This window comes from Lontra canadensis, unplaced genomic scaffold (genome assembly GCF_010015895.1).
Source record: "Lontra canadensis isolate GAN:19392208 unplaced genomic scaffold, GSC_riverotter_1.0 scaffold2, whole genome shotgun sequence".
NCBI classification, from domain to species: domain Eukaryota; kingdom Metazoa; phylum Chordata; class Mammalia; order Carnivora; family Mustelidae; genus Lontra; species Lontra canadensis.
In genome coordinates this window covers 38116971-38398700 of record NW_022630996.1, presented here as the reverse complement: position 1 = coordinate 38398700, position 281730 = coordinate 38116971, and the positions used below count along the sequence as shown (strand labels likewise).

Below are 281730 nucleotides of genomic sequence, written 5' to 3'. Positions count from 1 at the left end.
ACTTCCCAGGCACATCTGAGGCAATGAAGATGAATGGGCTGCTGCGCTGGCTCCAGGGCTCCTGGAAGAGCTTCATTTATCTTCATTTCAAGCCTTTTGTTGGTGCCAGAGCTGACGCACCCAGTCTTTTCCCAGGACCTGCCTGGACCACCCTAGCCAGGCTCGTGCTGTGGATGGCCACCGTGGGCCTGCCAGTGTCCCATCCATCTGCACCGGCTTGTCTGCGTGACTGTGTGCTGCCCTCCAAACACTTCTGGGGGGCGGGGTCTGTCTCTGTGCTTGTGTGAGTGTGTGCATATGAGAGCCTGCGAACCTGGGGATGTGGGCATGCCAGGGTTTCTCTACACCTATCTCCAAACGTGAGCAGACAGGAAAGAGAGATTCCCTTCCTTGGGAGTCTCTCCCGAGGAAGTGCCCATGGGTCAGAGAGCATCTGCTGGCTCACACGTATGCACCTGTGTGAGTACGTGTGTGTGTGTGTGCATGCACAGACACACACACACACATGTTTCCCGAGGCTCTGTCCCAAGAATCCGTCACTTCTTGAGGCTCCTAAGTTCTGGATCCCAGGCTGAGAATGGGGGGACACCGGGAGACACCCCGGGACAGACAGCCCTGTGGCCTCTGCAGGACCCCTAAGTGGGAGGATGCTCTGGGGGCCTGGAGGGAAAATATATTCTCATTTCTGGCACATTCCCTACATGCAACCATCCATCCTTCCATCCATCCATCCACCTAAACACCTACTCGACAATGCCTTCACCTCCCGGCTGCAGGGTCCCATTCCACGTGCTGAGGCAAGAGCAGGGACAGGGTCTGGTGCGGAGGAGCTGGGACACAAGCCTTATACCCTCCACTCATGTGAGGCTGGCAGTTGGTGATGCTGTCCCTATTCCAGCTCTCCCTGGGCCTGTGAAGCCTGAAAGTCCCTCTTTCTTTGTGAGTGTGGTCCCCAGCCATGCCCTTCACAGGATCCTCTCCACCTCATCCTTCCATGGGCGCCTCCTCCAGGGAGCCTTGGGCCCCCAGCCCACACTGAGCTCTCCACTCTGGGACCTCCCTCTTCTCCCCATCCCAAATCCCAGCTCTTGAGTGAGCACTGGTTATTGTACCCTAGCCTTGTCCAGCCTAGTTTGTTTGCTTCCTTCCTTCCATCCTTCTTTCCTTCCTTCCTTCCTTCCTTCCTTCCTTCCTTCCTTCCTTCCTTCTTTCCTTCCTTCCTTCCTTCCTTCCTTCTTTCCTTGCTTCCTTCTGTGAGCTGACTTGCCATGTCCCTGCTCCTAGAAGTCTTGTGGCCTGGAGGAAGGGGTCAGAAAGGCCTAGAGAAATGGCATTTGAGCTGAGGGCTGATGGACTGTGGGGGATTGGGTTCCAGGCAGAGAAAGGCCAGGAGAGAAAGCCCTGGGATAGGGGAGATATGCCAGCTGGCAGCCACTGTGGCTGAGGTGAGCATTAAAATCTTCCTCCTTCTACAACAGCAGCAGCAGGGCCCTCCCAGCCCAGAATGTTCTTAGGGCAGCCTGCATGTCAGGGGCTCTGGGAATGCCGAGGGGAGAAGGTACTGGGTGAAAGGGTAAGTCAAACCCCCTGGAGAAACTCCCCATGAAGTCTAGCCCTTCTCCCACCCTGTGTTTCCTGGAACTCCAATGCTCACTGGCACATTAATTCCTAATGAGGCTCCGTGGGAGGAGCACCCCAGTCTGGTCAGAGCTCCGGCCTGGGAGGCGGTGGTGCATTGTCAGGCCCAGAATGGAGATCTGGACATTATGGTTGCTGCCAGGACAGACAAGGGAGGCTTACTGCTCCCTAATGTGGCCCAGGACACAGATCATTCTAGGTTTTGTTCCAAGCACTACACAAGCCCAGCCTTATATAATAGATGTGATCATTATAGCCATTTTACAGATGTACAAACTGAGGTTCAGATAGGCTCCATCATTTGCCCGTGCCACAAAGGACACATTGGTGTCAGGATTTGAACCAAGGCAGCCGGCCTCAGCATCCTCCCCCGACCTCTGTGTCGTGTTCCTGCTCCTGCAGGAGTTAATGAACTCTGGGCCAGATGGAAGCAAGCAGAGGTAAGGTACTGGCCACACTGCCAGGGATGGGAGATTGGAGGTCAGGAGAGCACTGCAAGGCCCATCAGCACAGGAGCCAGACCCGAGGCTCCGGGTGTGAGGAGGACCTGCTGGAGGCGGGGCCCAAGGGCTACCATGGGTCCTCCCAGTGACCCCATGAAGCAGGGACTGGCATCATCATGTTAGAGGTGAGAAACTGAGGCTCCAAGCGAGGAGGTCCTTCATGGTCACAAATCCCAGGAGGCCGCGACCAGGACTTGTCCTAGGATACCCCACAGCATAGCGCCTGCCACAAAGGCAGAGAAAGTAAAGAGACCTATAGCTCATCAGTGCAGAGCATCCTGGGATCCCCCCACCCCCACCCCAGCTACTTCTCCAGATGGTAAGGATGCTCATGGGAGACCCTCCTTGAACTTCACTGTCGCTTGTGCACAGGGAGGGAGGCGGAAAGCAGACTGACGTTTCCACCTCCTGGACTTCAGACATGGTTCCCTGCCTCGGAGATATCCCTTGCTCCCTCCAGTTCTGGGTACTGGAGGTTTATTGGGGTGCTCCCAACGCAGCTCAGGACCCTCCTCTCACTGCTCCCCTGCTCTCAGCTTCCGGACTGCCCATTTGCCAGGGCAGTTAAACACGGCCGGCCTGTCTGGGCCACGCGCATCTGTGGAGCCCAGTGACTTCACCAGATGCCTCCAGAAGCCTGGAGACCCGTCTGTTTCCTGGGCCATGGGGGCCTGGTCCTCACTGGGTGCCTCAGCTTTCTCCTCCTGTCGGCGCACTCTAGGCAGGTGTAGCCTCAAAGGCCCACGCCTAGGGTCCTATCGCACAGGGCCCTGGCTGGCCTACAGAGAAAACCCAGACAACGCCCATCAAGTTCTCCATCTTGAGTGTGCACAGCCAAGTCTCCCGGGGCCCTCCGTCTGAATGCAGATCTTGGGCCCACTCCAGACATTCCCAGGGGAAGGCGGGGGACCCTGGAATTTGCATGTGGCACAGGGGCTGCTGGGACATTGCTGGAAGGAGCAGGGAATGAGGAGACTTTACAGACAGACCCAATGCTCCGTGCCCTGGAGGAGCCCAGCCGGGAGTCCCCTGCTGCTGCCGGGGATACTTCTCAGCCTCAGGCTTCCTCTGGTGCCTGGGGAGCTAGCTCAGCCTCACCACAGAAGGACCTGGAAATATGCAGGTTTCATGTCCCCAGAGCCACCTCCATGGACAAGGCAGGAAGTGTGTGAAATAACCCAGCTTCCAAGCCTTCAGTGGGGTATCCTTCTGATGCTCTTCCACATGGTTGTCCCCATGGAAGCTGGCTCATCACCTCACCTAGACTTCCTCCCCACCTTTTCTTCTCCTCCCACCTGTCGCAGTGCTTCCCGGGATCACCTCCTAAATGAATGCCTGGCACCAAGTTCTTGTTACATGGCTCTAATTCTGGCGCCCAAGTGGTCTTGGGCAAGTAAGTGGCTTCATTAAGCTGCCTGAGCTTCTGTGTCCTCACTGGCCCAAAAGGGACACCAGAGAGCCTGTCTTGGAAGGTCAGCATGGGTTAAAATACTCATGGAGAGCCCTGAGCCCCATGCCTGGGTGGAACCCAGCGTCACACACCTTTCTCATGACAACAGCCTCCTGCAAACTGAACCAGCCAGTTCACTTCCCAGAACCCAGAAATAAGCTTGGTCATGTCTTTCAGCAGCAGCAAGGCAGCCATGAACCATCAGGAGAGGGCAGGGCTGGCAAGGTACTGAGCACATACCCAACCCGGAGGACAGGCAGGGGTGAGTGACCAGCCCTTGTGTCTCAGCTCAGCAAGCTATTAGTGGTGACCTTGGGCAGGAGGTTTCATCTCTCTGTTTCTCTAGCTGTAAAATGGGGATCATAATTCCCATTTCCAGCCACGGATGATGCAAGATTTGGAAGTTACGAAGATGAAGCTCCTGGACAGGCTTGGGGGGGAATGGGAAGCTCCGTAAGGGCCCAAAGGGAGATGCAAAGGGCTCTTGGGCCAAGAGGTGGGGGTGGAAGCAGAGAAAGGGTCAGGGAGGAGCAGGCAGGGAGAGGGGGCTAACATGGGGTCCCCCCATCCCCATCTCCCTTTTTCTGTTCATTTTCTCACGCTGCCCAACATCCTTGCAGCCGGGGGGCTCCCTCCCCACTATCACCAAAGCCTGACCCAGGCCAGCCTTCTTGGGGGGAGCCCCAGATTCACGAAAAGCCCTATCCCTCCAGGATGGGCTCTGAGCAGCTGGCTGGGAGGGGATGGGTCTCAAGGGGTTTCCGTTCACACTGAGGGTGGGGACGAGTGACTCACTGCAGCTGGGACTCCAAGGACAATCACCCCCTCCCATCCCCAACCCTTTCCTCGCCAACAAGGACTGGCTTCTGCCTCTGAAATAAGGTGGAATTTCTGATGGTGGAATTTCAGGCAGTGGGTAGAAAACCTCCCTAGTCATCTCCAGGTCATATACAACAAGGGCACTCCAAAGATGGGGGACAAAGGAATCCCTGAAGAAGTCACAAAAAGGAGGAGTTGGGAAATGAAAGAGATAATGGGGACTATCTCCAGGGTAGACCACAGAACCCCCAGTAGGCACCTGCTCTCTCTCTCTCCTCTCTCTCTCTTTCTCTCTCTCCCCTATGTGTTCCACAAGAGGCGGGTGGCCCTTTAAGGAAGCTGGTGCGTACAGGAGCCTGAAATTACCAAGCCTGAAATAAGTCTTACGTAAATGCCAATTTCTTATGGGGCTTTTTTGCATGTCTCTTTTTTAAAATGTATAATATATAATGGGTTCATTTTTGCAGAATACAGCCTCTACTTAAACTCCACCTTAATTAAAGCTCGTTGTGGATTAAAGACGTGGTAGCAATTATACCTTAAATGCGAATACATTTGCCAAAGGGTCGGGAGCTGGACAAGGAACAATTGCTCATTACGTTTCATTCTAGTACCACTGTTCCAGGCTGGGGGCGGTGGGCTGGCCTCCAGAGGGGGCTGCTGGGGGCAGAAGGGGGTAGGTCTGGGCTGAACAGAAGTCCGCACACCCTTCTCTTGCCATTAATAGCTGCCCCCTCGCCTGGCTGTCTCAGTACCTGGCAAGGGGACGTCAGATGTAGAAGGCACTAGAAATCTGCCAGTCAGACCAATCAGATAGTGGGGTGGGGGGAGGTGCGTGCCAGGAAGTAGGGTGGTGTGTACAGTGGGTGTGCAGGACGGCCACTCCAGGCCACATTCTTCCCCAGCATCTCTGCCGGGTGTCCTCTGCTGCCCTCCCAGTGCCCGGCCCCATCCCGGTCCCTACTGAGGACCTACCAGGAGCACAAGGATGATGGGGCCTTGGTAAATATAGTCCACCAGGTCACCGGGCTCCTTGCCAAACCAGCACCTGCAAAGATGGGGAGGCTCTAAGTAACCTGCTCAGTTCCGGTCTGGCCACCATAGAGTTGGGCCCAAGGTTCTCTGGCTTGACCCTTCCTGAGACCCAGTCTCTAGGGCTTTGTCTTCCCCAAATGCCTAGGTGGATGGCCCTGGCCCGTCTGACCATCCCGGCTCACCCGTGGGCTGCCTTTTGCCCTCCATGGAGGGTCTGGTCTCCCCAGCTGGACTGAGGGCAGGCCCTGGGTCTCATCACCCTCCTTCTCACTCCCCTACCCCGTTCCAGACTGTAGATGTGTACCCAGTACTGGGCAGACAGGAGGCTAATGAATGAAAGCAGAGCTGGGCTCCCCCTTGCTGGCCCAGGGCCCAAGCACCCTGTAGCACCTGTTCCTGTATTCCTTGGAACCTGCCGCTCCATGTGCCAGGCACTGAGCCGCACAAAGCAGCAGGTGGAGAGGCGGACGGCTTCTCCAGCCCTGAACCCCGGCCTTTCTCTGAGCTGAGCCTTATTCAACCGGTGAAGGGAGCCTGTCACTAGCAGAGGCTTGGTTAACCCGGTGAAGGGAGCCTGTCGCTAGCAGAGGCTTGGTTATTCTCGGGGGATGCGGGTAGGTGTAGAAGCTAGGAGTCCAGGGGAGCCATGGGGCTGGGATGCAGTCTGGCTCTGTCAGTCACTCCCACTAGACCTCAGGAAGGGCCACATGGACTTCGGGAAATTCTGACTGTGTCCTCCCAAACTTTAGAGGTCATTCAGTGCACCCTGCCTTAGACAGGAAACTCCTTGGCGCCTCCCAGCGCTAGGGTTTTGGTCTTTGCTTTAACACCCCTTTTGACAGGAAGCTCACTACCTTACATGGTGGCCTTCTTATTCTTGGGTAGTTTTAATCATTAGGAACTCTTCCCAAAGCTGAGCTCTTGGAGTCCACTCCGGTTCTGCCCCTGCCCCCCAATCTCCAGCTTCAGAGACCTCTTAGGGATTTGTGTCCAGAGACTGACATTCCCTTGTCCCCTCTTGTTTCAGCTGGTGACATCCAACTTCCCAGCTTCTGCTTGGCTGACCCATGGCCAGAATTGCCATCATCTGGGTGTGGCTTATATACCAACAGCTCCAGAGCAGGGAGGGTCACAGGATGGGACACTGTACTCCAGGCAGGGACAGGGATTCCAGAATAAAACAAGTGCTCCTGCTCTGGCCCAGGGTTCTGTGAAAGGCTCATGGACACCCTTGGATGTGCTCAAGGCTGACGGCCTCTAGCCCGTGGCCTCCTCTGTATTTCCTGGGCCAGACATGCTGCTCTGAGGAGGAAACCTTACTGAAGGCTAAGGGGGTTATGCATTAGGGCATTTGAAAGACTCATGATTCCTAACTCATGACACCCAGTACACCAGTATCTCGGGGTGCCAGGGATATTTTCTCAATATAGGGACAATGGGAAAGTCAATCTGTCCTCGTAGGGCTTCAAATCCTGCCCCATGGCTAGGCTGGAGCCCTGGCTTGACCTTTCCTGACACCCCCTCTGACCCCTGCACTGGCCGGTCCCACTTACTGTTCGTTTTCATAGTAGAGCTTGCCAATGGCCCAGGCAGCAATGATAGGGCAGGGGATACCTGAAAGAAGGACAGACACAGGCTATGGTAGACATTGTAGAGCACAGGGTGAGGGGACCACAGGGGCCTGGGACCAATCACCCAACTGCAGGCCATCCATGGCACCATCCTGACCCCCCTTCTCCTCTCTCAGCAACCCCCTCTAAGTGGGTCAGACAAATGAAGGGATGGCACAGTTTTCTGAGACCATTTGATAGAGAAGTGGAGCTGGTCAGCTTCTTTCTCGAAGCCAGAGACCTAGTCTTTGGCTTCGTCTTCCCAGGCAAAGAGAGGAGGGGTGTTTGTAAAGTGTTCTGTTGGAGCGACTGCTTGCTTCTTCCCCACCAGCAAGGGAAGGGAGTGGCTGCCTCCCTAGACTGTCCTGGGGATGGCGGGCAGGGGTGTGCCCCTGTCCTCAGACCCAAGATGAAAGGAGGTGACCTTGTCAGCACTGCCCCCTCCCCACTAGGCCCCGTGACCCCCAGGGACCCTCACACCATCCGATGAAGAGGAAGAGCCACTTGCGCAGGCGCTCGGTGGAGTAGGTCATGACGATGGCCGTGTGCAGGTAGCAGCCCTCGACGAACATCCAGAAGAAGTTGGTCACCACGAAGTAGTTGAAGACAGTGGTGACGCAGCGGCACCAGACCTGCACGGGGCAGGTGGTGGTCAGGGGCTGCCTAGGGCCAGGGCCCAGTGCACAGTGCAGGCACCGCCCAGAGTTACCTCATGGACATGCATTCTAGACCCTCTAACCTGGCTTTGGGAAGCTTCACGTGCCCCCTAACTCTGTCTCCCTGTTTGGGGTGAAGTTAAGGGGGCAGCTGGCACTGGTCCCTTCTTGGGCTGCTCCCCCCGCACTTTCTGATCTCGTTTTCATAAAGAACGAGGGAGTCTGGCTCTGGGCTTTCTGCAGGCAGAGGCTAGGACTGAACAATACTGCTGTTTCCACGGTCAGTTTTTCAAGAGTCATCTTTGAGCCATAGCAAGGTTTCCATTTAGGGATGAAATAGGAAATCTCACGTAGAAAAAAAGTAGTGAGTCAATTAAAAGAAAGTTGTTGCATAAATAATAGTGCTGGGTTATGAGGAGAGCTGCAGCCATCGAGGTGATTCTCCAAAATCTCCGGATTTGGAAGATTCTGGGCTTAGGATGATCACAGCTGGCTCTAGGTGGAGACTCACCATCTCCAGGGCAGGCTGCCGTGCCCCTCTGAGCCTCCCTGGGACACGGAGAAACTGCTAATGGCACCTAACAGGGCGGGTCAAGGAGATGCAGGCTGGGCACCAAGAAATGAGGGTTGTTGCCATTTGCCTTTGTCCCTGTCCCTTTGAGCAGGGCTACCCACCCTCCCAAGTACCCTGCAGAGGGGAGATAGGGGTGCAGGCAGAGAAAAGCTTGTCCAGGGCCGCAGCCAGCCATGGCCAGCTCCCAGGCCTCCTGACCTAGCCATCTTTCCCTAGGCTTCTTCCCCAGGGCAACCTCAGGCCGAGGTTGAGATCTGGAGAACGGTGGCCAGGAAAGCCCCATGATGGGAGTTCTCTGCCCTGCAGACACCACACGCCTTCTCTGTCCAGCTCTGAGGGCACCAGCGGTCAGCAGTCCTGGGCTGAGCTGTTGTCTGCCTCTGTGTCTTTCCCGCAGGGCCCTAGACCTGATCTCAGGCCCCACATGGTTGTCTGTCTCCTCTTCTCAAAAAGGCCTGCTGAGGTGGGAAGCTAAAGGTCACCTCCTCCCAACCCTGCTTTTTCTCCAAGTCAAGTGACATCTTATCAGTACAAGTTAGTATGTGGCTACAGGGTCCCCCAGATTGGGTTGAACTCAGTGAGTGCCGAGGCAGAGCTTAATGAGGGGCAAGTGAAAGGTCAAACCAGGTGGGGTGCCTGCTCAGGTCCACCGTCCAAAGAAAATGTATCGAGAAGTCTTTAATGGTGTGCCACAGGACTCTGTGCTTGGCCTTGGGTTAGTCTTGGATTTTGCAGTGACTTGGACAGAGCACAGCAGCCATTGGCACAACTCCAGCCTGTGTAGCTAACACATGGGATGCCCTGGTCAAGATCCTGCTGGCATCACAGGGTCATGTAACCTCCCCGAGCCTCACTTTCCATGTCTGTATAATGGGGAAAATAACCCCGACAGGTCTCTCATTGCAATCGAGATAAAGTTCAATGGAGCTTAGTTCTAGCTGCTTCTTCTCTAAGGGGTCTTTGGGAGGTCCTAGATTTAGAAGATGGGGAGCGGAAGAGGCTAACCCAGTCTGGTTTGAGGTTTGCACTGCTCCCAAGACCCCGGCCCAGCAGCACCCCCTGCGCCACCGCTAGCCAGCCCTGACTCTGGCCCCAGCTCAGGAGGGACAATGATCAGGGTAGATGTGAGCTCATGTGCGGGTCTCCACCTGAGGACTGGGTAAGAGAGCCCCCCAGCCCCAAGGGTCAGCCTGGTGACCTCATTGCTCTCATGCACTTCGTGGTCAATGAGCTGCAGCAGGAACCACGTGACGTTGCGCAGGATAAAGGTGGTGATCAAATTCCAATGAATCACATTCCGCAGACAGCGGATGCTCCTGTGGGAGGTAGGGGGTCAGGCAGGATTGGGAGTGAGATGATCAGGGCTCTGCCTGGGGTCATGAAACAACTGGGACTGGCACCCCCCGCTCCCCATCCTCCAGGCCAGGTAAGAGACTCAGCCTCCGATGAAGGCAGGGCTGCCCCAGGAAATACATTCCCCCTGTGGTGGCCGCAGTGGGATCTCTCTGAGCCAGCCCTGGCACCTCCCCCAGACCCCTCTGTCCACTGGGTTCATGGCCCTGCCCCACCCTGCCAAGTGGAGGCGAGACTGTCTGGGAGGGGTGACGGGGGCGCTATGGGGGAAGGGGCAGGGAAAAGCAGCAGGCCATGAGGGGGGTTGGGGAACTCACCGCAGGGCCAGGAAAAGCAGGAAGGCAGCCACAAGGGCGGCCACAGAAACACAGTGACCCAGGTAGTTGACAACGAGGGCGACACGGTAGTGCAGGTCGTACTTCCTCTGCTGGACAGACAGACACACAGGCAGATGGAGGCATGGGGCACACAGAGGCTGGAGCTGGCCACTCCAGCTATGCCCCCACTGTGTGTCCTGAGCTTGGAGGCAGAAATGGCTTCAAGTGTCATCACCACATCTGGCTCCTAGCGCTCACTCCTGTTGGCCGCGGGTGGCTCTTGGTACAGACAGACAAATGGCTGCAGTCAGACCCCCTGATGTTTCCCAGAATATGCCTGACATGATATCTCGGGATTTTATTATCTTTTTAACTCTGGACTGGGAGTTGCCCCAGCTGTGTTTAATCTCAGCTCAGACCCTTGCTGGCTGAGTGACTGAGGGCGAGTGGATTTATATCTCCGGACCTCAGTTTTGACATCTGTATAATGGGGCCATCCTGCCCTCCTGCCTCAGAAGCAGCAGGCTCGGGGAGGTCTGGAGGGTGCCCTGCGATCGGTCTGTCCCTGATGCAGCAACAAGTGGGCGCAATGTCCGTAGAGAACTTAAGAACAATATTAACACCAAATAAAAGCCCGTCTCCTTTTTATGATCACTATGTGCTGGCAATTCTAAAAAGAGGCAGGTAAAATACTCCTTCTTTCCAGGGCAGGCTCCCCTGACCCCACGCCCACCATGGTTTGCCACTGCTCACAGGGGCTGAGAGAGGACAGAGGTCTGGGGGGAGTCTCCTTCTTTATGACCCATCTCACTTGCCTCTCCCATGGCCCCACCACAGACCCCCTTTGGCTCACATTTTGTAGCATCCCTTTCTCAGGGTAGTTCAACCTTTTCCCTCTGAACCTGGACTTCTTGGGGAAAGTTGCAGACTCACTGGGGGCTATAATGGTGAATGTGGAGGGGGGTGGCCATGGGACGTGTCCTTTTGGGTCAGGAGCGAGGTGTAGCTTCAAAGGGGAGGAGGTCGGCACTGCAGCAGCCTGGAGCCCAATTCCAGAGCAAGGGGGCTGCTGAGGTGTGAGCAGGACCCAGATCCCCTTGGGGCCCAGCCTTCCAGAGGCAGTGCTTGTTTCCAGATGGAGCCACAGAATCAGAATGCTAGATGGGGAAACTGAGGCACAGAGGAGGAGGAAGGAAGTCACACAGTCTGTTAGATGTTTGGGACATGGGTCACAATGTCATTCCCTTCTTATGTCACATTCCAGAGATGGTTGTGTCCTCTGCCAGCCAGAGCTCTCCCAAAGGTGGAGGTCTATGTCCCCCTTCTTTCCTGTAGCATCACTAAGCAGGGAACAGGACGTGGAGGCAGGGGGAAGAAGCACAAAAAGGTATGGCTGGGTTGCATAAGGGCTGGTTCTGTCACCCTTTGGATGCTCTGTGGTCAACCTGAGTCCTGATACCTGTAGAGGGATGAGGGGTGTGCAAGGTGGGGGCCACTCACCTTATCATCCAAAATGGGCTCACACTGTGAGTAGTTGATCCGTGAAGCCCACGTCCCATTCTCCAAGCACTCTCGATAGGCATTCCCTACAAAATATGCCAACCACCAAGAGGCAGGTCACTCCTTTCCTCAAGAACACTCCTTGGCTCCCAGGTGCCCATGGGATAAGGTTCATACTTCTCAGCCTCTCTAGGTCAGGAAACACAACACACGTTTAAAAGTTCACAGGAGGGGCGCCTGGGTGGCTCAGTGGGTTAAGCTTCTGCCTTCGGCTTGGGTCATGATCCCAGGCTGTTGGGATCGAGCCCCACATCGGGCTCTCTGCTTGGCGGGGAGCCTGCTTCCCTCCCTCTCTCTGCCTGCCTCTCTGCCTACTTGTGATTTCTGTCTGTCAAATAAATAAAATATTTTTTAAAAAAATAAAAGTTCACAGGAAAGTCATTTAGGTGAAAATTGTGCAAAAGGCTTACCACACATGGTAGCTAAAATGCAGAATAAGATCCATTTTTTATATAATCTTTGATTAGCGTTTTCTATACCTTATTTAATTTTGTTTGGAATGGAACCTGACTCCTCCCCAGTCAGGGAGCCCTGTTGTGCCTGCAGATTTGCTGCTTGCCACACACCAAATTCCCATTATTTTATTTTTTATTTATTTTTATTTATTTATTTATTTATTTACTTATTTATTATTTTATTATTATTATTTTATTTATTTATTATTTATTATTTTATTTATTATTATTTATTATTTATTATTTTTATTTTATTTAACTTTTAAATTTTATTTATTATTTATTTTTTATTTATTATTTTATTTATTATTTTTTATTTTATTTTATTTATTATTATTTTTTATTATTTATTTTATTTTATTTTTTATTTTATTTATTTTACTTATTATTATTTATTTTGTTTATTTATTTTTATTATTTTTAAAATATTTTGTTTATTTTATTTGACAGAGAGTGAGAGAGCACACGAGCAGGAGGAGCAGCAGAGGGAAAGGGAGAAGCAGGCTCACTGCTGAGCAGGAGCCTGATGCAGGACTTGATCGCAGCACCCTGGGATCATGACCTGAGGTGAAGGCAGCTGCCTAACCGACTAAGCCGCCCAGGTGCCTGTTTTCTATCACTTTATACGCAGGCGATCCGTACTAATTCCCAGCAGCAGTTCTGTTTAACACCAGGTACCCTTCACAGAGTGGTCACTCACCAGACCGATCTTGATACACTCATCCCTTCAATCCTCCCAGCAACCCCATGAGTAATGGTAACCCATTTTACAGAAGGGGAAACTAAGGCACAAAAAGATTAACCTACTTGTCAAAAGCTGTAGAAATGAGAAGGGGTAGAGCCAGGATTCAAATCCAGAAGGTCTGGCTTCAGGTTGCACGTTCTAAACCCCTTGCTACCAAGCAGTGGGACACAGGAACGAGGGACACCTGTGTTGCCGACCTTGAGCTGTGGCTGCCTGCGAGAGCACTGTGTGAGATCTCTTGGTGTCTGACAGGAGTCTGCCCAGACTCTTCAGAGCACCAGTGTCTGATGGCCACAAGTGCAGGCTCCATCCTGGGGGAACGCAGGAAGATCAGAGAATGCTCATCTTTCCTGAGCATCTTTCATCTTTCTTGAAAACTGAGCTTGACTGTAAGTCCTAACCCCCAAGCCACCACCTCCAGGTAGCCCACACTCAACCTCCAGCCAGGACGAACCTCCCACCTGAGAACGCCAGAGCCCTTTGCCAGCCTCTGCTTTGCCCCATGAACGTGAAAGTGATCTCCCCTACTTCCTTACAAATTCTGAGTGATCTGTGGTTTGGGGGTGACTTATGCTGGTTTTTTCAGCTCTCTGGCTAATGGGCAGTTATGTGTGGATTTTTCTTTTGGGTTGCTGTCAGATATATACTACAAAGCTAATTAAAATAAGTAGCTCCCAGAGCAGAGAGTCATAGAGCTGGAGGGGGAAACAGATTGCTTCTGGAAACAATGAGTTCTGAAATAATTAAGTTACTTAAAAAAAACCACTTCTGTTGAGCTGATAGTGAGTTCAAAGCAGTGGGGTTCAGGGAGCACTTGTTGAGGAGCAGAAACAATGGGGAGAATCTATTAGCTTAATTGTTTTTTAATTTGGTGCTCTGAGCTCAGAGAGTCTTCAGGCTCAGGGCTGTTACTGGCCTAAGGTTGCCGCCCTGGCCCTGGTTGGAGTCGAGATGATCTTGACCCCAAAGTGAGGACACCAGCCCCTTACCCCTAAATGTGGCACCCACATCCACTCTTGGGTTTTCTCCTTCCTCAGGGCTGTTTTACTACAGAAAGAGAAATTTCTACAGTAAAGAGAACCCAATGCATAGGGTTAGTGATGTTACTGAACTGAAGGTCAGAGTGCGGGGTGAGTCAAATAGACCTATGTAAAGGTATCTGGGGGAGGGCTGGTCCTTTTGTAAAATGAATAATCCTTTACAGATAAGGGTTTGGGGTCTTTCTCAACCAGCTTGTCTGAGGTGAGACAGGTCCTGACCCTCCCTGGCTCTGGTTCAAAGGTCAGAACATTTATCTTCTAAGGATGTGTTCATAGATGTTATCCAGCTTTCCTGGAGTTCAGTGCTAAGCCCTTTCCTCCAGGAAGGCCTCTTTGATTGCTCCCATCTCACAGATTTCTCTCTTCTGAGTCCCCGACTCCACCCCACCCAAGAGTCCCATGAGCCTGAGCCTCATACTTCATCCCTTGCTCATACCCTGGCCTAAGTTGTTTTGGAGTGCGAGTCTGGTCTGCCTGATCGTTGTGGGGCTAACCAAAGACAGGAACTCAGAATACTTTCCTAAGTGTGATATCTCATGATGGTAATAAGCATGGGGGTAGGCCTGAGGAGGGAGGGAGTCATGGTAGAGATGCTGCAAATCTGAGACCTTCCTGGTCCCTTACATCAATGCCTATCAGGGGTGCCAAATTTTATGACTTCTCTATCCTGGCTTTCTTTTCTGGAAGCCACCCCCCTCTGCCACCACTCCACATAGCACTTGGCATTTGCCTTGGTGGGCCTGGCATATAGCTGGCTCTGTGCCGAACCCCCCCACCCTGAAACACCCTCCTCACTCTCACTGACAAACCCCTTCCTATCTTCTAAACCATAGGTCAAGCACCCTCTCCTCCCGCAGGCTTCCCCAGCAGCCCAGGCATTCAAGCCATCTTTTTTTTTCCTCTAAATGCCTCCTCTAGGCCTTGCCATCTCTCAAAACATGGGCCTTCACATTCGACTGTCCTTGAGCCCCACCAACACATCCCTGTGCCGTCACATCCAGCCCATCCACACCCCCACCTCCAGCCCACACATGCCCTACATTAGTGAGGCCAGTTTCACAAAGCAAAATTCATCTTGACCACAGCTATGATATTCTTCCTCCTCTTCTATTCTAATGAATTCTATTTATTTTCTATACAAATGCTGGTCATGACTCTCGAATTTGACTTCACCATCCACTATGGTGCTCTGACCTGTAGTTTGAAAACCAAACATCAAGTTTAGAGCATTTGCCATAATTCACTAAGGGTTTCACCTTTTTGGACCTGATCCTTTTTTTTTTTCTTTGCTTACTGAACTTAAGCTCCCTGGGGACAGACAGGTAGGCAGAGACCATATGGGGGTCCCCGGGTCTCCCGCAGGAATTAGCTATGAAGTACATATTGGATGCAACAAACAAACTCAGATCTGCCAACACCTTGGAAAGCAGGGTCTGAGCTGTGGGATGTGGTGATGGAAGGGGCCTCCCCTCTGGGAACTCAGTCATGCCTGGAGATGAGGTTTTGGCTGCAGACTCCAGGTACCAGAGGCCTGGAAGACAGATGTGCCCAGCTCTTCGGGGGAGCTTGCTAATGAGGACACTGTGCCCTCAAGCACAGCTTTGGACAGGAGAGAGTAAGACAGAGTAAGACAGAAGAGTCCCCCCCCTCCCCAACCTGGAAACCATGGGAGGATGGGCACGCAAAATCTGAGGGCAGGCGGCCGGACCAGAATCTCAGAACTGGATGCAGTGAGGTCCGTGCCTGTTGCCACAGCAACCCAAGTGCCCCTCCCTGCCAAAGATCAATGCCGGTGGTGTGTGGTGTGGCCTGCCAGGGGCATTAGGGTCTGAAGGATGCAAGCAGGGTCCTCTCGTGCAGGGCTCTGTGGCCTGGGAATGCTGCTCCCTATTTCCCACAGTGTGCCAGGCCTCTTCCCCCTAAGTGCCCCTGTCCTGTCAAAAGCCCCAATTACCATGGCCTGTCCCTCTTTCAGATGCCAACCCCTTTCTGATGAGAGCTCCTGGTTCAGGCAGTCATCTAAGCGGTTCGGAAGCCTGGCTGTGAGAAGAGGGGGGTTGCTCTTCTAGCTGTGGTTTTGTCTCTGGCTGGCAGGCTAAGTGACCTTAGCTAAGTCCCTGCCCCCTTGGCCTCAGTTTCTCCTTTCAGTTAAAGTGATGTACATCCGGGCTCCCTGCTCAGTGGGAAGCCTGCTTCTCCCTTTCCCACCCCCCTGCTTGTGTTCCCTCTCTCTCTGTGTCTCTCTCTGTCAAATAAATAAATAAAATCTTAAAAAAAAATAAAGTAATGTACATCATTTCTCAAAGATGTTATTGGCATCTCAGGTAGATCGGTTATCTGTTGTGTAGGACTTTCAACCTGACGAACCCAGTACTACCCTCGAGCTATGTGACAACTCCAACGGTCCCTGTATACTTTCAGGTGCTCCTTACGTGGGCACTTCTATGTCTGACAGTCTAACTGACAAGACATGGGAGACAGAGACCACGAGGGACTGTTTTTGGGTGACGGTTATGGGGTAAAGATTTTAAGGGACAGTTGGGGCACAGGGAGTGAGTGGGACTGGTGGAGGGGGATGGATATCTGGGGAAAACGGACAAGAAGTTAGGTCAAGTAATGTTGGCAGGGAGGTGGAAAGGGCCAGAAGCACTATTCACTGAAGGAATGAGGTCACTGTGCATGACAGGAATTTTCAGCACTCTGGACAGCAGAATGGTACCACTCCCCACCCCCCACTCCCCACCAAAGCATATGGATGGCTTTGGAGAGCTCCTGAAACACAGCCCTCGGGTCTGCATTCATCACACTGATTTGCGAGGCTCTTTAGGCCCAGCTTCAGCCCCAGCTTCTTCACGGCTGTTCCAGCTCCCTGAGGGTTCCACTGTTCCCTGGTGGGCTAGGACTGCTCTTTCCCAGCTAGCTCAGGGGGGTAGGGGTGGGGAAGGCTTAGGCGGCCCTCTCCCCTGGCCCTTCCCTAAGAACTACCCAGACTGAGTACACAGGGGCTCAGGATGGACTGAGGTGGTGCTGTTATCTACGTGACTAACTCTGAATGAGGATGAGAGTCTCAGAGCAGGCCGAGAAGATAGTCTGCCACCTTGGGCGCCCAGGCTCTGTCAAGCTGCACAGCAAATGCCCAACAGTCTTACCTGCAGGAGGCACCTAGGTCTCCCACACAGGCCACAGGGAGGCTGAGCCCTACTGTCAGAGGGGCTGCACCATGAGTACAATCCCACACGGGGTAGGGGCTGTCAGTCCCAAACCACAAAGCTGCAGTTAGACATCCTCACACTGCCAACAAGAAAGCCTCCCCTGGTCCCAGGAAAGCATCCTGGGAACTGAGTCAGCAGGCATCTTCCTGGGAATGTAAGGGGGAGGCAGCTTCTCCCTCATTTGGTCTGGAGGGGCCCAAAGAGGAACAGTGACATGCTGGGGGTCACCGAGCCACCGTGTTCTAGAAGATGCAGCAAACTGTGCCATGCCTGCAGTGTCTTAGCAACTTCATGTCCAGATCCCTGGGGCAGGAAATGCCTGAGGGGCCAGATACCCCACCCTCAAGCCCCCTGACTGACTCTCCCTGGAAGGTGATGGCCATGATCTTCCTGTCCTTCCTTGAGGCCCTGCTGGGGAATCTTTGCCTTTCACCTTGGTCACCTTTCTTAATCTTTTGTAGAAAAAATATCTCTACTGGCTGGGTGAGGCGATGATGCTGTGGGGTATGACAAGTTGCTCTTTGTGTCCAGTTAAGACACCATCTGGGGGAGTGCTGGTCATGGTGCCAACAGCGTAGTTTTCCGAGCTTCCCAAACAAGGCGCTTCTCCCGGAGTCAACACCCCTGCACTGCTTAGACGCTGCGGCAGTGGACCAGAGCTGGCCTGCTCTGGGGCCCAGCTGGGACATTTCCTGTCTGGGTCTGATCACAGCCCACTGGGGGTGGGGGTGGCTGCTGGGGTTGCTCCTCCAAGCTCTGAACCAGCTTGACCCAAAAGGAATGCTGGGTTGAGGGTCTAGAAACCTGCCATCATCAACACAAACCTCCCCAGGGCCAGCTGCTTAGGACATCTGGAGTGAGAGACAGGGAACTTCTAGTCCATTTCTTCAGTATTGTGCGCACACTGCTCTCGGGGCCCCAGCTGTCCATCTGGACCTCCAAAAACCCTCAGCTCCTTATTTCCAAAGGACTTTCCGCTCATGATGCCTTTCCGTCCTTGAGAGGCGTGGTAGAGGGAAATGTCTATACTTACAGCAGACAGTGGGGAAACTGAGTCAGGGAGGCACAGAGCTGCTTCATGCAGCCCACACAGGGCCCATGAAACAGGGAAGAGGTGTGACTGGAATCCAGCTCATTGTGTGAGACCACGGTCCTCCCCAGGGTTGATGCAAGTGGGAAGAGATGCCTACCAGCCAGCTCCAGCCTCTGTGGTGCGGGGCTGCCTCCTGCCAGTCATCCCTAGCAACGCTCAATGGGCTTGTCGCCATGACGCCAGCCTGCGACCCGCACAGGGAAACAGGGAGGAGAAGGCGAACGGGGGACCCCTGAGGCAGAGACTGCCGTGGAGAAGAGGAACATCAATGTTGGGGGACCGTGAGAACTCGCCGAGCTCCCCCCGCCACCTAAGACAGAGATACTGAGACCCAAAGAGGAGAAAGACCTGCCCAAAGGTAAGATAAGCAGTCCGTGGCCTGGCCAGAATTACAACCGGCTTTCGACCATAGTTTCTGTGAAGTAATGTGGGGTGGAGACATCTTCGACGGGAATCCTATGTCCTCTTTTTACCGACAATGGCATTGCTCCAGAGGGCCAAGGATCTGCCTCTCTCTGGAGGCCTCTGGGATCAGACCCTCCCTCCTACTGCTCCCTCCCATGGTGGGGCCACAGACTTTCAGTGGCTCTCAGAGATGACAGGCCACACCACCCAGAACTAGGACAACTATACTTGCTGTGAGCAGGACCCTCGAGGACGTGATGCCGAGAACACAAATTCTCCTTATTCTGGGCCTTATTCTTTACTCACCCTGCTGACAGCACTCCAGCTGTCCACGGAAACCCCAAGCAGCTACGTCTCCTCAGGTGTGACAGGGCCTCGCAAGGACAGCATATTTTCTGTCCCCTCCACTCAGATGAGGACACTGGGACGTGTATGAGGGGGGACCTCCCTGTCCCTTGGTGAATCAGGGCACAGCCAGGACTTCGATCTGCCTTCCTGGATCTGCAATGGGTTCCTCTTGCTCTCCCTGACCCCAACCTCCACAGGTGTAACAGGAGCTCCCCACCAGGCTCTGGAGGACCTGGTTTTGGATGGGTAGACGGCACCTGGGGCCCTTGGGAGTCACTGAGTCCCTGAGAGTCACTGTGGGTGGGGCTTTGCTGTGGGGTTCCAGACTCTGCAGGTGGTTGCTTGGGGTTGGGAGTCAGGCAGGTAAGGGTGCTGCAGTTCTGACTTGACTGAGTAGGAAGGAGGAGAGGGGAAGGGCAAGGTTAAAATTCTCAGGCAGCCTGGATTTAGATCTCAAAGGTACATCCTGAAAATCAAGCAGTGTCCCTCCCAGAATATTCCGTTCCTGCACCGTGGGGCTATGGGTAAGCAGCTGGCAGCACTACCACCAGCAGAACTGAGGCCCATGGCCTGGACTGGTGTTCAAAGCCTCCATGACCCTATTCCCTCTACCACGTCTCCTCTCCATCTGTTTGCACTCTCCCTTCCAGCTGGCACATCTCTGGCCCAATTTTTCAAGACCCTCTCCAACAACATTTCCTCTGTGAAGTCTTCCCAGCTTACCTTCCCCTCCTTTTGGAATCAACCTCCTCCCAAGAGCTCCTACAATCGTGACTGTGCTATTTCACTTAAGAGCCATTATCAGAAAGCTCTTTTCAAGAGTCTCTCTCTCTCAGGATGCCTGGAGAGCTCAGTCGATTAAGCGTCTGACTCTTGATTTCAGCTCAGGTCATGATCTCAGGGTTGTGAGATGGAGCCTGGCGTCAGGCTCCACTCTGGGCATGGAGCCTGTGTGGGATTCTCTCTCTCCCTCTGCCTTCTGTCCACTAGTGCACGCTCTCTCTCTAAACAAAGTCTTTTTTTTTTTTCTTTTTAAAGTCTCTCTCTCTTTCTCTTTCCCTCCAGAATAGGAGCCCCTGGAAAACTCAGGTCTTTCTCGTGTTTGAAGAGCTTGTTTCTAGTAAAGAGGGCAGTACTCTCACGAACCCGGTGAGAGGTGAGATGGGCAGGAAGAGGACATGTGAGAGCTGGAGGATTCCTGGGAAGAGAGGGAGGGAGATCAGGAGTGGTGGCACCCTTGGTCCTCTCTGAGATGAAGGGTCCTCAAGCGGGAGGGCAGCTGAGACATCACTGTCGCACTGCTTGGGTGCCCAGGTCTAGGCATGCAAGGCGGAAAAATGCTAGAGCAAGGGCCAAAAGTTTTCGGAACCAGCACAGGGCATTCGGTGCCCTGGCTCTCTGTGGGATGCTAGGGAAGTGTCTCGTCCTTTCTGGGCTAGTTATTTTCCACCCCTAAGCAACAGGGGAGGTGAGGGCAGCACTCGAACAGGAGGCCTTGCAGCTGGGAAGTTCCAGAATGTCTGGATGGCCAGAGGGGTATCCATTCTGCTCAGTCTCTCTTCCCTCCTCCTCCTTTTTGCCAAACCCTCAGTGATGGCCAGGCATGTCCCACTTTCCCTCTCTCCCAGCACGAAAACCATTCTTAAACAGGGTTAACTTCCTGCCCCTGGGACTCAGGGGTCCAGATGTGAATAGGTCTCACTTGGGGACGGAGAATGTAGACCTGAGTTTTTAGATTCCCAGCTTCTATTTCCTCAGCCTAGAGGGGAGGCTCTATTTGGAACCCTTCCTGAGGCTCATACCCTCATATGACACAAATGTGGAGCCTCCACTGCTCCAAGACCTTCAAGAACCGCTCCCAAGAACCTCCTCCAGGAAGTTTTCCAGGAATGCGCCAGGGCCCACCAAGCCCCTCTTTCCAATCCCTGACTATTGGTTTGTGTGAATCTGGTCTTGAGGCAGCCTGGGATTCTCTGAGGGCAGGGTTCAGCCCTTCTTATCACCATGTCTCCTCAGGGCTGAAGAGGGGATTTCTACAGAAGCAGGCTGACCCAGTGGGAAGATGCCCCTGGCTGGAGACCACACAGTTTATGTGTTTCCAACACAAGCCATGCTTCAGCACATCTCTAGAGTGGGGTTCTGGGAAGTACGGACCCCCAGGCCTCTCTATGGGTTTAAGTCGGGTGGAGTGTCTTTTTTCCCCCTTCTCCTGGCAGATGCCTCTGTACACATGGGCCCTGAAGTTACCAACAGGACATGGTGGGAGCCTGAGAGCAAGAGACTGAAGCTGAGCCTTGCTGGATTTAGCAATTCTGCAGGGGGGACATGGGCCCCATGTGGGAGGGGACAGCCCCCCCCTACCACCACAGCCACGAGGGCCCCAGGAACAGGCAGGAGGAGGTGTTCGAGCAGGGAGAATGAAATGAGGAGGAGGGAGAGAGAGAGGACTGAGGGAGAATGGAGGGGAGAGGGTGGGGAGGGGAAGGGAGAAACGGAGGAAGAGAGCTGGAGAGGGAGGATGGAGGGAGGCAAGGAGAAAGACAGAAAACAGCAGAGATAGAAAACAAGAGAGAAACAGAAAATACATCCAAAGACAAAGCTGGAGCCACACATAGAGAGGAACAGAGACAGAGACAGGGAGACGCACAGACACCCGCACACAGACATGGGCTCAGGATGGTGGGAGGTGGCAGGAAATGGAGTATATTGCCTATTTTGGGCTAGTCCATTTCCTTTCTCCTTGCAGACAGGGAGACTGAGGCCCAGGAAGGGGATCAGACTTGTTCCAGTAGATACTGTGTATAGACATTATGATAGAATTTGAATCTGCATCCCATAGGCCTCCAAGAAACTTGGGGGGAGGCAGAGGCCACCTCCTGCCCCAGAACTGAAATGCCGAGCCCTCACTTTCCAGAGTCAGGGTGTGTGACCTAGAGCCCCCCACGTTCTCCCTCCCCATCAGAGGCACCTGCCCCCAGGGCATTAGTGAGCTGGGGTCCACAAAATGGAGACAGGGAGAAAGGCTCCCAGCGGTCACTGCAGGAAGCTTCCGCATCCTGGGAGGTTGGTGGCAGCCGGACTGTGGCCCAGCTGGTGGCCAGGTCGCACTCAGGGAGAGCAGAGTTCCCTTACTGGGTCAGCTCTGCCCTGAGCTCTTGGCTAGGGGCCCCAAATCTGGTTCTTCAGCCCACTCGGTGATGCCACAAGCTCCTTGATATCTTTTCAACTAATCCGTTCTCTATTTAAGCCAACACAGTTGTTTTCTAAGAGGCAGCAGAGCCGGAGTTGGAATCCTTATGCTGTTACAAGTCGTGTGGCTTTCAGAAAGTCAATTAACTTCTCTGTGCCTCCATTTCCCCGTGTGTCGTATGAGGATAATACTACACCTCCATTAAAGTGTCAGCGTAAAGATTAATGAGTTAACACTGGTCAAATGACGGGCCAAGCCCACGGAACCTGGGCCACAGAAATGTGGGCGGTGGGGAGAACCCTGGAGGGAACTTGGACACACAGACATTTCACTTGCTTCTGCAGGGACTAGCTTGTGTGGCCATGGACAAATCCCATCCTTTCCCTTGGCTGTGCTGCATCTGGACATTGTCTCTGGGTAAAAATTATCAAGACTCTGAATGGTCCTCCCCCACGGGCCACCTGTACCTGTCAGCTAACCTCACCTCCAAGAAGGCCTTGTCTCTAGCAGAAGGCGCTTTCCTGGGCTTTCCCCTTCCAGCAGACTATGTTCTGGATGGACATCTGCACTCAGATGTCCCTTCAGCTCCTTAGGGCCAACATACCTCCACCTAGGCTCAGCATTGTCCTGGTGTCATCCCGACTCCTCCTGAGTCCCCATCTCACCCCAGTCCCGTATATTCCAGGTGCCCACGTCTCCCACTTCCATCCCCTCAGTTGGCTCCTGCAGCCCGCATTAGACTTGGGCTGCTGTAGTAGCCTCCTGATCCCTCCTCTTGTCTCCAGGACCTCTGGGCCCCACAGCAGACCTCCTTTGCCCTAGGTTTTATCCTGTATGGACAGCAAAACCCACTGCACCACCCTGCGTCACCAGACCAATATCCACGCGTCTGCTCTGGTCTGTTTCTTTCTTCTCCTACCTATACTCTGTACAACACTCACCGGTCCCGAGGGACAAAGCATGGTTTCACCTCCTCCTGTGTACCGGTTCCACTTTCACCTGCTAAAATCTGCCCTGTCCCCCTAAGTCCAGCTCTGTGGGCGAAGACCTCCCCAGTCCTCCAGAGTGGAGACATCCTCTGTCCCTCTAAACTCTCCCCAAAAACTATCTCTTTTGGAGGCAACATTGCCCCGTGGTTAAGAGTATGGGCTGTGGATTTCTCTGCCTGCACTGGTGCCTAGGAGTGAACTATAACTTGGGAAGGTCACTTCATGTCTCTGAGCCTCAGTTTTCCTGACTGCAATATGGGCATAAAAGGGTTACATATCTGGGGGGGGGGCAATGAGAAGGTGGAGATGAGTGGGATCACCTGGGCAAAGTTCTCCCCGTGGTAGCTGGCACCTGGAAAATGATCCACACTTGGTAGATTTGTGGCACATTCTCTGTGCTCAGCTGAGTGGAAGAAAGTTCATGGGGACTAATGACTAGCTGCTTTTTTACCCCAGGAATGCCGGCCCTCTGAAGAATGAGGCTTCAGTGGGTAATTGGCTGCAGCCTAGCAAAAGTGGGCAGGAAGAGGAGCCAAACTCTTCTTCCTCTTCCCCAAGGCTTCTCATTGAAGCTGTTTTCCTTCCTGCATCCTTTGTAAAGGAAGGATCCCACTGCAAAGGCAATGGGGCAACAGGAAGCCTCAACCAGGAGGCAGGGCAGGGGAGGAAGCAGTCACCGAATTTCCATTGCCATTAGCTTCTCTGCTCTTCCCACCTCAGCTGGCTGCACTGGCTAATGGCCATGCTCCCAGCGCCCTGTGCTCTAGTTTCCTAGCAGCTACCATGTGGCCAGCACTTTGGTCCTAAATGAAGAAAATTGCTCATTAGATACTGGGAGCTAATTGGCACTCCATTTGCCAACCTCAGGGGCACCCTGAACTTTTCTGAGCCTCTCACTTGATGTGAGGGGAGTGGCCTGGTATGCACTCCAACACCTCCTTCGGGAAGTCTCCTCTGCCTCACCTGTCCCCCTTCCCCCATCCTCCAATCCCCTTGCTCTCCTTCATCAGAGCATTTGTCACTCTGTATTCCCTTTGTCTGTTGCAACTGTAAGGGCCTCAATGACAGTGCAGTGGCCAGCACATAGTAGCTGATCAATAAGCTAATTGAAGAAATACTGTGCTCAGCTCTGAAGAAGAGACTCCTCACTCCAAGAAGAGACGCCCTCCCACTGTTGGGGAGCTCCAGATTGGTAGGGAGTATAGGAGAAGCCCAGGCTGAGGGGGGGAAGCAGAGCAGAGCTCCCTTAGGTCCATGGCTATGGCATTCAGAGGCCTCATCACCTCACTTGGCCCTTTGTCCCCAGGGCCAGTCTGAACTAGAGACCCTAGGATCCTCTGATTCAGCTCATGGGACCCTAAAAGTACAGTTTCAGAATCTCAGGACTGGAAAGGAGAATGAAAGTAACTTCTTCTGCTTCATTTTCACCCAGAGAGGTTTATTTTAATCATGGGCGGGAAGCTTGTTCTCAGATAATGCAGAAACCTTCCTCAGAGGCTCTCCTACCTCTACCACCAGCTTCCAATAGGATCACCTCTGCTGTTGGACTCCTCTGAGCACGGCTCCTCCCTGGGCCCACCAGAGCTCTCCACTGGTGCAGACAAGTGAGTGCTGCTTAGCATTAGATGCGGGCACAGCGGTCTCATTCTCTAACCATCGCTCTCTGAGGAGGCCTCAGCACCTGAGAGTTTGGACAGGTGTGTGTGTGTGTGTGTGTGCACGTGTGTGTGCGTGCATGCACGCATGTGTGTGACTGCGTGTGTGCACCGGTGCCTGTGTGAGGTGATGGGGAGCTGTGCTGCTGTTCAAACACAGATACGCAGAGAGAGCTTGCTATGATGCTTCCAGGATGAGGGGCTTCAGGTAAGGAAGCCCTGGGGGTCTCAGGAGGACCTCCCCCTGCTGGTGGGGTGGGGCTGCTGATGCGAGTGGCTGGTCAAGGTGGGCCAGGGCCCATGGTCTTACAAGACACTCCCACTGGCACGCATCAGACCTCCCGCAGGGCACAGACTCTGCCCCAACCCCACTCCCCACAGCCTGTGCTGAATTACCCCACCAGCAGCTTCTGCTACCGGCTTCCCCAGAGCGTCAAGCCAACCACTGGTTTGCCAGGAGGAAGAAGGACCTGGGCTGTTCTCCCTGGGAAATGTGGGGTGGTCCTGATTCAGACATCACACATCACCTGGGCAGTAGGAGTAACGCTGCCCAGGAGTCCTGACTCACAGCCCAGAGAGCTAGTCTGGAACATCCCGGTAGGGGTGAGGTGCCACCCACACACTCTGCCCCAGAAGCGTCTATTGCCCCCACCCAACACGAGTGCTCACCCCATCTTTCCTGCCTCCTGCTCTCCTTTCTCTCTGATAGGAAGAGTCTGACCACCGCACTCACCCCGGGATTTGGGAACCGAGCATATACGGACCCTCCACCCCCACCCCCCGCCCACCCCGTGCTGGTAGCACTGGCTGAACAAAGGTGAAATTCAGGCAACCAGAGTAAATAACATGTGAGAGAGATTTGCCCTTAAAATCCTCAAAAGGGAGCAAGTATTTCCTTCTTCCCTTTCTGGGCAAATCAGACCTCTTACTGTTCTGAAGCTACAGTAGGGCAGGGGACAGAGGAAGCGCCTCTGGGTTTGTAAGGGGACCTCAACGCCAGCGGTATGACGCCGCCGCGGCCCTCGGCAGGTTTCCGACGCCGGGTCCAGAGCTGTGCCCGCTCCCTAAACCGCTCTTGTCCGGCGTCGGGCGTCGAGTCCGCCGCGGAGAATTGGGGGTTGGGGGGTGGAGGTTGGGGGCTGGGGGGTGGGGAAGGGCACTCACGGGTCGTGTTGTACTTGACGCCGTTGAAGTACTCAGGACACGGCCTCTCCACCAGGGCTCCGGCCGCGCTCCGGGGCCAGCACGTCCCGATCTGGTCCAAGGTCGTGTTGCAGTAGGAGTAGGCACCTGGGAGACGGGAGACAGAGGACAGGGGCTTAGCTGGGGTGCCGGGGGCGCTCCGAGCGCGGGGCCTGGGGCGCACTCAGCACGCCGGGAAGGAGCCCGCGCCGCCCGCTGCGGTCGCCTCCGCCTACCCTCGGGGTCCAGGGGCAGCCCCCAGCCGTCCAAGAGCAGCTCTTCGGCCAGCGCCAGGCTGCAGTTGGCCTCCAACAGGCTGTAGAGCAGCGCCGCGTCCATCGCGCCCGGGAGCCGCGCGCCCAGAGAGGGTGTGAGTGCGCGCCCGGCGTGGCTGCGAGGGACTGGGTGCCAGAGTGAGCCGTCCCGGGAGCGCGGGGGCCCGGCCCCGGCCCGCCCAGCTCCGACCTGCCGGGCAGCCTCGCGGCACCGCGCCCCACCGCCCGGGGCTGTCAAGTCGGGACCCTTGCAGAGAGGAGCTGGGGAGCGCGCGGAGCCGCGGGTCCACCCGCTCGGTCGCGGCCAATAGCGGCGCCAGGGGGCGGGGCCGGGTGGCTCCTGTCGGCCCGGCCCAGCCTCCAGTCCCCCCGGCCTCCGGGTCCCTCGGGCCCCCTCGGTCCCCCGCCCCGCCTGGAGTCCGTCTCCTCAGGCCAGGACAACGTCCGGACGAGGGTGGCGGGGAACGAGGAGATGCGCCTAGGGTGCCGGAAAGCTCCGTCGGAGGATCGCAGGCCCCGGGGCTGAAAGGGGCAGCAAAGCGCGCCCACCCGCGCGCGGTGGGCCTCCGTAACCGAGAGCCACAATTGGGCGGCCTGAGTCTCCTCTCCTTGAGGCGGGACTCTGGAGACGGGAGGCAAGGGAGCGGAGAGGGGAGCGGAGAGCCCACGTGCAGATGTGTGCTCTAGAAAAGCCCATGTGGCCTATGCGAAGGAAATGGATTGGAGGGGCTTTGAGGGCAGCAGGGAGGCCACGGAAAAGTGTAGTGAGATCGAGTGGCCTGAATGGATGAACATTTAGACCAGGCCATGGGGATGGGGTAGAGAGGTATTTCAGAAGACAGCCTGCCCTGGTGAGGAGGGACTGGAGAGAGGAGTGAGAGAGTGAGGAGGTTCCCGCAGGAGCCAAGAGGCGGGGAGAGGACCAAGTCTCTCCTTTGGGTGACTGGGGAGAGGATAGTGTTGTCATTTAATGGAAAGGGGGAAGTCCAGGGGAGAAATCGGCTGAAATTATCTGGGGGATTTTGAATATCCTGGTCTTACTGCCCTGAGCTCCAGAGAGAACAAAGTGAGAAGTAAGAACATGTCTCTGGTCCTCCTAGCTTGGCGGGGGCCAACCAAAGCTAGTTTCCATGCCAGCGTGAGTGTGTGTGTGTGTGTGTGTGTGTGTGTATTTGGGCTCAGGAGACAGGGACTGGGTGTGGTACACCTCAACTCAGGCTGAGTTCTGGTCTTGCCTCTGTGTCTACTCTCCCTGGATGTTACCCCCATTCTTGGGGCTGTTTCTCCAAGAGTTCTTGGAGAACGTTTTCTCCAAATGTTCTCTGAGGCCCCTCCCAGCCCTGAGAGTCTCTGGCTCTGAGTTCTGAGACACAAAGCCTGAGGAAGGTGTACATGTGTGTGTGAGTGTGTGTTGAGTGTTTCTATCTTTAGAGCGCAGGGGGAGCTGGGACCCAGTCCCCACTGGGCTGGAAGTCACAGGGGAACTAGTCTTGTCCTCCCCCATGCTGGCCTCCCCTGGGAAGAAGCCTGCCAGAGAAGGCCAACAGCACCCTGAGCTAACACTGTGTCCTAAGCAGAGAGAGGGGAAGAGGGGGGCTTGCCTGCCTTGGTATGTTTAGTTCCACCACTCTCCATATGAATGCTTTGGTCACTGGGAAGGCAGAGCCCGAGAGCCAGAGGGCACTGAGACCAGAGATGAGCACTGGCATCTCTCCAGGGCTCTCTGGTTGGCAGGTACCAGGGGCAGGTCTGCCAGCCAGGCCGATCTTCTACCTCTTGAATGGACCGTTAGAGCCCTTGGCTTAGCTCTGTGTAGTAGAAGACGCAAAGGTCACTGGGTGTTCATAGTATAGTAGCCTGTGCCAGGAGCAAGGGAAGATAGGTTGAGTCCCAACCCCAGTTTCTGACCCGAGTCCACAACCTAACCCAAGGCCAAGTCCTGTCCCCAGTCCCAGGCTAAGCCCCAGCCCACAGGGTCCCACATAGGCTAGAATGTGGCTGGCAGGGTCAGCCCATGTCTTCACCCGGGAATAGTTGTATTGTGCATAAAGGAGGGTCCTTCACACACTGATCATAGTACAGGGGAAAAGAGTGAAAAATCAAGCTAAGTTATTAGGGTGCTTATCATCAGAGCCACTGTGCTGGTGTGGTGAGTGCCCAGTGACCAGAGGCCAGGGACTTCTTGCCTGCCATACAGGTTTCTGCAGAGTAGGATGGCCTGGGAGACTTGGATGGCTCTTAACTGGGAGACCACACATCCTTAAGATCCCTCTGGGAAGTGACTATCTCAGGGGCAGACCCAAAGCCTGTTTTGCATCTCAACTGGGCAGTCAGGGCCTGTGCACAGACCCACAGACCCAAGGTGCCCTGGTTTCCAGGACACAGGGCCATCTCTTCATGGATCCTATTATTATGAGCGTAATCGTGTGTTATTCTAGATGTGGCAGAGAGGGACCTGAAGGCAGAAGCTTTGGAACAAGTTGATTTTACAGCTCACTTGAGTGTTTGTAAATAGGTAAATGAGGAAGAAACTATAGAGAGCTCAAAATTTTTTCAACTGATTAAATCTAACTACAAATAGACAAACGGTGGGGCCTTTTTGCTAACTAAGGAAGCAGTGGTGGAAGGCAGGCCCCCGGAGATGGAGATCTTCTAGCAGGCCAGGAACTGGGGTTGGGGCCGGGAGGGGAGGTATTGGGATGGTTTAGTGTCCCCCGGGGACTAGGGAGACAGGATGCAAGTAGGTTCATGGAAGTGTGACAGGTGCTGGGATGTGTCAGGAGGAGCATGGGGTGAGGCAGGTGTTCCCAGCCCACCTCTGATGTCAGCTGCTGTGGCAGTGGGCAGGTGTAGGTGAGCTTGGGCACACATACGGTCCTTCAGCGCACAGCAAAATAGGCACGCAGAGCACACTGGAAACACACACAGCGTCTCGCTGTCACGTGTCTTGACAGCATCACACACGTTCTCTCATTCACCCCACCATCCATCAAATGTGAGCTGGAAAATAGGATTTAAGGGGATAGATTTTGTTTCTGCCTCTCCTTGGTTCTGTGCTCAGTCAGAATGAATACACGAAGAGCAGGTAGATTGGGTCAAAGTTATGGGGTTGACTGGGAATCATCAGGGGCTGCTGCGGATGGGGAGTCTTGGCTGAGGCCAGAAGGTGCCCTACTCTTGTCTGGAGGCACTTTTGGGACAGCGCCCCCAGGCCAGACACTCTTCCCCCACACATCCTTGGCACAGGGGATGATGGCCAAGTGGAGATGGTATCTTCAAGTCCAACCATGGGACGGGGTAGGGCCCTCAGCAACCTTCTAATCCCATATTCTCATTGACATATGGACAAAAAGAATTTCCCTCTCCAACCCCTGGGCCATCCTCACCTCAGCAGCATTTGGACAGGCTCCCTGTCTCTTCCACTAGGCAGACGAAGTGATTTTTCTATAATTAAGATTATGGCATTCTTCCTTTAAGAGTGGCTCCCCGTTGCCCTCGGGATGGAGCTCAGCTCTTAAGCACTGCCAAGGATACTCTTCCAGATTGTCTACCCTTCATGCTCTCCCTCCTGTCAAACTTCAGATGCTCTTTGGAACGACTTGTGATTCCCCGGAACCATTCTAGACCTCCCTCTGCAAGGAACGCCCTACCGGTCTACACTCCAGTTAGCCTAGCTGACTCCCACGTGCCCTTCAAACATGCAAACATTGACTTGGCACTCCTTTGTCTTGTCTGGGTTGGGAGGGCCTCCTTGGTGCCTCCATCTCTTAGGGTTGGTCTGTGTCACACCAAGGTTGATTTTTCCACTGTCTCCTCTACCCTGCCCCCCATGGCAGGGCTGGTCTTGTTCACTGACTGATCTCCTGCACCCATCAGAACGCTCCAGATCTTGGCACAACTCTGTCTTCTGGCCAAGGCTCTCTTGGCCAAGGCCATTTGACCAGCCCGGCGGGTTGTGTATGTGTGTGTGTATGTGCATACACATGTTGGATTGGGGAGTTATTTTGTTTTAAGGGATTCCTGAATCCATTTAGACCCTTATATTGCCTATGGACTGAACAAATAACATGGCTTATGATCTATGCCCTATTAGGTGCCTCTCTGACGAACAAAACAGAAATAATCCATTTAAAGCCTGCCTGAAGTCTCTTGTGATTATGTGTGGTTTTTCTTTATTTGGACCTCAGAGGCATACATTTTAACTCGTCACAGCTTTTGACTTATGACCACTTGTCATCATTAGCCCACACATGGCCTAACTTTATTTTATTTTAGTTCTCTTTTACGGAAGTTCAGAGTAGTAGTAAATTTAAGGAATCTAAATCTACCACCGAATCCAAAATGAGATCATTGCCAACCACTTACATATTTATCTAAATACTCCTTCCCCAGAGGAAACATTCTCTCAAATGTTTATCATTCCCTTGCTCTTAGTTTTCCAGTGTTATCATGTGTATGTAGGTCTAAACAATAGATGGTTGGGTTTTGCTTCTTTCTGAACTTACGTCAGTCACCATGCATTTTTCTCAATCCCTGGACACTTAAAATGAGGTCAGTTTCATGTGGGGACCTGAGAAACTATTCGTCAGGCCCAAGGGCATCCTAACCGCCTATGCGTCCCACCTTAAAGGCATGGTGAAGGAAGGAGGATGTGTCCCCACCACCGCTGCTGGGCAGTTTCATCAGAGATATGGAGAATGCTCATTTAATGGCATGGGGAAAAGCTCACACTGAGTTATAAGAGGAGAAAGCAGGCTCCAAAACTGTAGACACAGAATCATCAATGTGTTTTTTAAAAACACAAAAGAAATAACATGAAGCTCGATAGGTCGATAAACTCCTGGGGGATATAAACATTATCAACATTCCCAGGTTGTGGAATAATGAACACTCATTGTCTTCTTTGATTTTTAAAAATATTTTTTCTTCCAAATTATATCCATGTAATGTATCCCGTTTGCAAACAGATGAATGACATTATGAGTTAAGCAGGGGAGGCCTCGTATTTGGTGAGGTTGAGTCCCTCCCCACTAAACTCAGGGGAGAAGGGGTGGGGTACTGTCCACCAGGGGTCATGGGGAAGGCGAGGGTCTGTGCTATGTGCTGGAGGGCAGGGCAGGGAGAATCCTGATAAACCAGTATTTCCTCTCAGAGCAGAGCACTCTGGTGGGGGGAAGGTTGGATCCTCCTGAAATGGGGGGGCTTTCATTTCCTGGCTGATGGGTGCTTGACCTGGCCCATGCTGGGTGTCTCTATGATCTCTCCTTCAAACATCACAGTAAGCCTCTGAGACCAACTCAGACCTGTTTCTGACTGAGGCTTAGGTGGTCTTCTAGGCTGAATTTTGTCCCTCTAAATCCATACGCCCTCATTACCTCAGAATGTGACCTTATTTGGAGATCAATTGGTAATGAAATTAAAATGAGGTTATCAGTGCTGGCCCTCATCCATTGTGACCAGGATCCTTGTGAGAAAGGAGCCTAGGACACAGACGTGCACTGTGGGAAGACCCAGGGCAGAAGGCGGCCATCTCCAAGCCAAGGAGAGAGGCCTCAGAGGAAACCAACTCTGCCAACACCTTGATCTTGTATTCGTAGCCTCCAGGACTGTAAGAAAATATGTTACTGTTGTGTAACAGTGTGTGGTATGTGGTAGTCCATGGCATCCGCCGGTTAGTGAACGCAGAAGGCTTAGGTGACTCATTGGGGCCACAATGCTTCTAAGTGGAGGAGGTAAGATGGAGGCTTGAGTCTGTCTGACCCCTGCACCTGAGCTCCGGACCACTCCACTGTCAGGAAGGCAGGCCACAAGGCTTTCCTCTCAGATACCTGACTGGACCCCACTGCTGGAAGCGCCCTGACCTCCTTGTGGCCTTGGCAGGAGCTCCATGGCCCTGAGCACTCCCCAGCCCTCATCTCTCCCTGCTGCTCCTGTGGGTGCAGACCTGACAATGCCAGAACACTGGGTGGGGCCTGGGGACAGATTTCCAGAGCCTATGAGAGCCCACATCTCTTCTGAGCTCTGCAGGGGCTGACCTGGACTCAGAGTCCACTGCTGGCAGACTCCGAGGGGTCAGAATACAGGGGCCCCGGCTGCTGTGTTACAAGTCCTTACTTGGAGGGGACACCTGTAGTCACGGCAACCGGAAAATGTGGTTTACACCTTCTGCCACTCTTGTTCAAGTTGATAAGCAGAGTGGGGCCCCCTCCTTTGGTTCTAGCATGCCAGCCCAGCCAGCTTCCTTTAGATGCAGGGAGCTGGAAGCTGAGGGCCAAGGCCTTTATCACTGGTGAAGAACCTGAGCCCCAAATAGGGGAGGGGCCGGTCCCAGGACAGAGATGAGAGTCAGGAAGCCAGTCACCATTCACCACCCCACAGAGCTGAGTCTGGTCCAGGAGAGCTGCCTTCTCCCTCCTGGCCCCGACCCACCCCCCAATCTCCCGGGATCCACTCGGGGGCTGACGTGCATACCTGATCTGTTGGCAAGGGTTGTGAGTCCAAGGCAATACTGCTCCAGCAGCGCCCATGGGGGCAGGGCCACGGGCGCCCGGCTCGGCCCGGCAGCCTAGAGGATGGGAGGGACACGGGGCCAAGGTCAGGCCCAGGTTAGCCACTGCCAGCTCCTGCCTGTTCCCCCTACCCTGTTCTATCCCTCAGCCCTCACCTCTCTCACTTCTGCTATATAGAAAGGGAAACTGAGGAGGGAAATGGCTGCCATGCAGCAGGATGGCAACTTGGTCAGGACCGGAACACTGACAAGGCCTTAGAAATGGTCCAGGGCAGCTTGACCTCCAAGGCTGGAATCTGAGCCATCCAGCCCCTGGTCCCCAATGCTCTCCTCCTTAGGATGGGTGGGTGTCTACCAGCTGTTCATTTACCGAACCAGTATCTGTAGAACACCTACTGTGTGTCTGGCCCTGGTTGGGAAACCCACTGGGTGTCCTTGGGACAGTCCCAGGCCAGGTAGAGATCCCCTACACTCAGAAGGTATAGAAAGAAGGGGAGGAGAGCAGACGATGTAACTTTGTTTCCCTGTTACACAGGTAAACAGGCAGTTACAACCAAGGGTGTCTCCTCATAGGGACACCTAACCTGGACTTGGGAGAACAGGGAAGGCTTCCTGGAAGAGGTGGCACTTTGGGGGCAGGCAGAAAAATGAGTAGGGGAAAAGAAAGGGATCACTGTGCCAACATGGATACTCCACCAGGAAACAGACATGCTTGATGCAACCATGGCAATTTCATTTAAAAGATAAAGACTATCAAGGAGTCCATCTTTTGGAAAATACCATGAGAATGGGTGCTGGACATAGAGAAATAAAGCAAATGTGGTTATCCTTGCCCCCGAGGGACCATCTTTTGATGGGAAAGATGGATGGGGGACCAAGTTGTTACAGCCTCTACAATTTGCTGAGGCAGAATGGGGCAGCGTCTTGGAAGAGGTCATGCAGATGTGGGCTTTGAAGATGAAGTAGGAGTTTGCCCAGCTAAAAAGGAGGGTGCCAGGAAGAGAATCCTAGGTAGAGAGCACAGTGTGTGCAAAGGCAGAGAGGCTGGGGAATGCATAGTGTGAGATTTAACAAGAGCTTGGCACTCTAGAATTCTAACTCTCATGTCCTATTCTTCCCAAAGCCACCATTTTTTCCTATGCTGTGGCCAGTATGCGTGTGTGTGAATGCACTTGTGCTCTTGTGTGTGTATGCAAGATGACTTTTGTGCCTCTCCCTACCCTGACATTCCTGATTCTGGGATTCTAGAAGGCACTGCCCACCAGTGGGCAGTCCCTCCCCTTCCCCTTGCCGGTCACATGTTCCCTCGCTGGTAGCTGGGTCAATGTTTGCCCCAGGATGTCTCCTGGGGGCTAGAGCCCCATAGCCCTCAAACATCACATCCCCCCACATCTGGCTCAGTCTGTTTCCTGTGCTGGGACAGGGCCTGCATGTTTCATCTCTGCATGCTGGCCTGGAGCTCCTAATAAATGACCCCTCCTGGCCAGATGGGCGAACATGGCCTGCTGCTCCTCAGAGAGCTTAGGGTGGCAGGGACCCCATTCCTAGGCTGTCACCGCACCTGAGACCAGCCAACTCTCCTCCAGGAGGCTGGGAACGGAAGGAGGTGTGGGGGAGCAGGGGCATGTGTGGTGTGTGTGATCAGTGTGGGTGTATGTGGGGGGTGTATTATGTCTGTGTGGCATGTGTGAGTAGTATAGTTGTAGTGTGTGTGTGTGTGTGTGTGTGTGTGTGTCTGTAAGGGGCTCCCACGAGCCGGGAGCTCTGGCATCTTGGCCTGCAGGACAGAGAGACACTAGGGCTCATGGTCAGCTGTACCCATACCCCAGTGGCTGCTGGGAGCTCCTCAGCATCAGCTTTTGGGCATTGGGAAGGCCTTGCAGGCCCTGTTGACCAGGGAGCCCCTGCCAGGGGTGAGGTGGGCTAGGGAGGGGAGGGAACACTCTCAGTCCCTGGATTTCCAATTCTGAGGTCCCACCCTCGGCTGGCTCTGAGCAGAGTGGGGGTCCCAGGCCTGACCCATCATACGTTTCCCAACCCCCTCCTTGCCCCTTTTTGTTTATGAAGCAGCTAGTAGTGCCCTCCACGGGGGGACAGAATTTCCAGCGAGTCAGCCTCATCTGGAGCTCATGGCAGAGGCAATGCTTGACCCAGAGGCACATGGTGTTGAGGGTGGACCCTCAGGCAGGTCAGACTTTGCGTCTTAAACGAAAGCTCCTTCTCTCAAAGCCGCCAACTGCCTCATCGTGGTCCCATCACTCAGGTGTCTCCTGTCCATCTTTCAGCACACAGTCTGAATGCATGGCGGAGGGGAGGGTCAGGGCCTCCTCCGCCAGGACCCAGGGATTGCTGGGATGCCCCTGCATCTGAAGCTGTGGGCTGAGGCTGGGGCTGAGCCTCCTCGCTGAGCAGAGCACTGGGGCACAGGGTGCTGTGCTCTGTATTGATATGCTGCTCAGACCTGGGCTGCTTGGGTGAGCAGATCAGAGGAGGGTTTGGAATAATTCCCAGATCCAGGCTCGATCTTCTGGTACTTCTCCACCAGTCCAATAACCCAGCAGAGCTAAAGATGTTCTTCTCTTCAAGGGTTTGATGGGGTGGGTTTGACTCAATTTAAATCACGACAGACCCTGGAGGTGCCTATTTTGGGCAGAGCTGTGGCTGCTGGGAGTGCTGAGTGGGCAGGGAGGAAGAAGAAGTTGCTGCTCTCAGTGGGCCAAGGAAAGCAGAGACACGGCCATGAATAGTCCCACCTCAAGGGCTGGGCCACGAGCTCTCAGAGATGGTAGACTCTCATGAGAGTCTACCATGTTCAGGTCTCTGGGCACACTGCTTGTTAGCTCAGTGGCCTTGGCCGAGTGACTTTTTAAGTTCTCTAAGCCTGGTTCCCCTCGTCTTTAAAACGGAGATAATACCAACCCCATAGGGTTTTGGTGTACCTTAAACAAGTGACTGCAGGTCAGGAGCCCAGAACATGTTAAATGGTGGCCCCTGGCAAGGCCTTTAGGAGGGGCCCAATAAGAGAGCTCAGACATAGGGGTGGGGCTTCAAGCCCCATTCTTGGGAGTCCCAAGGCCCAACTCAAATCCTTCTCTTCGAGAAAAGCTTCCTTAAACCCTATGTTCCTTCTTCCCCAGCTCTCTAACAAGCACTGATCCCCCTTAGCCCTCAGCACCCCTCCCAACACTGGGTCCCTGAAGATACAGCTTGAACCCCACCTTGGGCACCCCGTTCAGCAGTGCCCAGCGCATGCTGGGTAAGGAGACTCAGGGTTCCATGGAGGGTTGGGCGCTGGAGCTCAGTCCAAAAGGATAACAGCTGCGTCCAAGTTGGGGGAAGGATAAGAAGAGCAGAAAGTGATCCCTGGGGCAGGAGCTGAGCCAATGAAGGTTCAGAGGCAAGAAAGTGCAGGACCTGGTCAGGAGGCTGCCAGCCTCTGGTCTGAGGATGCCATTAACAGGGTAGAGGGAGATAGGTGGGAAGGAGAGGCTTCGTTAGTGGGAAACCAGCACTTAGGATGGGCTCAACACAGCTCTAAGTGCTTTACCACAGCTCATTCGAGCCCCACAACAGCCTCTGAGGTAGTTGCGAATAATCCCATTTTCTAGAAGAGGCAACTGAGGCCCAGAGAGGCCAAGTCACCTCTCAAGGCTGCACAGCAAGTAAGGGGCTGATGCAAGACCAGACAGATTGTCTGGTAGGTTGTGGCTTGGTCAGATACACAGAAGAGTTGGTCCTGGGTGAGGAAGGGTAGGCTGTGGTCCAGAGATGTGGAGAGTCCTTAATAGTCCCCAAAAGGGTGGCTGTGGGGCTCCAGAGACCACTCAAGAAAGAAGCTATTCTCGCCGTGCAGTGGGGCCCATGGGCAGGGGGTTGGGTCACAGCCGGAGTATGTGCAGACCCAGCCAGCTGGGCTGGGCCTTGCATGTGGAGAAGTTTGGGCTTTATAACTTATTCTGAGCCCCCCTTGGTATCCACCCCCTGGATTATCCTCTCTTCTGCAAGGGACACTCTAGGCTTCTGGACCCAGCTCTTAGGTGTCCTAGGGACAGAGAGCAACCTGCCAGCCCTCACCTCTACCCAGTGAGACTCTAGGCAGTCCACATCTGTCTGGTTCGCATCTATGTCCCCAGTTCCCAGTCCCGAGCCTGGCACATAGCCAGTGCTCAGTAAGTGTTTGTTGGCTGAAAACTGGATGGATGGATGGATGAGACCACGACCCCCTCAGCCAGGTGGAGCTGCACCCCTACCCCCAATTCCGGCAGCTCAGGTTCTGGGCTCTTCCTGCTTGTCAGATTCCTTCTCTCTCCATTTTCACTTTGGAGCCAGCCCAGTTCCTGGTTCCAGCCCCTGTGTGCCTGGAATTGGAAGCCTTCACATTAGAAAGGGTGGGGGAGAGGCCCTGGCAGGAGGAGAAGGTGGCAAGAGGTAAGGGCCAAGATGCCAGCTGCTCATCTACCTTGGGCTCTGTCTGGGCAGAACCTGTGCCCCAGGGACCAGGGAGGCCTCAAAGGTGCTACCTCCTTGGAGCCAGGGTGTCGCCCAGCCTAGTGCTCCCTCCTGGTCTGGCTACAAAGCTGCCTCTAAATTTAGCCCTTGGTCTAAGCCGTGGAGATTTACAGGACCACAGGTCCTGTGGCCAGGCTGCCAGTCACCAGAGGGGAATGGGGTGAGCTCCCTCCTTGTCTCCTCCCTCCCTGCCCAAGGTCAGAGAGGACTCCTCTGGGAGGGGGAGGATTCTTCCCCACTGTTTTCTTTCATTCACTGGTTTCACTGAGCCCAGCTAGGGCTAGAGGAGGAAGAAACTCAGGCCCCTGGGGAGTGGAAGGGTGAAGTGAAGAGGAGGAGAGGGGAAAAGGGGGAGAAAGGGAAAGGGGAGAAGGGAGGGAGGAGGAGCAGAGGGGGAAGAGAGGATGAGAAAGGGAGGAGAAGTGAGGGGTACAGCAGGAGGTAAGGAAGAGGCTGGCTCTGAGCCCTGAGCAGACACACAGGAGGCAGTGCCAGGGGGGGAGACTGACTACCGCAGAGGGTAAGGGGCTGGCGGGCATATGAAGGAAGTAGTATGTGGGCAGGCTTCCTGGAAGGGGCGACTAGATACTCAAGTCTAACTTAACAGGTGCTGGACTTTAAGTGAAGACCCCAAGGGCCCCAGCAGCTTCCTGTGGGCCCTCCCATCCCTGAGGGTTCCAGCAGGTGCCTCTTTCTAAGATGCCCACTCTCCCATCCAGTTCTAACTGCCAACAGTTCACCTGGAGAAACTTCCAGGCCTCTCCTTATCATGTGCTCTTTCTCACCTCTGACAGCCTGGGACTGTCTCTTCTCCACGCCTCTCCCCTTTACCTATCCCAAGCCCTGGGCCCTCACACAGATGTCTGAGGATGGAGGAAACCCTGGTGGTGGTGGGGGAGGGGCATAAAGGGGCAGGTGGCTGCCCAGGAGGATGCCCTAGAATAGATCTCTAGGTTTAAAATTATCCTCTTATCAACTCATCTAATGTCCAGATAACCTGAAATCATTCCATTCTTATTTGTTTGGGATCTGTCTGAGTAGCCTAATTAAATTTTTGTAAAGGGAATAGAATCTGGAGTCAGCCTTCTTGGTTTGAATCCTGACCCTGCCATGACCAGATGACTGACCTTGGGCACATGACCTTGCCTCAGCTTCCTGATCTGTAAAATGGGGGTAATGAAGGTCTTATCCTTTATGGGTATTATGAAGCTTAAAATAGTTAATACATAGCAGTGCTTAGAACAGGGCTGAGCATGTGGTAAGCCCTGTGTAGATGCGAAAGAGAATAAACAAAATATTGAATAATCTATTCTTCCCTCTGGTGGGCTTTAAATGACATCTTAAAAAATAAGAATTTTGAATAAAGGGCCTTTAGACAAACTGGCTGAGGACTCCTAATAATGGCTAAAATCAGATAAAGTAGTAAATGACAGTAGAGAGGGTACAGAATAGTCCTGTAATTCGTAAAGTGGTGCAAATTTAAGACTTGCCAGGAATACAAAATTAAGTAAGCAGTGCTCTCAGACAAACTGGTATTTTTAAAAAGTACATAAACATCATCAAAGCGGCAAAAAAAAAAAAAAACAGAATAAATTGGATGATGGGCTTCGTCAACTACCCAGAAAGTAGCTTAATTTTGGGGAAAAGTTATTAGATGAATTAGCTTCTGGCAATGACCCCAGAACCCCCTGGCTGCACGTTGGGTGTGTGGGGAAGGGGTGCAGGGCCCTGTCCTTGGTCTTGGGGAGGACTGTGCAGCCAGACTTTTGGAGCTTTGGTCTTCTCTCTGGTAGCTGAATCTTCTCGGGATGGATGGCCCCACCAGAAGGCGGGACCTGGAGCAAAAGGCCACAGAAGGGCTGTTCTGAGGCGCTGATGATGGGGGGCAGGGAGGGGCAGCAGTATTTTGCTGCCCAAAGGTCCAAGAGGGGCTGGTAGACTCCTGGGGTCTTCACAGAGGGGAAAGTGAATAGTTCAAAAGGTTAAAATCAAAGAGTTTGGGAATCCAGTGGTCATGTTACTTAGCCTCCCTCCACCTCTTCCTGCCTGCAAAGAACGGTCTCACTTTCTGCCCTCAGCCCAGTGCCTGGTGCATAAGATAGGCTTCATGATTATATGCTGCCTCAAGAAAGCTGCTTCCCAAAGCCCTTGGAGGGAAACCGGGAGCACCAAGGTCAAAACTCGGCTCCTCTGGTTTCCGAGTGCGGGCCCGGTCAGCATGTCCTCCCCATTAAACCACCAGCTGGAATTTCCATAATGGCAGATCAGGGCAGGCCTCTCCCCTACTCAGGAAGCTCCCAGAGCTCCCCGTCCTCTTGGGACAGATGTCTGATCCCACCCACCAGGGCCCACCAGACCCCCAAAGCCTGCACCATCTCTTCTCAAGGTTGGGGCTTGTCTGGGCCTTCCCTCACTCCTGGCTCTCCCCACGGCTCTCCTCTGGGGGTGCCCTGTCCTTACCCAAGCTGTCCTATCCACCTCCCAGCAGACTTTATCATAACCTGCACACAACTTTCTTAGTTCCAAAAACCAGTGTTTGTAAATGCATACTCAATTCTTTACCATTATTTTCTTTCCACCAGTGGCTCCTTCTAGGCCATCAACTCCGTAGGGCAGGAGCTGTGGGCTGGCATTTTCCCCCTCAGGACTCCGCTGTGCCACGTCCTCCTTAAATGCCAGTTCAGTGAATGAGAGGGCTGGAGGCCAGGTCCCTCCTACAGTGCCTTCCCTCCCACCTCTGGCTCTGGGTCCCAGGCCCTCTTATCACAATGAGCAGAAATCTTGGAATAGTTGGACAAGGACCCAGAAATAAATGTCATTACCACAAGGAAGTCTGCGCTTTGGGGCCAAGGAGATCATGATTCAGTTCTTCTCCCGGTGGTGACATGTGACCAATCTTCAGTCTCAGCCTGGGGTCTCCCAAGAAACTAGGGGGAGGTTCTGGTTGATTCTAAGGGGATGCAGACTGTTGCCTCTCAGGTTCCTAGTTTTGACACCCCCAGAACCCAGGGGACCCTGCCACAGATATATATCCCCCCACCCCCGCCACCCTTCAACTGGCCTTGGCTCTGGGCCAGCAGCCAGAAGCCCTCCCCAGCTCACCAGGTTCTGCGGTCAGCATCATGGCTCTTGGAGGGGAGGGTCAAGGGGCAACCCTGGGCTTCACATCTGGCTCCCTTGAAAAGCATGTATCTCAAGAACGACTGGCAGGTGGCAAAAAGAGCTCAAAGCCCAGGGCATCTGGGGTAGGTGTGGGAGGACCCAGGTGGTAGTGAACCCACTCCACAGCCTCTACTCATACCAAGTACAACCTTCAATGTCATTAAAAGGACCTGGCAAGTATGAGGGCTGGCTGCCCATAGGGGGCACAGACTGGCCCCTCTCCTTCTCCTGACCAGACCACTGGGAGGGCAGGGCCCCTGGAGGGGATCGTGCTTTGTCTCTAGTGCCTGGCAGTAAACCATAGCTGGAGTTACTGGGCTTATTCAGTCACGGTGCTGAGGGCTTTACTTAGATTATCTCAACGATTCCTCACGATAACTCTATCTGGTAAGCACTGATACCACCTCCATTTTACCCATGAGGACCCGAGGCTCAGAAGATCTGAGTAACCTGTCCGAGGTCACACGCTAAGTAGCAGAGCAAGGATTTGAATCAGGTGTGTTGGCAAAGCCACTTTGCCACTGGCCGTGGTTGCTCACTGTCTATCTGCTGAAAGACAATTAAACAAATGAGTCTTCTGTGTACATATGAGGACATCGAGGCCCACGACACCAGAGGCTGGTGCGTGGTAGGGTCGGGACAACACTGGGTTCCCTGACTTCTAGCCTGGTTCTTCTCCCCTGAATTGTGTGGCCTCTGGGCCCCTCTTGCCTCTCTGAACCCTTTAAATGTGGCTCTTCATGAGAAGCATGACCTAGAACAGATGTCCTTCCTTCTCTGAGCTTTGGTGTCTCCATCTGTAAAATGGGGAGAGGGTTTGGGGTGGGTTCCTCCTGCATCTGTTTTTGGGAACCATTCCCTCCTAGCCTCACCCCTACCTCGTCAGCTCTTTCTGGATACACCCATCCACCCTCCACCCCAGCACCCACCTGCACACCCTGACTCGGGCCACAGGGTGGGGGTGGCCTTTGCCCACTGTTTTCAGAAACCCTGGGTTAGGCTGATCCTCCCAGTGCCCCCCTCTTCCCATTGTTCAGTTGGAACTGGTGGTTGCCTGCTTTAATGCAGCGAGAGGCAGGTAGGGACAGGGTGTCATGAGACAGAGGGTGCACCTCTGGCCTTCTCTTTCAGGGAAGGGTGTAGGGTGAGGGTGTGGTGGGGAGGTGGAGAGGGACCCACGGGGGAGGGGACAAAATGGCCAGGGGATAGGGAATTTCTGGACCTGAGGAGGGGCATGCCCTAGACACTAGAGATTCACCCACAACACTCTGCTGGACGGTAAAGGGTCTTCATGTCCCATTCTAGCTGACATCTGTTCCCTCTCCCCTCCACCTGCCTCCCTCAACCAGGCAAGAGATACATCCCCATCCTTCCTCCCATACAGGGATCCCAACCTCACCCCTGCCACCAAGTCACCCATCTCCTAACTGGGCTGAGTGAAACCTGGTCCAGTAATCCGGCACTGAGACCCACCTCCCACCGCGGAGTTCCCAGCACCGCCTCGGGCGCCCCCACCCTGATACGGAACCCCACGCCCTGCACTTACTTTAAGCAGCTGCGGGAGGAGGCAGAACAGGCAGAGGAGCCAGTGTGGGGCGTGGAGGAAGAGCGGGGGCCCCACGGGACCCCCCATGCCAGCGGACTATGGGAAAAGGAGCACAGGGCTCCAGCGCAAAGGTCCCGCCCCGTCCGCCCCTCCCCCAGCCGGAGCCCAGTTGGTCCCCTCCCCCCACACGGAGGCACCGAGGCCAAGGTAAGCCTCCAGGCCCAGGGGCCACTCTCCCCTGCGTACCAGGCCAGGGCAGCGTGACACCGCCCGACAGCCCGCCCTCCAGGTTATTTATAGCGGTGCTGGGCAGAGGCTGCTGCCTGGGACGGCCAGCCAGGGGCCAACCTCTGTGTCCAGCCTGCAGATAAAGGGTTAACGCCTTTCATCAGCCCGCCCCTTTTGCCTCCGCAGGAGCTCCCCAACTTGGAGAGAGAGGGATTGAGAAAGGGAGGAGGGCGCCAGGGCTGGGGTTGTGTCCCCAGCACAGAGTGGCTCAGGTGGGTCTCATCTGGGGCCAGAGGGCATCTTCTGATGATCTGGGGAGATTTACCGGGCTCCAGCACCTCTTGGGATCATTGAAATGTGAATGTGGCATCAGGATTAAATAACGGTAATATATCCATGTTCAACTTCCTGATTTTGATAACTACACTGTGGATAAAAGGATATTCTTGCTTTTAGGAAGTACACATTTAGGGATAAAGGGGCACCATGTTTCTAACTCACTTCCAAATAGTTCAGAAATACACACACACAGAACAGTCAAGCAAAATGTAAATTATTGGTAAATGTGGGCAATGGGTCTGTGGTATACTTCTGATCATTCTTCCATCTTGTCTGTAAATGTGAAAATAAATGCTGAATTAAAAAAAACCAAACACCAATGACAGCAAATGCATGGAGCATGGATGCCAGTCCTCCCCCCACCCCACCCATCCCCCAAGGGATTCTGATTATAGGTTGAGTGGTTGGTTGGGGGACACCTCAGGCACTTGTAGGATTCAGTATGTTCCTCGAGGATCCTGATGTCACGCAAGGCTGAGAAGTATTGGCCTGTGGTGGGGATAGGTCCAGCCTGTAGCGGGGTCAGGGCTCAGGAGGTGAAGACTGCTGTCTGGATGGTGCCGAAGCAGCCATTGGAACTTCTAAAGGTAGGCCTGCTGTAGGGAGTTTAAAAGCTTTAAACAGCCATTCCAGAATCTTAGGATGTGAGGGGAAAGCATCTGAGGAATGTGATTAGTGGGGCATTTAGCTTTTCTTGGAGGTTGTAGACTAGGTGGGTTCAGGCCCTGGAGACTTAAGAACCTTAGATACTCTGTGTTGACTCTGGTCTCTCTGCCTGGCACACTTTTCAGGTCAGGTCCTCCTCCCCTCCACCTGCTTCCTCAAGGCAGACTGATCTGACAGTATCAGCCCCAGAGTGTGACCCTCCCCTAAAATCTTACAGGCCAGAGTCAGCCCCAGGCTCTTCCTCAATGGGGACTCTTCTGTAAGTGCCCCTGGGGCAGTTGAGGCTGGCCCCCACCAGCTTGGGGAGGAGAGAGGGATCCCTTCCTGAAGGCAGAGCCCCAGCCTCCCCTCCTCTGTTTATTTCTGCTCCCCCCTTCCCCACGCTGTTGCATAGAGCGGAGTGGTGGGGAGTATTTATGGGAAAAAAATGGGGAGTTGAGCAGATGTCCTCCTTCACTTGAAGGTGACAGGGTGGAAACCCCATTCCAGTCTTGGGCCAGGATATGACTCGGCTGGACCTGGTCAGATGGGCTTGGCCAGAGCGTGCTCCTGGTGGGAGATGATTGGTTGGCAAGACTCAGAAGGGTGGGCAGACTCAGAAGGAGAGCCAATGGATTGGCATGGAGCCCACCAGGGCTCTTCAATACATGTCACTGGGCCTCTCCATGGTCAGCCTCAAAACGGTCCTCTTCAACAGAGAGCAGAGGCTCTGACCTCAAGGCCAAGCTCATGGCCTGGGGACTGTGGGGAGTGTGCCAGCAGAGGGAAGGATATGGAGCCCGTGAGGTCTGGGCAGAAGGAAGCATGATGGGAGCTGAGAGATGGTACCAGGCATTGGGCAGCTCAGGGAATGATGAAGGGGACTTCAGGGGAAGGTGCTGTGGAAGTACCTTGAGTGTTTAAACAGATGGAAAAGGGCAGAACTTTACTCCAGATGCTGGAGTCAGGGTGAACAAAAGCAAGGAGCTGGCCAAGAGCAGGTGGGCTGGGCTGGGGCCTGGTTGGGTGGGCACAGCGTAGAGCTAGGGCATGGGGGAAAGGCTGGAAGGAAGCTAGATCCACTCTGGTTCTAAAAGGGTCTTTAGAGAAGGCACATAGGTGCTCGGCCATATTCTTCCCTGGCAAGGCATTCCTTGTGCTTCCAGACCAATCCCCCTTGGACGTGGAGTGCTCTGGGGAAAACTAGAACCATATTTTGCATGAGGTGGGGATCCCCAGGTGTCCAGGAGTTTGCATCCCCCAACCCTCAAAGGGACGCTTAGCCATTGAGTGGCTGGTGCTCCTTTAGCTGGAAGCAGGTGAACTCTAGATGTAACTAACACTAGGGGCTTCTGTGAGGTCAAGGGAGACTAGGACTTGGCCTGGGATCTCACTGCTGTGGGACTTGCTTGCCGTTTCTCTCCTGCTTTGCCCCTTCTCTTCTGAATCTCTCCTGGGAGTACTTCCCATAAGTACTCCCTGCATCTGAATCCTCATCTCACCCCTGGGGACCTAAGGGAACCTAGAAGGTCATGAAGTCTGAACTTGACCTCTCTAAATGTAATGGGTTAAAAACAAATAACAAGAATAATAAAAAACACACAAAACCCGTGAGCCTCTGTCCTCTGGACAGCCTTTCTTGGCTTTCAGAAGCTGTGCTGGTGGGAGAAAGCCTGTTTGCGACTGTGATCAGGGCAAGCTAATACAAAACTGTTGATTGTGAGCTTTGTATTCCTTGGGGCGGACTCCGGGGTAGAGGAGCCTTTTTACTTCTGATATGCCTTCAAGCCTTTTTTTGATTATGAAAGACAAACTCAGGGTAGTCTGGAAGGAAGGTGGGTGGTTTGCTTGGTAAAGTCAAACAGTGGAAATGCCTAGATTTAGTTTGGCACCCAAGATGGAGAAGGATCTGAGCTAGGGATTCTCCCAGGGACTCGGAGAGAAGAGAAGGGACAAGGACCGTGGAGCCAGCCAAGTCCCAGGGTGATGGGTTGGAGGGAAGGGCTTCCCCCAGGTGTGAATGGCCAGTGATTGGGCTGTTCTCCATCTTCAGAAGAAGGGCACTATACACAACCACGTGTGTTACCGTGTTTGGGAATGAGCAGGGGATGCTGTGCTGTGGGAAGGTACAGGCTTGGAGAGGGGTCAGCGGCTGTGGGAAGTGGAAGGGGGACTGGACATTTATTTGTTTTATCCAGAATGGTCCCATCCTTCTGCTGTGCATCACCCTCTCTCTACTCCAATATTTATTTTTTCATTATCACCACCCTTCATGCCCCAGAAAGGAGCCGTTTTAAACCTCTTCCTTAATTGCCCTCCCCACTATGAACTTTTAATACTATCTGATTATGTACTGAGGTTCTTTGGCGGACCACCAACCATTAGTAATCTCCAAGATTGTTCTGCCCTCCAAGGACTGCTGTTCCCTTCTTGGGGGGCACTGTTGGCCCCCTTGAGAGGACATGTTCGGCTCCGACTGCCTGATCTGATTGGCAGCGGGCTGCTGTGGATTGGCCCTGTGCTGTCGACCAGGCTAGCTAAGTGAGAGGCCTCCCTGCGCTGACCACAGTGGGTTGGCTGAACTGACTCAACCACGGTCCTTCCCCATTTAAAGTCCCGGGACTTTAAAACTTTGCATCACAGGGAGACCGTTCCTCTTGGAAACAGTGAGAGATGCCAAGTGCAGCAGCTATATGGTTGCCGGCTACCATTAGGAGAAGGCCAAGGTGAGAGGACAAGCTTCCACATGCAGGGAGCAGGGAAGAGTGGGAGAGAGGAGGTCCTGGTGGTCTTCCAGGCTCTGGCTCCGCTCCAGCCGGAAGCCTGCTTTGCCGCTGCCCCCAGGAAGGGAACTCTATGACAGTTTTTCCCTGATGCCGAGCTAGCTGGACGGGTCTCCATCACGTTCTGTCCGCGGAATTCTGACCAACACAGAGGCATCAGAAATAGATGGAGTAGAATCCAGAGTGAAAGGTGACCAGGAAAATGTGTGGGAACCATAGCTGTTGAAGGGAGTTCAGACTTTCTGTAAAGCTGACGGACTGGGGGCGGTCGAATCATTTTGTGCGGCTGTGAAAGGAAAGGGTGACTTCGGAGGCCTGGAGTTTTAGAGGGACTTGTGTTGAGCTGGGGAGGGACGGGGTTGCGTCTGAGTTCCAGAAGGCTTGCTTGAGCAGCAAGGCAGTCTGGGGTTGGAGACAGCAAGCCTAGAGCTCAGGAGAGAGCTGAAAAACTGGTACAGCAGGCCATGCAAGAGGTAAGATGGTACCTCAGTCCAGAGTGGGGACTGTGGGGAAGGCAGGGCCCACACCATGGAATGGACATTAGCGGATTCCCTGTCCTACCTGTTGGGGCCCCCACATGGACCCCCTGTCTTGTCTGGGGCTGAGCCTTCTCAGACCAGGCGACAGAGCAGATGAGAGGGTGCTCTCCCCCATCCCCACCTTATGGCCAGATGACATCCTATCCCCCAGGCTCATGATGCTCTTTGTTTCAGCTGTGGTCACACAGATTTAGCTTCAGACCGCAGAGTATGCTTTTGCAGTGCAATTTTAGAATACAATTTTATTCTTTTGGTGAAAGAACAGACATGGCTTTTGCTCATTTTTTAATTCTATTTTTTTTCTATGGGTTCTGTGAGCTGTCACTTTGATATTTCTCTCTCTCTCTCTCTCTCTCTCTCTTTTCCTCCCGAATCCTGCTTCAGGAAGGCCAAGTCCAAGCATGAGTTATGATATCAGCTGTGTTGTCACTCGACTCTACAGAAAAACAAGTCATGGTGTCGATTAGTAGGGATTAAGTCAGTTCTGGCAGACTTTCTACTTGCCCGCGAAGGAGCCTTGAACTTGGCTCCTGGAAAAGAGCTGTGGGGCTAGTATTTTCCGGAATAGTTCAGGTTCCAGTGTCAAGTGGCACCTGGGGCCTGGCTCTTGCTTGTCGTGTCTGTGGTTTCAGAGTCCCCTGGGCAGGCTCCTCCCAGCAGCAGGCACCAGGGGCTGGGCTGGGCAGAGAGCCTTGGAGGTGATCCTGTGGGCAGTGTGGGACAGGCTGCTGCTGTCCCCTGGGATGGTATCCAGTCCCTGGGCCCCATCCCACCTCTCCCCCTGCTCACTGTGATGATCGTCTCTTGCTCCCTTCTCCACTTTCCCTCATTTCCTCCATGACAACATGAAACCATGACATTGGCCACAGAGGGCCATGCTGTTGTGAGGACTGGGTGAGAACAGCCACTCCCTAGAAACGTGAGGAGATAGCATTATTTTCAGTGATTCCTCCAGTTCGAAGTCAGCAGACATTGGGGACCCACTGGGTGTGAGACTCTGTGTGAGGCATTACGACAGGTGCCTGGAATGGAGTAGATTCTGAACAAATGTTTGTCAAGGGAATGCATGAAAGGGGGCGTTCTTGGGGGGTCTCAGGGCAAGAGCCTTGGAGTGTCAGGGACAGAGGGATTTGAGACTTCCTAGGCAACACAGCGCAGTGGACAAGAATGCCAGCAAGGGGGCACATGGGCCAGCTAAGGGAGCTACTGAGGAGTCCATCATGGAAGTGACACGGTCACGTTGGCATTGGAGAAAGAACTGGGTGGAGAATGCCTTGGCTGAGACCGGAGAGAGGCAGGAGAGGCTCTACAGAGGAGACATATTGGCGGCCTCAGTTCTGGTTCTGATTCTGCTCCCCAGAGGACATTGATGCCGGAAGGGACCTTCACAGTCGGTCCCACAGCTCATGTTCCTATTTTACAGACGAGAAACCAAGGCCCAGGGAGGCCCGATGCCTTGGGCTTGCGGAAGCACCACCTCCTGGAAGCCTTCTTCTCAGCCACCATGCTGGCCCATGCCCCTGTCCCTCCCTGTCTGCAGAGTGAGCCAAGACAAAGACACGTGGCCCCTTCTCTTCTTCTGGATCAGGCTGCCTCTGTTTTGTGGGGACTTGTGGGTTTTCCAGAGGGCAGGAGCCCAAGACCTAAGGTGAAAATGGTGAGTGGTCTGTGAGCCTGGCAGGGCCTGGAGTCAGCCTTTTGCTGGTTAAAAGGTGGGCTCAGTGGTTGTGTGGCTCAGGGAGCATCTGACCGATCCTGGGAATATGAGCAAATGTGGGGACAAGGCCAAGGCTGGTGGTGCCAGACTGGCAAGGTGAGGCCTTTGCTAATGGAGTTCCCTGGGGCCCCAGGAGGGCAAAGGAGCAAGCCAGTCAATTCAGACTCTTCTCCTGGTGACCTGCGGGATGGGTCTGGGAGTGTGGTAGCAAGGTGTGGTCTAGAAAACTTGTCCTGTGCCTTGCTCACTTGGCCCCACACCTGGACTGGAAGTGAAGGTTCTGGTTCCACTGCACAGACTTAGCAGCTGTCAGCCCTTGGAAAAAAAGCTTCCCCCTCTGGGCCTCAGGCTTCTCATCGGTCGAGTGGGGATAAGGATCGCCGGTGTGGCTGGGCTCCCTTACATTACCCCCAGGTCGTGGAAGAAGCCAGAGGAGTTCAGATTCCTAGGGGTGTGGGCTCCCTGTTGGGGTCTCTGGTCTCTGCTGGGCCACTGTCCATGGTGGGCTCTCAGGCAGACACTGTGATACCCTGCCCTGCCTCGTTGGGGGCGGAAAGTCTGTTTGGCTCCCTCGGCCCCAGCCAGCCCGTTAGTAATGGATGGAGAATCCACTTCCTTGATCTCTGCTCCATGGTCTTCAGCTGTTTCTGGAACAAGGCAAGGCCGTGACAAGTCCAGATGAAGGGGTTATGACTACCACCTCCTGACTCACTCCCTCCCACCTTCCCAAGACATGCAAAAACTGTCAGCAGCGCTGAAGAGCAGAAATAAGCCAGAAACAAGGAGAAATCTGACTAATCAAAATTCCACGAAAGGCCTGAAGCAGGACATTGGGCCCCCTCTTTGCCCCAGCTTCTGGCCAACAGGCTTTGGCCCATGGAGAGGAGGGAAGCTGTGTCCCAGCTGTGGGAGGGCTGCTTTCTCCTGTGCTGTCCTCACCCATAGCTCTTCCCATGTGATGACAGCTGTCCTTTGGGATTTAACTCAAGTTGCTGGAAGCACGCTAACCTGCATCCCAGGGGAGGTTCTGTGACCTTCCCGGGCGGTCATGTTCTCATGGTCCCTTCTGGTCAGAGTCCCAGTTTTGGCTGGTTTCTTGATCTGGCTCTCTGTCTTCTCTCTGGTTTTCCCAGACTCATGCATGGATTTGCCCTGAGCCCCCGACCACGGAGCGGGGTGTAGCACTCCCATTCCCCAGAAGCACTGCCTGAGACTGTCTTCCACCTCGCTAAGCTGAGCCCCTGCCACGCATGCTGGCTGTGCGGGGATTTCAAGGCCTCAAACTTGACAGCTGCCCTGCCTTGGCCCCATTTGCTCTTGCCTGTGGACAGAGGCTCTTCTGGGGACAGCACATTGCTGACTGTACGGGTCCCTGCGCTATGCTGGTGAGGAGGCAGGGAGAACGGTCTCCTCTCCCTGGTTTCCTCTGTTTGGGGTCCCCCAGCAGGGTGCTGTCAGGACAGCTCCTGTAATGGGTGAATGTGGCCACAGGCCACCAGAGAGGCAGGGTGGAGGTGGTCCAAATGACAGTCACTGGGGCACATAGCCCACTGTTCTCCTCCAGCCTCTGGCCCTGCCGTGACTATCGCTCCAGGGTCTCAGAGCAGCGCTGCCATTTGGCTTTTGCCTGTGTTAGGCAGATTCTCTAGAAGAACAAAATCAGGAGGATGTGGGTACATACCGAGAGATTTATTTTCAGGAATTGGCTAACACAGTTGTGGAGGCTGGCAGGTCTGAAATCCAGAGGTAAGCGGGCAGGTTGGAAATTCTGGTAAGAGTTGATGCGGCAATCTTGAGTCTGAAAGGCAGGCCAGCCAGGTAGCCTGGGAACTCAGGCATGGTTTCCCTGTGGCATTTTTTTTTTTTTTGAAGTCGGCTCCTTGCCCAGGATGGAGCCTAACATGGGGCTTGAACTCTTAACCCTGAGATCAAGACCTGAGCTGAGATCAAGGGACAGATGCTTAATCCACTGAACCCCTCAGATGCCCTGGCAGTTTTTTTTTTTTTTTTAACTGAAGTATGGCTGACCCACGATGTACATTGGTTTGAGGTATGCAATGTGGTGATTTGGTGAGACTAAATGTTACACTATGCTCATCACAAGTGTAGCTCCCATCTGTCACCAGGCAGCACTGTTACCATTGACTGCACCCATGTGGCAGATTTGAGGCTGAATTCCTTCATCTTTGAGAAGACCTTGGTTCTTAAGAACTTCAACTGATTGGACGAGGCCCACCCACATTACAGAAGATAATCTGCTATACTCAAGATCTACTGATTTAAAGCTTAGTCACATCTGAAAAATACCTTCACAGCAACATCTTGACGGGTGTTTGACCAAGCAACTGGGCACCATAGCCTAGCCAGGTTGACACCTAACATTAGCCACGACATATCCCTACACCTGTTTATGTCATAGGCTTGGATGCCTGAATCATGAATGTGTGGGCTCGGCTTTGAGCTTTCCTGGGAGTCCCCTAGATCACCTGTGAATACCAGTGCTAGCAGCTGGGTGTAGAGGCGGGTGCCTGACCCCTTTCCTTGGCTACTACTGAAGCTCATGCATCTAATATGTCTATTTCAAGAGGATAGAACCACGATGTCAGACACAGATAACTCTGGGTTATGGGAATACCAATGATGTCTTACTTTTTTCTTTGTGCTTTTCAGTATTTTGGAAAGGTATCTGTTATTTTGAATAGTAAGAAAAATATTTTAAAATGTAGGAATTGTCCTTTAGCAGGGGGAGATAGGTTATGGTTTGCTTTGAGGGTTGGGAAAGGCTTTCCTTCAGCCCTGGATTTGGGTGGGTTAGTCTGGGAATTTGAGCAATGGTACCATAAGGGAGACCACAGACCTCCTGCCCCCTGGGTCTAAGCTGTCCCTGCCTCACTGCACAGCCTCACAGTCCCCAGTTCCAGTTGGAGACTTGGAGGCTAGAGGCTGCAGAGAGTGAGGCCTCTGGGTTCGTTGAGGGCCTGGAGCCTGGAGACCTGGGGATCCCCCACATCCAAGCCTGCTGGGGGTGGTGGGAGATCTGCTTCTGGGTCAGACTGGGACAAAGCACAGAAATCAAACCCCAGCCAGGCTTTTGCAGAATCCTAGCAGGCATCAGGGAGGAGGTCATCCCTTTTAGGCTGGTAGAGGCCATACTCTGTAGTCAGCTTTGCAGATGAGCTGTGCTGGAGTCACCGAGGATGTTTTCACAGTGACCTTGTCACCTGTGGTCAGCTGGTATGAGTTTAGCCCTTCCCCCAATCCTTTCTGGGGGACCTGGCCCTGTGTCAGTTCTTCTCAGGGAGGATAAGAAGAGGTGACCCAGGCTGATCCAGGAGGATAAGAAGTGGGGGAAGAGAAGCAGAGGGAAAATCTAGGCCCCCTTCTCAGCCTGACTCCCCCACTGGGAGAGAACAGCAAACAAGGAGAGGCAAAATGAACCCATAGATGGGTATAGTTAGATGGTAGAGAGGAAAAGGGGAAAACTGGAGTTCCCATCACTTTGTAGTCAGGGAAGGCCATCACACTGTTCTCAGAAGGAAGCATATTTAATGAGAAAGTGGAATCCCACACTTAACCCCTTGACTTCTGTCTTTCCAAATAGCAGGCTTTGTGACTTACCTGGTTATTGAAATATTGACAGCTGATGGACTTACATATTTCTGGGAATATGTTACTGGGAATAAGGCAACTTACTGTTGCCTCTTCTGGGAATGAGGAAACTGAAGCCCAGAAAGATTAGGTAATGGGCCCAAGGTCACAGATCCAATAAGTGGTGGACCCAGGAGTTGAACCCAGGCAGTTTGGGTTAGGAGGCCCTGCTCTTAATACTGTACTCTCTGTCTGCAGGACCGGCTCCCTAAGGTCTGCATGTCCTTAGAAATAACACTCTTGTTTACAAAGGGTTTGCTATGAAATCTCCCACCCAGTTCTCCTGACAGAGTTCTGAGCCCACCAGGGCAGCAAGCACCTGTCTCTTCTGGCCAGTCTTACCCGGAAGCTGTTCATGAAGGAAGAATTGGAATTTCACTCAAAAGCTTTTTCTTCCCTTAAGAAACATAGTACTCTCGGGGTGCCTCGGTGGCTCAGTGGGTTAAAGCCTCTGCCTTTGGCTCAGGTCATGATCCCAGGGTCCTGGGATGGAGCCCGGCGTCGCGCTCTCTGCGCAGCAGGGAGCCTGCTTCCTCCTCTCTCTCTCTCTCTCTCTGCCTGCCTCTCTGCCTACTTGTGATCTCTGTCTGTCAAATAAATAAATAAAATCTAAAAAAAAAAAAAAAAGAAACATAGTGCTCTCCAGCTTAGTACTGGAGCCATGGATTTGGAGACGATAGGCTATATCTGTATGGAAAACTACATCTCTCCGCATGATCTGCTACTCTTCTCTTTGGCATGTATATAGAATATTGACAGAAGGAATTCACATTGTCCTGCATTTCCCCGGGCTGCTTGGGAAGAAGGAGCAATGGGTTTTTAAACATAGCATAATTACCATCACAGGGGACCCCAAATATGGCTTCTGTGAACAGTGTTGTATCGTATGCATACAGTAGGGGCTCAACAGGAGTTGACGGAGGCCGGACTGCCCGGTTAGAATTGTGTCTGCTGCATTCTAGCTGCATGACCTTGGACGATGACTTCTTTCAGTTCTCTGGGTCACAATTCCCCCATGTAAAGTGTTACAGTCCCTACCTCCTCTGAGGATAACAGGGGTTAAGGACAGTAGTATGGTTAGTTCAGTGATGGGACCATCACACACTCTTAGCCCGTCTAGTTGCCATGGTGACAGGCTTTCTATGGGAAAGTGAGGGGAGAAGGTGGCCAAGATGAAGATCACCCAGCCACCTCTTTCTGATGTTCAAGACTGGAAGTGACATCAATCTTTTACTGATGTTTGTGTTGTGATTAAAGTCTATCAATAACTGGCAAATTAATATAGAACTTTCAAGTGACTTTAGAGAGTGTCTGGTTTAATTCCTCACTTGTAGATGTGGAAATTGAGGCCCAGCGAGGGGAGGTCCCAGAGCCAGGACTTCAATCTCTCAAGATGAGAGGATGTGTTGCTTTCTAGATTTGTTTCTCTGTCCATGACTGTGACCTGATCCTGGCTTTGAATGTCAAAGAATCAACAACTCGCTTTTAGGGAAAGGCAAACACAGCTCAAGTTAGCATGTTTGGCACTGAGGGGCTTCCAGGATTCACCTATCGAGGGACAGTAGCCATCAGTTTAATACTCAGACCTCTCAGCTGTGTGACCACTGAATTGGAGAATTCTTTCTGAGAAGATCTCACCATGATTTCTGTCCCGATGACTGAATCGATGGGGCAATATGCATTTTCCAGGTCATTGGAACCACAGTGATGACATGGCTGGAGATGTCTGCCCAATTCATAGTAAGGAAAAATGACACCCAGGTTGGGGTGCCTGGGTGGCTCAGTAAGTTAAAGCCTCTCTCGGGCTCTCTGCTCGGCGGGGAGCCTGCTTCCTCCTCTCTCTCTCTGCCTGCCTCTCTGCCTACTTGTGGTCTCTGTCTGTCAAATAAATAAATAATAACCTTTTAAAAAAAATGATACCCAGGGAAATATTTGTCCCTTAGCTAGTTAGTGATAGGTTTAAAGCCAGAAAACAGAATTGATGACTTTACAACCTGGAATCTGACTGCAAGAAAATAGTATTTCTCTCCCTTTGCAAGCCTCCTCTTACTGATTTTCCCAGTAGTGATGTTTTTGAGAAGTATTTCAGAAAATCCCCCAACTCTGGCCGGTATTGGCATGGACCCTATGGGTAGGGGAAAGGGGAACTGATGTTCATCCAGATTTGAGAATTGTAGACTTGACTCTCAGGAGCAGGTTAGGCTGTTGGTCATCTCTGTCTGGCTTTGACTGACCCTGAGAGTTAGAGGTCTAGCCTAGGGCTGCTCACATCAGGTGTCCTAAGATGCCTCAGTTTGCAGACTTTTGGCTACCAGTCTGTGACTAGAAAAGAAACTGAGAGGAAGCCTAAGGAAACTTCTATGGCTATTGACAGAGTAGTATTATGCTTGCTAAATCTAATAATTAAAATGTGACTCTATATTTATGTAACTTTATGGCTTATTTCATTTTTTCTAGAACTCTATTTTATGGGTGCATATTTCTCCAAAGTGCTGTTCTACAACTGATTGACAATAATGAAGAAAAAATACCAGTCCACACCTTGGATGAAGTGTGAGGAGCTCTGCTGCCTGCGTTCTCTTCTCCAGAGATTCTGATGTAATTGGTTAAGGAAGCAGGCTGGGCCCTGGGTGGTTTCACAGCCTCCCAGGTGAGTCTGCCTAGCGGCCAGGACTGAGAAGAACTGCTGTTCTAGATCAACAACAGCAACAGGACCTGGGCACCTGTTAGAAATGCAGCCTTTCTGCTCTGCCTCACACCTACTGCACCAGGAAGTCTCCAGATGGGCGCGACAATCCTCAAGGTTATTCTGATGCAGGGCTCAAGTTTAGGAGCTATTGGCCTTGACTGAGTTCCTTAAGGTCAAGGTCTGTTCATCTCCCAGCAGTGCTCAGGGCCAGGCCCAATAGGCACAGATGTACACGTACTGATCTGGTGAGTATCTAATCCTGGAGCCCAGACATACCCCCAAAGGCCTGGAGCCTTTCCCCTCCCCTGCCCTGCTCATGCAGGTGCACCAAGAGGAGGGTGCAAATCTCTTTACAGCTGTGGAGTAGACAGTCTCTTTCAATCTCTCTCTCTCTCTCTCAATCCTTCTTCTTTTTCTCTGATGAGAAATCCAGCATTGCCTATTTTTAGCTTAGTCATCACTCATTTATTCATTTATTCCATCATTTGTTGAGCCAAGTGTTTTGATCTCTCTCTGCACGTAGGTGCAACGTGGGGGCTGGGAGAGTTGCAGGGAAGAGGCAGATGGAGGGGAGGGGTGGGGAGGGGAGGGGGGGTGGGGGGGGTGGGCCAGCACCTTCCTCCTCCTGGTTCTGACCTGCTTTGCTTCTCTGGGCAAGTCACCCTCCTCCTGGTATCTGTATGGGTGAAGTTTGGGCTAGATGAACTCTGAGGGCCATTTCAGCTCTAGTGACTTTGGCCACTAAAGGAGAGCAGGTGGCTGAGACAGAGTGCTGTGCCCATAGGCACATAGGTAGAAAATGGATGTGTGATTTAATAAAGAATATGCAAAATAACATGAACCAACAGGGAGCCATGGGGATGAATGTGAAGTCTTCTTGTGGGACAGGAGAGGCTGTGTGAGTGTGTGTGTGTGTGTGTGTGTGTGGTCCTGGGACTCGAGCAATGGGGACCTGTCAAGCCCCACATCTCTGCTCTCCTGCATCCTAGTCCCCAATATCACAGGCAGAACAACCAGGACTTTTCAGCAGCCAGAGAAATCACAGCACAGGAGAGGCTGGGGGCAGGACTGACTCTCCCAGCTTCCCCAGCCCCATTTCCTATTTGGGCCACAAGTTCCCTGAGCAGCTTCCCAGGGGCTGGGCCCCCAGCTTCTGCTGGGACAGGTCCTCCTCTTAACCCACTCAGGTCTCACCAGCCTTGGAGGGATCCCTCCTCTAGGCTGCCCTCCTTGACCATTCTGATGAAGTTTTAGAATATAAGTGAGGTTCAGGGACGTGGAGTCCAGAGCCGATGACCAAGAAAGAATTCTTGAGACATCTTTGGTGCAAAATGGTGGTTTATTAAAGCACGGGTTCAGGACCCATGGGCAGAAAAGTGCTGCTGCCCTCAGGTTGTGAGGGGTGACAGTTACGTGGGATGGGGTTGGGGGAGGTAAGGACAAAGGAGGTTTCAATAGAACTTTCCTATGCTGAAGAGGACCTACAAAGATACCAGATACCAGAGGGCTTGCCATTGTCAAGGTAGTTTTTCCCTTCTTAGCAAGGAATTAACATTAAGATAGTCGAGATTACTAAAGAATGTCACATATGTCCCACCCAGGAGTGACGGTGGGGGAAGGTTTCAGGGTGTCAGGTTTTTAAATTTTTAAAAAAATACTATTGATTTTTAAATTAACACATAATGTATTATTTGCCCCAGGGGTACAGGTCTGTGAATCGCCAGGTTTACACACTTCACAGCACTCACCATAGCACATACTTTCCCCAATGTCCATAACCCAACCACCCTCTCCGTACCTCCCTCCCCACAGCAACCTTCAGTTTGTTTTGTGAGATTTAGAGTCTCTTATGGTTTGTCTCCCTCCTGATCCCATCTTGTTTCATTTTTTCCCTTCCTACTCCCCAAACCCCCCACTTTGCCTCTCAAATTCCTCATATCAGGGAAATCATATGACAATTGTCTTTCTATGAATGACTTATTTAGCTCACCATAATATCCTCTAGTTCCATCCATGTCATGGCAAATGGCAAGATTTCATTTCTTTCGATGGCTGCATGGTATTCATTGTATATGTACACCATATCTTCTTTATCCATTCATCTGTTGATGGACATCTAGGATCTTTCCATAGTCTGGCTATTGTGGACATTGCTTCTATAAACATTCGGGTGCACATGCCCCTTCAGACCACTACATTTGTATCTTTGGGTAAATACCCAGTAGTGTGATTGCTGGGTTGTAGGGTAGCCTATTTTCAACTTTTTGAGGAACTTCCATGCTGTTTTCCAGAGTGGCTGCACCAGCTTGCATTCCCACCAACAGCATAGGAGGGTTCCCCTTTATCCATATCCTCTCCAACATCTGTCATTTCCTGACTTGTTAATTTTAGCCATTCTACTGGAGCGAGGTGGTATCTCATTGTGGTTTTGATTTGTATTTCCCTGATGCTGAGTGATGTGGAGCACTTTTTCATGTGTCTGTTGGCCATCTGGATGTCTTCTTTGCAGAAATGTCTGTTCATATCCTCTGCCCATTTCTTGATTGGATTATTTGTTCTTTGGGTGTTGAGTTTGATAAGTTCTTTATAGATTTTGGATACTAGCCCTTTATCTGATATGTCATTTGCAAATATCCTCTCCCATTCTGTCGGTTGTCTTTTGGTTTTGTTGACTGTTTCCTTTGCTGTGCAAAAGCTTTCGATCTTGATGAAGTCCCAATAGTTCATTTTTGCCCTTGCTTCCCTTGCCTTTGGTGATGTTTCTAGGAAGAAGTTGCTGCAGCTGAGGTCGAGGACGTTCCTGCCTGTGTTCTCTTCAAGGATTTTGATGGATTCCTGTCTGATATTGGGGTCGTTCATCCATTTGGAGTCTATTTTTGTGTGTGGCGTAAGGAAATGGTCCAGTTTCATTTTTGATGGACAGCATGTGGCTGTCCAATTTTCCCAAAACCGTTTGTTAAAGAGACTGTCTTTTTTCCATTGGACATTCTTTCCTGCTTTGTCAAAGATTAGTTGACCATAGAGTTGAGGGTCTATTTCTGGGCTCTCTATTCCATTCCATTGATCTATGTGTCTCTTTTGTGCCAGTACCATACTGTCTTGATGATGACAGCTTTGTAATAGAGCTTGAAGTCTGGAATTGTGATTCCACCAACTTTAGCTTTCTTTTTCAACATTCTTCAGGCTATTTGAGGTCTTTTTTTTTTTCATATAAATTTTAAGATTATTTGTTCCATTTCTTTGAAAAAATTGATGGTATTTTGATAGGGATTGCATTAAATCCTTTTATTAAATAAAAATTAAAGACTGCTTTAGGTAGCATAGACATTTTCACAGTATTTGTTCTTCCAGTACATGAGCATGGAACATTTTTCTATTTCTTTGTGTCTTCCTCAATTTCTTTCATGAGTACTTTATAGTTTTCTGAGTACAGATTCTTTGCCTCTTTGGTTAGGTTTATTCCTAGGTATCTTATGGTTTTGGGTGCAATTGCAAATGGGATTGACTCCTTAATTTCTCTTTCTTCTGTCTTGCTGTTGGTATATAAAAATGCAACTTATTTTTCTGCATCGATTTTATATCCTGACACTTTACTGAATTCCTGTACAAGTTCTAGCAGATTTGGAGTGGAGTCTTCTGTGTTTTCCACATAAAGTATCATATCATCTGCAAAGAGTGAGAGTTTGACTTCTTCTTTGCTGATTTGAATGCCTTTAATTTCCTTGTGTTGTCTGATGGCTGAGGCTAGGACTTCTAGTACTACACTGAATAGCAGCGGTGATAATGGACATCCCTGCTGTGTTCCTGACCTTAGCAGAAAAGCTCTCAGGTTTTCTCCATCGAGGATGATATTCACTGTGGGTTTTTCATGGATGGCTTTGATGATATTGATGTATGTACCCTCTATCCCTACACTTTGAAGAGTTTTGATCAAGAAAGGATGCTGTACTTTGTCAAATGCTTTTTCAGCATCTATTGAGAGTATCATATAGTTCTTGTTCTTTCTTTTATTAATGTATTGTATCACATTGATTGATTTGTGGATGTTGAACCAACCTTGCAGCCCTGGAATAAATCCCTCTTGGTTGTGGTGAATGATCCTTTTAATGTACTGTTGGGTCCTATTGGCTAGTATTTTGGTGAGAATTTTTGCATCCATGTTCATCAAGGATATTGGTAATTCTCTTTTTTGATGGGGTCTTTGTCTGGTTTTGGGATCAAGGTAATGCTGGCTTCATAAAATGAGTTTCGCAGTTTTCCTTCCATTTCTATTTTTTTAAAGATTTTATTTATTTATTTGACAGACAGAGATCACATGTAGGCAGAGAGGCAGGCATAAAGAAGAGAGAGAGAAGCAGGCTCCCCACTGAGCAGAGAGCCCGACGTGGGGCTCGATCCCAGGACCCTGAGATCATGACCTGAGCCAAAGGCAGAGGCTTAACCCACTGAGCCACGCAGGTACTCCCATTTCTATTTTTTTGAACAGTTTCAGGAGAATAGGTATTAATTCTTCTTTAAATGTTTGGTAGAATTCCTCTGGGAAGCCGTCTGGCCCTGGGCTCTTGTTCTTTTTTTTTTTTTTTTTTGGGGGGGGGGGGGAGGGAGGAGATTTCTGATGACTGCTTCAATCTCCTTACTGGTTATGGGTCTGTTCAGGTTTTCTATTTCTTCCTGGTTCAGTTTTGGTAGTTTATATGTCTCTAGGAATGTATCCATTTCTTCCAGATTGTCAAATTTGCTGACATACAGTTGCTCATAATATGTTCTTATAATTGTTTGTATTTCTTTGGTGTTGGTTATAATCTCTCCTCTTTCATTCATGATTTTATTCATTTGGGTCCTTTATCTTTTCTTTTTGATAAGTCTGGCCTGGGGTTTATCCATCTTATTAATTCTTTCAAAGAACCAGCTCCTAGTTTCATTGATTTTTTCTACTGTTTTTTTTTTTTTGGTTCCTATTTCATTGATTTCTGCTCTGATCTTTATTATTTCTCTCTCCTGCTGGGTTTAGGCTTTCTTTGCTGTTCATTCTCCAGCTCCTTTAGGTGTAGGGTTAGGTTGTGTACTTGAGACATTCTTGTTTCTTGAGAAAGGCTTGTATCGCTATATACTTTCCTCTCAGGACTGTCTTTGCTGTGTCCCACAGACTTTGAACAGTTGTGTTTTCATTATCATTTCTTTCCATGAATTTTTTCAGTTCTTCTTTAATTTCCTGGTTGACCCATTCATTCGTTAGAAGGATGCTCTTTAGCCTCCATGTATTTGGGTTCTTTCCAACTTTCCTCTTGTGATTGAGTTCTAGCTTTAGAGTATTGTGATCTGAAAATATGCAGGGAATGATCCCAGTCTTTTGGTGCTGGTTGATACCTGATTTGTGACCCAGGATGTGATCTATTCTGGAGAATGTGCCATGTGCATTAGAGAAGAATGTATATTCTGTTGCTTTGGGATGGAATGTTCTGAATATATCTGGTCCAGTGTGTCATTTAAGGCCTTTATTTCCTTTTTGATCTTTTGCTTGGATGATCTGTCCATTTCAGTGAGGGGGTGTTAAAGTCCCCTACTATTATTGTATTACTGTCAATGTGTTCCTTTGATTTTGTTGTTAATTGGTTTATATAGTTAGCTGCTCTCATGTTAGGGGCATAGATATTTAAAATTGTTAGATATTCTTGTTGGACAGACCCTTTGAGTATGATATAGTGTCCTTCCTCATCTCTTATTATAGTCTTTGGCTTTAAATCTAATTTATCTGATATAAGAATTGCCATCCCAGCTTTCTTTTGATGTCCATGAGCATGGTAAATTGTTTTCCACCCCCTCACGTTAAATCCGGAGGTGTCTTTGCATCTAAAATGAATTTCTTGTAGATAGCATATTGATGGGTTGTTTTTTTATCCATTATGATGCCCTGTGTTCTTTTGATTGGGGCATTTAGCCCATTCACATTCAGGGTAACTATTGAAAGACATGAATTTAGTGCCATTGTATGGCCTGTACAGTGACTGTTACTGTATATTTCTTTCTGGTCTACTACTTTTAGGCTCTCTCTTTGCTTTTATTTCAATATTTCCTGTAGGGCTGGTTTGGTGTTTACAAATTCTTTTAGTTTTTGTTTGTCCTGGAAGCTTTTTAATCTCTCATTCTATTTTTGATGATAGTCTAGCTGGATATAGTATTCTTGGCTGAATATTTTTCTCATTTAGTGCTATGAATATATCATGCCAGTTCTTTCTGGTCTGCCAGGTCTCTGTGGATAAGTCTGTTGCCAATATAATATTTTTACCATTGTATGTTACAGACTTCTTGTCTGAGCTGCTCTCAGGATTTTCTCTTTGTCACTAAGACTTGTAAGTTTTACTATTTGATGATGGGGTGTGATTTTGAGGGGGGGGGTTCTCTGTGCCTCCTGGATTTTGATACTTGTTCCCTTTGCCATATTAGGGAAATTCTCTACTATAATTCACTCCAATATACCTTCTGCCCCCCATCTTTCTTCTTCTTCTGGAATCCCAATTATTCTAATATTGTTTCATCTTATGGTATCACTTATCTCTCACATTTTGCCCTCATAGTCCAATAGTTGTTTGTCTCTTTTTTGCTCAGCTTCTATATTCTCCATCATTTGGTCTTCTATATCACTAATTCTTTCTTCTGCCTCATTTATCTTAGCAGTTAGAGCCTCTATTTTTTATTGTACCTCACTAATAGCTTTTTTGAGTTCAGCTTGGTTAGATTTTAGTTCTTTTATTTCTCCAGAAAGGGCTTTTATTTCTCCAGACAGGGTTTCTCTAATATCTTCCATGCCTTTTTTGAGCCCAGCTAGCACCTTGAGAATTGTCATTCTGAACTCTAGATCTGACATATTATCAATGTCTGTATTGATTAGGTCTCTAGCCTTTGGTACTGCCTCTTGTTCTTTTTTTTTTTTTTTTTTTTTTGTAGTGAGTTTTTCTGCCTCTTCATTTTATCCAGATAAGAATATATGAACAAGAGAATAAAATACTAAAAGCGTGGCAAAGACCCCAGAAAAATGTATGCTAACCAAATCAGAAGAGACCCCAAATCAGGGGGAGAAAAAAAGGGGGAAAAAGAAATTAAAAAAAATATATATATATCCATATATATCTATATCTGGTGAATAGAACAGAGCCACCCACTTGATTTTGGGAGTATTTTGGTCTCTTAGAAGAAACTACCTCCCAAAATTTTAAAGAAAGAAAAACTTATATATATACCAAAATAAGAGTAAACATAATGAAGGGGTGGAATATGACTGTAAATATGACAATTAAAAAAATCTAAAAAAGGAATTGATAAGATAAGTTGGTTAGAAAAATAAAGTGGAGAGAATTTGTTCAGGCTGGAGACTAGAACAAAGCCCTGTGCTAGATTTAGGGATATTTTGATCTATTGGAAGAAATTGTATCCCAAAATTTTTTATAGGAAAAAACCCTATATGTATACAAAAAATAAAGTTAGATACAATGAAGGATAAAATGTGACTATAATAATGAAGGTTTAAAATATATATATATATATATATATATATATGTGTATATATATATATATATATATATACTTTTTAGGAAGGTATTGTTAAGATAAACTAGTTAAAAAAGTTAAAAGAGGAAAGAGGAAAAGTTAAAAAAATTAGGATAAGAAAAAAATAAAATTAAAAAAAAATAATTAACTTTGCAAGACTAAAGAATCGTGAGGAGAAAGCCATGAATTCCATGCTTTGCTTTCTCCTCCTCTGGAATTCTGCTGTTTTTCTTGATCAGTGAGCTTGGTCTTGGCTGGATGTTATTGCTGACCTTCTGGGGGAGGGGTCTGTTGCAGTGATTCTCAAGTGTCTTTCCCCGAGGTGGAATTGCACTGCCCTTGCCAGGGGCCAGGCTAAGTAATCTGCTCAGGTTCACTCTTGGGAGCTTTTGTTCCCTGAACGCTTTCCATAGAGCTCTGGAGGACGGGAATGAAAATGGTGGCCTCCCAATCTCTGGCCCAGAGGAGCCGAGAGCTTGGGGCCCCCTCCTCAATGCAACCTCAGAGAAAAGCGGTCTATCACTCCAGTCTCCCTGGTCTCTGGCTGTGCTCCCTGCTCCGGCCTCACCGGGCCTGTAATCAAGTGTTTCTTTCTCTGGTGCATGGCACCACCTGGAGTCTCCAAACCCAGCAGATCCCTGGAGCTCTGCTTTTCTGGCGGGTGAAGGTAGGTCTCCCTGGATCTGCCACTTGTGGGGTCCCTGTTCAAAGAGCAGTGGCCCGACTATGCCATGGATCATGGTTTAAGGTAACCCTGAGCCGAGAGCTCACTCCTTGGCTCCATCTCTGTAGTTGGCCTTCCCACTCAGATACCTGAAAGCTCTGCTACACTCAGACACCCCTGATTCCTTCTGTGATTCTGTGGGACCTGAGACCACACTGTCCCCACAAGGGCTCCACTCCCACTTAGCCTCTGGAACAACGTCTATCAGTGGAGCAGACTTCTAAAAGTTGATTTTGTGCTCCATTTCTCCACCACTTGCTGGGAGCCGGCCCCTCCCCACTGCAGTCTATCCTCTCATTGTTTCGGATTCACTTCTCCACATTTCCTACCTTTCCGAAAGTGGTCGATTTTCTGTTTCTAGAATTGCTGATCTTCTTCTCTTCGATTTCCTGTTGGGTTTGTAGGTGTTCAGAATAGTTTGATAACTATCTAGCTGAACTCCTGCGACCTGATGTCATCTCAGTCTGCTACTCCTCCGCCATCTTGACTCCAAAATATAGGGCGTCAGCTTTTGCTTTGTCCTCAGCCAGCCTTCTGTTCCCTCATCAATTCCAGCTCAAAGTGATCTCCCCACTCCTGTGCTCCTCCAGACCCAGATCTGAGCCTCCTATTCCAGGTTTCTCTTCAGCCTGGACCCCAGCAGCTGCTCCCAACAACCTGGAAGCATCCGTGAGTATTCATAAGTGTTTACTTTAAAAATTATATTTAAAAGCATAAGAAATGCAAACACATTATTCAAAAAATAAGACAAACATTCCCAATACTATCCATGTCCCCACAGAATACTTCCTATGTTTCCTGAGTTCCTTTCTATACCATAAATTTTGCCTTTACAGTGAATTTTTCTATTTCATGAGTTGTTTACACAAATAAAATACTGGAAACATGCTCTTTCACTTGACAATACATCTTAGAGATCTTCTAGTGCCAGCACTTTGGTGCTGTGTGTCACTTACATACATTATCTATGTGTATTTCCTATATTATAGTGTGGTTTTGGCATAAAATACCACTTACAGTAATGGCGGCCTGGTGTAGCAGAGCAAGGACACACCACTCTTGCTAATGGGAGTGTGGTTCATTCCACAGTTTCACAGATACTGACAATGTTGCAGAGAACATTTTTGCACATGCTTCCTTCTCTAATGTGTAAATATTTCTCTGAGGTACACTCAGAAGTGGGATTACTAAATTGGAGGACACAGACATTTTGTATTTTTTTTTAAGATTTTACTTATTTATTTGACAGAGAGAGAAAGAAAGAGTGACCACAAACAGAGGGAGCAGCAGCAGGAGAGGGAGAAGCAGGCTTCCCACTGAGCAGGGAGCCCGATGTGGGGCTTGATCCCAGGACCCCAGGATCATGACCTGAGCCAAAGGCAGATGCTTAACCCACGAGCCAACAGGTGCCCCACAGGCATTTTGTATTTTAGTATATGCTCCTAAAATGCCTTGCAGATTGCTTGCTTCCCAGCACCCGAGACCTCTGATATGCCCTACCCCTCTGCGTAGCAGTTATGATCAATCTTCATTTTGCCAACCTTATAAACAGGAAGTTGAATCGCATTCCTGCTTTAATTTGCATTTCCCTGATTACTCATGAGGCTGAGCATATTTTCATACAGTTATTGGCCATTTGTAGAGAAAGTGCTCATTGAACCAATTAGGTGTTTGGTAAAGATCTGCTGGAGGAGGAGGAGAGTAGTGTGTATAGTTCAGGGAAGATTGTTCTGTGAGGTTCCAGATCACTGGGCGGGTCCAGGAGCAATGCTCATGGGACCTGGGTAGGGTGCGGGGTGAGGAAGGCCCTTCAGACACTTAGGACAATAGAGTCACACAGCCAATCAGAGATGAGGCTGAGATGGAAACCTAAGGCCTTCTGAGTGCGTGGGGTCTCACCCTAAATGGATGTCTCTCACTGTCAGAGCTGTTGCTATCAAGAACCCAGTGGATGGGAGTGGTGAGGATTATGGTTTTAGGTTGCAATGTTTCAGTGATTTGTTATTGCATAATAAAATACCCCAAAGTGTAATGGTTAAAACACTCACAGTCATTTGTTTGCTCAGGCTTTATATTTTGGGGAGGGTTCAATGGAGACAGCTCAGTTGTCAATGGTCCACTCCATGAGTTGTCTGCTGGGGCTAGAATATTCAAGAAGGCTTCTTCATTCACATGTCTGGAGACTGGGCTGAGCTGGGCATCTCTCTGGGGCCTCTCCAAGTGGTTTAGATCAGGCTTCTTTGCAGCATGGTGGCCTCTGTATAGTGACAGTTTTTATCTGACAGCTGGCTGCTTCCAGGATGTGAGAGTGGAAAGTTGTTAGGTCTTAATTCTGGTACCTAGAAGCCCCTGAGTTTCATTGATGTCTCATGCTATTGACTAAACCCATCATCCAGTTGACTAAACCATCCAGTTGCAGGGTCTGGAGGGGGAAACAGACATAACCCCTTGGATGGGAGGCAGAGCATGGCCAGGGCCCATTGCCAAAGAGTTTGTGGTCTGGGAGAGATTGTGGTCTCTGGAAACACAGTCTACCAGGAAATTGACATTGTCTCAAATCAGACTGAGGAAAGGAGAATGGATTATAAGGAGAGGTCTTACAGGGGTATCTCAGTGAACCCAGGGTCAGGAAATGCAGCAGAGGGAAGGTCTGGATTGGGGAACCACCCAAAACTTAGGCTGGCTCCCCCTGGCTTTCCTGGGGGGCACCATGGTTTCCCTAGTATGCCTGCTCCTTCTGTTTCTTTTTTTCTGTTCATGGACTCCATGCGGCTGTTCCAGGATGGCACCCTCAGCACCCCAACTTCAACTACCCCCGGTTTTTGTGAGTCCCAGTTGCAAACCCTGGGGTGTCAGTGTGGCCCAGTCTGGGACAGGTTCCCCCCACTCCCGGTGGAAAATGGGACTCAGAGACATTGAAGGTGTTGCCCAGCGCTGGGAAGTGGCAGAGCCAGGTTCTGATCCTGGAACCTCCATCTGACTCCAGAGCTGAAGCTCATTCTGGCTGCCCTTGAGTGCTCACTGCCTCTCCACCACTGGTGGCCATGCAATGTCCCCCCGTCCCATCAGTCCTTGTCAAACTCAGACCTGTGGGAGCCGAGTGGGGCTGGATGCAGCAGTCAAGCCGCCTTCTAATCAGCAGCTTCCTCTGGTTCCTGCTCAAAGGGGGTGGCATCATGCCAGGCAGGGTGGATGGGGGGCCACTTAGAGGTGTAATTCATCTAGAGCGAAGGGCTTCAATCACCCTAGTGGGTTTTTTGCCTTCCCACTCTTGTCCAGCATGGGCCGAGAATGTGTAGTTTCTGCAATGAGGTACAGAAGGGGGCTGGTGGTAATGTTCACTTCTGAGCCTCCTCAGGGAAGGCAGTCCATCCTTCCCGCAGCTCTGATGAGAAAGCTCATTCTGTCTCCCTGGGGTCTGGCTTCTTAGTTGGGATGGGACTCCTCAGGGCTGCCTCTGACCTACACCCTCTCCTACAGTCTGTGCAAAACCTTGGTTTGTGGCCCCACGGCCTACTGCACTTCTTTCCTGGCACTCCTCCAGGTTTGGCCTGGCTTGGGGGATCCCTGTGTTCCAGGCCCCTGAGCTTCTTCCTCTTCTCTGCAAGGCCTTGGTTGATGTCAACCCCAGCTTGGAATGCCCTCCTCCCCATCCTGGACCTAAGCATATCCTCCCCACCCCCCAAGGTATGGGGAAAAGGCCACATCGCCTTCATGATGCCTTCTTTAGGCTCCTGAAAACTGTTTCTCCATCCCTTTGGACATCTGTCTCCTTCCGACTTGGATCACTGGACTTTGGGGGCACAGGTTTTAAGGCTTAGCTCACCCTTGTACCACTTTATTTGTTTATTCAGCTACTGTTTATTGAGTGCCTACTATGTGCGAGGATCCGTTGTAGTTCCGGGGAAGAGAGGAGGTAGACATCACTACCCTCGTGGATTTGAGATTCTGTTGTGAGGGGGAGGGGAAAAACAGGTTGATTAATTCAAGTACACAGTAAGTCACAAGGAGGTAGGTGCTATGGGGTGAAATGGAGGATGGGGGGGGGGGGAGACTGGAAGTGCCCCAGATGGGGCAGGATGGTGCATTTTTCAAAGCAGTGAGGGCAGGTCTCACTGAGAAGGGGACATTGGAGCAGGCTTGAAGGAGGTGAGGGACTGAGCCATGGGCTCTTTTGGGGAAGAGCCTGGCAGATAACTGAGAACAGGAGACAAGGGTCTGGGGAAGGGCACATGTGGCATATCTGAGGCATAAAGGAGTGAGTGCATTTTGATCAAGGGGGAGACAGATGGGACCAGTGAAGATACCAAGTAAGGTCATACGAGGTCCTGTGGGCTACTATAAGGCCATCGGCTTTTACACTGAGAAGGGTTGTCACAGTTATCTTGCTATTACAAATAAAGAAAAGTGCATAAATAACCATGAAATTAATAATATGTAATAACTAGTGATATTGTTTTTTAGTTCTTCCTATATGACAAGCACTGTGCTAAGCATTTTATGCGAATACCCTCATTCAATCCTTGGGGCACCCGTAGGTTGGACTCTTATTATCCCCATTTTACAAATGAGGAAATTGAGACTCGGGAAGGTGTAATAACTTTCCCTACATGATACAGCAAGCAAATCAGAGTGTAGAAGTGTCTGTCCAGGCTGACTCCTGAGGCCATACTTGGGATGACTTCTTACACTGCCTTAAATTAATGAACAGGTATTCATGGACCCCCTCCCAGCTCTCATGCTGTTCTGGTCAATGTCAAGATGAGAGAATGTAGTCATGCACTGATCTTACCCTTTCAGATGAGAGTGCCCAGTCTCCCAACCATCTACCCATCCATCCGTCCACCCGTCCATCCATCCATCTGCCTGTCCGTCCATCCAACCGTCCATCCGTCCGTCCACCCGTCCATCTGTCCATCCATCCATCCGTCATCTGTCCACTCTTCCCTGCTTCCTTTCCTCCTTCCCTCCTGTCTATTGATGCATCCACCCATGCAGACATTCAGCCTCCAATGAGCCTTCCTGGGTGTCCAGGCCATGCTGGACCAGGGGTGCTCAGCTGTATCCTACTGACATTTTCTTACTCAGCAGAGAAAGGCAGTGGGACATCGAGAGGAAGCTCAGATTTCAGCCACCTCTGACCAGCCCCGTGACCTCTCTGGGATGGTTTCTCTGCCTGTTTCCCAAGGGCCTTAGCTGTGTGGCTGCCAGCCCACTCTGTGGCTCCCCGGCTGTTGTCCATGCTCCTTCCTGGCAGGTGAGCTGTCCCAGTGCTATTTTTTGCTGCCTGCAATGGAGGCATAGGGAACACCTGTGCTGTGTGCCTGGGGGCCCAGGTTGGGGCGGCCCTATGTTATGCTCAACAGTTTTTTGTCTTTTTGTTCTGCCTTTTACATGGGGAACCATGAGCCTGTTCCCTGCCACCTTCTCTTTGTGTGAGCCCTGAGTGGGGAGACCTATCCCAGGGACATAGAAACCAGGCCTCTTGCCATCCCCCACCCGGCCCCCATTCCAGTTGCAGGAGGTGGTCCCGTCCACCCAGGCAGAGATGTGCCCTGGGAGCAGTGAGGGGTTTCCTCTAACCTAAGTGGAGGGGTGCGCCCCCTGGGGACAGAATGATGGCTCTGTGGAGAAGGACAAGATACAGCAGGACCTCATTGCCCGTCAAAACTCTACTCACATTTAACTTCTGTGGAAACTCCTGTATGAGAGAGCCAGAGAGTAAGGAAAGATTGTGCACACACTGCTAGCAATGGACTCCTGTGTTTGTGCCCTCACCCACCCCCATTGATGGTATTAGGAGTGGGGCCTTTGGGAGGTGATCACGTTTAGAGGAGGTCACAAGCTTGGGACACACATCGTGGGGTTAGCATCCTGTGATGGCTGAGGGCAATACATTTGGGACTTCTGAGGTTTTCTTGGCTCTACAGAAGCATGGCTCAGCCTGGTGTCTGCTGATATTTTTAGGTTGCATAATGTAATTCTACCTTGAATTTGCATATCCATTTATTTTTCCTTTTTGAAGCCATGTCACATCAACCCCTTCAATGCCAGCATGTCTTCACTCCATGTAGATCAGTCATAGCCTTCTCTGTTCCCCTAAAACAAACTGAGGCTTCCCAAGGCTGCTCAGCCAGTCAGAGGAGCTCGAGAGCCCCTGAGCAGCCAGTGTGGACAATACCCACTCAGATGGAAACATGACTCAGTGATGAACGCGGGCCTCCGGACCCCGGTCCTCAATTGCGTGGAGGTGCCCCGTGCCCCAGCACAGAGCAGACAGAGCCTCTGCCCCCAGAAGAGCAGACACCCCAGCGGGGCTGCACCTGGAGCTGTGAATTCGAATCCCCGCACTCTGGTCCACATGGCATCTTCAAGGGACCTGCTTACTAGCAGCCCCAGAGCTGGAGTCATGCAAATCGCTGGATTTGGCTTTAATTTATTTGCAGATGAATATCCCTCTCCGGAGGCAGGAGGAGGGGGAGCAGACAGTCTCTTTTTAATTATTCGGGGCATTATTTATAAAGCCCTCTGAGCTGAGGCCCTGCCTGAGCGTGATTCTGCTCTCTGGTGAGGGCCTACTCGACCATTCTCCCACAGTAACACACCCAAGAAATGGTCAGAGGGCAGGGGGACCCCAACCGCTTCTTTCTCTGCTGCCACCCTAGCCCCATCTCTTTGCCACCCCACAGTCCTAGGACCTGTTGGGGGTGGTGCTGGGGCTGGAACCAGAGCCCAGAGGCTCCAAGTCCCTGGGGAGCTGCTTTCACTGTCGTCTCCTTGTGTGGGCCTTGAAGGTTACGTCCGATGGTGTTTCTCCCACGCCAAGTGCCTTGAATGACTTCCACCTCCCTCGGAGGAAGAGCCTGAGCCTTACAGTGGCCCACGAGGCTCACCCCACATGCAGGCACTCACTCACACACACCCGCAGTCACACACATACCCTGTGTGTGTGCATGCACACAGATCCTTGCACAAACAACACTCACACACACATGCCAAAGAAAAGCTTACACATCCCGTACGCATATGCACGCACAGATGCTTGCATGAACCACACACATACATACCTGTGCACGTTTACACACGATTCCTGGAATTTGCCAGGCACTCTCCCATCTCATGGTCTTTATGACTGGCTGTTCTCTCTACCTGCAAGGCACTCGTACAGACACCTGCCTGGTGTCTGGTGAGGGGAAATGATTTTATGATCACCTGCATTTTATAGACTCAGAAACCAACAGCTCACTTGCGATGCTTGCACAGCAGGGCTGGGATTCAAACCCGGGTCTGCCTGTCCGTCTGTGGAGCTATGCAGACTCTGGAAGCTGTCTTCCTGGCTGCTCCACCCTGGTGTACGGAACATGCTCAGGGCACCGAGCCCCTGAGTCACCTGCACTTACTGTCACCCTGTCCTGCTTTGAAGGTGTGATGGTGTGGCTGTAGGGTAGAATCCCAGCCTGCCACTTATTTACTGTGTGATCCTAGGAAGCTTCCTTAACTTCTCTGAGCCTCAGCTCTAACATCTGTAAAATGGAGATAGTTTGAATTGCCTGGCAGTTACTTGCCAAACACCTAGCATGTGCCAGGAGCTGGGGATAGACTAAGTCTTGTGGAGCATGTGGTCTAGTGGGAAGGGCTGGTGTGGAGCGGACAGTTCCAGATAGCTAAACGATCGCTGCGGCTTAGTAGAGCTCCCCACACAGCCTTGTTTGTAAATCCCATGGCTCAAAGCTGATGTGAGCCCACCTCTGCATTTGGACCTCCATGGGAATTGGGCACTTTCTCCTTCATAAATCTGCCCTCTTGAAACAGTGGGGATAAGAGGTAAGTGAAAGGAGCAGAGAGCCAGCCGCAGAATGAGGACCCCCAAAAGCAGCAAGTATAAGGGCAGCAAGGATCTTCAAGGGAACGGATGCTCCAGCCCAAGCGGACACTGGACAGGCTGCTTCCAACTCAGCACCCCATTTCTTACCAAATCCAGACTCTTTTGCTTTCCAGCTTCAGGCCTCTCCTTGCTGTTTTTGGGGTGAGTGGGGAAACTGAGGCAAGGAAAGAGCCTGAGACCTAATGAGCACATTGCTGGAGGCCTTTAGGACCTGTTCCTCCTATTCTCCTTTACATGCACCCCCTCTTCCACCCCAAGCCTTGGAAGAGGGTGAAGTCTTCCCCCATGTGGGAGAAGCACTGAGATGGGCTCCTTGCAGGAGAGCTGTGCAACACAGGCCTTATACCACCTGCTGGTCTGGGCAGGCTGACTCCGCCCAAGGCCACCCACTCCTGTGTGGTGCAGCCGGCCACCTCTGGGCTCCTAATCTCTGGCTGACATTACAGCACCCGGGGTTACCACTGAGCTCTGAGCCCTCTCTCGGACCCAGTTTTCCCATCAGTCATTCTGGGCAGGGGTAGACTCCATGGTCTTTAAGAGTCCCTTCTGCTGCTCTGGGGCTCCCTGTTCCTGCCAGCTCTTGGGGAGGGTGGGCACTGCACGGGCTCCATCCCTGATTCCCTTCTCCCAGGGCCTTTGGGATTTCTGGCATGCCCCTGCACCCTCCCCCCACCCCCCGCCAAGGGCCATGCAAGAGTCAGAGGCTTTATTTGGTTGTCTAAAAGCCAGCCGGTGGGCTCTCTTAATGGACTTCCAGACGAGTTCTGCCTTTGCTGCTGCGGTCTATTTCTTTCCTCTGTGGTATTGAAGGAAAAACAAGCAGTTATGCCTTTTGAGGTCTAAAATGGCACCGTCACTCCGTAGGGGTGGGTGGTGGCAGAGTGGCATTTTGCCAGTCAGCAGAAATGACAGCTGACACCTTCCTCAGATCCAAAAGTTATCATTACAAAGCAAACTGCTTTGCTTTCTTTCCAGTGTATCAGTCCTCGGACAATAGTGGGAAATGGCTTTCTCACTTAATTACAGATGTGCCCTCACTCTTCCTGTAGCCATGTGGTTCAGGTGGGGGCTCAGCTGGGCTGGCCTCTCTGGCAGGATCAGCATCTGCAGTTAGTTCCAGGCCCATGTTTCCTCCCGGAACGCCCCCATGTGCCCCTCTTCCTGCTGCACACAAGTCCTGGCCCGGGGCAATTGCTGCCATCTCTGCCAGGAAGTCCTCCATGCTCCCAATAACATGACCCACCCTTCTCCACAGCCACAGAGAAGCGTCTCACCCTCCTTGACTCCTGGTCCTCCCCTTCCCAAGGAAGAAGCATCAAAGGCCTGCAGGACCCCAGGTATTCAGACCCACAGTGCTAATCCAGTTCCCTATCTGCTGAGCCTGTGTGTCTCTGAGGCAGGCACCTCTCACCTCAGCCCACTTCCACCACCTTTGAATACAGCCGTTCCTCTGTGGGCACTAACAGTCCCTCCCTTGGGCCCTGCTCCCTGCCCCCAACCTCTTGCCTGACATCTCTGCCTAGGAAATCCCTCCAGGCCCACACAGCCACTGCAGGTGCCTTCACCGTCTGTCCCAGTGCACCCTGCTCCTTACCCTCTCCTGATTCTTGCCCTTGGCTGTGCCTCCTCCCATACGCCAACAGCCACACTCATGTCACGCCCCCGCCCTCGGTCTGGGACTAAAGGGGAGCCCAGGAGTGACCTCCTCTAGACCAACTTCTCTCTGTGTGTTGGGCTGCGGGAGCCCCTCTCTGCCGTCCTACAGGAGCTCTCAGCTTCTGCTTGCACACCCCACAGTGATGGAGAACTCACTCTTTCCCTTCCACACAGACACACACAATCACCCACCAGTCTCCCCCGTGGATGACTGCCATCCTTCTTGTGTCCTCATCACCCTCCCGCAGGGAAGACTCCTGCCCTCGGAGTCACTCCTGCCCCTGCAGCCATTCCAGCATCTGTGGGAGAGCGAGCTGTGCAGGAGGGCAAGGCCTTCACAGTGGGTTTTCATCAGCATGTCCTTCTCTTGTCCCGCGCTGTCCCTCTGAGGTGGAGCTCAGGGCCCCGCAGCAGAGGAGACCCACTTGGCATGTCTTGAAGAGCCCACCCACCATCATCCAGGTGTGCGGGGCCGGCGGGGCTTCTGAGCCATCCCCACCCAGGTTCTCACTTCCCTCAGAAGAATCTGAAAACCAGACCAGGTTCTTACCACACTGGCCACATCTGGGAAGGACCTGAGCCAGTCTTGAGGACCCGTCTTCTAGAAGTTCCCAGAATCCTCAGCTTCTGTGGATTTGCAAATTGGACTCTAAGGCTCTTGCCGTATTCCACAAGCACATTTGCCAACTCAGTAACTTCCAGAGCCAACACTGTTCTTTGATGTTTGGTGTGTGGGGCGGGAGCAGGACGCTGGGCTCTACCTTCCGAACACCGTGTGTGTCCTGAGAGAGGGTGATGGCCACTGCGGGGCACTCTGTGACCAGCAATGCTGCTGAAGAAGAGCCAGGAGCTGCCGGCATGGTGCTGGCCACTGCAGGGACATCCCCACCCTGCTGGGCCCATCTCGTCGCCTTCATTCCCACTAGGCTTCATCCCCACTCACGCCTCAGCTTTCTCTCTCACTGTCTTGCCAGGACCTCCTTGCCCCACTCCACGGCACTTTCCTCCTCCTTTGGGATTGTGCCATTCTGCAAATCTGACTCTTGCCTTATCTTCCTCTGTCAGGGTCAGGCTCTGTGCTCTCCCCTGGTCTGCAGAGGGGCTCCCCCAGCCCCCACTGACCTCCTCCAGGGCCTCACAGCTCTGAGAGCTGGAACCCGCACTCCAGCCCCACCGCAGAATGAGCCACTGTGTGGTCCCTGGATGCCCAGCGGAGCACCCGTGCACTGAATTAAAGACAAGAGGATCCTAGAAATGGCCAATGCCTTGTGGCACTCGCCTGGGGACAGATGCTGAATACCTAACAGATGTGAACTTCTTTTCTCTCCCTATCATCCTCATTTTATGCATAGGACATCCACTCTCTGCCTCCAGAGCCAGGAGCATGAGGAACAGAGCAGCCCTCAGGCAGCTGAGCATGGTCTGGGAGGCGGGGAGGGCTGTCCTTGAGGTTCTGGGTCCAGCTCAGGGTGAGATTTATCCCTAGATTGGAGGGGAAAGGGCCTGAGGTGGGGAGCAGAGACTGAGGATGGAGGGGGCGAGTCACTGGGTGAGAGAGGGTTTGGGAGAGAGACCTACAGAGACAAAGAGGAAGAGAGCAAGAGGCAGAGGGGAAAGAGTGGCCATGGAGAGATTGAGACAGCCATGGGAGGGAGAGACAGAGACAGAGGCATCGAGGGCAACAGACAGAGACATCAGAGAGACATGCAGCAGCAGAGTGAGGAGAAACCCAACTCCAGCAATCCTAGCTAACAGGTAATGAGCACTCAGCTGTGCTAGGCATTCAGCGATTTACACATGTGAACTCACTAAATAATGTGCGGGAGAAGGGGAGAAGATGAGGCAGGCAGACGGACTTAGAGGAAACTCTGCAAATATGTAAGGACCCGGAGAGACCCTGAGAGGACAGACCAGGGCAGAGACATGTGTGTGTGCACATGTGTGTGTGATGTATGTATTTACATGGAGGCAGGCATAGTATGTGCAGGTGTAGGTGTGTGTATGAGGTACGTGACCATGTTTATGCACATGGATATGTGCCTTCTGTCTCATTTGACACCTCTTCCAGAAGTAGGGGCCCACCACCTCCTGCAGCGCACTTGGCTTGGGTGGGCAGCGGGAAGCCCCTCTCCTCGGATCTCATGGTGTGCCTGGGGCGTGTGCCAGCTCCCTGCCTGCCTTTTCCTCCCTGCACAGGGCCCTGGAGCTGCCGAATCTTCCTCCGAGCCCCTCCATTCTCCAGATTTTGCACCTCCGTACGTTTGCAGTGCTGTTTTCTCCTGGTTCATGCAAAGAGACAGGAGGCTGAGGCGTTTATCCACAGGGTCTCTTCTCTTGTGATCTGAGAATTACCCCGGCGTGTTGATGCCCCCTTCCCTCCCACACTTGGACTGAGCCTGCATGGGACTGGGTTGGAGGAGAAGGCCCTGAGCCAGAAATCTGAGAGGCAGGGGTGGTCTCTGGCTTGAGGTGGGACCCAGTTGGGCTGTCAGTGGGCATGGGACTGCCTCCCCATCCCCCACTCCCCACCACCCCCCTCCCCACTGCAGCCAAGCGCTGTGTGTGCTCTTCTTGTTTTGCACATACAACATCTTCTATCTTTCAGGGGATATTGATGCTTTAAGAAGAATAGGGGATTGTTGCTTTTTTTCCCGTTGTTTTTTTTTTTTTTTTCATTTTCCACCTGTTAGGCTTTCCTCATATATATGCAGTTCTTAGCAGTCTGCTCATGGAGCCCACAAGTCTGTACTTACAGGGGGGCCATGCTAGCTGAACTATTCATTGAGGGGACAGTTGATGTCAATTCTTGGCCTGCCCAGATTGTCCACAGAAAACTCTCCTAGCCTCCTGCCAGAGGACGAAACCCCTAGTAACCGGTATTCTGGGTCTCAGGCCTCACTGGATCAGAATTCATAGTTTAACAAATTCCCAGGGTGACTCACATACAAGTAAGTTAGGAAAGCCCCAGTTTCCTGGGCCCTAGCTAAAATGCAGTGTCTAATACCCAAAAAGAGACAGGGGAGTTCTGGATTCATGGAGGCCCTGCCCATCTGAAGGTTTTCAGGTTACTCCAGGTGCCCTGGCTCATGGCTTCTTTGCTGGATGAGGCCTGGCAGGACACCAGTGGGCCTAAAGGGGGTCTTCTTTACTAAGGTATACTGTGACTTCCTCCCTGCATGTTTGTTGGCAGTTTTCTGCCCTGCAGTGCCCTCTAGTGGCCCTTGGGTGCCATTGCCATTCCACATTGCCTTGTCAGGTTCAGATCTTAACCACTCAGGACCTCGTGTCAGGCAGCACCCCTGAAGGCCTGAGCAGCTGGAAGGGAGTTCTCTGGGGACTTCCGGGCAACCGGGCAATTCCCACGTGCTTCCTGCCCAAATCGATTTCGATTTGGGCGGAAAACTGTTGAGAAGTGGCCGGAATTGTGCAGCAGTTCAGGCCACACTCGCACCCGCTGTTTAGAGTGCTTTCTGGCTAGGTGCAAGTTGCGACCATCAGCGAACTTGGGCCTGGGACATGCGGCTCCCGTGAGGGCCCCAGCTAAGGTGAGCTTTCCGGGGTCAGAGTTGAGGAAGGAGCTCAGGCTGATCAACAGTCTCCCTGTTGGTGGTCTGGTGGGGTGCCGAAGGTGGGGGTGAACTCGGGTGGGGGGGGACATGGAGGTTTCTCCCACACTGAGGGTTTTGTGCAGCTCCACACGGCATGGTTTCCTCCTGGGTGGCAGGCAGAGTCCTGGGGTGTGGCTCAGGGGTCCCCAGTCTGGAGGGCTTGGGAGCTAGGCCTCTTGGGATGGAAGCCTGAAAACCCAACCTGGAGTTAGTGTTAGGGCCTAGGGGCATGGCAGGCCCAATCTGCCGGTGCTAAAGTAGGATCCCTGGGGGTATGAGTTGAGGACAGTGTCTCCCGGTGCATGAGGCTCTGGGTTGGTGGTGAGGGGTGGCTGCCGAATTTGGGGGTGGCCTCAGAATTGGCCGACGTTGGGTGGCCATTCAGACCGCACTGTCCCCCATGGCCTAGAGCGATTTCTCACTCAGGGCATGTTGCTGCCATTCGGAAAACGCACCGAGATGACGCTGCCCACCTGAGGGGCCCAGCGCAGGGGAGCTTTCCCGAAGCAGAGTTGAGGGAGGGGTTGTGGCCGGGCATCCGCCTCTGACTTCTCAGGCCGCTTGGGCGCCAAAGGTTGGGAATGGCCTCAGTGGGGGCATGAAGGTTGCTCTCGCTCTGAGGGTTTCCCACAGCTCCAAAGGGCACCGTTTCCTCCTGGGTGGCAGGTGGACTCATGGAGTGTGACTCAGGGTTCCCCAGTTGGAGGGCTCGAGGGACAGGTCCCTGGGGAAGGAAGACTGAAAAACCAGGCAAAGGTTAGAGCCCGGACCTAGGGGCATAGCACGGCCGAACCGCCAGCACTGGGGTAGTAGCCCTAGAGGGTGAGAACCAAGAGGCCTTGTCCTGGTGCGTGCGTGACTCGTCAAGGGTGTTCTCGAAGGATTCGGGCCGCGAGCACTCGGGTCCCTGGGCCAGGCCCAGGAGAAGGCCCTGCAGACATGTGCCATAGGAAATGAATTCGCCTGGGATTTTCCAGCCAATTCGGAACCCAACGGAAGTTTAGGTACATCGCCTAGGTTCATAGCAGGCCTGATCTGAGGGCGCTGAGGCGGGCTCCCCTCAGGTCTGAGTTGAGGGCATTTGTCCAGCACTGAGACAGAATCCGGTTTTATTACTGGGGGCTGCTGATGGTTGGTGTGGCTATAAGGGGACATCCATGTTTCTCCTGCTCTGAGGGTTTTGCACAGCCCCTATGGGCATGGTTTCCTCCTTGGTGGGAGCCAGAGTCCTGGGGTGTGACTCAGGTGTCCCCAATCTGGAGGACTTGGGGGCCAGTTCTCTGGGGATGGAAACCTGAAAAGCCAATGTAGGGTTAGGGTTAGGGCCTAGGGGCATGGCAGACCCAATCTGCAAGTACCCACTCGAGTTTCCTGATTGGCTGAGTCGAGAATGGGGGTCTAAGCGGCACATCAAGCTCTGGGTTTCATTGTGGTGCAGAGCATCTGCGGTGAGGGTGGCCTCAGGAATGCATGTGGGTCTCTCGAGGTCTGAGGGTTCGGGGCAGCTCCGAAAGGAAGGATTTCCTCCTGGATGGCTGGCAGAGTCCTTAGATGTGGCTCACGGTTTCCCAGGCTGGAGGGGTTTTTGGCCAGGTCTCTGGGCACGGAAACCTGAAAACACAAACTAGGGTTAGGGGTAGGGCCTAGGGGCATTACAGGCCTGATCTGCTGACACTGAGGTGGGCTCCCCTCAGGGTGAATTGGGGGCATTTGTCCAGCACCGCAGCAGAATCTGGCTTTATGGTTGATGGGCCGCTGATGGTTGGGGTGGCTTTATGGGGAAGCAGTTTTCTCCCCATCTGAGGGTTTGGCAGAGCTCCAAACTGCACAGTTTCCTACCGCATGGCTGGTGAAGTCCTGGAGTGTCACTCAGGGGTCCTGTATCCAGGGGCTTGGGAGCCAGGCCCCTCAGAATGGAAGCCTGAAGACCCAAACTAGGGTTAGAGTTAGGGCCTAGGGGCATTACAGGCCTGATCTACCAGCGTTGAGGCGGGCTCCCCTCAGGGCTAAGTGGAGGGCATTTGTCCAGCACTGTGGCAGAATCCGGCTTTATGGCCAGTGGCCTCTGATGTTTGGGGTGGCTTTAGGGGGGCATGCAGCTTTCTCCTGCTCTGAGGGTTTTGCTCAGTTCTGATGGGCATGGTTTCCTCCTGGGTGGCAGCCAAGAGTTCTGGGGCATGGCTCAGGTATCCCCAATCTGGAGGGTTTGGGGGCCAGTTCTCTGGGGACAGAAGCCGGAAAAGCCAACATAGGGTTAGGGTTAGGGCCTAGGGGCATGGCAGACCCAATCTGCCGGTGCTGAGGTGGGTTCTCTGTCGGGCTGAGTAGAGAATGGGGGTCAAGCGGCATGTCAGGCTCTGGGTTTTGTTGTCATGTGGGCCGTCTCTGGTGAGGGTGGCCTCAGGAATGTATGTGGGTATCTCCTGGTCTGAGGGTTCTGGGCAGCTCCAAATGGAATGGTTTCCTCCTGGATGGCAGGTGGAGTCCTTAGGTGTGGCTCAGGGATTCCCAATCTGGAGGGCTTGTTGGCCAGGTCTCTGGGTACGGAAGCCTGAAAACACAAACTAGGGTTTGGGTGAGGGCGTGGGGTATCCAGGCCTGATCTGCCGGCGCTGAGGTGAGAATCCTGGGGGCTGAGTTGAGCACAGGGGTCAGGAAGCACGTCAGACTGTGAGTTTGCGACTGGGTGGAGTGTTGAGATTGGGGGTATCCTCAGGGAGGCATGCACGTTGTTCCATTCCTAGGGTTCTACATAGCTTTGAATGGCACGGTTTCCTCCTCTGGTTCTCCAGGCTCAAGAGTGGTGTTAACAACCGCTGGAGCCAGGCCCCCACTCAGCATTGTGCTCCGTTGCCCCAGGTTTGATGGTAATGTGCTGTCATGATGGTTCAGGAGGATCCTCCTGGTGGGGATCTGGAGCTGGGGGGAACCAAACCTGACACATGGTGACTTTGGAACCGAGGAGTTGTTTGGAAGAGTCTATTTGCTTCTCCAAAAAGGACAAGGGCCTTGACCGGCTTTAGAAGGAAGTTAATGACCACTTAAGAAACAAGCTTGTGTCTCTCCTTCTCCCAGGAATCGGAGCAGGTGTGTAGGCTTTAGGTGGGAGGTGCCTGCTTATCCCCACCTGACAACCCTTCTTCACTCTGGCTCCACGAGACCTGAAGTTTGGAAATCAGTGTCTGTGTCAGTCATGCCGCTTGTCCCAGGACATCAGCATTCAGAGAAAACAGCAGGACCGTGGGGGCACAATGTCACATTCAACGCTAGGGCGGGAGGTAAAACTTATCTTTCACCCTGAACATCCTGGGTTTTCTCTCCAGTGGAGCCAAGAAATCACACTAACGCAGCTGTCAGCAATGCGGAGTGGGTGCTAGAGTTCCTGAGTTTCCCTGCAGGGAGCACCTGGCAGGGATCTCATTTTCTCTGTTTATGTCTGGGTTACAAAGGTATTTGGAAGATCTTTCCTAGGAAACCCTGTGGATTCGAAAAGGAAGATGAGATGGACTCGGTGTGTGTTTGGAACATAGAATGCGTTCCTTCATCTAAGGTGTTTATTCTATTTGTCCTATGCTGTGGTGGAATGGTGGGCTTCTAGAGTGAGGTGGCTGTTTGTGATCTGATAGAGGCTTGGATGATGGCTTCTCCTTTGTCCAAGGTGATATATCCTAATGGATTCATCTTTTCATCCAAAGAGTTCCGATGAGGGCAGAGGGAACATTCAAAAGGATTCCAAGGTGCCTTGGATGAATGAAAAGGGAAGCTTGACTTTCTAGTTTCACTCGGTGGACCATCTAGAGAGTTGGCCATGGCATCCTTTCTCTGCAGCTTCATGGGTGGTGAAGTCAGAAGGAGAATCTTTGGGAATTCCCCTGGATAGAGGCATTCTGATGGCTTCCCAGGGCATGGCATCAGGAACCCTGGGGTGAATTTCTGGGGCTGCTTGCTGGATGCTCTCTGAGTCATGTTATCCCCCAGGTTTTCTGTTTCCTCCTTAGGAAATTGCTGGCAGGGAATGTTCTGCTTCAAGCAGAACCCTCTTGCACTGTCGGTGGGCATGCGGGTTGTTGCAGCCACTCTGGAAAAGAGCATGGTGGTTCCTCCGAAAGCTAAGAACTGAACAACCCTAGGATCCAGCAGTTGCCCTCCTAGGTATTTCCCTAAAGGGCACAAAAATCACATTCAATGGGATACAAGCACTGTGATGTTGACACCAGCATTATCAACCAGAGCAAAAAGATGGAGGGAGTCCCAATGTCCATTCACTGAAGACTGAGATATATATATATATATATCTCCCACATATTCTTAATTGAATAGGAGCCAGGTTCAGACAGAATGAAATCTTACCATTTGCAAGGAGTAGAGTAGATTTAGCTAAGCAATATCAGTAAGAAAAGACCCAATAGCCTATAATTTGACTTCTATGGAATTTCAGAAAGAAAACAGATGAACATAGTGAGGGGAGAAAGATAGGTCAGTGAGGACACGGACTCAGACTTAGAGCACAAACCGAGGGTGGCTACAGAGCAGGGGTACGGAGGGGAAGGGTTCAATGGGTGATGGCTATTAGTGAGGGTACGTGTTGTGATGAGCTCTGGGTGTTCTGTGCAGGCGAGGAATCATGAAATCCTACCCCTGAAGCAAAGGAACGAACACTGCATGGAAACAAATTGGAATTGAAGTCAAGGAAGGAAAGAAGACGACCATGTTCTACTTCATGAAGAGTGAGGTGAAAATGGAGTGATTTTCGCTCTCCTGTTCTGTCGATGATCATTTGCAAACACACTGTGGTAGGATACACTAGTATCTGACTGCATAAGGAGCCCTCAGAAAGCTGCCAGGAAAGATTCAGATCTCAGAGCATGTCCATGTTCCATGGATATGTTCCTCTCAGTTTGCCCAGGTACAAAGGTAAGGGGAGAGAAATAAGGCAGAAGAGGAAAAGGAGGTGTTAAGCATTCAGGAGGTAGCCTTCCCCCTTTCTCATGAAAGCCTTGGGCCAGTGTCAATTGAGAAGAAGGAGAGGGGGTCCCAGAGATTTGCGGCAGGCAGGGGAGTTCCAGGTCTGCCTAGAGCTGACAGGGGTCCCTGAGGAGAGCTGAGCTAGGGGCGTGGCAGGCCCAAACTGCTGGTCTGGAGGTGGGTTCCCCGAGGAGCTGAGTTGAGGATTGGGGTCAGGCGGTGCATCAAGCTCTGACGGGCTGCAGAACTTGGGGGAGTACTCATGGGGACATGCAGGTTTCTCCAGCTCTGAGGGTTCCATGCAGCTCCAAATGGACTGGTTTCCTGCTGGATGGCAGGTGGACTCCTGTGGTGTGACTCCAGGGTTCCCAACACAGAGGGCTTGCGGGACAGGCCCCTGTAAGAAGGAAGCCTGAAAACACAACTTACGGTTAGGGTGTGGCTTTGGGGAATGGCAGCTCCGATCTGCTGGCGCTCATGTGGGCTCCCCTTAGGGTTTAGTTGAGGGAATGTGTCCTGCAGTGTGGTAGAATCAGGGTTTCTGGCCAGGGGGACTGCTGATGGTGGGGGTGGTTTAAAAGGGTGTGCAGGTTTCTTCCTCTCTGAGGGCACTTTGGAGCTCCAAATGGCACGGTTTCCCCCCTGCATGGCAGTCAGATTCTTGGGTTGTCACAGAGGGGTCCTTAATCTGGGGAGTTCGGGGACCAGACCTCTTGGGATGGGAGCCTGAAAACAGAAACTAGAGTTATGGTAAGTGCCTCGGAGCATGGCAGGGTCTATCTGCTGGTGCTGAGGTGGGCTCCCCAGGGGGCTGACATCAGATTGAGTGTCAGGCAGCATGTCAGACTCCAAGTTTGTGTCCAGGGAGGCTACAGAAGCTGGGGGTGTCCTCAGAGTGGCATGCAGGTTTCTCCCAGTCTGTGGGTTCTGCAGAGCTCCAAAGGGCATGGTTTCCTCATGTGTGGGGGGGTACAGTCCTGGGGTGTCACTGAGGTGTCCGTGTCCTTAATCTATGCTGGTGTGAGTCTCAGAGGTGCCCATCAGCAGGCTTGGGGAACAGGCCTCTGGGCATGGAAGCCTGTTTACCCCACCTAGGGTTAGTGTTAGGCCTAAGGGCATGGCAGACCCAAGGTACCAGTGCTAATGCAGGCTCCCCTCAGGGCTGAGTCCAGGCCATGTGTCCGGCGGCACAGCAGAATCTGGTTTTATGGCCATGGGGGCCTCTCATGGTGGGGGTGGCTTTAAGGGAGCTTGCAGGTTTCTCCCCATCTGAGGGTTCGGCGCAGCCCCAAACCACAAGAGATCCTCCCACGTAGTGGGTGGAGTCCTGTGGTGTCGCTCAGTAGTCCTTAATCTGGGGGTTGTGGGGCTGGATCTCTTTGGATGGAAGCCTGAAAACACAAACTAGGGTTATGGTAAGGGCCTAGGGGCATGGCAGGCCTGATCTGCTGGTGGTGAGGGCTCCCTGGTGGGCTGAATTGAGGGCGGATGCCAGGCGGGTGGTCGGATTCCAGGTTTGAGTTTAGGGGGTCAAAGATGCTGGGGTTGGCCTCAGGGGGCATGCAGGTTTCCCCGCTCTGAGGAATCTGTGCAGCTCCCAATGGCACCACTTCACCCTAGGAGGCTGGGGTGTGCCAATGTGAGTATCAAGCATCCCTAATCTGGTGGGTGTGGGGGCCAGACCTCAGGGCATGGAAGCCTGTATACCCCACCTAGGGTTAGGGTTAGGGCCTAGGGACATGGCTGACCTGATTTGACAGCACTGAAGTTGGCTCCCCTCACGGCTGAGTTTAGGACATTTGTCTGGCCACCCTGAAGAATCCAGGTTTGTCCCTGGGGGGCTGCTGATGGTAGGGGTGGCTTTAGAGGGACATGCAGGTTTCTCCCCCTCTGAGGGTTCAGTGCAGCTCCAAATGGCACGGTTTCCATCCATGTGGAGGGCGGATTCCTGGGGTGTCACTCAGGGGTCCTTAATCCGGGGGGCCTGGAGGCCAGGCCCCTCGAAATGGAAGCCTGCAGACCCAAACTATAGTTAGGGTTAGGGCCTTAGGTCATTGCAGGCCATATCTGCCAGATCTGAGGCAGGCTGCCCTCAGGGCTGAATTGGGGGCATACCATCAGCGTCGCAAGTATATGGCTTTATGGCCAAGGGGGCTGCGATGGTCAGGATAGCTTCATGGGTGCATGCAGGTTTCACCCCCTTTGAGGGCTCGACACAGCTCCAATCAGCATGAATTCCTACCACGTGGCATGTGGAGTCATGGAGTATCACTCAGACCTCTTTTTTCCAGGGAGATTTGGGGACAGGAGCCTTGGAATGGAAGCCTGAAAACTGAAACTAGGGATAATTTAGAACCTAGGAGCATGGTAGAGCAGAACTGCTGGGACTGAGGCAGTGACCCAGGGACTCAGTAGCAGCAGGCATTGGACTCACGTCACCTGGCTCGTAGAGGGCTTTCTCCCAGAGTTCCTACCGTAACAACTCGGGACCGGACTCTATATAATGGCAATATCAATGCAGATATGTGCTGCAGGAGGTGAATTTGTCAGGGGATTTCATGAAAATTCTCATGAGCTTTCTGTACAAATCAATATGTTGAGAATTGGCTAGCGTTGGGTGGCGATTCGGACCACACTGTCCCCCGTGGGCTAGAGCAATTTCTTGCTTGGTGCATGTCATGGCCATACAGAAAACAGGACAAGATGACACTGCCCACCCGAGGGCCCCAGTGCAGAGGAGCTTTCCCAGAGCAGAGTTGAAGGAGGGGTTGTGGCTGGGCGTCTGCCTCTGACTTTTCTGCACAGTGTGGTGCTGAATGTTGGGGATGGCCTGATGGGGGCAAGAAGGTTTCTCCTGCTCTGAGAGGCACTGTTTCCTCCTGGGTGGCAGGTGAACTCATGGAGTGTGACTCAGGCTTCCCCAGTTGGAGGGCTGGAGGGACAGGCCCCTGGGGAAGGAACACTGAAAACACAACCAAAGGTTAGGTACAGCGCCTAAGGACATAGCACATCCAAACCACTAGCACTGGGGTGGGAACCCTAGAAGGTGAGAAGCAAGAGCCCTTGTCCAAGCGCGTGCATGACTGGTTGAGGGCGTTCTCGCAGGAAATAGGCCGCGACCACTAGGGTCCCTTGGCAGGCCTTTTGGAGATGCAGAAAAGCCTTAGGATGAAAGAAACGTCCGTGACCCCACTGAGGCTATCCCCAAACTCTGGCGCCACGGCGGGCCAAAAACTCAGAAGCTGACATACAGGAGTGACCCCATCCTCAACTCTGCTCCCAAAAAGCTCCCCTGCGCCAGGGGCCCCCGGGGGGGGGCCGCATCGTCTTGGCGCATTTTCCAGGTGGCCGCAACATGCCCCGATCGAGAAAGGGCCCTTGGCCACAGGGGACAGTGCAGTCTGCAGGGCTGCCCCACGCCGGCCAATTCTCAGGAGCGTTCTGCCCAAATTGATGCTGATTTGGGCAGAACGCTCCTGAGAATTGGCCAAAAATGCCTGGCAAACTTGCTTCGGGTGCCGCACAGCTGCAGGGCCGCCCCCTGGGCCTGGGCCTGGCCTGGGATGCCGAGTGGTCGCATGCGAACCCCGCCAGAAAGCCCGCTGTGAGTCAGGTGCAGGCGGGGCCAAACCCTCCTGCTCCTTGGCCTCCGGGGGTCCCCTCCCTGGTGCTGGCAGATGGGGCCCGGACAGCCCTGAGGCCCAGGCACGAACACTCGCCTGCTTTCTCAGCCTTCTGTTTCTAGGGTCCTGTCCCTCAGGGCTTCCAACTGGGGAACCTGGAGTGCCGCATCACAAGTCCCCCTACCACCCCGGTGTAAACGGTGCCATTTGGAGCTGCGGACAAGCCTCCGAGCGAGAGATACATTCGTGCCCCCATGGAGGCCAGCCCCCTCCTGGGGCGCCCCCGCCGCCCAAAAAGCATGATGCGCCGCCTGACCACCATCCTCAACTCGGCTCCTCGGGGATCCAACCTCCAGAACAGCAGATCGGGCATGCCACACCCCTATCTCAGCTCTCCTCAGGGACCCCTGTCATCTCTAGGCAGACCTGGAACTCCCCTGCCTGCCGAAAAGCTCTGGGATCCCCTCTCCTTCTCGATTGACATTGTCCCAAGGCTTTCTTGACAAAGGGGGAAGGCTACCTCCTGACTGCTTAACACCTCCTTTCCTCTTCTGCCTTATTTCTCTCCACTTACCTTTGTACCTGGGCAAACTGAGAGGAACATATCCATGGAACATGGACATGCTCTGACACCTGAATCTGAATCTTCCTGGCAGCTTTCTGAGGGCTCCTTATGCAAACAGAATCTAGTGTATCGTAACACACTGTGTTTGCAAATGATCATCGACAGAACAGGAGAGTGAAAATCACTCCATTTTTACCTCACTCCTCATGAAGTAGAACATGGTCTTCTTCTTTCCTTCCTTGACTTCAATTCCAATTTGTTTCCATGCAGTGTTCATTCCTTTGCTTCAGGGATAGGATTTCATGATTCCTTGCCTGCACAGAACACCCAGAGCTCATCACAACGAGTGCCCTCCCTAAGAGCCATCACCCATTGAACCCTTCCCCTCCACACCCCTGCTCTCTAGCCGCCCTCTGTTGGTGCTCTATGTTTGAGTCTCTTTCCTCATTGACCTATCTTTCTCCCCTCACTATGTTCATGTTTTCTTTCTGAAATTCCATAGAAGTCAAATTATAGGCTATTGGTCATTTCTTACTGATATTGCTTAGCTAAATCCACTCTAGATCCATCCACTTCCTTGCAAATGGCAAGATTTCATTCTTTCTGTACCTGGCTCCTATTCCATTGAGAATATGTGGGAGATTAGATATCTACATTCATATATATACATGATATATATATATATATATATATATATATATATCTACATTCATATATATATATGTATATATGTATATATCTCGCTCATTAGCAAATGGACATTGGGAGTCCCTCCATCTTTTCGCTCTGGTTGATAATGCTGGTGTCCATATCACAGTGCTTGTACCCTAATGTGAATTTTTGTGCCCTTTAGGGAAATACCTAGGAGGGCAACTGCTGGATCCTAGGGTTGTTCAGTTCTTAGCTTTCGGAGGAACCACCATGCTCTTTTCCAGAGTGGCTGCAACAACCCGCATGCCCACCGACAGTGCAAGAGGGTTCTGCTTGAAGCAGAACATTCCCTGCCAGCAATTTCCTAAGGAGGAAACAGAAAACCTGGGGGATAACATGACTCAGAGAGCATCCAGCAAGCAGCCCCAGAAATTCACCCCAGGGTTCCTGATGCCATGCCCTGGGAAGCCATCAGAATGCCTCTATCCAGGGGAATTCCCAAAGATTCTCCTTCTGACTTCACCACCCATGAAGCTGCAGAGAAAGGATGCCATGGCCAACTCTCTAGATGGTCCACCGAGTGAAACTAGAAAGTCAAGCTTCCCTTTTCATTCATCCAAGGCACCTTGGAATCCTTTTGAATGTTCCCTCTGCCCTCATGGGAACTCTTTGGATGAAAAGATGAATCCATTAGGATATACCACCTTGGACAAAGGAGAAGCCATCCTCCAAGCCTCTCTCTGACCACAAACAGCCACCTCACTCTAGATGCCAGCCATTTCACCACAGCTTAGGACCCATGGAATCAACACTGTTCGATGAAGGAATGCATTCTAGGTCCCAAACACACACTGAGTCCATCTCATCTAGCCTTTTTGAATCCAAGGGATTGCCTAGGAAAGAGATGTTCCAAATACCTCTGTGAGCCAGAAATAGGCAGAGAACATGAGATCCCCTGCCAGGTGCTCCATTCAAGGAAACTCAGGAACCCTAGCATCCACTCTGCATTGCTGACAGCTGCGTTCGTGTGACTTTTTGGCTCCACTGGAGATGAGAGAAAACCCAGGATGTTTGCAGTGAAAGAGAAGCTTTACCTCCCATGCTGGCGTGGATGTGCCACTGTGCCCCACAGGCCTGCTGTTTTCTCTGAATGCCAACGTCCTGGGACAAGCTGCATGATGGATTCAGACGCTGATTTCCAAACTTCAGGTCTTATGGAGCCAGAGCAAAGAAGGGTTGTCAGGTGGGTATATGTAGGCGCCTCCCACCCATAGCCTACACACCTGCTCCGATTCCTGGGCGAAGGAGAGACACACGCTTGTTTCTTAAGTGGTCATTCACTTCCTTCTCAAGCTGGCCAATGCCCTTGTCCTTTTTGGAGAAGCAAATAGACTCTTCCAAACCGACACTCAGCAACTCGGTTCCAAAGGCACCATGGGTTGAATTTGGTTCCATCGGCTCCAGACTCCCACTGGGAGGACCCTCTTGAACCATCCTGACAGCACATTCCCATCCAACCCGGGGCAACGGGGCACAGTGCTGACTGAGTGGGGGCCTGGCTCCAGAAATTCTTACCACCATTCTTAAGCCTGGGGAAACAGAGTCTTCAGCTCAACACTCTGTCCTGGAAAAACAAGCTGCAGTACCTCACGTTTCCGGGTCTCTCACCCAGCACCTCACCACTGCTCTCAGAACCAGCAGGTTGCACAGGCACCTCTTCTGGTGTGTTTCCCACGGCAGCTCGCCGCTGCCCCCAGTGGTGGCAAGCAGCATTGCACCCTACCACACTCTCGGGCACCACAGCTCACGACGCCCACCAGTGGCATGAATCTGCACTGCCGGGCCTTCCACAGACTCCTAATGAGCTCCGGAAACCCTCCACAGGTCTAAAGCCGCGATGACACTGTCCCTCCAGATTGGGACTTCTAGGCCAATGCCACGAGTCCACAGGCCACCCAGCGGAAGCGGTGCCTTTCAGAACTGCGGAAAAGCCTCAGAACAAGAGAAACCTTCATGATCCAACTGAAGCCAGCCCATACTATCGGCGCCCCAGCGGCCCAAAAAGTCGGAGGCGGACTCCCGGCCACGACCCCTCCCTCAACTCTGCTCTGGGAAAGCTCCCCTGCCCTGGGGCCCCGGGGTGGGCCACGTCATCTCGGCGCGTTTTCCAGGTGGCCGAGACATGCCCCGAGCGAGAAAGGGCCCTCAGCCACGGGGGACAGGGCGGTCCTCAGGGCAGCCCAACGCGGGCCAATTCTCACGAGTGTTCTGCCCAAATGGATCCCGGTTTGGGCAGAACGCTCGTGAGAATTGGCCAAAAACGCCTGGCGAACTCGCTTCGGGTGCCGCACGTCTGCAGGGCTGCCCCCTGGGCCTGGCCCGGGATGCCGAGTGGTTTCGTCCGAACCCAGCCAGAAAGCCCTCCGTTAGTCCGGCTCCAGCGAGGCTGAAGCCTCCTGTTCCTCAGCCTCCGGGGGTCCCCTCGCTGGAGCTGGCAGATGGGGCTGGGACAGTCCCGAGGCCCGGGCACGAACCCTCGCCTGCTTTCTCAGCCTTCCGTTTCCAGGGTCCTGTCCCTCGGGGCCTCCAACTGGGGAACCCGGAGTCCCGGGCCACGAGTCCCCCTACCACGCCGGCATAAACGATGCCTTTCGGAGCTGAGCACAAGCCTCCGAGCGAGAGATACATTCGTGCCCCCACGGAGGCCAGCCCCATCCTGGGGCGCCCCCCGCAGCCCGAAAAGTTGGAGGCGGATGCCCATCTACGACCCCTCCCTGAACTCTGCTCCGGGACAGCTCCCCTGCGCCGGGGCCCCCATGTGGACCGCGCCATCTCGGCATGTTTTCCACGTCGCCGCCAGATGCCCCAGCCAGAAACGGCCCTTGGCTGTGGGGGTAGGGTGGTTCAGAGGGCTGCCGAACCCCGACCAATTCCCAGGAGCATTCTGCCCAAATCGATACCGATTTTGGCAGAACCCTCGTGTAATGTGCCGGGAAAACCCCCTGCGAACTCGCTGGGCCCCGCAAATCTGGAGGGCCATCCTCTGGGCCTTGCCCGGGATCCTGAGTGGTCACAGCTTGAACCCCTCCAGAAAGCCCTCCGAGAGTCAGGCGCAGGTGAGGCCGACGCCTCCTGCTCATCAACCTCTAGGGTTGACGCTGGCAGATGGGGCCGGGCCTGCCCCTTGGTGTGGGCCCTAACCTTCTGCTGCTTTTACAGCCTCCTGTTTCCAGGGTCCTTTCCCTCGGGCCCTTCTGTTGGGGAACCCCGAATACCATGCCACGAGTCCACTGGCCACCCAGGCAGATAGGGAGGCTTCTGGAGCTGTGGAAAAGCCTCGGAGCAAGAGAAACCTTCGTGCCCCCACCGAGGCCAGCCTCAACCTTCCGCGTCTGAGACTAGAGGCGGACGCCCGGCCATAACGCCTCCCTCAACTCTGCTCCGGGAAAGTTCCCTTGCGCTGGGTCCCCTGGGTGGGCCACGCCATCTTAGCATGTTTTCTGGTTGGCCGTCCCATGCCCCGAGGGAGAAAGGGCCCTCTTCCACGGGGGACAGGGCATTCAGCAGGTCTGCCCAACGCCGGCCATTTCTAACATGCATTCTGCCCAAATTGGTGCTGATTTGGGCAGAACGCTCGTGAGAATTGGTCAGAATATGCCAGGCGAATTTGCTTTGTAGGCCACATGTCTGCAGGGCCGCCCCCTAGGCCTGGCCCTGGATCCCGAGTGGTTGTGGCTCCATGGCTGCCAGAAAGCCCTCCGTGAGTCAGGTGCAGGCGAGGCTGACGCCTCCCGCTCCTCAGCCTCTGTGGGTCCCTCCTTGGGGCTGGCTGATGGGGTCTGCACTCCCCCAGGCCTGGACCCGATCTCTCTCCTGCTTTCTCAGCCTTCTGTTTTCAGGGTCCTGTCCCTCGGACCCTCCAACTGGAGAACCCCGAGTCCCACGCCACGAGTCCACCTGCCACCCAGGCAGAAACAGTGCCTTTCGAGCTGTGGAAAAGCTCGCAGCAAGAGAAACCTTCCCCCATGGAGGCCATCCCCAACCTTCAGCACCCCAGCAGCCTGATATGTCGGAGGCGGACGCCCGGCCACAACCCCTCCCTCAACTCTGCTCCAGGAAAGCTCCTTTGCGCCGGGGCCCCCGGGTGTGCCGTGTCATCTCCGTGTGTTTTCCAGGTGGCCGCGACATGCCCCGAGCGAGAAAGGGCCCTTGGCCGCAGAGGACATGGTGGTCCACAGAATCGCCCAACGCCGGCTAATTCTCACGAGCATTCTGCCCAAATCAATGCCTATTTGGGCAGAATGCTCGTGAGAATTGGCCGGTAAACACCGGGCAAACTCGATTTGTGTGCTGCACATCTGCAGTGTTGCCCCCTTGGCCTAGCCCAGGATCCAGAGTGATCGCGGCTCGAACGCAGCCAGAAAGCCCTCCATGAGTCAGGCACAGGAGAGGCTTTTGCCTCCTGCTCCTCATCCTCCAGGGGTCCCCTCCCTGGTGCTGGCAGATGAGACCTGCCCTGCCCCTAGACCCGGGCCCTAACCAGGCGACTTTGGCAGCCTTCATTTTCCAGCGTCCTGACCCTCGGACCCTCCAACTGGGGAACCCTGAGTCTCGCACCACCAGTCCACCTGCCACCCAGGCAGATATGGTGACTTTCAGAGCTGCGGAAAAGTCTCGGAGCGAGAGAAACCTTTGTGCCCCCACGGAGGCCATCCCCAACCTCCGGCGCCTCGGCCGGCCAGAAAGTCAGAGGCTGATGCCCAGGTGCCACCCCTCCCTCAACTCTGCTCCTGGAAAGCCCCCCTCGCTGGGGCTCCTGGGTGGGCGGCGTCATCTCGACACAATTTCTGGATGTATGCGACATGCCCTGGGCGAGAAAGCGCTTTAGCTCACGGGGGCAGGGTGGTCCTAAGGATCTCCCACGCCGGCCAATTCTCTTCAGCCTTCTGCCCATATTGATTTCGCCCGATCATTCGTGAGAATTGGTTGGAACATCCCAGTGAATTGACTTCCTGCATCAGATGTCTATAGAGCCTCCATCTGGGCCTTGCCTGTGAACACGATTGGTGGAGGCCCGAATCCTGTGAGAATGCACTCTATGAGTCATGCACGCTCATAGACAAAACCTCTTCCTTCTCACTCTGTAGGGTTCCCACCCCAGTACTGAGGGTTTTTGTCTGCTATGCCCCTCGGTGTTGGACCTATCCTTCATATCTGTTTTCAGCGTTTTTCCCCAGGGGCCTGTCCCTCGAGCCCTCCAATTGAGGAACCCTGAGTCACACCCATGAATCCACCTGCCTCCCAGGAGGAAATACTGCCTTTTGGAGCTGCAGAAAACCCTCAGAAGTAGAGAAACTCTCATACCCCCACGGTGCCCATCCCCAACCTTCGGACCCATAACCTTGCTATAAGTCGGAGGTTTTCACCCAGCCACAACCACTCCCCCAACTCTGCCCCAGGAAAGCTCCCCTGCGCAGAGGCCCTCGGGTGGGCAGTGTTCCATTTTCCGGATGGCTGAGACACTCACCGATCAAGAAAGCCCTCTAGGCCCCAGGTGACAATGAGGTTGGATTTGGCACCCAACGCCAGCCAATTCTGACGATATCGATTTGGGCAGATAGCTCATGAGAATTGCCCAGAAATCCCCCTGCGAACTCGCTTCCTATCCCACATGTCTGCAGTGACACTACTGTAAGGGCCTGGTTGGCCAGAGGGAATCATTTTGTGTTTATGTAGTGAACTTGGATTGACCCTGCCCCTCCCAAAGGAACTTACTTGCAAAGCCTAGATACAAGGGCAGGTCAGGCCAGGTGAAGACATCCAATCAGTGAGGCACGAATATATCTACTAGGGTAAATTGAAATTCAATTGGCCGCCCGTGTGTAACCTAGCAGTTTTTTGTGTGTGTGGCAGACCTAGCATGACTGTGCAGTTTTCTCTGTGTATTGCAATCTCATTGGCTACCTGTGGATAGCCCAGCTAAAGTGCCTCTATAAAAGTACGTCTGTGAGGCTGGGAGGGGTTGCCTCTTTGCAAGAGATGGCCCTGACCGGTCAGTTTGATTCTCGATGCTTGGCGCGAAATTAAGCTTTGCTTGACCTTCGCTTTGTATCAGTCTCGCTCCTTTGATTATGGACCCTAACACTACCTTTTTCTAGAGTTGGGTCCTGAGTGCTCGCAGCTCGAACTCTGTGAGAAAGCCCTCTAGAAGCCAGGTGATGTGAGTCCAACACCTCTGGCTATTGAGCCGCTGGGTGACGGCCTCAGTGCCAGTAGATCTGAATTGTCACACCCCTAGTCTCACAATAAAATCTAGTTTCAGTTTTCAGGCTTCCATTCCAAGGCCCCTTGTCCCAAAGACCCCAGATAAAGGAGGTCTGAGTGACACCCCACCACTCCACATGCCACGTGGCAGGAAATTCGTGCCAATTGGAGCTGTGCCGTGCCCTCACAGTGGGTGAAAGCTGAATGCACCCATAAAGCTATCCTGACCATCTCGGACCCCTGGCCTTAAAGCCATGTACTTGTGAAGCTGGAGGCATGCTCCCAATTCAGCCCTGAGGACAGCCCGTCTCCATTTGGGCAGATAAGGCCAGCAATGGCCCAAGGCCCTAACCCTAACCCTAGTTTAGGTTTTCAGGCTTCCATTCCATGGGGCCTGGCTGCCAAGCCCCCCAGATTAAGGACTCCTGAGTGACACACCAGGAATTTGCCCTCCACACAGATGGAAACCGTGCCATTTGGAGCTGTGCTGAACCCTCAGAGGGGGAGAAACCTGCATGTCCCCCTAAAACCACTCCTATCATCGGTGGACCCCCAGGGACAAACCCTGATTCTTCAGGGTGGCCAGATGAATGTCCTAAACTCAGCCCTGAGGAAAGCCCACCTCAGTGCAGTCAAATCGGGCCTGCCATGTCTCTGGGCCCTAGCCCTAACCCTAGGTGGGGTATACAGCTTCCATTCCCTGAGGCCTGGCCCCCAAACCCACCAGACTGGGGATGCCTGAGACTCACGCCCACACACCCCAGCCTCCTAGGGCTAAGTGGTGCCATTAGGAGCTGCACAGATTCCTCAGAGGGGGGAAACCTGCATTCCACCCAGGGCCATCCCCAGTATCTGTGACCCCTGGACTCAAACCCGGAATCCGACCCCCTGCCTGGCACCCGCCCTCAGCTCAGCCCACCAGGGAGCCCACCTCAGCACTGGCAGATCGGGTCTGCCATGCCCCTAGGCCCTTATCATAACCGTAGTTTGGGTTTTCAGGCTTCCATCCAAAGAGACCTGGGCCCACATCCCCCAGATTAAGGACTACTGAGCGACACCACAGGACTCCACCCACCACGTGGGAGGATCTCTTGTGGTTTGGGGCTGCGCCAAACCCTCAGACGGGGAGAAACCTGCAAGCTCCCTTAAAGCCACCCCCACCATGAGAGGCCCCCATGGCCATAAAACCAGATTCTGCTGTGCCGCTGGACGCATGCCCTGGACTCAGCCCTAAGGGGAGCCCACATCTGCGCCAGCACATTGGGTCTGCCATGCCCTTAGGCCCTAACACTAAACCTAGGTGGGGGTATATAGGCTTCCATGCCCAGAGGCCTGTTCCCCAAGCCTGCTGATGGGCACCTCTGAGACTCACGCCGGCATAGATTAAAGACGCTTCAGTGATGCCCCAGGACTGTGCCCCCCACACATGAGGAAACCGTGCCCTTTGGAGCTCTGCAGAACCCTCAGAGTGGGAGAAACCTGCATGCCACTCTGAGGACACCCCCAGCTTCTGTAGCCTCCCTGGACACAAACTCGGAGTCTGACGTGCTGCCTGACACCCAACCTGACATCAGCCCACTGGGATTTTGCGTCAGTACCAGCAGATAGAGCCTGCCTCTCCCCAAGGCCCTTACCATAACTCTAGTTTCTGTTTTCAGGCTCCCATCCCAAGAGGTCTGGCCCCCACACTCCCCAGATTAAGGACCCCTCTGTGACAACCCAAGAATCCAACTGCCATGCCCGTGGCAAGAGTGGGGGTAGGTGGAATACCATGCCGTTTGGAGCTCCGAAGTGCTCGCAGAGAGGGAGAAACCTGCATGCCCTTCTAAAGCCACCCCCACCATCAGCTGGCCAGAAACCCTGATTCTGCCACACTGCAGGATGCATTCCTCAACTCAACCCTGAGGGGAGCCTGCATCAGTGCTGGCAGATCAGGCCTGCCATCCCCCAATGCCATAACCCTAACCCTAAGTTGCGTTTTCAGCTTCCTTCCAAAGGGGGTCTGTCCCGCAAGCCCTCTGGATTCAGAACCCCGAGTCACACCGTAGGAGTCCGGCTGCCACCCAGCAGGAAACCTGTTCATTTGGAGCTGCACAGAACCCTCAGAGCCAGAGAAACCTGTGTGTCCCCATGAGTACTCCCCCACGTTCTGCAGCCCCCTGGAGCCTGATGCACCGCCTGACCGCCATCTTCAATTCAGCTTTGAGGAACCCACCTCAGGCCCAGCAGTTCAGGCCTACCACACCACCCCTAGCTCAGCTCTCCTCAGGGACCCCTGTCAGCTCTGGGCAGACCTGGAACTCCCCTGCCTGCCGCAAAGCTCTGGGATCCCCTCTCCTTCTTCTCAATTCACACCGGTACAAGGCTTTCATGAGAAAGGGGGAAGGCTACCTCCTCAATGCTTAACACCTTCTTTCCTCTTCTGCCATATTTCTCTCCACTTACCTTTGTACCTGGGCAAACTGGAAGGAACATATCCATGGAACATGGACATGCTCTGACATCTGAATCTTCCTGGCAGCTTTCTGAGGGCTCCTTATGCAATCAGAAACTAGTGTATCCTACCACATTGTGTTTGAAAATGATCGACAGAACAGGAGATCAAAAATCACTCCATTTTTACCTCACTCTTCATGAAGAAGACCGTGGTCTTCTTCATTCCTTACTTGATTTCAATTCCAATTTGTTTCCATGCAGTGTTCATTCCTTTGCTTCAGGGGTAGGATTTTGTGATTCCTTGCCTGCATAGAACACCCAGAGCTCATCACAACGAGTACCATCCTAATAGCCATCACCCATTGAACCCTTCCCTCCACACCCCTGCTCTCTAGCCACTCTCGGTTGGTGCTCTAAGTTTGAGTCTGTTTTCTCATTGACCTATCTTTCTCCCCTCACTATGTTCATCTGTTTTCTTTCTGAAATTCTGTAGAAGTCAAATTAGAGGCTATTGGTCTTTTCTTACTGGTTTTTGCTTAGCTAAATCCACTCTAGATCCATCCACATCCTTGCAAATGGTAAGATTTCATTCTTTCTGAACCTGGTTCCTATTCCATTAAGATGTGGGAGATTATATATCTACGTTCATATATATCTATATCTATATCTATATCTATATCTATATCTATATATCTCACTCATCAGTGAATAGACATTGGGACTCCCTCCATCTTTTCGTTCTGGTTGATAATGCTGGTGTCAATATCACGGTGCTTGTATCCCACTGAATGTGCATTTTTGTGCCCTTTAGGGAAATACCTAGGAGGTATTGCTAGTTCTTAGGGTTGTTCAGTTCTTAGCTTTCGGAGGAACCACCATACTCTTTTCCAGAGTGGCTACAACAACCTGCATGCCCACCGACAGTGCAGGAGGGTTCCGCTGGAAGCAGAACATTCCCTGCCAGCAAGTTCCTAAGGAGGAAACAGAAAACCTGGGGGATAACATGACTCAGAGAGCATCCAGCAAGCAGCCCCAGAAATTCACCCCAGGGTTCCTGATGCCATGCCCTGTGAAGCTGCCAGAATGCCTCTATCCAAGGGAATTCCCAAAGACTCTTCTTCTGACATCATCACCCATGAAACTGCAGAGAAAGATGGCATATCCAACTCTCTAGATGGTCCACTGAGGGAAACTAGAAAGTCAAGCTTCCCTTTTCAATTGTCCAAGGCACCTTGGAATCCTTTTGAATGTTCCCTCTGCCCTCATCAGAACTCTTTAGATAAAAAAGATGAATCCATTAGGATACATCACCTTGGACAAAGGAGAAGCCATCATCCAAGCCTCTATCAGACCACAAACAGCCACCTCACTCTAGATGCCCACCGTTCCACCACAGCCTAGGACAAATGGAATAAACACTGTTAGATGAAGGAACGCATTCTATGTTCCAAACACACACCGAGTCCATCTCATCTTCCCTTTCAAATCCACGGGATTTGCTAGGAAAGAGATCTTCCAAATACCTTTGTAACCCAGACATAAACAGGGAAAATGAAATCCCTGCCAGGTGCTCCCTGCAGGGAAATTCAGGAACTCTAGTACTCACTCCACATTGCTGACAGCTGCATTAGTGTGATTTCTTGGCTCCACTGGAGATGAGAGAAAACCCAGGATGTTTGGGGTGAAACAGAAGTTTTACCTCCTGTCCTGGCATGGATGTGACATTGCCCCACAGTCCTGCTGTTTTCTCTGAAGGCTGATGTCCTAGGACAAGCAGCATGACTGACTCAGACACTGATTTCCAAACTTCAGGTCTCATGGAGCCAGAGTGAAGAAGGGTTGTCAGGTGGGGATAAGCAGGTGCCTCCCACCTAAAGCCTGCACACCTGCTCCGATTCCTGGGAGAAGGAGAGACACAAGCTTTTTTCTTAAGTGGTCATTAACTTCCTTCTAAAGCCGGCCAAGGCTCTTGTCCTTTTTGGAGAAGCAAATATGCTCTTCCAAACAAACACTCAACAACTCAATTCCAAAGGCACCATGTGTTGGGTATGGATTCCCCACAGCTCCAGACCGCCACTGGGAGGACCCTCCTGAATCATCCTGACAGCACATTACCATCAAACCTGTGGCAATGGGGCACAATGCTGAGTGGGGGCCTGGCTCCAGCAGTTGTTACCACCACTCTTGAGCCTGGGGAAACAGAGTCTTCAGCTCATCACTCCATCCTGTAAAACAAGCTGCACTGGCTCAGGTTTCAGGGTCTCTCACCACTGCCCTCAGAACCAGCAGGTTGCACGTACTCCTCTTCTGGTGTGTTTCCCAAGGCAGCTCGCCACTGCCTCCAGTGGTGGCAAGCAGCATTGCCACGCCTACCATGGTCTTTCCCACCACAGCTCACCACTCCCTCAAGTGGCGTGAATCGGCACTGCCGGGCCTTCCACAGACTCTTAATGCGGCTCACAAACCCTCCCAGGTCTAAAGCCACACCGGCACTGTTCCTCTAGATTGGGGACCTCTGGGCTATACCCCACGAGTCTGCCTGCCACCCAGAAGGAAACCATGCCATTCGAAGCTATGCAGAACCCTAGGAATGGAACAACCCGCATGCCTCCCTGAAGATACCCGGAACCTCAACGCCCCCTCCCCAGTCACAAACTCACAGCCTGACGTGCTTCCTGACCCCTGTGCTCAACTCAGCCCCCAAGGTTCTCGCCTCAGCGCTGGCAGATCGGACCTGGATACCCCTAAGCCCTAACCCAAACCCTAGTTTGTGTTTCAGGCTTCCGTGCCCAGAGACCTAGCCAACAAACCCTCCAGATTGGGAACCCCTGAGCCACACCTACGGACTTTGCCTGCCATCCAGGAGGAATCCCTTCCATTTGGAGCTGCCCAGAATCCTCAGACCGCAAGATACCCGCATACATTCCTGAGGCCACCCTCACCACAGACGTCCCACATGACAACAAAACCCAGAGCCTGACATGTCACTTGACCCCCATTCTCTACTCAATCCATCAGGGAACCCACCTCAACACTGGCAGATTGGGTCTGCCATGCCCCTAGGCCCTAACCCTAACCCTACGTTGGCTTTTCCAGCTTCTGTCCCCAGAGAACTGGCCCCCAAACCCTCCAGACTGGGGACACCTGAGCCACACCCCAGGACTCTGGCTGTCACCTGGGAGGGAAGTGTGCCCATCAGAGCTGGGCAAAACCCTCGGAGCAGGAGAAACATGCATGCCCTCCTAAAGCCACTCCAACCATCAGCGGCCCCTGGCCATAAAGCTGGATTCTGCTGCAGTGCTGGGCAGATGCCCTCCACTCAGCCCTGAGGGGACCCCATCTCAGCGCCGGCAGATCAGGCCTGCTATGCCCCTACACACTGGACCTAACCCTTGGTTGTGCTTTCAGTCTTCCTTCCCCAGGGGCCTGTCCCTCAAGCCCTCTAATGGGGGAACCCTGAGTCACACCCCATGAGTCCACCTGCCACCCAGGAGGGAAAGGTGCCTTTCAGAGCTGTGGAAAAGCCTCAGAGAAAGAGAAACCTTCATGCCCCCACTGAGGCCATCCCCAACCTTCAGAGCCACACCAGGCCAAAAAGTTGGAGGCTGATGCCCAGTCACAACCCATTCCTCAACTCTGCCCCGGGAAAGCTCCCCTGTGCAGGGGTCCTTGGGTGGGTAGCATAGTCTCGGCCCGTTTTCCAGATGGCTGTGACATGCACCGATTGAGAAATGGCTCTAGTCCATGGGGGACAGGGCGGTCCTAATCGCCGCCCAATACTGGCCAATTCTCACGAGCTTCCTGCCCAAATCAATAAACGATTTGGGCAGGAAGCTCGTGAAAATTGGCTGGAAAACTGGCAAACTGGCTTGCTGCAGCGGATGTCTGCAGGGTCTCCCCCTGGGCCTGGCCCAGGATCACGAGTTGTCCTAGAAATAGATTTGGGCAGAAAGCTCATGAGAATTGGCCAGCATTGGGCAGTGAATTGGGCCACGCTGGTGCCCGTGGTCTAGAGTGCTTTCTGCTAGGTGTGTGTGTGGCCATCTGGGAACATGGGCCTGGCCCATGCGGCTGCCCAAGGGCCCCTGCCCAGGGGATCTTTCCAGGGCGAATGGAGGGAGGGAGCCCAGCTGAATGTCAGCCTCCGTGTTTGTGGCCCGGTGGGATGCCGAAGGTGGGGGGTGGCCTCAGGGGTGGCATGAAGGTTTCTCCCATTCTGAGGGTTTTGCATAGCTCCAAATGGCACAGTTTCCTCCTGGGTGACAGGTGGAGTTTTGGGGTGTTGCTCAGGTGTCCCCAATATGGAGGGCTTGGGGGCCAGTCTCTGGGGATGGAAGCTTGAAAATCCAACTTAGGGTTTGGGTTAGGACCTACGGGCATGGCAGGCCTGATCTGCCGGAGCTGAGATGGGATGCCCTGGGGGCTGAGTGAAGGAGGGGGTCAGGCGGTGAGTCAGGCTCTGGGTTTTGTGGTGTGTGGTTGGCTGCCAGAGGTGGGTGTGGCCTCAGGGAAGCTTGTGGGTTTCTCCTGGTCTGAGGGTTCTGTGCAGCTCCCAATGGTACTGAAAGCCTGAAAATTCATCCTAGCATTAGGGTTAGGGTTTAGGGGCATTGCAGACTCGATCTGCCAGCGCTGAGGTAGGATCCCCAGAGTACTGAGTCGAGGACGGGAGACAGGCGTCACGTCAGGCTTCGGATTTGTGGCCAGGGGGCCGGCAACCAGAAGGGTGGCCTCAGGGATGCATGCGGGCTTCTCCTGGTTTGAGGTTTCTGCGCAGCTCCGAATGGCATGGTTTCCTCCTGGGTGACAGGCAGGTCCTGGAGTGTGGCTCAGAGGTCCCCAATCTTGAAGGACAGTGCCATGTGGCTTGAGACCTGTGGAAGGTTTGTGAGCTGCATTAGGAGACACTGGATGACCCGGTAGTGCAGGTTCACGCCCCTGGAGGGATGGGTGAGCTGCCCAGCGAGAGTCGCTGGAAGGTGTGGCAATGTTGCTTGCCACCACTCGAGGTAGTGTTGAGCTGCAGTGGAGAAGACGGCCAGAAGAGTAGTCAGCGCAGCCTGTTGGCATTGAGGGCAGTGGCAAGGTGCTGGGTGAGAGACCCTGAAAGATGAGGCACTGCAGCTTGTTTCTACAGGAGGGAGTGGTGAGCTGTATAGTGTCTGTTTCCCCAGGCTCAAGAGTGGTGGAAACAACCCTTGGAACTCGGCCCCCACACAGCATTGTGCCCTGTTGCCCCAGGTTTGGTGGTAATGTGCTCTCAGGATGATGCAGAAGGGTCCTCCTGGGGGCTGTCTGGAGCTGGGGGAAACCAAACCCAACTCATGTTGCATTTGAAGCCGAGAAGTTGAGTGTTTGTTTGGAAGAGTACATTTGCTTCTCCAAAAAGGACAATGGCCTCGTTTGGCTTTAGAAGTGAATGACCACTTAAGAAACAAACACGTGTCTCTCCTTCTCTTAGGAATTGGAGCAGGTGTGCAGGCTTTAGGTGGGAGGCGCCTGCTTATCCCCACCTGTCAACCCTTCTTCACTCTGGCTCCACGAGACCTGAAGTTTGGAAATCAGCATCTGAGTCAGTCATGCAGCTTGTCCCAGGATGTCGGCATTCAGAGAAAAGAGCGGGCCCATTGGGCGCAATGTCACATCCATGCCAGGATGGGAGGAAAAACTTCTCTTTCACCCCAAACCTCCTGGGCTTTTCTCTTGTCTCCAGTGGAGCCACAAAGTCATACTAACGCAGCTGTCAGCAATCCAGAGTGGGTGCCAGAGTTTCCGAGTTTCCCTGCAGGGAGCACCTCGCAGGTGATCCCATTTTCTCTGTTTATTTCTGGCTTACAAAGGTAATTGGAACATCTCTTTCCTAGGCAGTCCCTTGGATTTGAAAGGGAAGATGAGATGGACTTGGTGTGTGTTTGGAACATAGAATGTGTTCCTTCATCTACCAGTGTTGATTCCATGGGTCCTAGCCTGTGGTGGAATGGCCAGCATCTAGAGTTAGGTGGCTCTTTGTGGTCAGATAGAGACTTGAATGATGGCTTCTCCTTTGTCCAAGGGGATGGATCCTAATGGATTCATCTTTTCATCCAAGGAGTTCCAAGGAGGGCAGAGGGAAAATTTAAAATGATTCCAAGGAGCCTTGGATGATTTAAAAGGGAAGCTTGACTTTCTAGTTTCACTCAATGGACCATCTAGATAGTTGGGCATGCCATATCTTCTCTGCACTTTCATGGGTGATGAAGTCAGAAGGAGAGTCTTTGGGAATTTCCCTGGATAGAGGCATTCTGGTGGTTTCAGGGGGCTTGGTGTCAGGAACCCTGGGGCGAATTTCTGTAGCTGCTTGCCTGATGCTGGGTGAGTCAGGTTATCCCACAGGTTTTTTGTTTCCTCCTTAGGAAATTGCTGGCAGGGAATGTTCTGCTTCCAGCGGAACCCTCCTGCACTGTCAGTGGGCATGCAGGCTATTGCAGCCACTCTGGAAAAGAGTATGGTGGTTCCACCAAAAGCTAAAAACTGAACAATCCTAGGATCCAGCAGTTGCCCTCCTAGGTATTTCCCCAAAGGGCACAGAAATACACATTCAGTGGGTTACAAGCACTGTGATATTTACAGCAGCATTATCAGCAATAGCGAAACTATGGAAAGAGTCCCAATGTCCATTCACTGAAGAATGGAGAAAGATGTGGGAGATCTGTATCTATATTTATATCTGTATCTACTCACAATGGAATAGGGCCCAGCTTCAAAAAGAATGAAATCTTACCATCTGCAAGGATGTGGTTGGATATAGAGCAGATTAAGCTCAGCAAAATCAGTAGGATAAGACCAATCCCCTAGGACTTGATGCCTACGGAATTTTCAGAAAGAAAACAGATGAATATAGTGAGGGGATAAAGGCCAATAAGGAAACAGACTCCCCCTTAGAGCACAAACCGAGGGTTGCTAGAGGGCAGGGGTATTGGGGGAAGGGTTCAATGGGTGACAGCTATTAGGGAGGACACTTGTTGTGATGAGCTCTGGGTGTTCTATGCAGGTGAGGAATCATGAAATCCTATCCCCGAAGCAAAGGAATTATCGCTGCATGGAAACAAATTGGAATTGAAGTCAATGAAGAAAAGAAGTAGACCATGTCCTGCTTCGTGAAGAGTGAGGTAAAAAGGGTGTGATTTTCACTCTCCTATTCTGTAGATGATCATTTTCAAACACACTGTGGTAGGACACACTAGTTTCTTATTGCATAAGGAGCCCTCAGAAAACTTCAGTGAAAGATTCAGATCTCAGAGCACGTACATGTTCCGTTCATAGGTTCCTGACAGTTTGCCCAGGTACAAAGGTAAGTAGAGAGAAATAGGACAGAAGAGGAAAGGAGGTGTTAAGCATTGAGTAGGTAGCCTTTTCCCTTTCTCCTGAAAGACTTGGGCCAGAGTAATTTTGGAAGGAGAGGGGATCCCAGAGCTTTGCGGCAGATGGGAGTTCCAGAGACGCCTAGAGCTGACAGAGGTCCCTGAGGTGAGCTGAGCTAAGGGCATGGCAGGCCTGATCTGCCAGGGCTGAGATGAGATGGGGTGGTGGAGGGCTGAGTTGAGGCCCTGGGGGCGTCAGGCAGCGCCTCAGGCTCCAGGTTTTGTGGCAGGAGGTAGACGCGTTGGCTACATTTGCTTTGGGAGGTTGGTCGGTGGAGGCCGGGCTGGGCTGGGACACTTGCAGCTGAAAGCCTGGTGAGGAGCCCATGCTATGGTTCAGAGAATGTTAGGATCTCTACGTGAGCCAGGCTTGGGTGGAGAAGAGTTCCCACCCCTCCTACAACCCAGACAGGACATCAGTCCAAGGTGGGCAGCTCACTGGAATGTGGGCAAAGAGCATCCTGAGAGATGGAGGGCCTTTCCCTAGAAAGGGACACGGCCTTAGGCCTTCCCAAAGGTCTGAGAGGCCCTGTTCTTGGCCTTATAGATGGAGCCTCTTGACTCCCTGGGCCACCTGACCTGGTTCTGCTGACCCCTCACTGAGGCTCTATTGTCATCATGTCCACAGTAACCTGGACTCACAGGTACTCTGGGGGAGCTTAGCAACTTCTGGTTCCCTTCCTAAGCCCAGGGTGGCTGGGCTCTTGGGTGTGCTCAGCAAGGAAGAATAAAGGATATGGAGTCTGTAGGTTGGGTGCAGGCCCCTTTCAGGCCCCACCTTGTACCCTACACTCTGGCAGCTCCGAATCCCTCTGGTCCATCATAACCTGGACCCAGGGTCCAATTCAAGTTTTGCAGCTAACTCACCGAACCACCAGGAACCAGACACCAACCCTTCTAGACTGCAGGTTCCTCACCAGAAGGGGAACAGGAATTTGGCCTAGAAATCATCTCGTTCTTAACAGACGCCTTTGGGCTTTGAGAACCTGTTCCCCTGGCAGAAGAAGCAGGCTGCCCAGAATGGACACACACTCCAGCCAGTGGAGCATTTGTATCTGCTGCTGGTTCTCTTGGAACCTACAGATCCCAATCCCATGGCCTACTGGCCCATCTCCCAGTGGCCAGCACCTGCAAGCCTTTGCCTGGGGTTCTTTCCCCTGCTGTCCACTCACCAGCAGACTGAAGCTGCTGGCCAATGACTGCCCCAGGAGCAGCCCTCAGCCATGACAGTGGTTGCTGGACTAATGCACCAGCATCCTTGGGTGGGGTAACTCTGAGGCCTGTGCTTGTCCCCTGAGGCCCCAGCACCATGCAGAGCTCCAGCTGCCCGCAGGGTAGTGGGCTTGACGACACCCGCCCCCCCTTTAATTGCCTGCCTGCCTCACATTCCTTCCCATGCTCCTATTGGTGTCTCCTGGGATCCCCTCTCAAATAAACTATTTGCTCTCAAATCCTTGTCTTGGAGTCAGCTTCTGGGGGAACCTGAATCAAGACAGTACCCAGCTGAGCTACTTTATTTCCTGATCTTTGATGTAGGACAAGTATGAAAAGGGTGTTGGGGGCAGATCCTTGGGCTGGTGCAGGGCTGAAGGGGGAAAAAAAGAACTGTGCTTTTCACCCCTGACCTTAGGGTGAAGTAATAGGAGTGAAGGGGTCGAGCTCAGGCTCCATCTGTTTAGGGGACTGTAGAGAGAGATCCTAGAAATGCCGGTCCTGGCTTCCCCTCTGGGGCAGGCCCTCTGCCAGGCAGGCCTCCAGCACTGGGGGCGTTGTGGGGGGCCACAAAGCAGACACCCTCAGTGGTGCTGTGGGCCTCTGAGTGGCTGATGGGGCTAGCCCACCACCTTAGCACCTGGTAGTCAGGCTCCTGCCTGGTCTTCTCTACTGTCTCCTTCTCCAGGAACAGCCCAAGGAAGTTCTTGAAGTCCTTCATGTGGTGTAGGTACAGAGAGCCACAGCAGTGACTGGGTGCCTGTCTGGCTTCAGCAGGCTAGCCAGGCCCTGCACAGGCACCTGGAAGGCTTCCATGTCCACATGGCAGGTACCCTCTGGGGCCAGGGGCACCTGGGCTGGCCCCAGGGCTTGGTTACATCACATTTCAGCGACCACATGACTGTCCTTCAGAACCAGATTCCTTCTCCTGTCACCTGCTCCTTTGGGGAGGGATGCAGAGGAACGATGACATTATGACAGCAGTCTCCCCATCCTACCATCGTGGTAGGCTGCTTCTTCCCAGCGAGGCCTGTGCTTTAATCTTTTCAGCAACTCTTTGAGTGAGAGCTCATATCTCCTGTGACACAGATTAAGAAACTGAGGCACAGAGAGCTTGTGTGACCTGCTCCAGGCTACGTGACCATGGATTTGAGGTTTGATTCCTCCTTCCTTCTCTTCTTCCTCCTCCTTTTTCATAATTCAATATAATTCAAATTTTAGTATATTATTAGTTTTTAAGTTGTTAAATATGTAACAATTTGCCATAGAGATCATTTTTAAGTATACAATTCAGTGGCGTTGATTGCCTTCACAGTGTTGTGCAATCATCAGCACTGTCTATCCCCAACATTGTTTATCACTTCGTATAGCAACCTGTACCCATTAAGCAATAACTCCCAATCCCCCACTTCAGCAGCCCTGGCTCTTTAAACATGCAGGTCCTCTCATATCACTTCCTCCTCTGATGGCCATGAGACTAACAACTCAGTCATTAGTGCTCCCCGTGGCCTCCCATGGAGGATGTCTTGGCCACTGTCCCCAACACCACGCTGTCCTGCTCATGCTGCTCCATGCACTTTGACCTTCTTCCTGGTCCTCAGACACCAACCAGCTCATGCCCCTGCTAGGCCTTCATCCTTGCCATCCCCTCTGTCTCACACTCTCCTTCCCTAGATCATCGTGTTGTTTCCCTCTTGCTTCACCCTGGAAGCTGCCCTGTGGGCTCCTCTGTGGAGAGCCCATCTCTTCTTGTCTGCTGTGGATGGAGTATGTTCCCTAGGACTCCCATGGTGGAGCCCTAAGCCCCAGCGTGATGGTATTGGGAGACATGTCACGGGAGGTGATTGGGGTTTGATGAGGTCTCGGGGTTGGGACCCTCTTGATGGGATTTGTGCCTTTTTAAAAGAAGAGACACCGGGGCACCTGGGTGGTGCAGTCGATTAGACAAATGACCCTCAGTTTCCCTTCAGGTCATGATCTCAGGATTGTGGGATTGAGCCCCGAGCCAGGCTGCATGCTCCATGCCGAGTCTGCTTAAGACCCTTTCTCTCTCTCCCTCTGCCCCTCTCCCCACTCTGTCTCTCTCTAAAACAAATAAATAAATTCTTTAAAAAAATAAAAGAAGAGACAACAGAGGGCTCACTCTTTCCTTTTCCTCTACATAGGGACACAGAGAGAAGGTGGCCCTCGGCAGGCCGGGAGGAGGGTCCTCCGCAGCCCCTGACCATGCTGGCACCCTGGTCTCAGACTTCCAGCCTCTAGAATTGTGAGAAGTAAATGTCACTGAAGCTGTGCAGCCGGTGACACTTCGTGATGGCAGCCAAAGCCGACTGAGATGCGGAGGACTTGCATGGTACACCCGTTTCTCTTGAGGCCCCTTCCCAGCTGAAGCTTTTTCTCTGTGCCACTTACTGTCATCTGAATCTCCATCTAGTTTGGTGGTTGGTGTGTTCCCCACTAGAATATGAGCTCCGTGAGGACAAGATTTTCTCTTGTTCCCTGCAAATGCCCCGTACCAAGGAGAGGGCCTGCTCCTCCATCCACACTGCAGGAAGGATGGCAGGAATGAGGGAAGTCAGGCTGGCTTGTTGCTGAGGCCCCTGTGCTCAGAGACCCCACCCGCCTAGCCCTGTCCCATTGCAGGCTGCCCCCACTTATAGCTGGGGCAGGCACTTATGGCCCAATGTCAGAGCAGGGATCTGAAACTCTGGGCCTCAGTTTGCTCAGCTGTAATGCAGACTAGAGTTCTGCCTGTGCCCTAAAGTCTCTGATAGGTGCATTCCCTCTGTGTACTGGGTGAGGAGGGTGCCTGAAGGGGCCCGTGCTTTTGGTTTGGGTGGTGGGACAACAGTGCTGAGTCCCGCCAGCTCTCTGCTTGGCAACCCTTGGGGTAGCAAAGGGGCTCAAAACACCCAAGCTGTGACCCACTCTTCTGTGCCTCAACCCCAGGAGCCCCAGCTGTGTGAGTCTAGTAGTTTCACACAGCCTGGGGCCATCTGAAAGTAGAGTGGAGAGGAGGGACTCACTCAAAGGGAGGAGGATGTGCACACCAAGTGGGTCAGGACAAACGTGCAGGGAGATGGCACACGACACAGGTGGGTAGGCTCACACTCAGAAGGACCCCATCTGAGAAGCATGATGGTCTGTAGGTACCTACCTCACTCCAGCTCACACGTGTACTAGATGACGGGGGACCAGCTCCTTCCTGAGGTTCTGCTCCGCAGAGTCTGTGGTGATGATCTCCTGAAGTCTCTGGGCCCAGAGCAGCTGGTGGATGGTGGGGCCTGTGCGAGGGTTGATTGGGCTGTGGCCTCTCACTCCTCCTGCAGGAGACAGTGTCCGCCAGGTCTGTGATGGGGGGACACCCCAACTCCATGCCCAGCTAAGGGAAGAGAAGAACTGCAGGCTCTGCCCTTCCCTGGGACTTGTCATCTGGGGAAGGTGACACTAGGAGACCTGGCCCTGCCTTTGCATGGTCCCCAGTCTGAGTGGGGATCCCAGACTCACACAGCTGGGACTCAGATCACACCTCCCTGCTGCCCCCAGGATTGCTGCCAGGGGCCAGGTAAGACAAATTCTGTACTTCTGGCGGGTTTCAGAATAGCTTCTCAGTAGGAACGGGTTTATTTCCAACAGGGCCTGACTCTGGATTTAAAATGCTGGGGACAGTGACATACTTCCTTCCTGCAGCAGAGGACTGAGCCTCTGATAAGGGCTGAAATCTGAGCCAGCGGGTTCATATGTGGCTCAGTCTGATCAGGGAAGGCTAGATGATGTGGTGATGAGTTAGTGGGGGAAGGGAACTGCGCCTCAGAGTAAGTTACATGAAGTGCACTGCCTTCTTTTCCCAGCTCTCCCTCTTCCATGCAAACCTACTTGTCCATGTTTCAAGGCCTAGTGCCAGCGTCCTTGCTCTAGGAAGTCTCCTCAGATTTCTCTCTCAGTGTTAAGATTTCTTTCCTCTGTATTCCTGTGATGTTGCCTGATGTACCTTTGTTGGCACTGTTACATAATAGGAAAGTTTTGTTAAGTGACTAAGTATCCCCTAGAGTTGTGCAGTACACTCCCTGTTCAACAGTGAATGGCAGTCCTGAATTAACTGACCTTTAGTCTTACTGTTGCCCCTGACTGCCTGTTTGACCACAGGTGGGCCACCCCTCTCCCTTCTACCTCAGTTTCCCTTCGTGTGCTCTGAGGAACTTGGACGATAATCTCGGCGCATTTACCCAGTTCTGATGGCCCAGAGCTAAGCCTATGGTTTGGCTTTGGATAGCCATGAACTCCCTCAGTTTTGTGTAAAAACTTATGAGTGTGTGTGTATATGTATGTGTGTGCACAAGAGCTCTTGTCAGATTTTCAGGGGGATTTTGGAGCCTAGAGAAGTTCCACAGCCCAACTTTAAGGTCACTGTGGGGGATGTAGGAGGAGATGGTCAGGGATAGGTAGTGTGCTCCTGCGTGTTCTCTCATTTCCTCCTCCAGGGTCAGCCTGTGAGCCACACCTTTGAGAAAACCTTCCCACTTTCCAGGTGAGGAAACTGAGGCTGACTGTCACAGATTCAGAGCCCAGCTCTTCAGCCTCCACAGTCAGGGCTCTGACCCCCACACCCTGCCCCCTTTGCAGAGGTCCTCGTGCATTCACAGGCTGGGTGTCTTTGCAGCCTCCTTGGTGAGCAGCGGCCCAGAGGACCGGTACCCTGGCACCAGCCAGCTGCTCTTTGTCAGGTGCAGCCCTGGATTCCGCCACTCGTGGAGACCCACCACTCCCCCAGAGCGGAGGTCTGGAAGAGGTTTCCACATTACATTTTAGGATGCGTTTTTGGCAAGGGTCCCCAACTCAGAGGCATAGTAGGTCTTTCTAGCCCTGGGGGTTGCCCTCTTTCTCGTAGCCCTCTGCGCCTGCTCACAGCTTGCCCTCCGTTCTGGGGTGGGGGGTACTCCTGCTGTGTCCCCCTGCTCCTGGGGTTCTGTTCCATCTGCCCTTGCTCTCCCAGCCTCTTTCCAGAAGGAGTTTCTGGATCTCAGAACAAGCCCTACCTCTTCAGGAGGAGCAGAGCCCACACGCAGGGACCTGGACCACAGTTAGCTTCTCTGGCTGGAATTTATCTGGCTGGTAAGCATCAAGAGCATGGGAATGTTCCTGAGTGTTCTTGGTTCTTGGTTTCTGAGAGGTGATGTTTTGAGTGTAGGAGCTGCTGTGTAGTAGGGGAGAGGGAGAAGGTCACAGAGGGACAGGGACAGAGAGAATCAGAGACAGGTAGCAAAGGGAGAGAGGAGACAAAGACACAGGGAGACCAGGTGTCTCCAACAGGTCAGGGATGGTTCCTTCTTTGGGTTTGGAGGGAAAATGAGAACCAGAGTGGAAAGACTCCTAAGAGGCTGGGAATAGGAATCAGAGATGGCTAAGGTTTCTCTGGCTGAGGACAGTGAGCTTGCCCTTGGAAACGGTTTGTCCTGGGGGCGCCTGGACAGCTTACTTGGTTAAGCACCAGACTCTCGATTTCAGTCAGGTCATGATCTCAGGGTTGGGAGATGGAGGACTGCCCCTGGTTCCATGCTCTGCATGGAACCTGGTTGAGATTCTCTCTCTTCTTCTCCCTCTGCCCCTCCCCAACCTCTCATTCTGCTAAAAAAGAGAGAGAGAGAGAGAGAGAGAAAAGAGTTCGTCCTGAATGTGGTTACATATTCCTTCCTATCTTCAGTCCTGTTTACTTAACTTGCTTAGTCAATACTTTCTTTTTGCTTAGGGCAGAAGTAAACAGCTGGGGCTTCTGAAAAGCCTGGGAAGCTTATGTTTAGATAAACCATTTAAAAAGTGTGGCCATGTTGGGGCACCTAGGTGGCTCAGTCAGTTAAGTGTTCAACTCTCGATTTCCTCTCAGGGTCATGAGACGGAGCCCCGGGTTGGGCTCGGTGCTCAGCCAGGAGTCAACTTATCCCTCTCCATCTGCTTCTGCCCTCCCTCAAATAAATAAATAAATAGAATCTTTAAAGAAAGTGTTGCCATGTAAAAACAGAACATGTGATAAAATTGCGTAAAATTTAACACACCAGTGAGACTATGGAAATCCGAATGAGATCATTAGATTATATCAATAACAATATCCCATGGATGTTATTGCACTATTGTTTTGAAAGATGTTACTGTTGGGGCAAATTGGATCAAGTGTACCTGGGACCTCTCTGTTTCCTACAATTGCACAGGAATCTAATCTCAAAGCAAAAAGTATTAAGTAAAAAAGAGTGTTGCCAGATCTCTTTCAAACATCCACTGAAGAGCCAAGATTTCAGGTGGTAAAACTTAGCATGTTTTGCAAATGTGCAAGCCTGGGGCCTTGGCGTGTCATGAGCTGCCCCTCCCACGGAAGCTGGAGGAGCAGGACCAAGGAGAATACTTGGTACCTACTATGTGCCAGGCGTCCCCTGGTTTCTGCCATCTTCACAGCAACCTATCAAGTAGATATTGGTACCCCTCTCCTCGCCATTCCACCCCTTCCTTATCTAAAGATTTGAAAGCTGTTCAATTGTGACAGCTTCTGCGACTGATGTTTAAAAAGGAGCTTTAGCCTTTATTTCAGTGTTTGGTGTGAGATGAGGCTCTGTGTGGCTATGTACAGCTCACCAGTGAGAAGTCTGGTTTATACTGGTAAGTTCCTCTCTGCACCTTCTTCCCTCGATGAGGTCAGGTGGCAAGAACAAGAGTGGGGGGTCAGAGAGTGAGGAATGTAGACAGCAGTTTTCCTAATCTTGGGAGTGAGATCACTCCTTTTCTCATCTCATTGACTCTCAAGCAGTTGTATTTTCTTGATGGGCCCCTGGAAATGTGCTCCTTTTCTTGAAAGCAAGGCAGAAGTTCCCTTGAATGGAACTTCTGTGGAGCTATCCAAAAGTCCCGATACAGAAAGATGCTTAAGACAATGCAGACATTCTTAAAAAGAGGGACTGAAATGTCCCTGGTGTGAAGGAAGGGTTTTCAGGTTGATACAAGACAAACCTTAGGACAGTGCTTCTCAACTGGGGGTGATTTTGCCTCCCAAGAGACATCTGGCTGCATCTGGAGACATGGTTGGCCATCACAGACAGGGATGGAGTGCTGCTGGCGTTTCAGGGGCAGAGACCTGGGAAGCTGCTGCATATTCAGCCCCCACTACAGTAGAGAATATTTGGCCTGAAATGTCAATGGTGCTGAAGTTGAAAAAGGCTTCCTTAGAATCTATTCCTAAAAGACTTGACTTCGAGTGGATGACCCTAGTGCTCTGAAGCCTCCTGGCCAGGCCAAAGTCAGGATATGTGCTGGGATGGAGGAGGGTAGAATCTGTGGAGATATTTGAGGCCTGAGGATAGACGTTCTGGAATGCCAGGGGCATTTGGATTCATTTCTCTGGGCAGTGGGAGGCCCTGGAAACCCTGAGATGGGGCAGGCCTCCTCTGTCATCCAACTATAGCATAGTAGATGGTTCTGGGAAGGGTGATCTCCCCCCACCCCCAGATGCCCCCATCCCACTGCAGGGGCTTGGGGTATCCCCTAGGATGTACATAGATATCCATGGTTCAATTCCATAATTGTTAGTGGGATGCCATGTTGGGCATCTCCCATGTATCCCTCAATACCATTCTCCATCCTTCTGCATCACCTTGTGAGCCCCAGGAGGTTTGCCTACATGGACTCTGTTAGCAGCTCCCTTGCCCTCCAGATTTCTGGGGTTGGTAGGATATAGGAGGCAAAGGGGAGACTGAGATCTGGTATCTTTTTCTTTAGCTCCTTTGCTCCTGGCTGCTTCAGGAGGCCTTCTCCTTATGGCTGTCTCAGGTCTAAGACAGATAATGTCTTCAATCTGCTCCTCATCCTGGAGTCCTCTGAGGATGATTCTGTGTGTCAATTAGCTGGGCCCAGATATGTGGTCAGACATTATCCTGAATGTTACTGTGTTTTGGACGACATTAGCATTTAAATTGTTAGACTTTCAGTACACAGACTGCCCTCCATAATGTGGGTGGGCCTCATCCCATCAGTTGAATTTTTTTTTTAAACTGATTTTAAAAAATATTTTATTTATTTGACAGAGAGAGAGAGAGAGAGATCACAAGTAGGCAGAGAGGCAGGCAGAGAGAGAGGGGGAAGCAGGCTCCCCGCCCAGCAGAGAGCCTGACGCGGGGCTCGATCCCAGGACCCGGGGATCATGACCTGAGCTGAAGGCAGAGGCTTAACCCACTGAACCACCCAGGTGCCCCCACCTCAGTTGAACTCTTGAATAAAACAAATGCCCCAAGTAAGACAGAGTTCTGACAGCAGATGATCTTTAGACTTTAATTGGCACTTGAACTGGCTTTTTCTGGTTTTCCAGCCTGATAGCCTTCATATATGAATTGTGGCATCGGGTTCTTCCAGGTCTCCAGCCCACTGGTCTATCCTTCAGACTGTGGGCTTGCTGGCCTCCATAATTGCTTGAACAATTCCTTAAGACAAATCTCTTATATACATATATATGTTAATCATCCTGTTGGTTCTGTTTTTCTGGGAAACACTGATTAATATACCTACCTGTGGCTTCCCTTCACCCTGCCCACACCTTTGCTAATGCCATCCCTTTATTATATGCTCCCAAATTACACAACAGGAGAGCTTCAGCCTCCTGCCTGCTCTGAATACCTTCTGTGGGCTGGCATCATGGTTCCAGGCCTCCCTGGAAACTGCCCAGGTACCCCACCCTTGGGAATCAGGCACTGAATGACTGCTGGGTTTTCTTGCCACTGTGGAGGAAAGAGTCTGTTGGGCCCTATGGGGTTAGAATTGTTGGTTTATTTAAAACCAGAACAAGACATTTGTTTGTTTGGTTGTTTTTTTGAGAGAGACAGAAGGGGGGGCGCAGTGCAGGGAGGAGGGGCAGAAGGAGAGGGAGAGAGAATTTCAATCAATGTGGAGTCCAACGCGAGGCTCGATCTCATGACTCAGATCATGACCTGAGCCAAAATCAAGAGTCGGACACTTAACTGACCAAATCATGCAGGTACCCAGAACAAGCCATTCTTGTCCTTTCAGCTTCCAGAACAGGAGACCTGACCTCCAGTGCAGCAGATTCCTGTCTACCTGGTTTGTGGCCAAGTTAGTCACTCCGTGGTGCCAGAAAAGGGGGCAAGCTTCTCTCTGTCTGTGGGAGGTATCACAACCCATTCCCATCTTGAGGGAGAAGAACACTGAGCCCTGAGCACTGGCTTACCTGTGGTCTCAAGGAAAGTCAGCAGCCAAGAAGCCAAGCCCTCCTCTGACCTTTTCTGCTTTAAGACAGGGCACCCTTGTTGCATTCACAGAAGACCGTGGCTTTTTTCTGATATCAGCGTGGCTTGCACAGTGATGCAGTCCGCCATCTTGTCCTGTACCCCAGGGTCTGAATGATTACCTCCAGATAAGCCGGGTGTGTGGAGCCTGGCCTGCTGCCTAGGGAGAGCCACAGGGCCCCACTAACCATGAGGGGACCAATGGGGACTTCACTGGGCCATCAGGCTCATGCTACCTGTGACCTAGGGGAACAACTTTGGTTCTCACAGCCAGAGAAGTAGGTACACAATTGGGGAAACTGAAGTCTGTTAGCTGTCCTAAGTTGCATGGCAGTCCATGGCTGGCAGATTTGAGAGGAGGCTTGGGACTGGGCACCCCTAGTCACCCCTGATGGACCAGAGTCCATCCCTCGAGGAAGCAGGGCAGGGGAGCGGCAGCCTTGGCTGTCATGGCCCTGGGTTTATATGAGTTTGTGTTAAGGTATGTCAGTGTTCTGGGGTGGGGTGAAGTCCCTAGATCTCCTTCTGCATCTCCCCAGGACAGGCAGACCAAGGAGAGGCATGGGAGGAGCCAGGGGATGGGGACAGAATTCTGAGGGTGGAGTCTGGAGTAACTGGAGTCCTTATAAGACCCAGGCAGGCAGGAGGGGCACCCCTGGAGGAAGAGAGCAGGGGGCACGAGTAACCAGAACCACTTCCTGCTATGGCTTTCACAGCAGCCCAAGCCCTGGCTCTGGGCACCATGTTGGAAGTCATACTTCATTTCAGCCTCCAGGGGACCCTCCACTGACTGCAGGGTCATCTTCCCCAGTCATCTCCTCAGCCCCAGCTTCTTGTTCTTACCCATCCCCTTCCCCAGCCCCAGACAGCCATCCAGGTGGTGCTGACCTGCCAAGGGATGCTCACAGTCAGCCTTGAACCTCAATGACCCTGTCCTTAGAAGGGGTCCTCTGAACACTGTAGCCTAGAATCGGCTCCAGAGCACAGCCTAGTGCTCCTGGAAAGGCAGTGGTTATGCTCTTGGTTGACAGATATCGGGCTCATTGTTTATCCTGGCTTAGACTCAGTTTTCTATTCTTGAGAATGGAATTAGAAGTTGTAGTCACTACACAGTGTAGTCCTGAAGTGTAAATGGGAATTAATACGTACAGAGTATGACGCATGGGGCTTGGATCATGGGAACCATGGTAACAGTCATGGTCGGTGCTGTTACCTCGTGGGTAGGCCCAGGGTGTCTGTCTGTCTCAGGTCTTATTCCTTTCACCTGCCCTTTACCATTCTCAGTCACCTCTCTGGTCCCGCAGGGAACATGCTCATTGACTTCAGTCCCGGCCAGCCATATGAACCACCCGGTGCCTGTGAGTCCTACAGAGATAATCACTCCCTCCTGCTCTACTGCCCAGTGAGATGGGCTTGTGAGCTGGAAGGGAACATGTAGGACACATGGCTAGGGGAGGGGCCTCTTGGGGGGGCTGGGCTTCAAACCCCACTCTCCGAGGCTTCTCTGCCTTCACTGTTGTCTCTGACATTTTCAGGACAGTAGGTCTGTCCAGGACGGGACCAGTCCTTTGGGTGGGATAGTAGATGGGTCCCCAAGTTGCAGAATTATATCCCTTTTGAGGGCACGTTTCTCATCACAGGACTGTACTGAGATGTGATATAGCGAGATATGATCATTGAAGACCAACTGGAAGGATCCTTCCTTCCTTCCCTTCCTTCTTCCCTCCTTCCCTTTCTTCCATCCTCTCTCTGTCATCTTTCCTTTTCCCCTCTATTGTCTTTACCTGTTGTGACGATATTATCTATCTATCCATCCATCCACCTGTCTGTCCATACCTCTCCTTCTTCCCTTCATTGTCTACATTTGTTGTGACTATATTACATGTAGGAGTGTGAACCGCCACCCAAACTGAGTACTCAGATGTGATGCTTAATGGGCTTCCCCCCCACTCCTTGTCCCCTCCGTTCACCACCTGAGATCACTAGTGTGAATTTTATATTTATTATTCTCTTTAAAACTAAATTTTATCACATATTTATGAACATCTAAACTATCAAAGCATGTCCCCAAGTTGCGTGGGACATACTTATTCTAAACAATTATTTACTGCTTATGAAATTTCAAATTTAACTGAACATTCTGTATTTCATGTGGCAGCCCTGATTCAGATCTGGCCCTTCAGCCTAGAGGGAAAGAGCACAGTCTGGGAGTCAGGGCTGTTTGTGTGAATTAGGAAAAGGGGCTCCCTAGGGATGGACAAATTATAAAAAGGGGCCCTCTGGGATGATCAATTGGGGAAATGTATTTCTCTCCCTTTGGAAGGACTCTGAGAACAAGGTGCCCCTTCTGAATGGACCAACTAGAGAATGGTACCCTTTCCTTAAGGCTTACTTGGTCCCTTCCCCCCCTTTCCTCCAAGCATTTTTCAGCTTCCTTTCTCCCACAACCCCTACCTTTGTGTGGGGTGTACTCTGCACAGCTGGACATAACATCCCCTTGTAAGAGTCAAGAAACCTAGATTCTAGGATTCTAGTCTCAGCCCCGCCACTAATTGGCTGGATGACCTTGGGTGAGTCTTTTCCCTTGTTTGGGCCTCCTGTTTCCCTTCTGTGAAGTAGGGGAGATGGAATCCAATCCAATAATCTACAAGAGAATTCTAGGAGCCGGAAACCACTGATGGGAAAGTGCTTTGGCAAGTAAAAGATTTTTGCACAAAAGACCGTTGACATTATTTCCCTGTAGGAGATCTGGAACAGCCCCTTGAAATGATCTAGTCCAATCTCTTTGTTCAATAATTCAGGAAGCTGAGGTCTGGGAGAGGGTGCGTGACTTGTCCAGAGAAAAAGCAAGGTGGTGAGAGATTGGAGTGAAAACGTCAATGTACCCTCTTTTCCACTAGGTGTCTCCACAAGCTTGGAAGTGTGCAGAAGCCCCTCCTCTCCTTGGGACTCTCCCTGCATGGGGCGTAGTCAGCCCTAGTAGCTCCAGCCCTTCCCTCAGTGTGTATCTATTAGAGTGGACCCTTCTCTGGACTGGGCCGGAAAGGCATTGCATTTGGGCAGGTTTTAGAAATGCTTGTGGTGGAAAGATCAACAGGCAGAAGGAAGTGGGGTGCTCCCGGTATGAGACCCTTGGCTTGGAGGCAGTATCCTCAGACACAACATATGCGTGACCAACTGGGTGTGTCCTGGACATGAGAGCGGTCACCCTGCACCCACCCTCATACCTCAGACCCCTTCCACACGTTCCTCTGGGGGACCTGCAGGGGGCTGCGTGACGGCCTGTCCTTAGAGGTCAGCACCTCAACCTCCATTTCCAGTAGGCACTGGCCTCCACGTGACAGCTGCCTCCGACACCCTTGTGGGCAGACTGGGGGACCACATGTCCAGCATGATGGTGGCAGGCACCCTACCCCCACAAGGCCTGAGGAGGAAGAGCTCCCAGCTCTCCTTGGTGGCCCTCCCCAGTGCTGTGAACTCCGTTTCAGGTCGGGCTCTCCAGGTTGTCCTGGGCCAGTTTTCTTCCCTGCTGCCGCTCCTTGGGGACTAGTTTCCATTTGGGATTTTCCTTGCCTTGTCCTGTACCCTTCTCTCTCTGTAACAATTCCATGTCTCCCTGCATGAGTTCTGCAGCTTCAGCCTTCCTCCTGCTGTTTCTGGAGTGTTCCTTATGCCAGTGGCGAACTCCTTCAGTGGCCACCCTGGAGGACAGGGACAGACGACAAACACACAGATCACGTGCTAAATGCGTAGCTGGCACCCTCCTGGCATTTATTACGTGCGAGCCCCTTTAAAAAAATACTTTAACATTGTGGTTAAATACACATAACGTAAAATTTACTGTCTTAACCATTCTAAGTGTGCAGGTCAGTGACATTAAATGTAATCACGTTGTTGTACAAACTGCACCACCATCCATCTCCAGAACACTTGTAACTTCCAAAGCTGTGTCCATTGAAAAACAACTCTGTGTCCACTGAAAAACTACTCCCCATTTCCCTCTCTCCCCAGCCCCTGGCAACCACCATTCTCTTTCCCACCTGTATGAACTTGACTACTCTGAGCACTGGGCACTAGTGGAGTCATGCTGTGTTTGTCTGTCTGTGGCTGGTTTGTTTCACCGAGCATGATGTTTTCAAGGTTCATCCATGCTGTAGCCTATTGCAGAATTTCCTTCCTTTTTAAGCCTGGATAATATTCCATCGTAGAGAATGCCTACCCCACTGTGTTTATGCCTACACCCATCAGTGGGCACTTAGATCATTTCCACCTTTGGCTGTTGTGACTAACATTGCTATGAGGCCAACCACTTTAAAAAGCATGTAAAACTCATTTAATTCTCCCAAAGGCCCCATGTGGAAGGTATTGCTTTTATTCTTCATTTTACAGTTGGGGAAACTGAGGCATAGGTGTTAAAAGTCTTGCTCAAACCACACAGCTACAAAGAAGCTGAGCCAGGCCGTGTAGCTCAAGAGCCTAAGAGCTTCACCTGTTGCCCCCATTGTCATCTCACAGAGTGCCAGGAGAGCGTGGAGCTGGTGCTGGGGAAATTCCAGGAAGGCTTCCTGGAAGTGACCTTTGAGCTGGGTTTTAAGAGTGAGTTGTTCACTAATGTCTAATGGGGAGGAGAAGGGCTAGCCATTTCTGGCAGAGGGAAAACCTTGTGTGATGTGACTAATAATACAGGACCCATGCCTACTTCACTCTGCCTGCAGCGGCACAAATAAGAAAAGAGAAGACACAGGTTGCTGGTTATAGAGTCTCAGGAGATTCCCAACTCCCCACGCTGCCACTCTACCATATTATGGGAATCAGGTTCCGTCCTTGGCTGTGTCAACTTGGGGAAAAGCGTCCACAAAGACTCTGCAGGTTCCAAAAGCATATCAACTTCCCAATCTCCTCCCACCCCAAGACTGTAACACCCCACGTGATTGTGGGGGTGCAGCTGGAGGTGGTGGGTGGAGTTGGGGGCCAGGAAGCAAAGACACAATGATGAGAGATTGGTGGCTGTTGCCATTTTTGCCCTTAAACGCAGACCTTTCTTGCCCTAGTGCATTCTGGGTGAGTGGTGATCCTCAGGCTCCATCAGAAACACTGACCAGTCCTGCCATCTTGCTACTCCATGCAAATTTCAAAAACCCCGAATATCCCTTTTTCCGCCCCCGGCAGAGCTCTGAAAAAGCCCAAGGTCAAGAGAAACAGTTGTTTACCACAGGCATTTTAATTTGCTTATCTAGGAAGGAAGGAACAAAAGTTGGACATTCTGGTTATCTCCGTTTAAATCAGCTTAAATGTTAGCATAGAGGCTATGGGACAGTTCCCGTAGGCTACTGTCTCTCCTAATAGGAAATGGTGTGGAGATTTGAAGTCATGCACAGGCAAGGAAGCGTGACTGGCCCAGGCATGTTTGGGGATCCAGGTCTGCAGGATATGGGGTCTGAGCAACAGGCACATCCAGGCACACGACTGGGTGTGTGTGTTGTGTGTACAGTAAGTATTTGAGGTGGAAAGGGTACCATGATCTGAGATCCAAATAGGAAGGACCAAGTGGGGTGCCTGGGTGGCTCAGTGGGTTAAAGCCTCTGCCTTCGGCTCAGGTCATGATCCCGGGGTCCTGGGATCAAGCCCCTAGTCGGGCTCTCTGCTCAGCGGGGAGTCTGCTTCTCCCTCTCTCTTCCTGCCTCTCTGCCTACTTGTGATCTCTGTCTGTCAAATAAATAAATAAAATCTTAAGAAAAAAAAAAAAAAGGACCAAGGGTGTAGAAATAGGCCATTTTGAAACAAAATGATATCAGTGTGCCAAAGATTGTTAGTTGACCTCCTGTGTCCATTGTACCCATCATTCTTTTCATAGTAATAGAATTTTTTGGCTGGGCACATGGCTGCCAATCAAAGACTACATTTCCCACGCTCCTTTGCAGCTAGGTGTGCCCAAGCAAGTGAGTTCTGACAAAGAGATGTATGCAGAGTATTCTGTGCCAGCTTCTGGAAACCTTTTCTAAAATGGGGTACACACAAACTATTTGCTTTTTATTCTTCATCCTTTACTCCATCCTGCTACCTCGAACATGGATGCTGGCATCTTGGGCTCTAAGGTCAAGGCCACATGTCGGGGAGAAAGAATAGAAAAAGAAACAGAGAACGTGATGTGTAGCTCTGTATAAGCCCTGGACTTCCATGAGAGACAAACAAATTTGATTTTAAGGCATGTTGTTGTTCTTCTTATTGTTATCATTTTGGCAAGCATATCTGTTCTGGGGTAACGTCTCTTTCAGGGCATGAGGAGGGACGTGATGTTAATCTGTCCCATTGCTGATGATGGTGACTCTGACCACTTGGTTGATGTCATGTTGGCCAACTTGTTTACTGGAGAGTGACAGTTTTTCACCTTGTAATTCACAAATATCTCACAGAGAGGTACTTTGAGATTATGTAAATGTCCTGTTCTGCTTTTACCCACTAGTTTTAGCATTCATTGATGATTCTTGTCTGAATGAATTATTATTATGCTGGTTGTCAAATGGTGATTTGCTAATTCCATCATTCTTCATTTACTAGTTGACATTCAAATGTGAGGAGGAACTAAATTCCTTCCTTTCCTCTCTCCCTTCCTTTCCCCCCTCCTTCCTTTCTCCTTCCTTCTTTCTTTCTTTCCTTCCTTCTTTCCTTCCTTCCACCCTCTCTCCGGATGGCCCTCCTGCACAGACCTGCACAGTCAGCAAGACTGATCACCCCTGGCATCCAGGAGGTCTTGTGTGCTTTGGGCAGAGTGGAAGGCCAAATCTCACCAGGACTGCAGCTGTCCCACTTCATGTTGCTAGGGCCTGGCTGAGGCTTGGTCTTGCTTCCATCACCAGTCTCATGTTGGTGGCCATGTAAAGTAGAGATTGGGAGGTGACCAATGAGGTGGGGCTGTGTGGAGAGCATACTCTTTCATGTTGCCAAGAGCAACCTGGAATAGACTCCTTGTCCTGACCTCTGGGAATGGCGGCCAGATGCCTCAGAAGGACTGAGGGTCACATTGTTAGAAGGACTTTCACAGTGTCCTTCCAAAACAGCTGGTCCAGACATGTTGTACCTGGTCAGATCCATGCTCCCACCTCTGTTCTCTGGAGCCCTCTAACCCAGGTAAATGCCCAGTCCTGTCCTGTTCTCAAGGAACTTGAGGTTGGAGGAGGATCCATTCAGTCAGTCTCTATTCTGGAGCATCTTGGAGGAAGCAGCCCATGAACTCAACCCTCACAACACAGGCCTGTTCCAAGCTCCATACTGCGCCTGCTGGACCCTGCTGCCAGAGCCCCACTGGGCACCAGGCAGAAGCCAGGGACCCCATAAACTCTTGTGGTCAGACCCACACAAATTCAAGAGCTCAGAGACTCAGATGCCTAGAACCACTGCTGTATAGTGATGTGTAGAACTTTACCCATGCCCATGTATGTGTGCACACACACATCATGGAACCCTTTCAGTGTTATGAGACAAAGCCATCTAAAGTGTCCCTACATTCCCCTTTCCTCCTTCCCTTCCTCTGGACCTCTGGGGCATAGAATTAATTAATCATCTGCTTTGGTTCATGACATCCTCTCAACATCGGTCCCCACAAGGTCATCTTTTATTAAACTAATGAATTAATAGAAACACTATAACAAATGCTTAAGAAACAAATGCCCTAATGACACCCAGAACGTTGACAATTACTTAAATGTACCCATGTGGTTCTCCCTCACACTGTGCCCCTTCCTCCCCCTCTGGAAGCAACCACTGTTCTGAGTCATGTGGTCTTCATTCCCTTGCTCTTTTTACAAAAGGCTTTACTGAAGCATTATATCCCCACAAATTATGATTTTCTGGTTTAAGTTGTTTCACATTTACACAAAGATATGCTGTATGCAGTCTTTGGGGAGTTAACTTTTCCACTCAATTCCATTGCTAAGCTCTGTAAGTAAGTAGTCTCTTGAATCTCTGAGCAGGTGAAGAAATTACAGCTGATCCCAGTGAGGCCAATGCTCTTCTTGGCTAATGCTGGTTTTACGTTAGTCTGTGGCATGGAGAAATTCCATTTGATGGGGACTGGGGTCATGCTCTGTAACTCTGCTTTGTTTAGCAGCTCCATTTTATGGCCCTCGGAAAGCATATTTTTCTTTGTAAATTGTAGATATAATGATTGGGTCCTTATTTCGATGACACCTGTATAGAATGCTTGGTGCTCAATTACTGGCAGTCTCATTATGGGACAGCAGGCACTAAATGCATGAGAAACTGGTCCTTTTATTTCAGCACCGAGTTCACAGAGTCCTGGGCCTCCTTGCCCCACGCAGTCCAGGCCAGCCAAGGTCCCGAGCCCAGGAGCCAGCTGTGGTGCTGTGGGTGGCCCTCTTTGGGCCACTTCACTGTGCATTTACTTCTCCAGGAACAGGGAGTCAGGCATTCTCCGCATTTCCCATTTTGGGCAATCAGGACTCAGCGTGGAGCAGTGGCTGGTTTTAGGCCACCCAGGGGGCAGGCCAGAGCCATGACAAAGCCAGGACCGAGCTGGGAGCCCACGCCTGGGCCCTGGGAGGCCTTGTGCTCCAAAGCCAGTTTGAAGGACGCTCCTCCCCTTCTCCCCGCCCTCCCAGCCGGCGGGCTGCGAGGAAGGGGAGGAGCTCTCCCGGCTCCGGTGACACCGTCACCAAGGCAACGCGGCCATACTGGCCCCAACGGACCTGGGGCCTGGGCTGCGGCGGCGCGGCCTCGTGGGCAGAGCCGGCGGCATGGACAGCCTCTTCGTGGAGGAGGTGGCAGCCTCCCTGGTCCGGGAGTTCCTCAGCAGAAAGGTAGGTCGCGCCGCCTCCACCGCTCGGGGCCGCTGCCCCAGGGTGAGGGCGCAGTCTAGGGGTACCCCCGCCAGCTCCACGCCTTCGGGGAGGGAGAGTTCCCCCCTGCCGCCCCCTGCCCCGGGGATACCCGACCGGAGCAGCGCCCCTTTCCCGGGCCTGCCGAAACTACATTTCCCAGGAGTCATCGCAGCCCCGCGCAGCGCCCACTGGCCACGCCGGCCCGCGGCCGCAGTCCAGAGCTGGCATCCAGCCCCTCCGGCAGAGGAAGTGGCACGGGGACCCGCACGGGGAACGGCACGGGGTGGGGGCGGCGGCCAGGGGCGGCTTCCTCCCGGCCTCTTAAACCATGGTCGCCTTGTCGCGGCCGGTCGGGAGCGCAGCGCTCAGGCCTGGCAGCCCGGCCCCGTTGCCCGTTCCACCACCTCCACCCTACCGGGAAAGAAGGTTCCCCAGTGGGAACCCAAGGAGCCAAAACACGTTCCCGATAGTTGAACCCTTCAGTCGTGCTCCTCGGCAGTGGGGAGCTTGAGGTTGCAGCCTTGGTTGTTTTAAACTTCCGTTGTGTTGCACCGGGAGAGTTTTCGGAGTGCTCAAAAGTTGGGGAGGTCCTTTGCAAGCCATCTGCAGTGGAGATGGGGACACTGTGGGAAAGAGGTTGGAGGTTACCGCGTAAGCCAGTGTAGGGACAGCAACTATTCCATATTCTAACTCAATCTGTGCAGAGTGACCGAGGGCTTGGCACTCACGGTGTTGGCGTCGTGTTGAGCAGGGGCCATGGGCAGCTGTCTAGGTTAAACATACAAAGAAAATCTTTTTTTTTTTTTTTTTGAAGATTTTATTTATTTATTTGAGACAGAGGTAGTGAGAAAGAGCGTGAGCGAGGAGAAGGTCAGAGGGAGGAGCAGACTCCCCGTGGAGCTGGGAGCCCGATGCCGGACTCGATCCCGGGACTCCGGGATCATGACCTGAGCCGAAGGCAGTCGTCCAACCAACTGAGCCACCCAGGCGTCCCAGAAATCGTTTTTTTTGAAGGGAAAATTGGAAGGGCTTTGGAATCATGTGGGGCAGTTCAAATACCGGCAACTGGTTAGCGGTGAGAGCTTGGATCCGTTACTCACTGTCTCAGTTTCCTTTTCTGTAAAACAGAAAGACCCACTCTTTGCAGATTTATGATGGGGATTAATAAGAATATATGGTCAGTCCCCAAGCATCGTATGCACATAGTAGGTACCTGCATTCAGCGTTGTCTTCACCACCTCCATCTCTCATCTGCATCTGTTTTGAAAGTGTCTTTCTTTGCTTTTTAAAAGCTTTTTTTTTTTTTCCATTTAAAAATGTTTACATGCACTGTGGCTTCATTGTATCTGCTCTGTTTTATGGCTAGTTGACCTTTTGTCACCAAGTCCTGGCTGTACGTTGGATGTCAATGACACATCCTGTGAGGCTGCCCACTATTACCATTTCTTTTCGGTCTGGACCACCAAGCAAAACTCTCAGCTTTCCTCATGTCTTGCCTTCCTTGAGTTCAAAGGAAATCCACAGTCCTTACCTGCTCTCTAAGGCTCCCCCATATCTTGACCCCAGTGTACCACCCCAACATGGGTTCCAGCTTCTCCCACATGCTTTCCCCGGTTCCATCCATGGCCCACCCCAAGTCTGTTTCCTCCAGGTGGTCTTCTTGGATAACTCCAGTTGGAATACCTGACTTACCTCGTCTGTGACTTGCTCTTTGGCACTCACGTTACACTTTATATGTCTGCCTGTCTTGCCCACTAGAACAGTCCACAGAGCTGACACCTGATCCGGGTGGAGTCTTGGCAGTGTGTGGCTCATGGGGCCTCCTCTCCCTCCCATTTTTCATCCAGGCACACTGAAGCTCTGACCTGACAAAGGAGTTGCCCACAGTCACTCAGAAAGTTGTAGAGAGCTGGGACTGCAGTCCAGTTCAGCTGTTGTCCTGGTCACCTTCTGCTCCAGTGCCGAGACCATGTACTCCCTTCAGGGCTTGGCACAAGGCAGGTATAACCTGGAGAGTTCCCATCATGGTGTGAGGTACCTTCTAGTTGCCTGTTTGTTTTCTCAGATCCTCGTAACAGTCCTGAAAGACAGGAATTCTTACTCCCTTTCCTGCAAGATGCCCACGGTGAGCAAGGGAGAGCTTGTCACTCCTCTCCTCAAAACCTTCCATGGGCTTTTTACTACAACCAGAATGAAATCCAAGGGAAGGCTTCACCCAAGCCTCAAGGCACTCTATGACCCTGCTACAGGCTGGGCTTCTGGCCTCACCTTCCCCTACCACGTCCTCTGCCCTCTACCCTACATCACACCCAGCTATGCTGGCCCCCGTCCAAGCATGGTCTGCCCTCAGGGAGAGTCATGCTAAATACCTGCAGTGTCGGGGTCCTCCAAGGTGACTCCTCGTGCCCCAGCCTCCCCTTCCTGCAGCAACTTGACCCCATCCTACCTCTGCCACCCATTCCACGCGGTCATGTCCCAGGCCTATTGCTACCAGCACCGTACCCTTTCTGGAATCTGTGTAATCTGTCATCCTCACTGGCAGCTCACCTCCCTTAGCAGCCCGCCTGTCATAAACTAGTCTTCAGTCTCACTCACATCTGCATTCCACAGTTCCTGCCAATTGCTCCCAGGCCCCTGGCTCTGTTATGATCTCTCCCTACTTCTTACCCACCCATCGTTATAATCACACCCTCAACAACATGCGGTGTCACCTCCCTTGCCCTTCTCTTTTTTCCTCATGCTCCCCCCACCTTGAGTTTTCAAATTCACCTTGCCACCCCTGCCACACTTGCCCTGAAGCCCTGAACGGGGCTGGAGGTAAACACACCACCATGTGGTCAGTCCCCTGAGGCTTATAGCCCTCCAGCCCGCTCCCTCTCCACTCTGTTGGCCGTGTCACACCTCCCCTCACCTCCAACTGCACAGCTCCTTCCCCATTCTCGTTTCACGGTGAAAGCTCCCAACAGGCTGCACCACCACAGTTGTAAACCCTTCTGGGCCCGGACCCTCACTCTGCCTCCCTCCCTGCTCCTGCGAGTGAATTCTCCATACTCCTGGGAAAGCCACCCCCTTCCTGAGTATCTGTCCCCTCTTGCCTGCGTGAGGGCACTGCTGCAGTTCTCTCTCTCTGTTGCACATGCATTTTGTCTTCTCTCCTTTCGCTCCTGCAGAATGCCATCTTGACCCCCAAGTCTCTCCAGCCAATTTTTCTTCTCCCTCTTATAGCCAAATCCCATGAAATAACTGGGTGTGCTCTGACTCTAATCCTTTTTCCTGCTTGCTCAGACCCACTCTAATCCAGCTTCTGTCCCCACTGATCCACGGAACTAACTCTTGTCAAGTGTGTCAATGACCTTTAACTTTCAGTCCTCACACTTCTTGGTCTAACCATGTGTTTGACACAGCCGATTGTGTCCTGCTTCCCGGAAACTCATTCCGCTTGTCTTCTGGAGACCCCTTTCTTCATTGCCTCCTCTAACCTCTCTGGTTCTTTGCTGGTCCCCCTCATTTCCTGGAGCTGTGTGTGTTGGGGGTCTCCAAGACTCAGTCTTCTCTTCTCTTCTTCACTTGCTATTTTGCAGGTGCCTCTGCTAGTCTACTGGATTCCAGGGCCATCAATGTGATGACAGTTCCCAAATGCCTATCTCTGGCCCAGGTTTCTCCCAGAACTCTTACATTCTTTCCAACAGCTGAGTTTACATTTCCTCTTGGGCATCCAATAAATATCTCAACACGTCCAAAATCCAATTCCCAATTCTCTCTATGCCTTGTAAGTTTCCCATTTTGGTAGGCAGTATCACCATCTTTCTAGTTGCTTGGGCCAAAACCTTTGTGATCATTCCTGGCTTTTTTCCTTCGTTTATACCACATCCAGGCCATTGGTACATCTGTTGGCTTTACCAGCAGAGCACACAGAGCATGTAGCCACTTCTTTCTACTTCTGCTGCCACCACTTAATCCAAGCCACTCCATCTCTCATATGAGTTGTTCAATAGCATCTTAACTAGTTTCTGCTTAATCCCTTACCTCCAAAAACCTGTTCCCAGCCTAGCAGCCAGTGATTCTTTACAAACACAAGTCAGTTCATGCTCCTTTTTAAACCCTGCTTCCACCCCACCATTTCACAAAAGCCAACAAGGCCTTTCCTTTCCAGGATCTGGGCAGCCTCTCTGACCTTATTTCCTTCCCCTGGTGATGCAGCTATAGCTGCACTGGCCTCCTGTGACTGCCACATGGCTTTTGCCCTTGCTATTCCTTGTTGAGAATACACTTCTCCCAAGTGTCTTCATGGCTTGCTTTCCTACTGCCTAATGTCACCTAATTGTGAAACCTTTCCTGCTTCCCCTACAGAATGTCAGCTCTGTGAAGGAGTGAGGTGTGTTTTATTCTCTTGGTATCTCTTGCACCAAGAACAGCCCACCATATATATAGTAGGTGCCTAGGAAATGTTTGTTGAATGATGAAGATTAAGTGGACCGGGTGGAACTGAGGACTGGCTGCTTCCTGAGGGCATCCTTGTCCACTACCCCAGTAGTTCTCACATGTCGGTGTACACTGCAGTTCCAGGGAGTTTGTGAAGTGTGCCAAGACTTGCTTGGTAAGATCTGAACTGGTGATAGATGTAAGGGGTTGTCCAGCAGTGAGGGACTCTCATAGTTTCTGCCTCACTCTGATTGGCAGGAATGCCATGGGGAAACCCAGATGAAACAGGGGTGCTTGCTATTATCCCCACTTCCAGTTCATTCTCCCTAGAGCACCCAACCATGCTCCTGCCTTTCCCCCAACATGCACACCCATTTCTTTCTGACCCCCCTCCTCAACACTTCCTTTTTATTCCCTTTGGTTCTGGGTTATGTTCATACCTCTTTCTTCACAAATTCTTCTTCCCTCACTTCATGGCAAGCAGCAGGTTTTGTCCTGTTCTCCCATCAGTGGGAGCCTCTGTGAGATTGTGAACACAAAGCCTGGGGGAGAAGTTAAGGCCTGGCAGCTGTGAGTGTCCTGATCCGTGAAGAGTCAGGGGCTCCCTTAATGGCAGGCTGAGCTGTTTGTGAGCTGTCTCTTCCTTCTCCATGTTCGGTGATCACCCTGGCCCAGCGAGGTGGGCAGGGAGCTGCATCTGTGGTTATTTTTCGAACAAAGAAGCCAGGCTCACAGGGAGAATAGCTCTCACCTTTGCCAGAGTGTGTCTCAGTTGGGCCTTCTGGACGGTCAGGGCTGGATGTTGGCAATGGTCGCCCTGGGAACTCAGCAGACGTTTACCACGTGCTTCCAGTGAGCCTCAGTCCTGGCGTTGCTGACTCACAGGCTGGGATGGTCAGGACCCCCTGCTATGGGCTTCTCTTGTGTTACCCGGGCAGATCAACCCTTGCTCTCACCCGAGAAAAGAAAGGAATCATTATTGGTCTTTTGCTCATTTTTTGCCTTCAGTTTATTTTTAAAGCTTCCTATTCCGTGGCTCCAAATCTCATGTCAAACCCAGGGCTCTGGCCTTGGATGAGTCAGTGACCTGAACCTCACTTTCCTTTTCTGTAAAATGGGTCAGCAACTCCAACCTCAGCTCAGCCCATGCAGTTCTTGTAAGATTCAGAATAATAATTATGAAGATGTCAAGTGTAAAGGTTATATAAAAATAAATTAAGTCAGTTTTTGGTCCTTGCAAGATCCTTGCAAGGAAGGCAGGATAGGCAGAGTAGGAATGATCATAAGGACACCAACAGTCTTTTATTTATAACCCCCATCAGAGACTGGAAGGTTTTGATTTAAAATGAAAATAACGATTCAGGTTTCTTCCCGCAGGGCTTAAAGAAGACATGTGTGACCATGGACCAGGAACGCCCACGCTCTGACCTCAGCATAAACAGCAGAAATGATCTCCGCAAGGTTTTGCATCTTGAATTTCTCTACAAGGAGAACAAGGTACGTGTTTTGAAGGTGTGGTGTAATGTTCTGGAACCGAGCTTGACAATGTCAGAGCCCCTGTGGACCCTGCCAGGCTGTCGGAGATGGGTGGCAGGAGGCTCGCCATGCCTGCGGCCAAGGAGAAACAGGCCCAGCCATGTTCTGACAAATCCCAAGTGCGAGCTAGGTTTCCAGGCTCAGTTGGGCCCCAGCCGCCAGCCCCCCAAGAGCGTTTTTTGCATGTGTGGCTGCGAAGCTCCCTTTGAACCTGGGCCCTTAATGGTTATTCCCTGTGCTCCCTCCTCCCCTAGGAGGCTGTTTTTAGTCAGACTGTACTTAAGAGTATAATATTCGGTTCTACTAAAATTTTCCATTCCCAGCCTGTGTAAGATTTTCCTTCTCCAATTCTGAGTAATAGCTTATTTTTAAGTCTGCTGTGACATTTAATTTAGGTAGAAATGGGGCTTGGGTTCAGTTAAGCCTGGGGCATTGGAGTTGAGATAGCAAACGGTTGGGGGGTGAGGGTGGGGCTTCCCTGATCCCTCCCCCTCATCCACCCTGACCTGCGCTCCCCTCACCCAGTTATAAGCTTCCACGGCATCCTGTGGTTCTCCTCTGTTGTGCTCTCGCACACTTATAATAGAGGATGTGTGTGTGGTTGTTTAATTAGCACCTGCCTCCCCACTCACTACCTTGGATGCAGCAGGAGGCCAGAGATTGGCGTCTCTTGGTTCACTGTTGTATCCTCATACTTCATGTGTTGCCCGAGGACATAGTAAATAATCTCTATGTGTTTGTGGATGATTCGGTTGGCTGCCTGACTGACTGAATGAAGCTTCAATTCTGGCCTCATTGGTTTTTTCTGCTATGAAGACAGAATCTTCTAATTTGATCGAAGAATGGGCTCTCCAGCAGAGGTTGCCTTGTGGTAGGGCATAGCGTCAGGGTTAGAAAGAACCTCATGTTCTTATAGTTCAGCATTTATCATAATTTTTTAAAGAGGCAGTAAGATGATATTTCCTGGAGTCCAAATATGGAAAACAAAGAAGGGGAGCCCCATGGTTGAATTGGGGGTGAAGAAGACTTGCCTTCTTGGCCTTTGGGGCCACCCCTCAGGACTGGTCTAAGCAGCTTTTAAACTACCCATAGAATGGGGGCCCTCACCTGGGGGAGCTGTGAGCCAGAGAAAGGGGGCTTGTCAAGGTCTCACAGTGAATTACAAGGGAGGGGGAAGGCTAGAACCAGAACTTCCGATTCTCAGTCCTACTGTAGTAATGGTGGTCAAACCTCCTGCAATTGTAACGCTTTACTTAATTGAAATCTTAGCAGATTGGGTTGGAATGCGGGGCGGGTGACATCCCACCCTCCCGTGCCCTCCAAGGCTGTTTCTGAGACACCTGGAGGAACCTCAGAAAACCACCCTCATGCATGTCCTAGACCAGGGGGGAGCTCAGGCTGAGTTCCCCTCAATAAAATGAAGGATGCCATCAACCTAGGGGAACATTCAGGTTGCTCGAAGTTCCTCTGCCTGACTTTGATGAGAAAAAGGCAGTGGCAGCCAGGTGCAGTCCTAGCATCAAGTCAGTAAAGACATCAGATCGATGCCTGTCATCCTTGGTCCAGGGGTGGCACCAGGGCCCCTCCGCCTCCTCTAAGTGTCCAGCTGGAGTCCTACAGACCCAGGCAGCAGCCATCCAACCCATCTCCTTTTGCTGCATTGTATGTAAGGCAGGAGTGTGGACTGTACATTTTAGAAAGATTTTTTTTTTTCCATAATAAGTTAGACAGGTAACAAGAAAATCAATTAAGCATGCTGGTACAGTGGGGATTTTCTGTGAATGCAACTTTACCTAATTTCCTGGAATCATCTTTGCCATTCAAGTGACTTTGACTTCTCCACTCTAATATAGTCTCCCTAAGGTAGTAATTATCTGAAGATGCTGAAGGGTTTTTCGTTAAGTCTTGGTAAGTGCCCTGATTATTTGATTTATACAGTAGTTTTTAGTAGTTATTAGATAATGAGTTGACCTTATATATTACAGAAAAATAGATTTATTAATCTACCTATTACATAATGATTTTAACATTCACACAAAGCTAGTCTGATTCTAGGAAATCCCTGTAATTTAATGTTAATTCCAGTAAATTGTTTTTCCCTGTTAAGGATACGATATATAAAAATGCCTGTGTAAAACTGAGGTTTTGAAAAAGGGTGTCCAGATTCATATAAAGGCTGTGACTGTTCTGAGCAGAGTGTTATGAAAAGCCATAAAGTATAATTCAGGTCATCTAGGGCTATAAATCTCTCGTATAGAAAGAAAAAGCAAGAAGGTCGAAATGAATTACATAACATCTCTCCCCTGACTCTTTTCCTCGTGAGTTTCATTTAGACTTAGACAAAATAGGTTTTTTTTGGGTCCCATACTAAAAAAATAAAGCTGTCCCCTGATTTTGACTGCCTGATAAATCTGTTGCTGTTGGTCAGAACCCATCTGGCTGTGGGTGTTGGTGGCTGAGTTCTGCTGCACAGATCGGGGGTAGAAAGGGGAAGGCCTGGATGTGCCTGAGGGTCCTCTCTGCGCCAGGTCCTTTGTTAGGCCTTTTACTGCTCTGACTGAAGACTCACCAAATGCCTCGCATCTGACCACACTTCCCGGCAGCTTGGTGTTCCTGAGCAAGTGGGCTGGGGACTGACACAATTACATGGCCTAAGGCCAGCCTGTGGATTGCTGCTTGGACATCTATGTTTGTCCGAATTACTTAGAGGAATTTTAAGAGAAATCAGGACTCTGATCTTTGCAATTCTGGCTTAATAAGACACAATAGGGCCTGGGAATATATATATTTAAAAACCTCCAAAGGTGATATTTGGCATAGTCAAGGTTGGGAAAACCTGATGTCATTTCTTTCTTTCTTTCTTTTTTTTTTTTTAGAGAGAGAAAGAGTGCATGAGTACAAGTGGAGGGGGCAAGGGGCAGAGGGAGAAGGAGAGAGAGAATCCTAAGCAGGCTTCACACTCAGCATGGAGCCTGACTTGGAGCTCGATCTCATGATCCTAAGATCATGATTTGATCTGAAATCAAGAGTCACGCTTAACTGACTGAGCCCTCCAGGTGCCCCTGATGTCATTTATTTCTAAAACCAACTACTAAAGAGTTTCAGTTTTTTTTTTTGAGATTCGGTGTAGATTGAGTTAGTCCTAATGGCCTCCCTATGTTCTTTGCAATAACCTTCTGCAGCACTGCCCCTGCAGTCCCCAGTGTCCAGTGTTAAATGCAGAGTACACAGCCTAAGAGAATACTCAGGTCCCAGATGTTTATTATCTTGCACAGTTAACAATCCCTAAAGATTTATTTATTTTTTTTTTAATGAACCGATATATATTTTCTAAAGTTATTCCTAGGAGAAAAACCAAGAGGAAATTTGCTTGGTTATTTTCCTATTCATGTCATATTTTGTTACAGTTGTTCATTAAATCTCCTGGCTCATGCATTGGACGTTAGTTCTTTCAGGGTAGAGATTTTTGTCTTCATCTCTGTTGTAACACAGGACAATTGCTGAAAGAATGTACAGATGAATGAGAAGCTGATAAAGTATGTCAAAGAATTGGACTAGCCATCTTTTCCACCCTCCCTGTGAATCTGTACACATGGTTAATGATTTTTGTTTTCTTCCAACAATAGGCCAAGGACAATCCTCTAAAAACAAACCTTGAACTCATTACCAGATACTTTCTGGATCACTTTGGAAATACTACTAACAATTTCACTCCAGAAGCACCAATCCCTGCACTCGCAATTCCAAAGAAAAATAACAGATTATCATCAAGATGCCCAGAGACCACACTGGTCAATATATATGACCTTGCGGATGAAGATGCGACGTGGAGAACGTCACTGTCAGAAACCAGCAAAGCCAGGTAGCTCTTCTTCTGTTTACAGGGTGGATTAGTTTCCTGTTGCTGCTGTGACCAGTGCCTATAAACCGAGTGGCTGGAACTGTCAGGGTTTTCCAGAAAAACAGAACCAATAAGAAGTGTGTATATGTGTGAATATATGTAAATATATATATGCAAGTATTATATGTATTTATACACATATATCTTTTTGGATTTATATTTTCTATATAGAGATTTATTAATTTTTTTTAAACTTTATTTTTTTAAGTCGGCTCTTTGCCCAGTGTGAAGCTCAACACGCGGCTCGATCTCACGACCCTGAGATCAAGACCTGACCTGAAATCAAGAGTCAGATGCTTAACTGACTGAACCACCCAGGCAGGTGCCCCTATAAAGAGATTTATTTTAAGGAATTGGCTCACATGATTGCGGGAGCTGGCAAGTTTCAAATCTGTAGGGCAGACTGGCATGCAGGAAACTCAGGCAGTATTCTGTGTTATAGCTTTTGAAGCCGAGTTCTCTGGAAAACCTCAGTTGTTGCTCTTAAGGCCTTCCACTGATTGGACAAGGCACCCATATTACCTAGGGTAAACTCTTTAGTTGAAGTCAACTGATTGTAGATGTTAATCATATCTAAAGAATACCTTCAGGAAGCATCTCGGCTAGTATTCAACCAAACAACTAGGCAACGTAGTCTAGCAAAGCTGACACATAAAATTTAAGCATCACTGTGTCTTAAAGCAATACGAATTTATTATCTTCCAGTTCCAAGGTCAGAAGTTCAAGATAGGTCCCACTGGGTTGACAGCAAGGTGTCAGTAGGGCTTATTCCTTCTAGAGACTTTTGGGAAAGAATCTGTTTCCTTTCTTTCTTTGGCTTCTCACAGTCACCTACATTCCTTGGCTTGTGGCTGCTTCCTCCATCTTCAGAGCACATCCCTCCAGCCTCTGTTTCCATCCTGGCATCTCCTACTCCTGACTCTGACCTCCTGCCTCTTTGTAACAGGGAGACTTGTGACTCTAATGCCTGCCCCCCAGATGATCGAGGGTCATCTCCCCATCCCAAAACCTTAACACATATGCAAAGTCCCTTTCCACATAAGGGAACATTCCCAGGTCCTGGGATCTGGACGTCTTCAGGGAGTCAGTATTCAGCCCCCACATTGTATGCTTTCAAATTCCCTGTTGAGGAGCACTGTTCCTTTCCTCCAGAGGTCGTGGGAATGGAGGAGGATGCTTATGATTCAAATGTTTAATGTTTGTCAGCATCAGGGACTTGCTTTGTTTGCATTTTCTTAAAAAAACGGGTATGGAATTCTAAAAGCAATGCGATAGACATGGAAACATCTGAAAAATAAGGCCTTTTGAAACTCATAGGAAGAAAATGAACTGCTGTTCTTGACTGAACCTCCATTATTTGGAAAGCAGTTATGTTAATTATGTTAAATTACAACCTTAATGTACCGCCTGCAGTCACTCGGAGTCTGATTCCCTGGGGCTGGTGTCTCCTTCCAGCTCTGTTGAGAAGCCTTTTCTTTCATGGGGGTAGTCAGGGTGTAGGGTCTGGGCTTCCAGCTGCCGAAGGATGAGCACCATTAAAAACATTAACTCAGGGCTTAAGATGTGAAGGTGAATCAGGGTGGTGTGGAAGAAGATGGTTCTTCCTTCAAAGGCACGTAACTGCCTGGTTGGGAAAAATGAATATTTCTGAGGTGATAAAGAACCAGGAGAAGAAGTAGTAGAGGCTCCCGAGTTCCACCCAGTTGCCCAAGCTACAAACTTGGGTGTTATCCTTGACCTCTCCTGCTCTATCATTTTTGCCTCTGTGAGTCCTTAATGACACTAGACCCTTTCCTGCTTTCTCTGCCCTGGGAGCAGTGCCTCAGTTCCATACCCTCCCCTCTTGCCCGGGCTAGCTCCCGTGGGCTCTCCCTTGCTTTCCAGGCCTCTGATCACCTGCTCCAATCCCCCCTCCACCCAAGATAGTGGCTGCTTCCCACAAACAAGTCTGGCTATGCTGCTCCCCTGTGGAAAGGCCTTCAGACCCTTCCTAGGGCTTCCAGGGTAAAATAGAAACTCCTAAGGTTAACCTGCAAAACTCTTTCCTTCATCAGCTGCCTGGCTCACCTGGGCCTAACCTGCTTTTACAGGGCTCTGTGCTAACGCCTGGGGCATTCTGGTTATCTCCTGCCCACTAATTCCTCTCTCTCTTACTCTCTTTCAATGCCAAGCAACCCAAGAAGAGAGGCCATCGGCACGCTCACCTTAACTGAACCTTAACCAAATAGCTGGGAACATCAAGTTTGCCACATGTCTTCATCTACTAATGTCAATGATGTGCAGTAAGGCTTGTCTCCACGTAGCTCAGGACTGTACTGAAAGGCTATGGTTTTCTGTAATCACTTGGGTCTGGGACAAGGATGCTCTTTATATTTGAGGATATTAAATATTTAAGGATATTTGAGGAATGCTATCATGGGTCATCAGTTCTGATTTTGTTTCTTGCTTCCTGGTCTTATTTTATAGGTCAGACTTGCCCTAAAATAAAGTATTTTCTGTTCTTTTTTTAAAAAAAATTTTTTTAAATTTTTTAAAGATTGTATTTATTTATTTGACAAGGACAGTGAGATCACAAGTAGACAAAGAGGCAGGCAGAGAGAGGGGGAGGCAGGCTCCCTGCCCAGCAGAGAGCCCGATGCGGGGCTTGATCCCAGGACCCTGAGATCATGACCTGAGCCGAAGGCAGAGGCTTAACCCACTGAGCCACCCAGGCGCCCCTGTTCTTTATTTTTAATGATAAGGCACTGCCTGGTTAGAATCCTTGCAGATTTATGAATGGGCTTGCTATGAGTGCCTGTTGAATGTGGGATTTATTATCATTGTTAGCTATTGGGGACTCTGTTTTAATGGAAATATCCCTTTTTTGCAGGCACGATAATCTTGATGGGGATTTACTTGGTAATTTTGTATCATCCAAAAGGCCTCCCCACAAAAGTAAGCCCACGCAGGCTATCCCAGGTGAAAGCCCTGCCGTGGCCCCTGCGTGGGAGAGGATGGACAAGCTTCAGTCGTCAGAGCCTTCCTTGGACACGAAGAGGATGGGCGAGAAGATCAGGCCGAAGTCTGGCCTTATCGTCCGAGGCATGATGGCAGGGCCCATCGCCAGTTCCCCGCAGGTAGGTTCCTGCTCTCACTGCTATGGTGAGAGTGGAAAGTGAAAACCCAGCAGGGCTTAAGGGGTTTATCTGAGGGTATCCCACAGACAGTCCAAGAAGGGGTGATCTGTGTGTTAGGATGGGAGGAACTCTGCCTCTGTTTTCTCTGGCTGTACTGTCAGCTCCCTGTGAGAACCTCATCTCCTTCCTGCCCTCAGTTTACCCAGCAGTTCAATGAGGTGGATGCTGTGGTTTTATCTTTCTTTGCTGAGTGAGAACACATCCATTTTTCCCTTTGCCATTCAGGAGTTGGGGCAAGCCATCCAAGTGTAGAGAACATCTTTTAAATTTTTTTTTCATCTTTTTTATTTTTAGTATTTTTAAAAATATTCCTTATTTTTTGGAACATAGTAGTTAAAAGGGAAAAAGAAATCCTGATCTTTATGGTTTCATTTGCTTTGCTTTAAAGAGAAAGTATAATAATGTCCCATCATCGTTTCATACTCTTCCTTAAGGAGGGGTTCCGGGAGGGTTCCATCAGATGGGGAAACTGAACCAAATGAGAGAATGAATGTAAAAGGCATTTGTAAAACCGCAAAGAAACAGAAAAACAGAGGAAATCCAAATTTCAGATTTCAAATTTTTGTGATATTAGTCCAGTAAGAGAGCCTGTGCAAATCCGCATAGGTCATGTGTGTCCTCCTCTCCCACGCTGCATGGCCAGGTGTGGGCCATGACTGGAGGCCAGCACTGCTCTCCCAGCTCACTTGGAGTCAGGACAGAAAGAAGCCAACTGTCTCCTTGCCACTACCTCCATCTTGTGGGGGTGGTTTTTGGTCATTTGGAAACCACTGGTTTACTGAGTTATCTGTGTTACTGACATCTTCTGAATGTTGACCTTTCACTACTAACCAATAAACCCACATCAAAAAAGTCACATTTCTTGACGTTACCATCCACTCATCAGAAAAGTTTTCAGGGGTTGAGAAGCCATCGGCTCCCAGTGGCTGAGGCAAGTCTCCCCAGATTTTAATTTTTAAACCTGACAATTGTATTTTATCACTGACAGTCCATCAGTTGTTTCCCTTGAAGTGACAGGCTCAACTTCTTTTCAGGGAAACGCCTGCGAAATACCCGTGTCTGAATAACTGCAGTTAGTCTGTCAGTTGTTCCGTGGAAAAAACAAGCAAGTTCAATTCCCAACTCCATGGTTGTGCAAGTGCTTTTCCTTGAGACAGCTGTCCTCCTCGGCAATGGGCAGAGTCCTTGCATATGCCTCCCATTTTGCTTCATAGAATATTAAAGAGATGTGTACCATAGGGTTGAGATTGAATATAATTCTTTTTATGCTTCAGCATGGACAGTCTTTTTTTTTTTTTTTTTAAGATTTTATTTATTTATTGGTGGGGAGGGAGAACTTGGAGCGGGGGCGAGGGGCAGAGAGAAGGAGGGCAGCTTGGAACCGACCTCACACCCCTGAGACCAGACCCGAGCTAAAATCAAGAGTCAGGCCCTTAACTGACTGAGCCACCCAGGCAGCCCAGCATGGATATTCTGAGGTGAAATTAGTATTTTACTGATTTTTTTTTTTAATACCTCCAGCACTAATTAGGAAAGTTTGGTCCCACTGTCTTGATCTGTGCTACAGGCCAGCAATTTTTCCCACCAGTTCATTTGCATCATTCCTGTAAATGTCAACACAGTGAAAAAGGCACATCATGTCTTCATTCTTCATATTATGAAGAAAATAGGTTTGAGCTCCCTAAAGGGATCTGCGGACCCTTAAGGCCAATGGACTACACTTTGCGAACTGGTGGACGGGATGAATGCCAGGATCCTGTCCTGTAATGACATCCAGTCAATCACATCTGTGTAGTTGAGACTCCCTTTACAACTGAGGTGTGAGGCAGATGACTTGGAGATTGTCCCAAACTTCTAGAAGGAGGAGTGATTGCCTTGGGAAGTGTGTTTTTCCCCTGGGGTATCCGAATCCTGTGAAGGACATTGAAAGATAGAGTAGATTGTCGTAGAATTTCCCCAGGTTTTCTAGAAAGTGTTTTGTGGGTCTTTGAGTACTTTGGCCATACTTACTTGTTTGCTCAAGAGAAAAAAAAGCAAGCTTTGCTAGGTATTTCATCATTTTTTTTTTCTACTAGATCAGCTCTGCCCTTTTAAAGGATGAGTAAGAGGCTGGGTTCCCTGCATTTGGCCCAGAAGTTTAGGTCTCCTTGGGAATGGTGACTAATATTTTCTTCACTGTGTGGCAGGGGAGGCCCTGGTGGCTTTGGGAGGTTTGTAGTGCCTAGTAATTTCCACTAGGCAAGAATACTACAGAATTAGCTGTTTCTACTCCAGCTTGGGCTTTACCATTTGGTTCAGGATTATTTCTGGAAATGCTGAGAGATCCCAAAGTTTAAACCGAGGAAAAGCTTCACAGGTTTATTTTTGTCCCCTTTACCTCCATCCCCCGACCCTAGGTTGGTAAACAACTTGAGTTCCCATTTTATCAGTTAATCATTGATAGTAAGAGAGGACATTTCAGTTGACTCCTTTGGAATTCCTTCATTTCAAACACCAAGCACAAGCCTTGAGTACTTACTCGGGGTAAGTCACTGAGCTGGATGCTCGGCAGGCACCAGAGATGAATGAAGACTGGCCTCAACCATTCCTGGTCCGTTAGCAGGAGGGGTTAAGGCCCTGTGTGAGCAGGAACTGGGGAGAGGCCGTAGAGTGGTGGCCTATGCATCAGGGTGGTTGACTGCCCTGATGGGCCTGGCTCTGTGCCAGTCCCTTCTACTGGCCTCTCTGTTAATGCCACCATCTTGTGCAAGATAGATGCTACAGGTCCCCAAGCCCTCATCCAACCTTGGGGCCAAATGTGTTTTGGGATTCAGAATTTCTTCATTATCAGAAAAGCAACCCTGTGCACAAGCCACATACCACCTAATGCCTGCGGTCGGGTTTGGGGTAGCACCCTGTAAGCAAAAATGTTATCATTTCTGCAACTTAAGCTATGAATAGCTACACTTAAGAAAGGACTGTGAGCAAACTCATGGCAGTTAAAAAGAAATCAGCACAGGATTCCAAAAGAAACTTGTTTTGGGAGGTTTCAGAAATTACAGATAGTGGATTGTGGGCTGGTTACATTACAGGTGAGGGTAGGGAGGGACAGAGAAGCTAGTAACTTGGCACAGGAGACGTGGCTGTGTGGTGGTGTGGGAATTAGAAGGTAGGCCTGAGCCTGGAGCTACAGCTTCACTGGCGGCTGGGACATGCTCTCTGTAAGGGGTGTGGGAGAAGGGCTGAGCATGCTCCTGGGCTCATGAAGGTGGAGCCCAGAAAGTGTTACAGAGCTGGGAGCCTGTGAGTACCTCCCCAGACCATAGGTAGAATTTTAAGAGGAGCTGGGGATGGATGAGAACTACATCCGGGGGGAGAGACCACCGTAGGCAAATGCTTATAGTGGCTGGAGTATTTCCCCACCTCCCTTGAAGAGGATCCTTACTGCTCTTGTGCTCGCCCCTTTCAGGATGCCCTCCGCAGACGCTCCCTGAGGCGGTCCCCGGCCTTGAGCAGCACGAAGCAGGCCTCCGAGGAAGAGAGCCGGAAAATGCCTGAGCTCTCTGCCCATGCCCCAGCCTGTCCCACGGCTCAGGAGGGCCCGGCTTCCAGCGCTGGCTCCATTTCCAGGAGCCCCCTGGGCCCGCTCAGTGAGCTGACCTCAGAAAAGTGGAGAACCACGCCCAGCAGCCCCCCTCACTTGTCTGGCAAAGGGCTGCTGCGGAGGGGGAGCAGCAGGTGGCGAGATCTCGAGGAGGATAGCCTGGCTGTGGACAGTGGCCCAGAGGCTGACGGGATGCCCTTGAAGTTCTCCTTGCCAGGTGGGAGTGCCAGGCCAACCCAGGAGAGGCTGGAAAGAACATTCACCAGGCAGGGGAGCCAGCCCCTGCCCCTCAGGTGAGCACACTGTGCTGAGGTGATGGCCTTGTCCCTGGTGGCTCCTCAGCCTCTCAGAACAAGCCTGTGAAGTGGAGAAGGTGGGTATAGTCCCTCCACCAGGGAGCCAGTAGCCCAGAGTGCACCCACACAGGAGGCTTCAGGGAAGGTTTCCTAAAGGCAAGAAGGCTTTAGCAGATGGTTCCCAGTCTGGTCTGCAGCAAGGTGGCCAGTCCGGTGTGGTGGGAGAGGAGTATCCTCTGGGGGTTCCCGCCCAAGATGGGATGACGCATCAGGGCACACAAGTCTCTTCCGGGACATTCCCCCTCCCCCATCTTTCTTCTGTGCTTTCACAACAGATCTTGATGATTCCTATATTGATTGATTTTTCAATGGTAAACCAACCTTACATTCCTGGTGTAAATCTTACTTGGGTATGATATATTATCTTTTTATATATTGTTTGATTTTATTTATTCATATTTTTATGTAAGGGTTTGTATGTAAATACAATGGTCTCTAAATTCGTGAAGGAGATTGGCTGGCAAATTTCCTTTCTTGCAACAGTCTTGTGAGATTGTGGTGTCTGGGATATGCTAGCAGGGCCCACCTTTTCTCTATCTCTTAAAGAGTTAGGCACTTGGGCGGTGGTGGTACACCGCAAGTTAAGTAGATAGAGTCCATGAACTCCCTTTGTGATGTTAGGGAGCTGGGCCTACTCTGCGGAATACATCTCATGGCTACGCCATCTGATGCAGAAGTTTTATCTCTTTGGGATGGATAGACTTTTTTATCATTATGCAACCTTTCTTTATCTCTAGTAATGCTTACCGCCTTTGTGTCTATTTAGGTAGAGTGACCGCGGCCTTCCTTTGATTATAGTGTATCTATGGGATGTCTTTTTCCATGATTTTACTTTTAACCATCCTGTAGCCTTTTACTTCGGGGTTCCAACCAAAATCCTGTGGGGTTTGCCAGGATCCTTCCCTCTTTTTAAGAAAATTATAATTTATTCAAACCGAAAACACACACACACACACACATACACACACACACCAGCTCACCCATTTCTCCTGCCCCCACCACTCCCCTCAGTCTTTTTTTGTAATCCCTCTTATGGCCACAGATTTCCTTCTGAGCAATGCTTTGTTTGTATCCCATGCGTTCATATGTCACACATTCATACAATTTAGTTTAAATATTTTCTAAGCCCTGTTGTGATTTCTTCTTTTGGCACGCAAGTTATTTAGACCTGTGTTTTTCTGATTTCTGTTTTGAGTCCTGGCTTGTTTTCCCTTCAGCCATTACACACTGTTTATGATTTCAACCTTTTGATATTTGTTGATATTTCTTTATGGTCCAGTATATGTTTAAAGCTTATCTCTTATAAGCAGCATAAATTTGGAATTTTTAATCCTCTCAGATAATTTTTCTTTTAGTGGGGATAATTTCTACATTTACATTTTCCTTTTGCATTTGTGAGGATGAAAAGATCCGCGTCTGTTTTCGTTCATAGAGTAAGATGGTTTTCCCAGCACTGTCTACAGTCTGTTCTTTACCCCAGTGATTTATGAAGCCTCCTTTATTCTTTCCTAAGTTCCCATTTCACCATGGGTCTGTCTTTGAGCTTTCTGTTGTGTTTATTGTCTTCTGTCCTTTTTTAAAAACTAAAACCACATTACCACAGGTTTTATGACTCTGGCTTTGTACTTGTAGCTTACTATCTTGGTAGGGCCAGCCCCCATTCCTTTCCTTTGTTTTAGCATTGATGTCGCTCCTTATAGATCTTTATTCTTTCTAGAGGCCTTTTTCCCATTCCCCAACACGTGTAACTTATTCCCACAAGAGGGAGACCTGGCTTGTTCCCTTGGCGTAAGGGCCTGGCTTCCACATCATCCCGTGACTGTATTTCTTGTCACTCAGGAGTTCTGGACTCAGAGTGGTTTTCTTTGACCAACTTCCCCTCCAGCCCCACATCTCCAGCCTGTTTGGTTGTCCTCACAGCACCTATCATCACGTGAAATTATTTTGCTTACTTATCCATTATTTGTCTCCCTCACAATAGACAAGAAATTCCCCGAGAGCAGGGACCTTTATATTCCCTGCTCCTAGACTAGTATTTGGTACATAGAGGGCATTCAATGAATATTTGTTTAATACTATTACTCCTACCACCAACAGCATTAACAAGATCAATAAACTTCTGATACTGATCTATTTTGTGCAAGATACTCTTCTAAGTGTTTTAGGTAGATTCACTCATATAGTCGTGTGAGAGATATGCCACTCAAATTCCCATTTTACAGTTGAGGAAACTCAGAGAAGTTGCTCTACTTGTCCACGTATTATTTATACACATAGTAAGAGGCAGAGCAGGGGTTTGAACCTGGGCAGTGAGCTCCAGAGTCTGGTGAATGCATGAATGAATGGTTTCACCTCTGTCCCTGAATAGAAATCCTTTCCACAGTCTTTAGATGGTGACTGGTATCTGCTTGAACACCTCCAGCAATGGGGAACTCCCCACTTCCCACAGCAGTTTTGCATAGTTCTGACTGCTAGAAAATTCTTCCTCACACTGAGTTAAAATCTACTTGCTATTGTTTTGCCCTCCTATGCCAGAACCTGTGTGGGCTGGAGAGGGAATAGTGCCTCAGACATAATGGGTTGGGAGCACTCTCAGGCTGTGGTGATCGAGGGAAGATGGTGGGTTGGGGAGCAAGGGAAGTGGCTGGAATATCAGGAGGCCCGGGTTCTAGTCCTCACTTTGCCCTGGGCTAGTCATTTGTTTTGGGCCCTCATTGTCTCTGACTGTAAAATGTGGACACTGGGTAGTTGATTTCCAGGTTTCCTTCAAGCTTGTGCATTTTGCTGGCCTAGGATTCTCACCTCCAGAGTCATTCTGGGCCCTCTGCTTCAGTTGCCAGCTATTTATTGAGTACCTACTGTTTACAGCCTCTTAGGAGGTATGGAACCTGGGCTCTAGTCTGATGAGCTGGCCTGGCAAACCCATTCTGCCCCTTAGAACCACTGTGGCCTTGGACTAGTTATTAAACCCTTGAAAAATGGTACGAACTTTGTCTTACAGGAAGTAGGTAAAAGTGCATTCATAGCCGCTCCCCCCAGTACCAGGCAAAGTGTAATTAGGGGTGTTTAACACATGTTTAATAGTGTTGACCCTTATCCTGATCACTCAACAAACATTCTGGGGCCTTTGCGGTTGCCCACCACTTACTTTCTATTTGCTGGGCACTATGCTAAGTCCTGGTGTATATTGTCCCGTTGGCTCTTTATAATCTATCAGCGTGAATATTATTGTTGGTTTTCCTTTCCTTTGTGTTCTCACTAAAAAGTATTCTTCTCCTGAATTCTGAACAAGCTGACAAGTAAAACAAAGGGTATGAGTTAGGCTGGAGTAACACACACATCATTTCTGGATCAATAAGGAGAAGAGGGAAGACACAGCAAATCATGATCATGAGGCCCAGTGGGCCCGGAGCACCAGACTTCCTCTCCTCATGTCAGGCCTAGGGCAGATCAGCTCACAAGGCCACATGGTGGGAAGGGCTGTCCCCCTCATCCCCGGCAAAGCAGCTTTCTCTCAAGAATAATAGGGTGCAGCTGAGCTTCATGTCCCCCCTTTCTTTCCCAAATTAACTAGTCAGATGAGTCCCACTTCCTGCCTTTGGGTGCAGCACACAGTGGGGAGGAGAGTCAAGGCCTGCAGGAGGGTGGACTAGCAGAGCTCCCTCCAAGCTCCCAGAAGGCCCTGGGAGTTGAGAATGAGCCTCCTCCCAGCACTTATTATCCCTGTGTTACAGATGAGGAAACTGAGGCCAGAGAGTTTAAGGAAACTGTCAAGGTTCTGGGTGGAAGCAGGTCCCAGGGCTTATAGGTTGGTGGATGGAATATGGGTTGGATTTCCGCTGCCTCTTGTCCCCTCGCCCGGGCATCTTTGTGCTGTGCACGTCCTACATAATTGTAGGACACCTTTGATTTAAAACCAGGCCAGAGTCACCTCCCTGTCCTTCTCAGCCTCCCTCCACCTGCCCACCTGCACCCCCTCCCCATTTATGTCATTCAGTTCAGTAAATGGGGATGTGAGTCCTAGTGTGTATCAGATCCTGGGAGGGTCTGATCTTCAAGGTGAGGGAGACGTGTGCCTATGTTGTCATTTTAAAGCATGGCAAAAGACAGTGAGGTGATAGCTGAGCAGGCTTGTATGTGCAGCGTTGCCCCATCACCCAGGCCTAATGGAGCAGAGGGAAGGTGCCGTGCAGAGCTGTCTCTGGGCCTTGCAACATCAGGCTCAGGGAAGGCCCCGGAAGTCCCAGCTGGGGCCCAGGCAGGGGGAGGAGTGGGCAGCATGTGTCCTAGGTTAGAGGACACAGGCTCGCCATGTGACCTGCTGAGATGTCAGGGGGCGTGAATAGCTGTGCCTCCGGGCTCCATGGGTCTGACTCAGTTGCCCAGGGGACAAGCTCCTGCTTTGATCTTTGTTTCTTTCCTGTGTCCTTTGATCTCAGAAGATCCTTGGGAATCTTGTTGTCTGGGCTCCCCTCTGGGGGGTTGTGGATGTTTGGGTCCATCTGTCATTCATCCCTGGCTCATCAGGGCTGCCCTTGTGGGGTTTCTGTGATGATCAGTTGGAAGTGCTGGGTCTCTGGCTCTGACCTGGGGGGGAACGGCAACCCTTGCCTCGCTCTGCTTCCTGCCTTTGCTGCATTTCACGGGCAGGTCCTTCCTCTGCCCCTTTACAGACCTTTCCATCACCCACATTCTAGATGCCAGAGCAGGCACTCGGGAAACCCTAGGTGTGGGACTAAGGACTGGGAGAGGGGTTCTGTATTTATCAGTACCCAGAGCTAGGCGTCCCAAGTCTGGTGGCTCCCCACGTGGCCCTTTGTGAAACTCAATGGTCTGGTTGGGGATGACTTCACCTGTGGTACTTACAGACGTCTCTGGAGGAATGCTGGCCCGTCATTTCTGTGAGAATCCCTCAGGGACTGCCTTGGTGGTTTTTCTGCAGATTAGCTCAAAACCTGTCCCGCTGGGGATCTTGCCAGAGGAAGTGGCTTCACCTTCCGTGTTCCAGGTGTGTGGGGGCCACACAAGCTCCGGCACTTACTGTTTGCCCAGCCTCCTTTGGAAACACGGTGTGTCATCATGGTCATGAGATTGAGAGGAATTGTTGGCCTCTCTTGAGGATTCAACCCACAGCAGTGGCCGCAGCGGCAGTCTCGAGGGGCCAGAGCCCCTGAGCAAATGTGCGTCTCCTCAGGCAGCTTGAACCATGGGGCCTTGGAACTTTGGGGATGAAGCCTAGCAGTGCTTTTTTTGTTTTGTTTTTTAAGATTGATTTATTTATTTTAGGGGGAGAGAGAGAGAGAATGAGTGAGCACTCAGGGAAGGGGAGAGGGAGAGGGAAAGAGAAACTTCAGCAGACTCCTCGCTGAGTTCAGAGCCCGACACAGGCCTTGATCTCATGACCCTGAGATCACAACCTGAGCTGAAACCAACGGCCAGTTGCATAACTGACTGTGCCACCCAGAGGCCCACAGGAGTGTGTTTCAACAAGTCCGCCAGGTGATGTGCTCCAGGCTGAGGTTGGGGAACCAGTGCCCTAGACGCCAAGCCTGGAGGACGCCTAGACGCCAAGATGGAGGGTTAGTTGCTTGGAATTACTGGGGGTTCTCTTAGGAGAAAGGCAATGGGGGAAGCAGGATAGGGCAGGGGATGGTCTCCACCGGGGTGTGGGGCCTCAGTCAGATCCCACAGGGAGATGAGAGGGTGAAATGACCCAGAGCTGCCCCACCATTAAGCTGGGAAGGAGGGCTTTTTTCTCATGTCAGCCATGGGCCAAGAGCTGCTCATCCTGGGCTGGGGTGGGCAGTGTGCCACCTCCTGGGTGAGTCTGGGGGAGGGTGACTCTGGAGATGGACGCCATCTTGAGCCATTAGTAGCCAACACAGATGGATGGCAGTTGAGGGGGGCACACTGAGGTTAGGGCAGCTGAGGGGGGCCCCAGCGCCCTCTCCATCATTCTCGTGGCTCCTTGTACACTCGCCCAGCCCCTGCTGCTGTGATGGACAAGCCTGTTTGTGGACACCACCTCTGGTGCCTGGGACGCTGTGCTGAGGCAGGCCAGGCAGACAGACCATGAAGGGGAGGCCAGTGCAAGTCCCAATTCAGGCACATCAGCAGCCCTCCCATCCCGACACTGCAGCCTCCGTGGCAGGAGTGCCGGCTGAACGGTCACTGGCTTTGTGGCTCCGTGGCTCCTAATGTCCCATAGTATCAGTCAGACAGGAGGAGCCTCTTGAGCCTTCCTTGGTGTCCAGCTCCCCGCCAGGGATGCAAAAGGGGAGAGGGATCCCTGCCTCCGAAGCCCAGGGCTTGCCGTGAAGCTCTCCACGCTTGGATGCTGGACTGTGGCCCTCTCAGAGGATGGCCGAGCCAAGGATTAGGGAATGCTGTTGACAGGGGAAGGGGGCCTTGGGCTCCCAGAGGCCATGCATCAGGCCAACACTTCATGGTAAGGCAGTAACATTGGGTGAGGAATGCGACTTAGCTGCCTTGTTCTGCGGCATAGACACCACCATGGCCCCAAAGTGTCAGTGACCCTGTCTCTGGGTCCATTCAGGGACTTGGTGACTAACAGGCGGTGAGGCGGTTGGCTGGCAGAGTTTTCAGCATTTGTAGAATGGACAGTAGGTGGCGGCAGATCTTCATGAATCTTCAGGACTCCAGAGACCCTGGCTGGTGACTGCATTCTTCAGGTGCTCACCAGACCCTTCTCAGGGCAGGCAACTCTGAGGAGAGTGCACTGGGTCCCTCCTGGGTCCCCAAGCCCCTCCCAGGCTCCCGATCCTGAGCAGGGGACCGGCAGGCACCCAGATGCCTGGCTGCATCCTGATCGGGAATAAATAATGCCATCTGGGGCTTGGTGGGGGCTCAGCCGAGGATGTGGTATTTGTGGTTTATTGACTATTCCCCATACCCGAGCATCCCGAGTCTGACAACATCTGCACCGCATGGGATGAGTAATAGGTGGAATTTCCATTTTAATTTATCTCTGCATGTTGTTTGGACATGATGTCAGACTATAAAGGTTAGGAATTAGCTGACTCTTAAAACATACACACGACAGAGCGGCTTGCTGTATGCCAGTGGCCCCGTGTGAACAGGTGGCCTGCCCGGGGCTCCCGTGCTGGTCCAGCTTCCCCTTCATAGCTGACTCCTCAGGGACCTCTCTTCTGCAGTGGGTATGGCTGCCCGGTGCTCAGCTGGTTCTTCCCCCATCCGCCCTGAGTGTGTGTCCCCTGTCCATGCTAGAATACCAGTTCTCTCATCTGAATGCGGGCCTCTTCCCAGCATGCGCAGGAGAGTAAACATGAGACACTGCTCCTATGCATGTCACAGGCCCCTTGGAGCCACACGGGATAGGGCTAGATGACCTTACCCTGTGTGGTAACTGGAGCTGCTAGGTACCTTCGGCTCCAGAGCGCCCGGCTCTTCTGTCCGGTGCTTCTCCCGGGGCAGAGGGACTTCTCATGACCCAGATTCCCTTTGAGATCCTCTTAGTGTGGCTAAAGAGGTGAGAGCACGTCCATGCCTCTTCTAGGAAGGGTGAGTGGTCTCATTTTGTCAATCTCTGGACATCAGAGTGACAGAGATCCTCCTCTGATCACATCTGGGCCTTACCAGCTCTTCCCAAGGCACACAGACTGGGAAGCCACTGCTGCTGGACGGAAGGAGGCTGTTAGGGCTCAGGGATAATTTTTGGGAGACGACTGTCAGCAGAGGGGGAAGTATGTGGACGTTGCTTTTTCCTAGGTGCTTTCTTTCCCCCTCACTCTGTTGCTGCTCTGCCAGTGAGCTCACTAGACCCTGACTACCAGAACTGCAGAGAGAGGCCTGTCTAGAGGTCAGCGACAGGGCCATGATGAGAGCAAAGCAAGCGAGTCATTTAGGGTATGGAATTTAAGGAGCATGTGTTTTCAGCTTGGGGGCCCATCTGCAGTGTGGACACCTGCATGAACCTGGGAGTGGGTGCCTTCTTATGTTTTGTACCTCAGGTGCCGTGCCTGGCTCACCCCAATCCTGGCCTCGTCCGCAGAGTCTACATGCTTCTCTTCTGCTCAGTATCATGGATAATCCTCAGTATCGCATAGTGACCTGATAATTCACCTTTACTTCCATGAAGTCCTTGAGGACTGGAGTGGGCTTCCTCCCTCCCTCCCTCCCTTCCTTCCTCCATCTTTCTCTCTGCCGTCTCCTTCCCTCCCCTACTTCCTTCCCTCCCTTCCTCGCTTCTTCCCTTCCTTCTATCCTCCTGTCCTCCCTTCCTCCCTTACTACCTTCCTTCCTTCCTTGTTTTTCCAGCCGTATCCTTGGATCTGGCAATAAACATTGATCCAATGAGAGACTGTACATAGCAAAGACATAGGAAGGGAAAATTATACTGATCTGCTTGGGACAGTGTCATAAAACTTAAACTGATCATTTTAAGCAGAGTTGGAACAATTCAAAAATTTATTCTTATTTGGTATTGTTGGTATTCATTCATTCACTCACTCATTTTTTCATTCATACATTCATTTAACCAACCATCCACCTAACCAATGCACCAACCCACCAACTCCACCCATTACAACTGTGATGTCCTGCATTTAAGTCATTTTGAGTGCTCCCTTCTTTAGGAAGCTTCTTCAGATCTCTTCCCTGTTCCGAACCCTGGACATGGCCCCCTTCTCATACTTCTCACAGTGCCTGCCACATTGCAGAGAGCTGATAGGTCACCTTGTTTCCCCTGCTGGACTGTCAGCTACCTGAGCATGGTGGTGAGTTCTCTGTGGTCTGTCCTCTCTCAACTTTGCTCAGAGTTGTTCCACACTTACTGGATGGAGCTGAATTATTGGCTTTGCCTTGAGGAAGAAGTGAAGTGTGAGGTCTTCCCTTCACTCAAGGAACGTGAGTAAGAGTGGGATGAGTGATCTTGCAGATAGAAAAAGACCTATAAGTACCAGGCAACATCTGTTCCAGGCTGGATGGATGGTGCCCATTCAGATGCAACAGGGTCTTAGAGGAGGGGATGCTCCTGGGCTGGGCCTTGAAGGATGAGTCCATTTGGGGAATAGCCAAGGGCCTCACTTCTGTGCCTAGACATACTCATGGCCCTTCTCTGCTTTCCTCCAAACTTGAGATTTCTTGAGAAATGTCTTGCTGGTGTTCTGGGAAATCTCATTCCTCAGAGCTAAAGCAGCTCTTTTACTTTTCCTCAGCCCTTTGTTTCTGGAGGCTGTCTTGGGTCTTATTGCATTTGCAGCCAGTTTTGGATGATGTGCACATGTGGGGGCTTATGGAGAAAAGAGCCTAAGCTCATAGCTTTCCCTGAAGATTGGGAAGACACTGATTTAGGGAAAAACTGGGCATCCTTCTTAGCACCTTGAGTAGAACTCTGATAGGCTGACTGCCAGGGAGCCGGGGACAGAATGCCTTTCTGTTCTGATGGAGCGGACCTTCCCTCGTGACCCCCCAGCTGGTTTTCCCAAACAGCAGCCATGGGATAGAACCCTGCTGTGACTCACTGGGGCTGGTGCCTCTACTGAAGAAAGATGGTCTTTGATCCTGAGTTCTGTCAGGGGCGTTTTGGTCAGAGGTCTTCAAATCACAAAGATGACCTGCCAGAGCAGTTTCCTGTATAGCTGGATTCCATGTGTGTGCCTCATTCCAGAAAATTCTACTTTGTTTTCTCTGCTCATTCCGCAAGAAGTTACTAAAGCCATAGGATTCCTTCCATTTCCTGTTGAGGCCATTTTTGTAACCTTGGGCCCCTCAGAAGTGGAGCCTTTTCCTAATAGAGTAAACAGTTTTTGATCTCAATCTAAATACGTGTTATTTTAATTTTATTCAACAAAGCATTTACGAAGTGTGCCTTGCTTGCTTGGATAGTGTTGGCGAGAGAGGTGATGGATAGGTTCCTGCCCCACAGAGGCTGAGACATCCATGCAAATGACTCTCCTACAGGAATAAAAAGGCAATAAAAAGGCAAGTGACAAGGGGACAAGGACGGAAAGCTGTGGAGCTAAGGTGTGGATTGTTTCAGGGATAACTAAGCTCTTGATATTTAGTGAGTACTCCTATTTGACAAGCCCTGTGGCAAGAGCCTTAGATGGGTTACCTTATTTAATCCTGACAGCCACACTGGGAGAGTTATTGGCTTCATTTAATAGGTGGGGAACCTGAGGCACAGAGTGACTGACCAGTTTGAGTTCATGCAGACAGTCTGGCTCTAGGAGCCTCACTCCTAACAACTGTCTTTAGGCACCTGTATTGGGAAGAAGCAGTGTTGGGATGCTGACATTGGTGAGGAGTTAGAGAGTGGGTCTGGCAGTTCAGGGAGAAGACCCATCCTAAGCTGAGGGGACAGAGTAAACAAAGGCAAAGAGGTGGATGTGTTGGTGTAGCTAGAACACAGGGCATGTGTGGGGGACCAGGAGAGGAGACTAGAGAACGGGACCGTGCTTTGAGAGCCGGCTCACAGAGCAATAGAGGGATAGAAAAGTGTCTTGAGTTTTCAGTTATGTGGGTGTTGTTTTTTTAAAAATCAGTTAGAGCTATGCTTCAGAAGATCACTCCAGGGGCGCTGCAGGCCTAAGCAGGACCGGTGGCAAGAGCCAGACCTAGAAGGCGGGGTGGGCTCTGAGCTGACCATGCCAGAGGGTCGAAGAGCAGGGCACCTGGGAAGAGAACCCATAGGAGGAGGGCTGGGAGGCTGGGCGTGCAGGGAACAGAGGTGGGGATCCAAAGGGGAGGCACTGGCAGGGTCACGAAGCAATGAGGAGTCGGATCCTGGGCATGTCCTGCTGACCTTTTGTTTCCACAGAGTGGGGCAGAAATGCAGATCCTGGGGAAATGTTGGATGAGAAGTGTCTGGGAGGGACTGGCATGGGACGAAAAGCTGATGTCCTTGGAGGGATGGACACCGCCAAGGGTGCATGATAAAGGCAACTGGGTCCGAATTCTGCAGGGAAGAGCCATGTGTTTGTTGTGATAAGGCAAAGCAGCAATCAGAGCAAGAGGAGGACTAGGGAGGTGAAAGAAGAGAGGGTCAGGAACTTGACAGCTTTAGACCCTTAGGGGAAGTTGGGCAGGTCACCAAGTTGGGTGACAGAAGTAGCTTTGGAGATAGCTCTTTCAGTAGGATACTGGGGGCAGCAGGTAAACTGCAGCAGGGTGAGGAATGGTGTGGGTGAGGTCAGATACAGGGAACACAGAGCTTTGTAAAAGTGTAGAGGGGAAGGGAAGCATAGGGACACGATGGCAGCTCAAGAAGGGGGAGTGTTATAGCCAAACTATGGAAAGAGCCTAGATATCCATCAACAGATGAATGGATAAAGAAGATATGGTATATAAATACAATGGAATACTATGCAGCCATCAAAAGAAATGAAATCTTGCCATTTGCAACGACATGGATGGAACTAGAGGGTATTATGCTGAACTAAATAAGTCAATCAGAGAAAGATAATTATCATGATCTCTCTGATATGAGGAATTTGAGAGGCAGGGCAGGGGGTTTGAGGGGTAGGGAAGGAAAAATGAAACAAGATGGGATTGGGAGGGAAACAAACCATAAGAGACTCTTAATCTCATGAAACAAACTGAGGGTTGTTGGGGGTTGGGGGGCAGGGATAGGGTGGCTGAGTTATGGACGTTGGGAAGGGTATGTGCTATGGTGAGTGCTGTGAAATGTGTAAGCCTGACGATTCATAGACCTGTACCCCTGGGGCAAATAAAACATTATATGTTAATTTTTTAAAAGGCCAGGGTGGGATGGGGGGGCGTTGTTAGGGATCAGGGTCCTTTTTCCAGGACGGAGAGAAGTGAGCATGTTTGTAAGCCCAGGGCTAGGCGCCAACAGCAGAGGAGAAACTGGCCATTCACAGAGACTCTGAGAGGCAGGAAGTGTGTTGCTTGGGTGGGGTCTGGGAAGGGTTGCATGGACAGTATCAAGATTCATTTTCTGCCATGCTCCGTAATGGTAACTGATGTTGTGATGATGGGCCTGGGGCATTGCAAGTTCTCAAAGGAACTTTTCAATCCCGAGTGAAAGAGCTGATTCTGCTCAGGAGAGTTTTGGGGTTATTTGACATTTCTTCCAATTACATATAGCTTTGTTAAGTTATTGAGAACTGCCGTTTGGAATACATGACATTTTACTGACTTTTGAGACCTCGAAACATGGCTCCCCATCTTTAACACATTTAGCGACTCTCAGAAAGAACCTAAGATTTAGAATTGGACAGATTTTTCACTTACTAACAGAGTGACCTTGGGCACAATGTTTTTGTTCATCTCTTTGTTGGCTTAGTTTATTTGTCTAAGAAATGGGATGATACACTTGTCTTTATGGGTTTGTTATGAGGAACAGAAGAAATAATGTATATAAAATATTTAGCCCACAGTAGTTATAAATACTAGCTTTCTTTTCTACTATTTGGTTATCCAAAAACACCCTGTTTCTTAAGGGGATATATGTATATTCCTGAGTAAACGGAGAATTTTGTAAGAAAAGGATGGAAAAGTAAGATTAGAGCTGGATTATGGGGGATTGTGATTGTCAGAGAGAAATGTTTAGATCTGTTTTACGGGCCACAGCCAGAGGCAGTGAAGACAAGAGCATGGCCTAGTTCCTGTGCCTCAGGACCCGTGTCTCTCATGGGGCCAGACACATAGTAGGTCTTCAGGGAGCATTGTGGATTACATTTGCCTTCATTAAGACATTTCTTCTCCTTTGCACTGAAGGCCAAGATGAGGCTGGGCCTTCATTTGAAAGCTCTGAAGGTTGACATAGATGTGCGCTTCTGCCTTTTTCTTTTCTAGAAGTTCTTGCTAGGCCACGTGTGGACAGTGGGGGACATGGTAAGCTGCCTTTGGCTAGGCTCCTGTAGCTGTGGTCCTCCATGTAGAGGCTTCCGTATGGGGCCCCGGGGCTTCATTTGATTCTGAAGGAGGAGGAAAGAGAAATGGGAAGTCCATGAGAGGAGGATGGCATTCCTGTCACTGACAGTGGTGCTTCCTTTGGTCTAGTGTCACTTTGTTCAGCTTTTCTGCCTTCAGATAAAGTTTCCTTTGAATGAGGAGGAAAAAAAAATCAACCAACCAGAAAAGTCTTTGAATGGAAACCATGACCATGTTCTCTGCTATCCTCTGAGACTGGAGGCTCTTTTTCAGGGCTTACAAGCACCTTCATAATTTCATGTTCATCTCCTCATGGAGCAATGGTGTACTGAGCACTCATGTTCCAGAAGCTACTCTATAGAGGGTAGCTGAATTTAGGAGGCCATTTTGACAAGGGGCTAGTAACCAGTGCCCACAGAAGTCAAGGAAATCCATCTGGGTTCTACAACCCAGAGTCTCTCCCACACCCCCGACCCCCTCCCAGCTTCCTGACGAATCCCAGGTGCCTTTCTAGCCTAGATGTGGATGTCCAGGCACCCTTTAAGACCCACTACGCTCCTGGAAGTATTTTAAAAGAAGAAAAAAGAAGTTGAATGTATCCATTTTAGATAAAAAACCAAAAAGAGTGCTGGCCCACTTAATAAAGACATTATGATGGATTTATCCATCTTTTTAAAGAAAATAACTCCAAAAGGTACACTTACCAGATGCTGGGATGTGGGAGAGCCTAAACGAGGATCCTTGTTTGAAAAAGTGTCCTCATGCAAATAAACCCCATGGGTTTTGTAGGAGACTGTCCTTGTTCTTAGGAGATTCAGGCTGGACTCTTTAGGGATGACGTTCTAATATCTTCAACTTATTTTCAGATGGTTCAGCAGAAAAAAAAAATTGTGTGTGTTTCTGTGTGTATGCATGTGTTTAGAGGGAGGAGGAAGGGAGAGAGGGAGGGGGAAAAGCAAATATGGTGAATGTTAATTTGTCTCTATTAAGTGAATGGTCTACTGATGTTCATTGTGCTACTTCAGTTTTCCTGTAGGGTCAATATTTTTCAGAATAAAAATGGAAAATGCACATAGGAAAATTAGGAAAAATGAATAGTCAATAGAATCTGTCATTTGTCTCTCAGTAAAGATCCTAAAGAAGTGTAACCAGGTCATAGTATGTCACTAGGGTTGGCATCTGGGGAAGGTGATGATATAAAACACAAGGCCAGCCCAAGAAGCAGCTAGGGAGCACTCCGGCATGCCTGGTGAGTGGTGTGGTGGCCCTTTCCCTGTCACCTGTGGGCCTCCTCAGGCCCTTTGACTTCCAAGGAACCTCCCAGTGGCTATGACAGAAACAGTAGTTCATGGTTACAGTCCAGATGCCCAGAAGGCAGGCTGTTCCATCGTTGTCCTGGTGGTGATTCCTCCCCTGTCTCCCCAGATCCACCCTCCCCTTCTCATACTACTCGGACAGGAATCCGTACACCCCCAGCCTGGCAGTACAAGCCGGCTGTGTCTTCCCTCTGCCGACCCTCTGGATGTTTTCTTGGAACCTCCAATCCTTTGATTACACCCACATCGTGAGGCTCAACGTGACATTTCCAACAGGAGACTGCCTGACGTGGGTCCAGCCGCTTCACATGGTTTTTATATTTGTTCTGGAAAAAGCTTCAGATACCTTTGGTCAAAGCTCTTCCTGTTGGCTGCGTTGCTGGGGCCATTTCTCGCCCACACAATCCCGAAGGGGCTGCCATCTGTTGGCCCCTGCACACCCACCCCACCAGGGACAGGTGACGGTGGCAGAGGGGTGCAGCCTGGAGCAGCGGGGACTCTGGGGGGTTTCGGAGGGCCTGTGCTTTCGGTCTCATTTTGTGTTATTTGGATTCAGATCCTCAGAAACCAGAGAAGCCAGAGCCTTGCCAAAGGGCTTCATTCCGCTTCTGCAAAAGTTTCTCTATTAAGTAGAAAAGAGAGTGTGCTTACACACTCACATTAATTCGTTACCTCTTAAGGAACTGGGAAGGAATACTTGCCCTGTGCTAAAATTCTAAGTCCCCATTTCCTGACTTCTGTGTGAGGTGGGCCCTGTGCTCCCCTGCTTTAGGACTTGTAGAAAGTTCCTGCGTGGATTCCCTACCTTTGAGCAGCATCCTAGCTCCCCACTAAATACCCCGACCTGCTGGGCTCCCTGCTAAGGAGCCATCTGTGCTGAATAGCTGGGAACTCTCATTAGATGCAGAGGGGGTAACTCCAGGGGGCGCGAACGGAGGGGACCCACACGGGTTGGTACCCAGAGACCCTCACACCTCATTTTAAGTGAAAACGGCTGGCTGCCAGAAGAGGCACAGGGAGGCTGCCTAACTGGCTCAGGGACACATCTAATTTTAGCTCAGGGTGTGCTTGTCCAGAGTTGGGGCTGGCCCACCCATGGAAATTCCTCAGCTCTCTGGTCTTATGTGTGTGAGTGGTGTAATGCTCAAAGTTAGCAACGCTAACTTGGTTTTAAAGCAACAGTTTCTTTCTCTTTTTTTCTAAGAAATTTCCAGACAACGACCTGTTCTCTCTGCTTTGGGAGTAGGTCAAAATTTCCTGAAGATTCCTTTCTCGTAATAGGGCAACATGGGGTGGAAGAAAAAGATGTTGCAAGAACTAGTCTTGGCCCGGCCTCTCTCTGTATCCTCTGGGCAAGACAGTGACAGGGTCTCTGGGCCCAAGGAGACTTTGTGTCAGGCATCTGGCACAGTGGGTTACTGGGAGTTCATAGGTCAGAAAAAAAAAAATCACACAAAAACAAAAAACAAAACTCTGGGGGACCAACTTGGTTCAGTTCCAGAGGGGGAAGGCCTGAAACCTACACAGTTTTAGCGGCCTCTTTAAGACAAAGGATATAAAAGTATCACATTTTTGCAAATTTTACAAAAACAGAAGACCATGCCAACACATTGCTTGGGCCTCTTGGAAGGGGCCTGTCCAAGTGAGGGCCCCTGATGCTTGGGCCCTGTTAACTCCACCGTGAATCCCATGCTGTTCAGCTTGTTGCTGCTGCTGTTGATTTTCTGGCTAAGTAAGAACATTAAGACCCAATTTCATAAAATTTAAATACAGATATAATCTTGAAATAAAATTCCAGTGTTTAAAATGAACACATCAGTCCATGTGAATGATGCACTGTATTTTCCTCACTTCACCATGGGCCTATGTGTTGTGGACTGGTTTGTTTTGGACCATTTCCAAGTTGCTAAGCCTCTCTGTCCACATTTGTAAAAATGCTTGCTTCCCATATAGGCCTTTAGTGAGACTTAAGCTGAGAACGATGGTTTGCAAGTGCTAGGTGAAGTAGAAATAGGTACCCAGATAAATAATTATTACCCTAAGGACAAGACCAGAGAACATTTAGAACCCTTAGAATGTTACAGGAAGGAAAATGGATATTTAGCAGGGAAGGTGACTGTCCAACTAGGACCACTGTGGGGCAAGACATGAGCTACAAAAGTAAGTGTTATTGAAGTATAGACCTTGTCATCTTTTCTAAAAGTAAATGAATCCAAATTTCTCTATTTTAAGATTGATAAGAAGTTAACGCACCCAGACAGTGTTGTCTCAGCCTGATGGCTCATGGTTCTTTTATCACTGCTTATGCAGGGGAGAGTGTTGTGTGTGCAAAATGGACATATTTCATCCGAGAATTTGTTTTAAGCCACATTTTGGTGTATTTAAACAAACAGAACCCAGGTGGATTTCACTGCTTAATGGGACTCCGAGAAAGTTGACCTCTCTCGTTGGGACAGCTCCTTCCCTGGATGTGTTGGCTTTTATTAGGATAGTAACAGAGCAGGATAGTGCCCCAAAGCAGCTTCTCCTAGCAGCTAAGTAAACATCTGCACACAGCTTTCCAGTCCACCGTGGAAACCGGTGGCAACTCTTATGTAATGTCTTTCAGACGGCATGTCAGAACCTTCCCTTTTATAACTCCAAGTGTGACTTTAGCAATCCTTTCCATCCTGGGTTCTCATACCAGCCTCAGGGAGGGCAGGGCCACAGCTACTCTTTGTCTCTGGGAGAGCCATGCTGTTGGGTCCTCACTCCAATGCCAGGAGCCCTAGTGAGAGGCGGGCTTGTGATTCCACTTGCTGGGGGTGTAGCCTGGGGCTCAAACCGGGAGGCCCCCGTGACATGGGCCAGGCATCATGTCTTGTCTCTCGCTCTGGCCCTAGACTTTGGGCTCAGCCAGTGTCTCATGGTGCTTGGGCTCGGCTGAGCTGTGCAGCCACGTGCTGGTGGGCAGAGGGGAGGAGGCAAGGCCAAGGAGATCATGAGCTAGCAACATTCTGCTTGGTGAACTGCAGAGCTCAGGTGAATGAATGGTTCAGTGGATATGGCCACGCTCCCGAGATCTACTCCACGGATGACACTTTCCTTCAAGAGGATGTTTTTCTTTCCCTGCAGAAACATCAGCTCTATGCACCTTTTCCCTGACTGTTGAGCAACACCTCCCTCTCCGCACCAGTCTCCTTGTGGAACAGAGCTCAGCCACACCCGGGGAAGTGGAGTCTGTGGAAAGGGCAGGGAGATAGGAACTGGGAGAGCTGCAGAACCTGTTAGCGGCTTGAAGGAAAGAGCAGCCAACCCGTCCTAATGCTTCGGGTCAGAAGGAAGTGCAATCCGTGCTTCCCACATCCAGTAGATGAAAATGAACGGAGATGAGAGTCTGGAGCCTAACATTCTGTTTCTGGCTTTGCCCATTCCCCGGGGGGCCTTGGCAAAATCTCCACATCCACCCTGCCCTTACCCCCCTGACAGGGCTGTGGGATTATGGTCTAGATGGTCTAGATGGGGCTTTCTAGCCCTTCCAGATGGATGAGCCACATCTAGGTGAACTCAGAACTTCTCAGCTTTCAGAGAGAGCATCCATTAAATACCAGTTGTATGCTAAGACCTTGTGCCAACCAAGAGAAGGGGAGAATAATGCAAGGGAAGGTCACACCTAGTACAGTTTTGTTTTGTGAATTGTGTGCCCTTGAAGGAACCCTCCCAGTCTGATGTCTTGGTAACTGGGTAAATTTCTTCTCTGTTCCTGGAATGTGCCAGAATCCGGCCTGACTCAAGGAAAGAGAAATGTTGGACTTGGTTTCAGATCTTGCTCTGGCTCCACACACTTCTCCTCAAGGGTGCGTGCCAAAGCCTGTGGGGAAGGGCGCATACGGAAAGATAGTTAAGCTGAGAAATCATCAGCCCAAAAGAACAATGGTCCGGGAGGTGGGAGTACGTGTGTTCTCTCCAGCTAGACAGGCTGAGCCGATGACTTTTCCAGGAGGATACAGGGCCATCGGTGCCCCCTCCCCTTCCCCCAAATCTGTCCTCACCGAGCGATCCCTATCTTGGTCCAACCTTCGTCATCATGGACCCGGATGAGAGAGACTTGGGTGTGCAGCCCAGTTCCCAATTAGGTGTTTTCACTGGGTTCAGGAAGATAATTTATTTGGATTGAATTGTTAAGGCAGATTGCTTTCACAGTATTCCAAGCAGAATGCTTTCTCACAGGAAATGTCAGACCAGGCAATTCTAGTCAAGTTTTCCACATCCTTAAGAAAAAAGAAAAGAAAGAGGAAAAAGAAAAAAAAAAAGAAAGGATTGCTATTATATATTGAAGGTCAACCGTTCGAGCACTGGTAGCTGCTGGGTATGAAACTGAGATTTGGTTAAATGTTGTGATAGTGCACGAGATGACTTCCTAACAGCCCGACCTTGAACAAGGCCTTGTGTTCTCTAGGCTTCACTTTAAAAATGCCTGTCGATTGGGCTGCCCAGGGATATAGAGTGCTTCCCTGGGGTTGGGACATGGATCCCACAGGGCCAAGCAGCTGGGAGGTGAGGACACCCAAGGTGCCCCTTCCCCTCTCCAGACTCAGTTTCCTCATCTGTCAAACCGAGGTTATGCCTGATGACTCCCAAGCCTCTTCCCAGCCTAAGTCGCCACAATTCCCTTTCTGTACCTTTATCTGGGGGCGCTTGCTGAGCCACTGTAGGAAGCTGAAGAGAAACAGCAGGAAAGTGAAAAGAATCTTTTCTTCTGTGGAGAGCTAGACTTTTTAGAAAGGTTCTTTTAAAATCAGCTTGCCCTTAGGGATCTGCCTTATCAAGCCTTACTTCTCCCGAAGTTCAGTCCTTAAGGAGAGCCTTTAAGCACGGGGCTATGGGACGTCCCCCTGAGGAAAAGAACGGGACACAGCTGCTCCTGTGAGGGTGCCTCCTAAGGACTCGCTACCCACTCCCCACCCCTGCGTGTCCAGGAAGTACCTGCGGTGCGGGGAAGGGCTGAAGCCTTGAATCACGCCCTGTTCTGACCCTCCTAAGACACTTCTGGTGAAAGAGAAGCTGAGACTCAGGGCCGTTAGAACTCAAAGCAATGCCAGACTAATTCGGCGTGAGCTAGCCCTGTGGCTTGTCTGTCCAGTTCCTCTGTGTCCCCTGACAATGGAGCAACTCTCTGCTTCGTTGCCATCCAGCCCTGTTGTTCATTCCAAAAGGAGGTTCTGTTAGAGGCCAGGAAGTAGCAAGAGTGCAGACCCTGCACTGGGAAACCTGGCCCCCGCTTGTCAGTTTCACCTGTCTTGGAGCATTGCCTCTAGTGTGTTTCCAGAAGAGTCCGAGTCTCGTCGGCTAGGACAGCCTCCTGGGCTCCTGCCTCTGACTGGGAGGCTCCCTTCAGCGCGGGCGTGTTCCGTCGGGTTGAAGTATGTATATATCAAGTAGAGCAAAAACCCTTCTTGTCTCTTGAACTTGCTAAAGTTTTCATTTTTAAAGTGCACCTGAGTATTTTTTATCCAATGTTTTTGCTGTATCTATTGAGATTATCTTCCATTTGTCCCTCTGCTGGTGTGAATTCCATTATCAGAGTCTCTAGTGTTAAACTATTCTTGCACCACTGCTCGGCCATGATTGTCTTCACACTCATGGCCGACGCATTTGTTTGTTATTTTATTTCATATTTTTGGACTTGTATTGATAAGTTCAGCTGTTTGGATCACGGTGCCACTAAGTCTCGTAACCACTGTCATCCTTACATCAGCGAACGCGGAGCAATTCTGTTCGGGCGCCATTCTTAGCACTTGTTGGACTGACCTGTGTAATGCTCACCACAGGCTTTTGAGGTAGGACTGTTAGGAACCCCATTTTACAAAGGTTCGATATGGACAAATTCTCCTTTTGTTGTTCTGTGACAAGTAGGTTTACCACTGATAATGCTTTTTATTCCAAAGTCTATTTTTAATCTGATGATACAATATTAACTACATTGACTTTTAAGTGGTTAGGCCACAAGAGATCTCTTTTCTCCCATGTGGTACAGTTCATCTTTTGTGTCACATGCCTTATGAAACTTCATATTGCGAATTAAGAAAAATCAGTGTGGGTTTCTTGTCTTTTAACTGGCAAGATGAATTTGTTTGCTTTTATTATAATTACTGATGTACTTGAATTCATCTGTATTCTACACTTTTTTTTTTTTTTTTGAGATTTTATTTATTTGATAGAGAGAGACACCATGAGAGAGGGAACACAAGCAGGGGGAGTGGGAGAGGAGAAGCAGGCTTCCCGCTGAGCAGGGAGCCCGACATGGGGCTCCATCCCAGGACCCTGGGATCATGACCTGAGCCGAAGGCAGACGCTTAATGACTAAGCCATCCAGGCGCCCCTGTGTTTGGTACTTTCATTTTGCCATATGCTTTTTCTTTATTTCCTCTCACCTCTTCTTTTCCTTCCTTTTTTTTTTTAATTAACCATTTTCAAGTGAGTGATCCAGTGTCATTTAAGCACATTCACAGGGTTGCATAACCACCACTGTGTACTTCCAAAGCATTTCCTTCTCTTCAGAGTAAAATCTCTTCCTACCAAGCAGTTTCTCCCCATTCCTCCCATCCCCTCATCCCTAGAAACCCACAATCTGTGGTGTTTCACATAAAAGGAATCATACCGTACGTGACCTTTGTCTCTGGCTTCTTTCCCTCCATGTCATGGTTTTGTGGTTCATCACATCGTAGCACATGTCAACACTTCATTCCATTTTATGATGGAATAATATCCCACTGCACGAATATACCGTGTTTTGTGTATCCTCTCATTCGCTGGTGGACACGTGAGTTGTTTTTACCTTTCGTCTCTCAGGAAGAGTGCTGCTATGAACTCGTGTCCCTGTGTTCACTTCTTTGGGGTACATACCCAGGAGTGGAATTGCAGGGTGGTGTGGTGATTCGATAGTCCACGTTTTTGAGGAAGCGCCAAACTGTTTTCCACAGCAGCACTTTCTTGTGAATCGTGTGGGTGTTTATTTTTTCTTCTAGGGCTTTCTGATTTGGACATTATAGTTGATGCTTTGACTATTTTAACAGTTACTCTTAAAATTTTTTTTTTTGATCATAATTGACTTAAAGTTTCAGTTTCATCAGTCTCTCTGCCCCCTCAAAAAATACAAGGATTTTAGAAAGCTTCAGCTGCTCATTTCCCGTTCCCATATTTCCTGTGTATAATCACCATCTAGTATTATCCTTGTGTTTTGAACTACCCCCTAATTAGTTGCTATTGTTATTTTTTCTATCATCAGCTCTCATTTAGGTTTATCTACATGTTTATAGATTTCTTTTCTCGTCATTGCCTCAGTCCTCCTCTTTTCTCCTGGGTTCACTTCTTCTTGCTAAAGTAAGTCCGTGAGTGGTTTCTTCAGTGAAGGTCTGTGATGGTGATCTTTTTCAGTCTTTGTCTAAAAATGTCTTCATTTTGACCTTTACTAGTTTGAATATTAAAGATGTCTTTTGTTAAAGTAATTTTCGTTTATAGATACTCTTCCTTTCTGCTAAGATTTTTCTCCTTGTCATTAATGCTCTCTCATTAATGTGTCATTTCAAGATGACATGTCTAGGTGTGCATTGATTTCCACATGTGCCATTTGAAGCTTCTTAGGTTTCTGTGAGGGTTCATGTCTGCTGAGTTGTTGGCCGTTATCTTTTCTATAATCTCCTTTCTCACACCCTCTTTATTTTTCCTTCTAGAACTTCTTTTCGATAGGCATTGGAATGAAAGATTTCCCCTCCACATCTCTTCTTTGCCCTTTCACGTATTTTCTCACTTGGGGTTGAGTTGCATTCCAGGTCATGTCATCTGATAGCTCCTAGTAATTTATTAGCTCTTCATTGTATCCCATCTCCTGTTAAAGCTTACCCCAAGTCTCCCCCCTCCCCCCACAATGTTAAAGCAGAGGTAACCTATAGAAAAGTTGGAAGAACAGAAAAATGAATGCCCGTGCCATCTTTACGTACGCTCAGCAGTTCTAGGATTTTGTCACACTTTATTTTTTCATTCTTGCTTCTCTTCTCTCCTCCCCACATATAGTATATATATTTGTAACACACACACATTTTTAAAAGATTTTATTTATTTATTTGAGAGAGAGAGAAAGAGATCAAGGGGAGGGGCAGAGGGAGAGGGACAAGCAGATGCCCCACTGAACAGGGAGCCTGAGGCAGGGCTCGATCCTAGGACCCTGGGATCATGACCTGAGCCGAAGGCGGATGCTTGGTCAACCGAGCCACCCAGGCACCCTCTGTCCATTGTTATAAAGGGAACTTCGCCTATTGCCATTAATAAGAAATTGGTAACTTTTAGACTACATGAATATTCTGTTCCTCAAGAATGTTTTAGCCGCTGGTTTTAACATCTATTAATAATCTTTTCCTGTATTAGGAGTTTATAAAATGATGGTTATCTAATTTTTACAATTTTCTCATTCCTTTTACATTTATGATTCAATCGATGGTGTTCTACAGAGAACTTTCCATGACCCATCCCTGTCCACCCCAAACCCCCAGCAGCAGGCTCATGGGGTTTAACATATGTTTCATATGTTAGAATCACCATCCTTCTATGTCCATAAATTTCTATGACTGTATGTACTTTTCAAAACTGCCCATTCTTTTTTTTTATAACATCTGTTTATTTTCTAATGATGTCCATTCCTATTAAAAAAGTTTCCCTACTCTAATTACAGCCTCTCTTAGATTGTTGTTCTATTATCGCAAGTTCCTGGGAGTCCTTTTGGTTGTGTCACCTGGCTTTCACCTGTGGTGCGTGATTTTCTCATATACTTACTAGCTCTTTGTTTTGAGTAGATTTTCAGTGGCACTTCAAAAAATCTCTCTCTCTCTCTCTCTCTCTTTCTCTCTCACTCCTGGGGAATCTTGTGCGACTTGCTTCGTCGAAGTGCCGCTCTGGATAATTTTACATTGCTTTAGTTAGGTATGCTGGGCTCTCCCTGTCTTGGGAAAATTTTGTGTCATAGTCTGGATTCTTGTGCCACATGAGTGGGGTCAGTTTGGACTCCATTCACACTGGGTTCTGAGTTGCCATCAAATAGAATATATAGTAAGTGGTTGATATCTTTATTCCTGTGGGACACCTTTCTTTTATACTCTGCAACTAATTCAGTCAAGTATCTAGTGCCAAACATCGAAGAAGGAGCATCTCCTTGTCTTTTTGTGTTAAGAGCTAGTGAACCATTTGGAGTGTGGGGCTATATAAGCAGGAAAGCGTCTTCAAAACTAGTGTGGCCCAGGCACACAGCGATGAGCGTGCCCAGGCTTACCCCAAGGTACAGATGAGGCACCTGGGGCCCACAAACGGGGGCTGACTTGCCCAAGGGCATGCAGGGGTTGGGAGAAAAGGGACAAGAACTTAGGTCTCTGATTAGCCCTTCCCCCCCACCCCAGCCAAGATTTGGTTATCCGGGATTGAGTCCTGACCCCATGGAGCCCCAGATATCCACAGTGCCCTGGCTCTGGCTTCTCCCTTGAGACCACAAAAGGGAGTATGGGTGGGAACTGGTGACCTCAGACATGGCAGGCAAACTGGGTGTCTACGGCCCAGGTCCCATGGATTTACTGGATGTCCACTATGACACATGTCTCTGCGTTATCTGCACCATCAAAAGTGTTTTGAATCCTTAATTTATCTTGTTGTCATTGTTTTCCATAATAGTTTTCACTCAAAGGCAAGAACATGCTTTTAAACTGACCTTTTAAACTTTGTAATGCTCATGCCACAAAGGGACACATGAAAGGAACAATAAGCACATTCCCTAAGTGTGAGCATAATTGAAGTCTCCTCCAGTGATGAGATCTATGGGAAACCGGCACAAAGCATCTGAGCTGGGCTTCTACAGCTGATGGATGGCGCTCTGGGTGGAAGTCCCATGACCCGGGACAGGCCCTGCTGTACCCTATGAGGCAGGAACATCATCTCCACCCTCTCGCTGTGGCTCTTGGCCACCCACGTGCCCTGAGGCTTTGCTGTCAGGAGCCAAGAGGACCACTGGGAGTTTTGGATTTTGTCCCGTGGGCCACAGGAAGCCATGGAGGGTTCTGGGTAGGGGAAGGAAGCATAAAATAGAAGAAGAAGGAATGTAATAGAGCCATTGGAACCAGCAGCCCAGGTTTGAGTTCTGGCTCGGGCCCTTCTAAGTTATGGGACCTTGCGTGAGTCACCTAGCTTCTATAAGGGTCACTCTGGTACTCAGCATCTGTTTATGGAGCACTGGCCGGGTGCTGGGCACGCAGGGTACAGAGGTGACCAAGAGAATTCTGTGATCCTTCGTCCCTCCTTGTGATTTCTCTCACCGTATGTAGAATCCCACGGCTGATGTCACGAATTCCCACAGACTTAGTGACTCAAAACATCATGAATGTATTCTCTCACTGTTCTGGACGATTGGGGTCTGAAGTCAGTTCCACTGGACTAAAGTCAAGGTGTCAGCAGGGTTCATTCTTTCTGGAGGCCCCAGGGGAGTATCTGAACTTCTCGTGGCCACCCCACTCCTTGACTTGTGGTCCTTCCTCCACCTTCAGAGTGCATCCCTCCAACCTCTACTCCCAGCACCACACACCTCTCCTCTTCTGTGTCTAGTCTCCCTGGGCTTCCCTTCTCAAAAACACTTGCAATTACATTGCTCCCCCTTGGGTAATCCAGGATACCCTCTTTCATCCTAAGATCCTTTCCTTAGTCCCATCTATAGAGTCTTTTCTGCAATATACGGTACCATTCACAGGATACCTTTGGAGGCCATCATTCAGCCAACCGTACCACGTCAAATTACAATTTATGTCTGTTCATTTTGTATGCCTGGGTCTCCCTTGGGCAGGGAGGTGGACCTGCCAGATTATAGCCACATGTTTGCTGGATGAGTGGGGGAGGAAATGAATGAATGCATGTGTGGAGGTAAGATGGAAGTGGCATACCTGTAGAGGATGAGTGTGAGTTTGCTGAAGGACATTCTACCCCAGTTGAAGGACTTAGGAAAAGGTATAGAGGCTGAGGTTGGGGAGCTCAGCATGCAGGGAATGTGCGTGCAGCGTGAGGGTGCAGAGAGAGTGAGGGCTGGGGCAGTAGGTGGCCAGCTCGGGGAAGGACCATAGGGCACCCTAATGGGGCTGGATTTTCTCTTATTTTGCTTATTTATTTTTTATTTTTAAGTAATCTCTATACCCAACATGGGGCTTGAACTCACAACCCTGAGATCAAGAGTTGCATGCCGCACTGACTAAGCCAGCCAGGTGCCCCATCCTGGATTTTAGTTTTCAAGGAAGCCGTATATATGGTGGTTACCACCTTTGTCTCTGGGGTCATTGCCTGGCTTCAGATTCCTGTGCCACCACTCACTTACTATGTCCTGGGAGAAATCCTGGATCTCCATGAGGCTCAGAGTAACAGCTCCTTCCTAAGGCTGCCCCAAGAAGCAGATGGCTTTTGTTGCCTACAAGGCACTCAGCACAGAGCCTGGAGCAGCCAAAGGAGTCAGCGAGTATTTGCTGTTACTACTGCTGTCGTTTTTATAAATATTATTGTTGGGGGTGGTGATGATGGCAAACCCTTGAAGAACTTCAGCCAGGTTGTGGCACAGTCAGTTTTGTTTTTTAGAAAGATGGTTTTGACATCCCTGTGAGGATGTGGGGGGCCGGCATGGGGTGGGTCATCACACTGGGGTCAGGAAACCAGCGAGGAGGCTATTCCAGTGATCTGGGTGAGAGACCAAGAGGCAGAGAGCGGAGACAGTTGCAAGAGAGATGCTCTTTCCTTTGGGATATTCCAGAGATGTCTTTGCTCCTGCTGTTCCCTGCGTGGATGTTTCAAAGCAGATGTTAGAGGCCTTTAGCACCATGCTTCAATACTCACTGTTCAGAAACAGGGAGGCATCTGGCCTTCGTCTCTGGATGGAATAGTGACAGAAGGGACAGATAGAAGTGGGACTCAGGTCCTCAGCCTTTAGAGGCAGAGCCAGTGGTGGTGGGAGGTGTACAGGGACAGAAACTTCTGGTGAAGGTATAGCTTCTCATTGCCTTGTCTGTGACCCAGCATCTGTACTGCCTTCTCCTTCACCTCCTTCTCATGCACCCCCCAGGCCTTAGATCTGCTTTCCAGCTTGTTCTTTTACCAGTCCCCAAGAGAACGCTTGTCTAACCCTGGTAGCATAGAGATGTAGGAATTTTGTGGCTTTGAATTGAAGAACATGGGCTTGAACCCGGTGAGGGGGGGATTAGGCCTGCCTGGGAGGGTAGAGGAAGGCGCTCTGTGTTCCAGCACTCTGGGCCAGAGCAAGAAACTCAGAGTCCGAAGCAGTATGTGTGCCCAGATCTGGTACTGTGCATCCTCCGTGATCCTCCACTCACACCCCTTCATACATCTTTAGGAGGAAGCCAATTCAATAGAAGGTAGCACGGCAAGATTACGATTGTTACTTCAATCATATCTTACCCTGCAATGATGTTGGAGGAAAATATATTTCAATGCCATGTTCAAAAGGGCTGTCATTTTTTAACATAGTAAATGGGTTTTCAGAGAGTGATGTAATATTGTTATTCTTAATACATTCTTTAAAAAAAAAAAGATTTTCCAGATTGATGCATGCTGGAGGGGAAAAAAATATCTAAAGAGAGCTGAAATACAGGTGGGTCGTGTTAGGAAAGCTCCACATGTACATACCTGAACTTACAAATCAGACTCCCAGGACAGGTTTTTGGTACATTTTAGAGGTTTCTTAGACATGGCTGCTGATGGCTTTATAAGAAAGCTGGGAGAAGAGAAACAAATGAAAAAGAAAACAGAGATGTGCTGAAAAAAAAATCTGCATAGTGACGACATACACTTGATTTGCACATGCATGTCCCTGCGTGCGTGCGTGTGTGCGTGTATGTTTTCTAGCTGTATCACAGTGACATCAGCAAGATACACTTGCATTTGGTTCTTGGCAAGCATCAGACCATGGGGTTTATCTACCTGCATTGGCTGGTGTGCATCTCTGTGTATGTCTGTGAGGACACAGAATTGCAAGGTACCTTGCAATTTGGCCATTTGGTTCCATCCGGTGAAGGCACCCATGACGCAGAGAGGGAGAGTGACTGTGTGAGGCAGGCCTGAATGGCAGGGTGGGGCTGGAGAGAACCATCTCCTGAACCCCCATCCAGTGCTCCCCGCATTCTTCTCTGCTGCTTGTATCTCGGCGTCGTTTTCCTCTGGTACATTGACATTTTCTTTTGTTCTAGGAAAAATCAGTTGCCAGCGTCCAACACGGCTGATGGTGAACTGAGTGTCCTCCAACTTGGTAGGTGTCGCCGCTGTCTCTCTGTTCTGCCTGGCAGGGTCCTCAGGGCTCTGTTTGCTCCGTCTGGAAGGTGATGGGGGTCTGGGGGCTCCTTTCCTCCCACCTGACCTTAGGAAGGAGAGACTGGCCCAGGGAGTAGAGAAGGCTTCTCTCTTTGTGGTTGCTCTCTTCTTCTGCCTTGTGTCTTTCTGTCTTTGAGAAATCTTATAAAAAGTCTGGGCATTTCTGGACCCACAGGGCGGGGGTTGGGGGAGTGCAGAGGAGCCTCTGGTGCATTTGGAGACTCTTTTAGGGCTATTCCGAACCTACAAAGGTCTCCAGAAGACAGCTCTGCCTGGGGTAGATCATCCTTTTAAAAAACCCAATCAATGTATTATGGAGGCACAAGATAGCACGAAGTGTGTAAGTGTACACTGTAAGTGCTCAGCTCCATGCAGTTTCACACGCATGTACATCCATGTCACTGCTCTCCCTCATCAAGACAGAGAACATGTCCATCTGGAACTCTTTAGTTTTGGAGCTGTCTTTTGTCTCCCCTTTCTGTGATTCTCTCGGCCCCGAAGACGGCTGTGTTTGCGGGGCTTGGCAAAGTAGTAGTAGAACAGATAACGGTGACCCAGCGCCCAGACTTGAAAGGATGAGGCCTGAGGGCCGTTGACATTTGCTCTTCTTCCGGAAGCCAGCAATCTACCTGCCAGGCTGTTCACACACTTTTCCTCTCCTTTCAAGCACCCCTTTTAAATGGAAGGAAAAAAAGCTACGTGATCTTTAGAAGTTACTCATGTGAGACGTACAGCCCGACGGTTTGCTTTGATGGAGTGGAAAGGCTGGGGCCTCTGTCTGAATGAGGCAGGGGTTGGTTTGTTGTGCTCAGCTCACTTCAGAGGGAACGGTTCCATAGAGCTGGAATGGTGGCCGGTCAGGATGGCCCGGCCAGCACAGGAAGGGACAGTCCCACATACGGCAACACAGAAGTCCAGAGCCAGCACGTACCGGCCTCTGAAACCTTTCTGTAAAGCACTGCACTTCGAGATTTTCCAGTGAGAGCCACTCCTGTCTGGACAGAAAACGAAGCACTTCCTGGCCTTCAGAACCCAGAGGGCTTCTGTTGGAAGGAAGGCTTTTAGCAATTCTCTCAGAACCCAGTTGTTTGAAGTGTGTGTTTTCCAGAGGGAGGCAGCTGCTCTTGGCTAATGACTCAGCTAATCATTTAGAAAAGGGGAAGGAAATAAAAGGTAGAAGATCACAGAAACCAGTCATCAAGAGAAAGGAAGGAGAAGCTTTGGGGTAAGGCAGAGACAGGGAATAAAATTTGGTTAGAGGACCAGCATTTTCTTCCCTACCCCAATTCATTTTCCTTTGGTTCAGCTCAGCAAACTTTCATTAGCAATTACTTTCCAGGGCATAGATGAGGCTGTTGAAAGTATATCAAGGTGAATTAAAAGAGGCCTTGCTTTTTTGAAGGGCTGGGCTGGGTGGGACAGAGGAAGAGAGGTGTCCGCTGATAGAACACATAAATTTAGAGGATGGTTCTCAGTGCATCACTGCTTCAGGAGATGTATAAGCCGAGTTCTATGGTGGGTTCCAGAAGTTTCCATAGTGAGGAGGTATTTAGCCTGGGCTCTGAAGGTTGAGGAGGTCTTGTCGGGTAGAGATGGGCAACAAGCCTTGTGGGGGCAAGGCATAGAGTGTGAGAAAGAGTGATTCGCTTGAGGCGACTAGCCCAGAGGGGAAGGTGTGGGGTTGGGGGAGCCGAGGCTGGGAACGAAGGTGTGGCAGGGCCAGGATGACCTTGAGTGCTGCACTAACGAGCTTGACTGTAAATCATTAGCCAGTAAAGAGCCCTTGAAGATTCTGTGCTGGTGAGTAATATGTGCAGTTCTGTGGGTTTAGGGCTCCCTCTAGGTATGTGTGGAGGATAGATTGTAGAGGTAAGGGCCTGGAAGTTGGAAGACCAGTAAGGGGGCTCTTGGAATAATCTAGGAGAGTGTGATTGGTTCCCTGTTCTGTCTGGCAAAATCCTCTGGGTGTTTTAAGACCCTGCTCCAACAGTTAGCTCTGATGGAAACAGTTAGCTCTGACCCTCTAAGGCAGAACTATTTGCCTCTTCTCCTCTGCTCTTAAAACCCCCACACAATCTCTGTTTTAGTACTCGTGTTATATTCTTTGCTTGGGGCTCTGTGTCTCCCTCTAGGCAGTGAGATCCTTGAAGGCAAGGGTGGTGTTTTACGCATCTTTGGACCTCCACTCTCCCACTGTCCCACACAACCCTGGGCCCATCATGGATGCCCAATGAAGTGCTCAGTGAACAGAAAAAGAATGACATATTCCTGGAATAGTGGTGGGAGTGAGGCTGGGCAAGGTGTAAGACATCCTAGGGGTAGAATGATCTGGAGGCTGGATCCCCGTGGTGTGTGAGACAGGGCAGAGGTCTCAGCCTGGGTCCCTGGAGGAGGGCTGGGGAGATTCTGAGAATACGTTATTGGAACTGAAGACTGGAGGAGTGCTCTGCTGAGATTCCTGAGTCTGGGGTGTTGAGGGCACTTGCGGGGAAGATATCTGCAGTCAGTGGGAAGGACATGTACGGACCTCTATGATGTATTACTGTATGTTTTCCTCCAAAGGGTGAATAAAATGGTATGGGAGACAAACTCCTTTGCTTTTTTTCAACCAGACACTTATACCAGGGCCTTAAAAATAGCATCCTCAAACCACTGGCATTTGCAGATGGTTTTGTCTGCTTGGCCAACATGTCATTCTGGAGTGCTTTGTTTTTCCTTCACATGGCGGTCCCACCACATCTGGGCCCAAGGCCTGCTATGTGGTCCTGAACCAGATCCCTGCGCAGGGGCCAGCTTCCTCCTGGCAGCAGTCAAGGATGGCAGTTTCCTCTTGGGGGGCTCCACCCGGTCTGCTTCCCCGGGGCCCCCAGCTTCCATTCTTAGATTGACTTCATGGAGCCCCGAGCCCAGCACGTTTTGGCCCCGGTTCCCTCCCCGACAAGCTCAGACTAAACAGAAGCCTCCAAATAGGCCTAAATATTGCCCCTTGGGTTCCTCCAGGAAACAGTCTGGACTGGAGCATTGCAGGGAGCCCTCAGGGCCTGGTAGAGTCTCTCAGGTTACTCTTCCCTTCTGTTCTGGGCCTCAGCTGCCCCCGGGGTTGAATTAATCACACATCTCTGTTCCTCTCAGGGAACATTCTCAGTATTGATCTTTGCAAAGCCTGCCCACTGGCCTCCTTCTCTTTACCTCCCTTCTTGCTCCCTTTCCTTCTCCACCTTCCTCCTTCTCTTTCTCCTCCTCCCTCCTCTTGCCTCTCTTTCATTTCCCTTTAGCCCCACCCTCACACACCCAGGACCTTCCTCTCCTCAAGCCACCATTCCTGAGCATTTAGTCCATATGTTTGCTTGTGTGTGTTCTTGCAAAATGTGTCGTGGGTTTTGTGTGTATGTATTTGCCATGGTTGTCGATTGTGTTGCCTTCTGTTACCTCATTTGCATTCTTGCTTTCTCTGCCCAGCACCATGTTTTTAAGACCCATTGCACGTTGCTGAGGGAACTTCTATCAGGTTGTTTCTTCAGGGTACTTTTTTTTATAAGGTCATGGTCACAGGGTGACTTTTTCAGAGGTCCTAACTAAGATTTCTCATTTAAATTCAGATTCTCATTTCAATTCCAGATTTACTTTTAAATTTTGTTCAGCCTAAAGGTGGAATGGTTTTCTTTTCAGTGGACTGGTACTCTGGGAGTTGGCCTCATCCTGTGCCTGGTCTTCCCCCAGGGGAAAAAAGGAGACTATAGAATAGGATATAAGGAATGTGTCCTGGGGGTGTTGGCTTTTGGATAGCATCTCCAGAAGGTGTGGGGCAGGGACAATAACATGTCCCAGATGTACAGAATTATGGGAGGCAATGTTGATTTCTATGCAGTATAGCGTACTTTTTAAATAATTGTTTAATCTTAGGAAAATGAGGAAAAAACAGATTCAACAGGCTCTCCGGAGACTCATCTGCTCAGCTTTGTCAGAGTAATTACCTCGGATTGTTTTCACTTGGGTCCTTCCTGAGTGTTCTGATAAATGCTGTGGCCGTGGGTACAGTGGGGGGAGGGAGGCTCAGCCATTTGGGAAGGCACAGGCTGGGGCTGCCAACACCATGCTGTGACCCTCTCCGGGCCTCCGTTGCTCCAGCTGTAGAAAGACTGTATGTGACATTTGACTCAGTGTCCCTTCTGGCTGGCGGTCCAGGGAGGTCTGGCTGGCAGGATGGCAGAACGATTAGGCGTTGGCCTGGGTTTTGTCCTGTCTCTGCCACTTTTCCGTCTGCGTGATGTCAGGCCGGTCCTTTTACTTCTCTAAGCTCAGTTCTCATCTGTAGATGGGGCTGTTGTGGGACTTAGATGCTAAAACACGAGTGGTTGGTAAGTGAAAGCCACGACAGCGATAATCTGTTACTATTGTTTTATCAGGAATGGTGGCATTTTCTTTCCTAATCCCGCCCTCTTCATGTTTGCCTGGGGTATAGGTTTGTGCGGAATGCCCACGTTTTGTAAGAAAGCTGTCTGACTGAGGCTTTCCTGGGCCTGATTCCATGGCTTCAGCCCTAGGCTCTTGTTTCACTGCATGTCCACAGGCAGAACTTTCTAGTGGACCAGGAGCCAGACCACACCCACCGGAATCCTTGTGCTGTGGACCAGCATCAGGCTGTGACAAGGAGCAAAGGCCCTCACTCTGCCCTTTTTCCCTCTGGTGAAAACCTGGGAGCCCCAAAGGGGACAGGCAGGTGGAAGATAGGGAAGCCCTCCTTTCATTCAAATGCATCCATGTCCTTGGTGTTAAATGATTCTTTTTTTTTTTAATATTTTATTTATTTATTTATTTAGAGAGCTGGGGGAGGCAGAGGGGGAGACAAGCAGACTCCTGCTGAGTGTGGAGCCTGATGTGGGGCTTGAGCCCATGACCTCAAAATCATGACCTGAGCTGAAACCAAGAGTCAGACACTTAGCCGACTGAGCTGCCCAGGCACCCGAAATGATTTCTTATTCTGTTCTCCGTGGGTCATAACAAGGGGCTCACATGCCCTGGTGTTCTTTCAGAGGATGTGGAGGATGAATTGATAAAGGAAGAAGTCATCCTGTCTCCAGTCCCATCGACGCTCAAGCTGCAAATAGTGTCAAAGCCAATCGACCTCTCAGTGGCCAAGGTAGGCGTCCTCTTAAAAGTGTGTACTGATACATCTTGATTTGAATTGGTGTGAATTGGTGCAGTGTGAATTGATGCTCTCTTGGTGTGAATTGGTATGGGTGAGATGGCTTCGATCCCTCTGGCCCCATCCATCTTGCGTCTCAGTCATGGTTAAAGTGGAAATTCGGGTGTGATAGAGAAGAGCCTGAACTGAGAGTCAGGGGCCTCCTGGTCTTCTTCCGGAAGGGGTGAGGGTACAGTCTCCTCCCATTCAGAAATTGCAGGGTCTTGTTCTTCTTTGGGCCCAGAGCTGCTTCCGTACACATGCAACGGGTGCCTCCAGAGCTGCGATGGCAACTGAGAACCGTCCTCATTAGACCCACTCTTTAACACTCATCTCCCAAGCTGGGCTCAGGCCGGACTGCAGTAAGGGAGGACAGGTGGGTGTTAATAATTCCTCAGCACTGTTGGGTTCACACCAGTGGCCTCCTGGAGGGACTTGAGGTCATAGGACTTAGGGAGCAGGTTCCTGGCCTTGTCAACCTCCTCTGCAGGGATGCCCTGGATTCCTTACCATATCAGCTGCCAGATGGCCTCACCCCTCCCCTTGGCCAGCAGTTCCTGATGGAATGCCACTCCCGCTGTCTTCCACTGGCTCTTGAGCCAGGATGCAGGAAGAAAAACTAAAACGCTCAGTGACACTATTGACCCTCTTTTCTTCCCACCTATAAATATTTACTCAGCACACAGATTAAAAAAGTCAGATATTTCTAGAAGTTTTATGCCTTCCCCTTCCTCCCTTCCCATTTTTTCCTTCTTTTCAAACCATGGAGGGTAGGGGGACTGGAGAGGGGTCAGATACTTTTACGTGGCCTCAAGCCTGGGAATAAGTGCTCAGTCTCTCTGTATCCACAGGGCTGTGATTCTTTGCAGTGAACACGCCTGTTTTGGGAAGGGCCCTTTGAGACCCCTAAATTTAGACCACCCAGCAGCAGCAGCATCTCTAAAAGCAGCTGAAAAAATTGAGGCCCATCCAGAGAAATGGAGGGCCCAGGGCACACAGCCTGCACAGCACCCAGGCTTCTAGGCTTGCCACTCTGTGACCTGGTGACCCCACTGTGCCTAGCTGGCAGCTGTTCTATGATTAAGAGAACAGACATGGGCTTTGGCCAGAAAAATCCAGTCCCTATGGTTTCTAGGCTCTTGAAAAACTCAGTTCAAATACATGGATTGTTGTTGATGTAAGAAGGGAAACAAAGCCCTGACAGATGATTTCATCCAGCTTTCTCTCCTGTGTGCCACCAACCCACGTTTGATGACATGTAGACAAATGCGTCTGTCACCAAGACTTTCTTGTACTAAATGAAAAATAAAAAAGAACTGATTCTGAAAGGAAGCAATCTGAATCTGTAGGAAAGATCTGACCTGGAGATGTTGCAACAGAGGCCATGTGTTGGCCTTCTGAGACCTTGGATGTAAAGTTATGGTGGGAGAGAGGAGGTAGTTGGCATAACGAGGGGGCATCCAGGGGGAGGCTCTGCCTTCCCCGGCTGGTCAGGGGGAGTGGTGGGCACTTTCTGGGGCTCTGGAGGGTGGGGCTTGGGCTTATGAGATATGAACAGTGAAATCAGTATCAGCCAGAAGCTTAGAGAAGACAGAGCTGTGAAGAAATGGAGGTGCTGCCTTGATAGGCAGTGGGAACCCCCCCTTCCCTGGGTAGTTGGGGTTCAAGCTGAGTTCATGGGAGACCACTTGTAGGTGATGGCATAGAGGAGATTCTTACATGTAGTAAGGGATGGTACTAGAGCAGGGACTGGCAAACTTTCTATAAAGGGCCACATCGTCTATTTTAGGCTCTCTGTTGCAACCGCTCAGCTCTGCCATTGCAATGTGAAAGCCAACACAGAGAAAATATAAGCCAATAAGTGTTGTTATGTTTCAGTAAAACTTTATTTACAAAACATGTTGGGGGCCAAATTTGGCCGTGGGTTATAGGTTGCTAATCCTGCCTCAAGGCACCAGTTTTCCAATGTAGCTGCACATTGGTATCGCCTGGAGAGCTTTTAAAATTACAGCCCCTGGGGTCTGCGACTGAGAGGTTCTAATCTAGCTGGGCTGGCACGTGGCCTGAACCTCAGGATTGTTACGCCCTTACAGGTGATTGTAGTGCACAGTTGAGGACCTCCAAGGTCCCTTCTGAAACTACAGTTTTAGGTTTCAGGTTTCCTCTAAGGAGCCTGCAAAGCCTTGGGCCTATGGGTCAGCACAGGATGGTTTGGTTTATGGATGTTTCAGAGGTAAGCCCCTCAGGGTCATGTTTTTCTCTTCGCAAATACTAGAAGAATGAGTCTGCAAAATGAAAAGAAAAATCGATGAGCCTGCTGGAAAACGGGCTGCTTAGCTAGAACGCGGGAGAGGCTCCCGAGGGAGTCCGGACACTGGGCGGCGCATTACTGTTTGCCTTTAAGACATCTCATGAGACTCTCTCTTCTTTTGACAGGACATAAAGGCCCTTCTGTTCGGCTCCAGCCTTTGCTGTTTCAACGAGGAATGGAAACTTCAGAGTTTTTCCTTTAGTGACAAAGCCTCCTTAAGATATGGCATCGTGCAGAACAAGGCAGGTCGCTTCTAGGTTCCCCAGGGACATCGCTGCGGGGGGTGGGGGGGGGCCTGCTGCAGGGAGGGCCATGTGTCCTGCAGTTCACTGAGCTAGCCCGTGCTGACCAGCCCCATGTTTGCCACGTGCTCACCCAGGCCTGGAGCTGGCAGGGCAAGAGCTGGGGAATGTGACCTGTCCCCTACCAAGGCTTCTCCTCAGTGTCCAGAATCCTCTCGGAGAGGGGCAGAAGGAGGCTCGGTATTCAGTTGGGGACCTCAGAGGGGGTCCTCAGGCAGAGTCCTGGGAAGTGGTTTTGCAGGTAGGACTGGAGAGAGGCCACTTGAGGCAGGAGGCATCACAAATAAAGGGAAGGCTTTGAGAAGAAGTGAGCAAAGAGGAGGCGTGTTCTAAGACGGGGAAATGTAGGTGCACGAGGGCAGGATTTGGGACGGTGTATGCGCATTTCCTGAGTCATACACTTTAAGGCCCAGAGGATACTCTAAATCCAGCAGTCCAATGAGGTTCCGTTACTCAAGCCCCAGGAGCCTCCCCTTGGCCCTCACTGCCTGAGGGAGAGCCCCAAGACTGTTACGTTAGTCTCTGTCCCTAGTGTGGCCAAGCTCACCACATCTTCCTCCACCCCCAGTTTAAGGGTACCCATGCCTGCTACTCGGATAATCCGAGGTAAGCCCCTCAAGGAGACTTGAGGAGACTTCTTCCTCTAACGTGGGGGGCCGGGGGACAAAGATATACCTAATGGGTGCCTAGGCAGGCCACAGCTGGGCAAAGATTGCTCCCATGAGCAGGAGCTGTTGAAGGGGCTTTTGAGATGTCAGGGAAGGCTTCCTGGTGGAAGAGGCCTTTAGGATGGGTCTTAAGGGCTGAGTAAACCACTGACACCCTCAGCCCGTGGACTTGGAAACATTACCTTGAATGACTGGGGACCTATGGTGATGTACTTGATTTTACAGCCCACTGGTTGTGAAGGCCTGCTTTCCTCCTGTGAGACATGCGGACTTGCTCCTTCCTTCAGTGCTCGGTACCGGGGTCTTTGTTAGCCCTTCTCTGTGAGCAGCCTCAGTGCTCTGTAGAAGGACTCGGCATATCAAAGGCCTGCGTCTGAGAGGCAGTGGCTTGGTGGCCCTGTGTCTTAACCTGTGGCCAGAGGCTGGTTCTGGGGGAACAGACAACTTGGCCTTGGGTCAGTCCTCACTGGCACTAATATGTGTCCTTCTTTGCAGGGGGGTCCCTGCGGTGTTCTGGCAGCTGTCCAGGGCTGTGTCCTACAAAAACTCCTGTTTGAAGGAGATAGTGAAGCTGACTGCGTTCGGTAAGTCAGCGCTCATTCTGGCAATATCTTCCTTTCCCAAGGCTTCTCCTCAGTGTCCAGAAAAAACAAGCGAGGAAGCGTGTGTGTTCCCTGATACTTCCTGTCTTCTGGAAAGGGAAATACGGACTGGCTTACAGGGCCAGCACTGCCCTGTTTAAATGACCTGCGTGCATTTGTCTCTAAGTCCCGTTCCACGTGCCAGTCACCGCGGGAATGGCATCGAAACTAAGGCTGCCCCTTCCTCAGCATTTGAGCGCAGCAGCTGCCCAAGTCCCATCCACACCCACATCAACCCACTGACCCTTCGACTGAGGCCAGGTCTCCCCTCCCTCCCCATGTTACCTCACCTCTGCCAACAGCCACGACCACACATTCCAGCCGGCCCCACAGTGCATTGCTTCCACTCCCTTCAGCCATTTGTTTTCCACCTCACGCATTAAGTAATTGCACATGGGCACCTCCTTCTCCTTCTCACTCACTCCGCAGACTTTTCTGGAACATCTCCATGCAGGCAGAATGCTCTGTGTGGTTGAGGGACTGTGGTTGGGGCTAAGATAGAAGGATTGGCCAGGTGCTGGCCAGGGCGGGGGCTAGATGGCCAATTTGAGGATGGCCTTCTTTCATCTCCCTGTGTGTCCAGTGACTAGCTTGTGCTCACTTACCCCAGAGCTACAGAACTGTCATGTGTTCTTTTCTCTCTTTCTCTTTCTTAGTTGAAAAATAACATGCACACAGAAAAGTACACGTCTCAGAAAAGTACACGACTCCTGTGTGTTCTGCTCAATGAGTTATTATAAAATCCCACACCCCTCAACCTATCGGCCAGATCAAGAAAGAGAAATGTTTCGAGCACCCCAGAAGAGTCCTCCTGCCTAGTAAAGACCTCCATTCTCCTCCCAAAAGTTGTGATTAAACAGATTCTAAAATCACAGCTGAGCTTTGCCAGTTCCTGAATTTTAATGAAAGGGACTTCTTCTTTGGCGTAGGCATTTCAGTGCCAGAAAAAGAAAAAGAAAAAGAAAAAGAAAAAGAAAGCTTAGGTGTTCTAAGGCAACAAGGCCCATTCCCCATTTGTCCATGTTCAGATTCCTAGGAGGGATGCTGAGTACCCAGCTATCCTGCCAAGCTCAGGAAAAATAAAACACCTTTTACCAGCTTAGAGGATTTTGCCTTAGGTAGCTTTTCATGCTTGGCATTTTAGAATTTCTCTAATAATACAACTAATTACAAAGTAATCATCAAGGTGTTTTGTCTCAAGCTCAAAGATGCTAATTACCAGCATAACCCAGCTATAACCAGAGCAGAGTGACCTAACATTTCCACAGCAGGACCTCACCTCATCCTTATTCTCCTCCATACCCGCCCACCCCCTACCAGTCCAAACATAACTGCTCCTGTCCGGGCAGGGCCGCTGAAAGGCCAGCCAGCAAGTGCTGCCCACAGTGTGGGTGGAGACCCCGCTGTCGATTCTCCTGGAGAGGCAGCACAGTGCCTGATGTTCTGGAATGCTCCTAACTGAGTGGAACTTGCTAAATGAGGGACCTCTGTCTGCCCTCAGAGGGTGCAGGGACTGTCCCTGAGTGCATGTGCACCTGCCTGCCCATGTGCCTTCCTTGCACTGGATAGAAGCATGCCGGGAGGGCTTGGCAGGTGCTGGGAGGGAATACAGGGCTCCAGAGGATAGCCATGGCCTTACCTTCATGGCAGCTACAATTGAGCATGGGAGCCAGGCAAATAGGAGTCTCTAGGGGTTGTGCCAGATGCTCAGTGCTCCCCCAGACCTGAAGGCGGAGAGGCAGGCCTATTGGAGGGGTGATATTTGGATTCTGCTGAGGTCTGGAGATCATCAGGGCTCCCAATTGGCTTCACATACATGCTCGTTCCTCCCTCAATTTCCCCCTCCCAGCACACTCCTCAGACTTCTTCCAGGGCTTCTCACCGCACAGAGACCTTAATGTCAGGGAGGCCTTCTCTAGTGGAGACGAACCCCAGGCCTGCTCCCAGGCCTCCCCTTGGTGCCCTTGTTCCCTGATATCGTTACCTGTCCATGGTCACACCCCTACTGCCCCACCTCCTGGGAACACCAGCCCCATGAGAACAGGGGCCTTCCTGGGCCGCCTGGTTCACAGCCTGCCCTGGCATCTAGCCCAGGGCCTAGGCCACAGAAGAGGCCCTCGGAATTTTTGTTGAATGAACGCATACACAAATGCATGAGTTATCCAGACTCACAGGGAGGGGAGGGAATGGTGTTCCAGTAAGGAGAACAGCATGTGCAGAGAGAGGCCCGAGGGCAGTGAGAACAGGGTGGGGAGGGGAGCAGAGAGTTGCCTGGGGTGGCCGGGGCCGGGTTTGCGGGGGAGCAGGATGAGACCTGGGGGTGGCCGATGGGTCAGGGCCCTGCTGCCAGAGGGACCTCGGGGCCTTACCAGATGCTTGGGTCAAGCCTTGGCCTTGGCCCTCGAGGGAGATGTCTCAAAATTCATTTCAGCCCTCTTCTCATTCAGAGCTGCTTTTGAACTTGGTCTTTGTATTTGGGAGGAAGTTGTGGATTGTTTCCCATTGGTTGGGATGGGGTGTTTAAGTTGGTTCCAGGAAGGGCTGTTTCTACCTGGGGCACACATAAGGCAGGCTTGATTCTTGTCACCCACCCTACACATGACTGAGGGGACGTTCCAGCCTCTGGATCCACAGGTACATTCTCCAGGGAGTGCTCTGCTCTCCACACCAGAGAGGGGAGCCAGGGCTTGGATGGCAGAAAGCCATCCTGGTTGGGGGTGCAACTCAGGCTCTGGGTAGAAAGAACACCGGGTCAGCAGTGGGAAGTGAGGTCCTCTCCACCTCCCACCATCTGGGAGCCAACCACTGGCCAAGTGTGGCCTCAGGCCCCAGTTTACACTGACAGATGTCTATTTAAGCACCGACTAGATGAAGAGTTCCATCAGGTCTTTGCTGGGAAGGATGGGGAGGGAATGCAGCCTTGGCTCCCATGGGCTGCCCATCAGCTGGGACTCTGAGAGACAAGTCAGGACCAGCCTAGATCGAAGGCCCTTGGTGGTTGGCTGCTGGGTCTGAGCTGGGTCCTAGGGGCAGTGGTGGGTAGGCAGAGGGAGAAGGGGGAAGAAGGAGCTGCTTGGGGGGGTATATGTAGGGGTGTGCCAGGAGGGAAGGAGCCCAAGTCTGGCTGCCTGGCTCAGCCAGAAGAGGTCCGTGTGGAGTAAACAGGGAACTTGGCCTGCTGGCCAGGACCCACTCCTCCTGGAAGCATGGAAGGACTCCTGCTGCAGAAGAGCTACCTCAGTTTTCTTGGGAGCCCCACAACTATGGGTGTTCCTTGTAAGTCCTGCCCCTCTCTACCAGGGCTCATCTCCACACAGGCTGAGTGGGCAGGCTTTTTGCTTCCATCCACTGGGGCTCTGGCAGGGGCTAGGGAAGAGGTAGCTCAGAGGGGAACAAGCTGGGGGAGGTCTCAGTGGTGATGGGCTACAGGCAACAGGCACCAGATGCCTATACACACACACACACACACACACAGAGAGAGAGAGAGAGAGAGAGAGAGAGAAAGAGAGAGAGTCCTGTGTTTCTTTCTCCCACTTCCCCTGCCATGGGGCTGGGTTTGCTGAGGTTACAGCCTGCCTCAGGGGCTGGAGAACAATTGGGGCTGGGAGGAGAGACTGCTTCTGGCTTCAAGCTAGGACTTGGGTCAAACAAAGCCCAGGGGAGCAAGGGGCTGTTGCCCAGGGCTGACTGCAGAGGAGGGAAGGGAGCGCTGAGTCTGGGTTGCTGCTTTGCTGCTTGGTGGTGGTGAGGCCTTGCAGTTCTGGGTCTAGAGACCCGGGTTGCTGGGCTTCACCTTCTCCACTGGGGAATCTCTGTCTTGCCTAAGTTAGACCCAACAAGGAAATGCAGACACAGTCCTTCATAAGTCATCAAGGGCTCTGCAAGCTGGTGGGACCATGTGGGGAAACCGAGGCTCAGAGAGGCATGGTGCTCACTCAGGGTCACTCCTGGCATCTGCAGTGGAGCTCTGTTTGCCATCCCATTCAGCTGTGCCCCAGAGGAGACTCTGAGCAACAGGAGAGCCAGAGAGGTCAGAAGGGGCTGGGCCCACAAGGCTGCTGGCGTGTGTCTAAAACACTCGAGTGCCGGATCCCCAGACGGACTCTCAGTGACCAAGGTGCGGCTCTGTGTTTTACAGGGGCCTTCCAGGGCACAACCCGCCCCCTTCCCCGCCATCCCCTAATTTGGAAGATCTCCATACAGAAGTACGAAGAGTAATACAGCAAACAGCTCTTGTGAGCAATGGGTGACAGCTCCGTAGGAGCCCCTCTTCGTGCCCATTGATTTGTTCATACGATTTGAATACTGGTGGGCGGGCCGTTGACCTTTCTGCCTGGGCGCTGGGTGCTGAGCTGGGTTCGAGGCTTTAGTACTTCCTTTTGACTCTGAAATTCCAGGATTTCAGAAATGACCCAATTAAAAAAAAAAAAAAAAGTCAGGTAACTCCCCTTTCCTCTTCAGGAACACCATGGTGGCCTGGGCCCCCACACCACGCAGCATGTGCTGCTGCCCAACTCTGGGCCCCACGGGGGCCCCTGAAGGACCTGTGGGCCTTCCCACACTGGGGCTGGCGGTGGGGCCCCTCCTCACGCCTTCTGCCCACCACCGATGGGGAGCGATTCTGTGAAAACAGTGTGGGGGATTGACTGCGCCCTCCAGGGAAGTCATGCCGAAATAAAGGCCTCTTGGCCGGGATGGTGTTTTTTTCTGTGGGCCTGTCTGGCTTCATCAGGACCCACTCCGTCAGGCCAGCAGCTGGCCTCTCCTCCGTCAGGGAGGACAGAGCCAGGCGTCAAGACTCCGTGTTTTTCCCCACGAAGAGGGGTTGTGCTGGTTTGGGAAGGGACAACGAGTCTTACTCCCCTGCAGGCCTAGAAGAGCCATAGACCTCCGATGAAGGCAACACAGGAGCCACCCTTGTCATTGAGGTTCTGTAGGTGAAAGCAGGGAGTTGCTTGGTGAGGCTGGACTCTAGGTGACTCACCCCAGCGCCCCCTTCCTCTCCTCATCTGCAAGGACAGCCCTGTCTACCCTGCGGCCAGTGAAATGGCAGAAAGGACAATGCTGGAATGATGCTTGGGGATACGTGGGCCATTGTCCACATCTGTGTGGGAAGGCGAAGGCCACTGAGGGCAAGGGGCTTCCCCAAGGCCTGGGAGCCAGGAACCAAACGCAGCCCCGACTGCTGCACTTTTCCATTGTGTCTTCCGGAAAGATGACAAACTGGGGCCCAGGGAAGGATGGAGACGCTGGAAGTTTTTCTAAATGGAAGCCAGTGAAAAGAATGAGGACTATGCGTAGAAATGCAGAGGTTCAAAGGGTCTCTAACCAGTCTGTGAGATCAGAAAGACAGGGGCCGGACCTAAGAGCCAGGTCTCTTAATAGTGTTGGACGGCGCCTAAGAGACGGGCTTGAAGACAGAGGGTTGCTGGGTCCTACAGCCAAGAGCGCCAGACAGTTGGTTCCAGTTCCCTAAGTCCTCCTTCCTCCCTCAATGCTGTTTTAATTTTTCTAACTTTACTGTGTGACCTTGGGTGAATCTCTTAGGCTCCGTGCCTCAGTTTCCCCATTTAAAAGCAACAATACTGCCGCCTTTCTAGGGTAGCTTTAATGGCTGATGAAATAATACATGTGAAGTATTTCTAACAGTGCCTGGCCCATGATAGACACTCAGTATATGTCGGCTTTTCAGATCTTATTTGTGGCTCCGTTGGGAAGATTTCAGTAAGGCACATGACTTGCTTAGCGTAGAACACAGTGGCTGTGTGAAGGGTGACCTCTTAGGTCCATGTCTGCAGGTTTCCCAGCACAGATGTTCTAGGCAGAGATTACAGTCCAGACACAAGTTTGCACAACTCCTGGCCACAGCAAGGTTTCTACTCGGGGAGTACCCTGGTCACCCCTGTGTTGTAGGAAGAGCCCACAAGACAGAAAAGAAATGCTGGTCAAGCCCTGGCTGGAACAACTCAGCTGGGGAGCAGGGCACACCGGTCCCGGGCAGGGGGCAGGAAGGGGATGGGCAAGGAGATGTGTTTGACAGGATGTGACGGTCACCTGGGTGGGGGCAGGGCAGGAAACAGGAGCTCTGGGGATGATGAAGTCAACTTTCATAGGTTCTGAATCCAAGGGGATAAATGTCCAATCCTTTCTCCTTTGTGTGACAAGCCCTGCTTTGCAGGCCCCTCTCTGTCCTTGGCATCACTTCTCCGGAAACCCAGCACAACATTTCCTCACCTTTGTTTTCATAGTTGATGGTGACCCTGACCAGTGATCTCCCCACAGCCCAGGCTGCCCAGTTTAGTGATGGTGTGGTAACCATTTCCTCGGGGGGCATGGCGGGCTTCCAGAAGCTGTACAAGTAGCAGGCAGGCTGCCATTTCATTTTTCAAGTGGTTGAGGACTTGCTGTTTGTCTCATTATGTTTGAAGGATGACCTGGTGTCAGGGGCTTGCTGTCACTTTCACACCAGATGGTTGGAGTTCACCTTCCCGTCACCACAGCCAACGTGGGGACGTGATGTTTCCATAAAAACAATAGTGATAGGTATCCATTATTGATCATTCATCCTGTGACCACAGCCCTTACACACATCACCTTGTTTAAAGCTCCCAATGCTATGGGGGAGGTACTAGTGTCGTCTCCAGTTTATGGAAGGGGAAACTGAGGAATGGCTCTGCCATTTGCCTCCCATTTTAAGGGCACTGGTCAGCCTGGATATAGACCACTGGCTGTGTGTCTTAGGCACTGGGGAATGACCTGTGTCCCTGGTCTCCTGGTCCCCATTTCTCCAGTTTTCTTTCTCCCCTGCACAGCTCAGCATGGAACTCAGGTGTTAGTGGGCCACTAAAAACATAAAATCCCCACCCCCACCCCTTGCCGTGTATTCCTTTGAGCCCCAGCAGAGTCTTCCTCATGGCATCATGGCTAGGAAGATTCTAACACTCAGACTGCTTTTGTAAGAGTTTAATTTTCTCAAGAACATAGAACAAATTCAGACTGCAGCGGTGGACAAGAACTACAGCTTTCGGAGCCCCGGAAAGGTGAAACTGAAGGGAGCATCTCTATCAGGCTGTTGCCTGTTCTAGCCTGTTGCTCATTTCATGCACCAGGGCTTCTGTGTTACCATTTTTATCATAACGCATCTCTCTGCTGTTTTTGACATTGCTGACTGCCTGTTTTGCTCAAAGTTCATTTGCTCCTAGGATTATGTAATAGCACCATCTCCCTACTGCCATGCCCCTTCCTGCCTTCCTCTGTGTCCCTGGTATACCAGAGTCCTACGGGGTTTCATCCTTGGCTGCCACCTCTGCCCTTCCTCAAACTCCATTTGGGAAATCTCAACCCCCAAAGGGCCAAGGGCTCCTCACATGCTGGTGAGGCATAACCCTGTCCTCAGCCCCAATGTTCTCCTGGGCTTTCCATGTGTCAGATAGCTTCAGCTAGAGGGTCCCGCCTGTACCTCCAGTTGCTCCCCCAGTCCTCCTCTCTGCTCTGTGTTTCTCATTTCAGTGGGCAGCCCCACTGTGCACCCACTAAAACCCCTAGAGATCACGCTGGATCCTCCCTCTCCCGCATCCCACAACCTATATCTAAGTAACCAGCAAGGCAGGGTGCTTTCCCATCATTTCCTGTGGCTGGTGGGAGTTAAAGGCACCTGCTTGGCCAGCCGCTGTCTCCAGGGGCCTGGTTGCTGGGAGTGGCCAAGGCTGGGTCAGGGCTACCAGACATTTGGCTGGGATGGCTCACTTTCCTTGGGGTGGCAGGAGCTCCCGAGCACATTCAGCATGGCCTCCTGCGCTCTGTTAGCGCTTACGGCCCTGCCAAGCCTCCAGGATTCCCTCTGCTTGCCCGGGGCCAGTTCTTTGACCTGCTTCTCCTCCAGCCCCACCCAGGGCCTGTCCATCAGGGCTCTTCCTTGGCTTTCATCGGAGGAGGCCCTGCTGGATGGAGTCCCTGGGCTGCAGAGCCCTCTCTGCGTGGCAGAGGAAAGAATGGGCCATCTGCTACAGGGCTGCCTCATCCCTTGTGGCTTGTGTCCCCACAGGCATAAACATACTCTCCTTTTCCTCCTCAGGCAGCTGCAGCCTTCCAATGCCCGCAGGAGTCACTGCCTTGCCCTGGCCATCGCGGACATCGTGTGGCGGGCCGGGGGCCGGGAAAGAGCCGTGGTCACACTGTGAGTGCTTCCCAGGGCAGTGTACGGCGCTGCACTCATGCAGTGGCTCAGCTACAGGCAAGCCGGCTGTGTGCTTTCCTGCCCTTGGAATCATCTGCCCACCCAGCTTGTCTGTGTGTCCTCCTGGACGCCAGCCAGCACGAGCCCAGGGAGGCCTCCCCGCACATAGAGAGGCCTGGAGGGGACTCCGTGCAGCTCCAGTTTCCTTTCTACCTGGCGGGGGGGGGGCTTGTCTGCCTGACCTTCTTCCCTGGGGAAACTTGGGAGACACATCCCATCTGAGAAAACCACAGACCTCTCAGGAACCAGTCGCCCTCTGCTTCCTACCTCTCTCTTGGTCTCCAAAGCATGCTCCCTTTCCCTTTGTCGCTTGGAACCCCGTTCCTTGGAGGAAGAGATGTCCCCTGCCACCTCTATGTGACTGCAGGTGGAGGACGCCATCCATGTAATCCATGTGGGTGGTTTGCCAGCTCTTCAGTCCAGCCCTTCCGAGTGGAGGCATCACTTCATCCCAGGCCCGTGGCTAAGCTTTAGTAAAAGGGGTGCCTTTTGGGACCAAAGACTACACTCTGCTGGGGTAGAATGGTCAGTAGAGCATAGTGCTTAAGAGAAGGGGCTCCAGAGGCTATTGTTTATTAGCTGTGTTTATTAGCTGTGTGATCTTGGGCAGTTGACTCAACCTCTCTGTGCTTCATGTTTACTCATCTGGAAAATACCAGATAAGTAAGGATTATCTGGTAGAGTGACTGTGAGAATTAAATGAGTCACTATAAGTAAATGATGTACAATAAATGATGATATTATCTATCCATTTAAATCATTTGTTCATATAAGTAAACCATAAGTAATGATAAACGTGAAGGACTTAGGACTCTGTCGGCACATACTAAAGTGTCGGTGTTGGGTACTATTGTTACTGTTCCCATGGAGTGCTTATCCTCGTTACCTGTGTTCCAGCGAATACGTTACTACGCATTAACCCCGGCCCTTAGGATCCGCATGGCAGCCCTGAAAGCAGATGGAGCAAAAATTCTGTTTCCCTCCGTTTGACAGATAAGCAGACAGAAGGCCCGAGAGAGGCAGCAGCTGGTCCCAGCCTACGCGGCAGGCTGATGGTCCCGCGGGCCCCACACCCAAACCCCGCTTCTCGTGCCTGCCTCACCGGGCATGTATGGTGTAAACAGACGCTGATGGGGTCAGGGTGGGGAGCCTTAGGCTGGAGGCTGGAATTCCTCAGGGCCCTGAAAGCGAAGGGCAAGTCAGCATTCCTCCGTCTGGAAGTCTGTCGGTTGTGGGTGAGAGGCAGGCTCGCTAGTGCCAGGACGTGGGTTTGGTTACCCTGAGCTCTCCTTCTGCCATCTTTTTTCCATTCCTTTTCCCACCCCCACTCGCGGCATCCTCTGGGCCCACCCCCGTGGGTGAATTCTAAGCGGGGGAGAAATGAGAAACCCTTGGTCCTGTTCTTTCCTCTGGATCCCCCTTCTGATTTGTCCTCAGTTAATGGCACATGTGGTTTCCCCCTGGCTCAAGGGCACGTCTTCTTTCCACACAGAGGACTCATGCATCTCCCTTTCCTTTTTAGGGCTTCGGGAACACAGCAGTTCAGTCCAACAGGGAAATACAAAGCAGATGGAGTCTTAGAAACAGTACGGCTTTCTGGAAAATTATCACGCAACCTTTGGCTTTGTTTGGGGACGGTCTCCTTTCATATATAAGTAAATCCTCCCTCAGCTGGGGACGGGCCAGCCCTCCCTGCAGCCCAGACTAGCAGATCCTCCACCTGGGATTGGGGTGGGCGTCGGGCGTTGGGTAGGGGGACGCTCACCAGAACTGCCCTTGGGGAGACTGTACAGAGACGAGTGGGTCATGCCTGATGCCTTCTGGCCAAACCACAGCCGTCTCTGTCCCTCTGTGTCCCCTTGGCACCCTCGCTGGGGTTGTGAGAGGGCGGAGGGTGGCATAGAGTTAGAGAGTGGGGAACAGAGCACCAGCCATGCTACCAGACCTGGTATGACCAAGTAAGGGAAAGAAATAGGAGACATGAGGATACAGACACTGTGGCATTTTCCACAGACGCTCCCCCTCTTCACAGAGGACTTTTGTTGGACCTGGTTTGTTTCCTTTGACCTAAGTTTGGGTACATGTGGCCCTGGGATCCTAAATAGGGGCCTTACCTGCTTGGGTGTTTTGTCTACAAGTGGTTTTTTCCTGAGTTGCCTGAGAAAGCAAAGGAGACTGAGACCCACGGCTTCCCACTGAACTCAGGACACTGCCTGCTGGGCTCAGAGTGGGTCCGGCAGTGGCCAGTCGAATGGGATGCCCGCCCCAAACCCCCTGCACCCCCAGGTGCTTCTCAGATATCTGTGACTGGCCCGCAGGGGTGCAGCCAAGCTTGAGCTCCCCAGTGTCTCCGCTCCTGGGCTCCATAGGCCTGGTGCAGCTGGCAGGGCGGACTTGACCTGGAGACCCCAGCTGGGCCCTGTCCGCCTTTTGAGTCGCATGCAGGCATGGGGACGCCTCCTTGCCCTGATTCTTCAGGACGCCACTGTGACCTCAGGGACATTTCCACTTGGGGTCTTGTAGCTACTGAAGCCAGGGCAGGACCCAGAACTGTCTGTGGGGCTTGGGCAGCTCACGCCATGTGTTTGTGTCTCCTCAGCTCACGCTGCACGGTTTGACCTGCTATGAGGAGTTGGTGACTTTTCTTCAACAAAGCATCCATCAGGTATGGATGATGGTTTATTTGTGGGGGTGGGGCGGGGTGTGTTGTTAAGCCGTCTGCTTTCTTTGATGGGGACCCTGCTGGGTATAGGACCTTGTTTGGTGCTCTGGGTGGCTGACTGGGTCCTCCAGCACCCTGTCTGCTGGAGGGGATCTGTGTCCCCATTGCTTGCTGTGAGATGGGGTGGGATGCGTCCAGGGCCTGAACAGCACAGAGTGCCGTGGGGGTTCAGAGAAGGGCTGTAGCCTGACTGGCTTGTGGAGGAGGGAGTTGAAGTCTCCATGGTAAAGGACATGATCTCTGGAGCCTTCCACCTGGGTTTGAATCTAGGTTTCACCCCTTACATACTAGCTCTGTAACCTGGGGCAACTTCTTTAGCCCCCATGCCTCAGTTTCCTCATCTGTAAAATGGGGCTGATAACAACAGTACTTGGAACTAGTGCACCAGGCTCGATGTTGTCACTGATTTTAGCTTCCGTTGTTGATGTTATGATCACCATTATTATTATTCTAGGCCCCCTTGAGACTGGTTAGCTGTGGACACGTGGAAATGAGGGGGACGCACTGCAGAGGCAGGGTGCTGCCTGAGCCAAGGCCAAGAGATGACCTCTGAGGTCCCCAACCACAGGGTCTCATTTTCTTTTCTTTTCTTTTTTTTTTTTTGAGATTTTATTTATTTGACAGAGAGATATCACAAGTAGGCAGAGAGGCAGGCAGAGAGACAAGAGGAAACAGGCTCCCCGATGAGCACAGAGCCCGATGCGAGGCTCGATCCCAGGATCCTGGGATCATGACCTGAGCTGAAAGCAGAGGCTTAACCCACTGAGCCACCCAGGTGCCCCTAGGGGTCTCATTTTCTGATGTCTGTGTGTCAGGATGGAAGGAAACCAAGCATTGAGCCCTTCTCCAGTGTGCAAGCAAATGCTCCGTGCCTCTTCTCTGCCTTTCCTTCAGCCTCCTGAGCTGTGGGACCAGCTCTTTTAGGCTCCAGAGAAGGCGACGGAGGATTTGCTGGTGAGCCGGGAGGGTGGGAGAACTTGCCAGATAAGGAACCAATCTAGACACTCCTGTCAGAATACTTTCCTCCTGTTCCCCGAAGGCACTGGGGCCTGCTTGGAGACCCCTGGGAGGCAGGGGTGCAGTCACTAAGGCGCTTATGCACCCCTGATTTTCTGCCCCAGAGCTATTGGCTAGGGGTAATTCAGCCCCAAGAGCCAGGCCCATGTCCTCAGCTTAGGACGCTGCCTTTTGGCACAGACTGTTCTGTCTGGACTTTCTGGGAGGTGCGAGGGAGGGGCTCTGACATGGGTGGGGTCCTGGCCTCAGCTGGCTGTCACTTGCTCCATCCCTGGCTCCCTTTGGTTCTTCATGGGCGTAACCCAGTGGGCTCTCTAATGATGCGGCTCATCCGGAGCTGCTGTAGGGGGCCTGGAGCAGGGGCCTGGGAGCTCCTCTGGCTTCTAACTCAGCCCCATGGGGCCTCAGGCACGACACTGGGGCCTCAGTTGCCTCGCCTAGGAAACGGAAGATGGCGCAGTTAGCAGACACTTCCAGCTCTTTATTGTCCAATAGAGGTTTTTGAAGAAGAAACTTAAATGCCCGGAAGAGAATGTCTTCTAAATTAAGCAGCAGGTGGGATCAAAACAAGCAGGAAGGATCCTACTCTTTCCTGCACTCAGAGCATTGTGGAAATGCAGCGATGCGTCTGAGAGCTGAGCAGGGCCTCAGGCCTCGGTGCGTGTGTTTGGACCAGGGGGGCAGGCCCCTGGGTACCTGTGGTCGCACCTGGGAGAGGAAGGCGCCCTGGGAGGCTTCTAGGGGGCAAAGGAGAGCCCTGGGGCAATTGCTCACAGGCTCCAAGGGTCTGTCACCATGCATGGATGGCCCCAGCTAGGGGGATGCCTCTGCACCAAGGCTTTCTACATCCTCATCTCAGAAATGGGGCCTCCCTCCTCCCTTGGTCCATACCCCAGGGTTTCGGTGAAGCCCAAGCAAGACAGCGACTGTGGAAGCAGTTCAGAGAGTGGGGCCGCGGCTGGGAGAGGGGTCGCCCTCTTCCTGTCATTCCTCGGGTCCCAAAGCGGGGAACCATGTGCCTGCGGTCAGTCTTTGGCCCTCCTCCCCCGGAAGGTAGTGTTTTCCCCCAGTGTCTAATTTTGTTTTTGCTGGAAGCCGTTGAGCTGCCTCAGCATTACCCTCACCGAATTCATTTTTCATGGCCTGGGCCTAAGAGGGGCGCCTTGTGCCAGGCCTGGAAGCGGACACTGAACCATCTCTGCCCAAAACAAATCGCGTCCTTGCCGTGTTTTCGTTGCCGTCCGCCCTCTGGCCGGGATGTCTTGCCCCCCGCCCCCCCCCACCGGGAGCTGGTGAGGCCCCCGCCCCTGCCTCCAGCTGAGGTTCCAGGGTAGGCTTTGGTCCCTCCAGGGCCTGAGCCGGGCTAGAGAATGGCTCCTTCTTCCCAGGCCGTACCAGACACTTTCCCCGCCGACCCTCACGGCAGTTTCCAGCCCAACTGCCTGTCTGGGGAGCTCTCCTTCCCGTGCAGGCACCTTGCCCTGCGGCCTCCCATGTCTTGGCAGCTTGAGTTTGATGAGATAATTTTAATAAATTTTTTTTTTTAACAAAATGGAATATTGGTGCCATTCAGTCGTGTTCAGCAGGGGCCAGTAGCCCCAGGCAGCGTCCTTTCTCCCCACACACTCCGTCATCTCACTAACCCGTCTACACGGAGGGGCTCGTGCACGGCTCCTGGGAAGCTGTCCTTGAGGGAGTCCCAAGGGCTGTGGACAGTGCTGGCCTGTGTAGTAGCAGTAGTCCTCCGCGTTTACACAGACGGAGGGCGTGCAGCGGGCTCCTGTGTTCCCTGCTTCATGCCGGTCCTGCAGCAGCACGCGTGGCAGAGGGAACAGACTGAGAAAGCTCTGTGGCTCCCCCAAGACAAAGTGCGAGTCCGTGGCAGCAGTTAGGTGGCGGGGAAATGGAGACCGAGAGCTCTGTCACTCCCCAAGGCAACGTGGAAGTCTGCAGGAGAGGTGCGACAAGAGTTCTGGTCCTCCCAGGCCCATGTTCCCCTGGGCAAGGATATCAGCAGGACTCTTTGCAATGACCAGAACACTTCCACGGACTTGGTCTTATAGAATGTGCACCAGAACCCAAGGGAAAATGCAAGGATGGGATTTGTCATCCTCGTTGTGCAAATGGGGAAACTGAGGGCAACAGAAGCGAAGTGACTGGCCTGAGATCAGAGAATAATGATGAAGTTGATTTAAGATAGTTGTTGATTCATTTATTCCATTTTTAATCCCCCCAAAGATTCTGTTATTGATAAATTTATAAAAATAAGAAGTTAATTCTATAAAAATGATGTCTTCAGGGCTCTTCTGTGGTCCAACCATAGTAAACCTGCCCCCTCTTGCCTCTGGGCCTTTGCACATGCTTTTCATCTTATCTGGAACAGCATTTCCTTCTCTTGTGATTCTTTCTTGTCCTTTGGGTTGAGATATTACTTCCTCCAAAAAGCCTTCCTTTACATTCCTTTCTTCCCTAAACCCTAAGTCTGCTCCCGTGCCCTCTCTGTGTGTTTCCAGAACACCTTGCTTTTCCTGTCAGAGCAGAGCCCCTCCCCCGCTCCTTTGTAGGTGCTTCTTGTTCTTTCTTCCCTGAGTTACTTCCCATGAAGGAGATCCATGTCCACCTTGTTCACAAACATAGCGTCAGAAGGAAGCATCCTCTTGGCATGAAAGTTCACACAGAAATTTTTTTTTGAATGACTAATCAAATTACGGTGTGAAAATAAAGACTATGTTTTGAAGGAAAGAAAAGATAATTTTATTAGAAGCTTGAGTCGAAATAATTACCACAGACGAGGACCATGTCTGGCTTGGAGCTTCCTGGCAACCCAGGCAAAATGGAAATATGATAAATTATATCATTCTTACGGTTTCAGGAAAACAAGCTTCTTTAGGTCTGGTTCCAAGTCCACAAAAAAAAAAAAAACAAACTGACCACACATAAGGAACGCTGACTCTAGTCAGGCAGCGTCTGCCATCACCAGATCATAGATGGGGATAGGGTGGGATGACACTGAATGGCAGCGGGGAGGGCTGACATTTGTCTAGGGAGCCTGAGTGACCTAGCCTGTCCTGGAGGCTGTGGCCTTCTGGGCCCACTGGACAAAGGGCCATGCAGAGCTGGCATTGTACCCATGGCTCCCCTGGGGGTCAGGCCCTGTGCTACATGCGTTACAGGGGTTATCTCACTGACTCTTCACAACAGCCTCATGAAAGTTGGGCCCATTATCATCATCCCCATTTTACAGATGAGAAGACTGGGGCACAGGGAAGTTAGGGAAGGTCTCTGTGCTCACCTAGCTAGGAGTGGCACAACCAGGATTGAAACCCATGCAGACGGGCTCCAGGCTGTGGGCTCTAACCCAGAGTTGGGACTGGGGGGAGATGAATAAGGTGCTCTCCTTGGGTGCAGAATTTAAGGGGGTACCAAAATCCTCAGTAATCAACAAAAATAATATTTTCATAGCAGAATTAATCCAAAAAATCCACAATGAATGAAATACCAAAAATGTTTGGCAGATGGGATCTATCCTTGCACTTGCACGGCTCCCCTCACTCACCCCTCCTGACCCTGACTCTGTCCCCCACCTGCTCTCTGCTGCTCTTAATGCAGTGCATGTGTAAGGGATTTGGAATCCAATGGAGCCTGCTGGCATCCCAGCAGACCACTTACCAGTGGTGTGACCTCAGGCCAGGTGCTCGGTGTCTGAGCCTGTTTCCTTCTGGGGCAGAGGGCAGTGTTAACAGTACTGTCACACCAGCCTGTGACAGTTTTCAGTGTGACGGTGCCCGTAAGTTACCTGCAGGGCAAAGGAGGCTGGCCCGGCTGCTGTATAACAAGGGTCCAGGACTCGGACATTATGGGCGTGCTCCTTGATGGACTGTGTGTCCAGTCCCATTGTCACCTGGGCTGATGTGCTTCCCGTCAGCGAGGGGGCCTGCTGTGGAGCCCCCTGGCAACCTCTGGGACTGGGCTGGCGGCAGCTGGCTCCGGCTCAGGCTGCTCCCTGGATGTGCCTGCCTTCCCCACCGAGGAGGTGAGAGGGAAGAGGGTGCAGCCCCAGTGGGTGCTCACTGCTTTCTCTTCTTCCCAGTTCGAAGTGGGTCCCTATGGATGCATCCTCCTCACGCTGTCTGCCATCCTGTCCAGGTCCACGGAGCTGTGAGTGTCTTCCTCCCTCGATTCCTGGGCTGGGCTTATCTGTCTGGTTCACTGCTGCCCCAGGCAGAGCCCAGGGCCATGCTTGGTGCGCAGTGGGCGTGTAGTGAGTATGGTTGAGAGGGTGAAGGAAGTGGCAGAGTGGGGGAGCGGTGTAGGCCAGGGCAGTTGGAGAGCTGCAACGCTTGTGTCCAGGGCCAGCCCCAAGGACAACAGGTGGGCGGGTGCCCAGGGGCCTTGGAAGCAAGACGACTTCAATGACTTGCATTTTTATCAAAGGCAGCCTCCCAAGCTGCCTGAGAGCTGGACTTTCTCCATCATACTCATCCTCCATGGGCTTTCTAGGCTTCTCCCTTTTTGTCGCCTGGGCATTATGTCACCAGGGAGGGTAGTAGCTTAACAGCTCATTAACGGTTTTATAAAGTACAATTGATTACTCCTTCCCTTTCCAAATAGAGCACAGACTCCAGAGGGCATGGGGGATCTGGGGAATGAATTTTCACTTTGGGGGGGGTGCTTGCTGTGGGGGATGATTTGGGAACAACCCCAAGCAAGTAGGCCCTGAGGAGTGGGGAGTCAGAAGGAATCGCTGTGTGGTGCCCAGGCTGGGGAGGCCCCAGCAGGAGGAGACAATTGCTCCCCATGGCTGGGCCTAGCCAGGGCCTGTCGCATCCCCTGCAGGCTCCGGCTCGGGTGGGAGGAGGACAAGGGGGCTCTGTGGCCTCGTGCCGCCAGCCTGCCTGCTGCTTGCTGCTACTGACCTTATTAAATGCGGTGCATGCACAGATTTTCTAATGGCATTTTTCTTCTAATCCTGCCATAATGATATGATTCATTCCTGGCCCGGGCTCACATGCATGGAGACCGTAAGCCGCACCGCCTTCTCCCCAGGCCTGGGTTTGCTAATCCCTGGCGGCCCAGGTTGGGTGGGGATTTCTGGGTGTGTGGGTGAGACCCCTGAGCTACAGAGAGGAAGCTAGGCTCTCAGAAGGGCCAGGCTTGGTGACATCTGGCTATGTGATCTCCCGGGCCTGTTTCCCCATCTGTACAAGAGGCCCTCTGGCTCTGGGGGTCTAGGACTCTGACCAGAGTGTCTCTATTCTGGCGGTCACCGGGGTAGCTACGGCAGGTCCCACTCACCAGCCCGGGAGCTGTTTACATGTGTGCCCCCATAGGGAGCAGCTCTGGCGGCCCTCTCTATCCACAGGGGCCTTCAGCCCCATATCCAGGCTACTTTCCATGTTGTCCAGAGCTGGAGGACTTGGGCTGCTTCTGTCCCCTCCCTGCCCCATCCAACCAAGACAGGTAAGGGTCATTCCCTGCCCAGGGTGTGGTACCCGTGGGGCATCTATCAGGGGAAGGCTGCCCTACTGGGCCTGCACAGCCTCATGCTAATAGGCCTGAGGTCTTAGCCCTGCCACCGTCCTCCCCTCACTACACACACGCAGAAGTACAGACACACACACACACACACACACACACACACACACACACAGAGATACACACAGACACATACAAACATACAGATACACAGGTACAACATACACAGTTATGCAGATAGATACACAGGCACACACACAGAGACACAAATGTACAGACACAGACATGCAGACACACACATGCACACGGAGGCAGACCTATACATATAAATGCACAGACACACCAAGGTATACATACAGACATACATAGAGAGACACAAGCACACGGACTCACCAAGAGATCTGGCTGGTGTCACCTCATTCCCCTTGTTCTCAGGACAGAGGAGTGAAAGTGCACCAAGATGATCTCCCTCCTGCTCAGGGCTCCTGAGGACCTTCCTGGGTCCTGGAGGCCGATGTGTCGGAGCCCCCAGGGACAGCTTTGGCCAGCCCATCCCCTGCCTTCCAGAAGGACTGACACTGAGCCCTGCTTTAGCACTGGACCCAGCAGGGTACCAGCTGGGCTCATCTTACTCCTAGGCCTCCCCTTGCCTTCTAAGAAAGCAACATAGAGGACACTCTCGTCAGCAGTAGGAACGGGAATAAGCACCATCTGGCAAGCTTCCTTCGAACCCGGTCTGATGCTGCAACTCTTACACCAGAAACTTGCCTTGTCCCCACACAACCCTGTTAGGTGGCACTGGTGATGCCTACCAGCCTCCTGTCTCTCAGATGAAGAAACCAGGCTGGCCCCGGGCTCACACAGCTCAGCCCAGACAGCCAGGCCCCAGACTAGTTTTGCCACTTGGTTTCAGGTCTGAGTTTCTACTCCTTTAAGCCCGAGTTTCTAGCTCTGTGAAAGCGGGATGATAATTCCTGCTTTACAAGAGTGAATGAAGATTTGTAGGTCGAGGGCTTGTCTAGGTTTCCAGTGGGTAACACGTTTTAGGTGATGGCCGCTACTGGTCCGACCCTGTCCCAGCTGTGCTCAGAGGCACCTGGTGTCCCATCCTGTTGTGTCTTGCCCTCATGCTCAGCTTGGTGCCTGGTGGTAGAGACATGGCCACGGCGGTGTCCCACAAGAGGGGATGGGTCCCGTGGTGGCGGTGCTCACCCCAGCAGGCATGTCCTCAGCAGCCCAGGGGTCTCCTAGGGGGCTGTGCACTGTTTCTTGGAGGGCGCAAGAGAGGGGGAGGTGGGAGAACCAGTCCCTGCCCTGGGAAGTGTGCCCCCCAAAGATGGGCTTGAGAAAGACACTCACCCTGTCTTGTTTGTTCAAGTTCAAAACCATTTCTAGACAGACTGAAGGCTTCTGGTGGAGCATGGGGCAGGTTTTGGGCCCAGGGCTGCTGGGGCGACATGGAGTGGAGCCAGTCACTCCTCCCTGTGGTCTGGGGGGACTCCTGAAAGGGGTGGCAGCATGAGGGGAGAGACAGAACCATGTCGAGGAGGAGAATGATCCATTGAAATGGTGCCTGGATGCCGTGAGAGATTCACGCTGACATTATTTACAATAACACATTAGACTTCCTGGCATTTCCAGGGCTCCTCCAAAGGAGCTGTTCTATGGCTTAGAAGGGGAGCCCTTGGAACGGCCTACACCTCCTCTGTGCCCATCGCATACTACAGAGGTGCTTCCCTCCGCTCTCCAGAGCCTCCAGTCTCCCATCTCAGGACGGATGCCAGACCTGGAGGTGGCTTTGCTGCGATTCCCTTGGCAGGGGTAACAGTCCTGGGATGGTGAAAGGCCACTTCCTCCTGGCCTGCCACAGGGGCTGGCAGCTTGCAAAGGGCCCCTGGGGGCAGAGGCCATCCAGCACAGGCTCCATTTGTCAGGCTGAGCTAATAGGCTTGCCCAGGATGGCCCCCGTGGGTGACATGTCACACCAGAACATCCCACTCATTGGCTGGGTTGCGGCTTTCGGATACCTGGGTCCCCATCTCTGCTCTGCCAGCACAGCCTATGCCTTAGGTCCTTTACCTCTAAGAGGAGGGAGGCAAACTTAAACTGCTGCTTAAACCGTGTAGTGAATCTGACTTTTTTTTCTAAATAAACCGTATTCCAAAACTCACTGTAAAAAGCAGATGTGACAGGACTGGTGTGGGGACAGGGGGAGGCAGAGACCCCTGCATGCCCCTCCCCATCTCCCAGCCTGGCCCCAGGAGAACCCTGTTTGGAGAAGGCCCAGCCCTGCATACATAGCTTACCAGCCGTAGGACCGGACGAACCCCGAGGGCCTTCCTGCTCTGGAGTTCAGATTAAGCCTCGCCAAAGCCTTTGTTGCCATTTCAGGGCGATCTGTTACTACTTTGGGCAGTTGAAAACATGTCCTGGTAGCCCAAAGAGAGCAGTTTCTCCAATCATGGGCCATGCAGTGGAGGGCTCGGAATCTACCCCCCCCAACCCAGCTCTTTACAAGTACAGCACGTACGGGTACGCTCGCGGAGGTGTGTGCATGGGTGAGGGATCCGTGACGCTTCAGGACTGTGTGTGAAATGATGTGGCTGTTGGTGGTGACCTTTGAGATTGTGGGAAGGTGACTTGATTGTGTGAGTGTGTATGTGTGTCTGAGGGCATGGCCATCCCTCCCTCTGAGCAAGGGCTCTCAGACTCCTGCCTGAGGCCCAGGGGCAAGCCTTGCACCCAAGTCCATGCCTCCTGTCCGTCGGCTGTTCCCAGCTCTGGGGGGAGCCAGGGTGAGGGTGCCAAGGGAAGATGTGAACATAGCCCAGCCCAGCCTGGCCACTTTGCCCTCAGAGGCCGGAAGAACAGTAGTGAAGCTGGCCTTTGAGTTTTGTTTACCGGGGCTGACTGCAAATCCTCTATTTTTTTCCACTTGATTTCCAGCCATCTATTTTCCTGCCTAAGATCTTGAGTTGCTTACAGTAAATCTCATACAGGCTTTCATGCTTACCTAGCTCCACTGCTTTCCAAACCACACGGCCTAGAACTTTCCCCGGCAGGCTCTCACAAGTCCCAAAGATGTTTGGGGCCCCAGGGTCGGGGGCCAGCTCAGAGCCAGACCTGCACAGTCTCCTGGGAAGCCAGCAGTGATTTGGGGCCTGGCACAAGGAGGTGCTCCGGAGATGCCCACTGAGTGGCTGAGGCCCAGCTGGTGGGGGAACAGCTTGTGAAGAGACCTTTTTCAGGCCTCACACCCATGGCACTCAGGTCAGTGGCATTGTGGGCCATCCAAAAGCAATCTTGAAAGTCCAAAATAGGCAGTAGTTTGTCATCTGCTGAAGTAATTTCTGAAGATCACAAGCTGGGCCCTGAGCATGAGGGGCAGCACCCACACCGGGGTGGCTTTGTGGCTCTCTCGGTAACTTTCTCCAGGAGAGGAAAAATAACAGCACTGTTTAGTTCTTTGTGGAAATAGCCCTGAGAGAAAGCCAACCGTGAGTGTTGGTGATACAGAGGCAAGTGACAGAAACTTGAATCCTAGCCAGTGTAAGCAGAAAACAGCAGTATTAATTGATTCGTATCAAAGCCCAGGGCTTTAGGAGCGGCTGGATCCAGGAACCAGGCAGCGTCTTTGGGACATGGCATCCCTCCTTCTGTCCCGTCATGCTTCTTTCCTCCATCACAGCTGTGTTCTCAGGAGGGCCCTGCTGCATGGAGGGTTTGGTGAGACCTGTGGAGAGGAAGCATGCCTGCTTTTTTTTTTTTTTTTTTTTTTTAAGATTTTATTTATTTCAGAAAGAGAAAGAGGGAGAGGAAGAAGCTGACTCCCCACTGAGCAGGGAGCCCAACATGGGGCTCCATCCCAGGACCCCGGGATCACAACCTGAGCCAGAGCCAGACACTTAACCCACCAAGCCACCAGGTGCCCTAAGGAAGCCCTTTCTCCAGTGCCCCTCAGCCTGCTGGCAGCCGTGACCCCATTTGTGATACCTCATGGTGGCCAGGCTTAGGCTCCCCGCATCATGGGGCATGTGAACACAGAGGGCCCAGAAGGCAGGCAGAACCCACAGAGGCGGGACCACTCTGACTGGGAAAGGAGTGGGCTGTCTAGTCAGGAACTGGGAGCTTGGAATTTATCAAGGAACAAGAGACCAGGTATGAGTTTGGGAGTGGGTCAGATCTGGGCCTTAATTGAGGCCCCCACAGGATTTCCTCAGAAACAAGGGTGGGGTATGCCTGAGGGCAACAGGTCCACCCGGGAACACTGAGTCTCCTGTGGCTGAGGGGGGCAGCTAAGCCCAGGCCACAGTCGGGCAGAGCTAGGAGGGTCTCCTGACTCTTGGTCCCTCTAGCACTTACCACTTACCCAAGGGCTAGACTTCCAGGTTCCTCAAAGGGCTTGGGCGTCCAAAGAAAGAGGATGGGCCTTGGGAGGAGGGAGAGGCAATTAACTTTACAGAAGAATCTTCTGTTCCAGGCCAACCTCAGTCGCTTGGGTGGGAAGCTTCCTTCTGGCTTACTCCACACCCCTCCTGGGATTCAGCTTCTGGAGGCTGTTCCATCTGGGCCTTCCTTGTAGCTTCTTCTGGGGTGGGTGTGGGCCAGGCTTACATAATTTAGGGCCCGTTTGCTGTGCATCTGCAAAATAAGAGCCCAGTTCTGGGGGCTGGGGGCCCAAGGGACACAACATACCCCTGGCCGTCAAAGTCCTTGCTGCCTGGAGGGAGAAGGGTGGCATGGGCGGGAGCTCTGAGGAAGGGGCCGGCTGAGGAGAGATGGGGCACATCTGTCCCGGGGTGAGGGAGGTGTCTTTATAGAAGAGGCAACATTTAGCAGGGCTCTGAGGGGTATGTGGGAAGGGTTGGGAAGGAGTGGGAAGGAAGGTGCCGGCACGTGGGGAGAGGTCTAGCGCGTGGTGAGTTGGAAGGCAGCTTGGGAAGGGCTGGGGCACCTCTCTATACCCTCCCTTCCTCCAGGCTGGCTCCTTTCTCTCCATTCTGCACCTTGCCCTCCCTCCTGGGGTCCCCACCTTGCCCCTTCCTGTCCCGACCCCTGCCTGGAGAGTGGCAGTCACAGCCAGCCCCTCCACAGAGGAGCTCTGTGCTGTTTGTGGGGCCCTCACAGCAATAGCTCTTTGAGGTGCCTGTTGTTATACCCATCAGGAGATGACACCCCGAAGGCTCAGAGATGGAAAGCAATTTGCAGAAGGTCACACAGGGCAGGTGGCAGCAGGGGCCTGCCACACAGGTGTCCTGACCCATCGTCCACTCCCTACAGGCTTTCCTGGGAAAACAGTCCATATCCGCTCTACCCAAGTCCTTTTTAGATATTCATAGTTCCATTTCAGCCACTTGCAGGCCTCCTCCTTATTCTGGGTTCTTGGCTGCGACACGAGCAGTTGAGGTTGCGGGAATTGTGACCTCTTGGTCATTGTGTTTGTAGTTGTTATTATTGTTGTTATCGTAGGAAAAAGGAAGTGACATTTACCAAATGCCAGATGCTTTATATAGTTCACCTTGCTCTTCTAGCAGTCTATAGTAGAGGGAGGCACTGTCCCACCTCCCCACTGCAGGGGGGAGGCAGCCTCAGAGAGGGAGACAGCCAGTAAGTAACAGGAACTGGATTCAAATCCAGGGGCCCCTGCCCAGGAGCCCAGGTCCTCCTTGTTATTCCACCACCACCCTTCTCACTACTGATTGGTCCTCAAAAGTCAGTAGAATTCCCAAGGGAGGGGGCAGCAGGGAGGCCCGGCCAGAGCGGGGTGTGGTGGTGCTCCTGGGGCCTGGGGCCTTGGGGTCAGGTGGAGGGGAGGTGGCTGGCCAGATCCTCCCGGGTTAATTACCACCTATTTTAGGCATGATGTTTTAAACATCAGAGTCACAAACCAGGCACACTTGTTCACATCCCAGAAGGTCCCTGGAGACCCCTGGCTCCTGTCCTCTGGTTTTCTAAATGAAGACATAGGCTGGGAGAGAGAGAGAGGGACTTACCTGAGGTTAACCCAGCCCATCTGAGGCCGAGCTGGCTGCTGACCCCACCTCGTGGACATTGATTTTAGGTGAGTGGCTTTGACGATGGACTGGAACCATGTCTCTAGGCCACTTAGACCAACTTTGTTCTTATTCAGAAACTTCTGTACCAGATGCCCAGATTCACATGTTCAGATGGACGTTGGGGAGGCTTAGGGTAAAGGAACAAGCTGTGCCCCAGCCAGGGAGGTGGGGACCAGGAGTGGAGTTTCAGGGCTCCCTGACCTGCTTGGGGGCTGACCGGCCAGGCTGAACATCCCATGTTTCAGGCCACAGTGGACACTGTGATGTTGGCACTGGGGACGCTGTCCTGGCTGGCCAACTGACTCTATGATCACAGGACCACATGTCTCTTCTCCTTTCTGGGCCTCAGTAGCCCCCTTGGTGAGATGGAGATGGCGGGTCGTGCTCTTCTGGCCTCATGAGGCTTCAGAGAGGACGGTGGATCTGAAAGTGAGCTTCTAGGTTCTGCAGAGTCGAGGCTCAAGCCCTGTACGCTGCTCAGTGGCAGAACGTCTTTCTTGGAGGCGTGTGACAAGGGGTGACTGGAGGGAGCAGCGGCGCTCTAGCCCAGCTTCCCATGCTCAGTCTGGCCTGACACCTGTCCCTTGCCCTGGCCTGCTTGTGTTCATGTGCTAGGCATCTGTTTTCCCTGCTGCAAACAGCTCAGCCCCAAGGTCTCTGCCAAGCCCCCGCATCCTCTTCGTTCCATTTCTTGGTGCGGTGTGGGGTCTCTGGGAACTCTCCATGGGGCCCAGCTGGGAGAAGCAGGCGTTGCTGGCATCCTGGGCAGAGGTCTCTGTTCCTCTAACTCTGGATACTTCTGCAGCAAGCTGTCACTCCGACCATGGTCCACGTTCTGGCCCTTGGTTCCCAGAATGCTGAGGGGGAGGAGTGGTGGCAGGAGGAGTGGTGGCAGGACAGCCAAGGGCCAAGCCACTCCTTGTAAGTTTCCCTTATGGCAAGTCTGCTCAGGCTCCTCCCACCCTGTGTTTGTCAGAATCCAAAATCCAGGCAAAACTCCTGCTCCCTGAAGGGGTCCCCTGTGTGCATAATAGTCTCAGGGCGCAGGCTTCATCAGTCTCAGGCTGCCCCTGGCTCCTGTCACCCAGCCTGGTAGCTGGCCCCAGGCTGTGTGGAAATTTTTTAGGGCCCAGCATTGTCCAGTCCCCAGGTAGCCCAGGGAAGGGACAGCCTGCCCTTTGGACTGAACGACGTCAGTCCCAGGGAAGTCCTCAAAGCTGGTGGCTCAGAAGCCCAGTGAGTATGGGGACCTCAGAGCCCAGGCAACCCTATCTCTGATTCAGCCCCTGCTCCTAGGATGCTGCATGACCTTGGAGACCTGGGGGTTCCCCAGAGGGGCTACAGGAGCTGGAAGAGGGAAAAGGATGGGATGCCTTCAGTCAGAGCAGCTCTGCCTTAATGTCTTATCCATCTGGCTTCTGCCTAGAAGATGACATTTGAAGAAAGAGCTCTGAGTCTAAACAGACGGGGGAGGCTGCCTGGTATGTGTTTGCTAGGGCAGCCGTCACAAGCACCCACAGCCTGAGTCGCTTTAACAGCAGAAACTGCCAGGTCTGGGGGCTGGAAGTCCAAGATCAAGGTGTCGGCAGGGTTGGTTTCCCCTGAGGCCTCTCTCCTGGGCCTGTGGGTGGCTGCCTGCTTCTGTGGCCTCACTTGGTCTTTCCTCTGCCAGCTCTCATCCCTGCCATCCTTTTCCTGCAGGGACCCATTCAGGTTGGATTAGGGCCACCCGAATGGGCTCGGGGAACTTAAATCACTCCTTGAAAGGCCCTCAGAGCAGAGCCACATTCTGAGGTACTGGGGTCAGGGCTTCAGCATACAAATTTGGGGGTGACACAGTTCAGCCCCAAACACCATGCATCTTGTACAAGGCCCTCATGTCACAAAAGGGGAGACTGAGGCCCAGAAAGGAGAGTATGGCTGCCCCAGGGCTGGCTGGGGCTGGAGCTCCAACCTACTTACAGCCCTGCCCTTTGAACTGCCCTCTCTCTGGGCAGGGCAGAGGCCGTTTTTCCTTTGCTCAAGGACTCCTCACACTCCGCTCTCCAGGGAATTCCCCTAAAGGGAGGTCTGGGCATCTAGATTTGCCAAAGTTGTAAATCTCTTAAGCCGTAAGCTGCTCCCTGGCGTCTGGCGAATGCCCTAATATGAAACACAGATGTTCCTCCCTTTCAAGCTCTGTGCTCACTCCTGAACTTCCCATCGTGTTTGCACCTAAGGATGCAATTACCATTTCCTGCCATTGTCCTCTTTGCTTGTCCCTCCGCTCTCGGCTGACGCAGGCTCTCAAACCCGCTGGGTGAGCACGAGGCTGTGAGATTATGGACATCGGACTGCTTCTGAAAGCTTTGGGCTGGCTTGGGACCAGCGATGCTTATCAGTCCACCCAGGACTCCTTTGAGGTTATTTTATTCTCTTCAGAAGATGCCCGTATATGTGGCAGAAAGCGTTTCCATCAATTCTTCTGCCTGAGCTAGCGCCAGTCGAGCGCTGCCTTGGGCCATTTGTCGCCCCAGCCGGCTCCTTCTCAGGCCCGCTGGGCTGTCTCTGGTGGGTGAGCCCCCTAGGCCCTCCCCAGGCCCCCCAGACCCCCGTGCTTCTCCACCAGGTCCCCGCAGTGCCAACGCGGCCCATTTTCCCATGTGGGCCACAGACCGTCCCCATTTGTCCACGGTTACTAAAAACCACAAGAAAGCATTTCTCCAGCAAAGGTCACGGAGCTTGAGTTTCTAAACTTGTTTGGGAAGGATACGGGGACCAGGGTGTTTTAGGTTTGTGGACTTATGGCAGATCTTAGATTTAAAGCATAAAATTGAGACCAGGTTTCTCTTCTCTTCCACTAAAAGGGAAAACAAACATCGTGATTGCTGAGCCCTTTCCTCTGGGTTGTCTGTCTGTGGTCTCTTTGGAGTGGGGCCAGAGGGGGCAGGCCAGGCCGCTGGGCATGAGCTGCAGCCTCCCGTCTCCCCCAGCGATGCCCTTCTGAGTCTTTCCATGTCTATAAAATATAGTAACCCTTATTCTGCCAGGGGTGGGACTGTATTCCATGGATGCCGGCTCCTTTCCTGTTCACTTTGTCCACGGTTCCGTGGCCGACAAGAACACTTGGTCTCCCGAAGGATTTACATGGGGGTAGGGAAAAGGAGTTGTGTCCTGGTGGGGGACTTTCTAGATTGTCAGAGAGTGTTGAGATTCATGGAGGGCTGGGCTTGCCTCCTTTTGCCAGGCTCCCCAACAACAGAGCCACACCGATGTTGACTTCTGGCCCCCAGCTCTGTACAGCCCTAATGAAATCGGCTCCTTCTGGTTTGAGGGATATGTTTTGGCCAAGGAGCTTTTCACCTCATGCCTTCTAGGGGGCTCCCTTCTGAGGGTAGAGCCGTTGTGGTGACCTGGGGTCAGGAGAGCACAGGCCTCCAAGACGGGCCGCGGGGTCCTCCATTGACTCCATAGGCCAAAAGCCCTGTGCCCTGGGCAAGTCAGTGCTGCTCCGAGCCTTGGTTTTCTCTCGATGTCTGGGGAACCGTGTGTGTCCAGGGCCTGGTACACGGTCTGTGCCCAGGTGGCACGGCTATTATTATAGGACTCCCATTGCTCCTATTGAATAGACTTGCAGGCTGAGGCCTAGAGACGGATGGGGATGTCCCAGTGCCCATGCTGGTAAGCAGCAGTTGGGCTGTGAATGCAGGAAGCTGGACTGCAAACGCAGGAGCCTGTCTGCTGTTTCACGTGTCCGTCACCTCCCTGTGTGTTGGTAGTGGCCCCAGGGAGGCCAGAGTGGAGGTCACAGCCCAGAACAGAGTGAGCGTGGGCTAAGGAGCCCTGGGTTGGCCCACATCCAGAATTCCGGGCCTCAGCCTGGACCCCGAGAAGAGCCTCTGGTCACCTAGTGAGGTTTGCCCGGAGGCCTGAGTCAGGCAAAGGTGTGCTGATACAACTTCTCCTCTATCTTCTAGTGTCCGCCAGGACTTTGATGTCCCCACCAGCCACCTGATTGGAGCACATGGATACTGCACCCAGGTCGTGGTTGCCGAGGGTCACCGGGCATTGGGCGCTTCTTTTCCTTCCTCCCCTCTTCTTTCCTTGCCACCCTCCCCCCACCCCAGCCCTCTCCCAGTGGTTTTCATGTGCCAGCCTCCGTCATGGAGACCTAGAAAGGCCACTCAGTTCAGCTTCCGCTCCAGGGGGGCTTGCTGTGCCCGATCTGTGTGCTTGGCACTGCAGGGGAGGGGGGATACCAGGGATAGAGCCAGGCGCCGCACAGCCCAGAGCCCCAGTCTGAGCCCTGGGGCTCTGGGCCAGCTGGGGCCATGAGGGCCGCGAGGGCCATGGCATCCTTTGTATTTGCACAGGGCACCATCTTGGCAATCACCCTCCCTGAGCTGTGTGGATCTTCGTCCCCTCCCCAAGCCTCAGCTCCCTTGTTTCTAGAATGAGGAATTTAGGCTAGACCAATGCTTCTTAAACTTTGATGGGCACATGAACCCCCTGAGAGTCCTGTTGAAAAGCAGGCTCAGATCCAGTGGGTCCGGCCTGGGGCCTGATGTTCTGAATTGCTCACAGGCTTCCCAGAGAAGATGATGCTGCCGGTCCATGGAGCACACTTTGAGTAGCAAGGGGCTGTGTGTTCACTGAGCTTTGCCACTGCGTTGATTTTGAGTCTTGCAGCAGCAACAGCCTATTTCCCCTTTCTCCCCCATTTCAAGAGGGCTTCCTGTGCCAAGGAAGGTTTGAGACAGATGGGGAGCAGGAGCCTTCTCCCCCTTGAAAACCAGATGGGAAAACTTGAACCTATCTGAAAGGGGCCGCGCCTTTCTTAGACGCCACTGCCCCTGAGGTGCAGTATCTCAGAGCAGACATTTCCTCCAAATCCTTTCTCATTTCCTCTGCAAGGACACAATGGGGCCCCTTCGCTATCTCCCTCCAATGGGGTTCCCTCCGTGGCCATCACAGGGGGCCTCTTTTACTGTCACGAGGGCAGGGGTTTTGGTGTTGACGGAGGGCTTTTATAATTCAGGGGGAAACACTTCTGTGAACTCTTCCCTCCAGAGCTGATGTTGGGAAAGGCCTCTCCTGGCCATTCCCACATACTGTGGGGCCGTTGCTGCCTGCTGGCCGGCCACGCACGCTGCCCTATCAGGGTGGGTCCAATGGGGCGTGCTGCCTGCCCAGGTGGGCTCACTTGGTTCCCTCCCCAGTGGCACAGCGGGCACTTAGCGGCCAGCATTCCTCTGGAATCTCTGCGGCCAGGTGGTCCCCTGCGGGTAACAAATGCAGGGAGAGGGAAGGACACCAGGGAGGATGCTGGAAAGTGTGGGTGGAAATCCCCTCCCATCGGGGGGGCCCCGGGGTCCCCATTCCTCACAGGAGGGTGGACCCCTCAATGCCCTGCTGAAGGAAGGGCCCTTCCTGCCATGTTGATGCAGGAGGCGCTGGCTAAAGGAGGCAGCCAGAGGAACAGGACTCCCCATGTCACTGATCTCTGGGTTCTGGAGTCAGCAGGCTTGTCGGCCTGTGGCACAAGTTACAGGGCCCCTAGATACATGACGCCACTTGGCCGACAAGGCGGGGACAGATCTAGAACCCAGCCTGGGGCTTCCTCGCCTCTGCCTGTCTGCCTCTGCAGGCCTCCTCTCTCCCTCCCTGCTCAAAGACCCCACCATTGCCCATGAAATCCAAATAAGCCCTAGAGCTGCCTTCTTGGTGTTCACACCATTGTCTGCTTCCTGGCGTTGATAATGGATGCTGGTTGTGTAAGATGTTATCATTGGGGGAAGCTGGGTGAAGGGTGCACAGGAACTCTCTGTACTATTTTTACAAATTCTTTTGAGTCTATAATTATTTCATAATAAAAAAGTTTATGAAAAAAATGCCATCCTTCAAGACCCACCCCAATGTGGCTTCTCCACAGAGTGGCTCTGACTCAGCCACGGAGTCCCGTGCCTGCCTGGCCCAGAGGGCTCCAAGCTCGTAATTTTGTATTCCCAGTCATATCCTACATTGTGCCTCAGCCGCGCAGGGACGCACCTGATCCCTGCCCTCGGCATGGAGCCCGAGGTCAGGAGCCATTCTTACCCTCCAACAGTCTCCTCCTGCCACCCAGGCTCAGTGAGTGTCTGTGGGATCAAGATCACACTGAGTTCCTAGAGTCGCTCGACTGGGAACCGCTGGCAGCTTTCCCTGATGGCTGTGGGAACTCCAAATCCCAGCCCTCTTGTGATCTGGGGCTCTCTCCCTCCTTGCTTTCCTTCCTTTCCACCCTTTTTTTTTTTTTTTTTTTTTTTGTCCCCAATCTCCCTTGGACAAGCCTTTCCCCTTTCTTTCATCTACAGGAACTCGTCAATCTGCTCCTGACCGGGAAAGCCGTGTCCAATGTTTTCAACGACGTCGTAGAGCTGGATTCTGGGAACGGGAACATCACTCTGCTCAAGGGCATTGGTGCGCGCAGTGACATCGGGTTCTTATCTCTCTTCGAGCACTACAATGTGTGCCAGGTACTGGGGCGCAGGGCTCCGGAGACAGAGGGGCCCGGCTCCCTGGGACTGGAGAGAAGGAGGGAGGGGAAAGGGAAGCTCCACTCCGGTTTCCAGAGCTGGTCAGAATTTGGTCCAGTCTCAATCACGGAGGGTTTAGGAAGAAATAGCACTTGGCTGCCATCGAGTTCTAGCATGAAATTCCCGCCCAAAGCCAGCCGGTGCCATGTTCTGGGAAAGGTTGTTTCAAAGGGACTCCTAGGGATTTATAGGGGAACCGAGGGTCAGAGCAGATGCAGTTGGGGTATGTATGTGTGTGTTGCCCACTCTACTCCACTAATCCCATCTTAACTAGTTATGTCTACAACCACCCAAATTGCAAGTAAGGTCACATTCTAGGGGCTAGGATCTCCACGTATCTTTTTGGAGGGCCAGTTCCACCCTAACAGGCCACTCGATCTGTTTGCTAGTGTACCGCCCCCTCTCCTTCCTCTCTCCCTGCAGCCAGGGTCTTGGGAAGGGCTGGGCCCCTGGCAAAGTCAGGCAGGGTAAGGTGACAGCATGTCTCTGCAGGGCGGGTGGTTGTTCCTGTCTAGCCTGCTGTTAGACCCTCTATGAGCCTCCGTTTTCATGTCTTCAGAGAAGACATTGTTCTCTCCCTAGTTTCATGGTGCCCTTCTGGCACGATCATGAGTTCAGGCTGCTGTTCCGTTGATAATGGGCCATGTGGTGCGGCCTCTGCCCCAGGTCCTGCCCCTGGGGACAGGAAGCCAACTGCTGGGCTCCACAGACTTGGGGAGAACAGAATGGTAGTGGCTCTCTGATTTGCTGATGTCAGAAGGGAGCCCAGGAATGTGGTCACGTGGGCCTGGAGAAGTACCAGGGCCCCTGAGCGCCCGGCCCTAGGTGGTCTCTGGAATCATTTGGCCCGAAATTCCATGGTCTGAGAGAGGTTACCTTGGCCAGGCTCATGGAATCCCTGGGCTTACCGTGAGCCCTGGTTTTACTCTTGTGTTGAGGGTGTGGGTTGAAAAGTAAACTATTTTCCTTTGGTCTGCGGAGGGTAGTTGATGGGAACATCAGTTGGGGGTCATCCTTCCCTTGGAATAAAATGCCGATTGAAGAAATTCAGGCCCTACAATGATCCAAATTCTTGAATCCACACAGGAACCCACCCCCCACCCCCAACACACACACACACCATTATACGGTTGACTGAAGACTGAAGCTTGTATCTTTCTTGCAGCTAGAGGATGTATGCTTCTCTGCTTTGGCGCTGCGGGATCTCTGAGGAAGGACCCTCAGGCCTTCTCTCCTCCCTAGAGCTCACTGAGGACTGGGCCTCTGAAGGAAAAAGCAGAGGTCTGGCAGTAGAGACAAAGCCTGTCCTCCCCCTTACCTCCGCCTTCCATCTCCTCTGTCACTGAACTCCTTTGGGCCTACATGGTTGGCCATGTTGGCTGTGGAGGGAATCCAGGAAGGGTTAGCACCCACACTCAGAGCTGGGCCCCCTCCACTGGGCAACAGCAGTGTGGCCCCGGGGAAGGTCTGGCATTTAGGACAGCTTGTGGCATGGCACCCAAGATGGGACTGTTCCTATAAGGCTTAGGCTTTCTTTCACAGATGGCAGAAGCGGGCCCGCCTGTCATTCACCCTGTCCGGGGCTTCTTACAGCAGCCTCTGGCTGGGAGCCTGGTTCTAGGGCCCTCACTGAGTATGTGGGGGCTGGGGTTGAGGGAGGTCCCATCTGTCAGTGAGCTTATTAGATGATCCACACTCTGGATGTGCCGGCGGGGGAAGAAGAGGAAGCTCTGGGCCAAGAAGTGCATCCTCTACTGAACTAGCCGGCCTCCAGCCCCAGCCTGGCTGTGTGTTCTGGTCCTCCATGGGCTCGCCATGGTCTTGCCCATTAGAACGGCACCTCAATCTCACAACCCCAGAGCTCACTAAGGAGCTTACCACCCCCTTCCAGTCCTTTACTGAAGCCACTCTGACCTCTAACATTAGAGTAGACTGAGTCACATCATTCTTTTGCTTCACACCTGTCAGTGGTTTCCCCATCCTCTAAGGCCATTAGGGGCTGAATTATGTCCCCTCACAGATTCACATGTTGAAGTCCTAATATGCAGTACCTCAGAATGTGGCTGTATTTGGAAACAGGGCCTGTAAGAAGTGATTACGTTAAAATGAGGTCCTTATGTGGCCCTTAATCCAGTTGAGTAGTGTCCTTATGAGAAGGGGGAATTCGGAACCAGACAGGTTCAGACGGAAGACCACATGAAGATACAGGGAGGAGAAGGCTATCGGCAGCCAAGGAGAGAGGCCGCAGGAGAAACCTGCCCACACCTTGATCTTGGACTTCCAGCCTCCAGGCCTGTGAGGAAACAAATTTTTGTTGTTTAAGCCACCTGGTCTGTGGAACTTTGTTCTGCTGGCCTCAGCTAACTAATGCAGGGACTGAGAGCCCAAACTTAGCATAGCCTACGAGGCCCGATGAGACCTGTTCCCTCCCTTCACATTTTGACTTAAATGTCACCTCCTAAGGGAAGCCTCTCCTGACTTCATCAGTCCATCCGAATAGGGACTGCTCTCATGGTCCCCTGCCACCTGGTCCCTCTCCAATACAGAATCTTAATGCTTTCTTTCACAGGCCTCCTCTTGGTTTCAAGTGTCACGGTTTATTGCTTTTGAGATGCAAACTTTGTGTGCGTTTGAACGCCTCTGGGATTTTGAGGCATTCTTGGAATCACTGACGGTGTCAGACTTTAACTGCCAGCTTGCTTTCTTCATGAGAAAAAAAAAAACAATTATTGTGACTCTGATGGCATCTTAGATTCGGGGCAGGGCAGTGCAAATGTGTCTGTATGATTATTTGATTACTATCTGCCTTCCCCATTAATCTAGGGAGCCCCCCCCACCAAGGACAAGACTGGTCCTGTTTCCTTCCTTGCTGTACCCCCATCACTGAGCGTAATGTCCGGGACTGAAACACAAGTCATGTTGAAGGACAGTTACCCTCAGAGATGACAGATGGCAACTCTGCTGGCAATCAAATGTTCATTCTTTTTAAATTAGGGCTTCTAAGCTGGCAGTCCGCAGCGAGGTGTGGGGGCATTCACTGGTCTCACGCCTGCAAAAGATTTAAGAATCCCCCTTTAAAAGTGACTCCTCATGGTGCCCTCTGTTCCCCAGTCAGGAGAAAGCCTCACACTGTCCCGAAGGAAATGTGCCCCCACCCTCCCTCCTCGCCACAGGCCGTTGGTCAGCTACCTCCGAACCCAGAGGAAGTGAATTTCATCTTGAATGTCACCCACTTGGAGGGGGCTCCTGAATGAGAAAACTCATTTATAAAATCTCTGGGCAGCTTTTTTTTTTTTCCCCCATAATCTTTTGACCGTTTAATAAATGGCAGGCTGCCCTTTTGTCCCCTCTCTGGAAAATTCAGGGTGGCTGATTATGCAGACGCCTGCCCTCTGGCAGGTTGCTCGGCTCTTTTTCCTGCAGTGAGTGAGCCCTGGGTCCCCGAGAAGGCTCCCTATTCGAGGTGAGGCCCTCACCAGAAAAGTTTGAGCCCGGAATGGGAGCCAAGTTTGCACTGGGGTTTAGGCACGTCTGGCCACGTCCTCTGAGGTATCTATTTCCCCCACATCCACCAAGGAGAGGGCTCTGGAGTCACGTTTTAATGTCACGAGGGGTTGGGGTGAGGGCCCTACTGGCCAGGTGGGGGCAGGGCGGGGCAGGACGAAAATGGACACCTTGTAAAGATCGCCATCCTACCCCCTGGAGGAGGCCACTGTTTGTGGGCAAGTCTTTCCCTAGGGACCTAAGCACAGATCCCCTGTCTGAGATACCCCAGTCCAGAGTCCGCTCCCAGGAGGGGCTCCGGGGGGCCCCAGGAAGACCGCTCGGCCACTCTCCTGTGACAGGCCGGAGAAAGTATGCCCTTCTCCCCACTGGAAAAATAATTCCCATTCTTTCCTTAATCCGCAGGCTGTGGCTGTAAATACCTGAGCATGCAAACATCTCCCTGGGGCTGGTGGGGATTAGGCCAAAATCAGCCTGGTCCATGGCACGCACGGAGCTGAATAAACCAGGGCCTGGGGTTGGGAGAGGAGCAGCCTCAGGGAGTCACAGGTGATGGGGAGAGATCTCAGAGAGCTTGATGGGCAGAGCCAGCCAGACCTCTGAGCAGGACTTTGCAGAGGGCCCCCACCGCTCCTCTGCCCTAAACACTCCCCTGCCCTAAGCAGCAGCAATGAGGGTCCTGGGGCATGTTCCGTGGCATCTGCCTTCCCTGAACACCCCTCTGCGGGGAGCTTTTCAAGGGAGTCTCTCATCAGAAAGTCCCAGCTCCTCATCCTCCTCTTCCCCCACGCTCTTTCCCGAATGCCCTGCTAGTCCCTGGATGGATGATTCTGGGCATTCCTTCCTGGCACCCCCACAACAGACTGCTCACCCCTCTCCCGTCTCCCTGTGGCTCCAAGCCCACCTATCTTCAAGGTACAGTCCTACCTAGTTCAAGTTCCTCTTCATGCATGAGGACCCTCACTCGTCAAACATTTGCTCATGTTGGCTTCTAACCCCTGCCCTTGGTGCTAAGGGCACAGTCTGGTGCTTGGGAGGCAGGCTGGCACGTCTTGGTGAGGCTGTGATGCGCTGCAGGAGGGCAGGCGGGTACTGGGTACCTAGTACCTGTTACATAGTAGCCCCCGCCCAGGAGCTAGAGGGTGATTCATGCTCCCTGGTTGGCTAATTTGGGTGATGCAGAACCTGGAAGGGGAGGAGAGGTGTCCCCGCACTCTAGATGGGGGACGGGGGTGCCCAGGCACGGGGGCCAGCTGCGCTGGCGTGTTTGAGGACTGGTGAGAGGCTGGTGCGCTGCTGGGTGTGGCTGTGGAAGAACCGGTGGGGAGGTCATCATCTGGGGAGGAGCGGCGGGCTGCAGAAGAGCTTTCCGAGGCAGGCTGGGCAGCCCTGTGAGCCAGTTAAGTATGGGAGAGGAAGCAGTGTGGGCGCCCGGGGTTTCAGGCCGGCATACCTCACAGCGTGACCGTGGGTGAGGGGAAGCCCCAGAGAGTGGCGGGCATGGCTCCAGGGGACGAGCCATGTCTGTGAGCAGCTCAAGGGACTCCCAGTCTGGCTCAGAGGCCGGGATCCCCCTCTGGTCTCTCTGAGGTCAGCCCAACCCGGGTTAGACGGAACATGCTGGGGCCCTTTCTCTGGGGCTAGCACCGGCATCTCTATCTGCCTCCCATCCCTCTTGCAGGTAGGCTGTTTCCTGAAGACGCCGAGGTTCCCCATCTGGGTGGTGTGCAGCGAGAGCCACTTCAGCGTCCTCTTCAGCCTGCAGCCAGAGCTCCTGCGAGACTGGAGGGCCGAGAGGCTCTTCGACCTGTACTATTACGATGGCCTGGCCAACCAGCAGGAGCAGATCCGGCTGACTGTTGGTGCGCCATCCCCACTGGCCCGCATCCTCGGGTCAGGCAGAGAACAACACAGGCCCTCAGACCTGTGTCCACACTGGGGGATCAGAGAGCGTGTGTCCGTGTAACCTCCTACCGGAGGAGCCAGAGCAGGGCCTTGAGAAGCTGGTAGCATTAGAGGTGTACGGTGGAGTTGAGAACTCAGAGTAGGGAGCCCTGAATTCCATGCTGACAAGTTCAGATTTTCTTCTATGGGCAATGAGGAGCCATGGAAGGTTTTGGAGCAGGAGAGTGATGGGATCAGATGAGTTTTAGAAAGAATGATGCTGGTGGCTGATGGGGAGCACGAGGGTGGGCTGGAGACTGGAGGTGGGAGGCGTGAGGAGAGTGCTGTGGTCCAGAGGAGAAGCAGTGGGACAGGAACAAGGGTGGGTCCAGTCAAGATGAGAAGCAGAGCAGGTGCTAGAACAGTCAGGTCCCAGGAGCTGGGTTGTTGGTGCTGACCCACAAGTTCAGACCCCAGGCTAATGAGTGTGTGTGTCTCTCTCTCTCCCGGCCCCCAGACACCACCCAGACCATCCCTGAGGACAGAGACAATGACCTCGTCCCACCCCTCGAGCTCTGCATCAGAACCAGGTGAGTCAGGTCTATCTCTGGCTCTGGAAGCTCACCTGAGTGCCTGCGAGGTATGATGGTTGGCGGTGGTTGTACCCACCGGAAGGAGGATGGGTTTCGGGATTGCCCCAACCAAGAGTCTGTGGTGAGGCAGGCCTTCCACAGAATGGAAAGGCACAGGGCTTGGGGCTTGTTTGTACATAGCCTTTCGTGGTCTCTGTGGCTCAAGTGGAGAAGTGTGTGGTCTGTGAGGTGACTGTGTCTTCAGACAGCTTCTGGGGCTGCCCCTGTGGCAGGGGTGGGGGGACTGAGTAGGTGTTTCTAGAGGTCCATCCTTGCTCATGGTGATCACCGGCACCTGCAGTGAGTGCTGTGAGGTCCGGTCAGGAGGAAGGACAGGTAGGATACAGGTGGGAGAGGGGATGGGAGGAGTTTGAGCAGGATGGGAAGGTGAGAGGGCCTAGCTCCTCTGCGGTCCCCAGGGGGTAGCCCTGAGATGGCTTCCTGTAGCAGCAGCACCCTCTGCATCCAGGAGGAGCAGCCCCACTCGTTCTATTGGTGTGGGTTGGGCCCTCTGAACCCCGAGCAGAGGTGCCCTATAGCCTCAGACACACGGTGGGAGGTCTTTGACATCCCTATTCCAGCTCAAGCTCAGGGTGAGTTGGGGCTCCCTTCACTCAGGATCCCCCCCACCCCCGCACCCCCGCCTCAGGCAGGCCCTTCACAAAGCCTTTGTGGAATGACTTGGAGGCCTCGGATGCAGTGGGAGGAGCAAGTTGGGGAGGAAGGAGGTCTGCATTCCAGTGCCTTCTGGGGAAGTGCTAGAACTTGCACGTGGTCAGTGTGGGTTCTAGAGTTTGAATCCTTTCCGCTCTTCACCCGTGTGTCCCTCACACTGTCAGCTGTAAGACTGGTAAAACGGAGAGCCCAGCGTGGGGCTCTTGTGAGAGCACGTGCTATCCCACCAGGTGCTCTGTAAACAGCTCTCACGGGTAGTGTCTTAGCGGCCCCATGCCGCGGTGTGACCTCAGACGGAACCTCATGTCCCCAACTGTGAAGTGATCGACTTGGGGTGCAGGACATGGATAATACTGGGGCTCCAACCACCTGCAACCCAGGGGTTTCGCTCGCAGCCTTGGGCTGCTGCCCAGCCAAAGGTTCATGAGCCCGTGACCGGAGCCTCGGTCACAGCGGAAACCCCCGGGAGGGAATGTGGGAGACGCTGGGACATCCTCATTAGACCCCATCTATTCGTGCATCTGTTCATCCGTCCTCCTGCCTGCCCACCGAGCCAGGGACAAAGCATTCTTGTGGGGTCATGTGCTGGCTTTTCTTTCGTCGGGCGGATTAAAAGCCCAAGCAGGTCGCTTTCCTTTCATGTACAAAGGGCCACTCATTCCAGGTGATGAGAGAAGGGCAACACTGGAAAGAGGAGGTGACACTGGCCTTGGCACCCTCCTCAGGACGGGGTGAGAGGCCACAGGGCATCCTTCCTGCAGGTGGGCCTCCCAAGCAGGGCTGAGGACCACACCCTGGGCACAGGCTCCGCTCACCTCCCTGACTCCAAAGGCCTTCAACTGTCGCTGTAGGGGATGTGGGGGACCACCACCTGGGACCTCTCCAACAGCCCCATCTGGAATCACTCCTCTTGTCCCAAGAATGGTTCCACTGCAGGACTCACCAGTACCTCCAGCCCAGGGGTTGGACATTCTGGGCTCAGCCCTAACTGTCCAGTGCTTAACAGTGACTTGGGGCTCTGTTTTGTCGGGGAGCTCAGTCCAGGGTCATCTGAGCATGAGCATGGGCTGGGAGCATCTCTTCCTCTTCTGTCAGCTGTCCTCTTCTCCCAGGGCTCCTCCCATCCCAGTTGTCACTGTGTACAGTGAAATGATGGGGGAAAATGGGGTCGCTGCCTATAGCCAGGAGCGATCCCTTGGCCTGGGGCATATGGTCCATAGGCTAAGCGTCTGCCCTGCCCTTTTCTGTCCCTGCTCACTATCAGCATGTGGCTCTAGCCGTGCTTCCTAGTCCTTTGTCACAGATAGAAAATCACATTTGTGCATCACACAGGGTTCGGAACGACTGGCCTGGCGGTTCTGTGGGCCCAGACTCCACCTAGCCCCTGATAGATGTGGGGATCAGTACTCTGATACACTTGTCTCCATCTGTGGTTCAGCCATTGGGAAGAGTGTGATCCTCAGGCTTCAGCAGGCATCCCTGAAGGATATGGTAGAGCACACATCGGGGGGTCCTGCCCCCACGGGTTCTGGTTCAGTAGCTAGGTGGGGCCTGGGAATTGGCATATCTGGGGAGTTCCTGGGAATTGCTGGTGCTGCTGTCCCAGGACCACACTCAGAACTTCTGGTGCCAGGTGAGGGCAGCATCTACCCCTCTGTGGCCCTTTCTGGCTGTCTTGTGAGTTAGATGTCAGGTGAAGTGCTGAGCCTCAAGCATCTGGCCTGTTGTAATACTCCGGGCCAGGGGTCCTGCCTTGCTGGCCCTGGGGGCAGCCCCACCCCATCCCCCACCTTCCCCCAGGTAGGAGTATCCATCCTCTGCCAGGACTTTCCTAAAACCAGCTGTCTGCCTCTCTTATGACCTCTACGACCTGCCCCACCATGGTGGGTCCACCTGGGATGTTAATGCGGTGAGATTTTTCCCAGCATCATTCTCAGAAAAGCTAAGTGGGTGAGTGAATAGTGGGAATGCTGGTCCCCCCCCCCCCGCCGGTACCCATCAGATAACATACCACTGTAATGGGAAACAGCAGGCCCAGCCTCCTGGAATCCTGTTCCAAGGGGTTGGATTACAAAGGCTTTGCGTTTTGTTTTCATCCCAGATTCTCGAACAGCTCAAAGGGAGAAACTTGGGAAAGTGGCCTTCAAGGTCAGTGAAAACCCTGGGGAGAAAGGGCCCTGCCTCTGGGGGGGATGAGCCCTGCTGCCCATAGGAGGTCCGCACCCTGACAGGAAGGGGGTACCTGTGGCGTCATGGCCTGAACTCGGGCCACATCTCAGGTCATTACCGCAAGATGACCAGACCCCTGGGCCCATCACTTCAACCTCATGGAATCCCTGGGCTGGACTCCGTGGAAGAAACGGCCAGATGAGACTCTAGGTTCTTGTTCTGGGAGAGTTCACAATTGAATAGAAGTCAAGTTCATGATCCCCTCTCTCCTAATCCAGGCAGAAATGTGCTGCCTACCCTTAAACCTAGCTCTCTTGCCTGCTAAGGACATCTGATGCTCACCCTGACCCAGCACGGAGCACACCACACCCCTGGCCATCTGGAAGCTTGCTGAGGTCCACAGGAAGGCCCTTAGACGATACCTGAGATGGCCCTTCCTTTCACATGTCAGGGTATGCGAAGCAGAGCTCTGTGCCCCAGGCCATACCTTGAGTCACAAACAGCGCAGGTCCTGAAGCTTAGGGTTGCGCTGTCCCAGCCCAGGGGAAGGTCACTGAGCGGTCAGTATGATTTCCCGCCACCTGGCTTTGTTACCACAGTGACATTACACAAGACCGGACTGTTGGTTTTGCTTCTGGGGAAGAGCACCCTAAGTCGAATGATCCCAGGTCCCATGCCATCTCTGCTCTCAAATGTGACCCGCGTCTGGACCTCAGGGAGTCTCCCATTACCTACCCTCATGTCAGGAATGTGGGGTCTGTCTGCCCCCCCTCCCCGCAATTCCCGCTGCTCTCTGACCATCTCAGCAAAAACAGACTCATTTATGGTCATTTCCAAACAAGACACACACAGTGACCTCTTGAGCTTCCAGCCTAGCCAGAGTGGGAGAGAATGAAACAGTTGTCAGTAGTCCAGAGGAAAGAGGAAAGAACACATAACCAGGGCCTGGGGCTGGGCCACAGATGTTTCTGTTTGGAGGCTCAGACAAGAAATTGAAAATATAATTTCAGCTGGGAACAGTGCCTTCCAGGGGCTGGAGCCGAGTGCCCAGGTCCGTCAGCTGTACCCCCACCCACTAGGGGAGGGGGCTGCTGTGCCAGTCTTCATGCCTCAGCTGACATACTTCTTGCCCGGGTACCCTGTCCACAGTGTCTCTCACCCACCAAAAGAGGGTTTCCTGGGTGCTCCTGTGGCCCCAGCTGATCTCTTCTGATTCCCTGCCCCACAACCTGCACACACACTTGCCCGTTGTGTTCCTTGTCCTGGTTGGGTTCACAGAACACTCAACACCATGATGCAACATCTCACTCCTGGCTCTGCTATTGTCACGTTGTATGACCTCCAGAAGGCTTGGTTCTATTCCACACCTCAGTTTCCTCATCTGTTGATGAGGTAGAAGGATCCCTTCCCCAAGCTGTTGTGAGGTTGAAAAAAGAGAGGCAGAAGCATTCCCTTTCCTTTGGAGACCACGGGGGTGCACGTGCGTGTGTGGGGAGAAGGGATAATCAGGAGGAGGCATAGGGGAAGGGACAAGAGAGGACAAGGGCCATGGGCTGGGCTCTGTGACTGCCTGGGTCAAAGGCAAGAGAGACCGCAGTGTGAATGAAGACGCATCCACACTGGGCCCCTGGGGCCCCAGAAGGAATAGCTGCTGGGGAGGGCTGTGTTCATTTAGTGGCACTTGGCCCTGAGATGTCTTGGAGGGGACAGAGGCCAGTGATACCAGCTCTGTCCTTGAGGGGCTCACAGTCTCATGGGGGAGGGAGACCCCATGACAATATGGTGCTGAGAGAGGACCCCCAGGTTGCTTGGGGGTCAGAACACACTTCTAGAAGGAGGAATCTCGGATCTGATCCTGAAGAATGGTGGGTGGGATGAGGGATGGTTGTTCCGGGTGGAGGGCACAGCACAGGCCAAGGCCCGCAAGGGAGGGATAGCCTATGGAGTTCATTCCAGAATTTTCTGCTTCCTGTGGCTAGAGTACAGGAAGTGGAACTTGCACAACAGGATACTTGCCTGGAAACCCACAGTGAGCAAGAGTTCTGGGGTGTATTTCTACTGGTCAGCTCTGGTGAGACCTTTAAAACCTGGCCTGTGCCCTTCTCTTTGCTGATACCAGTTCTACTAGGCATCTGTCCCCAGGATACACTAGTATCATCAATGCTGAAAGTCTGTGGAGCGGGCAACCCCTGCTCAAGGGTGGTTTATGGCCCTGGGGAGGGAAGGGCCTCATTTGTGGCCCTGAGGTGGGCCCTCTTTGTGATGCTGAGCCTCCCTGAGCTCCAGGGACCACAGCATCTTCTTGGAGCTCGATCCCTAAACCAGTGGTCCTCAGCCACTGGGTTATCTTGTGCCCCAGGGATTATTTGGCAATGTTGGGAGACATCTTTTGGGTATCGCAGCTGGGGGGAGGAGGGTGCTAAAAATCCCACAATGCACAAGACAGCCCCAGAATAAAAATTAGCCCACAATGTCAGTGGTCTCAGGTCAAGAAAGCCTGCTGGGAACTCTTACGCTCAGCCTCCTGAACTAACCCTGGGAGAGTGAGCTTTCATTCTGCCCACTGTGCTGTCTGCAGGTCCGTTTCATCCCTGCCCTCCCTCTGCCTGCCCCTAATTGCATACACAGAGCTCTGTTTACTGTCCTTGTAATTGGCCATGGACTTTCCTACCAGGGAACCATTCATCCTCACACAAGCATAGCCCCCCCTGTGTCTCAGCTCTTGCCATTTTAAAAACATCTCTGCTTTGATTTTCTATCAACTGTAAACTACTTTTCTCTGCTGCTTCTAATACTTTCCCCCTCATTGGTACCTGTTAGCTGGGTGGGTTAGTTACCATGGTAAAAAACCTCGAAACTAAGCATTAACTCCCACCACCTAACTGTAAGATCCAGTGACTGTTGGGATGGCATGGATGTCTCTAGTAGTAGAGAGATGTGACTCACCCCTGCACTGAAGCCAAATCCCATGTTGCCAGGATCTGAGCTGTTTGCAAATGGGGAGCTCATAGAAGGAACTTCTCTCTGCCTGTCAGAGTGCGGAGGGTGAAGGCTGGGAGGGATGGGGAGGGATGAGAGAAGGGTTTGGGGACCAGGTTGAAGTTAGACCTTATGGTAACAAGAAATCTGATGTACTTCTGACTCCCGCCCCACACCCCCACCCCTGCCCATTCTTACCACAACTGGGAGAGGAAACCACTCTGGTCTGGGCAATAGTTTTCCCTTTGCAGTCTGGGACCCTGATGCCTTCCTGGAGCTAGGCAATGGGCAAAATGTCGCTCTCATCCATGTCTCCTTTCTGATGCTTTCCCGGGGGTCTGGATTCAGGATATAGCCCTAGTGTGTAAGACTTTGATAAGAAACTTACAGAGGCTGATACTCACCTATAAATCTTAATAGAACAATAAAAGGTTTTAGTGACATGCTTCAAAACTGCAAAGATGAGGAACAGAGAAATAAAATTGGAAATGTCAAGTTGCATGGTAGAGTTGATGAAGCCCCAGGTCACACAGCTGCGTATTGCTGATGCACTATTGACACACTTGGCACAGTAAGTCTGCCTAGTCCCTGGAAACCCGTGGTCAGCACCATGCCTTCCCAGCAGGCCTTACCCCCCAGATCCTGCTCAGCTGTGTGACTGAGAGCTGCATCTGTCTTCCCTACTGGCTGCACCTGTAGGAGCCACCCTGTGACATCATCAGGCCCCAGCACCAAACAGCACAGGCAGTAGCTGCTTGATGACTGAAGCATGGTCTGACTTCCAGCCACGTTGATGATCTCCAGATACAGTCGCATTGCCTCTTCCTCAAGCAGTGACAGACATTTTGATGCCAGTGGAACCCCTCAAAGTGGCCCAGCCCCAGAGCACCTAATAGATCCCTCTAGATCTGCCCCCAGGGCTGACCTGTAGCAGCTCAGGAAATAGTCGAAAGCATGCGGACACCACAGAATCACTTAAGTCCCCCCCACCCCGCCGGGGGAAAAATGGCGCCGACCATTTCCCGTCACGTGACATGACCGACAGTTAAGAGGAGGCAGGATCAGTGGACGAGCACAAGAGGGCTATGTGTCTCATTACAGGTTATGTTTAGAGTGAGTCTTGCTAAGGTCGGTCTTCCAGCACTTAGTCTGGAGAAAACACCGAGGAATGTGTCCAAAATTTTTTGCATATCCAGACCCGCTTCTGAGCATCTGTGACCAGAAGGCTCTCCTGGGTCTGATGGCTCAGGTGTGAAGGGTATCTCCCAGGCTTTTACATAGGAAGGAAAGGGTTGGCTGTCAAAAAGTCCTACCACCCCATTTGGGTGGGCTCTCTCGGTGTCACAGGGCATCATCCATAACACTGAAGAGCACACAGAGGCAGTTTGGAAGGACTAGTTTCCTAAAACAGTGTTAATGGTCTTGGCTTAGCAGGTTTTCCCCTACCACCTACCCGTTTCAGCCTTTTATGCTGAGGATTTTAACGGAAAGATGCAATTCAGCATTAATATACAGACTGGATAAAAATGTCTCACAACGCAGGGCAGGGCTGCATCTTGTGTCTGGACTGTGACAAACACTAAATTCTCACATTCCTTCTATCCTCACAGTGGGTGGGTGGAGGTCGGAGACGAGCGGGACAGTCATTGTTCCAAAACAGACGATAGGCCAAGTATCTCCCACACCAAACCCTTCCATGGGAGCAAGACACACAGAAATACCACCACGATTTTTTGTCTTCAAATGACGAGAAATCTTTTTGCTCCTTTGAAGAGGAAGGGGCTGGTCAGAGGTGTGCAAAAAATTCAACAGAAGAAAATATAGTCTTTACAGATGCCAGGAAGGTGCCTATAATCAAGAGGAAAGTAATTTGGTAAGAGCAGAGTGAGTACGAGTCCCATTGCCTCTGGAAGGCTGTCCCTCTCCATCAAAAAGCCAGAGACATTGGTGCGGCCACTGAAGCAAGGCATGGTCATGAAGAAAGACAAAGAGCAGAAGCCTGAGGAAGGAAGGAAAAAGAAGTTCAGAGGGAGTCTGCATTCTTCATGAAGGTGGAGAAGGTTGGGTTTACAACCAACCACTGCTGAAATGTCGTGGGACTTCTGAGCTATGGGTCAGGAGGTGCACCAGTCTTCCTCTGGGAGACCCTGTTCACTTGCCTGTTGCGGCTCCCACCTCAGGCAGCTGGGACTCTCCAAAGCAGAAGCACAGTTAAAATGAGGAAAGCTTCCTTCCCCCCACCCCCTTCTGTTGGCCATTGACGTGTTGACTTCTGTCAGAAGAAAAACATCAGGTTTTGAAAAAGTGTGCTCCCTCCGCTAGCCTCAACATTGCGAAAAGCGTTTCAGGAGCCTGGGTTCGAACCCTGCACCCTAGCACTGCTGTTGAGGTAGATGCCACATCTGCTTCCAAAGTTCCTGGATCTCAGGACGGATGTGTATCTCTTAGATACCCAGGATCAGGTCTTGCAGGAACATTCCATCTGCTAGAAATGTGATCATCCTGGGCTGCTTTAGAAAACGAGTGTGCCGTATATTCAAGTCATATGCTGGGGCGTGCCTGGATGGCTCTGTCGGTTAAGCATCTGACTCTTAATTTAGGCTCCAGTCATGATTTCGGGGTCATGAGATTCAGCCCTGTGCTGGGCTCCACACTGGACGTGGAGCCTGCTTAGGATTCTCTCTCTCTGTCTCTGCTTACCCTCCCCCCATGCACTCAAAAATACATTAAGTGAATAAAAATTTTAAAAAAATTAAGTGTTGGGTCATTTTGTGGTATCATTCTCCACTAACTTTTATTTTGGAATTGGACTGGTATTAAAATTGTATCTAGCCCATTAAATGATCCTGCTTCTTAAGACTTCATCAAGTAATTAAAAAAAAATGCAAATCTGTGTTTTACTGAGCTGCTTCCAGCCCTTCTCTGGCTTCTCGTGGCTCTCAGAGCAAAGCCCAGAATCCTTCCGAGGCTCCCAGGTCCTGTGTGGTGCCTCCTTGCCTGCTTCCTGCCGTGGGCCACACCTCTCTCCCGCCTTCTCTAGGCTCCGGCACCTGGAACCCTCCAGGATTCTCCCTATCTGGATCTTCTCATGTGCTGTCAAGTCCACCATGAGGCACCCTGGGAGGTGGCTGTGTCTTCGGGCACGTGGACCACGCCCATCAGCTCAGGGCCCTGCAGTGCTAGGCACACAGCAGGCTCTCGATAAACACTTGTGGCAAGAACGAATGAATGTCCTGCCCCTTCTATCTTCTCCTGGGCTCTCTGGGGTCCTAGGTATGTTTGTGTTTCACGGGGGCCTGGTATATAGGTTTGTGTGTGATGTGGAGAGGCGAGGTAGGGAGGTTAGAACCAGAAATCCTCAAAGCCCTTCAGACAGGACCTTCGGGTAAGTGAGGGCAAGAGATGGTTCCCGTGCAGGCCTGGGCAGCTCTGACTCTTTATCTGCTACTCTGCTTGTAGGTGGAAGGGGGCAGCGGTGAACTGGAACGGCTCAGACCCCATCTTGTGACCCTTCCTGTGGGTAAGCCTACGGCTCCACCACTCATCACTGGGGGTGACACCTGAGCCCCAGGCCTCAGGGACAAGTCTCTCAGAAGAGTGTCACCCCACACTGGGCCAGCAGTGCTGCAGAAGCATCCAGAACCTTCCTGCCCCTTCCATGAAGGGCCCCCAGGACTGTGATGAGGGCCCAGAGTGCTACTTACAGCTCCCTCCCAGCTGAGCCACGACTGCCAAGGATTGGACCGCCTGTGTGCTTTTTGTCTGCATCCCTCCCCTGCTCCCCACTGGGCCACCTGTCCCTTCGTCAAGCCTGTGATACAGTCAGCCCGGGCACCCTGAGCTCGTTATTTCTGGTAGTTGGCGTTCTATAAAGCAGGAGTCAAACCCAAGCTGAGGAGGAAAGACTCGTTTGTTCTGTTGTGGCAAAGGAAGCCTGAGGTTTGCATGGTTCATGGCTGGGGTGGGAACAGGGATGGTCGCCCAGGGCCCTAGAGACCTGTGGGCTAAGAGGTCATCTAATGGGGGTCTCTGCAAACAGGCGATGCCTCTGGTCCAGTAGTGTCCCTGCTGGGGCTTCTGGTCTAGCCTGTCTTCTCTGCGTCAGCCCCAGGTCTAAGGCACTAGGCTTTGTAAGCTGTGCTGCCTAGGGCAACACCGGCCCCCTGGGAACCTGTCTCAGGGCAGACCTGGATCCCTATGAGACCCCAGGAGGATGGTCATGTGGACCTGGCCGGGTGGATATGGGGAAGAACCTTCTAGGCAGGGACCTCTTGCCACAGAGGGCAATAAGATGAGAATGAGCCAAGGGACGAGGTATAGTCCCCTGCGCCCCCCCCGCCCATGTGGGTGGGCAGAGCCTGGGAAGGCCCTCATGTTCCAGAGCAAGAGGGGATAGGTATGACTGGGAAAAACAGTCACTCATAAAGGGAAATTTGCATAGTTGCAGCCTCCCTGATTCCATGGGCTTGCATCCTACTGGTTTTCAAAAGGAATGTGATGTTAAGGACTGCTCTGTAATGGCTCCCAACAGGGGTACTGAGTAAGGGCACCCAGAGGCAGAGCACTAGCCTCCAGGAGCCTCTGTCACCAGCCCAGCCACATGAGGAGCCAGGAGCAGCATGAGACCGAGCGCGCAGGAACGCGGTCCATTGCCGGCCCCTGCTCGGGCCGGGCCGGAACTCTGAGCAGGCCCCGCAGAGGCGGGTGTTTGCACGGAAGGACCGGGGAGTGAGCTCCTCCCGTGTCTGCCCTGGCCCAGGGAGAGGCCAGGGAGAGCCCTAGATGCTGAACGGTGGCTGGTCCCCAGGCTCTGTGTCCCATCCCTCCTGTAACCCCCATCCCCCCACCCATCCCCGTGCTCAGGACCAGAGCAGCTCAGGGACTGTCTTACCTCTGCAGCGCTGGCGAAGAGGAGACCCCTTCTCTTTATGTGCCAGGCATTTGGTGGTGACAACGCGAGGGCCTGTTTTGCACTCTCGTAGGCTGGGCACGAGTCGTGGCCGGATTGTTGTATTATCTTATTGTGGGTCTTTGGGGAGAAGCAGGGAGGAGCCGGGAGGGAAGTGAGAGGGCAGGGCGCGCTTTGTCTAAGCTGTGTGGAGGCCCCGCTGGGGTTTGCTGTGTAAACTCCAGTGGCCATTCACAGCAGGCGTCCCGCAGAAATGCTTCCTATATGTCCCCGAAATGTTTATGCATTTGTTTTCCTTGGCCAGAGACAGGCCGCTCCAGCTGAGCCCTGGTGGAGGAAGTCAATTTCCCTGCAGCAGGCTTGTTTATCAGCCTGGGAAGGAAAAGTGTGTCTTTTCCGTGTAACTCACTTAACCTCCTGACCAGGGTCCTGTTGGCAGGGCTGGAGAAATCAAAATATTCCCAGCGTTGCTCGAAAAACCCAGTTCCAACATATTATAGAAGCTTTTTTTTCTAGAAGCCAAGATGCAGGTACATGCACGGTTTGACACCCCGTGCCTGGGGCTTCCTGGGACGCAAGACGAGCAAAGCCGCAGCACCGCCGTCTCCCAGGTCCGGAAGTGAGAGAAGACCCACAGCACGGCCACCATGTTTGCAAGAATGAACCAGAGGCGAGTACCTCCCTGCAGGTGGCTCTTCTCCAACCAAGGCACAGAGTTTTCTAAAGAGACTGCGGGTAGGTAGCAACAGGTCCCGAGCCTCTCTCCCAAATGATATTAAAATCTTTGTGTTCATGTACGTGTGTGTGATTTTCCAGGGAGAGGGTCTATTTGACTTTGGCTAATACCCTCCTGAATTCCCCAGAAAAAGTTAGAGTCCTAGAGTTGAGCGGCTGCTGCAGGCCAACCTGGGCATGGTCACCACACCAGGGCTCGCATGTGGGCCCTGGGCTGGCACGTGGGCCAGGGACCGGGTTAGTGAGCCAGCAGGTGTCAGTGAGGTGCAAATTCTTAGTCTCTAGAGGCAAGAGCAGGTCGATCCCGCTGCCCTTCCGGCAGTAAGAGAGGTCTCAAGGCCACTCGAGCCGACGCTCTCCCCCATTAGTGCAAACTGCCCCTCCTCCTGTGCAGGCCTCCCGTTACTGGGGACCGCCCCCCCAATCGGATGATTCACGCTCTGGTAGCTGCTTATGGTGGCTCCCGGTACCGGCTTCCACCCAGCTTCTGAGGCAGCCTTCTCCTTCCCCATTGAAGAAGACCCGAGGCTTCCTTCTGGAAGGAAGGATCCACAACTAAACCATGCAAAGGCCCCGCACCTCTTTGCCTTCCCGGTTCTGGAGATCACACCCTCCCCCCTCAGCTTGCCTGTCTGCTCAGACCCTGCTGTCAGGAACAGCAGTGTCTCCTGTCCTCAGGTGGGAGTCAGGGAGTGTCCCACACTGCAGGTGCACTTGGCAAACTTTGAAGCAGCTTTCGGGAAGTCTCCCTCACCTGGCTTTAGGAGAGAAGATACAGACCTCTGGGCCCCATGGCTGTGGGAAGGGACCCGAGGACAAAGAATTCCTCAATAGCCACTGGCCTCTTCCAGAGCCAGCCTCGTGCTTTCTTCACCTTCCTCCACGGCCAGGGCACGTGCTGTGCTAATGGTGGCTGAGCCATTTGTACCCCGTTTCTGTAGGTTCTTTGTGGCAGCGGCACAGGTAAGAAGAGCAGCTTCCAGAAGAACCACAAGGATTCCCTGGGGGTCAGAGCTGGGCCAAGGCTTTGCGGGGGTGAGTGTTGGGGGATATCCTCAGGACCCCAACCCAGTTGGGGGTGGAGGCCCAGCCTCCCGGGAGGGCTGGGGCTGGTAAAGGACCCATCTTCAGCTCCCCCAGGCCGTTGACTCTGCTAAGCCCACAATGGCAAGAGGAGAACTCTTCTGCTAGGCTTTTGGCTCTGTGTGTGGGCCTTAGACCAGCAGCATCAGTAACACTTGAGAACTTTCTAGAAATGCCGAATCTCAGGCTCCAACCCACACCCCTGTCCGCCATTCAGCTGCACTTGAAGAAAACAATCAGGTGAATCAGGTTAAAGTTGGAGACAGTTCTGTTCTAGAGCTTCAGACTTTGTGGGGGTGACAGAGGGAGTCCCCGTGAGGAAGTACTAAATGGCTGGGTGGGAGTAGCAGGACCAGAGGACTGAGTCTAGCCTTGCCTCCACGGCCTCCTGCCTGTGTGACCACCAGCACCTGCCCTGAGCTCTCTGGGCCTCCATTTGCTCCTCTGTGAAATGCCCACCTCAAGGGGCTGTATTGAGGCCTGAGGGAGCCAGTGCACAGTGAGGTGTGGAGAGCAGGGCCTGGCACGTCTCAAGGACTTGCTAAGTGTTTGCTCTTAATGTTTCTGGTGGCGGTGGGGGAGGATCCTTGGCAGTGGTAGCATATTACCTTGGCCTTGATGGATGGGCATAGCTTTGCCAAGTGGAGAACTGGACGGAAGATCATTGCAGGTGACATGGTGAGGTGGTGAGAACTGTGAGACCATGAAAGGCCGTGAGGTCTGTGAGTCCCAGAGGGTTAGGGGAAGAGGCACAGAGAGGGAGAAGGCCTTGGATGGTGGGCTCTGTGCTGGGACGTGTTCCCAGGAGACAAGGTCTGCTCAGGGCTCGACTTCAGATCTTTCCCCCTGGCCAGCAGGTGGGTGTGGAGGCAGAGGCAAGGGGCACATTGAGGGGCTGCTGCTCTGATCCCAGGAGAGGCAGGGGGAGGGGGAGGCCAGGAGATGATGGAGGTGACTGATGCTGATGGCCTTTTTGCCTTCCAAGGCCCCGTGGATGATCCTATCTGGCCACGGAGCCCTTTTGGGAGCCTACCCTTGCAGGAGGCTGTCAAACTGCCAAGCCTATTTGCAGGTACTTCTCTCCACCCGCCAGAGTCCTCCCTACTCCCTAATCATGCCCTAATCCTCCTGGGGCTGTGGGAGCTGTAATTACCAGGCAAAAATGTCAGGCATTTGCGATAATAGAGATTGCTTAATGCAGGCAGAGGGGCAGGCTGACAGGTGGGCAGGGGAGGGGGGCAAGCAAGGCTGCCCGTGGGTCAGGGTGGCCCACTGCCAGTGCCTGCACGGTGCTCAGGGATGTCGCTCCGGCAGACTGGCTCTGCCCAAGAGAGGACGCTTGCCCCACGCTGGTCAGGGGCTCAGTGGTCCCAGCAGCCCACCATTGGCCTTTCCCGCTGTCTTGGGATGGGACCAAAGTGCTTTGTGCAAATGCCCTTTTTGCCTTCCCCGGAGATGCCTATCCTATGTCCTGTTCCCTGGGAAATCACTGAAGGCCTTTGCATTATAGTTGGGGAAACCGAGGCCCAGATAGGAATTCTTAGTTAAGACCCCTGCTGGGACATTTCTCATTCAATGAAGGGTCTCTTGGAGACCAGACCACCAGCTGGCCTTTGGGCTGAAGGGAGTACATCTGATGGGGGATCTAAGGGGGTGACCAACTGCCTGTCATTCTGCCTCCCACGTTGCTTCCTCCTCCTCCAGCTCCATACTTCACCCACCCCCGACCGTAGCAGCTTCCCTGAGAACCCCTGCACTGCCTGTAGCCTTTGCTAGTGCTCTTCGCTGCACCTGGGTCCCTGCCGTCTGGCTGACTGTGACCATCTGCCAAATCCAACCAGACCCTCAAAATCTCCAAGGCCCCTCCTCTAGGAAGCCCTCTGGGATTATCTAGCTGAAAGTGCAGGCCCAGTCCTCTGAATGGCCTCAAGCAGCTCCTCTCTCACGGCCCAGATCCCAATTGGTGGTCTGCACCCAGCTACAGGTTTCGCCCATTCCCCCACATTTGTACATGCATGTGCACCCACATGTGTGTGTGTGTGTGTGTGTGTGTATACACCGCCCCTCCCCACCCCAGCCCACAGCACCCTGTTTCCTTGTCCCTGGGCCTGGGGCCCCTTGTCTTCCCTTCCCTCCTTTCCCTCCTGTATCTGTCCCATCCTGGGGGGATGAAGCCCAAAATTCATTCCCCACCTTTGAAGAACCCCTCCCCACCCTGCCTCCAGGCATAAAGCCCCAGTCACTGGGCGCTGGGATGGGAGGCATTGCCCAAGGTCTCTAAACTGTTGATGCCGGGTGTGGTTTTGCGATTAAACCTGGCGCCTTTCCTGTGGCTCTTGATAAGGGCAATTCTGGGTGCTTATCTGGTGTTTTCTGGTTTAAGGCCCCTGGACATCTGTGAGGTTCAGCAAAGTTCCACCTCCCTGTGGAATGGAGCCCATCTCCTTGACAAGCACCCACATCCTTGTGTCCTGTCTGGGTGTCCACTGCGAGTACTCTCAGAGCACTGGAGACACTGGTTTTTGGCACCATCTCTGGGCCCTGCCTCTCCTCCTCACCCCTCCCTTGCTCCGGCACTGGGGCTGAACCTGAGGGGTACTAATAATAACGACGGCAGGACAATTGTATAAACACACTGTGCTATGCGTGGGAACCTTACTCTAAGGAAGGATTGTTCTGTTACTGATTTCCTGCCTCGATGTTCTCCAAAGTCCTGGGCTGAGATCTTCCTTGGATTTCATTCGGGGCATAGGGCTCAGACGAGGGGTACTTGTATGGGCTGGAGCAGTCAAGGGAGCTTCTTAGATGGGAGAGGATTAAAGCTGAACCTTGAAGGAGTGTAGGGGAGGAGGAGAGGCAGAGGTATCCCAGGCCGATGGGCAGGGGCCTACGTGCCAGGGGAAAGGGGCTGGGGCATCTGTATGGTGGGAAGTCAAGGTATAATCAGAGCCGAAGGGCTTGCATGCCAGGCAGAGAGCTCACGCTGCCTCCTGAGCACTGGGTAGCCATGGGAGGTTTCAGAGCAGGGCAGAGAGGGTCCTATGCTGCTTTAGAAGACTGTGCTGCAACAGGGTATAGGGCGGCCCGAAGGGTGATGCTGACCTCTGAGCTCAGGCCCCAGGGAGAAGCAGCAGTGGGAGATTGCTTGCATTTCAGTGATTCAGCTGAGGGAGCAAGGTGGGGGGCCCGTGGGCTTGGAGTCCAGGGCCCTCTCTCCCCTGCTTCCTGGCAGGCAGACCTTGGCCTTGAGCAGCCGGCCCCTGTGTGTGCTCCCTTGTTGGCACCGGTGGCCACCGCTCTCCTGGGAACAGTCTTTGCAAAATATCCCTACCTCCTGATGAAGGCTTCCTCCATCTCCTGTCTTGGCAAACCATGAAGGAGGGGGCCTCAATGTGAGGAAGTACCCAGGCCTTTGTTCTGGACCCGGCTACGGCTGGACCCACTGCCCATTGTTTTCAAAGCTATTGGTGATCTTGGGCCAGCTGGACGGGACCAGCTGGCTCCCTTGGGCCTGGTCACCTCCGAGAGCACATGGAAGACAGCCAGGCTGGCGGGATAGTACCCAGTCCCTCGCTGGCCGTGAGAAGGTCCCCTTCCCATGGGGTGCCCCATCTGTGCTCTCAGAGCCTGGGACCCCTAGCTTGGCCATTTGGGGGTGCTCGTGGACCTTAGGGAAACTGCTCATCTTCTGGGGACTAGGAGTCTCTCAGGCAGGAAAGCACACAGAGATCTCCAAGCCCTTGCCCCGAGACTCATGCTTCTCCCACGTGCGCTGTTGCTGTGGCCCTGGCTCTCCCGAACCTGTGTGTCAGAAGTCCCAAGCTGTTGCCGGCTGTGCTCTCCCTGGGTTTGGGGGATCCCTGCTGTACCCACCAGGGAGTGTTCACTATAAGACAGGGGACTGTGCAGCCTGCCAGAGTGGTTATGAACTCGGACCTAGACTTTGATGACCCAGGTTTAGATCTTAGCTCCCACGTCTCGGCTGTGTCACCTAAGTTAAGTGACAAAGAGCATAAAAACAAAAAACAAAGAACAAAACCTTTTCCCTCCCTGTAAAATGGGAATAATCATATCCTGTATTTCTTCAGGTTGGCGTGGGGAGTGAGTGCACAGTGCTTGGAACAGGGCTTGGTGACCCAGTCTGTGGGCAGCATACATCGGCTCTTCTACGGGGAGCTGGATGGGAGGGTGCAGGAATCGGGGTGGGTCAAGCTCCTTGAGAGGCAAGAAGCGTGACGGTGTGGAATGCTGTGACACAGGGAGGCCACCTCCACCCTGGAGGTCAGTCCCTCTTCCCTGATGCCGCCCGCCTTAAATGGCAGTCCTTCCTCTCCTTTCCCCAGCTCTCATTGGCCCCATAGCAGCTCCTGGCTTTTCTCTCTGGCTACTCCATATGGCACTCCCTTTCTGCTCTGGGCTTTGGTCCCACTTTTGTAGAATGAGGTAAGCAGAGCAGTGACTGCTCCCGAGATGGAGACGAGGGTGCCAGCGTCAGACACTGTGGGCAGCACCTGCCAGACCTCTCCCTCAAACCTTCCACTTCCAGGTGGGGAAACTGAGGCTCAGAGAGCCAAGGCACTCACCCAGGCCCTCCAGGCTAACAGATGGCAGGTGTCAAGTTCTTACTTCTCCCTTGCATCCTGGGAGGCCCCCACACAGGGCAGAGGAGTGAGAGGCCTGCTGGAACCTCTGGTCCCTGTCTTCCCTGGTTTCATCCCCAGTCACCAGCCCAGGCTTGAGACTTCACAGCCTTTGGAAACACCTGTGAGGGCTCTGGTTTCTATACCTGCAGGCTATTATGGGAGCTTAGTCTTTTCTTCCATCCAGACATCTCCCTGTGAGCAGCCCAGAGAGAAGGCTGGGTCACACCTCCAGTCTGGCCCTGCCCAGAGGAAGGCTGACCAGCCAAGGTAGGAGCAGGTAGCTAGCTTCAATGTCTCCTGCAAACTCCAATTCCTGTCATCCCTCAGCTCCTATAGCTTTGGCAACCACAGAAAATGCCAAGCACTTTTTTCCTTCTTCCCCACTAACACAGACACACCTTGGGTTTATTTGTTTAAAGATTTTCCATTTCCTTTTCTGGAAAGTCATCAGGGTTATGCACGTCTCTTTCATCACAAAGGAGTCTGGGAAAAGAGAGGTGTGTCCTTGGTGACGCTGGGAAGGAGTAAGCAAGGGAAGCCGAGACCTGAGCACCCATATGCGACCCGGCTGTGCTCTCCCTTGATGTCCTCTTATGCTGAGATGACTGTTCAAGTTGGCCTTTCGTAGGAACATACCTGCTTATGAGTGAGGAACCTCTAGCTGGGGCAGTGACTTCCCAAGGCCCTGTGGCACCAGGCTGACCAAGTCTGTCTCTCCTGTGTCCTGTCCATGGCTGTGCCCCGGTCATGTCCAGAGGCCTAATTGTTCAAGCTCCTCACTCGGCCCCAGCTCCCACTCGCACTGCGCTGGGCGAGGAGTTCCCTGAGGGCAGAGACTCTGCGCCCCCAGCCTGGGTGCCCCTGAGGCCAGCAGGGCCCAGGCTGCCTCCTCTGTACTGGTGATTTCAGGCTTTGAGGCACAGACGGCCTCACAAAGTGGAGCATCCCTCTTCCGCCAGCCCCACTCAGAGGGTCTGAGTCAGCCCTGGAGAGAGGGGCAGTCCCTCATTGGGCTGGAAGCCCACCCGTCCATCTCTCCTTCTGCCTGGCCTTTCCTCTTCCCAAACCACCTCCCTTCCTTCACATAAACAAATCTGTCTGCCATGTCCCCTCCTCTAGGAAGCCTTTCCTGATTACTGGAAAGAGGTGGGGTTCTTCCGCTGCCCACAGATCTACCTCACCCCTTCCTGAGGTTCAGGCCTAGGCCTTAGCTGCCCTCCCCTGAACACCCAGGGCTGCCTGGAACCCCCCCCTCTGTTGTTAGGGCCACTCGGGCCAGCTCGGGTCTGAGCCAGCGAGTGGTGGAAGGATGGTCTCCTATGGGCATTGACCACGGTGCTGGCCTCGGCTTGGGCACCAAGGGGCATTGTGTTAGCCACACTGTGACTCTCCATCAGCGATGTACCCCGTTGAGGTGCCCAGGCTCAGACCTTCTCACAGAAAGGCCCAAATGCCCCTAAACCACAGCCACCTGCCTGCCCTTCAGATCTCCTCATAATAAGGTCCACTCAGCTGGTTCCCTGGGCAGCCAGAACTGGGAGAAAGACTTTCTCCTGACCGTAGGCAGCAGCCTCCGTGACCATAGAATAAGCTTTGGTGAGCACGTCTTCCTTTCTTGCCGTGGCTTCCAGAAAGCTCCAATGGAAAGTGAGGCTCCATTGTAATCTCTCTCTGGCCTCATGAGAAGCTTCGTCCCTCTCTGTGTTTTTGCTTTAACTAGACTACGATCAGGAGTTTGTTTCATTTTGTAATTCTGACCCTTGCTGTTCCAAGTCATAAGACCAGGGAACATGGACATCACCTGGGAGCTTGTTAGAAATGCAAAATCCTGGGCCCTACCCAGACCTACTGAGTCAGAAGCTGCATTTTAATAAAACCTCCAGGGGATTCATGTTCACATTCTAGTCTAAGAAGCGCTGATGGAATCCTCAGATGTTTTTAGGACATATATAAAAGCTACATACAAGCTACATACACCACTAAGATTCTTAATGATTCTCCCCTTTCCTACTCTGACTTCTCAACCAAACAAATGGACTTCTGTAGCAGCCCTGCCTAAGGCCTCACCCACTTCCTTCGAACCAGTGCTGGCCCTGATTTTGATCCTCAGTTCTGCTTTCTGGCAGGTTCAGGTAACAGAGGGGTGTGGGATAGGTGCCCCCTTAAGTTGTTGTCTATAGGGATGAGACAGGTGGCGGACAAGTGCCCAAGAGAGGGGACCCTCCATGAGCCAGTTGTCTGTTCCCTTGTAGACCAAGTTTGTCTTCATATGGTTTGGCTCTTGGCCACTCCTGGGGTAATGGGATCATCCTGGTATGACTGTGCCCAGCCCTAACACCCTCCCTCTGCCCCACTACCAGGATGGTGAGGAGCAGAGAGGGCCTGAGAGTCCTGGGATTGGCCCACCTGAGAAGTGGCAGGCCTTAGAAAATAGATCCTTGTGTCTATGCATAAGCAATTCTCTAACCATTTCCATGAACTGTCTCAGTGGGGGAAGTCCTCATGTAGAGGGTCATAGCCCTCTGGAAGGGATAGTATCAAGGAGCACCCTGGGTCTGATGATATGTGATTTTAGGAGGCCTCTGAGATCCCTTCAGATCCTGAAATTCCATGATTCAAAGCCCTGCCTCCTCCAGGAAGGATACCAGGATTTCTCCTACCTTCACTGATCATTCTCCCACACCCAGCTCATAACCTCACCTGGGCTCCTCCTCTGACTGCCTTGTATTTGTGAGTCTTGGCCCCCAACCACTAGGGAACTCATGGCCTGGGTCTCTTCTGTCCACTTACCCTTCAACTGGTGAGGTGGGGATGAGTGGAAGAGGCAGGCAGACAGCTAAACCAGGTTTTTTCTTTTCTGACGTGCTCTAAAAATGGCCACTTCCAAGGGCTTCTGGCTCATGAACACAGAATGCTTGCGGGGAGACCTCTCACCACCCCCTTGGCTACTGCCAACACTGTATATTTATCCCCTTTTGGCCTGGGCCTGGCCTGGGCAGAGGCAGGATCGCCATAAGGGGACCTGGGCTTCCTGAATTCCAGACGCTGTAACTGAAACCCCTCAGGCCCTGGCTTCAACAATGGGGAAGCCATTTCAGCCCACGGCCTCAGTTTACTTTTGTCTTAATGACCTGAAGGCCCTCCTATCCTAATGGTCTAACACCCTGGGTGTTGAGAGGTGCCCAAACCTTGGTGACAGGAGGGCCCCGGAGGGGGTGGCCTGGGGCCCCTGTGAGTTGACCTGTGGAGACACCTGCAGAATGATAGCACAGAGCAGGAGGTGTGTGCATGTTGGGGTGAAGCTGGTGGCCCTGGGGGCTGGGGAGAGCCAGAGCCTGGCTGGGTGCAGGGGCCCAGGGCAGGGGGCCATGTCATCATTTTCTCATTAGGCAAGACAGCGATCTGCCTGTGTGAGATGATCTTGCTGGCCCTGTGGGCTCCAGGAATGTTGGCTTCATATGAATAGAATCCCCAGAGCAGACCACAGGGGGAGGGGTCCCGAGTGGATGGGGACAAGAGCGGGCACCTCCCGCCTTCCTAGACTCACCTCTGCCAGCCCCAGCCCACAGCATCATGACATCCTAGGAAGCCACAGAGTGAGAGGGTGGTCCCAGAGGTGAACCTGCATGTCCCAGCTCCGGGGGGCGGGGGGAACACATTCCTCTTGACACTGGCTGGCTGGCTGGCATATGGCAGGCTCTGTTCACCTCTGAAACTTTCCTGCACTGCTCTGCACACTGGGCTTACTCCCCACCTGGCTGTGAGCAGAGAGATGGGTCAGATCCAGCCGCCGTCCCCACCCAGGGTGAGGGTACTGGGGAAATGAAGAGACGAGGACACACAGAGCGTGTCCCCAAGAGAGGAACCTTGGAACTGTGCAGGGACAGAAATGCTCACCACGGCATTCCTCTTGCCCATGCCTCCTCCTCTTCCCCATTTAAAGTCCGCTCCCTGCTAAGCAGAGGGGATGAGAGAGGCCCCGGACTCCGAGCCACACAGGTGGCCACGGCCGCGAGCAGCTGTGAAAGCTGCCAGAGAGACCATGCGGAGTCCCTGGCTTCAGGGTACAGGCAGCAGAGTCCACGCTATGCACAGTGGAGGGGCGGCAGGGCTTCACGGCCACCGTGTGTGTCTTTCATCTGTGCATTTGCTTGCATGTGTGCATGTGAGGAGATATGTGCACTTGAGCATGTTCGAGTATGCCCATGTGTTTGCGTATGTGTACATACATATGTGAGTGCTATGTGTTGTGCTGTGATGCTGGTGTGTACTGCCCACGTGTGCATACACACGTGTGCAAGCACATGTCATTGTGTGTGTGTATGTGCGTGCACATGAACATGAAAGCTCGTGCCCTGTCGGGGAGGAGGAAGGGACAGCTGAGCCTCTGTGGTGGCACCCTTGCCAGGTGTGGCTTGGCAAGTGTGGGCAAGAGGGATGCAAGGCTCTCCGTGCAGGAGAGGGCTGGGGACACAGCTCAGCCCAGGAATGCGCTGTACTTACTGGAGGGGGCAGGCTGAGCTCAGATGGAGCACACTCCTCTCTGTCCCTGCCCCGTGCGCTGCTGTCTGGCTGTGGTGGTGGTGGTGGTAGTGGTCATGGGTTGCCGGGGGGGCGGGGTCAGACCACATTATGACTTTTGTGGACCCTGGGCTCTTTTGCTTTCATGGGCCTCTTTCTTCCTCCATAAAAGACTTTAAAGCTAAATTTTAGGACTACATTGGTATAAAGATGAACATATTTATCCTGGTGGTGAGCTGTGAGCACAGCCACTAGCACAGAGAAACAATTTTCCTGCAGTTCTGGAACCCACTGGCATCTAAGCAGTCCTGCCATAGGGCCCAGGAAGGAGCATGAGGCCGCATCTGGGCCGGCTCCTGCTCCAACTGCTGGATCCTAGCTGGCCTGTGCTTGCAGGGACAAGCCAAAGAAACCAGGGAGGCTTTGGGCCCAGGAAGCACCCAGCTTGCCACAGAAGTGGGACCCAGAGGAGGCAAGGGCCACCCAGAGTGGGTGATGGGACCAAGGGGGCAGCTGGGGCAGGATCCAGCAACCGTGGAAGTTCTCAGGAGGAGACCCAGCTGAGGCAGACCCAGCAGAGTGGCAGCAGCAGCAGGACCCCCAGGAGGGCAGTGAGGCCAGGAGGCCAGATGGCCTGGGGGCATGCAGGAGAGGGGCTGGAGCAGGAGGAGATGGAATCACACTCCCTGCCTGCAGGACTTGCTGGGGGCACCTGGACACTCTCTGGGGACACTGGCTATCATCGAGGGGTGGGGCAGGGTGGGACAGGGGCAGGATACCATTGGAAATCTCCAAAGTTGAGCAGACCCCAGGGGTGGACACTTTGGGGACAACAGCATTGGTGGGGGGTGGCTAATGTCCCTCTACACTGGCTCAGGGCCTGCTGGGAGACCGAAACCTCAGGTCCTGGGGGTTGGGGGTGGTGGAAGGCCGGTTCCCTTGTGGATACTCTCTGGCTGCCCGGGTCTCTGGCTTTTTGTTCAGGGAAGGCGCTTTTCCGAGTCTTTGCTGGAGTCCAGGGAGAAAGGTGGCATCTCACCAAGCAGAGAAGGGAGGAGGAAGAGGCCGGATATGCCTAGCAGACCAGGCCTAGACAGGAGCTCAGAGACCTGGACTCCAGTCCTTCCTACCCCACCGCCCCACCAGCCCACAAAAGAACCCTGGACCTGCCACCTTGCCTCTCCGAGCCTCAGTTTCCCCACATGTAAAATGAGGCCATTAGATCCAATGCTATTGGAGCCTCTTTTCCCAATCTTGATGCTTTATGATCTAAGAAGGCAGATAGGAGATTTTGGAAGGCCCAGGTCGGGGGCTAGGGCCCTGGAGAGGGAGCAGAAGCTATGGTGGCAGCCAGGCCAGGGGAGGGGGCAAGTGTGTGCCCAGGGCGAGGAATGGCTCTAAAGTCACTTCTACACATGATGAAGACTTCTCTTCCCAGGACCCACACTGCAGAGGCGGGTTCCAGGCAGAGTTCTCTGCCTTGCCTGGCTCCCAAGTGTGGGGCTGGCAACCTGGCAAAAATGTTGCCACCAGCACTTTCTGGAAGCGAGGGATGTCTCCCTCCTGGCCCAGCAGGGCCTCTTTGCTCATAGGGCAGGGCTAGGGAAACCGTGACTTCATTCTCTCTTCTCTCCTCCAGTCCAACAGAGTTGGGGGGTGGGACAGGGGGCAGCCCTGTGTCCTCAAGGCGCCCTCATTCAGGCCTGGGAGCCCAGCCCATTCTCCAATCCCTGCTCCCATCTTTGGATGGGGTATGTCAAATGCTCATCGACCCTAGCAGGGCTGAGGGCAACCGTCCCCATCTTGTCGCTCAGGCCCCTCCCCTACGGCAACGAATGAGGCCATTGCTGGAGAATTGGTAAAACATCAAAATAGAAAATTCCACTTTCCAGAAATAGGCTTGACATTGCCCCCCGGCCCCAACACACACAATGAGCCACACAATACTGCTTGGGGAAGGCAGGGGTAGGGGAAGGCGGCAAGAGGAGAAGTAGCTTAGAAAGTTTCCTGAATTGTTCTGCCTCTGGACAATTACTGGTGGCCCACGAAATCCGGTTTTGAATTCAGGGGGATTGTGTGACGCCTGAATGGCTAGAGGCCAGGAGTCCTCTGTCAGACAGGGACACAGGCTTTGAGAGGTGGGTGCTGTCTTTCAGGGGACTTGGACACCTCCTGGATCGTCTCCCTATCCACCCCCACCCTCATGCTCAGCGCCAAGCTCAGCTCTGCTGGGGGCACAGTGGATGGGGAGGGAGAAGATGCAAGCCCTGTTCTTGAACCCCACTCACCCATACAAGGCCATTAGAGGATGGGTGGGGGTGAGAAACTGGCTCTGGGGGTGAGGGTGCATGGCCTTAACCACCACCGTCACCATGGAGGAGGGGGTCAGGAGAGGTGGTGTGGTGGTGTGGCTGGGAAGGGCAACGAAGGAAGGTGCTTGGCTGGGGAAGAGTGTACATGCAAATATCCGGGAACAGTGAGCCTGGGGGCACAGGAACCAGGGCCCCGGTCTGGAGCTGGGAAGGGATGGTGGTGAGTGGGGTGCCTTGAGGACTGGGCTGAGGAGCATGGGGGACATTCTGTCTGTTTTTTGGTCTCTGTGCTCTGGACCTTGGTCCATTCTCTGTTCCCCCAAGCTTAGGGGTGGGGGGCTGGCTGAGCCTCACAGGCCCATGCCTCCTTGGCCCATGTCTCCCCGGCAGTGGTGGCAGGGTGGGGGGCATGGGGGACAGGCCCCATCTGTGCAGCCAAGAGCCAGGCTGGCAGGTCCTTGATCAAGGTCAGGGGAGGGATGTGCAGAGCACCCTGGAAGAGGGATTCTCTGGGAGAAAGCATTCTGTTATTTTTCACCCCCTCCTTGGGGCCTTGTCCTATCTTCCCAGCCTCCTTTAGTGCTCTGCCTCCCTTCAGGACAGCCTGAGAGATTCTGGAAGATTTGTCCAGCATGCTGGTAAGCTGATGGTGACTGCATGGTCACAGCCCGTCTGCTATCAGAGGTCCCTTCCGCTTCAAACTCCATCTTCCTGGTGGGCCTCCCAGAGGGAGTGAAGTCATTGTTTCCCACAACACAGCCTGTGGGTGGAAATCCCTGCCCTGCCCAGTAGGCAGGGTCCACTCCTCTCAGCCCTTCTGTCCTGTGCTCCAAGAAGCTTTGGGTTAAGAGAGCGCCAGCCTTGGCCACACCCGTGGGCATCTTCTCTCCACACAGCCTGAGGTCCTGAACCTTAACATCTGTCTGAGGATCTGTGCACCCAGCTCTGGACAAAGCCTGAGATTCTCCCACAGCATCGGTGGGGCTAGAGTCCAGATTGTCCTGGGAACAGCCAGCTCTGACTGGAAAGTGGGTCTCACTGGGCATGTCAGGAATAAGGCACATCTGGAAAACCATTTTCTGAGACCATTGCTCTGGGAGGGCCAGACAGTGCCCGGGCCTGAGTGGCTTCAGGCCCCGCCCAGGGCTCAGGAGTTGGGGAGGGAGGGCAGTCCCCCTTATTTAGCCTGGCTCAGGCCTGTGGGATCAGGCCTGGGCCCATGACACTGGCCATGGGAGGGACACATTGCTCACCGAGTCAGGTCACCCTGGAGGAGGAGCTGGTCAGGGGACGGCCCCCTGCTCCAGAGTCCAAGCTCCCAGGGCCGGTGGGACTACACGGGGTGAGGGCGTAGCTCTGGCCTTCCCTGGCTTCCCTGTGTGTCCACTCTCAGCTCAATGCTTCCTTCCCCATCTGCCCCTCACCCCACCCCAATTATGCAGAGAAGTCGGGGATGGTCTTCTCATTACTACCCCCATGTCCCCTACCCGTCCTGGGGCCTGGATCCCTCAGTCCTGTACTTGTAACTGGGCCATCAGAACTCAGGTTTCCATCTGGGAAACCGGACCATCAGGAGCCTTCCTTGACAGGCCGGCCGAGAACCAGACTGGGGTTCTGGGAATTAGGGAGTCCTGAGTTCTAATCCCAGTTCTGCCACCTTTTAGCAAATCACTTACCCTCGGAGCATTCCAGGGTTGTGGTGAAGACAAGCCGTCAGCCAGGGACTGTTTCCTTTCTCCCTCCTTCCCTCCCTCTCTCCTCACGTCCCTTCCTTCCCTGTTTGGCCAGAATTTGTGGCAGACCAGGGAGAAGAAGGTCATGAGGTTCGTGGCCTTCCTGGATCTGGGGCTCCAGTGGCAGTCCTCTTCCTTTCACATTGAAATCGTCAGGCCGGGCTACACAGACCCCTTGGTATTGTGGGAGATGGTGGGTGAGTGAGGTGGGCCTTATTCCAGAGAGGTCTGCCCTTGGATGGTGTCTCCTGGTAATGGCAGAGCCTTTGCCCAAAGGAACAGAACAGAATAGTGGGCAGCATTTAAGAAGCCGTGCTAATATGGGGACGGGGGTTGGAGATAAAGTGGGCGTCCGGGTATTGTCCTGAGGACCCTCACATCATCCTGACATTGGTGGGTAGCGGATTTGCTCTGGCCAAAGTGTTTTGCCTCCTCTGGGTCCCCTGGGTCCAGCCCTGCTCCAGAAGGATGTGGGCCTCTGGCAAGTACGTGCTCACCCCTGTGCCCGTGACAGTCGCAAGCTCCACCAGCCTGGGTGCACACACGGAGCCTGCAGGAGGACAAGCAGCTAGGCTCTCTGGTTTGTGGTTGTCTCCCCAAAGATAAGAACAGGATGGCACATGGCATGCACCAAATAAATATTTGGTGGACAAGTTAGGATGTCCCACGTGACTCGCACCCACATAGCACATTGTGCGTCCTCAGCTACATGGGTCCTGACCTGGCCCGTGGGCCCTGTCACGGGAGGGTCCTTTTTTTCTCTGAGGTGCTGTACCCCTACACTGGCCTGAGCCCAGTGGTCCTTGTGGGCCTGCTGCCATCCCCAGGCCTCCAGGCGGAATCCTTGTACTTGCCAGCATCCCTCGTCCCTGCAGCAGGTGGAAGGCTGGGACAGATGGGGGCCCTGTCGGGTCCAGGAAGCTCAGGGGGCTGGAGGACACTGTGGATGTCCAGGGCCGGGGCGTGAGGAGCTCCCTGGGGCATGGAGAGCCAAATAAGAGTTGCCTTGAGGAAAGGCGTGGCAGGTTCTGGGAAGGGGCCCAGTAGGGCTGGGTCCCTCTCTTGGATGGTTACTGAGGCACAGATGGACTTCCAGCAGCTGGGGCTTTCGGAGCACACAGCACCCACCCACCACTGCGCTGACCCCCAGCCTTGCATCCCCACCCCGTACCTCTGGGCATGCAGGTGGACTTCAGTGACCACAGCCCCCCACCCCTACCCCCAGTGGGCCTCCTGCTCCTAGCAAATCCCAGGCTGCTCCCTGGGCACTTCATCCCTGCTCCAGGGTGGCTGTAATGTGTGCCACAGGTGGGCCAAAGGGCGGCCCATAGGTGCTGGTATCGTCATCCGTGGATGGCCTACACACAGGAGGCGTGAGACCTGCACGCTCATCCTGGCCCTGCCCTTGGCGCATGCAGAATTTAGAGTTGCCCCCCTTGCTGAGCCTCAGTTTGTCTCCTGTAAAATGGGGAGAAGCCAACACTCAACGTGTAGGACTGAGGAGGGGCCTGCAGGAGGTGAAAGGAGAGAACCAGAGAGGGCCCCTCCCTCCCAGGCTTGGCCCTGCCCACCTCCCCAGGGTGCGGCCTGGCTGCTCTTCCCCTCCCCATAGGCGGGGGACCTCCCCAGGCTGGCAGGAGCTCCAGGCTATGGGAGTCCAGTTGCTTGTACAGCTAAATGGCTGCTGTGAGGTCTCTGTTACGGCACAGGCTGGACCATGGGGCTCTGCAGAGTGGCCTCTTCCGCTCCCCTCCCCCCATCTTTCCCCTTTAGCTTCTTGCCTCTGGTTCCAGTCTTATCTCCTCTTTTTCCAGTTTGTCTCCTCACCCTCTGTGCTCCCTGGCTATCTCTCCCTCTCAGCCTGGCCTGAGATCTCTCTTTAACTTCCACTGTTGTGGGCATTCTGCTTCCCTTTTCCTCTTTCATTCTGTCCGTCTGTCTTCTGCTGTCTGTCTGTCTTCTCTCTTCCCTTCTCAGGCTGTGTCTCTGTCTCTCTCTTTCTCTTGGGCCTTCTTTCCTTCTCTCCTCTTGCCCTCCTGTCTCCAGGCTAGCCTGCCATGTCTGTCCTCTCCCCTGTGGTCTGCCAGCATGCAGCTTTGGAGAGAAAAAGCCTAAACTGACCCCACTCTCTCCATCTGCCCTGAAATTAGTTCAAATTGCTCCAGAAGCATGAGGCCTCCCAGAGTGGGTACTTTCCACGTCCTTACCTATCTCAGGCCTGCCCTTGACCACAGAGTACAGGGTGGGCCACAGATGAGCTCTCTGTGCCTCCTGATGTCTGTGTGCCTCCATTAGCTGGGCCTGGCCTGTGGTGCTGGGGCCCTAAAGTGACATCCAGCAGCCAGGCCTGGGCTGGGGTGCAGGAGGCCCAGAATGGCCCTGGGGACCCCTGGGCCCCTGTCTCTAGACTAACCCCACTGTGGGGCGGGATGGGGATGCCAGGCAAGCAGGATTCATGGTGCCCCGCCTCCAGGGAAGGCAATGTCCACCTGCTGAGTCCAGCCCGCCCACCCAACCCGCTCCATCCAGAGCTCCTGGCTCTGCCCATGGGCACCCCCTGAGCTTTGCACGTAGGGCGGGGACACCTGAATTTCTCTGGCCCCCTGAGTGGGGCCAGCTTGGAGGAATTTCCCAAAGCCTATTAGAGCAGTGGCTGCCTCCTGCCTGCCTCCTGGAGCTGGGCAGGGCTGAGGGCGGAGGGAGAGAGGGAGGGAGGGGGGAGAGGAGGGAGGGAAAAAAGTTGGCAGGCCGACAGCAGAGCTGTGTCTGCATCCATCGCTGAGAGGAGGCCCGTGCAGTATGGGGCGGGCCAGGAGCAAAGAGAGGCCTTCCTCCCTTTGTGCTCCCCCCTCCTCTCCTCCCCCCACAACCACTCGGGGCCCTATAAATAGGCCCAGCCCGGGCTGTGGCTCAGCTCTCAGAGGGAGTCGAGCACCAGGCAGCGGTATCCAGCCAAGCCCCCTGCCAGCATGGCCAGCGAGTTCAAGAAGAAGCTCTTCTGGAGGGCAGTGGTGGCCGAGTTCCTGGCCATGACCCTCTTCGTCTTCATTAGCATTGGTTCTGCTCTCGGCTTCAACTACCCGCTGAGGAACAACCAGACAGCAGGTGCGCCCCAGGATAACGTGAAGGTGTCCCTGGCCTTTGGGCTGAGCATCGCCACACTGGCCCAGAGTGTGGGCCACATTAGTGGTGCTCACCTCAACCCGGCTGTCACGCTGGGGCTGCTGCTCAGCTGTCAGATCAGCATCCTCCGGGCCGTCATGTACATTGTCGCCCAGTGCGTGGGTGCCATCGTGGCCACCGCCATCCTCTCGGGCATCACCTCCTCCCTGCCGGACAATTCGCTCGGCCGAAATGAGGTAAGCGGGGTGGCCCCAGGCACTTGGGGCTCTGGCGAGGAGCAGAGATGGTTGGGGTCTCATTTTCCACCCATCGTGCAGATGGGGACACTGAGGAGCAGAGAGGACATTAGGTGTCTGGCGGTCATGTGGACTCGGGGCTGGAGCTCAGCTACATCTGCAGCGTGGCGCCCATTTTCTGCCAGGCACTGTGGGAGGCTGAGACCCAGACAGTAGCCGTCTTGCCAATGTCCCCGGTGGGCCTCTGTTATAGGGACTAAACTCTGAGGTTAGTCCCCCAACTAAGGTTGGGGCCAGCAGTTCCTCACCTCTCAGCTGTAGTTTCTTGACCCCCCTCAGCCTGCCGGGACGGCCACCTCCCTCTTCCTACAGCCTGGACCCTGGGGAGACACTGCCCACTGTCCCCAGCCACCCTGAGCCGGAGTCCCGGCGCACATGCAAGAGTGAGCAGGACCCAGGTGGGAGGCCCCACAGGTCCCCAGCCCACCCCGCATTCACACAGGTGCCCGAACACACCACCTTCAAAGAGAAAGCCCCCCCCCCACACTCCTTGGCCCCCAGGAATTAGACCAAGCTGGGGGTGGAAGGGGAGAGAAAACCTTCTCTGGGCTGTTGGTCGGTGGCTTTCCTGGATTGCAGTGTGGGGTGGCGGCTGGGGTGGGGACCTCTGGCCTCCCGTCCGCACTCTGCCACTGGCCCCGTGAGGTGTGGCACATGTATTTGTGTGTGTGAACGGTGTGTGCACGTGGATGTTGGCATGGGTCTCCGGGCTTGTGTAAGCTGCGTGTTCCCGTGTGTGCCTGCATCTGAAAGCATGTCTGCAAGTGTTCGTGCTGCGCTGTAAGCAGGCGGGGGTGAGCATGTACCTGTGTGTGCCCACTGCTCCTGGCTCTAGTGGGGTCTGGGCAGGGGGCTCTAATGGTGAGCAGATGTTGGTGAGTTGGGGCAGGCTGCTGTAAAGAATTCCTCCCCAGCTGCTTAGCCCTGCTAACTGGCCGTTGACGGCAGTTTCCTGCTGTTGCAGACCAGGGCTTTTCCAACCCCTCGGCCAAGTGCAAACTCAGACAGGCTTGGGCCACAGCAGGGGGAAATTTGGCCGGAGAGAGACAGAGGAAGGCTTGGAGGGTGCCTTCCCAGGGAAGGGGAGAGACGAAGGAGCACAGAGGAGGAATCGGATCTACAGAAAGGAGGCTGGCCAGGGCAGGGCAGGCAGGCGGTTGTAGGGACATCGAGGGAGGTGGCCAAGGGCTCCTCAGAGACGGTGGCAGGCGATGATAGCTATTGTTCCCTTACTTCCCAGCCAAAGTTCAGAGCCTTGCCCTGCGGCTGGGGGGAGGCTTGGTAAGGTCTGGTGCAGAGGGCAGCTGGCACGGCCTTGCCGCGGGGGGATTAGCACTTCTGGTGTCACAGTGACACCCTACCCGGCCCCCTTGCAGAGCCAACTGCTGCTTGGCCCAAGATTGAAGATTAGCCTGCAGGCTGGAGTTTAGACTTTAGTCGGGAAAGATGTGGCTGAGGTGGGTGGAAGGGACCGGAGCTCTGGCAGGCCGCGCTGCTCCAAGCTTTGGTCTCTACAGAAGGGCAGAGCCTGGTGCCCGAGGGGGTGGCCCCTGGGTAGGGTCAGGTTCACAGTGGGGTGTGATGGCGGGAGGTGGGGGGAAGGAGGTCCTCATAAGGGGAAGGGTTGAATCTCTGCAGACCTGCCCCATCTTGACCTACCTTCTCGAGGGACAGGAGGGACAGGCATCTGTTGGCCAACTTTGTGCTCTGATTTGGGCATCTTAGGTAGAGGCAGGGAGGGCAGCCACCTGCTATGGTGTCATGATCTGGCTGCACCCTGCTCCAGTGTCCTTTTCCTTCTCTGGCCTCCATTTTCCAGAGTTACCTGGATGCCTGGGCTGGGCAGGTTGCTGATGGAGGAGAAAAAGGGACTGGCTCAGGCTGGGGTCAAGCCGGGTCTGGGAGGCACGCACACCAGGTTCAAGTCCTGTCTGCAGCTAACTTGTTGAGTTGCCCTAGAGCTGAGGACCCTGAGACTCCAAGAGGAACCTAGGTCTCTAGATATTTCTTGGCCCTGCCTGTACTACCAGAAAGCTTACATTGTGGACTTGAGTTTATTATCACCGTTCCCAGGAGGGTCTGGCTAAGACGAGTCCACGAAGGGGCCACGCTGAACATAGGGATACTGAGTGTGGTGGTGGGATGCAGGAACTGTCCTGGAAGTTCTACACCGTGGAAGTTGGGGGTTCAGAAGTACAAGTGCTGGGCCTAGAAACAAAGCATCTCGCCCAGGGACTCCTGCAGATCCTGAACCTGGGATCTGAAGGGATCTGAAGGCAGCTGGCAGGTGGTCCCAATGCCTCAAGAGGGGCAGAGAGCCATCTATGCAGCGAGTGACACACTCTTTCCTCCAGGCTCTGAGGGAGGCTCCCACAGCCCCTTGGGCCCTGGACCCCACCCTGGCCCAAACCTAGGTGGAGCCCTTTGTTGGCATGGAGATTCCTAAGGAAAATAGGGAAAGAAGCTGCAGGAAGTGGTTGGGGTGAGTCAGGGGGTGTCCCCAGGGGCACAGTGGGGGCAACTTTCTTCTCGCTGAGTCAGGGCTTGGGATATGCCCTGGAGAGACCATGGGCCTCTGTCCCGCCTATAGGATCCTGGCTGGTTCTAAGAGCCAAACCCCAATTTCGGCCCAAAATGAGAGCGTCAGAGTCAGGGGTTGGTGGCCTTATCTGGCCCTGCCCTACCCAGACACTACCATTCTTCATGCCAGCGGTCTCGCCTGTGTGGCCCCGGTTTCCATCTGTGAAATAGAGACACAGGGCGTGTCTGGGCTCTGCGAAATGCAAGATGCTCCCGAACCTTGATGTCTTGACTGTTAGCCGGCTCTTTTGATTCTTTCCCTCTCCAGCTCATTCACACATGCTCCCCGCAAACTGGACTGGGACTGCTGGCAGCCAGCTCCCTACCCTAGGCGACCAAGGCCCCTGGTGGGCAAGATAAGCCCTTCACACAGCACAGCGTCCTGTGATACTGGGCAGGAGGCAGGTGTGATAAGATGTGTCAGGGCGGCAAGGGAATTTCTGCCTCTGAGCCGTGGGGAGGACCAGGAAGGCTTCAAGGAGGAAGTGCCATGGGAGCCTGAATGTGGAGACAGGGAAAGGGCTTCCAGGCAGAGAAAGGGCATGAGCGCAGGCAAGGTGGCAGTGGGAAGTCAGAGCCGGGGAGTTGCAGGGTGGGGTTGGTGGGAGGCTGGGGCTCTGGAGGGTGGACGGTCAGGATTGAGGTTAGTGTCTGCCTGTGTCTGAGAGGGGACTGGAGGCCTGGGATTTTAGCGCCCTGAGGGGCTCAGGCAGGGCAAACCTTTCCTCTTTGTGGTCTTTCTCTCAGCCCTGCTGATTCTGGGCCTGACTGCCGGGAGACTGCCTCTGTCTGCTCCATCCAGGGCCTGATCTCAGCCCTAAACTCTCACCTGGGCTCAGTTTCCCTAAGCACAGAGTGAAAGGGTTGTCCCTTCCCTGTTAGCCGCCCTCGCCCGCACTGGCCACGAGTCCTTCCAGGGTTGAGGGTCCCTCCACCTTCTTCAGAGTTAGGGGTGGCTTGGGGAAAGGGAAGCCAGTTTTCAGATGGACGTGCCCAGAGAGGAGGCTGGGGGCTGGGTGGAGATGCCCTAGCTGGGACCTATAATTACCGGTTCCAGGCGGAACCAGATGAGGGGGAGGGCGAAGAGAGGCGGGAGCTTTGTGGTGACTTCCCTCACCACGGAAAATTCTGAGGCGGTTTTCCCTGTGAAGGGCCTTGGAGCAGCCCTGCCAGGCCCATGCTGCCCACCCCAAAGCCTGGCCTTACCCAGGGCTCACTCTGGCAACTTCTCGTCTGAAAGGGGCGAGGCCGTGAGAGGGGACATAGCCTGCATGAGCAGCCCAGTCTGTGAGGACTCGCCTTCCCTCCTGGCCCCCAGGTCACGGCCTCCTTCCCATGTCTTGAGCCCTTACTTCATTGCAGACCAATTCCATGGAGTGCCCCCCCACCTGGGCTCAGCCCCAGAGTGCTCCCCACTTTCTCTAGGGCCCCACCCAGTGGGGGTTCCTCCAGAACCAGGGCTTTCCCCAGGCTGGACAGACATGTCCCACATCCACCCCGTAGGGACTGGCTCAGGAAGGCTTTCCCTAAGAGCCCCTCGTTCTTGTTGGCAGAGCCTCCCTGGGAGTGGGGAAGTGGGGGGAGTGGGAGGGGCATGGTCCCTGCCCTCTGGAAGCTCCAGTGGGTCTGGGGCCTCCTGAATAGCTGGGGCTGAGTCAACATGCCTGCAGGCGTGGGCAGGAAAATGTCATGGTCAATGTCCCCTCAGTCCGGGCATCTCCCCTGAACTGGGGAGCTCCTAGACACCCCCCATTGGTGGCTTACAGGGCTAAGTGAAGGGCCATTTTCATGTTACCAAGGAGCTGCACTCCAGTGGCGTTAAGAACCCCAACTCAATAGATGGTAGAAAAGACTGGAAAATGCCCTATTTCCAGCAGCAGCTCCTGTCAGTGCCTGAAATCCTACCACGGGGACCATAGAGAGGCAGATACAATTGGGATGGGGCTACCCCTGAGTCCATAAGGCCCCCATAAGACCATAAGGGCTTGTGGGTAGAATCTGCCTGCTTCTGGCTGCTCTGGGAAGGAGATCCTGGAACAGGCTTTGTCCCCATTGAGACCCCAGTCCAGATGGCTCTGTGGGAATCCTGCATCCTGACCAGGAGGGTGACTGCAGGTTCTGGGAGCAGGGGTTCCATGTCAGACCTAAAGGCATCCTGGGGCTAACATCTGGGCCAGTGCCTCCATTTTATTGATCAGGAAACTGAGGCCAAAGAGGCATTGAGATTGTTGGGTTGTGTAGCTGATCAGGGCAGGGGAGGAGCGGGTCGCCAGCTTGCCTCCTGGCCCTTCGTTCTTTCTGCTGCTCTAAAGTGCACATACTCACACTTCACTGACACACACACACACAGACACACTCACACAGAACAGGGGTGGGGAGGCACACACAGGTGGTTGTAGAGCACATTTGCAAGCCTGGGCAGTCCCACTCAGGCCCTGGGATCCCAGGAGGGTGGGATAAGTGCTTCTCAATGAGCCTCTTCCTTTCCCTGGCAGGAGGGTGGGGACTGCCCTGGAGTAAGGAAAAGAAGGAGGGAGGGAAGGAGGAAGCCATTGTTTTGTGTATTGTTTCTTGTCAGGAAGATGAAGTGGCTTCTGGGAGCAAATAATGACCCTCTGAAATCCACTGCTCACTCTGTCCCTCATGGGGGCCTCCTTCCCTTCTCGACCCCTGTCCCTAGCTAGTGGTGGCACTTCTGCTGCCAGGGGACAGGATGGCACACTCAAAAGTTCCACCAGATGCCCAGCATGGTCATGCAGGGCCATGTGCCACAGAGAGACCCCCCCAGACACACAGAGCCCTCCCGTGGCAAGAGATGGCTCGTGTGTGATCGAGATTCTCAGAGACAGCTGGGACACCCGGGCTAACACATGACCAGCTGGTCTGCGTGTCCACATGGGGGCTGAAAGTGAGGGGATATTCTCAAATTTGGGGTGCAGGGCTTTATGCATTTTCCTTAAATCAAGCTTGTTAATTATGAGGCTCAAATCCTTCCCGCTGCTGCTATTTATAGTGTCTGACTGCTTTAGTCTATCCATTTCTGAGAGAGGGCTGGTAAACTCTTCCACTCTGGCAGCTGAGTGACCAAATTCACCTTACAGTTCTGTCAGTTGTCATTTTTTTCTAGGCTATCTTGTTTGGCGCATACAGGTTTCGAATTTATGTAGCTCTTTGATAGACTTGTCATTCAATTATGATGTAATAAGCCTCTTAATATCTAATGAAAGAGAAAAGGAAAGAGTCACACCCGGACCCATACGGTCACCCCTAGATCCTGCAGACACCAGCCTATAAAGATACACAGAGGCACACAAAGCGTTGTTTACCTGGAGGGACATGCACACAGGAATACCCATCAAGGAGTGACACAAGGGACCCACTGAGGTCCCCCTGACTGTGAGTGCTGAGTCCTGGAGGCAGTGGGCAAATAGGGCAGGCCTCGAAGTCTCCCCTCCCCTGTTTTTCAAGACTGGATGCTCAGCCAGACCCATTTAGGAACCTGCTGTTTTCCAAGGATGAGTCACCAGGGCGTCCAGGGTAAGTTGGGGCCCTGGGCCTAGGCAGCGACCTTGATCATTCTGTCCATGGGCAGCAGGGATGGGTTGAGGCCCGCTGTCTAGAGAGCTCAGTCCCATACGCTCTCCTTCTCCCGCCGTCCTGGGGCCTGGGTCACACTGATCGCTGTAGACCCATCTTCCACCCGCTCCTCGGTCCAAGCTGGAAACAGCCAGGTCCCTTGGCTGGACCTGTAGATAGTCAGGATCCTTGGCTGGGATGAGATGGCTTTGCTATCTCCTCCCTGGGTCTCAGCCCCCTCATCCATTACCTCACAGAGGCTTGTGTGGGCCTCCCCTTAAGACCCACGAAAACTAATGACTGGCCTGTGGTGTCCCAGCCAAAAAGCAGGTAAATCGGCCCTAAATCCAGAGAGCTTCCCTGGAGCCAGGCTGCCTCTAGAGAGGGTGGGAGTTCTAGAAAATTAGCATTCTCTGCTGCTTCTTTCACTATACGGCAAGTGTCTCCTCTGAGGTCCAGGCAGTAAGAAGAGAAGGTCTCCCCACTCCATCCTCACCAAGCTCCCAGGCTAGGGGTTTGAGGCACCCACAGAGGAGGCTGGAAGGTTACTTCCCGGCAAGAGTCGCAGGCGGTTCAGTGAGAGCCTGATGGCGCAGCCGCAGAAGGTAATTCCAGCCAGGGTCTATGGGAAACTTCTTGGAGTCTGTAGGGTCTGAACTGGGCCTTGAGGGGACTTACCTGGATTTGATGTGAAAATGAAGAGCTTGCTGCTTTCTGATGCTTCAGATTCAATGAGGGTCTTATTCTGTTGTTCAAACTTATATTCATAAAACTAATGTTTTTTTTGTTGTTGTTGTTGTTGTTGTTGTTGTTTTGAAGGAGACTTAATCAGTGGCATATAAGACTAAGCTGGGCAAAACTCCCTGGAAACGTGCGAACATTTTTTTTTTTTTTCAATACCAAGTGACCACAACTGAGATCAGCCCTATTTAAGCAATTGTTTCTGATTTAATGGGTTGTAAACAATAACATTATTTTGAGTTTTTACCTGCTTTCTTCTGGACATCCACTTTCAGCAGACCTTTAACAATCCCTCCCTTTCAGTACTGAATTATCAAGTTTTGCCCAATGTAAGTCACACAAGTGTGTTGGTGGTCAAAGGAGAAGTGGTCAGCAGACATTGAAGCAATCAGGGGAGGCTTCCTGGTGGTGCTGGTTGTGATGGCTATTGGGAGAAGAAGTTCATCAACCCATGCGGTTTGAGCTAAGGCTCTGGGTGGTCAGGAAAGGGGGTAAAACGCAGAGTTCCCAGGGCAGGTGCCCACCCCCTCCACTTCCTGTAGACTCAGAGAGCTGGGCATGGCCCTGGGCCCCTGGCTCTGCTCATTTTGCATGAGTACCTGTGCCTATGGGCTGAGCAGGTGCTGGGGTACTCAGACCTGGTTGAGAATTGGGGGAGGAGATGAGCTTGCCCCGGCCACGTCTGTGAAGAGGGTGGGGATGGGGGAGGCTAGGAGGCAGGAGCCACTTAGAATGATGGCTCCATTAATCAGAGTGCCAGCCCTGGTTTCCGGACTCCTGCCAGCTAATAATTAGGCTGAGCCTGGAGAGCCAAGGAGAGAGCAGGAAGAGGAGCCTTGGGCTTCCTGAAGACTGTCAGGAGGGCAGTAGCAGGCGTGAGTGGGGATAGGCATTTCTGCAAGTCGGCCTGGTCTCATGGGCCTCACCTCCATGGAGCTCGTTATGGCTCCTGGCAGGCTCACTCTTGTCTCCACAATCCTATGCAGGGCCCTTCCCCTTCCACCTGTCCCTCAGTCCAGCAGATAAGGTGAGAAAGAATAAGAACAAAGCCACAGCTGTCCCGGTCCCTCCTGCCTCTGCAGCCCTTCCCAAATGCCCCGAGACCCTCCCCACCGCATTGCCTTGGAAACTCCAGCCACTCTGGAAAGTGGGCAGGGTAAGCTATTTTACAGATAGGGAAACTGAGGATCAGACTGGAGAAAGGCCATGGCCATGGCACCAGCAAGGGGGAGAGTCAGGACCTGAACACAGGGCTTCTGCCTCTACCACCCAACCTAGAGATGGGAAGAAAACCGGGCATTGCCCAGAGGGCTGGCTGGGCTGAGGGGTCACAGTTCTGGGGTCCGCCAGGAAAAGCCTAGAGCTGGGGCTGCAGCACAGGGGAGGGGATGTGAGTCACTTTCCCTGTGACCCAGGACTGCAGACAAAGGCGGGAAGAGAATTGTTCTTGTAAGATGGCCTCAGGGTGGGGCTGAGAAAACTCGGGGGTTGGGGGGATGGAGGAGAGTCCCCCACCTAGGGTTTTATAAAATGCCCCTTGGCTTTGGAGGACCACCCCCTCTCCCTTCGTCTCCAGGATGAGACTTCAAGTTCAGGCTTATTTGGACACACCAGCTCTACCTGGAGGAAGCAGACTGCATAGCCACATCGGGGTGTCTCTGCCAGTGGGCTTTGTCCATGCAGCTCAGCTCCCCTGTGTGGGTGCACCTGACCCCTGGGACCCCCACAAAGGGGAGGGTGTGGGGGATCCCTGGGGAGGGGTCTTCCTGGTGCAGCTGCAGGGGGAGGGCTCTGATGACCTCATGGCAGCTCCCATTCCCTTCTTTTTCCATGAGTCATGTTTCTAAAAGCAGCCCAAGAGCAAGTGGCAGCCAGACGGTGGTGGCGGGGCCTATGCGGCCAGGGAGATGGGGGGGGGCGCTGGTCCAGGAGGGAGGGGAAAACAGGGAAGGCAGAGAAGAAAAGGGAGAGACAGACAAGGTGGGGTAGGAGACAGAGGGTGGGGCAGCAAGGGAGACAGCCTCAAGGAAAGAAACTAAGGGAGTGGGGCTCGCTAACCAGCGAAGACCCTCCCCAGCTTTGGGAGTTTTAGACGCAGCAGGGAATGGGGTGGAATATTCTGGAATTGTGGGGTGTGAAGCCGTGTGTCCAGGTGGGCCCTCCCACATGTGGGACTTGTCCCTCCCCTCAGGTACTCCGGTACCCCAGGATGCCCTTGCTGGCTGGAGCTGAAGGCAGAGGCCGGGCTCCCTCCCAGGCTTCTCCAGCCTCCAGGCAGAGCACAGAGGGTGGAGGCAGGTACCAGGGGCCGGGCTGGCAACTCCTCAATGCTATGGGAGGAACAAAGCTTGGTGTCCACTACCCATGCTGCGTGCTGGGGTGGGGACTGTCCGCCCCCACACTGGGCCCAGCAGGGGGGCTTGTGATGGGCTCTAAGGACACAGAGGTGCCGGGGGGCCGGGGCTCTAGGACACAGTCCCCACCTTGTCTGCTTAACGAACCTTGCTGTCCCTCTTCCTGACAGCTGGCCCCTGGCGTGAACTCTGGTCAGGGCTTGGGCATCGAGATCATCGGCACCCTGCAGCTCGTGCTGTGCGTGCTCGCCACCACGGATAGGAGGCGCCGGGACCTCGGGGGTTCGGGACCTCTTGCCATCGGCCTCTCCGTGGCCCTGGGACACCTGCTGGCGGTGAGTGTGGGGCCTCCCCAGCTGGGAATGGGGAGAACAGGGCCAGGCAGGGCGGTTAGGGTACCCTGTCATGGGTAGGACACTGGGGCCAGGGTCTTGCTCTGAGAGGGCAGCATGGGGACCTCCTGACCATCTTTCTGGGTCAGCGTGCCCCTGTTTTTCTGGGTCTGATTGTCACCTCCCTGTTCTCTCTCTGTGTGTCACGATGTCTCCTCTCCCTCTGTCTCTACTTCTCTGGATCTCCCCCTTCTGCCTCCTACCCTGCCCCTCTCAGATCGACTACACAGGCTGTGGCATCAACCCCGCCCGGTCCTTTGGCTCCTCTGTGATCACACACAACTTCAAGGACCACTGGGTAAGGGGTCGCAGGGCTATCCCTGGGGGGAGGCGGGAGGTTTTGGTGCTGAGTGATGGTCCCAGCTCCACCCTGTGGCATCCTCTCATCACGGAGGCTCTGGGAGACTGAAAGGGCCGAGGAAATCGGGAAAGCGAGGCCTGACATGGGGGTGGTGGGGTGCAGCGCCCCAGCAGCATGATGAGGAGCCAGACCCAATCATGGCCCTACCCTTTCCCTATTCAGTGCGACACAGGCAAGCTGTCATTCTCTGAGCAGTGAAGTGGGGTGTCGTGAACCCTACTTAACTCCCAGGGTGGCCTCTGGGACCGACGGCCTCACCGCCTGTAGGTTGAGTGTAGCACAGAGTCAGCACTCAGTGGATGGAGCTGTTCCTCCTGTCCATGTGACTGTTTCAGGCCACCGTTTATCAAGCTAGACCTTCCTGGGGCCCTTCTGACACTGGGGAGGGTGGGACAGGGTTGGCCCAGTCACACCAGGCACCCCGAGCTGGGGCACATGGAGGCAAGGAAAGGCCCACTGGCAGCGTCCTGGGATAGTGGATGTCTTGGGCCTGCTCCTCGAGCCCTGGAATCAGGACGTTGGGCTTCGACACTGCCTGCCTCTAAATCCAGGCGCAGATGGGGAGGGAGCCCATGCTGTGGGGTGTTGGTGGGGTGCCTCTCAGGGCAGATGTCCCTGGAGAGGAGGAGCCCAGGGCTTCGGTGGACAGCCCCTGAGCATGTCTGCTCTGTTCCTAGATTTTCTGGGTGGGGCCGTTCATCGGGGGAGCTCTGGCTGTGCTCATCTACGACTTCATCCTGGCCCCGCGCAGCAGCGACCTCACGGACCGCGTGAAGGTTTGGACCAGCGGCCAGGTGGAGGAGTACGACCTGGATGGCGATGACATCAACTCGAGGGTGGAGATGAAGCCCAAATAGAGAAGCCCTGGCCCGGGCACCCATGTGGGGGCGGGGCAGGGGCGGGCGGAGGGCGGGGAGGGGAAAATCCTGTTGCAGACATTCGGACAAGCTGGCCAACGTAGCTTCCCAAAGATCCTCCAGAACTGCGTGGTCAAGCCTGGTTCGGGACTGTTTCTATCACTTTCTTTCTCTTTCTCTGTTTCCTGGCCTCTGGGCTTCCTGGGGACCAAGATTTATCAATCACTCACTCCCTTGAAGTCATGGAGGAGGTGAAAGAGAGGGACCCACCCTGCTAAGCTGTCCCCTTGGAGTGTGATGGAAGGTGTGCCAGGAAGTCCGCCTCATCCCAGAGGTGCTCCACGGCTCGCCTGCTACAGGTCTCTTGGGCACCGCCCTGTTTGCTTTGTGCCTTTGGGCGTGGCCCTCCTTCTAGAACAGTCCCTCTGCCCCCGAGGGTGCTCCAAGGGGAAGAGATCCCAGGAGGTGTATGATAGGGCAAGTGGCAGACTGGCTTCATTCCTGTGGTTTGGCTCGACCTCCAGCCCCCCCCACCCCCGCCCCCGCCGCCCTGGACTTGCTGCATGACCTTGCGATCGTCCGTATCTTAGGGCCCCTGTGACCCCATCTGTAGAGTGGCAGGGACAGGGAGAGCTCTCCGAGCCCGAGGCCTCTCCATTCTGTAAGTGTAGATACTCTGTGGGTTCTAGAAGAGGTAGTATGGACCAGCAGCTTTTCCACTTGCCCTGGTTCTTTCCCAAGGGGAGAGCTATAGTACATACCTGTGTGAACACAAGGACACAAGGACATATGCATACATGGTTCAGAGCAGTAGACCAACAGACAGCCCAGGGCATGAGAAGTCCCTGTCCGCGGGGGAGCAGGGCCGACCCCTATGCAGCGGGGATGGGGTCCGCTGTTGCAGGAAGGTGTCAGATGGAGCGCAAAGGAGCAATACCCATGCTCCTTCATAGGGTTTTAGTCGGCCTTGCCCACCTACTGTTGCATCATCTTAATTGTCCTGCGGTTCTCCGCTTCCTCCTGCCAGCGTAGACACAGGTCACGCTTATGCAGGTGTGTGTTTATTAAAGGGAAGTTGGTTATCTGAAGCCCCAAGCCCGAGGCTAGGGGACCATGATGCGGATCAGCCCATGGAGGCACATGGCCCTTGCTGGACGCTGAGGGCGGCTTCCAAGCTCCTAGCTGATGCTAGGGGAGGGAAGAAGCAGATTCCCCCACATATTGCTGAACTCCTGGTTGGAGGCATTTGGGGCAGCTGGGTGACCTGCGCAGGCTTGCTATGTGACCCCAAGCCACAGGCTTCCCTTCTCATTTACCTGGGGGGATAGTTGTCTTTGGCCTGATGATGTAGCTCCCAACACCACCCCAGGACCGTCTCAGAGGAGAGAGTTTGCTTTGGGAGCAGTTGTCTCCATGGTCTGTCCAATCCCATTGGGGCCAGAGCAGGTCCCCCAGCAAGCCTGTAGCCATGATGGTGACAAAACCCAAGTGACTCCATCTGCCGATTATCTGAAAGCAGCAGGACAACCAGGTAACCCTAACTGGTCACCGATACATCGTAACATCTACACACTCTCTTCTCCATCATTCCCTAGCAGGGACTTCTAGCTCATTTAACAGATAAGGAAACTGAGGTCCAAGGTCCCACAGCTAGATAATGACTTGGCCAGGCCTAGCAACCGAGGCCATGTCTCTGGCTACTCCCTGGACCGGGAGACTGGCCCCTCTTATTCCCAGCTGCTCGGTTTCTGTCTGGGCAGGGGTCAGAAGCCAGGAGGGGCGAGGGGTGTGCTGGAGGGGAGGGGGTCAGGCCCACTTCCTGTCTGGTTCTGATTGCTGCCTGCCAGACCCCGCATCTGTCCACTCTGCCTCTGTGTCTCTTTGGAATCGGAAGTTCATTCTATGTTAAGAAAATAAAGGAAAATGACTTATAAGGTCATCTGAGCTTCCTGTAGTTTTTCTTCTTTGGGTACTGTGTTCCTACGAAGGCTCCCAGGGTCGGAGAGGAGATGGGTGCCCACACTGCGGACCCAGTCTGAGGGGGAGTCGCTGCCTGCCTTCCTGCCCCGAGGGTCCCTGGTCTCAGTGGTTGGACACAGCCTCACCCCAGAGCTCCACCTTTGCAACACAGAGTTCTGTTCCCGGTAGGGGTCATTTTTGGTGACAGAGTATGAAAGACATGGGGGAAAGCAGGATTGAAGTGTGACAGCCCCATTAAGACTTGGCCTTCCTCAGAGGGTGGCCCAGGGAGCACCAGGGGCCACTCCTGTGTCCATACTTCTGTCCCTCCACTCCCATTTCTGACCCCGGCCACAACTGTGTTGGATGGTGGGACCCAAGATTTGGTCAGGAGCTCACGCATCAGTACAGAGTGAATTTGAGCTGAGCACAGGTGATGCTTAGCTGGCTGGGAAGGGTGACCTGTGGTAGCTAAGGGGGAAAGAGCAAGTTAGCACCTTGAGGCCTTGTGGGCCCCCTACCGTCCCAGAAGCAGGTATCACACCTAGTGGGGGTGTGTGTTTTCCTGTGGAGGCATCTGTGGCTTGAGTCAGATACCTGGCATGTCTGCTCAGGCAGAAGAGAAGAGAGGTCAGAGTGGGCTGTCCTCTGCCCTGAAGGTGACAGGGAGCTGGTCTGCACCTGCTTTTCCATTTGTCCCCCTGTAGTCTGGAGGCTGGTGTGGGCCCAGCAGGGCTCTGTTCAGCCTTCTTGAACTCACAAAACCCCTTCCCACTCATGGCCTCTCTCAGAGCTGGGGACACAGAGGTGTGGCTGTCCTTATTTGACAGAAAGGGAGATGGACACCCAAAGACAAGTCTTTGTTGCTGAGAATTGGACACAGGCCCCTGGTACCTGCCTCCCTGCCCACCACACACACACTGAGGGCTGGTTTCTCAAAGTGGAAACAACAATATTAGAAAACTGAAAGATGACTTCCCCCATTTACGGATGACACTGAGGCCCCTGAAGTTGAAATGATTGGCCCAAGGCCACACAACAGGTTGGTGGCAAAATTGGGATTTGAACCTTCTTTGCCTGGCTTCAAAGATTAGGCTCCTCCCACCATGAGGTGCTGGTCTGTTTTGTCAAGAACTCCACGAAGTTTGGTTCTAGGCCAGCCAGCTAGCCTGTCTTCCTCTGCCTGGAGGGTGTTGAGAGACAGAAGCAGGAAGGACAATGGGAGGCTGAAGGAACTCCAGCACTGAGAGGAGTGCAGCTCACTCTGGGGCTACCTAGACTTGGTGTCTGTTTCTGACACTTCATCACCACCAGACCCCTGGCATCTCCCCTGGCATTGACCCCACCCCAGCCTCCCTGGAGCTCTCTAGGCCTGACTGCCCCTTTCTCTGGAGGGAAATGTCTGCTAAACTTGCTTATCCAGAGGTTGCCCCCTCCCACAAGACTATATGGGAAGGGGAAGGGCAATGCTGCACTCTGAGGGAAAATAATGCCCAACGAAGAAGCCTCAGATGTCCTTCCGGGCCTGGGGACAAAGACTTCAGGGTGAGGCTGCCCCAGGTGTCCTCTCATCTTCTGGCCCATGGGTACAGAACTTCAGACACCCCAACTCCCAAAGGTCAGCCCCCCTCTGCTCTGCCTGCATTTTGTCTAGCCCAGCACAGAGAAGAAATTTTGCAGGAAAAACTGGAGCTAGAGCAAGGCTGGGAGAGCAACCAGAGCCCGTGTCTATTTTCTTCATCTAACTTTAACAGAGAGAGTACATTTCCTGGAAGATTCCATGACTCAGACTTTGTCTGCCGGCTGCTGAGCATTCAAGTGAGCACCCACGTGAAGTGCTCTTGTGGGGATCATCTATCACACCCCTTCAGCTGGCTGCCTGCTAGGACTCCCCCGTGGTCTAGCGGAGATTTGCACATGGAGGTGGCTCAGTGAGCCTGGAAGGCTGTGCCGTCTGCACTTGGCCCAGGAGGAAGCAGGATGCAATCTAGCGGCCATTGAATCCTAGAATATCTGTCCCTTCATTAAACTCACAAGAGCAAAACGTTGTGGTTCCACACTCACGCCCCTGGTTCTGAGACCGAGGATCCCTGGCCCAGATTGCAGGATTTTTCCAAAGGCCTTCGGAGGGAACGTCTTCCAGAGGCCTGTGACGAATGCTCAGATCAACCTGAGGTTGCCTTTACGCCACACACACATATATATGACTGGGTCAGTCCGTGCTGGGTTTCCAAATATGCAGGAATCTGGGATCCTTGTAGACCCATTGTTCCATTTTGATAGTTCCCTTTCCCCTCCAGGATCAAAGGGATTCCTCCTCCCAGACCCTGGAGGGGTGCTGAGTCATCCAGGGGAGAAGAATGGATCTCTGAAGCTACCCTGAATTGGGGTCAGGAGCAACTGGTCGGACACACGTGCCGTGAAGCCTCAGTGGGGCTGGTGGCCTATAACTCTGGCTGTGATCCCAATGTCAGTATCCATCTCAAAAACTCACATGGGCTCAAAGAAGGCCCAAATGAAAGGATGTGGCTGTCTCAAGGCAGTCATTTGCCACTTGGCCCCAAGGACCATGGTGCCTTTTGGGAGAACTGATAGACGCAGGGAGGGTTCTTTCTCTTTGGGGGTTCCAAGGCCAGTCCTCAGAATTCCAAGACCCAAAGCCAGGAACTGGTCTGGAAAAGCACTGGAGGAACAGGGGGCCCTGTCCTTGAGGTGGCCCAGCCACGTGCTGACCCATTAGGATTTTTCCATCTCTCCTGGAGGTCACACCTTCACTGGTCAGTAGCCTCTCAAGGAGGGGGAATAGTGATTAATGTTTTATGGACAAGCTGCTGGGCATGATGCCTTGTTTTCTTTAGGTTTAGAATACAATGAAGACGATGAATGGAATTTGCTGTGAGCTGGGGGCCAGGGTGGGGCCATTCTTAGGGGACCCACAGGCGGTGATGTTTACTGTCCTTCCCTCAGTGCTGAAAAGAGGGCAGTTCTGGAAGTAGGAAAGGCTGGAGATGATGCAGGTGAGGCTTTTGCCTACGGCGCCATCATCCCCAGCCCTCAAGCGACAGCTTGCCCCACCAACACCTTGGGTCCCGGTGTGCGGAGAGCTACTGGTGAACTGTCCCCAGAAATGCTAATGAGCTCGTTCTGCTCAGGCAACTCTATTTCAATCCACTAAAATCACACTCTCCGCATATAGGATTCTGCTCATTTTTCCGTTCTCCCCAGTGTGTTGATGGGGAATGAGATGAGGACACAGCTGATCTTCAGCTATAGGGGCAGTAGTGCCTCAGCACTTCTTAAATATGAAAATACTTTCATCTGTTCTGAGTTCCTCAAGAACCCCTCCCCACGGCTGGCTTCCCTGGCTACCCTGGTCCTTCTCTTATCTCTAGTCTCCTGTGGACCCCTTCACTACCCAGCACTTAAAAGGTTAAGCCTGTCATCAACAGGGGGCCTCAAGGGTCCTACTCAGCACCTAGGACCTAGGGGAGTTCTGGTGGATTATAGCACTTTGCTGTAATATACCCTGCATATCACCTCTAGTTGGGAGAGAAAACATGCAATTCATATATATATAGGTCCAAGGTCTAAGTTGGAAAGTTTTATCTGTGTGTGTGTGTGTGTGTGTGAGAGAGAGAGAGAGAGAGAGAGAAACTCAGTCCTTAATACTACAATATTGGGAGTCAACCTCTGATCTACCCCGAGAACCTTCGCAATAATTCTCACTCACGGGAGAGGCATGCCCAGCTTTGTGTAAGGACGCAGCCCTCTCCCAGCGCTTGCAGCCTAGCCCCGATCCATCTCAGCAACACAGTCAAAGGCTGGAGGCATGTCTTCTGCCCACAGTCACATGGCTGCTAAGAGATGTCACCGCCAGCTGCTATCCTTGGTTTGCCTAAAGCCAGCCTGCCCCTGTAGAATATTAGCTCGAAGAGACTGGCCTGGCTTGTGCTCATGAAGGAGGAACCGGCACACATTTTTCTGTAAGTTACTGAGTAAGCAAATAAATCTATAATTTGGAAGGAGAAAAAGATTGTCTTTGGGGAGAAAAATGAAAGGGATGGAGGGAGGAAGGGAGGGGAGAGAGAGAGACTCTCAAAGAATTCAATAAATGAATCCTCCCCCCCACCCAGAAGAAAAAAAGCAAACCCAAAGAATCCATAAAGATGCAAAAGTTCTCAAGGATAGGAGCCCTACCATTCATAGCAATCTTGAACATTCTAAAAGTGGCCAAGGGTCCCTGGTATTTCATTAAACACAAGCTTTGTTTTTAAACTTAGCTTATGTTTTTCATATAATGCAATATAAGTAGATATAAGTAACTTACGTCTTTAAGGAACTCAAACGGAAAACCCCAACACACTAAACCTATAATACCAAGAAACTTAATTTTAATCACCTAAGATTAAAAGTGCTGGCTGAGGAAGATGGCGTCAGGCAAGGTATTAATGTATTTTAAGTATCGCTTGGGTGTGCGTGTCAGGGGAGGATGGTGAGGCAAAGCCCGTAAAGTAGGAATCAGTAGGGTCTGAGCTGCCACAGGGTCTTCTGGATTGTGGAGGTACAAATCACAACTTTTTGTTTCTTGTTTGAACTCCAAGGAAACCTCCCTTAAATTAAAGCTTGAGTGTTTGAACAAGACGAGGGCCTGGGCACCTGCTGGATTCCGGGCATTGGCTTCCAAACGGCCTGCTGGGAAAAGCAAGTTCCTGGGAGACTGGCGGAGGCTGGGCCCCCTTCTTCTCCCTCCCCAGATGAGGTCGGCTTGGTTGCTTGGATAGATGACGCAGGAGGTACTGTGGTGAGGTTTTTTGGTTGTTGGTTTTTTTTTTTTTTTCCCCCAGTGAGAAATGCATAATAAATGAGACATTTGACAACAATGCTTGCCCCCTCTATTTTCACACCTCGTTCTTTCTCAGCCAGCATTCCTGGGGGAGCCAGGCACTGGGAGGGGAGTTCCACGTTGGAGAAGGTGCAGTGAGGGTGGAGCTGGGTTGGTGGCCCACGGGCTCAGGAGTGAGCCTCTCCTCTCGTCACAGGGCGGGGCTTCTTAGTCTCAGCCAGCCACCTTGCATGGGCCAGCTGTCACACAGGCACCTGCCACTCTGGGATAAGCATTTGTGGCTTTCCACTGCTGCTCGCCTTTGGTAGTCCCCTTCATTTGTGGGTCTCAGCAAAGACATGGACACACAGGCATTTCCTGGTGCCCTGGATACTTGGACCTTTTTGCTTCCTGCCTTCCTTCACTCCTCTCTCCTGTTGGCTTCTCTGCAGACCCGAGGAGGTGTCTCCACTCCACAGCCTGAGAGAAGATTCCTGGCTCTAGGGAGAGGATGGCTCTGTTCAATTGTTCGTGAAGTTCCAAGAGCCGCTGGTGCACCTGGATCGTGACGGATGGGCTGCTCGCACCTTCCATCCGAGTCGAACTCCAAGAATTTCCACCGCTGGCCGTGACCTCCCAGGCTGGGAGGGGCAGCTGCATCTGCCTCCAGGAACGCGGGGCCTAGAGACACCAAGCCTCTGAATCCCTCCATGGGGGTCCAGAGCTCTAGTTCTAGAAAATTCCGAGGGCTCCCTGCCCATTTCCCTCCAGCTCCCTAGGTGTGAAATCTCCTCAGGCTGCCCCTGAGATGCTCTGGAAAGGGAAAATAAAAAGATCCCAGAAAGGTAGATTTGAAACAGAATTTAGTGGCCACAGGGATTTCACCAGCTGTGAAAGCCACTCATGTGCCTGCCCAAGGCCTTGGGTGAGTGGCTCGGGTAGATGCCCTGAACTTAGGCCAGTCACCGGCTCCTTATGGTCCTTGCAGAAAACCCCAGCCCTGGAGCTGTTGACTGGTTTTCACGGGTGATGAGGTTGAGTTTGGAAACCGTATCGCCCTCTGGGGAACTCATCAGAGTAATTACAGTAGAGGCACTGACAAGTCTTGCAATTAAAAATTCACTTATCTAAGCCAGTGTTCACCAAACTAATTTGTCCACAGAGCTTTCTTTTGGAAGTAACTGGTATTACTGTTTTGGAGGACTGGTTTTCTACAGAACACATGATAACTGTTAGCCTGGGCATTATTTCTGAGGGCCCTCTGGCTTTCAGCTTCTCCTATTTAAATCTTCAGGCTGGCTTAGTTAGGCCTTAGACCCTCTGAGGGCAGGTATGAGGGACGAAGGAGGAGACAGAAATTCTGAGTTCAAGGCGAGGGCGCTGGGGTGATGGGGAGGAATAAGAAGCAGACAAGTGTGCGCATGCCTATGTACACGAGCGCAAGACAAAGAGAGCGGGAGGAGGTGAGAGAGAGAGAGATAGCCAGTTATCAAGAGAGACAGATCACAAAGGTTGAGAGTCACAAAAAGAGCAAGAGAGGGAGAGAAGTGGGAGCTGGGGGTATGCTGTGTACTGTCTGGGGGATGGCTGGGGAGGACCTTCTTCCCCAGAGTGACTCTTCCTCAGGCCCATCACTGATTAATCCCCGCCTGCCTTGTGGGCAGCTTGTACGAGAGCCAGGGACAGGTGCCTGGGTACAGCCAGAGAAGGCTTCCAGGAAAGGAGCCTCCATAAATCATTGACTGGCCTTCCATTGTGCTGGAACCATCTGGTGCTTGTTGCCAGGCCAAGCTCCTGGAGCTGTGGGCAGAGGTGGCGCGGGCTGGGGGTGAGCTCAGCTGAGCCGGATCTCATCCAAATCCTCCAGAAACAGACCAGTGTAGGGCCATCAGGGTGGGCTGGGCAAACCTGGGGCTGCCTCCCAGCTAGAGCAGGGCAGCAGCACCTCCGATGAGTCTCTTCCCCTCTCTGTGCCTCTGTTTCCCCACCCATACCATAGGGATTGCATTTGAGAGTCCTGAAAAGCCCTCCCAGGTCTAGGATTTTGCTCAAAAGCCTTGAAAGCCTTGTACCTGGAAGCCTCTCCCCACGTGTTGGCGTTGGGGTCTTATTCATACCCCAGCTTGTATCCCTGCAGACTTGCCCTAATGCACCTGGGCTCTGAGCCTGCTTAACTCCATTGGGGGGACATCCCTAGGGACAGAGGCCTTAGGCCTGTCCTCGGAAGCTCCAGGGTGCTTGGGGAGACTCAACAACCCCTGCAGCTGGCCAGGATTGGGTCTGTCTGCCTCTGGAAGGTGCTGACTGTGGGGAACCTCCTGTACCCACTGCCTATTTGCCTGGTACTGTGGGACCCCAGGCTCCCCTCTCCCTATGCATTCCCATAGCACGGCACTGGGAGGAAGGCCCGGGGCGGTGGTGTGGGGGGGTCACTGCAGGAGGTCTCTGAGGCCACCAGTCCCAGTCCTCCATGCCTTGCTTACACTAGCCAGGATGCAGTCCCAGTGCCCTGCCCGGAGAAGGGAGGAGGATTGGGGCAGCTCTCACAGACCTAGCCCTCATTCCACACACCCTGGGACTTATCCTGGTGGAAACACCAGCTGTGATGATGCTAGGAAGCCAGAGAACGGCCAGGGGTGACAGGGAATTGACCCAAACCCCCCATCCCCATTAAAGAGCTGGGAAAACGGAGGCCAGAGAGGAAGCTTCCCTAAGTCCCCTGGGTGCCTTCTTAGCGGGGGCTAGAGCTCTTCCTGCTGTTCCGAGCCCGCTGTCCCCCTCATCTCTTGTTGCCTTTCACTGAGGCCATTTCTTATTTCCGTCTTTCCCTGTCCCTGTGGGGCAGTCCTAAGGGACTCTGCGGAGGCCCCCAGAGTTGTCCTGAGCATAGTACATGCCCAAGGCAGAGCTGCCTGGCTCCCCGCTCAGATCCCAGCCCCCTCAGCTTGCCCACCTGTGTACATCCACTGGGTACAGGAGGGAGGAAAACACTCCCTGAACAAAGGAGAGGAGAGGAATGGGGTATCCAGGGAATGAGGACTTGCAGGCTGGATCTCACGGGGGCAGCCAGAGGCAGTCCTTGCCCCAGGCAGCAAGCAGAGGGACCCCAGGGCGGGCAGAGGATTGGGGAGAAAGGACTGGCGGGGCTGCTGGAGAGGAGGCTGGCCTGGGGTGCTGAGCAGACTCCTCAGGCTGGGGCTCTTGGTGCCTGTGAATTTCAGGGTGGATCTAGGCTTCAGAGATCAGGATCCTGGGCTGGGGTCAGAAGGGAGGCTGGAGACCTCAGAGCAATCAGTAAAGAGGCAAAGGGAAGCCCATTTATAATGTCCTGCCATGTGTTTGGTACTGTATTGTGACTTCATGTACCTTGATTTGCTTGATACTCATCAATGAGCAGAGAGGTATGGAATTGCTTGTTTGTTCCCTTGAGGAATTCTTCCTGAGTTCCTACTAGGTGCAAAGCATTATTCTGGGTACTATTGAACAAAACAGACAACGCTTATATTTTATAGATGAAGAAACTGAATCAGAGAGGTTAGGCAGCCAGTTCAATGTTGCACAGCTAGAAAAGGGCAGAGCCAGGATTCAGAGCCACGCTCCAGGCCCCGTTCTTTCCCTTTCTCTGTACTGTCTGGGTGGCAAGCCAGAGTGGTGAGGTAGAGGGAACATCAAACTGCCTTGCTGTGTGAGTGTGGACAAGTGACCTTCCCATTCTGGGCCCACATTTCCTAAGTTGACATTAAGGGGTTTGGTCAAGCAGTCTGGAATTGTTCTTAGGGGGCCACAATGGAAATTAAATTTTAAAATGGAGACAGCTACCAGTCTTTGAACAAGTTCTAGGCATCAAGCCCTGGAACGTCCATGGGGGCCCCCGAAATTTCCTGAGCAGAGGGAAGGGCCCAGCTGAGCATCCCTGAACTCCTCTTGCCCTGGGCTCCTCCCAGTTCCCCAGGACCTCTGGTCCTCGGGTTATCAGGGGAAGCAGCTGAAGCCTTAGACAAACAGGGGCAGGCAGGGACACAGGGACATATGGTTTATAAATAAGGGGTCTGGGTGGGGCCAAGCTGGTCTGGGTGGGAACGGTGAAGACCAAGTTGCAGAGAGGCCAGAAGAAGGCCTTGGGGGACATCTGGGCCCTCCTTGCCTTCTCCACCCTCTTGCACCGCAAGGGCAGGTGCTGCTCGGATCACGAGAGCATCAGCACCTCCTGTACCAGCCCATGGGTGGCAACTCTGAAGGAGGCCTGAGGAGCCGGGGACCAGAGCTGCTTCCTCCGCATGTCTTCCAGGCATGGCCCTGCTGTGAGCAGGTCACATTCATTGGCACCCCAGGTCACCCAGTTGTGCAGTTGAAAGCCCAGGATCATCAGGACTAGGTGCCCGAGAAGAGGGGGGATGGTTGAATAGGAGGGAGGGAAGAGGGGAGGAGAGAGGTGGGAAGGTGGCAGCGAGGGGAGGGGTTTTAACTGGGGAAGGGGACAGCAGGTGGGGACATCTACCCGGAGCCCAGTAGCAGCCTCCTTTCCTACCTCTCCCAGGACACATTAAACTTTTAATTGCAGAAAAAAAATGACATAGTTACACAATGCATATACCACTTGGTGGAGTGGTTTAGACCATGGGCTTTGAAATCAGATGGTCTGGGTTGGAATCTGGGGTTTCCAAATTGCTGGGGCCTATTTCCTCATCTGTGAAAAGGAGATGCACCCCAAAGAGCTATTGTGAGCTTTAACTGAGCTCACATACGTGAGATGCTGTATTAAAGGATCTGCTCATAGTAAGCTCTAGGGAAATAGTAATTATTATAGAGGTAATTTATAAAGTTTAATAATATAGTAGACACCAACAAGCCTGTCACTAACTCTGGAACTAGAATGGCATATATGACTTTTGCGGGGGGGAGGGGGTCACCTGGGTGGCTCAGTTGTTAAACATCTGCCTTTGGCTCAGGTCATGATCCCAGGGTCCTGGGATGAAGCCCCACATCGGGTTCCCTCCTTGGCGGGAAGCCTGCTTCTTCCTCTCCCACTCCGCCTGCTTCTTCCTCTCCCACTCCCCCTGCTTGTATTCCCTCTCTCTGTGTGTATCTCTCTGTCAATTATAAATTAATAAGTGAATGGAATCTTAAATAAAATAAAGCTTCTCTTTTTGAGCTTTATAACAATGGTAGCACATCGTAGAAAATTTTCTGGGTCGTTCCCTCCATCTTTGCTTCTGAGGCTCATCCCTGCTTTTGCATGTGGCGGGAATTCATTTATTCTGGGGAACTTGCCACTGGCGGTTTCTCCCAGCCACTCTCGCCTCCTCCTGACCCCCTGGCCACAATGCAGCCAAGCGGAACTCTGCGCAGCTCAGATTCCCAAGGGCCAGCCTCTGACCCACAACCTTGCAGCCCTCCCTACTCACCCCTCCTCAGTCCCCAGCTCTGGCATCCCGACTTTTTCTCTGCCACATCCAGAACCACATTTCACAGGCACTGTCCTCTCTCCCGTTGCTCTGGGAGGAGAACGTGGCTGGCCAGGGAGCACCTCAGTTTGCTTCTGACTGGCTGTTTGGCCCTGGGTAGGTCTCCTGCCCTCTTTGGGCCTCAGTGTCCCCGCCTGTGAGGAGGTCCTTCCTCTGCCTGGAGGTGGCGTTTTGCCTTGTCCAGGAAGTCCGGGGAGTGGGTGCGAGGCCGGGTAATGTATGTGTATGTGCGGGGGTGGGAGGCAGTCCAGCTCTGCCCTGTGACTGGGGAGAGCACTGGATGGACACCCTTCTCTAGGATGCTCTCACAGGGATCGGGGGCCTTGCTTCAAACACCTTCATGTGCGTCATGACCTCTTCAACTCCCAAATAAGTCACTGAAAATTTGAATCAGAATCTTATGGTGAGGGGTGCCTGGGTGGCTCAGTGGGTTAAGCCTCTGCCTTCGGCTCAGGTCATGATCTCAGGGTTCTGGGATCGAGCCCCGCATCAGGCTCTCTGCTCGGCGGGGAGCCTGCTTCCCCACCTCCCCCCACCCCCCGCCTGCTACTCTGCCTACTTGTGATCTCTGTCTGTCAAATAAATAAAATCTTAAAAAAAAAGAATCTTATGGTGATGTATAGTACTCAACTTGGGGCGTGGACAGCACCTGGGGCTGGAAACCGGGAGACCTAAATCCCAGTCCCAGCTCAGAGAACATCTTCCCGGGCAACCTCGGGCACCTCAGTTTCCCCTTCTACAAAACAAGGACAATTATCCATGCTGGGTGTGTGCTAAGGACAGGCAACCCCTTTCATCAGGCCTGGCTAGAGAGAGCCTGTCTGAGAGGGCAAAGTCTGTGGTGAAGTTTAAAGTTTACAAAGAAATGAGTTATCCATGCACAAATCAAAGCACCTTCTTTGGTTGGAGGAAAACAAAGTGTCACATTGTTCTCATGTTGTCTGGCTGAAGGCCAGAGCTCCTCCTGCACCCCTGCCGGTCCATACCTCATCCTGCCCCACTCCGCCCTGCCCCCTACTTACTAGGTGCTCCTGCAGGGTCATAATTTCTGTTTGGCAGAAAAATCACTTTGGGATTGTGAGAGTGACCTAAAAGCCCTCTAACAGAAATGGATTTACCATTCAGAGCCCAAAGAACCTAAACATCATTATTAGTGGTCCCCCAAGAATTCTCAGCCCTGGTTTTCTTCCTGACCTGACCAGAGATGGAGACCTGACAAGCCCCCAAACTCAGCTCTGACCTTAACCCCTGATCTGAGCCTTACCCCCGGTCTAACCCAGACTCCAAACAGATCGCAGGCTGAGTCCCGACTCTGACCCCATGCAGAGTTGGGTCATGGCCCTGCGTGAGAGCCACCAACGGCTCCGGGCAGCCAGAGTCCCTGCAGAGCTCCGGTTAGGTGAAGTCCCCTCTCAGAGGGCTGAGGATGCTGTCTATAGGGCTCCATTCTGAGGCTCCAGGACCCCAGCTCCTGTGCACAATTGTTTTGGCCCCTGAGGGAAGGGCAGAGTCAGGGAACAGGGAAAGGGGCTAAAACTCAGGCAGGGAGAGGGCTCTCTCTGGCCTTGCTCTAGTACCCTCTGCCCCTAGCCCACCACAGAAGGGAGATCAGGGTCAGATATCCAAAAATAGCTGGTCCCTGAGACCCATTCACCACTTCCAAGACCCCTGCCTCAGCTACAGGCATGTCTAGACCACTGTGAGATTCCAGGCTGGCCAGCGTTAAAAGAGGCGGTGGTTGCTCAGTATTACCACCAGAGGGCACCAGACGGGAGCGATTGGACTCTGGGCCCTGCGTGATGGTCCAGAGGGGCTCTCACAGAAGACCCCGACCGCCCCTGCCCTCAAGGAGTCCACCTGCTTGTGGGGCAGACAGACCCACTAGGTGACAGAAAAAAGTGAAACACTAGCTACTGTGACTTTTTAAATTTAGTTTTAATTGTATAATTAGTGTCCCCCTCCCCGAGATTCTCGTAAACACTAGGACGTTGGAGTTAATGCAAATAAATGTTCCCTTTGACCTCTCTCCACATTCCATTCCTATGAACCTATGAACATTTGGGTTCAAGTCTTTGTGTGAACATATATTTTTGTTTCTCTTGGATAAATATTTCGAAGTAAGATTATTGGGTCATATAAGTTTGTGTTTAACTTTATATGCAACTGACAAATTCTTTTCTAGAGAGGCTGTACCATTTTGCATTCTTGCCTGTGACGTCTGGGAGCCCCAGGTGCTCCATATCCTTGCCCAAAATCATATTGTCAGTTTCCTTATTGTTATGTTAGTGGGTGTGCAGCGTAGCCCGAAATGAAATGTGTATTTCTACAATGGCTAATGTTCTTGAGCATCTTTAAAGGTGTTTGTGTGTCATTCACGTGACTGTTCAAATCCTAACCGTTCTTTGAAAATCAGATTGTTTTCTACTAAGTGGTGGGAATTCTTTGTACACCCTAGATGCGAGTTCTTTCTAAGATATATCTTTTGGAAATATTTTCTCTCATTTAGTGACTTACCTTTGCATTTGTTTTTAATTTAAGATTTTATTTATTTATTTGAGAGAGTGAGAGAGAGCACAAGCAGGGACAAGGACAAGAAGGGACAGAGGGAGAGGGAGAAGCAGACTCCCCGCCCAACAGAGAGCCCAATGTGGGACTCAATGTCAGGACCCTGGGATCATGATCTGAGCCGCAGGCAGATGCTTAACTGACTGAACCATCCAGGTACCCTCTCTTTGCATTTTCTTAATTTAACTATGTCTCTTTTCAACTTCATATTAAAAAAATAATTTTAGGCATACAGGACAATTGCAAAGGTAGTGCACATAGTTCCTCTAATTTTAATGTGTAACCATGGTGCAATTATTGAAAATAAGAAATTAACATTAATACAATACCATCACTAAACTACAGACTTTATTCAGATTCCACTGATAATCCTTTTTCTGTTCCAGGATCCAATATAGGATGATACTTGACCTCTCATTGGACAGAGCTAGAAAATATATAAATATACACTCATCCATGTGTGTGCATATGTACACGTATGTATGTATCTACCCATCTACATGACTATCTTTGTTCCTAGACCTATGTATCAATCTCTTCAAGGAAAACATGTCTTTATCCTCATATCTGTGACTCCAGGTCTGTGGAGCACTGTGTGTTCATTCTGGCTTTTTTTTCTTTACTTACTTTGTTTAGAAGTTACTTTGTAACTTCTCTGGCTTTCATTAACTACAGTATCTTTATGTAGATTTTATTATCTACAATATAGTTGCTTATTTGTTCCACCCTACTATACATGCAGTGTATTTTCAGGATTGCTAACTCATACCTGGTGAAAAACAGAATTTGTGTACAGTTCTTTTTTCTTTAGCCCCACAGTATCCAGGCAAAACACTTAGGTCAACCTCCCCCTTTTTTTGCCACTCCCTAGAGTGTGATTATGTCATATATTTGTAACACAGTCAGATTCATTTGTCACATTATGGATGACATCTTAAAGACCATCTGATGTTCTACAGTTCCTGGTTGACTTTTTTAAGCAGGCTCCATGCCTACATGGGGTTCGAACTCACAACGCTGAGATCAAGCCTGAGCTGAGACCAAGAGTCAGATGCTTAACTGATTAAACCACCCAGGTGACTCCATCCTGGTTGATTAAAAAAATTTGCATATAGTAAAATTCACCCCTTGAGATGTATAGTTCTATGGGTTCTGACATGCCTGGAATCATGTATCTCACATTATTATGCTGGACCGTTCCTGGATCCCTCCCCGTTCCCTTATTCTGCCCTTCTGTAGTCAGACTCTTCTCTCATCCCCAACCCTTGGGGATTACTAATCTGCTTTCTGGTTCCATAGTTTCTCTCCTTAGTATGTCACGTAAATGGAATAATAGAGTGTGTAGCCTTTTGCATTTGGATTCTTTTATTCACCCATTAAAGTAGATTTAAGATTCATCCATATGGTTGCATGAACAACTAGGCTGTCCCATTTTATTGATGAGTAATGTCCCATTGTGTGAATATACTGTAGTTTGTTTACCAACATCTGTTGAAGGACATCTGGGTCTTTCCCAGTTTTGGGTGATTATGAATAAGGTGCTGTCCACATTTGTGTACAGGGGGACAGAAGTGGTCAATTGACTTGGATAAATACCTAGAGTTGGACCGATTCTAAGTGTATACTGAACTTTCAAAGAAAACTGCTAAGCTGTTTTTCAACGTGGTTATACTATTTTACATCTTCACTGGAAATATGCAAAAGTTCCAGTTGTTCTGTATCTTTGTCTGCACTTAGTTTTGTCAGCTTTTAAATTTTAACCATACTAATACATGTGTAGTTTGTGGCTTCCATTGTTTACCTTTTAACCTATCTGGGCTTTATATTTAAAATGAAATTTTTTAAAATTTTATTTATTTATTTGACAGAAAGAGAGAATGAGCACAAGCAGGGGGAGCAGCAGGCAGAGGGAGAAGCAGGCTTCCTGCTGAGCAAGAAGCCCAATGCGGGACTAGATCTCAGGACGTTAGGATCATGACCTGAGTCGAAGGCAAACACTTAACTCACTGAGCCACCCAGGTGGCTCTAAAATGGGTTTCATGGGGCACCTGGATGGCTCAGCTGGTTGAGCATCCAACTCGATCTCAGGATCTTGAGTTCAGGCCTCACATTGGGTTTCATGTTGGGTGTGGAGCTACTTAAAAATAAAATAAAATAAATGAATTTTTTGTAGGTAGAATGTAGCTGAGTCTTCATTTGTCTTTCAATCTGATGATCTCTTTTATTGGGGTGATCAGTTCCTTTACATTTAATTTATTTATTCACATTGTCGGATTTACTTCTATGGTTCTACTATATTCTCTTTATTTGTCCTATTTGCGCTTTGTTTCATTTTTCTTCCTTTCCTTTTCTTCTTTTCTTTTTTGATTAACCAGTTTTTATATGATCGATTTTGTCTCTGGTATTGGCTGACGAACTGTCTCTTTGTTTTATTGTTTGATGTAGGAGCTCAAGAATTTCCAATGCATATCTTTAACTTACTACAGTTTACCTTCAAACTATATTACACTGTTTCACACAGCATAGAAACTGTATAAACATACACTTTGGTTTTCTTCTATTTTCATTTTCGTTCTTGTTTTCTTACTTTTTACTTCTCTATATGCCACAGATCCCATAATATATTACTATTGATTTTGTTTAATTAATCAATTAATTTTTTCATTTTAAAAATTTTGGTACAATACACACAACGTAAAACTCACCGTTGTAGCCTAAATGGTGTACATTAGAGTGGCTTAAGTCCTGAAGTATTAGCTATTCACAATGTTGTGCAAGCGGCATTCCTATTTATTTCCAGAAATTTTCATCATCCCAAACAGAAACTCTGTGCCCTTTAAGTAACAACTCTCCTTTCCCCCAGATCCGGTAACCTCAATTCTACTTTCTGTGTCTACGCATTTGACTACTCTAGATCTCTCATCCAAGTGGCATTATGCAGTCTTTGTCTTCTTGTGTCTGGCTTCTTTCACTTAGCAGAATATGTTCAAGGATCTTCCATGTTGGAACATAAGTCACAACTTCATTCCTCCATGTGGCTGAGTCATATTCCATTGTAGGTACATGCCTTAACATGTTTATCCATTCATCTGTCGATGGACACTTGGGTTGTTTCCTCTTTTGGCTATGGTGAATAATGCCCCTATGAACCTTGGTCTGTACGTACTGTTGAAGTTCCCGCTTTCAATTCTTCTGTCTATATGCCTAAGAGTAAAATTGTTTACCCATTTTTTTTAAATTGTTTAACCTTTTGATAAACTGCCAAACTGTCTCCCACAGCAGATGGACCATTTAGCATTTCTACCTCAACAATGGGTATTGTTTTCTGTTATTTAAAATAATGGCCATCCTGGTGGGTGTGAAATTATAAGTCACTGTGGTTTTGATTTGTATTTTCCAAATGATTAATGAGGCTGAGCTTCTTTTTATGGGTCTGTCAGCTTCGAAACCTATTAAGTCCCTTGCCCATTTTCGAATTGGGTTGTATATTTTTTTGTTGTTGAGTTGTAAGAGCTTTTCTATTTTTTGAATATTAAGTTTTCATCAGATATATGACTTGGAGATATTTTCTCCTATTCTGGGTTTTTTTTCGTTCTTTTGATGGTGTCCTTTGCTGCACGAAAGTTTATCCTTTTAGTGACATCCAATTTATCTACTTTTCCTCTGTTTCCTGTGTCATTTTAGTGTCATATTTAAGAAATCATTGTGAAATCCAAGGTAATGAAGATTTTCCCTTCTGTCTTCCCCTAAGAGTTTTATACTCTTTGCTTTTGAATTTAGGTCTCTATCTGTTGGAGTTAATTTTTGCATATGGTATGAATAAGGGTCCAACTTCACATTTTGCATGTGGATATCTAGTTTTCTCAGCAGCATTTGTAGAAAAGATTGTCCTTTCCCCATTGAAAGGTCTTGGCAGCATTGCCAAAATCAATAGACCCTACATGGGAGGGGTTATTCCTGGACTCTCTCTTCTATTCCATTGGTTTGCATGTGTATATTTTTGCCAGCACCATATTGTTTTGATTACCATGACTTTGCAGTAAGTTTTGAAATTAGGAAGTGTGAGGTTTCTAATACCCCCCCCAAAATATTGTTTTGACTTTTCAGGGTCCCCTAAAATTCAATATGAATTTTAATGTAGATTTTTCTATTTCTGAAAAAAAAATGCCATTGGGATTTTTATAAGGATTTCATTGAATCTGTGCATTACTTCGGGCAGTATTTTCATCTTAACAAATCAAGTCTTCTACTCCATTAACCGAGACATATTTTCCTTTCTTTAGATCTTTAATCTCTTTCAGTAATGCTTTGTAGTTGGGGGTTTTGTTTTGTGGCTGTTGTGTGTGTTTGTGTGTGTGTGTGTGTGTGTGTGTGTGTGTGTGTGTTTTGTAAAAGTTACCTCCTTGGTTAAATTTATTCCAGAGCATTTCTTTTTGATGCTATTGTAAATGGGCAGAATGTTTTTTTTTAAATTTTCTTTTCAGATTGTTTAATTTTAGTGTAAAAAAAGAACAGCAGATAGATTTTTGCATGCTAATTTTGTATCCTGCAATTTTGTTACATTTGCTTATTAACCTTAATAGTTTGCGTATGTGTGTGTTTATTCTTTAGGGTTTTCTGCCAATAAGATCATCTGTGAACAGATAATTTTATTTTTTCCTTTCCAATGTGGGTGCCTTTTATTTCTTTTCTTGCCTCATTATTCTGGCTAGAACTTCTGGTACTACCTTGAATAGAAATGGTGAAAGCAGACTACTGTCTTGTTCTTCATCTCAGGGGAAAAGCTCTCCATTTTCATCCCTGAGCATGGTGTTCACTGTGGGTTTTCATTAATGGCCCTCATCATGTTCGGGAAACACCCTCTACTCTTACCATGTTGAGAGTTTGTGTCTTGAAAGGGTGTTCACATCTGTCACATGCTTTTTCTGCAACAATTGAGATGCTCATGTGTGCTTTCTTTCTTCACCTATTAAAACCCACAATTTTGTATATATTTTTTGGATTTCCCGTCATTAAGTCAGGAAGAGGGAGCATCAGTCTCTGCTCCTCTGTCTTGGCAGGAAGCAAAGGTTCCATAAATACATTAAAAAAAAAAAATCTCTCCATGTTAACACAAGTAGATTTAGTTCATCCTTTATAATAGTATTTTCATAGTGTTTAATGGTATGCTCTATAGTAGTCCACTGTATGACCATATCACATTTTATTTAGTTATTAAATGATCCTTGGATTTTTGAGTTGTTTTCTGATTTTTACTACATAATACTTTTCTCTGGGACAAATTTTCAGAAAGGGAGCTTCTGACGTTTGTGTGTGTTCATGTATATACATTGAAAAGATCATATCAAATTACTTTTCAAAGTGGGTGTACCAATGTTCACGCCCATCTGCAAAGTAGAAAAGTACCATTTCCCCATATTAGTTTCCAAATGTCATATTTTTAGATATCAGAATTTTGGGCAATGTGATAGTGAAAAGGGTAGCTCATTATTATTTCCATTTTCATTTTCTTGAGTGTTAGTGATATTAAGCACCCCCTCATCTATTTATAGGCCGTACACTTTACTTATTTTCTGACTTATCTGCCTTTTCTTGTATGCTTACCCTGGCAAGTCAAAAAACTGAGGCTCAAAAATTTACCTAACTCCCAAGGTCACACAGCTGGCCAGCGGTGGAGGCAGAATTTGAACTTGAGTAGGTACAGAGGTAGTTGAGAGGGGTGTTCAGGGACCCTGGTCTCTTCGGGAAGACCATGGGCCTGGAGAATCCTTGGAGCAGGGCTTCTCAACCTTAGTTCCACTGACCTTTTAAATCGGATAATTCTTCATATGGTCACGGAGGCTGCTATCCTGCGCACTGTAGGCTGTCCAATAGCTTCTCTGGTTTCAATCCGTTATACCCCCGTAGCAACTTGCCACCGCCCTTGCCACCCTTATCTCTGGCTGGGGTACTGAAAACTGTCTCTAGGCATTGCCAAATAGTCTGTGGGGGATGAAATCGCTCCCTGTGAAAAGCCATTACTTTAGATGATTATTATTAAGTGTCAATATCCATTATTAACCATCATTCATGCTAATGACATTGACACTAATTACCAAGGGGCTAACTGTGATATGTAACCTTGCACTGTGGCTCATTTATAGCTGGGGGATGGAAAGTTCCAGCTTTCCCTTTAAGCCACACCTGCTCAGTGTTCTGCTCTCCCACCTGTGAGTCTTCCCTTTGCCTGCCCCTCCAGGAGCTCTGCTTTACCCTGGAGAGGAGCTGAGCTGTGTGTGTGCCCCGTTTGTACTGTTTTCATGGGTGACCCGCAGGAAAACCTTTGGGAGAGGGAAGGGGGTCTGGGGCTTGGGGTGGGTGGTTCATGTTTTCTCTTCAAAATATTTTTCTTCAACGCTGTCGGCGATGAATACAAATGGAAAAATAAATCCCTGCTGATGTAAAATGACTCCTCACTGTCCACGAGGCGGGGTGTGGAGCCTTCATCATTCATGATTTGGGGCGGGCTGTAAACAAGCTTGTTGTCACCCACATCCAGCCTGCCAGGCTCTGGGACTACAGACCTATGCACAAACACAGTGGCATCCAGGGCCCTGGAAGATACCATGTGCTTCCAAAGCCCCAAAGGCTGCATGAGATCTGGGTGGGACTTAGAGCCTTGTCTTCAGCTTGGTCAACAGGGATTCTGTATTTTAAAGTCAAAACTATAATAAAAGTGACCAGGAATTGAATGTTCTAAAATCATTAGAGCAGCTTTGGTAGGGCCTCTGCTGCTAGGACAACTTTTGGCTGGTCCATCAGGGGCTTGTGATCTAGTTTCTTTTTCTAAGGTCATCCCTGCTCTGCAACCCCCACGGACAATCTGCTCCCATCCCTGCTGCGTCCCCATGGCCCTGGACCCACCCTGCAGCCCTGTAGATGAGACTCGGGTCACCAACCAAACTGGGGGCTCCCTGGTGGTGGGCCCAGCTCTTCTTCTCTGAGTTTCCTTCATTTGTGGGGGGAGGCTCTCTCCACTGTGCGCCAGCAGAAAGCTGGGCTCAGAGAAGGAAATGACAAAGGATGTTGACCAGCTAGGGCAAGAAATGTCCTGTGGCTCTCACATCTCTGGGCCCTTGCTGTCAGGACAGGCACATGGGAAGACTTAGGGACAAAGTGGAAGTGGGAGGGGATGGGGGCATGGAGGCCCACTTTAGGGCCGGGGCTGAGTTGGGCACTGTGTCCTGCAATCCTGTGAATATTTAGCTGGTTCTGTCCCTTTTGCTGGCTTCTGCCTATGCAAACAGCAACCAGAGTAGGCAGAAGCCAGGGGCAGCGGCGTGGCGGCAACAGCAGGGGACTGTGGGGAGGGAAGAGGGTTGGAGCTCACAACGAGGACAAGGACGCTGACTGAAGGAGCCAACTCAGAGCCCCACCATGGACAGCAGGGCATGGGGTGCCTGCATCCTCTGTTTGCTGAGCCCATTGCCAATTGTGAGTAGCCAACACAGACCCTCCTGCATCTCCCACTGGGCTCGGGATCTGGGAGCCTCAGGGCTATATGGGGGGGGGGGTGCAGCTGGGGCCTGGCGGGGTCCCCACTGCCTATTCCCCAGCACAGCAGTTTCTTCCTACTAAGCAGACTACTGACCATGGCTCAGAGAAATCCTGCCCAATCCCCTCATTCCTCTCATCCCCCTCCTCCCCCACCAACTCAGCTGCTTTGCTCTGGGTAGCTCTGCTAGGAAACCTGGCTGAGCTGACTTAGCCTCCCTGTTGCTTCCCTCCAGGGCCTGTCTGGGCCCCCCCCCCCCCGGGGGGGGAACCACAGAGACTGTGTCTGCCCAAAACAGACTCTGAATCTGGGAGGCAGTAGGGCCTCTCTTCTCTGTCTTGTGTCCCCCAAGTCTTCTCTGAGCTACAGGTCCCTAATTCTTCCACAAAATCTCCAGACTCCTTCTCATCCCCCGCATCCCAGGAGCTACCTTCTTCTCAGGTTGCTGCCTCTTAAGTGGCTATGGCCAGGGACCAGGTGCGCCTGCTCGGGGAGTGGAGGACAGCTGCTCCCCCGCTGGCACTTGGGGAACTGCTCCTCTCTCCATGCCCTATGCTGGGGGCTAGAGGAGCTTTTGGCAAATTGACATGCGGGAGAGTGGGGTGCGGGACAGGGGCCCTCCCTGCATGTGCTGCAATTTCCCAGCATGTCTTCCAGGAGTTACCGCAAGGGACACAGGGACCAGGACAGGACGTACAAGGTACTAGGTGGGAAGCTCAACGCAGGCAGACTGAGGACTCCTTCCTCCACTGGCTTGTGTGTGTGCATGTGTGTGTGCTCATGGCCGCCAGGCCTGCCAAGCACCCGACAGCACCTGCCCCTAGGTGCACAGCCTTGGGGCTAGAATCCCGGCCCCAGGGAAACTAGTTGTGTGGCCTGGGCAAGTTCCCTACCTTTCCTGAGCCCAACTTGTCTCTTGTATAAAGGAGATCATATCAGCTCACTGGGGCTATTGCGCATTGAGTGGGATCTGATTTGTCAAGGGCTGGGCATAGGGTGCTTGACAAATTTCTCCTCCTCTGCCTCCTCCTCCTCCTTCTTGTTTTCTTTCTTTCTTTCTTTTTTTTTTTGGTAATTTCAGCAGAGTTGACACACCTTGTTACATTAGTTTCAGGTGTACCAGATAGTGATTTGACAAGCTGATACGTCATGCTGTACTCTCCACAAGTGTGGCTCCCATCTGTCACCTACAATGCTATTACAACGCCATCGACTTTATTCCCTGGGCTGTAACTTTCCTCCCTGTGCCTTATTCATTCCATACCTGGAAGCCTGTAGCTCCCACTCTCCTTCACCTGTTTTGCCCTTCCCCCTTTTTTTGCCATACAGGTAACTTCTATTGCCTTCCCTTCTGCAGTGAGGGAGTCTCCTTCCTCACATCTGTGTGCCCCCCACCATAACCAAGTGGGCACTCTCTCACTTCCCCCTCAACACCTACCTCCCCCCACCTTCCCTCTGACTCCTTCACGCCTCCTTATCTGGCTCTGACATTCCTGCCTCCTTCTTAGAAGGACCTCCTATCCACCCAGATAATTTAGGGTAAACTCCCCATCAAAAGATCGTTACCTTAATCCCAGCTGCAAAATCCCTTTGGCCCTGCCAGAGAGCATATTCAGTTTTCAGGGATTAGGACGTAGACATTGTTGTGTGTATGAGGAGCATTTTTCTGCCTACCAAGGTACTTTGTGCAGGATTGCATCCAGGGAGCAGGAGTGCAGAATGGGGTTAGGAGAGCAGGGACGGAGGAAAGGCCCGGCACAGACAAGTCGTGGGCTCAGCCAGCTCCAGGAGATCTTCAGAAGACTCGAGTTCAACGTGTCTCAGAACTTACTCCCAAGAGATGAAATTGGGAACCATCTGTCCAAATGTCCATCTTTCTTTCCTTTCTCCCTCCCCACGTCCCTCCCTCCCTTCCTTCCATCCTTCCTTGCTTCCTTCCTTCCTCCTTTCCCTCCTCCACCAAGTACCCTTGCCAGTACTGTGAGCCAAGCCCTGTGCTTAGGAGCAGGGGTGCAGAAAGGCATCAGGCTTTGTCTCTCTTCTAAGGTCTTTGGGACCAGAGAACCCGGAAGGAGCTGCTGATCAGCTTGGCCAATCCCCTTACCTCCTTCCTGCAGGTATCCGGCCATGTGCACCCAGAGTGCGACTTCATCACCCAACTGAGAGAGGATGAGAGGTCATGTCTGCAAGCAGCAGAATGGATGCCCAACACCACGCTGGGTATGGCGCTGGGGAGGGAGGGAGTGACTTCTAGATTCCCTTATCTCCTCCAGCCTCATCCCTCTCAATGCTGGAAGGGCCTGGACCCCTGAGTCTGCTGTGCTTCCATCTGTCTCTGCAGGCTGCCCCAGGATGTGGGATGGGCTGCTGTGCTGGCCGACGGGGGGCTCTGGCGAGTGGGTGACTCTCTCTTGCCCTGATTTCTTCTCTCACTTCAGTTCCGAGCTAGGTGAGGGTTCTGGGTGTGGAGGTGAGTGGGGAGGAGAGGTGGTTTCATCTGGTGATGCCAGAATATGCAGGTGCCTCCCTGGCTTTGGGGGCAGTAGATCTGGATTTGAACACCAACTTCCCATCTTCCCATGTGTCCTTGGGCTAGTCACTCAACCTCCAAACGCTCAGCTTCCTGACCTATGACCTGGGGAAAACAAGAACTTTAACCTCAGAGGGGGTGAGGATTGGTGATGAGAGCATGGAAGTGCAGGACCCAGGGCCTGACCCCAAGGGACTGTTCTGTGGGTGTTAGCAGGAGGGTGGAGGGGTGGAGGGGAGGAGGGCCTGTCTGACTGTTCCCATGCTACCAGCGGCCGAGTGGGGGGAGTGAGGAAGGCTTGCTCCTGGAACCCAGGCCCCTGGAGAGAAGGCCACCCCCTCTCTGCACTGGGAGGAGCTGTCTGCAGACTCTGGATGGTCCATGACTCCCCAACCCATGCTGGAGAGAGAGAAGGAGCGATAACCTGTTCTCTGTTCCCACCTCTACATGCCTTCCAGGGGTCGTGAAGAGGGATTGCACTATCACGGGTTGGTCTGAGCCCTTCCCACCTTACCCTGTGGCCTGCCCTGTGCCCCTAGAGCTGCTGATGGAGGAGGTAAGAGGCTTCTTGGAGGAAGAGTCACCATGAACATTTGTAGGGATGGTGGGCCGCACAATGGAGGGGTTACCATTCCCACTAGCTAGCAGGTTGGAATATTAATTGCAGAAGTTTCCAGAAGATGGCAGTATCTAGAAGAGAGAGGGCCATGGTCTTTTGCTAATTGCTTAGGGGTGCTTCATGAGCCACGGTGCTGGGAAAGAGGGGAGGCAGAGGGCAGTGTGGGAGGTGTGCTGGCTGCTGTCTCCTTGGCGTGCCCTCTCTGCGCTCAGGCCCCCAGGGCAGGAGCTTTGAGCGGTTCAAGGGAAACAGAGGCTCTTAGTGGTCCTGGACACGCTCCTTCCCTTCTCCAGTCCTCAGTCCATGGAGTGGTGTACATGCCCCACACTTCCAAATTGAGCAGGGCCTCTGCAAGGTGCTTTGGTACCCACAGTCCCATACGTCTTTCCCCTCAGCCCTGCAAGGCAAGGCCTGAGTCTGACCATTTTTCAGATGAGAAGACAGACACAGGTTGTGATTGCCTACACCCTCAGGGGTCCCGATCCCCTCCCTCGGGCTACCCCATCCATCTCCATCTTTTCCACTTTTCCCTGTGCCTGTTGCTGGTTGCCCCCCTACTTCGGGGCATGTTGTGTGTACAAGACAGTAAGCAAATAGGATTTGGTAAAGGAGCCCCAGTTCCTCTTGAGCTTTTCTCATTCCTCAGTGAATGAAGAACATACCTATGAATGAATGAATGAAGCAGTAGTTTCTTTGCTGCCTGTCCGGCCCCAGTAACGGTGAGAGTCAACTGTCTCACTCCCGGGCCCCTTCCCTTCACACCAACATCCCCCATCTGCCCACCAGCAGGTCAGATGCAAGACAGGCTGTAAACAAACACTTCTATTTGTGAGGGAGCTTGCTCCAGTTCCCACGGGTGCCCCTGCCCCCAGATGGGGTGCTCTGGGGTAGAACTGAGAGCCTTTACCTGCTTGGTCATCAAGCCTCCCCTTCCCTGAAAGTGCAGCTGCTGAGACTTCCTCTGTCTCTACCTTGCCAGAAATCCTACTTCTCCACGGTGAAAATCATCTATACCCTGGGCCATAGCATCTCCGTCGTGGCCCTCTTTGTGGCCATTGCCATCCTGGTTGCTCTCAGGTTTGCCGTCCTCTTTGCCTGCTCGAGAACCTTCCCTACCTCCCTATTGCCTGCAGCACTAAGCCTGATTCCTTGCCTGGATACCCAGGAGGTTCCCAGATCTAGACACCATGGCCATTCCTGGCTTTTCCTTTCCTTCCCCCTGCATGTCCCCTTTCCACCCCTTGGAAAGCCCCTCCAGGACTCACTACCATCTCTACACCGTTGCTCACATGGAACTTACTCTATTTGCTTGGAATGCCCAGTTGTTTTGTTCTTGATATATTTATATCTGTTAAAATCCGAAACCCAACTCCCAACTGCTTCAAGAATCCTTTTTGCCTCCCCCCGCTGAAACCCTTCTTCACTATTCCAGCCCTTTGATCATTGCCCCTCTGGAGGCCCTCCAACTTCAGAGTCTGAGCCCCAAATCATGGCTTGTGCTGTTGTCTGTCTCATGGGGCTGTGCCTCATCTCTCTGAGCACCTAGGGGGCTCCCCTGGGTGGTATCCTGCCCTTTCTGTCTCTGTCCCCCGACTCTGAGCCCCTGAAGGGAGGGACTGGTCCTCTCTGTCCTCTCACCTGTGTTGAGCCCGGGGCAGTGGTTGGTCAGCTGTCCCGCACGGTCACTCCAAGTGCAGCCCAGTGTGGCTCAAGTCAGTCAAGTTTGCTTCCCACCACGCTCACCCTCCTCCCTCCCCGCTCTTCCAGGAGGCTCCACTGTCCTCGGAACTACATCCACACCCAGCTGTTTGTCACCTTTATCCTCAAGGCAGGCGCTGTGTTCCTGAAGGACGCCACCCTCTTCCACAGCGAGAACACGGACCACTGCAGCTTCTCCACTGTAACAACTGGAAGGCCCCGGGGTGGGAGGGGAAGGAAGGCTGTGTGAGAAATAGAGATGTGCCCCACCCCGCCAGCCCGCCTAGTCCTGTGGGCTGACCCTGGGGCTCTACAATTGCCAATAACAGAGCAGGAAACACCCACCCCTCCGCAGAGTCAGGTCCTAGATCCCCATGCCATTTCTTGGACTACAGGGCCGATTCATGTCTTTCCCCGAGTTCCGTGTTCCCCTTCCCATTCCTTATTCCATACTCTGACCTGGCCGGTATTGGCCCCAGCAGTCTCTGCATTTCCTACCTGCCTGCACGTGCCAGCCTGTCCGTGGCTGGGTGTGGGTATGTGCGGGGTGAGGCGGAGCTGGGGCGGGGTGTGGCAGAATGCACCTGACTACGGGACCACTGAGTGGGGCAGGGGGTGTTGAGTACTGGGCTTCAGGGAGGAGGTGGTTCTGGAGCTGGGAGGGGCAAAGGGGAGGGAAGACACATTTAACGGAGGGGCCGGGGTGAATCGACTCTCTCAGATGGGAACACATGAAGCCATGTCCAAGAACCAGAGAGGTCACAGCAGGACAGGAAGGTGGGAGAAACAGGAGAACGAAAATCCAAGGCCATTGGGGATAGCACGGAGGCCCCGCACCCCACAGGCACACTAACTGTGCAGGAAATGGACAGATACGCAGAGGGACAAACCCACAATGACCTTAAAGAATGAATGAAAGGAAAACTAGTAATAATGATATGAACTGAGCACTTCCAGGTGACACTGCTCTAAATGCTTTATTGCATATATTACCACTTTTATTTCCTGGGTATGTTTTCATTTTAGTTCCATTTATATGTGTGTGGGCCTGGGTCCAAGCTCAGGCTGCCTGAGCTCAGGGGTGGTGCTCCTCACCCCTGACAGAAGAGCGAGTCACGTGCTGAGCGAGTGAAGGCAGTGTGAGGGCCCATACGTTTGCAGGAATGAACGGAGCTCCACACCCACAGCTCTGGGGCTGGACGTGGGGTCAGGAAGGACTGACCAAAAGAGCAAATAGTAGCAATCCCTACGCAGCGTTTCCATCTCGTCCTCATGATGAGGCATTTGATAGGAATTGGGAGTATTTCCTTTGACAGACGAGAAGGCGAGGTCTGGGGAGGTTACCCAGCTAATGCAGGCTAGGTGTGAACTCAGATCACAAGTCTGTGCGGTTAACCACCACATTACACTACCACGGCCCCTCTGGGGCAGCCTGAGGGGGAGGGGCCTGAGTGGAGTAGGGGCTCCAGTGGGTGTCCAGCTCCAAAAAAGCCACGCCCTGGCCCACAGGTTCTATGTAAGTTCTCCGTGGCCACCTCCCATTTTGCCACCATGACCAACTTCAGCTGGCTCTTGGTAGAAGCTGCATACCTGACCTGCCTCTTGGCCTCCAAGTCGCCCAGCACAAGGAGAGCCTTCTGGTGGCTGGTTCTTGCTGGCTGGGGTGAGTGCTGAGGCTGGGTGGGGCACCGTAGGGCTGGGGGAGGGCTGGGGATGCACAGGGAGCTCAACCAAAGGTCCCTTCTGCTCGCTGATGGTGACGCAACACCCAGAGCGGGGAAGGAACAGCAACTGGTAGTTCTACGGCTTCCTGGTCCCATCTTCCCGGTGCCCCATGTAGCCTGCAGTGGTGGCAGCAGGTAGGCGTAAGTCTCTGAGCCAAGGACGCAGACCCCTTACTGGTTTCCTCTGTACCCCCACAGGGCTTCCCCTGCTCTTCACTGCCATGTGGGTGTGTTGCAAAGTGGTCTTCGAGGATGTGGCGTGAGTCTGGGGGGAATCACTCCCCACAGTGCCGGGTATGGGCTGGACCAACAGGCAGTGTGGTGGTCCTCCAAGCTGGGGAGAAGAGGAGGAGACTCTGGCCCTGCCTTCAGGGAACACCCAGGCTTGGGTGCAAGATGGGAAGGTCATTGTGGGTAGCATGGAAGGGGCAGGACCCGGAGTGGGAGGGGGCCTTAGATGCTCGGGGTGCTGGGCTCAGGAAGAGGTGGGGTTTGGGAACACACTAAATAGGGCCTCCTAGAACAAGGGGAGGTTCTGGGGCCAGCAAGAAGCAGCTAGGTGGAGAGAGAGAGGGTTAGCCCAACATGGATTGCCATGTCCCTTTGGAAGTGGTCCCAACTGGCTGGGAGAGGAGATAAGACTGGGCAGACATTTTTGGTGCCCCCCATCAGTTCTGGCTTGTCTTCTCCCTAGGTGCTGGGACCTGGATGACAGCTCTCCTTACTGGTGGATCATCAAAGGCCCGATCGTCCTCTCTGTTGGGGTCAGTCCCTCGGGCCACGCCCTCTGCTTTCTGCTCCCTGGGTCGGTAGAGGTGGCTGTCCGACAGGAAACATGACTCCATGCTGGGAGGCAGGATACCTGGGCTCTTTAGCCCTGCTCTGCAGGCTTGTCTGCGCGGCCCTCTCTGGACCTCAGTGTTGGTGAAACTGGGCGCCAGGGCGGGTGGGGGTGGTCTCCACAGCACTCAGGCTCCTTCTCGCTCCGAGTCGTGATGAATTCAGTGCCTGACTGTAGGTCGTGTCCCACTGCAGCGAGGCTGGTGTGGGGAGCGGAAGGAGGGCGGTAGCTGAGCCAACTGCCTGCCCCCATGCTGCAAACCAGGTCACTTGGGCTGGTTTGCATGGCCTCAGGGAATGTGTGCATTGCCCCCAATATTATCAAAAGGGCGGACACCTACTTTGTCAGAGTAGACCCTGGGAGGTGATGGAGGCAGGATGACAAGTTCTGACCCTCCCCCCAGCCCTTTATTCCCGGGCTAGAGAGGGAGGGGGACCTAGGATGCAAGTTCTAGATTAACAACCTGTACATCCCTCCACCTGCACATCCCTGTGTCTCAAGGATTTAGGATTTCTAATCCTCAAAGAGGTCCCATCCCAGGCCACCGGGGCCACCCCCTGACTCTTGCCTTTCACCTTCCTGCACTTCTATTTCCAGGTGAATTTTGGGCTTTTTCTCAATATTATCCGTGTCCTGCTGAGGAAGCTGGAGCCGGCTCAGGGCAGTCTCCGTACCGAGTCTCAGTACTGGTAATGTGTGTGTACACATGTGTGCCTTTGGGGACCCTGGGGCCATCACTGGAGTGGGAGTCAGTGTAGTTCCATTTCATTCACTATCCAGGACTGTGGTCCTACCTAAGCTTCCAGAGAAAGAACAGATCTTGTCCCTGCCCTCTAGGAGATCACAGTGTGGGGAGGATCAGGCTCCAAGTATCCAGTTACCAGGCCAAATGGACCGATGAGCGGTCAGGTCCATTTCTGTGGGATCCCACGGGAGGAAAACTTTTCTAGATGGAGGGATGGGAATGAGGTACGATTAGGGAAGACTTCCTGGAGGAGGTGGTCTTTGAATTAGACTTTTATGTGTAGATGTTGAATAAATGGAGCATTTGGCAACAAGAACAGCAAGATTCATGGCCCCAAAGTAAGGAAGCCCTGCATTGCACCACACTGTGTTTGGGGAGGCTGGTGTTCTCCAGGGTACC

At 52.2% G+C, this 281730-nt stretch overlaps 4 protein-coding genes and 1 long non-coding RNA gene across 10 annotated transcripts in view; 3 read left to right on the top strand and 2 right to left on the bottom strand.

Annotated features, from left to right (window-relative positions):
• The window catches only part of CRHR2 (corticotropin releasing hormone receptor 2), a 45086-nt gene extending 3170 nt beyond the window's left edge, over nt 1-41916 (bottom strand). For 2 of the 5 annotated variants that reach the window (XM_032872276.1, XM_032872305.1), the window contains exons 1-9: nt 41830-41916; nt 32576-32669; nt 25812-25937; nt 11456-11541; nt 9956-10065; nt 9484-9601; nt 7534-7687; nt 6999-7059; nt 5386-5458 (exon numbers count right to left, since the gene is read on the bottom strand). In XM_032872276.1, the coding sequence (XP_032728167.1) occupies nt 5386-5458; nt 6999-7059; nt 7534-7687; nt 9484-9601; nt 9956-10065; nt 11456-11541; nt 25812-25937; nt 32576-32669; nt 41830-41916 (909 nt within the window). Of the gene's footprint in view, nt 1-5385; nt 5459-6998; nt 7060-7533; nt 7688-9483; nt 9602-9955; nt 10066-11455; nt 11542-25811; nt 25938-26065; nt 26387-32575; nt 32670-41829 lie in introns of those variants that run through there. The other 3 variants (XM_032872283.1, XM_032872293.1, XM_032872302.1) reach the window with 3 other exon arrangements.
• A 78956-nt stretch (nt 41917-120872) lies between these two features.
• On the top strand, nt 120873-220503 carry MINDY4 (MINDY lysine 48 deubiquitinase 4). Of its 2 annotated transcripts, none has more exons than XM_032872233.1 (18): nt 120873-121042; nt 126863-126982; nt 130648-130883; nt 133792-134038; nt 137547-137974; nt 165483-165541; nt 170637-170743; nt 173225-173341; nt 174565-174653; nt 182785-182886; nt 184469-184532; nt 185546-185611; nt 190776-190843; nt 202173-202236; nt 204549-204710; nt 209956-210136; nt 210676-210748; nt 218224-218700. In XM_032872233.1, exons 1-18 carry the CDS (start codon nt 120980-120982, stop codon nt 218435-218437), a joined length of 2460 nt encoding a protein of 819 aa, XP_032728124.1. In that variant the 5' UTR covers nt 120873-120979; the 3' UTR covers nt 218438-218700. The 2 variants fall into 2 exon arrangements, with proteins under 2 accessions (XP_032728124.1, XP_032728134.1); XM_032872243.1 differs by lacking the exon at nt 218224-218700 and adding an exon at nt 220073-220503 and having other exon boundaries at nt 120874-121042.
• LOC116876225 lies at nt 216659-221746 on the bottom strand. The gene is made up of 3 exons (XR_004384361.1): nt 221505-221746; nt 216812-216970; nt 216659-216686 (listed from the first exon to the last, which is right to left on the bottom strand). It is a non-coding gene; the product is annotated as an uncharacterized LOC116876225 (long non-coding RNA).
• A 17692-nt stretch (nt 221747-239438) lies between these two features.
• Nucleotides 239439-250865, top strand: AQP1 (aquaporin 1 (Colton blood group)). Its single transcript, XM_032872256.1, has 4 exons — nt 239439-239908; nt 249390-249554; nt 249829-249909; nt 250650-250865. Exons 1-4 carry the CDS (start codon nt 239519-239521, stop codon nt 250827-250829), a joined length of 816 nt encoding a protein of 271 aa, XP_032728147.1. The 5' UTR covers nt 239439-239518; the 3' UTR covers nt 250830-250865.
• Nucleotides 250866-273056: 22191 nt separating this feature from the next.
• Nucleotides 273057-281730, top strand: part of GHRHR (growth hormone releasing hormone receptor) — a 12676-nt gene continuing 4002 nt past the window's right edge. Inside the window, exons 1-10 of the mRNA XM_032865634.1 lie at nt 273057-273113; nt 275292-275394; nt 275516-275623; nt 276163-276260; nt 277303-277400; nt 278091-278223; nt 279531-279684; nt 279944-280004; nt 280440-280509; nt 281184-281275. Of these exons, the coding sequence (XP_032721525.1) occupies nt 273057-273113; nt 275292-275394; nt 275516-275623; nt 276163-276260; nt 277303-277400; nt 278091-278223; nt 279531-279684; nt 279944-280004; nt 280440-280509; nt 281184-281275 (974 nt within the window). The remainder of the gene's footprint in view (nt 273114-275291; nt 275395-275515; nt 275624-276162; nt 276261-277302; nt 277401-278090; nt 278224-279530; nt 279685-279943; nt 280005-280439; nt 280510-281183; nt 281276-281730) is intronic.

Bases quoted from the DNA above. Each gene is read 5' to 3' on its own strand.
- MINDY4 (XM_032872233.1), top strand. From the start codon at position 120,980: ATGGACAGCCTCTTCGTGGAGGAGGTGGCAGCCTCCCTGGTCCGGGAG. The intron at 121,043-126,862 runs GTAGGTCGCGCC...TTCTTCCCGCAG, and splicing joins GGGAGTTCCTCAGCAGAAAG to GGCTTAAAGAAGACATGTGT. The intron at 204,711-209,955 runs GTACTGGGGCGC...TCCCTCTTGCAG, and splicing joins AGCACTACAATGTGTGCCAG to GTAGGCTGTTTCCTGAAGAC.
- AQP1 (XM_032872256.1), top strand. From the start codon at position 239,519: ATGGCCAGCGAGTTCAAGAAGAAGCTCTTCTGGAGGGCAGTGGTGGCC. The intron at 249,555-249,828 runs GTGAGTGTGGGG...TGCCCCTCTCAG, and splicing joins CCCTGGGACACCTGCTGGCG to ATCGACTACACAGGCTGTGG. The intron at 249,910-250,649 runs GTAAGGGGTCGC...CTCTGTTCCTAG, and splicing joins ACAACTTCAAGGACCACTGG to ATTTTCTGGGTGGGGCCGTT.